The sequence below is a fragment of the Prionailurus viverrinus genome, chromosome E1 (assembly GCF_022837055.1).
Source record: "Prionailurus viverrinus isolate Anna chromosome E1, UM_Priviv_1.0, whole genome shotgun sequence".
NCBI lineage: Eukaryota > Metazoa > Chordata > Mammalia > Carnivora > Felidae > Prionailurus > Prionailurus viverrinus.
In genome coordinates, this window is record NC_062574.1 from 10,992,843 (window position 1) to 11,236,453 (window position 243,611).

Below are 243,611 nucleotides of genomic sequence, written 5' to 3' on the forward strand. Positions count from 1 at the left end.
CAGACAGTCCCAGCCCCAGAACGTCCCAGTACTGAACAATAAAGTCCTGTTGCCAAATTCTGTGCTTGCTTTATCTAGACTTAGTTGAAACAATCCCAAGCCCCTCATTTGACCATCTGTTCGGGTCCCCGTGGTCCCCTCGGGACATCCACGGAAGGTCACAATATCTAGCAAGTGCCTGCCAGGAGCTGAGGACAATGCTTAGCTTAGGTGATACCATATCGCAGTCAAGGAATGGAGGCCAGGAGGCTGAGCCATCTGTCATTATCTAGCCCCGTAAGGGACCGAGCTGGGATTCAGCTCCAGATCTGACCCCAGAGGCTCCCCATTGGTGGCAGTGAGGGCTGTGACTCCATCTAGGGTCCTAGATGCTTGCTCACTAATTAAGTCATCATGCACAGCCTGGTGGATGTCTCCGACATGGCCCGTGGCTTTGCAAAACATTTGAAGTTTAACCAGGACGCGCAGCTCTTCCAGAAGTGTTAATGAGTGAGCAGCAGCCCCCGGGAACACACTGACCCGCAAAACCCAGCTCTGCCTGTTACTCGGTAACTGGGGGTAGACTGTTTAAAGATTACATGCAAAACTAGACAGAGGAGAACAATTAAGTCACTGTTTATAGTAAATTCGGGCGGGCTTAGACTGCCCCCTCCCCAACTACCCTCACCTTCAGCCAACTAGCCTCTCGGATGGTGTTGACTTTCCAAGCCATTGCTGAGAAGCATATCATGAATCAAAAGATCACTTTATACGAGTCAGAAGGACCCAGCTGGGTACTGTCCAGATTTTGTAAGCCAGCCGCCTAAAGATAAAGTGGTTGAAAAATAGTATTTGGTCCCCTCTCCTCAGCCTGGGTCTCAGAAGGAAACAAACCACCGAGGGATAAAACCCCCTGCCCTCTGATGAAAGTTCTGGGGTTGGGGCGCCTGGGTGGCGCAGTCGGTTAAGCGTCCGACTTCAGCCAGGTCACGATCTCGCGGTCCGGGAGTTCGAGCCCCGCGTCCGGCTCTGGGCTGATGGCTCAGAGCCTGGAGCCTGTTTCCGATTCTGTGTCTCCCTCTCTCTCTGCCCCTCCCCCGTTCATGCTCTGTCTCTCTCTGTCCCAATAATAAAATAAAAAACGTTGAAAGTTCTGGGGAAAAGAGGTCATGAGGAGCACATGGGTGGGACGGGGAGAGGGTGGCAGTGAAGGAGGTGAGAAATTCCACACGTAAGCCCAATCACATTCCATATTCCCACCCCATCCTACCCAACACGACCACATGCAGATCAAACTCTTCTGGCCCAGCTCACCCAGGACAGAATACGGGGCCAGCCTAGCCAAGGAGCCGTCCGTATCACACCCTGTAAGCCGCATCTATCCCAAGAGGAAGCCCTGAGCTCATGTTTTCCACTACGACCAACTCCATATCTCTGGACACCAACTGGATGTCCTACAATTTGACTCAACTGTCACTACCTACCTGAGTTACTGCAGACCCCACGGGTTGAGCCCTCAGTCTGCCAGAACTGTGCCCCACCTCAGATGCCAGGCGCAAATCTTAGGCCTCCCATACTTCTGGCTGACCATCTATAAATGTTGGAAGGTCCCATGACCCCTTTCAAAGATGTCATAATTTGCTAGATGGCTCACAGAACTCAGGGAAACATTTACAATTGCCAGTTGATGATAAAGCTTATTATAAAGGATACAGATGAACAGCCAGATGAAGAGGTACATAGAAGTGAGGTCCAGGGGCACCTGGGTGGCTCAGTCGGTTAAGGGTCCGACTTCAGCTCAGGTCATGATCTCGCGGTCAGTGAGTTCGAGCCCTGTGTCGGGCTCTGTGCTGACAGCTCAGAGCCTGGAACCTGTTTCGGATTCTGTGTTTCCCTCTCTCTCTGACCCTCCCCCGTTCATGCTCTGTCTCAAAAATAAATAAACGTTACAAAAAAAAAAAAAAAAAGTGAGGTCCAGAACAGACCAAGTCCATGGGTGTGTTCACCAACCTGTAACTTCCTGAACCCTATTTGTTCTGTAGGGGGTTTTATGTAGGTTTCTTCACCTAGCACGATGGATTCCATCACTGGCCATGGATGATTAACTCAAGGCTAAAAGTTCCAACCCTCGCATCATGCCTTGGTCTCGTCATCAGTTCCCATCTTGAAGCTCTCCAATGGCCACTGAATTGTACACCTTAAAATGTTGAAAATGTTGTGGGGCACCTGGGTGTCTCCGTCAGTTAACTGTCCAACTCTTTTGGCTCAGGTCATGATCTCGCGGTTCAGGAGTTCGAGCCCCACATCAGGCTCCGTGCTGACAGCTCAGAGCCTGGAGCCTGCTTCCGATTCTGTGACTCCCTCTCTCTCTGACCCTCCCCTGCTCGTGCTCTGTTTCTGTCTCTCAAAACATGAATAAATATTTTTAAAAATTTTTTAATGTTGAAAATGTTGAATTTTATGTTATGGACATGGTACCTTGATAATAAAAAATAGACTTATGGGATTTAGAAGGCTTCAGAGGTCTTGGTATTATGTACAGATGTACTAAACCAAGGTAAAATCCTGTAACCATTAAGAAGTTTCTCTTCAGGGATGCCTGGATGGCTCAGTCAGTTAAGCTGCTGAGTCTTGACCTCGGCTCAGGTCATGATCTTGTGGTTCGTGAGTTTGAGCCATGCATTGGGTTCTATGCTGACAGTGTGGAGCCTCCTTGGAATTCTCTGTCTCCCTCTCTCTCTGCTCCTCCCCTGCTCGTGCTCTCCCCCCCCCCAAAAAAAAACCTTAAAAAAAAAAGTTTCTCTTCAAATATGGGTTGCCTGGGTGGCTCGGTTGGCTGAGTGGCCAACTTCAGCTCCGATCATGATCTCGCACTTCCTGAGTTCAAGCCCAGCCTCGGGCTCGCTGCTGTCATCACAGAGCCCACTTCAGATCCTCTGTCCTCCTCTCTCTCTGGCCCTCCCCTGCTTGCACTTTCTCTCTCTCAAAAATAAAGAAGTTTCACCTCAAATAGGAACACAATTATACTTGGGACCTTAATGCCTGACTCCCAACAATGGATAGATCATCCAGAGAATCAATACGGAAACAGCAGATTTGAGCAACGTTATAGACCAGATGGACCTACCATACACAGAACATTATACTCAACAACAATAGAATACAGATTCTTCTCGAGTGCACACGGAACATTTTCTAGGGTAGACCATATGCTAGGCCAGACATATGTTAGACAAAACAAATCTTAGCAATTTCAAGAAAACTGAATTCATACCAAGTATCTTCTCTGACCACAAGGGCATGAAACTAGAAATCAATAAGGAGAATGCTGAAAAATTCATGAATACGTAGAAATTAAACAACACTCTCCTGAACAACAGTGGATCAAAGAAGACATTAAAGGGGAAATAACAAACAAGTACCTTGAAACAAATGAACATGGAAACACATCATACCAAAACTTATGGGATGCAGTGAAAAGCCGTTCTAAGAAGGAACGTTATAGCCACAAACACTTGCATTAAGAAGTAAGAATGAGGGGCGCCTGGGTGACTCAGTCGGTTAAGCGTTCAACTCTTCGTTTCGGCTCAGGACAAGATCTCACAGTTTGTGCAATCAAGCCCCGCGTCAGGCCCCATGCTGACAGCATGGACCTTGCTTAGGATTCTCTCTCTCCCTCTCTCTGCCACTTCCCCACTCTCTCTCTCCCTGTCTCTTAAAATAAATAAACTTAAAAAAAAAATGATGAGCACCCAGTGATGTGTGAAAGTGTTGAGTCACTGTATTGTACACCAGAAACTATAAAACATGGTATGTTAACTACTGGAACTCAAATAAAAACTTAAAAAAAAAATAAGTAAGAAAGATCTCAAATAAGCAACCGAACACCATGCCTCAAGGAACTAGAAAAAGAAGAACAAACTGAGACCAGTTGGCAGGAGGAATGAAATAATAAAGGTTGGAGGAGAAATCAGTGAGATAGAAAATGGAAAACCAGTGGAAAAGATTAATTAAACTGAGAGTTGGATGTGAAAAGATAAACAAAATTGACGAATCTTTAACTAGACTAACCAAGGAAAATAATAGAGAAGACCCAAATCAACAGAATTATAAATGAAAATGAGACAGTACAACTGATACCACAGAAATACAATGGATCCTAAGAGGCTATTATGAAAAGTTACACACCGAAAAACTGGGTGACCTAGAAGAACATGAAAAAAAAAATTCATAGAAACATACAAACTACCAAGACTGAATCAGGAAGACAGAAAGTCTGAATAGACTGATTACTAGTAAGGAGATTGAATCAGTAATCAAAAAGCTCCAAATAAAGAAAAACCCAGGACCAGAAGGCTTTACGGCTGAATTTTATCAAACAGTTAAAGGATTAACACCGGTCCTTCTCAAACCCTTCCAAAAAAGGAGGAGGAAACATGCCCAAATTCATTTTATTAGGCCAACATTACCCTGATTCCAAAGCCAGAAAAAGACACTACCAGAAAAGAAAACTACAGACCGGTATTCTTGATGAATATAGACGCAAAAATTCTCAATAAAATACTAGCAAACAGAACTTAAGAGCACATTAAAAGAATCATTTACATGATCGAGTGGAATTTATACGTGGAGTGCAAAGAAAGTTCAACATAATGCAAATCAGCCAATGCAATATATCACATTAATAGAACGAAAGGAAAAATCCTATGATCATCTCAATAGATGCAGAGAAAGCATGTGACAAAATTCAATGTCCATTCATGGTAAAAACTCTTAACAAATTAGAGATAGAAGGAACTTCCTCAACATAATAAAGACCGTGTATTGATAAGTTCACAGCTAACATCATATTCAAGGATGAAAGTTTGAAAGCTTTTCCTCTAAGACAAGGGTGCCCACTCTTGCCAATCCTATTCAACATAGTACTAGAAGTCCTTGCCAGATCAGTCAGGCAAGAAAAAAAATAAAAGTCATCAGCATTGGAAAGGGAGAAGTAAAATTGTATTTGCAGATGACATGATTTTATATACAGAAAATCCTGAAGACCATCAAAAAACTGTTATATCTAATCAACAAATTCAGTAAAGGTGCAGGACACAAAATTAACATACAAAAATCAGTAGTACTTCTATATGTTAACAATGAATTATCTGAAAAAGAAATTTTAAAAACGATCCATGCACAATAGCATCAAAAACAATCAAATACTTAGGAATAAATTCAGCCAAGGAAGTGAAAGAGCCCTAGTGTGAAAATTAAGACACTGATAAAAGAAATTGAAGATACAAATAAATAGAAAGGTATCCCATATTTATGGATTGGAAGAATTAATATTATTATTTTTTAAATTTTAAATGTTTATTCTTTTTTTTAATGTTTATTTATTTTTCAGACAGAGAGAGACAGAGCATGAACGGGGGAGGGTCAGAGAGAGGGAGACACAGAATCTGAAGCAGGCTCCAGGCTCCGAGCTGTCAGCACAGAGCCTGACGCGGGGCTCGAACTCACGAACTGTGAGATCATGACCTGAGCTGAAGTCGGACGCTCAACCGACTGAGCCACCCAGGCACCCCAATTTTATTCTTGAGAGAGAGAGAGAGTGCACGTAAGCAGGGGCGGGGGGGGGGGCGCGGGGCCAGACAGAGAGGGAGACAGAGGATCTAAAGCGGGCTCATCGCATCGCTGACAGTAGAGAGCCCTATGTGGAGCTCAGGCCCATGAATCCTGAGATCATGACTTGAGCCAAAGTCAAGGGTCAGAGGCTTAAATGACTGAGCCACCTAGGTGCCCCAGAAGAATCAATATACCACCAAACCCATCTCTAGGTACCATGGCATCCCTATCAAAATTCCAATGGTATTTTTTCTTTTACAGAAGTAGAAATAACAATCCTAAAATGTATATAGAAGCACAAAAGACTCCAAATAGCCAAAGATCCTGAGAAAGAATAAAGTGGGAAGCATCACACTTCCCGATTTCAAACCTTACCATGAAGCTAGAGTAATCGAAACAGTATGGTATTGGCCTAAAAACAGACAAATACGTCAACGGAACAGAATTGAGAGCCCAGAAGTAAAACCAAGCAAATACGGTCAACAAGTGATATTTGACAAGTGAGCCAAGAATGTGCAAGGAAAGACAGTGTCTTCAATAAATGGTGCTGGAAAGTTGGAAATTCACATGTAAAAGAATGACACTAGACCCCTGTTTTTCCCCACTCACAAAAATTAACTCAAAATGGGGGCGCCTGGGTGGCTCAGTTGGTTAAGTGTCTGACTCTAGATTTCAGCTCAGGTCATGACCTCACGGTTCATGAGTGCGAGCCCTGCATCAGGCTCCGCGCTGGCAGTGTGGAGCCTGCTTGGGATTCGTTCTCTCTCCCTCTCTCTGCCCCTCCTTAGCTTGCTCTCTGTCTCTAAGCAAATAAATGAACTTTAAAAAATAATAAAAAACAAAACAAACAAAAACCCCCCAAAAGCCAAAAATTAACTCAAAATGGATTAGAGACTTAAATGTAAGACCTGAAACCATAAGACTCCTAGAAGAAAACATAGGGAAAAAAAGCCTCTTGACATGGGTCTTGGCAATGATTTTTCAATATGACGCCTAAAGCGTAAGCAACAAAATCAAAAATAAAAAAGCGGGACTACGTCAAACTAAAAAGCTTCTGCACAGTACGAGAAACAATCACAAAGTGAAAAGACAACCTATAGAATGGGAAAAACATTTGCAAACCTACATCTGATAAGAGGTTAATATCCAAAATACACAAAGAACTCATACAACTTAATAGCAAACAAAACAAAAAACTCCACAAATAATCCGATTAAGGGGCGCCTGGGTGGCACAGTCGATTAAGCGTCCGACTTCAGCCAGGTCACGATCTCGCGGTCCATGAGTTCGAGCCCCGCGTCAGGCTCTGGGCTGATGGCTCAGAGCCTGGAGACTGTTTCCGATTCTGTGTCTCCCTCTCCCTCTCTCTCTCTGCCCCTCCCCCGTTCATGCTCTGTCTCTCTCTGTCCCAAAAATAAATAAACGTTGAAAAAAAAAATTAAAAAATTAAAAAAAAAATCCGATTAAAAAATGGGCATGGGGTGTTGGGTGGGGGAGATGGGCTAAAGGGGTGATGGGTACCAAGGAGGACACTTGTTGGGATGAGTGCTGGGTGTTATACGTAAGTGATGAATCGCTAAATTCTATTCCTAAAATTATTATTACACTCTATGTAAACTAACTTGGATTTAAATTGTAAAAACAAACAAATGAATAAATAAAATTAAACATGGGCAAAAGACCCAAATAGATAAACAAATGGCCAAAATGTACGTGAAAAGACAGTCGGCATCATTAGTCGCTAGGTCCATGGGTGGAGTGCTTTGGAGTTCTTATCCTAGGGCCAGATTGGTCAATTCAAAACAAGAGAGTGGGGTTTTGGTAAGCCTCCCAGGGGTCTTATTTAAGGGGTGTATAAGGCATATGGGTGCTGGGAGGCAGGGGAGACTCTTGATAAGAAGGGCGATGCCTACCGTATAGAAACACAACTGAATTTTTGGTTGGTGGTCTTCCATTTTATAGCTAGGCTGAACTTGCTAGTGCTAATCAGGTTTTTTGTGTGTGTGGATTCTTGAGGATTTGTTCTGTATATGACATTAGGTCATCTGTGAATGGAGTTAGATTTACTCCTTTCAAGTTGTATGACTTCTATTTTATTTCTTGCCTAATTTCTCTTCCCAGAACTTTCAGTACAGTGTTGAACAGAGTGGTGAGAGAGGATATCTTGTCTTGTTCTTGACTTTAGGGTAAAACTTCAGTCTTTCACCACTAAGTATAATCTTAGCTGTGGGTTTTTCATATATACTCTTTTTCAGGTTGAGAATCTCCTTTACTAGTCCTAGTTTGTTGAATATTTTTATCATGAAAAATCCTGTTGGGTTTTTTCAAATGTTTTTTTTTTCTGCACTCATTGAGATGACCGTGTGTGGAATGTCCCCCTTTATTCTATTAATATGGTATATTACATTGATTGATTTTTGTACGTTGATCTACCCTTGTATTCCTGGAATAAATACCACTTGGCCATGTGGATAATCCTTTCGATAGCGTACTGGATTTGGTTTGCCAATATTCTGTTGAGGATTTTTTTCTATTAATATTCACAAGAGATATTGGTCTATAGCTCTCTTTTCGTGTGGTATCTTCATCTGGCTATGGCATCAGGGTAATCCTGGCCTCATAGGATGAGTTAAGAAGTGTTCCCTCCTTGTCAAATAGTTCGCTCAGGCTGCCCTGATAAAATATCGTAGAGTGGGTGGCTTAAACCACAGAAATTTATTTTCTCACAGTTCTGGAGGCTAGAAGTCCCAGATCAAAATGTCAGCTGTTCTGTTCCTGGCAAGAGTTACCTTCCTGACTTGGGGATGGCTACCTTCTCTCTGTATCCTCACACAGAAGGGAGAGAAAGAGAGAAGGAGAGAGAGGTTCTGTCTCTTTCTTATAAGGACACTAATCTGTTGGATCAGGGTCCCAACATTATGACCTCATTCAACCTTAATTACCCCCACAAGTCCGCATCTCCAAATGCAGTCATATTTGAAGATTGTGGCTTCACCATATGAATTTTGGGAGGATGCAAAAAGTCAGTCCATACCCTCCTCTTTAATTTTTTGGAAGAATTTGGGTAGAATTGGTGTTAATTCCCCTTTAAATGTTCTGTAGAATCCACTAGTGAAGACATTATTACTGGTCTTCTCTTTGTTGGAGTTTTTTGGATACTGATGCAATCTCCTAATTTGTTACGGCTCTATTCAAATTTTCTATTTCTTCTTCTTGAGTCAGTTTGGGTAGTTTGTGTGTTTCTGGGACCTGTCCGTTTCAGTTAGGTTATCCAATTTGTTGGTGTGCTTATTCTCTGAGTGTTGTCTTATTATTCTTTTTGCTTCCGTAAAGTCAGTAGTAATATTCCCACTTTAATTTCTGGTTTTGGTAATTTGAGTCTTTGCTATTTTTTTCTTAGTCAATCCAGCTAGAAGTTTGTCAATTTTGTTGACCTTTTCTTCTTCTTCTTTTTTTTTTTTTATGTTTCTTTATTTAGTTTTGAGAGAGAAAGAGAGAGAGAGAGAGAGTGCGAGTGGGGGAGGGACAGAGAGAGACAGAGACACAGAATCCAAAGCAGGCTCCAGGCGCTGGGCTGTCAGCACAGAGTTCAACATGGGGCTCAAGCTCACTGGCTGCGAGATCATGACCGGAGCCAAAGTTGGACACTCAATCGACTGAGCCACCCAGGCGCCCCTGGATCATGGTTTTTAAAATCCAGGCTGCCAAGCTATGTCTTTTGACTGGATAGTTTAATCCATTTGCATTAACAGAATTACTGATAAGAAGAACTTCTGCCAATGTACTATTTGTTTTCCACATCGTATCCTTTTTGAACCACAATTTCTCCACTTCTCCCTTCTTTTGTGTTACATAGGTATTTTCTAGTCCATAATTTTGATCCCCTTCTCCTTTCTTTTATTTATTTTTTTAACCTATTTTCTTAGTGGTTGCCCTGGGGATTACAATTAATATCCTAATGTGATGGTTAATGTTGAGTCAACCTGGCTACTTACCCAGTTTTTGGTCAAACCAATTTAAATGTTGTTGTGAAGGTTTTTTTGTGTTTTTTTTTTAACATTTATTTTTGTGTGAGAGAGAGAGTGAGCACAAGTGGGAGAGTGGCAGAGAGAGAGGGGCACAGAATCCAAAGCAGGCTCCAGGCTCTGAGCTGTCAGCACAGGGCCCGATGCGGGGCTCGAACCCACAAACTATGAGATCATGACCTGAGCCAAAGTCGGACGCTCAACCAACTGAGCCACCAGGCGCCCCTATGGTAATATATTTTTAAAACGCTTATTTATAAATAATATTTATTGGGGGCCAGAGGCCAAAAAATAAAATTTTATTTTTCGAGTTTATTTCTTTATTTTGAGAGAGAGACAGAACATGTGGCAGAGAGAGAGGGAGAGAGAGAGAGTCCCAAGCAGCCTCTGCAGTGCAGAGTCCAACTAGGGCTCAAAATCATGAACCCGGGACATCATGGCCTGAACCAAAGTAGGACACTTAACTGACTGAGCCACCCAGGAGCCGACTAAAAATGAAAACATTTTTAACGTATTATGTTAAACATTCTTATTTGTATTTCTGTCACCTAAAGTCTTACTGTTCACAAACACTAATGCCATTGTGCACAGCATGGTAACCACTTTGATAACGAAGGTGTTATTTTGGTTTTGCACATGTGAGTTGATGTGTTGAAAAACTTCACTCACATTACAACCTTAGGGGGGAAAAAAATCTCGGCGCCAACCCCACCTCGGCCCAGTTGCTACCATTGCAATACAGCTAAACCACACGCAACATGCCCTCAATTTCATTTTGTTTTCGGGGAACCATGCAGAAGAGCCTAGAGCTTTTTCTGTTTAGCACCTTGTATCAAAGTAATGAAAATGAGTATGGTGATTACATGCGCACATGTACAAAATCATTAACTCTACAAAGATACATCTTTCCAAAGTTACAGGAAAAAAAAAAAAACAACTTAAAGCATGCATTTCATTCTTTAAAGGGCTGCTGAATGGTTCCCCGAGAAAAGGGTGGCTGTTTCCAAAATCAGCAACTGCTGATGAGGATTTATTGGCACAGATGCGACCAGCATGTTTATCGGTAAGTCTTCCCCATAATCTCAGCCAGTGCCCGGGGGATGGAAACTGACCGTGTGGTGGGGATGGAAATTGACCCGTGTGGGGCCGCAGGCCCCTCGCCGTCTTGGAACTCCGACCACAAGGACATCTGAATGTTTACGGACACGAATCTGGGTTCTGTGAGCATCCTTAGCGTGCTGCTTTATGCCATTCACCTTTTTACATCCAGGAACCAGGAAGGGGAAAGGCTCCTCTTCTCCTCCGTCCTCACACATGTTGCTGAGGATGGCTTCAGAGCCTCGTGACGGAGCTTTCCGTGGTCCGGGCTCATCGCTGTCCCGCTCTTCATAATCCACCTCCTCCTGCCGGCCCTCTACCCGTTGGGAGTGCTGCTGCAGAATGAAGAGGAGGGGGTGATGGGTGGGGTCACGGGGGCAGTGAGGCTTCCCATGAGGTGGCATGGTGGGGTGGACATATTCCTTCAAGACACTGAGCTGGACAAGGTCGGCGAGAGCTTCGGTCGAATCTTCTTTGCAGACTCCGGCTCTCGGCGGGTGGCGTCCGTCGTGAATCTATTCGTGTAACCGAGAACAACATAGGTTGGCTGCTGTAATTCTTGTTGTTCTAAAACACTTGGATCTGGACTGCATTGGGCGAAACTGGCCAACTGGCAGTGTCCCCCGCAAGCAATTTTTACTGATTTATTTTAAAAATTTAAGTATAATTAACATACTTTGTTTCATTAGTTTCAGGTGTACGGTATAATCATGCAGCCATTCTCTGCATTACTCGGGGCTCATCATAAGTGTATTCTTAATCCCCTTACCTATTCCACCCATTCTGGTAATCACCAGTTTCTTCTCTGTATTTAAGAGTCTGGTTGGTTGGTTGTTTCTTTTGTTTGTTTTGCTTCTTCAATCCCACATACGAGTGAAATCCTATGGCATTTGTCTTTCTCTGACTGACTGATTTCGCTTAACATAATACTCTCTAGATGCATCCCTCTTGTTGCAAATGGCAAGATTTCATTCTTTTTTACGGCTGAGTAACATTCCATTATGGGTGTGTGTGTGTGTGTGTGTGTGTGTGTGTGTGTGTATACCATATATATATATATATATATATATATATATACCTACCCATATGTATATATATCTTCTTTATCCATTCATCTATGGATGGATACTTGTGTTGCTTCCATATCTTGGCTGTTGTAAATAACGCTGCAATAAACATAGAGGCGCATGTATCTTTTTGAATTAGTGTTTTCATTTTCTTTGTGTAAATACCCAGTAGTGGAATTACTGGATCATACGGTAATTCTATTTTGAATTTTTTGAGTAATTTATTTATTTATTTATTTATTAATGTTTATTTATTTTTGAGAGAGAGAGAGAGACAGGGTGTGAGCAGGAGAGGGGCAGAGAGAGAGGGTGACACAGAATCCGAAGCAGGCTCCAGGCTCTGAGCGGTCAGCACAGAGCCCGATGCGGGGCTCGAACCCACGAACTGCAAGATCATGACCTGAGCCGCAGCCGGATGCTTAACAGACTGAGCCACCCAGGCGCCCTTGTAAGAATCTTTAAAATCAGATAGAACAATAGAATAGTGAAAAATTAAAAATACATTAATATTGACTTTTTAGTATATGTGCTGCTGAAATGAGCACAATATTGACTTCTTTATTTACTTATGTAGTTATCTTTAGTCTTCATGTGGACCTGAGTTATTTTATAGTGTCATTTCAGCCTGAAGGACTCCCTTTAGCAGATCTTGTAAGCCCGATCTACTAGCAATAAACCCCATCCGTTTTAGTTTATCTAGCAATATTTTAATTTCTCCTTCATTTTTTAAGAATTGTTTTGCTCCAGGGAGAGGGGCGGCGCCTGGGTGGCTCAGTCGGTTAAGCATCTGACTTCTGCTCAGGTCATGATCTTGAGGTTCATGAGTTCAAGCCCTACATCAAGCTCTGTGCTGACAGCTCAGAGCCTGGAGCCTGCTTCGGATTCTGTGTCTCCCTCTCTCTCTGCCCCTCCCCAGCTCACATTTTGTCCCTCTGTCTCTCTCACTCTCTAAAATAAACATTAAAAAAATTTTTTTAAAGAATTGTTTTGCTGGGTAACAGGTTTAATGGTAGATGGCTGGGGGTTTCTTTCCGTGTTTTGAATATATCATCCAACTACCTTTTGACCCTCATGGTTTCTGATGAGAAATCAACTGTTAATCTCAGTGAGCCCTCCGTGAAAAATTGCTTCTCTCTTGCTGCTTTAGGGGTCTCCCTTTGTCTTTGGGCAGATTGATTATCATGCGTCTCACTGTGGATCTCTTTGTGTTTATTCTATTTGGGGTTTGTTGAACTTCTTGAATGTGTAGATTCATGTCTTTCATCAAACTGGGTGACTTTTCAGCCAGTATTTACTGAAATATACATTCTGCCCCTTCCTTCTCTTTTTTTTCTGGGACTCTCATTATGTGTATGTTCATAAACTTGATGGTATTCTACTGGTCTCCTAAGGTGTGTTCATATTTCTTCTTTTTGTTTCCATTTTTTATTATGGTACAATATACATAAAATTTAATACCTTAACAATTTTTAAGTGCACAGAACAGTGGCATTAACATATTCATAGTGTTGTGCAACCATCACCATCATCCATCTCCCTGTCTCTCTTCATTTTGTGACACTGAAACTCTGTACTCATTAAACAGTAACTCCCCATGTTCCCCTCTCACCGGCGTCCAACAACCACCATTCTATATTCAGTCTATGATTTTGATCAATCTCACATCATTTATGTGGAATCATATATGTTGTAGCATATGTCAGAATTTCCATCCCTTTTTAAAATTTTTTTTAACGTTTATTTATTTTTGAGACAGAGAGAGAGAGAGAGAGCATGAATGGGGAGGGTCAGAGAGAAAGGGAGACACAGAATCTGAAACAGGCGCCAGGCTCTGAGCTGTCAGCACAGAGCCTGACACGGGGCTCGAACTCACAGACTGTGAGATCATAACCTGAGCCGAAGTCAGACGTTCAACCGACTGAGCCACCCAGGTGCCCCCAGAATTTCCATCCTTAAAAAGGCTGAATAATACTCCATTGTATGTACATGTCACATTTTTTTTTTTATCCATCAATGGACACTTGGAATGCTACCACATTTTAGCTATTGTGAGTTATGCTGCTATAAGCATAGTTATACAAATGTCCGTTTGAGATGTTTTCAATTCTTTTGGGGTGTGTGCCCAGACGTGGAATTGCTGCATTATATGGTAATTCTAGTTTTTTTCCTGAGGGACTGCCATATTGTTTTCCACAGCAGCTGTACCATTTTATGTTCCCACCAACAGTGCCAAAGTGTCTCAATTTCTCCACATTCTCCCCAATAGTTTATTTTCTGATATTTGAGGACTTTTTATGGGAGCCATCATAATGAACGATTGGTGACGTTGAACACATTTTCATGGGCTTATTGGCCATTTGTATGTCTTCTTTGGACAAATGCCTATTCACCTCCTTTGCTCATGTTTTAAAAAGTAATCTCTACACCCAGTGCGGGGCTTGAACTCACAACTCCCAGATCAAGAGTCGCATGCTCTACCAACTAAGCCAGCCGGGCATCCCTCCTTTGCCCATTTGTTTTAAAGTTTTTTTTAATGTTTGTTTAATTCTGAGAGACAGAGAGAGAGAGAGAGAGAGAGAGAGAGAGAGAGAGAGAATGAGTGAGGGAGGGGTAGAAAGAGAGGGAGACACAGAATCCAAAGCAGGCTCCAGGCATGAGCTGTCAGCACAGAGCCCGGTACGGGGCTTGAACTCACAAGCTGTGAGATCATGACCTGAGCCAAGTTGGACACGCAACCGACTGAGCCACCCAGGTGCCCCTGTACATTTTTAACTAGGTTGTTCGATTTTTTTATTATTGAGTTTTAGTAGTTCTCTCTATATTTTGGACCTATAAATTTGTTAATATATATTTGGACATAATACAATATAATGAATATATCCTGCAAGAAATCATTGCCCAATATGTGAAGCTTCTGCACTGTTTTCTTAAAATTTTATAGTCTCAGTTCAGGTTTTTAAATCAATGTTGAGTTCACTGTTGTATATGCTGTGAGGTAAGGGTCCATGTTCATTCCTCTGCATGTGGACATCCAGTTTTCCCAGCACCATTTGTTAAAGAGACTATCTTTCCCCCATTGAATGGTCCTGGCACCCTTACCAAAAGTCATTTGACCATATATGCAGGGGTGTGATTCCGGGCTCTACTCTATTCCATTGGTCTATGTTTGCCTTTATGCCAGTACGACACTGACTACCATAGCTTTGTAGTAAGCTTTGATATCAGGAAATGAGAGTCATCTAGCTTAGTTCTTCTTTTTCAAGATTGTTTTGGCTATTTGGGGTCCCTTGATATTCTATATGAATTTTAGGATGGGTTGTCCTACTTCTGCAAAAAACATCATTGAGGTTTGGGTAGAGATTGCACTGAATCTGTAGTTTGCATTGAGCAATATTGACCTTTTAACAATAGTTAATCCATGAATCAGGGATATGTTCCCATTTATGTCTTTTCTAATTTCTTTCAGCAATGGTTTGTAGTTTTTATTACACAAATCTATCATCTCCTTGGTTAAGCTAATTCCTAAGTATTTTATTCTTTTTGATGCTATGGTTACTGGAATCATTTTCTCCATATTTCCCTTTCAAGTTGTTGATTGTCGGTGCTTAGAAACGCAACTGATTAGCGGCGCCTGGGTGGTTCAGTTGCTTAAGCATCCGACTTCAGGTCAAGTCATGATCTCACGGTTTGTGGGTTCGAGCCCTGCGTCAGGCTCCGTGCTGACAGCTCAGAGCCTGGAGCCTGCTTCGGATTCTGTGTCTCCCTCTCTCTCTACCCCTCCCCTGCTCACACTCTGTGTCTCTCTGTCTCTCAATAATAAATAAACATTTAAAAAACTTTTTAAAAATACAACTGATTATCGCATGTCCACTTTGTATCCCATTTTCCTATTTGTTCTAACAGATTGTGTGTGTGTGTGCGTGTGTGTGTGTGTGTGTGTGTGTGTGTGAGAGAGAGAGAGAGAGAGAGAGAGAGAGAGAGAGAGAGTCTGTGTGTAATCTTCAGGGTTTTCTAAATAGAAGATCATATAAGCTGCAAACATAATTTTATTTCTTCCTTTCCAGTTTGGAGGTCTTTTATTTTATATTTTATTTTATTTTATTGTTTTATTTTTTATTTTATTTTATTTTTTATTATTTTATTTTATTATTCTATTTTATTATTCATTTTATTTTACTATTTTATTTTATTTTATTTTATTTTGTTTCTTTGCTCTGGTTAGAACTTCCAGCACTTCATCGAATAGAAGCAGTGAAAGCAGGCATCCTTGCCTTGCCGTTAATCTTAGAAGAAAAGCTCTCTGTCTTTCACCATTGAGTATGATGATCACTGTGGAGCTTTCATCCGTGGCTTTTATTATGTTGCGGTAGTTTCTAGTATTCCTAATTTTCTGAGTGGTTTTTTTTTTTTTAAGTTTAATTTTTGAGACAGAGAGCGTGAGCCGGGGAGGGGCAGAGAGAGAGGGAGACACAGAATCTGAAGCAGGCTCCAGTCTCCCAGCTGTCAGCACAGAGCTTGAGCTAGGGCTTGAACTCTCAAGCTTCAAGATCATGACCTGAGCCGAAGTCAGATGCTGAACTGACTGAGCCACCCAGGGGCTCCATTCTGAGTGTTTTTATCATAAAAAGTTACCGCTTTTTCCAAACACATTTTCTGTAACAGGATGATCATGTGGTTATTTTTCTTCATTCTATACCAGTTTTCATATGTCGAACCATCTTGCATTTCAGGTATAAATCTCACTTGGTTATAGTGTATAATCCTTTAAGAAAAAAATTTTTAATGTTTATTTATTTTTGAGAGAGAGACAGAGAGACAGAGCAGAGCATAAGCGGGGGAGGGGCAGAGAGAGAGGGAGAGAATATGAAGCAGGCTCCAGGCTCTGAGCTATCAGCAGAGAGCCTGACATGGGGCTCAAACTCACAAACTGTGAGATCATGACCTGAGCTGAAGTTGGATGCCCAACCGACTGAGCCATCCAGGTGACCCAATAGTGTATAATCCTTTTGTTATGCTGCTGAAACCCAGTTTTGTAGTATTTTGTTGATGTTTTTGTATCAATGGTCATAAGGGATACTGATCTGTAGTTTCTTATAGTGTCTTTAGCTTTGTTATCAGGGTAAATCCGCCTCATAGAATGAGCTAGAAATCGTTCTTTCCTCTTACTTTTTTGGGGGAAAGTTTGAAAAGGACTGGTGTTACTTATTTTATTTTTTAAGTAATCTCTATACCCAACGTGAGTCTTGAATTTACAACCCCAAGATCAAGAGTCACACACTCCACTGACTGAGACAGCCAGGCATGCCGGACTGGTGCTACTTCTTTAAATGTTGGGTAGAATTCACCAGTGAAACCATGGGATCCTGGGTTTTTCTCTGTTGGGAATTTTTAAATAACTGACTCAATCTTCTATTAGTTATATGTCTATTCTGATTTTCTAGTGCTCCCTTTAATTTTGTCCACTTTTGCTTCATTTATTCTGATAGTCTGTTACTAGGCATCTAAATACTTATCATTATTATGTCTTCTTGCTGTGTTGAACCTTTTACTAATATATAATGTCCTTCATTGTCTTTTGCAGGAATTTTTGTCTTAGTCTACTCTGTCCGATATTACTTTAGCTATACTGTTTCTCTTTTGGTTACTGTTTGCATGGAATATCTTTTTCTGTCCTCTCACTTTCAATCTATTTTTGTCTTTGGATCTAAAGTGAGTCTTCTGTAGACAGCATATACGTGGATTGTATCTGTATTGTATTGTATCGTATTGTATTATTTTTATCTATTCTGCCTATCTCTTTTACTTGGATAGTTTAACCCATTTACATTTAAAGTAATTAATGATAAGGAAGGACTTGTTATTTTGCTATTGATCTTCCATATGCCTTATAGCTTTTCTGTTCATGTCCTACATTACTGTCTTTTGTGCTTACTTCATTTTTTGTAGTAAAACATTTAAATTCATTTCCAATTTCCTTTGATATACATTCTATGGCTATTTTCTTCATAGTTACCATGGGATTATATTTAATATCCTAAGGTGTTTTTTTTAGTTTATATTTTTAAAATTTACATCCAAGTTAGTTAGCATATAGTGCAACAATGATTTCGGGAGTAGATTCCTTAGTGCCCTTTACCCATTTAGCCCATCCCCCCTCCCACAACCCCTCCCATAACCCTCAGTTTGTTCTCCGTATTTATGAGTCTCTTCTGTTTTGTCCCCCTCCATGTTTTTATATTATTTTTGTTTCCCTTCCCTTATGTTCATCTGTTCTGTGTCTTAAAGTCCTCATATGAGTGAAGTCATATGATTTTTGTCTTTCTCTAATTTCACTTAGCATAATACCCTACAGTTCCATCCACATAGTTGCAGATGGCAAGATTGCATTCTTTTTGATTGCCAACTAATACTCCATTGTGTGTGTGTATATGTGTGTGTGTGTGTGTGTGTGTGTGTGTGTGTGTGTGTGTATACATATATACCACATCTTCTTTATCCACTCATCCATCGATGGACATGTGGGCTCTTTCCATACTTTGCCGATTGTTGATAGTGCTGCTATAAACATGGGGGTGCATGTGTCCCTTCGAAACAGCACACCTGTATCCCGTGGATAAATGCCTAGTAGTGCAACTGCTGGGTCATAGGGTAGTTCTATTTTTAGTTTTTTGAGGAACCTCCATACTGTTTTCCAGAGTGGCTGCACCAGCTTGCATTCCCATAATATCCTAATTGATATCCACACTGATTTGAATTTATACCAGCTTAACTTTAAGAGCATACAAAAGTTCTGTTTCTTTGACAGTTTTGTTTATACCTCTTTTCAGTGGTCAACATAAAATTAAATCTTTATATGTTTTGTTCCACAAAACATAACCTTTTAGGGATGCCTGGCTGGCTCTTGATTTTGGCTCAGGTCATGATCTCATGGGTTCGTGAGCCCCGCATCAGGCTCTGTACTGATAGCCTGGAGCCTGCTTGGGATTCTGTCTCTCCCTCTCTGCCCCTCCCTGCTCACACTCTAAACAAACAAAGCTTTAAAACATAATCTTTTAAATGCATTAGTCTCTTAAATTATATAGAAAACAAAAAGTGAAGTTACACACCAATGTTATAATAATATTAGCTTTTAGACTAATAATTTCTAAAATATATTTGTCTCTTAAACCATACAGGAAACAAAAGGCAGAGTTAGAAGCCATGGTTACCATAATAGCAACTTTTATAATTATTTGTGTATTTGCCTTTACTGAGATCTTTATTTTTTTTTATTTTTTTTAATCTTTATTTATTTTTGAGAGAGAGAGACAGAGAGACAGAGTGTGAGCAGGGGAGGGGCAGAGAGAGAAGGAGACACAGAATCTGAAGCAGGCTCCAGGCTCCGAGCTGTCAACACAGAGCCCAACGCAGGGCTCGAATCCATGGTTTGGGGGATCATGACCTGAGCCGAAGTCGGACGCTCAACTGACTTCATTTCACCTTAAGGACTCCTCTGAGCATTTCTTGCAGAGCAGATGGAACTCCAAAGTTCCAAGGAGAAATCTGCGAATAATCTTATCTGAGAATCCCTTGTATGTGACTCATCACTTCTCTCTTGCTGCCTTCAAGATTCTTTGACTTTTTAAAGTTTGGCCATAATGTGTCTTGGTGTGAGTCTCCCTGACATCTTACTTGGAGATCATGGAGCTTGGATGTTTATATTCATGTCTTTCATAAAATGTTGAAGTTTTCAGCCATTATTTATTCAAATATTCTCTCTACCCCTTTCCCTCTTCTTCTGGAAGAGGTCTCCCACAATGTGTATGTTGAGCCACTTAATGGAGTAACACAGGTGTTTCCTTGTCTTCAATCTCTCTTCTTTCTGTTCCTCAGACTTAGTTCCATTGTCTTATCTTCAAGTTCACGGATTCTTTCTTCCGCCTGCTCAAATCTGCCTTTGAATCCCTCTAGTGAATTTTTCATTTTAGCTATTGTACTTTTCAGAATTTCTTTTGGTTTCTTTTTAGGGTTTCTGTTGATTGGTATCTCCATTTTGTTCATAATTTTCATGTTCTCCACACCTGTTTTTTTTAGTTCTTTGAGCATCTTTAAGACAGTTGTTTTAAAGTCTGTCTAGTAGACCTACCATCAAGTCTTTTTCAGAAACCATTTCTGTTGATTTTTCCCCTTTGAATGAACCATATTCTTTGATTTTTTTTTTTTCAATTAAAAGCTGGACTTTTGAATATAATAACGTGATAGCCCTGGAAACTAGCTTCTTTCCATTTCCCAATATTACTAAATTACCATCACCACCACCACCACATTTTTTGTTGTTGTCATAGCCTGTCTCTGTGCCAAGGATCAACCTGAGGGACAAGCTTAGGGTCTCTTCGGTTCTATCCTGAGCCTGCACTTCCTCTGGGCACGTGCAGTGACTTTCTAATCTTCGTGTATATGCAATTGCTTTTGAACCCTCTAGAGTGTTTACTATTTGGCTCCCAAAAAGGGGAAAAGGAGAAAATTGGGAATGGGGGTGGGGAATAAGTGTACTGGCTTTTAAATGTCCTGGAATTCTCATCAGCTGGAGGGGGAGGGCTTGCAACCAATGAAGGAAGTGCAATCACAATGGCTGCTCGCCTCTTGCACCTCTGTGACCAGAGGCAGCAGTCAGCTATCAGAGCACAGATCCCCACTATTGGAAGGACAGAGTCCTTTTTCCCTACCCTAACACTCACAAACTTGTGCAGGTGGCTCCAGGAATACAGATGCAGCTGCCTGCCGGGGGGTGGGGGTGGGGGGGACAAGGTAACTGCAACCGTACTAAGAGCTGAATTGGACCAAAAGTAACGACAATTTCCTGTCCAAGACTCCCCCCTGGAAGCTGCAAATCAATAGACTCCAGAGTTCCAAAACCATCAGACAGGTTTTGCCACAGAAAATGTCTGTGTGCAGAGACAGATTCCTGGTGCTTCTCCGTCTTCCCCCAATCCTGTTTCTTTTTTATTATTTCTTACTGATATGCTCTCTTTGGTGAGACATCATTCTCATGATTTCCTTTAGCTCTTTGAGTGTATTTAAAATCATTGATTTAAAGTCTTTAGTAAAGGGGCAGCTGGGTGGCTCAGTCAGTTAAGCACCTGATTTCAGCTCAGGTCATGATCTCACAATTCATGAGTTCGAGCCCCGTGTTGGGCTCTGCACTGACAGAATCCCCGCTTGGGAGTCTCGTTTTCTCCTCTCTGCCCCTTCCCCACTCGTACTTTCTCTCTCTCAAAATAAATAAACAAAAAAATAAAGTCTTTAGTAAACATGTGTATACTTCTTCAAGGATGGTCTCTTCTAAGTTTTTTTTCCTGTGTATGGGCCCAACCTCGTGTGTTTCCATGCCTCAGAACTTTTTTGGTTGACAACTGGGCATTTTTATAACAGGGGAAGTCTGGAATCAGGGTCTCCTCCTTCCCCAGGGTTTATTGCTGCTTGTAGTTGCCTGTTTGGTGGCGTTTCTCAACTAATGTTTGTAAAGTCTGTATCGTCATGTATGGTAACTGAAATCTCTGTTCAGTAAGCTGAATGGTGAGTCATCATAGACTTCCTTAAATGCCTGGAAACAAGAGAAGGGGAAGGGGAAGGGGAAGGGGAAAGGGGAAAGGGGAAAGGGGAAGGTGGGAGGGGAGGAGGAAGGAAAATCACCCACTCTGCAGATGGGATGCTGTCTTGGGACACACCTTCAACACTCAGAGACTATAATTCTACTTTAGCCCACACTTCATGCTTGCACAGAGCCCGGAGGTCAGCCGGAAGTGAGAGTCTAAGGCTTTCTTGGGTCTTTTCCGGGCACGTGCTCAGCCCTGTGCAATCCCGTGCCCTTCATACCAGGAACATACGGGAGCTTTGCAAAGTCCTTTTCCCCCCAACCCCTGACGTATCTCATTCTCTAGCCTTTCCTCCAAGCTTTTCATTGTCTCATTGTTTGCCCCGACAGGGGTGGCTAGTACATTTGCCTTTATACTTTTTCAACAACTGTCCCTCTGCTCTGAAGAGTTCTGAGTTGGGTAAAATCAAGGCAAGTCCTTTGAGCCATCCTTCGAGGAGCCAGGAAACAGGCCCAAACAAATAACCACGGTTCTGTGAGAACAGTATTCTACTCCCACTGGTACCAGGAACACGTACCAGGAATGCAGGCCACTGTCTTCAAGGCTGCCAGGAAGCAGGTAACAAATGGGACCGGGGTTAAGTTAAAGTGCCACAAAGCAATTTTGTCAAGATTCAGCCGTTTGGTGGTGGTGGTGGAGTGGTTTGGTTTGACTAACAATTTTCTGGGTTGCCATAAACTTTTGGTTATTTTCTAGAGTCCCAATAATGTTGATTCTGACAGTTTCTGCCAATTTCTTCTTTTTTACAGAGGAAGGGACTTTCGGAGTTCCCCATTCCACCATCCTGTAGACATCTGCCAGCTTATTCTTTTTGAGCTAAAAGGAAAACTTGGTTACTTTCAAGGGTTTCGTAAAGCAAAGACAATCATGCTCGCCAACTGTAAAGGAGAGAGCGTAAGGCCGCACTGTTCTAAGCCAAGTTAATGTGCCACGTTAACAATGCAGACTTCCGCTTTGATTAGACCCGAGCATCAGTGTGTGTTACGTTACGCGATTAGCAAAATAGGTCTTCCTTTCATGCACCTGTAGGAGCACAACCATCACGGGGTGTTTGGCTGAGACATGGCGTCGGGAGGGGTCTGGACACTGCCGGCTGTGATGAGCACAGAGTGATGAGCAGGAGACCATCCGATACCCAGGGCAGCTGACAGAAGCAGAGGCCTCGATGATTTTGCACACGCAGGCCCCCAGACCTGCTCCAGAGCAAGCCCCCAAGAGTCAGGCTTCTCTCTTGGGAGCTGCAAGAAACCCTGATACGGCAAACGGTAAGTGACTCATCTTTAATTTTGTGCCAAGGCAACTGCTATTTTATTCCGGGTTCTAACACAGGCAGAAAGCACAGGTTTAGGTTTTCTTTGGAAGGAAAAATAATTCTGGGGTGCCTGGCTGACTCAGTCAGTAGAGCATGCTTGATCTTGGGGTCGTGAGTTCGAGCCCCACAAAGCAGGGTGGAGTTGATTTGGAAAAAAAGAAAAGCAAAAGTAATTCTTTTCTTTGTGAGAAAATCTTAATCTCTTCCTCCATGAATTTGACGGCACTGCCATTACAGGAGCTTAGCCGGAGAACGTGCTGGCCTAACTCGTGGGGCCCCAGTGTTCCGGAGTCTGACAAAACTCCAATGTAGAAGTTCTGAGTTCTGCACTCCGAACTGGAGGGCAGACGGTCCTCAGAGGCCTCATGTTAACAAGGGTCGTGTCATTTGCCCTCTGTGACCACCCTCCAGCATGTCCTCGTCCAGAGCATGCACAGGTGAGTTTTGTTCAGAGAATGGCTGTGCTGTCGAACAGGGAGCAGAACAAAGCCATGCCGAGATGCAGGTGGCAACTCACACCAACTCGCTGACCTGCCCCCCGTGGCTCACAGCCTGGGACTCGAGTTCCTCTCCTGCCACAGCCATTACACGTCAGAAATGTGCAGGTCCTGGACAAACAGAACAGGAAATATTACATCCCCGAGAGGCCACTGTCTCACCCCGACAAGATGCAGAAGACAAAACGGAGCGGGCGGACGAACATTTCAACATCCACGGCACGTATATTCAGCTTTCTTTTTATTTTAATTATAAAACAATGGCCAATACACAAAGTTTAAAAAAAAAACACACACACACACACAACGTAAGTTTTTATTCCCTCTTTTTTTGCAGAAAATAAATAACGGTCACGTAATAATCACTCACATATGCTTGTCTATAAAAGCATTTCTAAAAATGTCACTTACTGGATTTAATGGTATTATCTTTTTGGCTTTTCAACTGCAAGTAACACACAGATCATTTTATTTCATTAACTTGTTTAAGCACTTGGGCTCTAGCAACTTTGGAAAAAGGCTGTCTGTGAGCTTAAAAAAATCGTATTCCAAGCTATTTTTGAAATAGTTCAACTACAAACAACCAGATCGTTAATTTATTTAGGAGGAGAATATAGTTTTTCTCTTATAAAAATCGCCCCAAAAACTCACGAACACCTAACCCGACATAAAAAGTTGGTCTATCTTCATAGGAATTAACAAAGAGAAAGGAAGAAAGCATAATCGGTCCCCGTGAAGTGCATCAAACCAGGTGTGAGCCCTCACAGTACGCTCCGCCTCCAGTTTGGCCCTTGGGAGTTTCAAGAAAGGAAAGCTGTTCAGTCATCTAAACCTATGTTTCTGAAAAGGTAGGACATGGACTCCCCATTGTGAATCCGACGGATGGCTTCCGAAAGGATCATGCTGATATCCACCGTTTTAATTTTGGGGCACTGGAGCTTCTGGATTTCATGTGGAATCGTATTGGTAACCACCACCTGCAAATCGAGAGGAGAAAAACCAAGAGCATCATAGAAGCAGGTAGCTTCCCGGCTGGATGTGAAAATGTGATAAATTCTCACATCTCTGTAGTTTGACTTGACAGGACAGTGGGTCTACCGTACCTTTGATGGTGTTTTCAGTCAACGTGAACACTACTTGTGGTTCTTAGGTCAAGATCTGATGACCTTATGTCCACTAAGATGGCAACAGGCAAAAAGAGAATAAGAACTACTGGCAAGGTGGGAATGCAAACTGGTGCAGCCGCTCTGGAAAACAGTATGGTGGTTCCTCAAAAAACTAAAAGCAGAACTACCCTATGACCCAGCAATTGCACTACTAGGCATTTATCCACGGGATACAGGTGTGCTGTTTCGAAGGGACACATGCACCCCCGTGTTTCTAGCAGCACTATCGACAATAGGCAAAGTATGGAAAGAGCCCACATGTCCATCGGTGGATGAATGGATAAAGAAGATGTGGTCTATATATACAATGGAGTATTACTCGGCAATCAAAAAGAATGCAATCTTGCCATTTGCAACTACGTGGATGGAACTGGAGGGTATTATGCTAAGTAAAATTAGAGAAAGACAAAAATCATATGACTTCACTCATATGAGGACTTTAAGACACAGAACAGATGAACATAAGGGAAGGGAAACAAAAATAATATAAAAACAGGGAGGGGGACAAAACAGAAGAGACTCATAAATATGGAGAACAAACTGAGGGTTATGGGAGGGTTGTGGGAGGGGGGATGGGCTAAATGGGTAAGGGGCACTAAGGAATCTACTCCCGAAATCATTGTTGCACTATATGCTAACTAATTTGGATGTAAATTTTAAAAAATAAAAAACAAAGAACTACTGGTAAGGATGTGGGGAAACTGGAACCCTCACGTACCGCTGGTGGGAATGTAAAATGGTTTGGCTACTTTGGAAAGAGTCTGGAAGTTCCTCAAAAGGTTAAACACAGAGTTGCCATACGACCCAAGAGAAATGAAAACCAATCTTCGTTCAGAAACTTGTACACAAGGAGCCCCTGGGTGGCTCGGTTGGTTAAGCGTCCAACCTCGGCTCAGGTCATGGTCCTGCAGTTTACAGGTTCAAGCCGCATCGGGCTCTCTGCTGACAGCACAGAGCCCACTTTGGATCCTCTGTCCCCTTCTCTCTGTGCCCCTCCCCAACTTGTGCTCTCTCTCAAAAATAAATAAACATTTTAAAAAAGAACAAAAAAACTTGTACACAAATGTTTGCAACAGTATTTTTTTAAGTAGGCTCCATGCCCAACGTGGGGCTGGAACTCACAACCCGTAAGATCAAGAGTCCTATGCTCTACTGACTGAGCCAGCCGGGCACCCCTATAGCAGTATTATTTACAACAGTCAAAAAGTGGAAGCAACCCAAATTTCCTTAAAGTTATGAATGAAAAAACAAAATGTGGTATATCCATTCAATGAAATATTCAACAACAAATAAAAAGGAAGTACTGATACTCTACTACGGCAAGGATGAACTTTCACAACAGTATCTTCATTGAAAGAAGCCAGACGCAAAAGGTCACACATCACACAATTCATGTATGTGAAATGTCCCAATTAAGTAAACCTATAGAGTCAGAAAGCAGATTACTAGATGCCTATGGCTGAGTGGAAACGAGGGGGGGGTGCTGCTAATGAGAACAGGGTTTTTTTTTGGGGGGGGGGGAGCGAATGAGAATGATGGCTATAAAATTCTGTGGATATACTAAAACCACTGAATTTTATACTCTAAATGGGTGAACTGTACGGTATGTGAGTTATATCTCAATAAAGTTGTTTCTTAAAGTTAAGATTTGATAAAGATCAAAAAAAGATAAACAGGCACTTTCCAACAGCTACAAATGGAAAAATATTAAAATACTCAGCTTTCTTAAAAAAACAAACAACAACAACAACAAAAAAAAACAGGGGATTTGGGGCACCTGGGGCTCAGTGCTGACGGTGTGGAGCCTGCTTGAGATTCTCTCTTTCCCTCTCTCTCTCAAAATAAATAAACTTTAAATTTAAAAAAAAAGGGGGGGGATGGGAATAATTTTTCGATCATATTTATAATATACATTCCTTGCTTCCAAAACAAGCTTCATGACAACTTATAATAAAGACGCATATACACAATGAGACTGTTGAAACAGATACAACCACCAGGAATTATTCAGAACCAGCACCAGGAACAGGAAAACCTAGCCTCATGCAATTATTGTGACTCATCATTTTGTATTTCATATTCCTAGCAACTGAGGCAAAAATGGAAACATGAAGAGGAATGTAAGCATCACAGCTTGTACAAGACAGAACAGGTCCCGCCCCACAAAAAAAATCTACCAACTGGTATCAAACACAGAACTTTCTACACCATTCACGTGAAATCACAGCTTCCACTACTTTTATGCCTCCTCTGAAGTCCAGTGGGCTCTGGGAGGCGTGGCTCTCCAGCAGCTCCCCCACAGGCCTCTGGCTTGCTCTGCCCGCAAATAGCACCCGTGAGAACCACGCGGACAGACCAGTGAGAGCCGCTGTGCGCCTGAAGTCTTCCTAGCCTACTTAACATGTGAATTCCATATTGATTCTCTAACCCTGAATGCCTGTAGCATCATTCTTGGTCCCTTAGTATGTCTGTCCAGCTGAGTAGGAGGCTGGATCTGACCTGAGCCACGTGAGCCTGGCCTGTCTATGTGAAGGCACCTTGGACCCATAAACACAGGGCCAAGCTCAAGGAAATCTGCTGCTGAAGAGTCAAAAAGCGGAACTCGGAAAAGTAAATCCAATGTAAGATTTAACCAATCTTACAATTCTGGCCAATGTACGATTCAATACCCAGGAACATACACGGCAAAACACTTCCATTTCTTAGGACACAATGAAAATGTGACGTATGCCGTCAAAGCACACAAGCCAGTGGACCCAGGGGGGTGGACGGAGCGAGGTGAGTAAACCCGAATGGCCTGGCTTCAGCCTCAAGGGAGCCGCGTGCAACTGGGAAATGTGCCCCGTTTGCCTGTCTCCCCCAGTCTCCCCCCACAGGCGTCTGCACCAGCGACAGAGCAGGGCTCTGCAGTCAGGCAAGTTAAGGTCTGATCACAAACGCTTAGCCTACTGGCTGTGTGACCTTAAAAAGTCACTCACCCTTTCTGATGCTCTCTGAAAGTGGTGTCAACGGGGACCCTGCGGGGCTGTGATGGAGCTCGAGAGAGGGAGGTGGGCACAGCACTGTGCACCACACGCACCATTTGTGAGAATTAGGAAGACTCTGAACTATTACCAGGGGCAAAAGGCAGAGAGAGGCTTACAGCCCACGAAATGCAAACATAACCCACATTTTCAGTCCATTCGTAACCACAAAAGAACTCCTCCTTCACCCGCTGTCTATAACCCGGACCGAGGGGCCACAGGAGTGCCAGGGCAGCAGTGCCCACAACGGCGGCTGTTACCTCGTCAATGGCGGACTCTTCGATCAGCCGCGGAGCATCCGAGGATAACAAGCCGTGAGTCGCCATCACAAAGATCTTGTATGCGCCTCTTTCCTTCAGGGTCTCTGCTGCTGCGAGGAAGCTGTCAACATCATCGATGATGTCATCCTGTCCAATCACAGAGCGAGTGGAAGGCACATGAACACGTGCGCAAAGCCAGGAAAAAGAAAGGGTCCAATTCTACTCTAGCAAATCTGCTGCTGTGTGTAACGCCCCGACAGCAAGGTCACACTGCGAGTCTAAGTGGTTGTGACGCCACCACATTCCCTGCTGGCTTTTTGCAGCAAGGCTCCTCTGCCAGGTGCCTGTCATCTACAGGTGGCATCTTGGCCACACCCAAGGCTCCCTGGGGCCTCCCTCTCTGTGTCATCCCTTACTGTGCCTAGGACTGTGCCCTCACCCTGTAGGGGCTCCAGAAATGTTCACTGAAGGGTTTTTGGTTTTTGAAATGCATAATAAAGCTGTCAGGAAAGGCTTCTGACTCTAGGTAGACCTCTCCTCTTTTCCTGTTAGTTTTCTTCAGTTTCCAAATTTTCTCTGCTGGGCATATGGCAAATATGCTTTTTACATACGTTTTTATAATGGCAAAAACACTAATAGTTATTATTTTAACAAAATATGCAATCCAATGGTTTCCCTTCTATCGACCACATATTCCCAGTATGACAGGATAGAAAATATTGGCCTCCGCCCCGGGTTCCTGGCACAGAGCTCCTAAAACTCTTGTAAATTCCTATGTGATAAGGATACTAGGAACATGTCTTATTCTAGTATTTGTCTTTGACTCCATCCCTGACACAGGGCTCTTAAAACCCTTGTAAATTCGTACGTGGTAAGAATACCAGGAGCATCTTTTATTCTAAAGAGGGAAGTCTCGGTGGGCTCCCAAATGGGGGCTGGTCACCAGAAAGACCACGCCATGAGAAGCTTGGAATTGCCAGCTCCCCCACCCATCCTGCAGAGAGAGAAGAGGGGCTGGAAACAGAGCTAATGATCCATCATGCCTCTGTGATGAACCCTCCATAAAAATCCCCACAGTACAAGGTGTGGAGAGCTTCTAGACTAGTGAAAACATCCACGTACTGGGACGGTGACGTGCCCCCAACTTCACGGGGATGGGAGATTTTGTGCTCTGGACCCTCCCAGACCTCGCCCTATGCAGATCTCTTCATCTGTATCCTTTACAACATCCTTTAATAAACTGGTAAATGTGTTTCCCGGAGTTCCGTGAGCTGCTCTAGCAAATGAATCCAACCTGGGAACGGGGTCATGGGAACCTCCAATTTGTAGTCATATTGTACAGAAGCTGTGGGTAACCTGGGGCAACTGAAGGAGGGTGGGAGCAGTCTTGGGGGACTGACCCTCAACCCCTGGAGCTCAGACCCTAGCTCTGAGTAGACAGTGTCAGAACCGAGTTAAATTGAAGGGCACCCAGCTGGTGTTGTAGACAAAAACCTCCACACATTTGTGTGAGCAATAAAGGAGACACACGGGAGAGAGACACAGGAGGTGGAAAACGGAGTCTTTCCTCATCACACCCAGGCTACCAAAGTTATTTGAACCCCATTATGGTATTAAGCATTGTCTAGAGTTGAATAAATATTCACGTATGTATGTATATGTGTGTGTGTATGTATACATATATAATGTCCTTGCCATATATACTTTTCAAATGTACACTGATATTACTATGATCAAAGAAAAAAATACTACTTTATATTTTTTTAATGTTTATTTTTGAGAGAAAGAGACAGCATGAGTTGGGGAGAGGCAAAGAGAGAGGGAGACACAGAATCCAAAGCAGGCTTCAGGCTCTGAACTGTCTGCATGGAGCCAATGCGGGGCTCGAACCCATGAACCGTGAGATCGTGACCTGAGCTGAAGTCTGATGCTCAACCGACTGAGCCACCTAGGCACCCCAATACATACTACTTTAATTGTTTTTAATGTTTATTTTTGAGAGACAGAGAGAGGGGGGGGGGAGGGGCAGAGAGAGAGAGAGAAAGACACAGAATCTGAAGAGACTTCAGGCTCTGAGCTGTCAGCACAGAGCCCGACGCGGGGTTCGAACTCGCCAACCGTGGGATCATGACGTGAGCTGAAGTAGGACGCTTAACCAACTGAGCCACCCAGGCGCCCCCAATACATATTACTTTATTTTTATTTTTTTTAATTTTTAAAATTTTTTTTTTATTTTTTTCAACGTTTATTTATTTTTGGGACAGAGAGAGACAGGGCATGAACGGGGGAGGGGCAGAGAGAGAGGGAGACACAGAATCGGAAACAGGCTCCAGGCTCCGAGCCATCAGCCCAGAGCCTGACGCGGGGCTCGAACTCCCGGATCGCGAGATCGTGACCTGGCTGAAGTCGGACACTTAACTGACTGCGCCACCCAGGCGCCCCAATACATATTACTTTAAAAGTGCTACTGGTAAGGGCGCCTGGATGGCTCAGTCGGTTAAGTGTCCAACTTGGTTTTGGCTTAGGTCATGGTCTCTTGGCTTCATGAGTTCAAGCCCCGCATCGGGCTCTGCCCTGACAGTGTGGAGCCTGCTTGGGATTCTCTCTCTCTCCCTCTCTTTCTCTGTCCCTCCCCGACTTGCGCTGTCTCTGTGTCTCTCAAAATAAATTTTTTTTTTCTTAAAAGTGCTGCTGGTAAAATTGTACAGCCTCTCTGAAATAGAGCTTGACAGGTTCTTATAAAATTGTATTTGCAATTACCATGCAACCCACCAATTGCACTTTTGGTCATTTATCCCACAAAAAGGAAAACTCTGTTCACACAAAAATCCATACACAAAAGCACAGAGCAATTTAATATCTAATAGCAGAGAACTAGAAACAATCCAAATGTCCTTTAATCAGTGAGTGGTTCAACTGGGGTACCAACCTACATGGAATACTGCTCAGCACTAAAAGCAAATATTAATATACATAACAACTTGATGGATCTCCAGGGAAACGTGCTAAGTGAAAAAAAAAATCAATCTTAAAGGGCTACCTACTATATTATTCCACTTATATGACTTTCTTGAAATAACCGTTATAAAGACAGAGGACACGGGCGCCTGAGTGGCTCAGTCGGTGAAGCATTCGACTTCAGCTCAGGTCATGATCTCGTGGTTCATGAGTTCAAGCCCTGAATCTGGCTCTGTGCTGACAACTCAGAACCTGGAGCCTGCTTCGCATTCTGTGTCTCCCTCTCTCTCTGCCCCTCCCCCATTCACGCTCTGTCTCTCCCTCTCTCTCCAAAATAAACACTAAAAAAAAAATTTTAAGTAAAAAAGAGGGCAGACTAGACACGGCCACAAGTTAGTGATCAGGTGGGCAGGAAGGGGGTGTGGCCATAAAGGAGTGGCACAATGGAGCTTCGTGGTGATGGAACAGTTCCATATCTGGATTGCAGTGGTGGTTACACAAAGCTCCACGTCCACATGCACGTATGCAACACCGGCAATATCAGAAGCAGCTCTATGAGTGGTGGTGATCTGAATTTCCAGATTGTGGTACAGTTAAGCAAGGAGGAGGAAGCTGGATAAAGAGGACACAAGATGTGTCTGTATAATCTGGGGGGAGCTACTTCCTGTGAATCAATAATTACTTAAAAAAAAAAAAGTTGTGGGGTACCTGGGTGGCTCAGTCGGTTCAGCGTCCAACTTCAGTTCAGGTCACAATCTCGAGATTGGCGGGTTCGAGCCCTGTGTCAGGCTGTGCTGACAGCTCAGAGCCTGAAGCCTGCTTCAGATTCTGTGTCTCCCTCTCTCTCTCTACCCCTCCCCCACTCATGAGCGCACGTTCTCTCTCTCTGTCTCTGTCTCTCTCTCTCTCAAAAATAAACATTAATAAAAGTGTTTTTTTCTTAAATGTAGCTGCAGCAGAAAGGGGGCAAAGGCTTTACTGAATTCACAGCATCTTGTTGCTATAGATTTTGCTGATTAAGGAATAAATTAACGGGCACAGCTATTATTACCCTATAGGGTGACATCGGAGATTTTCTGATTCAGAAAAAGTACAAACAAAACTATAAGCACCAGGGAGCCCTGGTTAACTGGCGTGGCCACTTTGGGAATAATTTGGCACCGGCCAGTGAAGTTGGGAATGTGTGTGCCTTAGACCTCCAGCCCCACTCCCAGGCACCGAGGAAGTCTAACGTGTCTGCACCAGAAAAGAGACGTAACACTGTTCAAAACAGTATTATTTGGAAACAGAAAAACTTTACGTTCAGGGGAGCCTGGGTGGCTCGGTCAGTTAAGCGTCTGACTTCGGCTCAGGTCATGGTCTCATGGTTTGTGAGTTCGAGTGCACAGCCTGCTTCGGATCTTCTGTTTCCCTCTCTCTGCCCCTTCCCTGCTCTTGCTCACTCGCTCTCTCTCAAAAATAAACAATCAAGGGCCGCTGGGTAGCTAAGTCAGTTAAGCATCCAATTTCAGCTCAGGTCATCATCTCACAGTTCGTGAGTTTGAGCCCCGCATTGGGCTCTGTGCTGACAGCTCAGAGCCTCGAGCCTGCTTCAGATTCTGCGTCTCCCTCCCTCTCTCTGCCCCCTCCCCAGCTTACGCACATGCGCGCTCTCTCTCTCTCTCAAAAATAAATAAACATTAAAAAAATAATACATAAGGGCGCCTGGGTGGCTCAGTTGGTTAAGCGTCCGACTTCAGCTCAGGTCATCTCTCACAGCTTGCGAGTTCGAGCCCCGCGTCGGGCTCTGCGCTGACAGCTCAGAGCCTGGAGCCTGCTTCAGATTCTGCGTCTCCCTCTTTCTCTGCCCCTCCCCTGTGCTCTCTCTCTCAAAAATAAATAAAAAATCTTTAAATAATAATAACAAACAAATAAACATTAAAAAAAAAAGAAAGAAAAACTGTATGTTCAATGCCTGGAGAACAGATCAGTAAGGTGAGTGTTGGCTGTACCATGGAACGGGCACACAGCAATGAAGAAATGTTAACGTGCAACCACATGTTAACTACACAGAGGAATCTCAAAACAGCGTTGAACAAAAAGTCACAGAGTACACAAAGACTTCATTATATAAACATGAAAAACCTGCAAACGACAACAACCTAGCGTTTCGGACACACGCACTCATGGCAGACTGCGACGGCAAGTAAGGGTACGAATGACGACTTTCAGGCTGCTGACAACCTCTGGGGGGAACAGAGGAGGGGGAGACCAGGGCAAAGCCCAGCGGTGGCTTCAGGGGGACAGGACAATGTTCTGATTCCAAGCTGAGTAATGGGGGACGCACGTGTTCATTTTATTCCTCTTGTAACTATACAGGCATTAAAGACACTCCTTTCGTGCGCTAGTTTTATGAAGTGCAAGAGGATGTGTGTTTTAAACAGTCGTAATCAATTTCAGACGCTTTCAGCACAAAACAATTTCCCATGTTATGAACATCAGCTGCACAATATTTTAGTTGACTAAGGAGTTGTAATTTCTTAGTAAACTAGTAACAATTTTCAATTTTTGGAGCAAAGTAAACATTTAGCCCGGGTGCCAACTTAAATGAGACTTACCTGGCCATACCGCTATCCCCACATAATCAGCAAATAATTCAGCAGAGTAACAATGGCAAAACACAACAATGAATAATAAAAGAGGTCTACATACCACAATGATGGCGATCCTTCCTCCCACATCGCCAACAACTGTGATCGGGGGCTTTTCTTTAGGAATTAGCACTGGTCAGAAGAAAACACACACACAGAAGTTTCTATATTAAAACGTACGATACAGCCTCTAAGAAGTTAATGTCTCATGATAAAAAAGACTCAAGAAACTAGCAACAGATGGAAACTTCCCGAACCTGATAAAGGGCAACTGTGAAAAATTCACAGCTGACATCATGCTTAATGAAAGACTGAAAACTCTCCCCTAACATCCGGAACAAGACAAGGATGCCCATCCTCTCCACTGCTATTCGACACTGTACAGGAGGTGCTAGCCAGGGCAATTAGGCAAGAAAAAAAAATAATAAAAGGCATCCAGATTGGAAAGTAAGAAGTAACACTATTTCTATCAGCAAGTGACTTGATCCTATATTAAGAAATACCAAAGAATCCACAAGGAACTACAAAATCTAATACACCAATGCAGCAAATGTTGTAAGGTAACACACAAAAATCAGTTGTTTCTACATGCCAGCAATGAACAATCTAAAGAAGAAATTAAGAAAACAACTCCATTCATAAAAGCATCTAAAAGAATAAAATACCTAGGAATAAATTTAACCAAACAGGTGAAACACTTGTACACTAAAAACTATTAAAACACTGCTCAGGAGAGTCTGGGTGGCTCAGTTGGTTAAGCATCTGACACTGGCTCAGAGCCTGACAGCTGAAAGCCTGGAGCCTGCTTCAGATTCTGTGTCTCCCTTTCTCTCTGCCCCTCCCCCAGCTCACACTCTGTCTCTCTCAAAAATTAAAAAAAAAAAAAAAAAAGAAAAATTAAAACACTGCTCAAAGAAATTAAACATACATAAATGGAAAAACAGCCCATGTTCATGGATGTAAGTATTAATACTGTTAAGATGGCAATGCTCCCAGTGACCTAGAGATTCAATACAATCCTTATCAGAATCCCAACTGCTTTTCTGACAGAAATGAACTGACCATAAATTCCTGAAATATGGAAATACAAGGGACCCCAAATATCCAGAACAACCTCAAAAAAGAAAGAATCAAGGTGGAGGACTCACACTTCCCTATTTCAGAACTTATTACAAAGCTGTATTAATCATATGTGGTACTAGCATAAGGATGGGGATATAGATCAAGGAAAAGAACTGAGTCTGGGGCGCCTGGGTGGCGCAGTCGGTTAAGCGTCCGACTTCAGCCAGGTCACGATCTCGCGGTCCGTGAGTTCGAGCCCCGCGTCGGGCTCTGGGCTGATGGCTCAGAGCCTGGAGCCTGTTTCCAATTCTGTGTCTCCCTCTCTCTCTGCCCCTCCCCCGTTCATGCTCTGTCTCTCTCTGTCCCAAAAAATAAATAAACGTTGAAAAAAAATTAAAAAAAAAAAAAAAAAAAGAACTGAGTCAAGAAATAAACTGAAACATTTATAGCCAATCCATTTTCCCCCCAGCTTTACTGAGATGTCTCTGACAAAGAACTAGTTGTTAAGTTCAAGGTGTACGACATAACGATTTGATACACATCCATATGGCAAAATGATTACCACAGTAAGATTAATTAACACATCCATCATTTCACATGATTACAATTGTGTGTGTGTGTGTGTGTGTGTGTGTGTGTGTGTGTGTGTGGTGAGAAACATTAAGAACTACTCTTTCAGTAACTTTTAAGTTTTCATGTATATAATCAGTATTATTAATTTACAGTTATCATGTTGTACATTAGATCCCCAGAATTTGGTGAACTTATAACTGCAAGTGTGTACCCTTTGACCAACATCTCCCCATTTCCTCCACCACCCCAGGCCCTGGCAACTAACATCCTATTGTCTGTTTCTATGAGTTGAGCTTTTTCTTTAGATGCCACATATAAGTGGGGCACCTGGGTGGCTCGGTCAATTAAGCATCCGACTCTTTCAGCTTAGGTCACGATCTCACAGTCACGCTAGTCTAGTGTCTAGAGTATATAAAGAACTCTTACAACTCGACAATAAAAAGGCAAACAAACCAATTTTAAAAATAAGCAAAACATCTGAATAGACACTTCTCCAAAGAAGATATGCAAGTGGACAAGCACATGCAACATCATTAGCCATTAGAGAAATGCAGGTCAAAACTACAACAAAGCACCACTTCAACCTGCTAGGGAGACTATTATAAAAAAAATCAGGAGAGGCGCCTGGGTGGCTCCAGTCGGTTAAGCATCTGACTCTTGATTTCGGCTCAGGTCATGATCTCACAGTTCCTGAGAGGGAGCCCCACATCGGTGGGGCTGACAGCGCGGAGCCTGCTGGGGATTCTCTCTCTTCCTCTGCCCCTCTTCTGCTCGCTCTCTCTCAAAAAAAATAAATAAACATCTTTAAAAATCAGGAAATAAGTGTTGGGAAGGATACGGAGAAATCAGAACCTTTATATATGGCTGGGAGGAAGGTAAAACGGCACAGCTGTTGTGGAAAACAGTTCGAGGGCTCCTGAGAAAGTTAAACATAAAGTTACAACGAGACCCAGCAATTCTAACCCTGGAGAAATGAAATTCTAGGTCTGTGGGAAGCGGGCACACGAATGAACGTCACAGCCTTAGAGCCAAAGGCAGATGCAACTCCAGTGCCCACCAGTGGGTGAATGACAAGCAAGCTGTGCCATATCCACACACAACGGAAAAGCATCAGCCACGGAAAGGAATCAAGCCCCAGTACGTGCAACGACTTGGATGAACGTCAAAGACGTTACGCTCGGTGAAAGAAACTAGACGCAGGTCACAGACTGTATGATTCCGTTTCTATGAAATGTCCAGAACGGGCAAATTCATAGCAACAGAAAGGGGGCATGGGGGTGATAATTTAATGGGTAGGGGTGTTTTTCCGGGGGGATGAGGTGTTCGAAACCAGGGAGAAATGGTGGTTGCACCACGCTGCAGACGTACGAAACGCCAGTGAACTGTGTACCTTCGAAAATGGCTGATTCTAGGTTATGTGACTTTCACTCAATTTTTGCAGAAAGGTCAGCGTCACTGAAGGAAAAAGTAGGAGTGCTCCAGCTCAGGGCTGCTCCACCTCGGCACCACTGACGTTTTGGGTTAGATAATTCTTTGTTGTGGGGCTGTCCTGTGTGTCACAGGACCTTTACAGTGTCCTTGGCTTCTTCTCACTAGATGCCAGGAGCAGCCCCCTCACTTGTGACCTCCAAAAATGTCTGCAGACACCTCCAAATGTCCTCAATGGGACAAAATCCAATGGCACCCCCTGGTTGGGAATCACTGCTGTGGATTAAAAGGGTGGCTAAGGGCGTATGACAATTCAACGCAATGTGTGATCCTAGGTGGCAGGGTGGGCGGGGGGCAGCGGGGTATGACAGAAATGCAAAACCCAACAGAGCAAGACAAATCCCAAAACTGAAGTGATTTTTTTTTTTTTTTTAAACATTTTCCACACTTCTCCCAGGCACCTGACGCCAGTACCAGGGAAAGAGCACAGTGGTGTAGCCTTTAGGGAATCAACCCAACAAAGAGCCATACGAACAGTCTCAGCTTGGGCCTCCTTAATCTCACTTCTAGAAACTTACAATGAAATAAACCCAAGTGCAGAAGTTTTTACCCACATAGGCGCACTGCAACATTCTACTGGCAAGGAGCAGGCGAGAACAAGTACCAGCCAGACCCTGCTCACGCTTAGGTTTAAGCCACATCTTTAAGATGGGATATTCAACAGCCATTATGCAAGTTTTTAATCACGTGGGCGAAGGTACGTTATGGAGGGAGGCGCGCGTTCTGTGCCCAGGATGCCCCGCATCTCCTTAACACAAGTAAGGAAAACCTGAGAAGAGACCCATGAAAAGAGAAATGGGTCTCTGGATGTAGCATTGATGATTATTTTCTTCCTTTACAACGGAATGTTTGGAATATTTATATAACGTGTACACACTCTGGAAAAGAACTGTTTTCTGTTTTAGTTGGCGTTTTTCACATTTAAGAAACCAGAATGTACAAACTAACATTTTATTATTTTTTTAAATTTTTTTTGTAGGCTCCACACCCAGTACGGAGCCTAAAGTGGGGCTTGAACTCACGACCTTGAGATCAAAACCTGAGCTGAGATCAAGAGTTGGATGCTTAACCAACTGAGCCACCCAGGGGCCCCACAAACTAATTTTTTTTTTTTTAACGTTTATTTATTTTTGAGACAGAAAGAGACAGCATGAACGGGGGAGGGGCAGAGAGAGAGAGGGAGACACAGAATCGGAAACAGGCTCCAGGCTCTGAGCCATCAGCCCAGAGCCCGACGCGGGGCTCGAACTCACGGACTGCGAGATCGTGACCTGAGCTGAAGTCGGACGCTTAACCGACTGAGCCACCCAGGCGCCCCATAAACTAATTTTTTAAATCTAACACTAAATATCAAAATCTTGTGATACAATCAAAATCTCAAAATAGATGCGTCAGATGCCACAGGATCAATGCTTTCTTTTGCTGTCATGTATCTATTTGCTATTCACTTTAACAAGTATTACACAGAGAAGGTCAGGCCATCAAGTGTGCGAAAGTAAAGTGCAACACGTAGGAGCTGCGAAATTCAACTTCTCAATTATAATCCCCCCCAAATCTTCCAGCGTTCACCACCTGGGTTAAAACATAAGCACAGAAATGTTATAATTAAAATCGTGAATGAAATGAGCTGAAACAGAGAGAGCAAATAAACAGATGGAGGAAACGTCAGAGAGTCCCATTCCCTGGTTTTCATTTTTTTTTTTAATTAAAAAAGAAATTTTTTTAATGTTTATTTATTTTTGAGAGAGAGAGAGAGAGAGAGAGAGAGAGAGAGAGAGAGAGACAGAGACAGAGCATGTGCGGGAACGGGGCAGAGAGAGAGGGAGACACAGAATCCAAAGCAGGTTCCAGGCTCTGAGCCGTCAGCACAGACCCCAACATGGGACTCGAACACAAGGACCACGAGATCATGACCTGAGACAGAGTCGGACGCTTAACCGACTAAGCCACCCAGGCGCCCCCATTCCCTGGTTTGCAGACGGGAAACCAGCAGCTCCATTTCTGCAGTCCAGAAACCACTAGCTAAGGCCACATTTAAAGCTAAGACCCAGAAGTTAAAAGGGGCTGATTCGTCTAAAGACTGCGGGATGTGTTCCGGAATGGAGCCCACGTGACTGCCAAACTGAACAGGAACGTGCTTTCCCCCACGCTCAGGGGAAGGGCTTATCCCTTGAGCCGAAGGCACTGGGGCTCCTGACATCCACTACTGCCTAAAAGCAGAGCCCCCCCAAAAGAATGCCCATTCAAAAGAATGCCCGTGTCAGAAATCCACTCCAAGAACAACCAGGAAGGACTGACCTACCATGGAGACTAGAGGTCAGCACCACACCTCAACAGACACTGTCACAAAGCTATCCTACTGCCATCCGTGCTGAGGAGCCGCTCATCTCTCCTAAAAGTCACCTGTTTTCTAGCTTCCGCTTCCCCTGTTAAAATGGTATAGAGGCCCCCAATCCTAAACCCTGTCTTTTCTCGCACTAATCTATCTTTTGCGAGTTTTTTTTTTTTTTTAATGTTTACTTATTTATTTGAGAGAGACAGTGTGTGTGAGCAAGTGTGGGGGAGGGCAGAGAGAGAGGGAGACAGAGGATCCTAAGAAGGCTCCACACTGTCAGCACAGAGCTGGACACGGGGCTCGAACTCACAAACCGTGAGATCATGACCTGAGCCGAAACCGAGAGCCAGACACTTAACCAAATGAGCCACCCAGGTGCCTTCTTTTGTGAGTTTTATTGCAGGCCCCAAAGCCTGAACCTAAAGAGGGCAGAGGATAAGTTTTTCCTCCCCATCAGACTCAAACAAAGGCAGTATTTTTTTAATCAAGAAGATGTTAATAAAGCACGAAGGATGTTTCTTAGAAACAAAAGCAAATTCACACATAACCATACCACCCTGTCACGAGTATTTTCATCTTCCATATTCCCTCCCGGGCCTCACACAAACACAGGTATACCCTCTCATGTTCTGCCCATTCCCATATGTTCCAGATTTTTCTCTTGTGTCCAGACAGTCTTAATTATGTCAACAGGCTGCATAATTAGCTGTGCTGATACAGCATAATTCAAGCCCTACCCTCTGCTAAGCCGTTTAGACTTTTCCAATATTCTGCATTCAAAATAACACTATAGTGAATAACTTGCACATACAAAGTTTTTTTGCTTATGTTAAACCCTTCTCTAGGATATATTACTGAATGAATGAAATTCCCTGAAGTGCCAGAACGGAGTCTTTTCCTAGTTCTTGCTGTGATCACACCGACTGCTTCTAGAAGGCTCTACAGTCCACAGGGCTCTCTGAAATGCACTTGTGACAACCAGGCCAGGCCAGGAAAAGTATAAGTCATTTTTGCCAACTTAAAGAAAAAACAGAGAAGAGGCAGTTCACAGCTGAAAAACGACAAATTCAGTCAGCCTTAAAACCAAAGCGGGAAGTGACAAAGAGGGGCCAGCGCACTTACTGGGGATCTCCAGGCTGGGGTGGATGGCAGCCACACTCCTGACCATGGGCGGGGAATGCCGTCCATCCACCAAGTCGGACTCGGCGTCCTGCGCTTCCCCGTGAATCACCGCAATTCCCAGTCGCAGGCGCTCCGCAAAAGACTGTGCCCTGAGGGAGAGCAGTAGACACAGTTCAGAAATCACGCAGCCCCCCTTCTCCAGCGTTCGCGGGAGAAACAGAAGACAACATAAATCAGATGCGGTTTCCGAAAGAATTCGTGAAAAGAGAATGAAGGTGACCTGCAAGTGTTAGGATGCAGGACAAAGTGTGGAGTCCCCACGTGACGAGCGTGTCCCTCTGGCCGGGGCAGCGATGGGCAGCAGCGGCCAGCCTGCTCTGTGCTCGGCCCACTGGGGAGCCTACAGCAGTGACTCCGCGAAGCCTCAGCCTCCCGGCTTTTAATTGCTAATCCACCCGGCCACGCACTTCATAGTGAGAACCAACCACAGGAGACAAGGTGCGTTACAACCTCAGAAAAGCAGTAAGCGTCGATCTTTAAACTTTTTTTTTTTTTTAACGTTTATTTATTTTTGAGACAGAGAGAGACAGAGCATGAACGGGGGAGGGTCAGAGAGAGAGGGAGACACAGAATCTGAAGCAGGCTCCAGGTTCCGAGCCATCAGCATAGAGCCCGACGCGGGGCTCGAACTCACGGACCGCGAGATCGCGACCTGAGCCGAAGTCGGCCGCTTAACCGACTGAGCCACCCAGGCGCCCCATTGTCGATTTTTAAATTGTACTGAGATAGAACGAAGACACCATAAAATATACACGTTTACACTGTACAATCTCATAGGCTCTGATGTGCGTACACATCCGTGCAACCATCAGCACAACGAAGACCAGGAAAATCTCTCTCACTGCCAGACACATCCTGGTGCCCCTTTGTAATTTCTCCTTCCGGCACCAGGCAAACCAATAGTTTGTTCTCTGTCAGCATAGTTTTGCCTTTTCTAGAATTCTGTAAGTAGAATCAGAGTATCTTTTTTTTTTTTTTTTTTGTCTTTCTTCGTTCACTAAGGATAACATGTTGGAGATCCATCCATTTTACATGGGACACCAAAGTCACCCCTTTACACTGCCACAATCTGTTGTTTGGGTCTATCACAGTTTGTCCATTCACTTGAACTTCTGCATTGTTTCCAGTTCTGAACCATTACAAAACTGCTTTGAATATTCATGTACAAATCTCTGCAGGGACTTATGTTTTCTTTTCTCCAGGGTAAATAGCTAGGCGTAGAATGGCTGGATCATAGGACAGGCATGTATTTAGCCCTCTAAAGACACAACCGTGAGGCGCCTGGGTGGCTCAGTCGGTTAAGCGTCCAACTTCAGCTCAGATCATGATCTCACGGTTCATGGGTTCAAGCCCCGTGTCGGCTCTGTGCTGACAGCTCAGAGCCTGGAGCCTGCTTCGGATTCTGTCTCCCTCTCTCTCTCTCTGCCCCTCCCCACGTTGTGCTGTCTCTGTCTCTGTCTCTCTCTCTCTCCCCCTTAAAAAATAAAAAACATTAAAAAATTAAAAACACAACAACAACGAACTCTTTTCCGAAGTGGTTATACCATTTTACATTCCCACGAACTGCGCACGAGGGTTCCAGGGCCTCCAAGTTCTGCCACTCAGTGGGGTCAGTCACTTCAACTACTACCCATGCTAACGGCGTGTACAGGTGCCTCACCGTGGCCTCAGTTTGGACTGGCCTCATAACAAATGGTGCTGAACATTTTCACGTGCTTACCTGCCAATTGAATATATACTTTGGGGTAAAGGGTCTGTTTATCTTTTGCCAATTTTTTAGTTGGGTTGTTAGTTCCCTAAGTTTTGGGAATTCTTTACACGTTCTAAATACAAATTCTTTATCAGATACAGGCTTTCCCAATATTTCCTCCCACTCTGTCTGTGTCTTCTGTCATTCTCTTCATAAAGTCTTTGGAAGAGTAGTTTTAATTTTGATGACACGATGTGACAACTTCCTTCTTATAAAACGGACTTCTAGTGTCGTATTTAAAAAATGTTTGTCCAACCAAAGTCACAAAGATTTTTCTCCCATGTTTTCCTCTGGGAGCTTTATCGTTTTAGGTTCTACATTTAGTTGATGTTTGTATATGATGTAAAACATGGCTCAGAATTGATGATTTTGCACATGAATTTCCAGTCATTCCCACACCATTTGCTCAAAGGACTATCCTTTCTCCATTCAGAACTGCCTCTGCCCCTCTGCTGGAAATCAGTATTCGAGATACGCGTAGGTCTATTTCTGGACTCTGCTCTGTTCCACTGAGCTATTTTTCTATCTTTTCCCAATCACACACAATCACGATTGCTTTAGCTTTATGGTCAGTCCTGGACTTCAGTGTTACATCTCCAACTTTGGTATTCTTTCTCAAAGTCCAAGCAGCACTTACATATCTACCGAGCGGAGGGGCAAGTCCACCTGAATCATATTTGGCCAACACCCAAATCCCATAATCACTGGTGTGGAAAACACCCTGAGAAGTGGTTAGCGGTGCCATTACTTTCCAGTGAACATACACAGTTCAATCACCATGGATCGCCTTCCTCAGCCCCTTGGGTGTGTTTCTTCATCTCAGAGAGAGAGAGAGAGAGAGAGAGACAGAGAGAGAGAGAGAGAGACAGAGAGAGACAGAGAGAGAGAGAGAGGGAGAGAGGGAGGGAGGGAGGGAGGGAGGTTGGGAGGGAGGGAGGGAGGGAGGGAAGACGCTGGCCTCCTAGCTAGAGAAGATCAAGTGAGGTAACACAGACGTCTTAGTTCCAGCCGCTGTAACTGGATACCACAGACCGGGGGTGCTTAAACAACAGAAATGTGTTTCTCACGGTTCTGGAGGCCACAGGTCCAAGATGAGGGCCTGCTTCCCGGTTTGCACTCGGCCTCTGTCTCTCACTGTGCCCTCGCGTGGCAGAGAGCAGACGGCCCCTGCAGCACTGGTCTCTTCTCCTAAGGGCACTGAGCCCATACATGACGGCTCCTCCTTCGTGACCTAATTACCTCCCAAAGGCCTCCCCTCCTAAAACCATCACAGTGGGGGTGAGGATTTCAAGACGAATGTTGGGGGGACACAAACATTCAGTCTACAATAGCAGCTAAAACATCTGCCGCTAAACCTAAGTTCCCTGAGGGCACCTTCTCAGGCCTCATCCGACCCTGCACAATAGCTTCTCAATAAACATCTGATGTGTAAATGACAAACTCAGTGTGGTACAGCCCACCCTTGAACAATATGGGTTTGAACTGCGTGGGTCCACTCACAGCCAATTTGTTTTTATATAAATACAGTGCAATACTGTAAATGTATTCTCTTCCTCATGATTTTCTTAGTAACATTTTCTTTTCTCTAGCTTACTTTATTGTAAGAATACAGTATACTACACGTAACATACAAAATTTGTATTAATTGACTGGTTACGCTATCAGTGAGGTTCTAGTCAACGGCGGTCTGTCAGTAGTTGAGTCCTGGGGGAGTCCAAGTTATGCATGGATTCTGAAGCACAGGGGGGTCGGCACCGCTAAAACCTGTGTTGCTCAAGAGTCAACTGTACCAACAAATGCCAAATAAACGAACCAAAGGCTATTACAATGATAAAATCCCACCAACACATGAAGTCAGATGTAAACTGAGTATTATAAAAGTTACCAAAAGCCTATCCATATGGGCGAGTCAAATGAAAATTCATCATATTCTTTTGGTATTTAGTGGGAAAAAACCGATCGACACACACTGCTGCTACTCCGGTCTCCACCGAGATGGAAGGCCCCCACCACGGAGCAGAACTGAAAACCCGGATGTTACACATGAAACAAACCTAAGAAGACTCTGAAGAGGACAGGAGACACAGACTGGCCGGGGACCTCGGGACTGCGGGGATAACAAGGTGCTGAGTCCTCTCGTCTTTCTGTCTCGTTATCCCATATCCCAGACTCGCAGCTGGAGAGGCGGGCGGCCCAAAATGCCAAGAGGCACATACCAAAGAAGCGCAGACAAAAGCCTGCTTTCTCCAGCCACAGGACCAAGAGAGAGACCGCCTCCCACGTCAGAAAACTTTAACCCTACCCCCGGCCACCCCAGGAAAAACCAGCTATGCCACTCGCCCACACGAGTTTAGGTCAAGCAGGGGGCCTGCACTGCCTCCCTTGCCAGGCGATAACGATGAGCCCCAAACCCGCCAACGGGGTAGTTGAAGAGACGGCCAAGCAGGGGGCTGGCACTTTTCATCCCCACCGGGCGGTCATCACCCCCCGCGCCCCGCCGGGTGTCAGTGCAGAGGGACACCTGGACTTCCACCCCGACTCGGCAGTAAAGAGGTGCCCTTCCCCCTCCCCTGTGAGGTGGCGTCAGATGGGGCCCCGTCAGTCAGTGGTAACAGGGCCACTCCCCACCTGGGTCAGCAGAGGATTCCCAGGGAGCGGTGCTCGCACTCTGACCCACTCGTGAGTGTTTTCATCCGACTCTTCCTACAGAGCCACGGCAACCACAACAGTGTGGTGCTGACATACAGTCAACAGAACAGATCTGAGAGTCCAGAAATACACACAAACATCTATGGCCGAGTGATTTTTGACAAGAATGCCAAAGCCATTCAAGGGGGAAAGAACAGTCTTTTTGACAAATGGTGCTAGACAACCAGACAATCACGTGGAAAAGAAAGAAGCTGGACCCCTACCTACGGCTCCCTCCAGACACAAAAATTAATTCAAAATCGATCGACAAGCCAAACCTAAGAGCTAAAACTACACTACTGGGAGAAATCATAGGGGTAAAACTTAATGCCCTGGGTTTAGCGATGGCTGCTTAGATATGATGTCAGAAGCAAAAGCAGTAACAGTAATGCTAAACCGGACTCCATAAAATTAAAAACTTCTGTGCGTCAAAGGACCATATCAAGACGGAAAAAGACAACCTGCAAAATGGGGTAAAATATTTACAAACCACGTACCTGATAAGGATCTAGTCTCCAGAATGTATAAAGGACTCCTACAATTCAACCACAAAAAGAAAAACCACCCAGTTAAAAAATGTGCAAAAAAGGGCACCTGGCTGGCTGTCGGGTGAACATCTGACTCTTGATTCTGACTCAGGTAGCGATCCCAGGGTCGTGGGATGGAGCCCCACGTCAGGCTCCGCAGTGAGCATGAAGCCTGCTTAGGATTCATTCTCTCTCTCTCTTCCTCCCTCCCTCCCTCCCTCTGCCCCTCCCCTAGCTCATACTCATTCTCTCTTAAAAAAAAAAAAAAAGTACAAATGACTTGAGTAGACATTTCTCCAAAGAAGCACATGAAAAGACGCTCAACATCATTCATCACCAGGGAAGTACAAATCAAAACAACAACGAGACACCACTTCACACCCACTAGGATGGCTGGAACAGTAACGAAACAGCAAATAAGCGTTGGTCGGGACGTGGAGAGATTGGAATCCTCGTACGTTCCTGGTGAGAATGTGACATGGTGTGGCGGCCCCTCAAAAATGTAAACACAGGGGGCACCTGGGGGGCTCAGCGGGTTGCACATCCAACTTCGGCTCAGGTCATGATCTCACAGTTCGTGAGTCCAAGCCCCGGGTTGGGCTCTGCCCTGGCGGTGTCTCCCTCTCTCCACCCCACCCCTGCTCACACTCTCTCTCTCAAAAATAAAGAAACATTTAAAAAAATGTAAACCTAGAATTACCATACGCCCAGCGCTTTCAATCCTAGGTATCCATCCAGGAGAAAGGAAACCACGCGTCCACACGGCAACGGGTACACAAATGTTTGCAGCAGTGCTACTCACAACAGCCACTAGGTGGCAACAACCCAAACATCCCTCAATACGTGGATGGCTAAACAGGCTGGAAGAGTAGTCAGCCATAAAACGGAATGAGATCTTGACACAGGCCACAACGTGAAGGAACCCCGAAAACATTGTGTCAAGTGAAAGAAACCAGATGCAAAAGGCCACACAGTGTACGATTCCATTTATATAAAATGTCCAGAAGAGGCAATATCCAGAGACAGAAAGCAGATCAGCGGTTGCCAGGGGCTGGGGAGAGAAGGGAATGGAGAGTGATTTCTTAACGGGTCTGGGGTGTCCTTCAGGAGTGATGAGAAAGTTCTGAAACAAGAGAGTGGTGGTCGTTGCACAACACTGTGAGGGCGCTAACTGCCAATGAACTGTAGACTTTAAAACGATCAGTTCCATGTTCTACGATTTTCACCTTCACAACAACTGAAACCATGTGTATCAGAGAAAAACAAATTACTAAATTAAATCTGATCCAGCACCATGCTTGGAAAAATGGGATCTTATGTTCCAAAACGAGTCACGGTTGACTCCAACTTAATCAAATGGACAAGACTCTGCTGATAAAGACTCTTAACGGAAGCGCTATGTGGACACAGCACTGGCTGCACTGGACACAACTCCATGTTTTTAGCAATAATGCCAACCTCGTTAATAGACCCAATGTCATTCCTCGTTTACCACGGAAAACTACTTATCGTAATACCTTCGAAACCAGCGGCTTATCGTCCGCGAGCTCTCCTCATCCTTCAGTAGCAACGGTCTGCGGGCCCAGGCCAGAGGTAGGTGCCTGTGGCCTCCTTACACACCACAGGGCTTAACAGGGATCCAGTGACCAAAGGCAGGATAATTGCGGGACACAATTTTAAAAGAGCTTTTTTAGGAAAAAGGCTTTCTTCCAACATATGCTTTTATTCTCTCCCTTTCCCGCTTTGTTGGAAACGCTGGCGTAGGAAATCCTCTCAACCCCAAGCCTCTTTAAGTCCTGTATTACCGATTCATCAGTTACTCCAGGTTACACAGAACCCTCAGCACTGCCCTATTTGTAGGCCTCAGTAAAATGTCACCTTTTAACATGTACCAGTAAGTGGCCTCTTGGCTGGATATAATTCTGTTAATAAATTACTGAGTTCTTCTAATAAAAGGCAGTGAACAGTCACAAAGTATATTCACTGGTATTTTAAAGGGCAGATCTGAAGACCGACGAGCGGCTGCTGATCAAGAACTAGGTCAGGCATCCCTACACCTGGAAGTTTCTGACTACTGGTCACATATTGGGATTGAAAAAAAAGACGAAAATACATCATCATTTTTCAAATGGAGTCAGGGGGCGCCTGGGTGGCACAGTCGGTTAAGCGTCCGACTTCAGCCGGGTCACGATCTCGCGGTCCGTGGGTTCGAGCCCCGCGTCGGGCTCTGGGCTGATGGCTCAGAGCCTGGAGCCTGTTTCCGATTCTGTGTCTCCCTCTCTCTCTGCCCCTCCCCCGTTCATGCTCTGTCTCTCTCTGTCCCAAAAATAAATAAACGTTGAAAAAAAAAAAAATGTTTAAATGGAGTCAGCAGACAATCTTCTAAACTAAAAACCCACAGGGGTGCCTGGGGGACTCAGTCAGTTAGGCATCCAACTCTTGACTTCAGCTCAGGACATGATCTCACAGTTTGTGAGTTCGAGCCCTACATCAGGCTCTGCACGGACAGTGCAAAGCCTGCTTGGAACTCTCTCTCCCTCTCTCTCTTGTCCCTCCCTGCTTGTGCGCGTGCACTCACTCTCTCTCTCAAAATAAATAAGCTTAAAAAAAAAAAATTAAAAGCCCACAGAATTAAGGGAACCGCTGAGACAGAATCCAGAATGTCCAGGGTCCAACTGGGGATGTGATTCTCCACATGGACCCAAGGAGTAGTCATGAGCTCCCACCTACCTTTTGGCCGAGGCTGGAGATTTGGCCACGATCACTGCATTCCTGTAGTCCAGGATCTGTGACAGATTAAGAGGTCAGGGGTTACTCCAGAGGCTGTTCACGCCAGCACCTGACAGTCAATAAAAAGGAATATTCCTAGACTCAAAACTGTCATCTGGTCACATGAAAAGTCTTCCAAAAAGAGGAAAAGTTCAAAGTAAATTTCCCCTTTGGAAAATGAAGAAACTCCTACTACCTAGGAAAAAATAGGACAGAGGTATGAGCCTCACAGACTTAAGACAAAAAGTAATGCTAATCGGTGATTAGCTGATATCCAAGGGCCAGTGAATACTGATAATGGGGTATAAAGACGTTTTTATAAAGTCAACAGGAATTCCTCTCATGAATCCCCGTTACGTGCAATTTCACAGTGCAAGGATGATATGCATCCAACCTGAATCCACGGCAACTGTCACATTCCAAATTAGTACACTCCATACGAATGACTCCCATATCTGAGTCACGGCATTTTGAAGAAACCAATCTGTTAAAGGATAGTCAGGATGGTGGGGTTTTTTAGAGATATGAAGAACCCTTAAGAAAATAACTAAAATATCAGTCTACTCTGCAGCCTTTTACTGTTGGAACATTTGAAGTGATTGTAATTGAAGATATACCCATTATCGACTTCTGAGAGTTTATAAGACAAAACGCTTTTTAAGCTGTGCAGTGATTTATTTCTGACTTCATCCTGGCCATAGTTTCAAATTACGTCCTTGACATTCAGACACTTCGTTAAATGGTATTATTTCATTCAATACACCCTCTTCACTTTTTTTCTCACAACTACGGTATATCAATGAATTTCTATATAAGCATTAATAACATCTAACACCTTGTACAACGCCTAGTACACGGGAAGCACTAAGTAATACTTAGTAAATAAACAGAACACTGATTTATTTGAAGAACGCTCTAATGCAAAAATACCCAGCATAACCACACGGATCGGGTATCTTTATAGGGCAGCCTAATTCGTCCAACACTACCAAGGAGTAAGGGAGCAAAAAATACACATGGGCGGGGCGCCTGGGTGGCTCAGTCGGTTAAGCGTCCGACTTCAGCCAGGTCACGATCTCGCGGTCCGTGAGTTCGAGCCCCGCGTCGGGCTCTGGGCTGATGGCTCGGAGCCTGGAGCCTGCTTTCAATTCTGTCTCCCTCTCTCTCTGCCCCTCCCCCGTTCATGCTCTGTGTCTCTCTGTCTCAAAAATAAATAAAAAAACATTAAAAAAAAAAAAAAAAAAAAATACACATGGGCATTTTCCTTATTTTCACTGGAAGTCTTCCTAAACTGTTTTATGGACTTCCTTGTCTCTCACCAAATATCATCAAACAGCGCAAACCCAGCCAAGAGGAGAAGTGACAATGAAGGAAAACAGCTAATAAAGCAAATAAAAGAAGACTTTAAAAGAAAGGACTCTTTAATAAAAACAGGTCTATTTCGGGGATACGTGGCTGGCTCAGTTGGTAGAGCATGAGACTCTTGATCTCAGGGTTGTGAGTTCAAGCCCATGTTGGGAGTAAAGTTTGCTTAAAAAAAAAAAAAAAAAAAAAAGAAAGAAACGAAAACAGGTCTATTTTCTCCCCAGGAGCTACAACAGGAAACCGTACACTTTAAGAACTGGCTGTTAAGAAAAAGAACCAGGGGCGCCTGGGTGGCTCAGTCAGTTAAGTGTCTGACTTCAGCTTAGGTCATGATCTCGCAGTTCATGAGCTCAAGCCCGGCGTCGGGCTCTGGGCTGATGGCTCACAGCCTGGAGCCTGCTTCAGATTCTGTGTCTCCCACTCTCTCTCTCTCTGCCCCTCCCCCGCCTGTGCTCTGTCTCTCTCTGTCTCTCAAAAATGAATAAACATTTTTAAAAAATTAAAAAGAAAGAAAAAGAACCAAAAAGAAACCTAGGCAGTGGAAATAAGAAACTCACTAACGGGCTTTTACGGTGGCAGAATGGACACAGATAAGCAAGCCTGGGTCTTCCAGCCAAGGGATTTTCCCACAACGCTACATATAACAACGCAAAACTTGAAAAAGACCAAATAACAAAAAGTGAAACAACAGAAACTAGATCCAAAATTTTCAACATCTAACAGTTCCCAAAGGAAAGAATGAGAAAACAGAAGAGATGAGATACTCAAATAAGAGGGGGGAAAATGCCCAGAGAATGAAAGAGACCCAGGGAGTATCTAGTGACATGAAAGGAAAAAAGATCTACCCCAGACACATCATGCGGAAGTTTCAAAACCACAGCAGAAAAATGGAGACACTGTGGGGGCAATTCCTGCCTGCCCCCAAAAACACACGAGATGTACCCTCACACTAAAACTCAAGAAAGGGAAAAATTCAAATCATACAGCATTGTTTTGGTCATTAAACTTGCAAAACTAAGTGCACGGGGAAATAGACACTATCATATGTACTGTTAGTGAAAGTATCAATTAATACAGTCCCTTCGGAGAACTGCAAGTTTCATGAGATCATATTAAAATATTAAATTTTCATGATATTCAAATATTAAATTTTCAGAAAATTGAGATTTTTGCAATATCTACTAAAGCATTAAAAATGTAGATTACTTTTCTATCAAGCAATTCTACTTCCCAACATTTTTCAAAAAAATATGTAAGTAATCAGAAAGGTAAGTACAAGAATTTCCAATGCAGCATTATTTAATGATAAATTTTTAAGTAAAATATTTCATCTAAAAGAGTGAAAAATTGGGGCACCTGGGTGGCTCAGTTGGTTTAGTGTCCGACTTCAGCTCAGGTCATGATCTCGTGGTTTGTGGGCTCAAGCCCTGTGTCAGGCTCTGTGCTGACAGGACGGAGCCTGCTTTGGATTCTCTATCTCCATCTCTCTGACCCTCCCCCACTTATGCACGCACTCTCTCTCTCTCTCTCTCTCAAAAATAAACATTAAAAACAAGAAGATAAAACACTCACAGCCCTTTAAAAAAAAAAGGGTGAAAAATTAAAACAACCTAATATCCAATCAAGAGGAGGATGGTTGAAAAAACTGTGGCTCATTTAAACTTGTGCTTTCAACATTTAAACACGTAGCCATTTGATCTTACTCAAAGAAAATGATTCAGTTCTCAGTCACACTAGCCACGTGCAACGACCAGTGGTGACCAAACTAGACAGCGGCTAGAACATTTTCACAATCACAGAAAGTTCTACTGGCCATCACTGATCTAAACTCAGAACTACGATGTAGCAATTATGAATCTTAGCATGGCAAGACCTCCAGACACCAGCGTAGCAATGAAAAGAACAAGTTGCAGAACAAGGCAAACAATATGTTAACTGTTTTTTGTTCTTTGTTTTTTTCCAAAAAAGCACCCACAAATCAACATCTGTAACTATGTATATAGACAAGGAGGCGAATACAAACAGAGAAGTCTGGGAGGACACAGGGCACAAAGCAAGCTGGCAACAAGGGCTACCCCTGCAGAGGGGCCAAGGACCAGGCTGGTGGCCCAGGGAAGCTAGGGGCTGACCAGTATTGTCAGAATTACTATATACACACACATGCGTGTCCCTGTCACTGCCACGGTCAACATAAAGTTTCATTTTTCACTTTAGAAGAAAATGACTCTATCAGGCGGAAGGGAAAACATACCCCATATCCAGTTTCCAGCTTCCAAACTCTGCAGTAATTTTCTCCTGAACCACTAAGGGAAAACAACATCAGGGCCACTGTGGAACCACAAAGAATCAAACTGCCCTACACCCCCATACTCCCTTGCTATACACCCCTACCCTGTCCCTGATTTCTCATCCCCTGCCATATCTCATTTCTGTAAAGAGAGTGGCTGGAATCAAAGACACTAAGAAGAACACTGGGGTCGGGTGGGAGGTCAGGGAGAGGAGGGATGCAACTCAAGAATCAGAAACAGGATAACTCCAGGGGCACCTGGATGGCTCAGTCGGTTAAGCGTCCAACTTGGGCTCAGGTCATGATCTCATGATTTGTGCGTTCAAGCCCCGCATCAGGCTCTGTGCTGACAGCTGAGCCTGGAGCCTGCTTTGGATTCTGTGTCTCCCTCTCTCCCTGCCCCTTCCCCACTCTCACTCTGTCTCTTTCTTTCTCTCTCTCTCTCTCTCTCTCAAAAATAAACATTAAAAAGTTAAAAAAAAAAAAAAAAAAGAAGATAACTCTAGAAGTTCCTATTTAAAAATTGATGAGATAGGATGGGATCTCTACATACACTAGAGAAATATACTTGTGGCCCTCCTCTTCATCATTTCCTTAAGAATCCCGGTGCAGACCAATGATCTCTAGAACTGTCACCGTAATATCTTGTCATTTTTTAAAAATACGCATTGTATTTAATCAACACCCAAGCCAATTTCGGTCATATTTTAGTATCTCTCTGATTTAGATGTCCTAAACTCAGTAGTGTCTTACAGCTGCTGTCGGCCCCACAGCAGCTGTGATGTGCTTTTCCAGCCCTTCACACATGTGAAGAAGGCCATGGCATTCATTTCAAACAAGCCACAGGCACTGCTGGTTCTATACGGGCCGGGTTTGACTGCCATTTAGAACGTCTCCAGCAAGAGTTCCCTATGATTCGGCATTAAAACGAACAGCGACAGTGCGTGCAGAAAGACATAGCACGTAGACAGCAGGGTGTAGATTTCACATTCGTGGCTCAAGCAGTCATCGCTGGAGGAATGACTGCAAGTGAGTATCTTCCCATAAGGCGATAATGGAATGCTCTGTGGGACCTAACGAAGGAAGACTGTGCACTGCCAGTGAAGCTGGAAAGGACTGAATCGCAAAGGACACCTAACATGCACACCACAACGAGACTGAAGGAAGGAGAACCTGCCAAACTCCCAGGAGAGAGGCCCAAAGCTTCAAGGCAATGAGCATCCAATTATCGGGACTTTCCTTCCAACTCTGGCAGAAAGGGCTTCAATTCCAGTGACGACTCAAGAGAGAAACATGTGAGCTGTCAGATCGGAAAATGTCAGCATCAGCCTTGCAGAACAGGATCACTGAGGGACACAAAGGCACTGTGTCACACAGCTAATCCAGTGTTTCCTTCCTTCCTGATGACCTAAATAATGTAAACCTTAGCCGATGGCATCTTCGATTCGGTAAGATATGGTCAACTAAAACAAGTACACTGTAAAAGGCAAAAAGAACAGAAGTCCTTTTAAACAGTGAGCTCCCGTAGAGTACTTCATTTTTTTTAAAGTTTATTTATTTTGAGAGAGAGAGAGAGCGAGCATGCATGTGCAATGTGTGAGCAGGGGAGAGGCAGAGAGAGAGAGGGAGAGACAAAATCCCAAGCAAGCTCTGAGCTATCAGCGCAGAACCCAACTTGGGGCTAGACCTCTCAAACCGTGAGATCATGACCTGAGCCAACATCAAGAGTCAGACCCTTGGGACGCCGCCTGGGTGGCTCAGTCAGTTAAACATCCGACTTGAGCTCAGGTCATGATCTCACAGTTCGTGAGTTCAAGCCCCGCACCGGGCTCTGTGCTGACAGCTCAGAGCCTGGAGCCTGCTTCCGAGTCTGTGTCTTCTTCTCTCTCTCTGCCCCTCCCCCGCTCGTGTTCTGTCTCTCAAAAACAAATGATCGTAAAAAAAAAAATTTTTTTTTTTTTAAAAAGTCACTTAACCGACTGAGCCACCCAGGTGCCCCTAAAGTGGTTAATTTTATGTTATGTGAATTTTAACCTCAATGAAAAAAAAAATCTGAACATGTCTGGTTATGTAGACTCCCTTAAGAAAACTGCAGGTTACAAACTGAGATATATGTGAAACAAATACTAACCAATGGCTACAATCAAGAATTAAAAAAGGATGCCTGTAGCACAGAAAGAAACACACAAAACCACCGAGGAAACACACAAACAAAAGGCATTGCACCTTTTCACAGAAAAGAAATCTACGAAGAGACGCTCGCTTTCTTACATCATCAGAGATCTATCCATCGACGTGACACCAACACACCAGGCCACAGCCATTCAACAGGCAAAAGTTTTAAATTCTGGTAACGTTAAGTATTGAAACAAAGATGGGTCCGCAGACTACCTGACTCACTGCTGGTCAGAACGGAAAGGTATAACTGCTTTGGGAAAAATTAAACACAGGCCATGCCATCTAGAGATGAATATAGAATCACGATACACTTGCTTGCACACCACAGGAGACACCTACAAGAGTGCTCACAGGACACAATCACAAGAGCAAAAACCTGTGAGTAAACCGTGACAAGGCTGCACAGTGACTATTTCTCAACAGTCAAAATGGATGCACCGTGACACATAACATGGGTGAGTCTTACTAACGTAACAGCAAGTGAAAACTGCCCCCAAATCACACAATTTGACTCTTTATAAACTTAAAAAAGTGTACTGTTTTTGTCTTTGAATAATACCTGTATGTGTATGTATATATGCGATAAGACCATCTACAAAGGAAGTCAAGAAAACGATGAAGCGAGACTCAGGATAGTGGCTCCCTTGGGCAGGAGGAGGCAGGGGGATGTGACAGAAAAGGACCACATGGGTGGATGTCAGTTATGAGGGATCTAGTTTTCTTCCTACGTGGGAGGATCACGGCCGGTGACCACTACAGACAGATGGACAGAGAGACAGGCAGAGCGATGGAAACACAAATGAGGGCCAGGGGCACGCGTGGACCAATGATGACAGTTCTTTGACCATGATCACAACTAGTTCAATTCTAGGTACCTGAGGTCCAAAAGAAAACACAATTTAAAGAGCTTAACAAAAGAAACAAACTGCAGATTAAAAATTTGAAAACACAGGGGCACCTGGGTTGGCTCAGTCAGTGAAGCGTCCAACTCTCAATTTTGGCTCTGGTCACGATCTCATGGTTCATGGGATCGAGCCCCGTGTCAGGCTCTGTGCCGACAGTGTCGAGCCTGCTTTGGATTCTCTCTCCATCTCTCTCTGCCCCTTTCCCACTCACGCTCTCTCTCAAAAATAAATAAACTTTAACAACAAAAAAAAAGAATTTTAAAATACACTGAATTACATTTATAAAGTAAATCGTGCTTTAAGCAGAATACACCAAGTTTTAATCCTTGACAGGTGGCCCAAGGAAATGGAAATGGATCTTTTCAACCTTAAACAGAATGTTAAAATACAGAAGTATGAGCTAGCCCACCTCTTCTTGAATATACTGCAGTAAAAAGGGAGATGCTCTTAAATTATCAACAGGAATGTTGAAGAAGCCTTGAATTTCCTTCTGGTGCAAATCCATAGTAATAAGATGAGTTAGACCTTTGGAAACAAAGACACAAACATATGAAGAGCTAAATAACCGGCTGTACTGCATGAAATAAGCATATATAAATACTATATATAATAGCATTTAAAAAACTGCTCTCTAATCAAAAAGACTCAGAGTCTCTCTCTCTCAGATTTTTTAATTCAATGACACTGTGAGAGAACAGAAAACATATAGTGGTCTCTGACCCCTGTCCCTAACACAGAGCTCCTAAAACCCTGGTACATTCCTAAGAGATAAGAGCACTAGGAGCACCTTCTGTTCTAATGAGGTGACTTTTGGGTTTTTTTCAAATTTTTTTTAATGTTTATTTATTTTTGAGAGAGAGAGAGAGAGAGAGAGAGAGAGAGAGAGAGAGAGAGAGAGTATGAGTGGGTGAGGGGCAGAGAGGGAGGGAGACACAGAATCCAAAGCAGGCTCCATCCAGGCTCCGAGCTGTCGGCACAGGGCCCGATGCGGGGCTCGAACCCACAAACCATTGAGATCACGACCTGAGCCGAAGTCTCCCTACTGAGCTACTGAGGCGCCCCCTAATGAGGTGACTCTTGGTGGGCTCTTGGAGCTTGGAATTTTCAGCCTTCACCCCATCCCCACCTCCATTCTCCAGAGGCAGGGGGAGGGGCCGGAAATGGAGCAGGCATGAGGAAGCAGAGGTTTCGGGCAGCTGCCAGGTAGGCGAACAGGTGGAGGTGCTGGCAGAGGTCATGGGCTCCGCAGCCCTCCCCACATGTGGGGCCTCGCATCCCCTCCAGCAAGACGATCGCCCGTATTCTTTATCTTATGCTTTTCCAATCAAGTGGCAAACAGTAAGTGGGCAGTTTTCCCGAGTTCTGTAAGTTGCCCCCGCAAATAATCAAATCTGAGGATGGGTCCTGGGAGCTTCTGATTCACAGCAGATTGGTCAGAAGCACAGGTGTCTACCTCCAGGTGGACAGTGTCAGAATTTAGTTAAATTGTAGGATACCCAGAGGCGCCCGGGTGGCTCAGTCAGTTAAGCATCTGACTTCGGCTCAGGTCATGATCTCATGGTTTGTGAGTTCCAACCCCACACTGGGCTCTCTGCTGTCAGCACGGAGTCTGCTTCAGATCCTCTGTCCCCCCCTCTTTCTGCCTCTCCCCCGCTCATACTCTCTCTCTCTCTCTTTCTCAGAAGTAATAAACATTAAAACCAAAAAACAAAAACCGTAGGATACCCAGCTGATGTCATGGAGAATTGCTAAGTGTAGGGAAAAACCTCTACACATCTGGTGACACATCTTCTGCGTGAGTAGTACAAGAGATACACAGGAGGGGCACTGGCTTTTTCCCCACTCAGAAGGGAAAGACTGGGTGGTTTTCTTACACAGAGATACATGATTTTCACATCAATTTATGGTCTTAAAACAGCAAAGGTAAGAGTAACGAAGAAAGGTCTCTTATAATTGTATTAGAGCAAGTTACATCTCCTTGAAGTTTCCTTAATAGGTACAGCAAAGCCATATTAAGACAAATACTGTCTTAAGATCTTAAGACAAACTGCACAGGCCTGTAACTAGAAGAAATGAAGAACCTTCACCTCCACTGGCTCTTCAAAATGATCATCATACTTGAAATGATCATCAGAAAAGTATAAGGAGGGGCACGTGGGTGGCTCAGTCGGTTAAGCGTCCGACTTCAGCTCAGGTCATGATATAACGGTTTGTGAGTTCAAGCCCCGCGTCACGCTCTGTGCTGACAGCTCAGAGCCTGGATGGAGCCTGCTTCGGATTCTGTGTCTCCCTCTCTCTGCCCCTCCCCTGCTTGCGCTCTGTCTCTCTCAAAAATTAACAAACATTTAAAAAATTAAAAAAAAAAAAAAAAAAAAAGAAAGAAAAGAAAAGTAGAAGGAAAATCTAACTGGAAAAGTTTTAAAAGCCAAACTTGACCCAAAAACCAGGAGAGTCAACCTGGTGGCCCATCCAGGATCAAGGCCAGAAGAGAAGACCAGCATCTTTTCGGAAGGCTCAGTGAGCCAGCCTGCTCCCTTCAGCCAGCTTTGAAAACTCTGAAAACCGACCTTTCAGTAGGTTGTACCATTGAAGTTGCTGGGGTTCAAGTTTCACCAAGTTATGGTTTGTTTTGTTTGTTTCTTTGCCTTCTCTGGAATGCTACAGTAGAAAAATTTATTCCATAGTAAGTGACTATGTTCAAACGCAGTGAGTGGGAATATTTTAATCCTTCCCTCTCTGTGCCAATGCTCCAGGATATGTGGCTTCTACAATCATACACACGCATGCACGTGCCCACACAGGCATGTGCACAACTCTGAAGGTTGTTCAGAAACAAGGGGGAGACAATTAGGAGGTTACCTGAAAAGGCGCAACACGAATTACCACATACGGTTTACAAAATATGCCAATCTGTGCTGCGAAGAGGCTAAAGGAAGCTGTTGCTGTTAAAATGCTCGGTTCCAAATGCCTTTTCCCCTTCAAAAATGATTTAAATGTGAATGTAATTTGTTGCTTCAATGTCGTTTTTTAAACAAAGAAATTAGGAAAAAATAAGTCCTTCTCCTTAATTCTGTGTTTCAGGGAGTTGGGAACAGGAGAGAATTCTCTGCACTGCTTTCTCGTTACACATAAGCTGTCTTTAAAAACGGTCGTCCTGGGGCGCTGGGTGGCTCAATCAGTTAAGCATCTGACTTCAGCTCAGCTCATGATCTCATGGTCCATGGGCTCAGGCCCCGCATGGGGCTCTGTACTGACAGCTAGAGCTTGGAGCCTACTTCAGGTTCTGCGTCTCCCTCTCCCTCTGCCCCTCCCCCACTTGTACTTGGTCTCTCCCAAAAATAAACAAAATACATTAAAAAACAAAAAAACAATAAAGAAAAAGGTCTTTCACTCTGTTTAGCATTCGCATTTAGTTAAAACAAGGGTTTACAATTTCTAAGGTAAAAATAAACTTCCCGGGCCCCGCTAAGTATCAAATATCCGCCATTCTTACCCGCTTTGCACATCATCGAAGCCAGCAGTTTAGAAACAATGGAGCCTCTTTTTCTCATCTTGCACTGTTTGCTGTAAGGAAAGTAGGGAATCACGCCGATGATGCTTTTGGCACAGGAGGTCTTACACGCGTACACCATAATCAGGAGCTCCATGATGGTGGTGTTGACATCCCTGTGTTCCGAGAGAGAGAGAGAGACCCAGCAAGGAACGTGAGATGCCTGTTCCAACAAGATGTCAGCAGCGTGCTACTCCTGTCTCTACCAAGCCTCAAGGCTCGAGACGCAGAAGAGGAACTAACATGTCCCACATTCCCTCCCAGCCCATGACACTACTTCCTTTCTTCCTAAAAATAGCAGTCAGAAGAGCGAGCTTCCAGGGGCTCCCACCGACACACGTATCTGCACCTACAAGTCTGCCGCCCTCCACCCTTAGTCAGAGACACACTTTCCACACCAAAGTTACTCTGAAATGAGCCCTCCAGATGGCCCACTAACCACCCCTACTCCACAGGACTCCAGTGATCCTCCCTCTCTTGCCTCCGTCATCAGTTTGGTATGCCCCCCCGACCAGACTGTACCCATCGGACTATAAACATTCTGTTGTCACATTAAAAACAACTAGTGGGGCGCCTGGGTGGCTCAGCTGGGTAAGCATCCGACTTCGGCTCAGGTAATGATCTCGCGATTCGTGGGTTTGAGCCCCGCGTCGGGCTCTGTGCCGACAGCTCAGAGCCTGGAGCCTGTTTCGGATTCTGTATCTCCCTCTCTCTCTGCCCCTCCCCCACTCGCGCTCTGTCTCCCTGTATCTCAAAAATAAATAAACATTCAAAAAAAATTTTTTTTAAAAACAACTAGTGGCCATTTTTCCCACTGCCCCCGAACTTCTTTGCTCCCCTGTGTATATGTCTCAAGGGAGCTGTCTACACTGCTATCATCAGCTCATCTCCATTCACTCTCTCCCAACACGTTCCAATCCAGGTCATCAACGACCTCCACGCAGCCAGATCCAAGGTCAATTCTCCTCCTCCTCTCAACTCAACTCCCCGGGCTGCTCACCCTGCTTGACCCACCCGGCTTCTAGGACTTCCTCCTGTGCTGCCCCACTTGGCTTCCTGTGCCGCTTCTCCTCTCCCCACCTTCCTGCCTCATGCCCATTCATTTGCCCTCTCCTGCGACCTCGCCTCATCCGCTGGGCTCCTCATCGAGTTGCATGGCTTTCTAGATGCCGGACACTCAAGATCACACCCCCCGCCCCGAATGTGAAAGAGTAGGAGGAGAGGACCCGACAGGGAGTACAGAGTTACACCAAGGGTCCCGAATCACGCGTGCGGGAGCACTTGTCTCCTGCGAGCTGCTGACAGGCTGGCCAGCGCTAACCTCTGATAATGAACCTGAGTGACCGCAGAAGTTGAGCTACTGGACAGCATCGCCTCCATTTAAAATTTTTCTAATACTTTAGTGCCCCCCATTAGCCTGTACTAAAATGAAACAGAAGATGTACTGACGACATCAGATCTCAACGTTAACTATCTGGCAAAGACCACAATGGCCAGGCTTCCGGCAACCTGGCAAGACTAAGAACCGCAGAGCTCGCACAAGCCTACGGCGCAGCTCGGAACGATGCAGGATGAGACGCGCAGGTGATTTTCACTACAGGAAGAAGAAACTAAAAAAAGGCGGGGGGCAAAATGATAGGAGTGCTGAGATAAACCAAAACACAGGAAAGGAATGCAAGGACCTGGAAACGGGAAGGATTACACGAGTCCCCCTCTGAAGCCCTGACTTCTAAGTCCGATTTGGCTTTCCATGCCCACTTCTCCCGTGTGACGCAAGCACCTCCGTGCACTTCTCCAAAATGGAGTCACATGTGTCTCTGAGGACGTAACAGCACCCCACACACGCAGGAGCCAGAAGCGACGGAAGTCGTCCTGTGCTCTGCACTTTCCCCACCCCGATGCTGGAAGGTAAAGGGCAAGGGGTGCCCACAGGGGAGTTCTCCACCAGCACCCTGGCCCTTCGGCATGCCAGGCAGAGAGGCCACAAGAACTCAGTGCCCCCAGCCCCGCCCAGGTCCGCCGAGGACGCCAAGTGGCAGAGGGATAGAAACAAGCGGCCCCCGCCCTTCTCCACGGCACACATGCTCCCAGGAAGGCATGGGATGCGACGACGGGTCCCCTTCAACTGTTCTTCCCAGAGGAGCCAGGGGGCTACGAGACTTCATCCCGATGAACCAAGGACCAGGATAGATGTTCAACATTCGGTGGAAGTATGTGTGCTGCGAGGCTAAATTCTCCCGAGACCAGGCTTCCTTTGGTATTTTTTACACATATAAACACAAATCTAACATGCAGCAAAATTTAGCATCTCTAAGCTCAAAAACGGTACACCCTATATAAACTGATTTTCAGACATTATTAAAAGCCACTTTGAGGTGAAGAACTTTCATACACAGAGGCACTCGGGGACGTCCGTAGACAGTGCGGCATTTGATCAAAAAACGATGCAGAGAACCTCACCGCACAGACTCCTCCACACCCACCTTACACATCTGTGGCCTCGACAACTTTCCAAACACACACATACGTATGTCAAACGTCACACACCAGACAGGACTACATCCTTCAATACGTTATTTTACCTTCTCAGCTCATTTAATCTACGTGATAATAAGTGGTGATCATTTTTCAATGACCTGCAGTCAAAGCTTTAAGAAGCCCAAGTAAGTAAACCCCTCTCCCCCTGCCTTTTTTGGGGGGACCAGAAGAGCTTCCCTGCAAGTTGTATAAGATTCCCACTACTGAGAGGCAACGTCATAGGTCCTATTCTCGTTAAGAGCCTCTGCTCCAGTACCTGGTTACTTCCACCCTTCGAGAACCCTGAAAGAACACCTGGAAGTCAGCAGTTATGTCAGAAAAATTAGCAGAATAAGACATACCGATTTTAAGATGGTCATAATTCTTCCTGTCTAGTCAGCTCTTATGAGTCCAAGCACTCTTGCCCAGAAAGAAACCCAGAGAGACCCCCGTGTCTGTTGGCTAAGGACTCACTTTGAGACAGTCTGGATGATGAAAACATCCTTTCCCCTCACGGATTCTTGAATCTGTACTCTTGTTTCTGGCAGGAAAAGGAAAAAAAGAGGCGGTGGTGACGATGGCATATAATTTAAATTTTCGAAAATGCACAAAAAAATCTGCCTCATCCCCAGTGTCACAAAATGTGGAGAATGGAACTGTTAAAAACATTCACAAGGCTTTTGGTGCTGTAAATGATAATGAACACACTGGCATCAATCACCCTTTTTATTTTATTTTATTTTATTTTTTTTCTTTTTTCTTTTTTTTTTTAATTTTTTTAATATATGAAATCTATTGGCAAATTGGTTTCCATACAACACCCAGTGCTCACCCCAAAAGGTGCCCTCCTCAATACCCATCGCCCACCCTCCCCTCAATCACCCTTTTTAAACATGTCAACATTACAGTTCGTGCTACTGAGGGAATCCCATTTCCCACTTGGACCACGTAATCTACCCTTCTTACTTCCACACAGGCAGGGAGCACTGAGCCACGCTGAGCAGGGTATCTCTATGAGAAACTACATACTCATTCATAAAAGCAGCAACAATTAACTTACTTGGCAGTAAGTGTTATAAAAACATTGTAAGAATAAAGACAAAGAAGGTTTAACATCCCTACTCTCAAAAAATCTTGTGAATGGCCACAAGGAAACAATTAGACAAATGAAGAATGGGGCATTCTTCAAAGTATCACACGAAGAAAAGAAATGTCCTAGATGAGAAGAAACTAAAGAGATACAGAAAACACATCCCTTGAGGGGCGCCTGGGTGACTCAGTCGGTTGAGCATCCGACTTTGAGCTCAGGCCATGATCTCACGTGAGTTCTCTCATGAGTTCTCGCCCCACATCCGGCTGGCTGCTGTCAGCATGGAGCCCACTGTGGGTCCTTTGTCCCCTTCTCTCTGCCCCTCCCTGCTCATGTGCTCTCTCTCTCTCTCTCTCAAAAATAACATTAAAAAAAAAAAAAAAACAGAAAAACAACAGTGAAAAAGAAAACACATTGCTTGAGCCAAGAATCCCGGTTTGGAAAAAAAAAAAAAAAAAACCTAATAGCTGTAAAAGGCTCTCTAGGACAACAAGGGAAATCTGAATATTGGCGAGATATCACATAATTAGAGAATGGTCATTTATTTCTTTAAACTAGACAACGTATTCATGCAGAACAAAGTCCTTTTCCTCGGGAGGGGCACAGCCAAGCATTCAGAGCTTAAGTGACCTGATGCCTGCAACTTACTTTCAAAAGGTTGCACGCATTCATATTCATGTCACAAAATGTAAGCTGTTGAGTCCACGGCAGACATACACGTGGGATATTCACAGCTCTAGTCTCTTAACCTTTTTACAGGTCCAAACATTTTTGTTAAAAATGTTGGGAAAAAACAGAATGTGTGTTTACAAAGGAATATACAGTACCAAGGAAAGAAAATGAACTTTAGGGTCGGGGAGAGCTGGGTTTGAATCCTGACTCTGTCGCTTCGGGGACTTGGGGACTCTGTAGCTAACATCACCCCTGAACACAGTGCTTCAGTCCCTAGTAACAGCGAGGAATCCACAAACATCAGTTCCAGCCTTCCTTCCCGATAGACACCAAGTATTCTCCCCACCCTCAGGCAGGAACCCAGAGGGCAGACGAACTTTCCTCCTGGGACGAGACTCCCACCACCAGCTCTCCCTAACCCTCCCTTCCAGGCTACACAAAGGGCATCACGCAATCTGCTTTAGCAGCAGACCCTTCTCCAAACTCTCCCTGCGTATTTTCTTCAATTACGCATTTTTCCTACTGAAGCCACATGGGGGATCTTGAGAGACAGGAAAAAGGTGGCAGTGATGGTAGAAATAAATAGGGGGGAAACAAATTTGTGCCTTTTCATCAAAGCGTCTTGTAAGTTCTCCCAATATTTAGGTAACTGCCAAAATCCTACAGTGGAAAAGGACAGGGAACCAGTGTTTCCCGAGCACCTACTACGCACCAAGAAGTGCGAAGGCACACAAATTATCCCATTAAATCCTCAAAGCAGCACAAATCATTCGCAGTTTAGAAAAATTAAATAACTCGCCAAGGATAAGTCGTCTGACCCTCGGGTCCTGGTAAGCTGTCCATCATTCCTGCTAGGATAATTTCAAATATCCACCATTTCTACAGAAATTACAACGAGTAAGTAACACGTGAACAAGTGCACAATGTGGGGTGTTTATGTAATGACGGAAATCAATTAACAAGAACATTTCCTCACGGCAACTTATGGGGAATAAAGAATGGCAACCAGTTAACACTGTGGCCACACAGGGCTTTCTCATCCCACCAAGGGGACACAAATTCACACAACTGCCGAGCTAGATTTCCATTCAGTGGGCCAGCTGCGTGCATGTCTGCGGTCTTTACTGAATGAGGTCTGAGAACTGGAGTTCAAGCCCCCAGATGGTCTACGTCCAGTTGGTATTCGCCACCTTGCCCGTTGGGACTTCTCGCAGGCGGAAATAACTGGCCGCTGGGTCCAACTATTTTAAGAGCAGAGGATGAAGGACAGAGCCAGAACGTCACATTCCACAAAAAGATCGACATCACACGCATGTCTGAGATAGCTCACCTCTGTTAGGTTCCTGGTAAACCTGCACTTTGCCCATCTCCACCCCCAGCCGCCTAGGGAAGAGAAAAGGGGGAAAAAGCTGAAAAGGTAATAGAAATAAAATCGACTCAACATCTTTACTATTTAAGGATGATTTATAAATTGATTAAAAATGAGACAAAGCGAAATGAAACAGAGGCACTCTTGCCGTAAAATTTAAAGTGGATACGATAACGTCTGTCGCTCCGTTACCTAACCCCCACCCCACGCCTCCCCAAGAAGGCCTCCGGAGAGAATAATTTTAACATGATTTGAAAAACTCTGCCCAGAAGGAACTGCTTATGCTTAGCCTGATCGAGCCTGACCCTGGGCTACACCAAGCCCTCCTGCCTTCGAACCTTCTGTCCCCTCTGCCTGGAGGGTTTCTCAAGTCACATACCATCCCCTGGGCTTAAAAGGCACCTGAGCTAAAATAGAACAACCTGCACAAACCTTTCCCTTCGTCCCGTTTTCTTCACACTATCACCACCTGAAATTCTCGTTTGGTTTGTTGACCTTCTTCTCGTCTGGCTCCCCTACTACATAGAAGAAGAAAGGATCCTGACTGTTGGGTTCACTGTTAATCCCCAACATCTAGATCAAGGTCTAATACATAGCAGGGGGCTCAAACTTTATTTAATAAATAGCTGAAACTAGACTGAACTACAATCTACGTAAACCATGTTCATACAGAACACACTTCATTGCTCTTCATACGCAAGTAATTCTCCACGTATGCGGCACCTAACACAACCCCTGGCACTTATGAAGACTCGATAAATGTCTGCCGAACGAACGTGTCGGGAGTTACGACAGTTCACAAAAAAAGTTAGCCCCTAATATACAGACGATACACAGACCAACTACAAAACATCTGTTCTCAAGTTTAACAATCAGTGCTATTCCGATAGTCAAATTTAAAACATGACACGATGAGGGCGCCTGTGACTGGAAGAAATGAAGAACCTTCACCTCCATTGGCTCCTCGAAATGATCATCATACTTGAAGTGATCATCAGAAACGTATAAGGAGGGGCGCCTGGGGGGCTCAGTCAGCTAAGCATCTGACTTCAGCTCAGGTCATGATCTCACGGGTTGTGAGTTCGAGGCCGCGTCAGGCTCTGTGCTGACAGCTCAGACCCTGGAGCCTGCTTCAGACTCTGTGTCTGCCTCTGCCTCTCTCTCTCTCAAAAATAAACATAAAAAAATGTTTCTTACAACATGACATACTGAATATGGATTTTAATGGCACGAAGTACTCACTCAGCAATTTTCTTTGAAAGCTCCATACACGAGGAGTTAGAATTTGCTGAAAACAACACCAGACCTCCTTTCGTTATGTTCATCTTGGTTTCTAATTCAGGTGGCGCCACACAAAACATCAAAACCTTCTTGGTTTTCCAATTCTCAGAGCCTAGGAGGATTAAAAGTATATTAAGAACCACCACAGAATATGAAATTCACCTGAATGAACTTTTTTTTTTTTACTAGCAAATGACTTAAGCTGAAGGAAATTAGTTTTCGCCATGATGGAGTCTTTTATATTAAATATATGTATGGACAAATAAAAAGTTCATTTGGGTTTCAGGGTTCCGGATTTATGGAAAAATGTTACTGCATGATTTAATTAGTTTTCATGACCACTGGGAACAAACGATAAACTTACAAGAAAGGCGGAGCTGAAGAGCTCAGTGTTTTACTGTTTGCTGCTTAAAGTCAATTATGGACAACCTCCTTTTATTCTCTGACAACAAAATTCCTCCTGGATTAACACACAGAAAAATGGCAGAGCCATTAGCAAGGACATGGACTGATCGATCCTTCAATGACGAATAATAGCCCATCTGTGCCCAGCTCTTCCTATAATAACTATTTACCCCCAAACCTCCCCCTTGGCTGCCAGCTGCCTCTCTGATGCCCTGAGTCGTGTCTAAGCTGGACCTTGGCATCTAAGTTTTTCTGAACTGGAACACAAGGCTGAGACCAAATAATAACCCCAAAGGGAAGGAAAGCAACCACCCAACTGACAGGCAGCAGGGCACAAACAGAAAAACCCCTGGCCCGAGAGTCATCAGAGCCGAGGTGGTAATCCCACGGGCCGTTCATGTGCTCCTTCACTCTCTGGGCTGCGTCCTTATCACCCAAGGAAGGTGCAGGACTAGATGCCGTAGCAATAACCTAGCAGGCCACGGGGCGGGGGGACCTTCCCGGCGAGCCCACTGCATTTCCTCGATTGATGGCTCCAGGAAGATTACAAAGGGACCGAAGCCAAGCGGATCTTTCTTGTTACTCTTAAATTTTAATTCCACTGGTACACACACACATTCTCCTCGTGAGGAACTGAAACTTGATGTTTAGGCTAACATCACGAGCACCAATCCCAGGCTCCTTCCCACCCACGTCCCCAGGAACGGACAGTTCTTATCAGTTTGATACGGCCACCACCTGACCTGTACCCATTCACATGCGACCCCCGCCCCATAAAAAAATATGTACAAAAATACCTTTCTAATGTAAAAAAATCATTGTGCAAATTTATCTATAATCTTTTTTGTTAAACGATGCATTCTGACAACCCGGGGGTTGTATATTTACAAAATATACTTTTGAAGTGCTTCGAGTACTCCATGGTGCGGAGATGTCACATGTAGCGGGTCACCATCCTAAACAGGGCTCCTAGCGCACGTGTGCGCGTCTCTGCTGTAATTGCAAGAACCACTGGGTCCTTGGGGCAGGGCAATTTATAGGTACGGACGCACCAGCAGGCTAGGAGAGCACATTTCCCGAGAGTGCCTCTTACGGGGCATCCCGTGATGGGAAAAATGGAGCACTACAATGAAAACTGATTTGGGGCGCCTGGGTGGCGCAGTCGGTTAAGCGTCCGACTTCAGCCAGGTCACGATCTCGCGGTCCGGGAGTTCGAGCCCCGCTTCGGGCTCTGAGCTGATGGCTCGGAGGCTGGAGCCTGTTTCCGATTCTGTGTCTCCCTCTCTCTCTGCCCCTCCCCCGTTCATGCTCTGTCTCTCTCTGTCCCAAAAATAAATAAACGTTGAAAAAAAAATTTTTTTTTTTTTTTAAAAGAAAACTGACCTACAGCCTATGAATTCCAAACACAAACACATGCACAAATGACCAAAGCCCTAAGGAGACCAACGAGGATACCTACGATGGAAAGTGGCTCGGGAGCAGGGATCAGCCAACTATAGCCCACGGGCCAAACCAGATCCCTCCAAATGCTCGTTCTGTACATAAAATCGTATTGGAACACAGCCATGCTCACTGCCTACAAACTGTCTATGGATACAATGATAAGAGTTGAGTACAGGCCATACAGCTGAAAACACTGATCATCTGGGCCTCCACAGAAAGTCTGCTGACACCTGCTTTAGGGCAGTGTGGGCCAGAGTGGCTGGTACAGATGAAAAAAAGAATGTATTTAGTCATCAATACTCAAAGTTGGAAGAGATCTTAAGTATCTTCCAACACCATCTCTCAACCAATGCTATGTCTGTCTTTAGGAACAGATGGCACAGGTCTGGAGACGGAAACAATAAAAACTCATTCTCCTGTAGTTATAAATACAGGCTTTGGAGTCATTCACGATTGCATCTGGGCCCAACTCACTGCGAGGTTCTGTATGAATGAGTCTCTCTTAGCCTTAGGGTAAAGTGACCCTTTTTTTACAGGGTTGCTGTAAAATTAATTTCTGTACAGCACTTAACACAGTGTGCCACACAGAGGATCTGCTTGGTAAATGGAAGCTAGCTACATTGGTATCCACTTTCAAGGTTTTGGTTTTCTACTGAACAAGTGCGGTTACATGCATATGTTGGCCACCTTGTTACGTTGCCCAAACCTCAAATAAGAAGCTTCTTAAGGTACCACAGTGTTCTTGAGAGGACACGGAACACTCAGAACGAAAGCATCTGAGGGTAGAAAGAGCTCTGAGAGATAACCAGGCCCATCTACAGGACTCCCGCCAAGAAGCCACTCCAGGTGCCTGAACAGCTGGAGCCCAAGGCCCATATCCTCGGGGCCCATCATTCCAAATTCTTCCTTAGAACACGCTAAACTTCCTCTCCCTGCCCTCAACACCTCCTGGTCTTTGCCCTTCCCTTGATAATTTACAGGAAACACCAAATTCCTTTTCCACTGGGCAGTGCTCAACCTATCTCAAGATGGCTCTCTTGCCTCTGTGCCTTCTCTTCCCCAGGATACTTCCTGCAGCCTTTCGTTATTGGTCACAGTTTGAACGCCCTTCACCACTGACTGTGGTCTCTTAAGTCCTAAGTCTTCTGACATCAGGTTTCTAGAACCAAAACCCACCACCATCAAAATGGCACAGGTAGGGGCATCCATTTGGAAATTGGTTCTCGACAGTCATATTCTGCGCCTACTCACGGCACAAGATGTTCAAACTTAAGGGCTGTTGCTAGCTTGGGTTCTCCTTTTCCCTACTGGAAATTCAAGTTGTACTCTTTACCAAGCTTCAAAAAAGTGAGTTTTAGAGATTATCCTCAGAAACATAATCACCAGGATGGGGCCTGGCAGAAGGCTCATTACCACAAAGCTTTAGCGTGAAATGGAAAGTGAAGACAGCACTCTCATTCTCCCTGCTCCGCAACCCTGTAAACTACAGCTGCTTTTACATTTATCCTAAATTTGCCCCAGAATGTGTGAGAATTATTTATAACACAGATGAAAACACGTCCTTTTCCGAGGCTCTCAGTACCTTTCGAAAAGCAAACCCTACTCCTCTCTGAATGAGACTGGACAATCTATGAAGTCGCCTGAATGAATCCACACTGAAAGACCACTCGCTTTGGATGTTGCCAGCAGTCCTTCCAAAACCACTTTTCCGCGTTTCAGATGAGGAGGGCTTGCCTTAAAAGTGTGATGCGTTCCCTCCAAAGCATCCGCTGCAAACACCTCCTATCTAAAGACACCGGAGTAAGCGTGAAATCCCGGGCTTGCCTTCCGTGGTCACTAGCGACCCGTTCTTGGGTAGGTGGCTTGGCCCTTCCCTTCCTGACAACAGAGATGGATGTTTGGGAAGATCAGCTTCCCCCACCAGTACCGAAGGTCCAGGACAGCAGAGATTTTTTTTTTCCCCCACCATTATATTCTCTGCTGTATATCCAGTGCCTACTACCTGGCACATGGGGGCGCAACGGTGTTTGCCAAAGTAACAAACAGTTGTTGAAGAAAGCCTGACCTCACTGAGTCGCAACAATTAACAAATGGTACTCAAAGCAGTCTGCAAACTAAAAAGCATCATAAGATGCAAACAATTATTATTTTTATTTTTGAGCTGACGTCCCTCGCTCAAAAACAACTGCTTTTTATATCAGTACTGAAGAGAATTAGGGCAAAACCTAAGCCGAATTAATCTTCCGTGTCTCTGTGATCCCAGGCTCTTTGCCCGTCTCTCCAGCAGCACGTTTTCTTACAGCTAACGCTGTTTTCTAAGTGCTCTGAATTCTTACGGCAACTCAAGAAAGCAGGTACTCGAAGTGGACCCATTTTACACATGGGGAAATGAGGCCGGAGATTAAGAAACGTGCTCAAGGCTGCTCGGCTTCTAAGCAGCTGACGACAGCTGAGTTTCAGTCTGACTTGTAGCAGACAGTTGCATGCAACAGCACAGAAAATGATGATACTCCCATGCTGAATTCAGCATCACAGCAGAATCAGACAAACACCCAGATTTTTTTAAATGTCTAGACAGGCCTTGTTTGAAATACAATTTATACCAGGTGTTGAAGAAAGAACACAACACATCACTTTTAGTATTTCCCCTTTTGGTCATTTGTACCAGGGCAAGAAAAGAGCAAGCCATATATGTTCAATGATGGTCACTGCAGGATTTCTTTTAAGAGCAACACTGGACAGACAGAAAGCATCCATAATGGGGTAATTAAGTAAAATTCGGAAATACATAGTCAACATAATGAAAACGGTAAATATCCAGGACTCCGTACAGTGCTTATGTTAAGTGAATAAGCGCAGAATTTCATCTCTGCTAATCAAAACTGGGTTATCATGGTATAGACCGGGTCAGGGTAGGAACACGGGCAGGAAGAAGGGTAGGATTTAGCGGAGTTCAATGATGTGGCTGAATTATTTTTATTTGCTCATTTAAATCTTCTAAGCGTAAGAAATCACACTTCTTCATGCTCCAAATCCCCAGTCTGCATTTCCTTATTCTTTATAAAAGCTAAACACCCAAACTGCGCCAATATTAAAATAAAGGGGGAAAACCCCTATCGTCAATGCAATATGCTGGGGAAAAAACATTTTAAACTCAAATAGTATCTAAAAATCACATCGAGGTCCTCCCTCAACCTCTGCTGGGTGAGCTCTGGGTGGAAAAAAAAAAAAAAAAAAACAACCGGCCAGAGAAGAACAGAAATGGTCCGCGACTAGCAAGGCCAGTCAACTTAGAATCAGGGGCTGTGTCAGACCAGGGGCCGGAGATGGCTGGGTTGGAGGCTCGTTTTCTGAGCCGCCGGTCCCGTAATTAGGGCTCGACTCCCCAAGGCGCCCGGAGCTGGGTCACCCGGGGCCGCGCGCCGGGCCCGAGCCCCGCGGGCCCCGCGAAGGAGAGGAGGGAGGGAGGGAGGGAGGGAAGGAGGAGGGGGCGGCTGCGGGCGCGAGCCCGGGGTCGCCCCGCCGTATCCCCGCGCCCAGCCGCCGCCCCGGGACCGCGCGACCCGTCCGCCAGCCGGCGCCGCGGGGCTCCCCGCCCCTTGCACCTGCGCCCCGCACTGCCGGAGCCCGCCGGTCCGCGCCGCCACTCGTCGCTGGCTCCCGCCCGCCTACCTGGCCCCGACCCCAGCCCCGGCCCCGCCGCAGCCTCGGCTGCCGAAGGAAGAAAGCGCCGGCTCTCCAGGCGGCTTCTCTAGGAGCAAAATGGCGACTCCATGCGCAAGAACGGCGTCCACGGCGACTGCGAGGCCTGTGGGCGGGGCAGAGGGCGGGGCCGGGAGCCGGGATTGCGGAGGCACCTGGCCCGCGGGCCGTGGGCGGGGCCCACCCGAGGGGAGGAGCGGGGAGGGAGGGCGGGGGAGGTGCAGGCTAGAGAGGTGGGGCCATGCTGGCAAGAGGGGCGGGGAGGTGGACGGGGCTGAGCCTCTTTGGACCCCTGGGATGCGGCGGCTGTGAAAGCAAAGGTGTGGAATTACAAATGTCTGGGTTCAAGTCTTTAGTGGCTTGTAACCTTGGGCAAAGTCGCTTCACCTCTCTGAGCCTCAATTTCCTCATCCGAAAAATGAAAATGACAGTAGCATCTATCTCATAGGGTTATGAGGATTAAGTGAGATAACACCTTTAGAGCTTTGTAGCTCAGTTCCTGCCATGCAGTAAACAATCAGTTGGTATCATTATTTCCTTTGTTGACCTGTCTTCTTTGATATTTTTTATTTTTTTTTAATTTTCATTTTTTTGAAGTTTATTTATTTTTGAGAGAGACAGAGACAGCATGCGAGTGGGTTCAGGCAGAGAGAGAGGGAGGCACAGAATCTGAAGCAGGCTGCAGGCTCCCAGCTGTCAGCACAGAGCCCGACGTGGGGCTCGAACTCATGAGCTGTGAGATCATGACCTGAGCTGAAGTCGGACGCTCAACCGACTGAGCCACCCAGGCGCCCCTCTTTTATATCTTTTAAATGTTTGTTTTTATTTTGGAGAGAGAGAGACAGACAGAGGATCCGAAGCAGGCTCCTCGCTGACAGCAGAGAACCCGATGCAGGGCTCGTGAGATCATGACCTGAGCCAAAGTCAGTCACTTAACTGACTGAGCCACCCAGGCACCCCAACCTTTCTTCTTTTATTTTGTAAAGGAATTGGTGCTTTTGGTATCCATTGCCTGAATTCTTTATAATCTAAATATAACCATATTTATATGGTTTATTTTAATTTTAAATATAATAATAGCAAATGCAGGGGCATCCGGGTAGTTCAGTCATGAAGTTCTGACTCTTGATCTCAGCTCAGGTCTTGATCTCAGCGTCCTGATTTCAAGCCCTGCATTGGGCTCTGCGCTGGGTATGAAGCCTACCTAAACAAACAAACAAACAAACAAACAAAGCAAATACATATGTAGCACTTACCCTGTATCAAAACAAGCCTTCTTAAGTCCTTACCATATATTAACCATAATGTATTTAGTCCTCACAAGGGCGTGAAGTAGACATTATTGTCTTCTCCATTTTAATACCTATGGGAACTGAAACACCCACACTGAATGACTTGACAAATGACTAAGTGGACGAGAATTGCCATCCAGGAGGCCTGGCACCAAACTCTGCATTATGCTGATCCCTGTACCACATTGCATCTCTAATTCTGCTTTGGATTTTTCACAAGCGTGAGGCATGAAATCAGTCATTAAAGGTTGGGCAGCTAGCCAGAAGCAGCCAGGCTCTTAGTTTACAATTGGGGAATACAAGCATCTCGATTTATGAGTTATAAATTGTGTGATCCTTCATGAAATGGCGTTAAGACATTTCCTTTGCCTGACAACTTTACAGGGACATACTTCCTGCAAAGGGCGCGACCCGTGAGCCCACTGAAACATTCGCGGGACAAAACTGAGTCCTCTTCCAGCAGCCCATCGTTGGGTTTTCGTCACTTCTCTTGCGCTGCAATCTAACCCTTGCCCAACCTCACCTGCCTGCTTCGACCAGCCGCATGGGATCCACCTTTCACGTCACATGTCGCGGTACGAATGGATCGGACCAATCGGGACAGCTCATCCCTCTCAGCTCACTGATTCGCTCCAAGGATAGGCCGCTGAGCCAATGGGAGCCCAAGAGACACAAGCCGGAGCCGCGTGGGTAACTGTGGCGGGTGGCTCGCTTCTTGCTCTGCTTGTCAGGATACCTAGAGGGGAACCACCGGGAAAAAAATGCTGATGGAGGAACAGAGCGGGAGGGAGATAGACGGGCCCAGTCGAGTTTAGGCTGAGCCTGAAGTCTGTAGTTCCCTGGATTTTCATTTATGGGAACCAGTAAGTTTCTCCCCTCCACCCTCTTAAGCCAGCGTGAATTGGGTTTCTATCATTCTCAGGGGCCTGCGTGATCTCCCCCTGCTTCTGTATTGTTTTTTCTAACCAGCCTGGTCCACCCTCTCCGCACTATAGGGTCCTTGCACGTGCTGTTTCTGCCTCCCAGAAGGCACTTCCTCCTGCAGTCCTCTCCCCCTGCTTCTCAACACGACTGTCATTTTCAAGCCTTCTCCAAACCGTCCCCTCCCCAACCAAAAAACCTATTTCGTGTACTTTTCCTTCACTAAGCCTATCACGATTGCCAATTATTGCTAAGCATGCATTTACTTGGATGATTATTTCATAAATATCCCTATCCTAGGCCCCATAGCCTGTAAGCCCCATGCGGGCAGGCCGTTTGTGTCTTCTGCTGACCAGTATTTCCCAGTACCCAGAACAGTGTCGAACACAGGTATGGTACTCAAGAAATGTCTCTAAAATGGGTGACCTGAGACTTAGCCCCCTGGTAGAAAGGAGTTGGGCAATAGTACAGAATTACATAGTATTTGCACAACACAAAGAGAAGGTTCTGGAAATTTTACAGATCCGCTTTCCTGAGCCAAGTATGGACTGCTCCCGCATAGCATTGCTTCCAGGCTTCCAGTGAAATGGCTAGTTTCTCTTCAGTTCCCCTCACTGCAGGCACCTAGCTTCCAGTTTCCCTTGTCCATCTGCCTTCCATTCTCCAAAGACTCTTTTGAAAGCCCTGGGAGCTGATGTCTCATCTCCCATTCTCATTATCCTTGGGGTTTAGGCCATGGGAGTCAGCTGTGGTGGACATCCGGCCCAGATGACCTACCAGTGACTGCAGCCCCAGTCACCACCTGACGGCAATTGTACTCGAGACCCTCGAGCGAGAATCACCCAGCTGAGCCCAATCAATCCACAGAACATTGAACGATAACAATCAACTTTTGTATTAAGTCATTGAGTTTGGAGATGTCTTCTTACACAGCTATGGGTAATGAGAGAGAAAGGAGCAGAGCCAGAACTTGAAGACCGTTGTTGGGGATGCCTGGGTGGCTCAATCGGTTAAGCGGCCGACTTCGGCTCAGGTCATGGTCTCGCGGTCCGTGAGTTCGAGCCCCGCGCCGGGCTCTGTGCTGACTGCTCAGAGCCTGGAGCCTGTTTCAGATTCTGTGTCTCCCTCTCTCTGACCCTCCCCCCCATTCATGCTCTGTCTCTCTCTGTCTCAAAAATAAATAAATGTTAAAAAAAATTTTATGAAGACCATAGTTGGGCTCCTGGTGGCTCAGTTGGTTAAGTCCCAGACTTTGGCTCAGGTCATGATCTCACAGTTTGTGGGTTCAAGCCCCACATCGGGCTCTGTGCTGACAGCTCAGAGCCTGCTTCAGATTTTGTGTCTCCCTCTCATGCGCATGCTCTCACTCTCTCTCAAAAATAAGCATTAAAAAAAAAATTTAAAGGCCATGGTCACTTCCACCCTAATGCAGTTTTGGGCTAGTGTATTGCTAAGCCTTGATAATCCCTTGCACAGTTGGAGGTTTACTGAGTCTGTTGTATTACAGAAGTGATCAGCTTGCCTGCATCACATTGTTGACCACATTCAAGGGCTGAACTGTTGCACGTAAAATATGAATCAAGACACCCACACCTAAAACATTCCCCCTCAAACTTTTTTTTTTTTTTTAATGAAACTCTTTTTTAAAGGGAGAGGAAACTTGCTATCATTTTGGAGAAGTTTTTCAGCAAAGTGGTATAGCAGAAAATACAGGCGTCTCCAAATACATGTTGAAATGAGAACTCAGGGACTTGACCATCAGTCACTAAAACCAGGGTCTGCCTCCTGCCCCCTCATTGCAGAAATGACCTCCAACGGAGAGGTGAGGGCACCTCTCTGAGCCTCAGTTTGCTCACCTGAAAAATGGATACTAACTACGATTAGTGGCCGTATGGGGATTCCGGGTAGGGAATGACTTCTCCGAGGGATCCAGGACTAAGAGGCCACCAGAGGAAGCTCTCTGGCAGCTGTCTCTCCACTCTTGCATCGCTGGCCATCGGTGGCTTTGTTTCTTCTCCAAGTGGAGGAGGATGGCAGCTGGCCTGGCTGTGGAAGGCAGCAGGGACCAGGGGCCTGCTCGCTAGTCAAGGGAACTTTGTAAGTTTCCATCATTGAACCCTTTCCCTCATCCTCTGGATTTTCTCCTTTTTCTGGTCCCCCTCCCCCCCAAAATGAAAAAAAACTTCATTATCTTTCATGATTATTAATATTTACATGTAAAAAAAAATCCAAACACACAAAGAGAAAAAAGTAAAAAGATATTTGCCATTATCTCACCATGGACAGATGATCACACCGACATTTTTTTAATCTCCCTTTTTCACTTAACAATTTATTGCAGACATAGTTCACGTTAATGAACTTAAGTCAAGGTCATCATCATGTGTACCGTGGACTAAACAGCACAGACTTGGCAGCGAAAGACAAATATCCTACGACTTCACTCATCTGAGGACTTTAAGACGCAAAACAGATGAACATAAGGGAAGGGAAGAAAAAGAATTTAAAAACAGGGAGGGGGACAAAACAGAAGAGACTCTTAAATATAGAGAACAAACTGAGGGTTACGGGAGGGGTTGTGGGAGGGGGGATGGGCCCAATGGGGAGGGGTGCTAAGGAATCTACTCCTGAAATCATTGTTGCACTAGATTCTAAGTAACTTGGATGTAAGTTAAAAAATAATAATAAATTTAAAAAAAACAAAACAGCATAGACTTGGGACCCAGTCAGCCTACGTCTAAAGTCCTTCTCCTCTGCGATCTTCACCCTTCCATACCTGCTTCCTCAGCTGTGAGAGGGGAATGATCGCAGCGGCTGCCTCATAGGGTTGTCGTGGTGACCAAGTGAGTTATTACCTGGCACGCTGTTGCCAACCACTTTCTGTTCGCTGCACTTCCTCTGCACTACGGTGGTACGGATGGACTGTGCCGGTCTTAACCCGTCTCTAAATCTGAGCACTTTTCATTAAGATACACAAGCTGTCTTGGCACCTCTGCCCGAGTGTTTTCTCACAGTCAATTACTCGAGGTAAACTTGTTGGTCCAAGGGTATGCAGTTTTTCAAATTTTGTCCCCAAGAAACTTTGTGCAAATTCACATTCTCGCCAAAAACAGGAGGAGTGTCCATTTCTCCTCATCCCCGCTCACACCGAGCACTATCATTTTTGGGTTTTGTTTTTTACTTGGTCCAGTGGATTGTCAATGTTTCCTGGGCTTTTAAAATTACTCATCCGCATCAAGCTGCCTGTAGCTCCCCTGGCCACCTTGCTAGCTGACCTTCAGCTCCGTTCGTTCACTCCACAAATATTGATTGAGTACCTACCATGTGCCAGGCCCAGTTAGAGAGCTGGGCTGCAGCAGAGAATGACAAATCACCTACCTCATGAGATGGCCAAGGAGTAGGCGAGCCACTGCATGCTAAGTGTTTAGCAACTGCCTGCTTTAGCACCCGGGAAGCTATACTATATAGGTGAGACCTTTATAAATAAACACAGAATATGTATTGTTTATACATTGTAAATGTATAAATGATATTGCATCACTGTATATATAACATTCATTATCATTATACATAAAACGATAATATCAAGTACTATCATTATCATGTTTAGCCACAGGACCTAAGAAGTCACTTCTCTCTCTCCCTCAGTCCGCTCATCTATAAATGTCTGCCCGGGGCGCCTGGGTGGCGCAGTCGGTTAGGCGTCCGACTTCAGCCAGGTCACGATCTCGCGGTCCTTGAGTTCGAGCCCCGCGTCAGGCTCTGGGCTGATGGCTCGGAGCCTGGAGCCTGTTTCCGATTCTGTGTCTCCCTCTCTCTCTGCCCCTCCCCCGTTCATGCTCTGTCTCTCTCTGTCCCCAAAATAAATAAAAACCGTTGAAAAAAAATATATAAATGTCTGCCCAAGAGAATTTTAAAGGGTTGTTTTGGGGGTTTGGTTTATTTATTTTGAGCGAGAGAGGGGCACAGGGTGCGCAGGGGAGAGGCAGAGAGAGAGAGAGGGAAAGAGAGAATCCCAAACAGGCTCCACACTCTCAGCACAGAATCCGACTCACGAACCGTGAGATCAAGACCTGAGCTGGAATCAGGAGTTGGATGCTTAACTGACTGAGCCACCCAAGTGCCCCCAAAACAGTTGTTTAAACACATACTTGCATACAAATGTGAAAAGCAGGGGTTCTTAAACTGGAATGCCTATCTTAATCAACTGGAGAGATTGTGAAAACACAGAATGCCGGGCCCAGCCCCAGAGTTGCTGATTCAATGAGGTCTGGTGGAACCTGAGCCTCTGCATTTCTAACAAGTGTCCATGGGCTCTCGATGCCTCTGTCCAGCAGTCATGCTCTGACGGCCACTCTCTGGGAGCTCTAAGGATGAAGGAGAGAGTGGATATTGATGAGCTAGTAGCCGTTCCCATCACAGATGGGAAGGGGCCCTGAACCGTGTCCCACAAAGGAGCGCTCACAGCATTAAGACCTTCCAAGGCTTTGCCTTTACACACTTCCTCCACATCCTCTATATAAATGTATGAAAATGCATCCACATATCATGGAAAATTAAACTCTTTGCTATAAAATAAAAAATTTGGAAGGGTGTTTTATGATGGTGCTTCTGAAATCATTTGGCCATAGGTGAGTCCCTCAACCTCTGACTGACTGATTTCTAAGCAATCAGCGTTCATCTTACTTTATGGGAAATCCTTACAAAGTGAGAAAATCTAAGCCCCGTGTTTTCCACTGTCCTGAAAATTGTATGGACATTAGATTTAATGATGAAGAGGTTGAGTCTAATGTTACACTTTGTGGACCTTTAATTAAACATTTATTGGGGCACCTGGATGGCTCAGTCAGTTGAGCGTTGACTTCGGCTCAGGTCCTGATCTCATGGTTCATGGCTTCGAGCCCCGTGTCGGGTTCTGTGCTAACAGCTTGCTCAGAGCCTGGGGCCTGCTTCGGATTCTGTGTCTCCTTCTCTCTCTGCCCCTCCCCTGCTAGCTCTCTGTCTCTCTCTGTCTCTCAAAAATAATTAAACATTTTAAAAAATTTAATAAAAACACATTTATTAATATTGGTTTTGCAGGGCTTTAAAAAATGTTTTGGATGCAATAAAAAAAAATTAGGTCTTAGGGCGCCTGGGTGGCTCAATCGGTTGAGCATCAGACTTCAGCTCAGGGCAGGATCCCGCAGTTCGGGGGTTCAAGTCCCACAAGGGACTCGCTGCTGTCAGCACAGAGTCTGCTTGGATCCTCTGTCCCCCCTCTCTCTGGCCCTCCCCTGCTCTCTCACTCTCTCTCTTAAAAATAAATAAACATAAAAAGATCTAGATCTCAAATATAAATGAAGGCCCTTGAAATAGTCCTAATCCCTAGGCTTGGTGCCAAAGAAGTTTGCCAAACAAAGTGGAAGCTCTCCTGAAGATCCTGGACATGGACCCTGGAGAGGCTCCCCCACCTGGAAATCACTGCAGGGCTGTCACAGGGGAGGGAGCAGCTGGGCCCTGTTCCTCACCCAGGCTCCAAACGGAGTCAGGGCAGGAACGGCCAGGAAACAGGTTTCGTCTCAGCCTCAGGAAGCTGGTCAGAGCTGCCAGCACAGGGCCTGTCCTGACCGGGGAGGAGCCACTGGGAATGGCAACAGAGACACCTCTGTAGGTTAGGATGGGCTGGGTTCTGCTGCAGCAACAAATGAGCCCCAAATCATCATTGGTCATATCAACAAAGAGTTCTTTCTGACGCCATGTGTCCACCGTGGGTCATCTAGAAGCTCCAATCCATGTGGCCCATGCTCCCGCCAGCCTGAAGCCACAACCCCCACGCGGGCCACTGTCCCCCTCCCAGTGGAGAGAAAAAAGAGATCTGTCGCTAATCGTGCATCAACCGTTACCGCTTCTGCTGGGAAATAACATGTGTCACTTCTCCTCACGTTGGACAAAGGTACTCTCCTTGACCAAGTTCTCCTCAGGCTCTTCTGAGTTCTCTTTCGACTAGGGCATGAATTTTGGATTTCTGTGCTCCTCTTTGCATTGTCCAATTTGGGCAAGGATCCTGCTGAGTCGGTCTAGCCAGAATCCGCCCTCCTCCCATCACCTCCTTATCTTATGAGGTGGATTACCTCATCTTTCTTTGGGGGGGGGCATGGAAAGAACAGATGAGTTCATGGGTGCTTATCAGAAAATTCCTGGGGCACCTGGGTGGCTCAGCTGGTTAAGCGTCCAACTCTTTATTTCAGCTCAGGGCATGATCTCATGGTTCGTGAGTTCAAGCCCCACATCAGGCTCTGTGCTGACAGTGCGGAGCCTGCTTGGGATTCTCTCGCTCTCCCTCTCTCTTTGCCCCTCCTCCACTTGCGCTCTCTCAAAATAAATAAACATTTAAAAATCTTAAGTTTTCTGGCATGTGGTATTATCTTTCGGTTATGTAAGATAATCTCCTTTAAAGAGGTGCATGCTTAAGTATTTACAGGTGAAAAGTTACAAGACCACAGGAGTGGGTTTCAGGTGAGGACTGACCATCAAACTCACTGCGCCCAACAGCTCACCCAGCCCCTTAGAAAAGATATGGAACAGGAAAAGTGGACTTCACAAACAGCTTTCTTTTGTCCTTAATTTTTGCAATGAACAATGTTCTAGCTGTAGGCAACATCAACAAAGGGAAGCCACTGGCTCTGGGGTCCCTTGCTAGGCAAGTTGCCCTGTAAAGGTTAAGAGGCTCCTTCCTATTCTTCCGTAAAGCTACAGTCAATTACACGTTATGCCAGGAATAACAAAACAATACACACACACACACACACACACACACACACACACACACACAACTACCTTCAACCCGCCCCCTCCCTCCCCAAAGGGAAACTTTCCCACATAAGCAAATTGTCCTAGATTCCACTTCAGTCAAGTTTTGTGCCAGAGACCAGATGAGTCCAGGCCCCCATTTTTCTCTCCCCGCCACTCGCTTTTCATCCTTAGTGTTGCTTCCACTCATAGACAGCTCGTCAGACGGTGGTTAACAGCTTCTGGAGCTGTCTCCTTCCAGAAAGACATTCAGCAGCCTCTGCCCTCGCATTCGCCGCAAAAGTCCCAGGCTCACTCTGATTGGACAGGCTCGGTCACAGTCCCACCCCTGAGCCAATCAGTTAAGCCAGGGAATATTAGCCCTGATTGGCCTACCCTGAGTCACATGCCCCACACCTGGATCTAGGGTGGAGGCAGCAGGGGCAAAGAGCCCTAGGAATGGAGGCGGGGGAGGGGACGACTGGGTGTGGCTGGATTCTGGAAGGTGGGGTTAGAGGCAGCTGTCGGAGACGAGAGCCGAGAGGGAGTTGACTTGGTGACCAGGTCCCAACCCACTTCAGAGGACATTTGGATCTTAGTTGGTTCTGAGTACTTCTTCAACCTGTAGGTCCCCACAGTGATTTTTTTGGACACGGTGTGCGCTTGGCTGGTTGGCCGGATTTTTTTTTTTCTTCTCCCCCAAGTATTAATTAACCTGTTTTCCTCGCGCTCAGCCCAGCCCATGTCTGGAACGAGCACTGGCTGGGTGTCGTAGTTCACAAAGTGACCACGAGGTGGAGATAGAGAGGCGAGAAACCTGTCGCTAGTCTTCGGTTTTTGTTTACTTCCTAGTGAAGTATAAAATACATATAGAAAAGTGCATCTTACAGATTCAGTTCAATGAATTCTCACAAACAGAGAAAATGAATGTAACCAGCATTCAATCATCTCAAGAGGCAGAATATGATCAACACCTCGGGAGCCTCCCTCTTGCCTTCTGCCAACCCACTCCTCCCTCCGCGTGCAAAGATCACCACTGTCCTGACTCACAGAGCTCTCTGTTCATCAATCTTTGTTTTGTCATCTACACCCATACAGTCATACCGTATGTGCTCCTTTGGGTCTGCCCTTTTCATTCAACATTCGTTGGTGAGCTTTATCCATGTTGTCATGTGTAGTTGTATTTTTTTTTTAATGTTTGTTTATTTTTGAGAGACAGAGTGTCAGTGGGGGAGGGCAGAAAGAGAGAGACACAGAATCGGAAGCAGGCTCCAGGCTCTGAGCTGTCAGCACAGAACCCGATCTGCGCTTGAACTCAAGAACTTGTGAGATCGTGGCCTGAGCCAAAGTCAGACACTTAACGGACTGAGCCACCCAGGCGCCCCAGTTTTATTTTATTTTTTCGTCAAGTAAATGCTACCCCCAAAGAGGGACTCCAAATCACAACCCCGAGATCAAGAGTCACATGCTCCACCGAGTGAGCCACCCAGACACCCCTGTAGTTGTATTTTTGAATGAACACAGTTCATTATGGTTCTGTAGTTCCCACATCGCTTGTCCTTTCTGTTGTTGATGGGCGTTCGGGTAATTTCCGGTTTGGGGCCATTACGCGTAGCGCTGTTACGAACCTCACTTCACGGAGATTATATGTATTTTGTTGGGTGTATACCTGTGAATGAGATTGTTGGACCGTTGGTTATATAAATATTTGTTTAGCATTGGCAGCTACTGCCAAGCTGCCTCCAACACAGTTGAGCTGATTTACATGCTCATCGGTGGTGCAACAGTGTTCCAGTTTCACAGGTATTTTCTGTCTTTTCCACTGTGGCCATTCAAATCCGTTAGGCTTTTTTTTTTTTTTACTTTATTTGTTTAATTTAAGAGAAAGAGAGACCGCGGGGGAGGGGCAGGCACAGAGGGAGAGAGAGAGAATCCCAAGCAGGCCCTGCACTGTCAGCGCTGAACCCGGACACGGGGCTCGATCCCTCGAACCACGAGATCAAGACCTAAGCCAAAATCAAGTCGGACATTTAACCGACTGAGCCAACCGAGGCGCCCCTGAACAGCTTTATTAGGTATAGCTGATATACTGTAACGTTCACAAGTCAATGATCTTTGGTAAATTTGTGGAGTTGTGTAATCGCCACCGTGAACCAAGTAGCGAAAATTTCCTTCACTCCAAAAAGATCTCTCATGTCCTTTTTAGCTTGAGTTTTAACCTCCTTGTTTTCAACAGCCTTAGGCATGTCCTTGGTTCCAGGCACTTGGCTAAGCATGTCAGTGATTTTAAAAATCAGTAAGACCTGGTCCTTGCAGCCTAGGGAGAGACAGACATGGAATCCAATTACCGTGATTCAGGGCAAGCACAGAGCACCATGGCATGTGTAGTGACCCAGAAAAGGTTGAGGGATCCCGATTGCACCTGGTGGGGATGACAGGGAAGGAGAATCAGCTTGGCCACCACCTGGGGGAAAATGTCCCTCCAAAGAAGAGCTCAGCTTTCCGGGCCTTGCTTGGCGAACTTTCCCAACCAGGGGCTTGATTAGGGGACTCTGCCCTTTATACCCACAGCTTTCTGGGTTTCAGCTCAAGTCCGCCTCCCCCACTAGACCGAGAGCTCTCAAGGACGAGGGTCTTGGCTCACTCTTTCACTGTTACAATGTCTAGCACATAGTAGGTGCTTGTATTAGCTTCGTGGGCTGCCATAACAAAATACCACAAACTGGGGGGCCTGAAACAACAGAAATTTATTCTTTTATGGTTCTGGAGGCTCAAAGTCAGAAGTCAAGGTGTGGGCAGGGTCCCTCTCCCTCTGAAGTCTCTAAGGCAGGATCCTTCTTGGCCTTTTTTTTTTTTTTAACAACAATAACAACAACCAGAAAATGATTTATGTGTAACACAGCCCAGTCTCCATCACTTGAGCAAGCATAGAGGTAGAAAAGAGTCACACTGAAGCATCATGTGGCTTAAGGCAGAACTTTATGCCTCCCCAAACAGCAAGCCCGTCTCCTCCCAGAGAGCCATCCCAGAGCCAACCGAACACACAAACAGGCAAGCCCAGAATGAACTTGGGCCCAGGCCTCCGCACGTCTCGCCCTCCCCACCGCCCTCTGAGCTTCCTTGGCTGCAGCCTTCCACCTTCCCAGCCCAACCAGGCCAGCCCCCAGCTTCTGTGATTGCTGGCAGTCCTCCGTTATCCTTGACTTGTAATACCTGTCTCCAACCTCCACCTTGTCCTCGACGTGGGAAACAAAGGCAAAAGAAAAAAAAATATGCGTACCATTTACAGCCCATTGACAAGTCCTTGAGACAGGCAGAGTGGCCTTCCTCTGGGAGCTCAGCTGCCTCAATGATGACACTTTGCTAAGGGCAAAAGGCAATCCTAGCTTAACATTACCCTGACCTCCAGGATCCTATAGGTCTACTTTAACACATAAAAATTCCTTTGGTGGGGGGTCCCTAGGTGGCCCGGTCGGTTGAGCCTCTGAATCTTGAATTTGGCTCAGGTCACGATCTCATGGTTTGTAGGATCCGGCCTCACGCCCGGCTCTGCGTTAACAGCGTGGAGCCTGGGATTCACGGTCTCCCCCTCACTCTGCCTCCCCTCTACTTGCGCACGTGCACTCTGTCTCCCGATCTCTCTCTCTAAATACATAAATAAATAAGCATTTAAAAAATTCCTGTGGGGGGCAGCTGGGTGGCTCAGTACTCGAGCGTCTGACTTTGGCTCAGGTCACGATCTCAGTGTGTTCATGGGTCTCGACCCTGCGTCGGGCTCCGTGCCATCAGCACAGAGGATCCTCTGCTGGGGATCCTCTGTCTCCCTTTCGCTCTGCACCTACCCCACTTATGCTTTCTCTCTCTCAAAATAAATAAATAAACTTTAAACAATTTCATTTGGAAAATTCCTTTATCTCTACCCCCCGAGATATATGCTGGCAATCATCCGCCAAGCGTATGGCCCACTGATATCCGTCTGAAGGGTCTCATGACTAAGGCTGTATTAGACAATAATGAACAACCTTTTCCTAACGACACCTAGGCCTCTCAAGGTCCCAGAAACCCTGCTTCCGAATTCCTTGGAGACTTAACGCTATCCCTAACCCTCTCCCAACTTAAAAGTGTATAATCAGTCTCTTCTCACAACCCCAGTGCAGCTCTTTCTGCCCACGGGTCCTGTCCCTGTTGCTTTAATAAAATCAGCTTTTTGTACTGAAGACGTTTCAAAAATTCTTTCTTTTCCATTTTCTCTGAACCCCAGCATTGCCACATCAGTCCTCACAAGGCATTTTCACGCTTGTGTCTTTGCATCCTTCTCCTCTTCTTCTGAGGACACCAGCAATATTGACTTTAGGGCTCCCACCATCCCAGTATGACTTCATCTTAACTTAGAACACCTGTATCCTGAGGTTCCAGTTGGACATGAATTTGTGTGCGTGTGTGTGTGTGTGTGTGTGTGTGTGTGTGTGTGTGTGAGGGAGCACTATTCAACCCAATACAGCACTCAACAGGACTCTCCTGGAAATCCTATTCTGCGTGCTCTGAGCTGATGCTCCCCCAGGAACTTGCTGCTGAGTCTGGTGTGACAGTCACTTTAGTGGGGTTGGGGAGGGGACTGTTCCAGGAAGCTGTCAGACCATATGTCCTGCTCACAATGGTTTTCTGGATGTTCAGTCTGTTTTCTCCTAGAATCATTCCCCCAGTCCTGCTTCCAGACCAGCTCCCCATGGACGGCCAGGCCCTGGACGCAGTAAGTTACTACATCCCGCCTTCTGTCTCTCTCTCTCTTTTTTTTTTAATTTCAAACATTAAAAAAAATATGCAAATAGTGCATGGTGATTTTTATAAACTAAAAAAAACAATTGTTTTCCTTTTAACTCAAACACTTCATTATGTATTAAATAATACATGATGATATTTTTTAAACGTTTAAAAGTTTTTCATTTCTGGGGCGCCTGGGTGGCGCAGTCGGTTGAGCGTCCGACTTCAGCCAGGTCACGATCTCACGGTCCGGGAGTTCGAGCCCCGCGTCAGGCTCTGGGCTGATGGCTCAGAGCCTGGAGCCTGTTTCTGATTCTGTGTCTCCCTCTCTCTCTGCCCCTCCCCCGTTCATGCTCTGTCTCTCTCTGTCCCAAAAATAAATAAACGTTGAAAAAAAAATTTTTTTAAGTTTTTCATTTCTTTCCCTTTTCATTTCAAACATTTAAAAAATACACAAATTATTCATGGTGATTTTTTTTAACTTTTTCAAAAATTTATAGATTGCAGACAAATAGCACAAAGAGTTAGCCAGCTGCTGACCTGGGTATCTGTCCTTCCCTTCTTTGTATTTAAAAAAAAATTTTTTTAATGTTGTTATTTATTTTTGAGAGAGAGAGAGAGAGAGACAGAGTGCCAGCAGGGGAGGGGCAGAGAGAGAGAGGGAGACACAGAATCTGAAGCAGGCTCCAGGCTCTGAGCTGTCAGCACAGACCCAACGTAGGGCTTGAGCTCGCAAACTATGAACTGTGAATTGCGAGATCATGACCTGAGCTGAACTCAGACGCCTCACTGACTGAGCCACCCAGGCGCCCCTGTCTTCCCCTTCTTAAATCTCCTGATTTTCAGCTGGTCAGCTGGTCACCTGGAAGAGAGACTATATTTCCCACTTTTCTGCTTCCCTGTGGCTAGGGTGGCCATGTGACTAACTTCTGGCCAATGGATGAGACATAAGTGTTACATGACAGTTTCTGGGAAGTTTTCTGAAAAGACAGCTCAAGGGTGCCCATCCTCGCTCCTCCCCCCGCCAAACACACACTTAGAAATGGGATGTGGAGGCGCCTGGGTGGCTCAGTCAGTTACACATTTGACTTTGGCTCAGGTCATGATCTTACAGCCTGTGGGTTTGAGCCCACATCGGGCTCTGTGCTCAGAGCTTGGGGCCTGTTTTGGATTCTGTGACTCCCTCTCTCTCTGCTCCTCCCCCCGCCCCCTCTCAAAAATAAAGAAACATTAAAAAAAAATAAAAAAATAGGATGTGGTGCTGGAGTGCCTTCTTGGAGCATGAGGACAGGGACATACCCTAGGGATGGGAAAACAGAAAGCTAAGTCAGCCTGAATCATCATTGTCTGTGGAGACACCATGGCAACCCTGGGCTGTCCACGCTCAGACTTATATGCATAAGAGAAACCAACTTCTTTCTTTCTTTTCTTTTTTTTTTTTTAAGATTTTATTTTTAAGCAATCTCTCCACCCAAGCTGGGGCTCGAACTCACAACCCCGAGATCAAGTCGCGTGCTCTACTGACGGAGCCAGCCAGGCACCCCACGGGTGTCATCTTCTATCTTGTTCAAGCGTTTGTGTTTATTTCCTGTGGCCCCTGTAACAAATGGGTGGCTTAAAGCAACACGCATTTATCACCTCACAGTTTTGGAGGCGGGAAGCTTGAGATCAGTAGGGCTGGGCCAGAATCAAGGAGTCGCCAGGGCCTCAGTCCCTCCAGAGGCTTTAAAGGAGAATTTGCTCCTCGCCTCTTCCGGGTTCCAGCCTTCCTCTGGTTGTGACTAGATCATTCCAATCTCTGCCTCCATCTACGCTGCCTTCTCTGTGTGCGCCTCAACTCCCCCTCTGCTTCCTGGCCTACGAGGAGGAAATCCTTATCTCAAGACCCTTAACTTAATTACGTTTGTGAAGACCCTTTCCCCGAATAAGGTAATACTTCCAAGGTTCCGGGGATTAAGACTTGATAGCTAGCGTTTGGGGGCCGTGGTCCGGCCAACTACGCCACTGTTATTCATGTCCCTAGTACTTAGCACTGAAACAAAATCCTAGGAAACAGAGAAGGAGGCCTGTTAAAGAGTGTTCTGGGCACCATTATTGGTTACAGCAAAAATGATGCAAATGACTGTAGGGATCAGCTGATAACAGGAGAACGGACAAAGAAACTGCGGCCTGATATCATGGGATCTTACGGAGCAGTGAAGTAATGAAAGGCAGCTGCTGCTACCTTTATCAACGTGGGGTAAATCAGTGGCAGAAGTGTAGACTGAGCTCTGTGCTGGAGGTTGAGGGTCAGGAGAAAACTGGACCGAGCCCTTCCCCATAGGAGTCTGCACTCCAGGGATGGACGGATCAAGAACTAATCACGGCAACGCAGTGATTACACAATAGCCGCGTGCCCTGGGACCTCTGGTTGTGCTGCAGAAGAGTCAGCCCCAACTGGGAACTCAGGGAAAGCTTCACTGAGAAGGCTATTGAAGGATACCTAGGTTCGTGCCAGGTGGGCATGAGGGAAGGGCATTCAAAGCGGAGGGAGGGCCAGGTGCAAAGGCTTGGTGTATGAGAAGAGTGAAGGGAGAGAAGCCGGTGCAGTCAGGGTGCTGTCAGACTCAGGAGACAGGAATCCTGACAATAAAGGGGACTTATGGGGTCAAGTGAAATGAGCTTCAGGAGGGGTTTGATCAAGCTCTGCCGTTTTGTCTGCTCTGCCCTTCTTCCTTACAATGGCTTCCTCCCTGACTGCCAGCAGTCACCAGGGCGACAACCTTCCTCATGCAATCCGGGGTGCAAAGGTGTTTCTGCAACCATGGGTAACAGTCCTGAGCTCAGCATCAAGTGGACTACCTCCAAATCATCCCGGTGAGCAACTAATCTTTGTGTGCTGTGCACTTCCCTTCCCGACCCATTCATTCTCCACCCTTCTCTCCGCATTGTTCTGAATCCTGGTAACTACATAGGTAAACAGAAGCCAATGTGATCACATTTTTAGTTTGAAGTTCCCCTTCTTTCCACATCTGATTTCTTTTATTATTTTTTAAATGTTTATTTATTTTTGAGAGAGGGAGAGAGACAGAGCACGAGTGGGGGAGGGGCAGAGAGAGCGAGGGAGACACAGAATCGGAAGCAGGCTCCAGGCTCCGAGCTATCAGCCCAGAGCCCAACATGGGGCTCAAACCCATGAACCATGAGATCCTGACCTGAGCCAAAGTCAGACGCTTAACCAACTCAGCCACCCTGATGCCCCTTTGTATCCGATTTAAAAGACAACTACACAGAGGCACCTGGCTGGTTCAGTCAGAAGAGTGTGGAACTCATGATCTCAAGGTTGTGAGTTTGAGCCCCACGTCGGGTATAGAGGTTAGTGAAAAAGAAAGAAATATAAAAAAAGACAACCACATAAAGCAATACTTACAAATCTATGTGGATGGGCACACAATGTATATTTACGTTGTGACAGTAACCGCGTAAAGAAGGGGAAGAATTGAGCTATATGGCAGCAAAGGTTTGGCAAACTATGTATTGAAATGGACATTAACCTTGAAAGCATTATGTTAAGTGAAAGAAAACAGGCGCGGAAGGCAACATCATCTGTGATTTTCTTTTTTTTTTTTTAATTTTTTTTAATGTTTATTTTATTATTTTTGAGACAGAGAGAGACAGAGCATGAACAGGGGAGGGGCAGAGAGAGAGGGAGACACAGAATCGGAAACAGGCTCCAGGTTCTGAGCCATCAGCCCAGAGCCCGACGCGGGGCTCGAACCCACGGACCGCGAGATTGTGACCTGAGCCGAAGTCGGACGCCCAACCGACTGAGCCACCCAGGCGCCCCCTTTTTTTTTTTTTTTTAATGTTTACTTTTGAGAAAGAGTGCCAGCAGGGGAGGGGCAGAGAGAGGGAGACAGAGGATCCGAAGCAGGCTCTGAGCTGATAGCAGCAATGCGGGGCTCGAACTCATGAACCGTGAGATCATGACCTGGACCTAAGTTGGGTGCTCAGCCGACTGAGCCACCCGGGTGCACCTGTGATTTTTTTTGAGTCAAAAATCAGAGTAGGTGAATCTCTAGAAACAGCAAGTGGATCAGTGGTTGCCAGAGGCAGAGGGGTGAGGAGAAAGGGGCAGAGAGGGAAGGGGTGTGACTATTAACTCCTTTTGGGAGTGAAGAAAGTGCGCTGAAATTGGATGGGGGTGAGGGTGGCGCAACCTTGTGAATTTACTAAAACCCACTGAACTGTACACGTTAAAATAGTGAGCTTTAGGGGCCCCTGGGCGGCTCAGTCGGTTAAGCATCCGACTTCGGCTCAAGTCATGATCTCGCCCTTCGGGAGTTCGAACCCCACATTGGGCTCTGTGCTGACAGCTCAGAGCCTCGAGCACAGATGCCGTGTCTCCCCCTCCATCTGCCCCTTCCCCACTCACGCTCTGCCTCTCTCTCTCTCTCTCTCTCAAAAATAAACATTTTAAAAATAAAAAGTAAGGGGCGCCTGGGTGGCGCAGTCGGTTAAGGGTCTGACTTCAGCCAGGTCACGCTCTCGCCGTCCGTGAGTTCAAGCCCCGCATCGGGCTCTGGGCTGATGGCCCAGAGCCTGGAGCCTGTTTCCGATTCTGTGTCTCCCTCTCTCTCTCTGCCCCTCCCCCGTTCATGCTCTGTCTCTCTCTGTCCCAAAAATAAAAATAAACATTGAAAAAAAAAAAAGTAAAATAAATAATTACAATAAAATAAAATAGCGAGTTTTATGGCAGGTGGGCTATATCTCAATTGAAAAAAAAAAAACAAACCACCCTCCTGTGTGCAGCAGTAGGAACGTACTCAGGGCGAGTGACAGAAAAAAACACAGACATCCGGCGTGGCTCACGCAAGGGTTGACCGTGAGTGCCGCTCAGAGCAGCAGCAAGGCGGCACAAAGTGAACTGTGTGAACAACGGTTGGAGGGTCAAGCTTTCTCGCAGATTCTGGCTCTAAGGGTCTAGCCCAAGGAATCAGAATTTCTATCGAGTTCCTCCGGCTGCTGGAGGTCCGGCCTCTTGCTGCAAGGTACTTCTGGTTATCTGTGGTTTCATGACAAAGCTTCATAAAACACAGAGGCATAAATCAATCTTTTAAACTGTCATGGTTCCGTGAGTTGACGGGGCTCAGCTGGGTGGTTTCCCCCTAGGATCTCGCCTATAGTTGCAGTCAGATGGTGGCTGGGGCTGGAATTTTCCAAAGGCTACTGGCTTTGGCTCACCTGTCCAGTATTTGGACCAGGATGGGCTCAACCCACCAGGGGCCGGTCAGGCCTTGACCTCTCTCCATGCGACCTTTCCTTGTGGCTAGCGTGGGCTTCCTTAGAGTAGCCTGACTTCTGATATTGGCGTGGGCTCAGGGTGGGTGGGACAGGAATGGGGAACAGCAAGATTCTTAAGGCCTGAGCCCAGAGACTGGCACATTATCATTTCTTGGTATTCTAGTGATCGAAGCAGCCACAGAGGCCACTCTAGTTCAAGGGAAGATAACATAACCCTAGTGGGACGGATTTTTAAAAGATCAGGGGCCATTTTTAATCCTCCAAAAATGTTCTGACAGATTCCCCAGGGAGGGCTCCCAGACACCCTAGTGTGCCTTCGTGAGAGTTTGAGTCCTTGTCACTGGTTTTGTTGTGGATCTAGTCGGTGAGATTTGGGTGGGCTCTCCTAGTTGAACTGTTTTTATGTAGGAATTTGCGGATTTTGAAATACTATACCATCACCCCCCCACCGTCATCCAAGACTCTTCCCTCTGGCTTTTAATTTGGATCTAATTTCTTCATTCCTGAGGTGATACAGGTCATGACCCAATGTGGGACCCGCAGGGCTCATAGAAACTGTAGGAATGTTCTGGCCAGTCAGCCTTTTTGCTGTATAACCTCAAGGGACTTGAACTTTCCAAGTTTCTTCCTTAGTGAACGCAAACACTCACTTTTGAGAAGATGCATTAAGCAACAGCAGGGGCGCCTGGGCGGCTCAGTCAGTTGAGCGTCTGACTTGATTTCCGCTCAGGTCATGATCTTGTGGTTCGCGAGTTTGAGCCTGGGTCGGGGTTTGTGCTGACGGTGCAGAGCCTGCTTGGGATTCCCTCTCTCTGCCCCTCCTCCACATGAATGTGCTCTCTCTCTCTCTCTCTCTCAACCTCTCTCTCTCTCTCTCTCTCTCTCTCTCAAAATAAATAAAGTTTTAAAAGAATAGGTATTTAAAAAAATAAGACAGTTGCTGACAGCTTCAAGAGAAAAACAAACATTGGAGGCGCGCGCGCGTGCGCGCGCGCGCGTGTGTGTGTGTGTGTGTGTGTGTGTGTGTGTGTTGCAAGTCAAGCCAATCTTTCTACAGTGGTTGGTAATATTTAACCGAGTTGTACAACTGTTATTTTCTTTGGCCTGGAATTTCCCCCTCTGGGAATAAATTCCAAGGAAATCTATTCCCAAAGGGAAAACATGTAATTTCTCTGCAGCTGTTTTTGTTTTTTTTTCTGCAGCTGTTTTTAATAGCACTATCCATGATAAGAAGTAACTAGGAAAAACAAACAAACAAACAAACCTGACTAATAAAAAAGAAAATCTTGAAAAAGGAGAGGAAGTGAGCAAGATAGCAACAGAAAATGCAAGTGTAGGAAGTCAAAGGGTCAGTCCCTCCACGGAAGCCCTCATTCACCAAAAACTGACAGAATCGATTTTTTTGGGGGGGTGGGGGGGGGGACTCTGGAATCCAATCAGGAGCTTACAGCAACCAGGAAGTTCTAGTGAAGGAAAAAAATTATTAAGTTTTAATAAGAGAGGATTGTGCCCATTGGTAGACGGATGGATAAAGAAGTGGTGGTATGCATATACAGTGGAATATTATTCAGTGACAAAAAAAAGAACAAAATCGTGCCATTTGCAACAACGTGGAGGCAGCTAGAGAATATTATGCTAAGTGGAATAAGTCAGTCAGAGACAAACACCATAGGACTTTTATTTCATTCATACGCAGAATTTAAGAAACAAAACAAATGAACAAAGGGGAAAAAAGAGAGAGACAAACCAAGAAACAGATCTTTAAAAAAATTTTTTTTAATGTTTATTCAATTTTGAGAAACAGAGACAAGTGAGGGAGGGGCAGGGAGGGATGTGGGGGGGGGGGGGGGGACACAGATTCCAAAGCAGGCTCCAGGCTCTGAGCTGTCAGCACAGAGCCCGATGCAGGGCTCGAACTCATGAACTGTGAGATCGTGACCTGAGCCGAAGTCGGATGCTCAACTGACTGAGCCCCCCAGGCGCCCCCAGGCAGTGATTTTCAAAAGCATTTAAAGACTTAGGCTAACCTTAGCCATCTGGGCAAGGGACAGTAGTCAAGGATAGCAGGTGGACCCCAGGTCCTGGGAAGGAGGCTGAGAAGGAAGATACCGGGAGGAATAAGGGCTTTGAAGGACTGAAGCATATACCGGGCTATTTGGTCTACAAAGAGAATGCCCAGGGCCAGATGCACACATAGAAAAGATCTCAGAGGATTCTAGGCTTGCAAGTTTAGCTGATCCTTGGTCTCTGCACAAGCAGGAGTTGAAGGCTAAGACAGGGTTGGCCTGGTTAAGCATTGTAGGAGCACCTGAGGTCAGATCCAATCTGTGAAGACTAGCAGGAAGGTTGTTGTTGTTGTTGTTTTTAACATTTCATTTTATTTTTTGAGAGAAAGAATGAGAGCAGAGGAGAGGTGGAGACAGAGGGAGACAGAATCCAAAGCAGGCTCCAGGCTCTGAGCTGTCAGCACAGAGCCTGATGCGGGACTTGAACCCATGAACCTGAGAACATGACCTGAGCTGAAGTCAGACACTCAACCGACTGAGCCACCCAGGGGCCCTGAGAAAGGTTTTTCTTCTTCTTTTTCTTGGCTCCAGGAAGTTACGGAAATCTTTGTCTACTGAGATAACAGAACACATTGTTCAGTGATGATACATGGCAAGGAATACAGTTTTGGCAAAATATTTTGAAAAAATCTCTGTCTCTCTCTCTCTCTAGCGCGCGCGCACACACACACACACACACACACACACACACAGAAAATATCAGCCCTCGGCAATCAAGAACAACAAACCCTGGAGAAAGGGGAAAATCTGATATTCAGAGTTACCATATTATAATATTCAAAATATCCAGTTTTCAACAAAAAATGACAAGGAATGCAAAGAAACAAAAATTTGTGTCCCATTCACAGGGAAAAAAATTAAGAGAAAACTGTCCTTGACAAAGCCCAGATATTGAACTTATTAGACAAATACTTTAAACCAGTTTTCTTAAGTATGCTCAAAAAGCTAAAGAAATCGAGGAGAACAATATTTGAACCAATAGAGAATATTAAGAAAAAGGTAGAAATGATAAAAAGGAACCATATCAAATACTGGAACTAAAGAGTACAATAGTTGGAAAAAAAATATTCACTAGGGGGTTCAAAGGCAGAGTTGAGCAGGTAAAAGAAAGAATCCACAAACCTAAAGGTAGAACAATTCAAATTAGGGGTGCCTGGGTGGCTCAGTCGGTTGAGCATCTGACTTCGACTCAGGTCATGATCTCGCAGTTTGTGAGTTCGAGTCCCGCATCGGGCTCAGACAAGAATTGCACTGACAGATTGACAAGATGTGTAACTCTTTTGGGACTTCAGAGTCTACGGAAGGCTTGTAACTTCCGAGGAAAGGCTTGGACAGAAAAGAGTGATGGGGTGCCCGGGTGGCTCAGTTGGTTGAGCGTCTGACTTCAGCTCAGGTCATGATTTCGTAGTTCGTGAGTTCAAGCCCCACATGGGCTCGCTGCTGTTAGAACGGAGCCTGCTTTAGCTCTTGTGTCGCTCCCTCTTTCTGACCCTCCCCTGACCATGTGCTCTCTCTCAAAAATAAATACAGTATTTTAAAAAATTAAAAAATATATATACAAAAAGAAAAGAGTGATTAATCTCAGTCAAGTTTAGGTCTTAGCAGATTAGTAGTACTCACTCCCTACCCATCAGCACCATGGCAGGCAGGATGCTGTAAGTCTGCTTTAATATATGAAAATCCTCTTTGGGGGATGCATGGATGGCTCAGTCAGTTAAGCATCTGACTCTTGATTTAGGCTCAGGTCATGATCTCACAGCTGTGGGATTGAGCCCTGCATTGGGCTCTGTGCAGAACACGGAGCCTGCTTGGGATTCTCTCCCTCTCCCTTTACTCCTCACACTCTCTTTCTCTCTCCCAAAAAATAAATAAATAAACTTAAAAAAAAGAATATTGATGCAAAAATTCCCAATAAAATACAAATACTAAAAAAGCAAATTCGGCAGCGTATCAAAAGGATGATACACCGTGACCATCGGGATTTATTTCTGACACGCAACATGATCGCCATACAGAAATTTATCCGTGTGATACACCACATCAACAAAATGAAGGAAAACCCCACATGGTCATCTCAGTCGATGCAGAAAAAACATTTGACCAAACTAAGTACCTTTTCATCACAAAAAAGAAAACACACTAGGAAAACTAGGAAGAGAAGGAAACTCCCTCACCATAATAATAGGCATATTACGAAAAGAGAATCTTGAAATAGGAAGACAGGAGTGATGGGTCCTATACAAGGGGTACCAATAAATTAACTGCTGATTTCTCCTAAGAAACATGGATGCCAAAAGGTGGCGGGAGAATATACTTAAAGTACTGGAAGGGGAAAAAAAAACCCTTTCAACTAAGAAAACAATATCTGGCAAAATCACTCCTTAAAAATGAAGGAGAGGGGCGCCTGGGTGGCGCAGTCGGTTAGGCGACCGACTTCAGCCAGGTCACGCTCTCGCGGTCCGTGAGTTCGAGCCCCGCGTGGGGCTCTGGGCCGATGGCTTGGAGCCTGGAGCCTGTTTCCGATTCGCCTGTTTCCGATTCTGTGTCTCCCTCTCTCTCTGCCCCTCCCCCGTTCATGCTCTGTCTCTCTCTGTCCCAAAAATAAATAAACGTTGAAAAAAAAAAAAAGAAGGAGAAATTAAGACATTTCTGCATAAACAAAATACAGTACTTTCATAAATTAATAGGTAAGTATAAAAACCAGTATTATGTTTTTGGTTTGCAACTCTTCTTTGGGTATCTCATGTTATTCAATTTTTTTTAACATTTCTTTAGTTTTGAGACAGACAGAGCATGAACGGGGGAAGGGCAGAGAGAGAGAGGGAGACAGAGAATCTGAAACAGGCTCCAGGCTCTGAGCTGTCAGCACAGAACCCGACACGGGGCTGAAACTCACAGACCACGACATCATGACCTGAGCCGAAATTGGACGCTTAACCTACTGAGCCACCCAGGAGTCCCAGGTATCTCGTATTATTTATTTATTTATTTATTTTATTTTTTAAATTTTTTTTTCAACGTTTATTTATTTTTGGGACAGAGAGAGACAGAGCATGAACGGGGGAGGGGCAGAGAGAGAGGGAGACACAGAATCCGAAACAGGCTCCAGGCTCTGAGCCATCGGCCCAGAGCCCGATGCGGGGCTTGAACTCCTGGACCGCGAGATCGTGACCTGGCTGAAGTCAGACGCTTAACCGACTGCGCCACCCAGGCGCCCCGGTATCTCATATTATTTAAAGGGTAAATGCCTCTAGGGGTCTGGGGGCTCAGTCATTTGAGTGACTGACTTGATTTTGGCTCAGGTCATGATGGGGGTGGTGGGGGGAGGCGAGATCTAGCCCTGTGTCAGTCTCCACATTGGGCGTAGAGCCTACTTAAGATTCTCTCTCTCTCCCTCTCTCTCTGCCCCTCCTCCCTCAAAAAAAAATCTTAAAAGGTAAAAATAATGATGAATCTATGTTAATGAGCATCTTGTAAAGATGCGACTTGTGGCAGTAACAACCTGAAAACGGTGAGACAGAGCTGTCTAGATCAGATGCAAAGCTTTTATATGCCACTGTTGCTAAGCTGATAACAATTCAAACTAGACTGTTATAAATTTAGGGTGTTACTGTAATGCCCAGGTAACCACGAAGCAAATAACTGCAAAGAAAATGAGGAGGGAATCAAAATGGTACATTAGGAAGAAAAATCAAATGCAAAAAAAAAAAAAAAAAGGCAGGATTTGAGGATTTGAGACTTAAATAAGACATAAGACAAACAGAAAATAGCATAGTGGCAAAAGTAAGTCCTTCTTGGGGTGCCTGGCTGGCTCAGTCAGTGGGGCATGTGACTCTTGATGTCGGGGTTGTGAATTTGAGCCCCATGCTGGGTGTGGACATTACTTAAAAGAAAATCATTTTAAAAAGATTTAAAGTAGATACTTCTTTAACAGTAATGTAAATGGATTAAATCTTTAAATGTGAATGGATTAACACAGCAATCAAAAAACAGGCTGGCAGAATAAATTTTTTATTCTTTATCTCATCTCATCTTATCTCATCTTATCTCTTCTCATCTTATCTTATCTTTGATGGAGAGATAGTGAGCCGGGGAGAGGGGCAGAGGGAGAAAGAATCTTGAGCAGGCTTCATGCTCAGCCTCAATCCCACGACCTGAGCTGAAATCAAGACTTGAATGCTCAGCCAACTGAGCCACCCAGAATAAATTTTTTAAAACAATTCAACTCAATACCACTTATAGGAGACTTACTTTAGGCTCAAAGACTCTAATAGTTTGAAAGTGGAAGGATAGAAAAAGAGATTCCATGTAAGTAGTAACTAAGAGAGAGCTGAAGTAGCTATAAAAATACCAAGTAAATAAAGCCTATGAAAAAATTACCAGAAGAGACAAAAGGGAGTTATATAATAATAAAATGATTAATTCACTAGGAAGATATAACAACTACAAATATATATGCACCATCATCAGATCTTCAAAATATATGAACCAAACAATGAGAGAATCAAAGGGAGACACACACAGAGCTCTCCAGGGGTGCCTGGATGGCTCAGTCGGTTAAGCGTCCGACTTCAGTTCAGGTCATGATCTCACAGATCATGGGTTCGAGCCCCCCATCGGGCTCTGTGCTGACAGCTCGGAGCCTAGAGCCTGTTCGAATTCTGTGTCTTCCTCTCTCTCTCTCTGCCCCTCCCCTGTTTGTGCTCTGTCTCTCTCTCAAAAATAAATAAAACATTAAAAAATTAAAAAAAAAAAAAGACAGCTCTCCAAAAATAGTTAGGTACTTGAACACACCCAACTTCCCATGATGGATAGAAAACCAAGACATAAGATCAATAAGGAAGTGGAGGACTTGAACAATGTTATAAACCGACTGGACCTAACAGACATACGCAGGTCACTCCCTCAACAAAAGCAGCAAATGTGTTCCTCTCAAGTTCAAAAAAATGACATTTTCCAGGACAGACCATATGATAAGCCTCAATATGGTCCTCAGTAGATTTAAACAGACTGCAATCATACCAGGTATCTTTTCCAACCACAATACCAGAGCTAGAAATCAATCAGAGAAGAAAAACTGGAAAAGGCACAAATATGTAGAAATTCAGAAACACACTCTTAAACATTCAATGGACCAAAGAAGAAAGCACAATGACTAGAAAATAGGGGCGTCTATTTGAGAGGCACCTGGGTGGCTCAGGCACTTGAGTGCTGGATTCTTGATTTCAGCTCAGGTCATGATCCTAGGGTCATGGGATTGAGCCCTGCCTCGGGCTCCGCACTGAGTATGGAGCCTACTTAGGATTCTCTCTCTCGCTCTCCCCACGACCCTCTCCCCGACTCTCTGTCTCTGTCTCTGTCTCTCTCTCTAAAAAAGAAAAAAAAAGAAAATTAAAGAAAATACTTTGAGAGGAAAGATGAAAACACAACATAGCAAAACTTACGGCATGCAGTAAAGGCAGTAATCAGAGGGCTATTTGCATCCGTAAAAGTCTTTATTAAAAAAGGGAAAAAGGTGGGTCTCCTGGGTGGCTCAGTTGGTTAAGCTTCCAACTTCAGCTCAGATCAAGATCTCACTGTTCTTGAGTTTGAGCCCTGCATCAGGCTCTGTGCTGACAGCTCAGACCCCAGAGCCTGCTTTGGATTCTGTGTCTCCTTCTCTCTTTGCCGCTCCCCAACTCGTGCTCTCTCTCTCTCTCTCTCTCTCTCTCTCTCTCTCTCAAAAATAAATAAATAATTCAAAGACTGGAAGCCTAAGTCTCACAGAAAGAAGAAAATACACATTAGGAACATAAATAAAAATTAAAAAATGGAAAAGCAAGTGGACCAGTGAAACCAAAAGTTGGTTCTTTGAAAAGAGCACCGAAGTTAACAAACCTTTAGCAAGATTGACCAAAAGAAAAGATGCAAATAAGTAAAATCAGAAATAAAAGTGAGGACACTACAAACATCCGTCCATCAATACAGTCGGTAGGAGAATACCACAAATATTATTGCAGCCAATAAACTAGACAGCCTTGATGAATTGGGAAAAATTCCCAGAGACATATTAACAAAATTGACTGTAAAAATTGAAAATCTCAATAGACCGATAACTACTAAAGAGATTGAATCAGTAATCAAAAACCTCCCAACAAGGAAAAGTCTGGGACCAAATGGCTTCACGGGTGAATTGTGCCAAACAGTTAAAGAATTAGCATTAAACATTTCTCAAACTCTTCCAAAATATAGAGGCGGAGGAAACGTTACCTAACTGATTCTATGAGGCCAGCATTTCCCCATCAAATCCAGTCGGATATACCCACAAACAAAAAACAAAAAAAACAAAAGAAAACAAAACCCCCCACAAAAACCAAAGCCAAAACCAAGACCAATCCCAAAAACAAAAAACCCTGAAAAAACTACAAACCAAAATCCTGTGGCTGTAGATGCAAAACTTCTTGACAGAAAACTGGCAAACTGAATCCAACATCATGTGAAAATGACTATACACTATGAACATGGGGGATTTAGCCCAAGAATACAATGGTGGTTCATCATAAGAATATTCAGCGATGTGGGACACCGGGGGGGTTCAGTCGGTTAAGCGTCCGACTTCAGCTCAGGTCATCATCTCACGGCTCGTGGATTCGAGCCCCACATCAGACTCTGTGCTGACAGCTCAAAGCCTGGAGCCCACTTGAGATTCTGTGTCTCCCTCTCTCTTTGCCCCTCTCCCGGTCCCGCTCTCTCTCTCTTTCTCTCTCTCTCTTAAAAATAAATAAACTTGGGGGAAAAAAGGACTGAGGGGTGCCTGGCTCGCTCAGTCAATAGAGTATGCGACTCTTGACCTCTGAGTTGTGAGTTTGAGCCCCGCAATGGGTGTAGATTACTAAAAAAAAAAAAAAAAAAAAAAAAAAAAAGGTGGAATAGTGATTACCAGAGTTGGGCAGAGAGCAGAATGGAGAGTGTATTTTTTTTCTTTTTTTTTTTTTTCTTGAGAGAGACAGTGCATGTGCATGTGCACACATAAGTGAGTAGGTGAGCAGAGGAGGGGACAGAAGGAGAGGGAGAGAGAAACCCTTACACAGGTTCCACTCCCAGTGAGGAGCCTGACACAGGGCTCTATCTCAGGGCCATGAGATCATGACCTGATGAGCCACCCAGGCGACCCAGAGAGTGTGTTTTATTTATTTATTTATTTATTTATTTATTTATTTATTTACAATTTTTTTCAATGTTTTATTTATTTTTGAGGGAGCTCAAGCAGGGGAGGTGTAGAGAGAGGGGGACAGAGGATCTGAAGCAGGCTCTTCGCTAACAGCATCAGGGAGCCCGATGTGGGGCTTGAACTCACGAACCAAGAGGTAATGACCTGAGCCAAGGTCGCCGCTCGACCAACTGAGCCACCCAGGCGCCCCAAAGAGAGTGTATTTTATAGCTTGAAAAATGTATATTTGGTCCTTGTCTCCAGTTTCTGACGCAGGGTTCCTACCTCCCTTGGAATTTCATGGTGGCAGGAGCATCTTCTGTCCTATCGAGGCCACACTTGGTGGGCCCCCTGACAGCATTGGAAGGGAGGCCGGTTCCCTGAAAAACCGAGCCATGATTAGAGGAAGGCTTTCGGCCTCAACCCCCAATCTCCACAGAGGTGAGAAGGGCTGGAGACCGAAGGACTCACCAAGGCCGGTGATTTCATCAGCCACGCCTACGTCACGAAACCTCCATAGAAACCCGTAAACAACCCTCTTCGGAGAGTTGCTGAGGTGGTGACCACATAGATGTGCTGGAAGGGTGACATGGCCAGGGTGGGCACGGGAACTCCATGACGCCTCCCGCTCCTTGACCTTCGCATCTCTTCTACTTGGCTGTTCCCGAATTATATCCTTCATCGTAAACAGGTACCCGTAAGTAAAGAGGCTTCCTAAGTCCTGTGAATCATTCCATCAAATTACTGGACTTGAGGTAAGGGCTGTGGGAACTCCTGGTTTACAGCCGGTTGGTCAGAAGGACAAGTGACATCCTGGAACTTGTGACTGGTGTCTCCAGTTGGGGGCAGTCTTCTAGGACAGAGCCCTCAACCTGTGGGGTCTGCACAAACTCCAGGCCGTGTCAGAATCGCAATAAATTGTAGGGCACCCAGTTGGTGGCTAGAGGGCTGGAGAATTGTTTGGTGTGGAGAAAACCCACACATTTGGTATCAGAAGTGGAGGGAATGAAAACATTTCAGAGGGAGTTAAGAGCTGCACAGTTTCAGTCTGGGACGTCGCAGAAGGCCTGGAAATCTGTAGTGGGGACAGGTGCCCAACAATATGAATGTATTTGATGGCACTAAATATACACTTAAAAAGGGTTAAAATGTTAATTTTGTGTTCTGCACATTTTACCACAAGAAAAAACGTATTTAGAAAATCTGAGTGTGACCGCGTATGAATGAAAAGGAAGAAAATAGCGGCTGTGCAGTGAGGCAATCAGACGTCATCTGCACTGAGTCATCAAAATCAATGTCACTGATGAGAGACAGAAGGGCATCATTCCCCTCCTGATGTAATGCCCCAAGAAGCACTCAACATCACTTACACTGGGCATTCTGGCAGAGAATGCTTAACCGGAACCTAATAATGAAGAAACAGACAGACACAAAACAAGGACAATTCTATTGAAAAAAAGAAAGAAGCGGGGCACCTGGGTGGCTCGGTCGGTTGAGCGTCCGGCTTCGGCTCAGGTCATGATCTCACTGCTCATCGGTTCCAGCCCCGTGTTGGGCTCTGTGCTGACAGCTGGGGGCCTGGAGCCTGCTTTGGATTCTGTGTCTTCCTCTTCTCTCTGCCCCTCCCCTGCCTACCCTCTGTCTCTGTCTCTCTCTCTCTCAAAAATAAATAAACATTAAAAAATTAAAAAAAAAAAAAGAAAATCATAAGGAAGAGAAAATATATTTATAGTTCTGTACTGTATTAATTGAAAAAATATTTTTAAATTATGTTTAATTAATTAAAAAGCATGAGCCCATGCTGCTCAAACCCATATATTGTCAAGGGTCAAATATATATATATATATATATATATATATATATATATATATAAATATAAAATCATATATTATAGTTCTATATTATTATAATTGTATTGTATATAATTATGTGGTTAAATTATAAAACTATATTTGGCTATAATACATAATATACAATTATATATATTATATACTAGATTATATTAAATTAGTACATGCATGTTATAGCTATATTATATATATTAAAGCTATAATATATAATTATATACATTATAATTATTTTATGTTATAATATGTTATTATTAAAGCTATAATATATAATTATATTATAATAATTATTAGATGTTATACTACATCAATATATATAATATTATATATTATAGTTGTATTATTATGTATTAAAGCTAATGGGGCAAAATGTTAGCAATTTGAAATTATGGGTAAAGGAAAGGACACACAAATGTCCTATTATTCTGACTCTTGGAAATTTTCTGTAAATTAGAAATTATTTACAAGTAAAATATGTTTATTTTTATTATGTACGTATTCATTTATTTACTTTTAAGTAAACTCTACCCCCAACATGGGGCTCAAACTCACCACCCCAAGATCAACAGTCACATGCTCTGCCAACTGAGCCAGCCAGGTGCCCCTACAGATAAAATATTTGTAAATTATCTGTACACTGATACAGTTTTCATCACGGATTCATTCTGTCACTCCAACAGTAACTGCTGAGTGTGTAGGCCCTGTGTCAGGCACTAAGAATTCCATTGAACAGTCCCAGCTCCTGCCTCGAGGAATGCCATATCTTAGCGGATATTAACAACGCATTACATACCTAAGTATCTCAGTAGAATTATGGTACCCAGGCGGCTCCTAGTCTGTTTGATCTTTTTCTTGCTACATTTTTCCCATCCCAGGATGCAGCTGTAATATTTATTAGCTATTGACCTTGCCTAAGTTACTATCTCTCCATTTCGGTTTTCTCATCTGTAAATACTGAATAAAAAATAGGTCTACCTCATAGGGTTGTTATAAGTTTAAATGAGTTGGTGCATGTACAGTCTTTAAATAGCTTCAGACACAGAGTCAACAGTATAAATGTGTTCTTTAAAAACAAAGGAAAAACTTTAAAAAAATTTTTTTTTAATGTTTTTTCGTTTTGGAGAGAGAGAGCACAAGCAGGGCAGGGGCAGAGAGAGGGAGATGCAGAATCCGAAGCAGGCTCCAGGCTCTGAGCTGTCAGCCCAGAGCCTGATGCGGGGCTCAAACCATCAGACCATGAGATCATGACCTGAGCCAAGGTCGGACGCTCAACTGACCGAGGGGCCCCTGGATAATTTCTCTTAATAGCAATGATCTCCTAATTGCTCAGTTGTCACTTGCCCCTTCTCCCATCTGTCCTCCACAGCAGAGTGATTTATTTTCAAAATGCCAGGCAGCCGAGTTCCATCTCTGCTGGAAGTCCGATCATTGCCTTCTTGCTCTGACATGGAAGTCATTCATCGCCTCCTGGCCCCCACTGTGTAGCCGGAAGTTGCCTGGAGACAGACGCTGTCCACAGCTCGCAGGATGAGCTCCGATTGGTCCACTTATAGACGACACATGAGATAAGCTGACTCAATCAAAATGAATCCAAGAGTTCTGAGAGATTGTTGGGGGACCAGAAGTTCTCTCTCTTGCTTTTCATTGTGTGGTGTATGGATGGGATTTCTGGATGAAGAAACTTTTGGAGATGATATTTATCTTCATTATTTTAATTGTGCTGATTGATTTATGGATGACATATATCAAAAGTTATCAAATTGTACACTGTGAATATGCACAGTTTATTATATGTCATTTATACCCCAGATAAGGTTTTTTTTTTTTTTTTAATGGTAGACGATCTCAACGGGCACTTCCCCAAAACAGATACATAGAAGGCAAGTAAACATATGAAAAGATGTTCAACGTCGTGAGTCAGTAGGAAGATGGAAACAAGAATGACAGTAACATTTCTTTACTCTTGTAGAATGGCTTAAAAAAAAACACTGACAAAACCAAATCCAGTAGATTACCCCCCTTATCCATGATTTTACTTTCCGTGGTTTCAGTTACCCAGGGACTGGGTCAACCTCTGTCCAGAAGCAGATAGATGACCCTCCTTCCTCTGTATCCTATCCTCCTCCTGACATATGGTAGCTAACACTGCATCACAATGCCCTGTGTCATCCACCTTACATCATCTCATCACATAGACATGCTATCATAAGCAGGGTGAATACAATACAGTGACATATTTTGAGAGAGAGAGAGACCACATTCACATAGTTTTATTATAGTGCATTATTATTCTAGTTTATCAGTAGTAATTGTTTAAAAAAATTTTTTTAGTGTTTTATTTATTTTTGAGACAGAGAGAGACAGAGCATGAGCAGGGGAGGGGCAGAGAGAGAGGGAGACACAGAATCCGAAGCGGGCTCCAGGCTCTGAGCTGTCAGCACAGAGCCCGATGCGGGGCTCGGACTCACAAACCGCGAGATCGTGACCTGAGCCGAAGTTGGCCGCTTAACTGACTGAGCCACCCAGGCTCCCCGAGTAGTAATTGTTGTTAATCTCTTACCGTGCCTAGTTTATAAATTAAACTTTATCATAAGTATGTATGTTTAGGAAGAAACATAGGGGGTGGTACTGTCTGTGGCTTTAGGCATCCACGGGGTCTTGGAACAGATTCCCTGGGGACAAGGAGGAGACTTAGAGATGAGAATGTGGAATAATTATAACTCTCAGATGTTTTTGATGGGAGTGCAAATTTATACAGCCACTTTGGAAACCATGTTGGCAGTTAACTCTAAAGTTACACATACACTTACCATAATAGGCGGCCATCCTGTTCCCAGACATTTATATAAGTGAAATGAAAATATGGTCACCCAAAAACCTGCACATGGATGTTTATAGCAGTTTTGTTTGTAACAGTAAAAGATTGGGTGCTAGGGGCACCTGGGTGGCTCAGTCGGTTAAGCGGCCGACTTCGGCTCAGGTCATGATCTCGCGGTCCGTGAGTTCGAGCCCCGCATCGGGCTCTGTGCTGACAGCTCGGAGCCTGGAGCCTGTTTCAGATTCTGTGTCTCCCTCTCTCTCTGACCCTCCCCCGTTCATGCTCTGTCTCCCTCTGTCTCAAAAATAAATAAACGTTAAAAAAAAATTTAAAAAAAAAAAAAAGGTTGGGTGCTAATTCTGACCAATGCGTTTTCTGCACTTGTGATGATCATATTTTTTTCACCTTTATTCTATCAATATGGTGAATCGCATTGATTGATATTCAGATATTGCAATATACTTTGCATTTCTGGGATAAACGCCACTTGATGAAATATGTGAGCATTTTTATATTTTTCTGGATTTAGTCTGTTAAGATTTCATTAAAGATTTTTGCATCTCTGTCCATGAGGGGTATTGGTCTGTAGTTTTCTTTTCTTCTAATGATTTTTGTCAGGTTTTTGTAATAAATAATGCTGGGCTCATAAAATGTGTTGAAAGGTGTTTACCACTTGTCTATTTTTCTGAAAGACTTTGTATAGAATTGGCATTATTTCTCTCTTAAATTTTTCATAGGTAGGAAAACTATTTGGGCCTGGAGTTTTATTTGTAGGAACTTCTTAAAAATATGAATTCAGATTCTTTACTTGATATAAGCTTATTCATAATTTCTATTTCTTCCAAGTCAGTTTTGATAATGTGTGCCTTTCAAGGAATTTGTCCATTTTAATTCTCTTATTATGCTTTCAATGCTTTTATGATATGTAGGGATGTCTCTACTTTTTTCATCCTGATAGTAGTAATTTATATCTTCTCTCTTATTTTCTTGATTATTCCAGCTAGAGTCTCATCAAGTTTATTGATTTTTCTACAGCTTTTGATTTCATTGATTTCCCTTCTCACTATATTCATGTATTTCTTTAAACTGTTGAGCACAATTATGAAAGCTGTTTTAATATTCTTATCTGCTAGATTCAACACCTCTGTCATTTCTGCATCTGTTTCTATTCATTTATGGGTTTTCCTCGTTATGGGTCACATTTTTCTGCTTCTTGGCTTGTCCGCTAACTTTTGATTGGATACAGGATGCTGTAGATGTTATTTGTTGAGTAGCTAGACTTTGTTGTCTTCTTTTAAAGGTATGGACTTTGTTCCAGGGACGCCTGGGTAGCTCAGTTGGTTGAGCGTCCAACTTCAGCTCAGGTCATGATCTCATGGTTTGTGAGTTCGAGCTCCACATCAGGCTCTGTGTTGACAGCTCAGAGCCTGGAGCCTGCTTCGGTTTCTGTGTTTCCCTCTCTCTCTCTCTCTCTCTCTCTCTCTCTGCCCTGCCCTGTTTGTGCTCTGTCTCTCTCAAAAATAAACATTTAAAAAAATTAAAAAACAATTTAAAGGTGTTGGACTTTGTTCTGGAAGACAGTTAAGTTACTTCTGGATCTGTTTGATCTCCTTCAGACTTCTCCTGAAAGTTTTTTTTAGGGGTGCCTGGGTGGTTCAGTCGGTTAAGCATCTGACTCTTGCTTGCACCTCAGGTCATGATCTAATGGTTTGTGGGATCAAGTCCCACATTGGGCCCTGCACTGACAGCATGGAGCCTGCTTGGGATTCCATCTCTCCTCTCTCCACCCCTACCCCCCCCCTCACGTTCTCTCTCTCAAAATAAATAAGTAAACTTTTTAAAAGTTTTTTTTTTAATTTCAAAATAATTGCAATTCACAGGAAATTTCAAAGGTAGTACAAAGAGGGCCTATGTACCCTTCACCAGGTTTCTCCCATGGCTTCATCTTCCATAACTACAGTACAATACCAAATCAGGACATTTACATTGATAAAATATGTGTGTATAGTTCAATGCCATTTTATCACGTGTATAGATTCATGTAATTACCATCACAATCAAAACAAAACCATTCCATAAAGTTCTGTCTCATTGTACCCATGCCCCAACCCCACTCTGGCAATGAGCAATTTGTTCTCCATTTCTCTACGTATGTCATTTCAAGAATGTCATATAAATGGAATCATACAGTATGTAACCTTTGAGACTATCTTTTTTCGTGTAGCATCGTGCCCTGGAGATCCATCCAACAGCTCAGAACCATATACCTCGCTGGCTAGTATTCCATGGTATGGATGTTTGTTTAACCATTTAAGCAAGCCGTAACTATATTTTTATTTACATTTTTTAAAATGTTACGTTTTGTTACAGTTCTTTTTCTTTTTTTTTTTTTTTAATTTTTTTTTTTTAACGTTTATTTATTTTTGAGATAGAGAGAGACAGAGCATGAACGGGAGAGGGGCAGAGAGAGAGGGAGACACAGAATCGGAAACAGGCTCCAGGCTCTGAGCCATCAGCCCAGAGCCCGACGCGGGGCTCGAACTCACGGACCGCGAGATCGTGACCTGGCTGAAGTCGGACGCTTAACCGACTGCGCCACCCAGGCGCCCCTACAGTTCTTTTTCTTACAAGTCTACTGTTTAATCTCTCAGGATTAAAAAAAAAAAAGAAGAAAAACCTATTATTAGGATTCTAAAGAATTACACAACAAAGGAATATCAAGAGGAGGGCACAATTGCCCTATTCTCTGGGAATACATCAGCTATTTCAGCTTAACCCCTGAACAAAACGAAATACATTGTTTATTTTTTCTAAGTGACATAATGTGCCATCGCTATCTTCATCTGACCTTATAACTTCCAAACAAAAAGCTTCATCTTAAGCTTGGTAAAAAACTTTTAACAGGATGATAGCCTGCCTCAATATGTAGTGTGTATCTTAGAGGACACATTTTTAAATGATTATAACACAGGAATAAAGCTATTAACAATGAAGTCGTCAATTCAGAATCTGGAATATTCAGTCCAAGGACTTTGCCTCAAAATCTTCATCCCTTGTTTGCCTCTATCTGTATTCTCTTTTTGGCAACTGAATCAGTGCCTTGAGACCAAAAGGATATTTCTTTTCATCACAGTAGATTACATGTTATCTAGTGTTCGCTCCTGTTGTCTTGCTTGAGTTTTCTTTCCTTTTTTCAAAATTTTATTTAACATTTATTCATTTTTGAGAGACAGAGTGCGTGGGGGAGGGGCAGAGAGAGAGGAAGACGCAGAATCTGAAGCAGGTTCCAGGCTCTGAGCTGTCAGCACAGAGCCCGGTGAGGGGCTCGAATTTAGGGACTGTGAGATCATGACCTGAGCCGAAGCCCGAAGCTCAACCGACTGAGACACCCGGGGGGAGGGGGGGAGGAGGGGGGGGGGACCCAATTGCTTGTAATTTCTATTTGCTGCTTCTTTCTCATGTTGGCCTTTCAAAACACTCCTTCTATGAGGAGTCTGAAATTTTCTTCTACCTTTTCTCTTCTTTTCACCTCCTTGATCATCTCCTTGTTCAGAATCAGAGGCTCCGCGTGACCCCTGTGTTAGCTGAAATTCCGCCTTTTGATTCAACTTTTGTGTTTCCCTCTGGGCTGTCCAGCTCTTTTCTTGGTTATCTTTTTCCTTCTGACCCTCTTCGTCCTTTTTAAGCTGCTTTTTAGGTTATCGTATCGCTCTCTGAAGGACAAGGTTATCTTACCATTTTGGATCGGCCTCTTGGTTTTAGAATCTTGACTTGTGTAAATAGGGGATTGGAAAAAACGCAAAGCTCACTTGACAGCTGGTTTAACCATTCACCTGATGAAGGTCATTTGAGTTGTTTCCGGTTTGGGTGTATAACAAATAAAGCTGCTATGAACGCACACATAGAGGTTATGGGGACTAAAGTTTTCATTTCTCTGGGTAAGTGCCCAGGAGTATGATTGCTAGGTGATATGGAATGTGTATGTTTACTTTGTTAAGACACTGACAAACTATTTTCCAGAGGGTACCATTCTACATCTCTACCAGTAACGTATGAGATCCAGTTCCTTGGCTTCTTCTCCAGCATTTGGCATTAGCCTTATTTTTATTTCTTTATTTGTTTTGAAGTAGGCTCCATGCTGGGAACGGAGCCCAACACAGGGCTTGAACTCACCACCCTGAGATCAAGACCTGAGCTGAAATCAAGAGTCAGACGCTTAACCAACTGAAACACCCAGGTGCCCCAGCACTGGTTTTTTTTATTTTTGGCCATTCACATTGCTATGGAACGAACTGTGTCATTCCTCCTTCCCCCACCCCAAATTCATAGCTTGGATGCCTAACCCACAATTTGACTGTATTTGGAGATAGGGTCCTTAGGAGGTAATTAAGGGTAAGTGAGGGCACAAAGGTGGGGCTTCGATCCAATAGGATTAGTGTCCTTATGAGAAGAGATACCAGAGATCTCGCTGTCTCTCCCTCTGTGCACACACACAAGGAAAAGCCATGGGAGGACACAGTAAGAAGGGAACCATATACAAAGCCAGGAAGAAGGCCCTTACCAGAAACCAAAAGGGGGATTCTGGTTAAATTGACCAGGCCAGGGTGATCGGACATCATCAAGGACGGTGGATAAGGAATGCAACCAGATATGGGGGGTGGGGGGAGGTTCTGTTTAAATTGCCCTAGCTGAATTCTTCCTAAAATTGGACAAATAACAGAAGTCCAAAAAGAGTAGCTGAAAAGAAGGTCAGGGAGTGTGACTGGAGTTTGGTCAGCGAGAACATATTTCTCAGTTCTTTTCCCTATACCGTGCAGCCCCTTGGTTTTTTTTTTTTTGTTGAGCCCTTATAATGTGTCATGTACAGCTTTAAGTGTTTTAGATATGCTTGTTAATCCTCTTGTCAGGCAGATATGATTAGCTCCACTTCAAAGTTGCCGAAGATGAAACTCCCGTGAACTGACTGGTCTAGGACTCCAAACATGGAGAGTTCCAACCCTGGCGCGTCTGGGTGGCTCAGTGGGTTAAGCGTGGGACTTTGGCTCAGGTCAGGACCTCCCCATTCTGAGTTTGAGACCCGCCTTGGGTTCTGTGCTGACAGTTCAGAGCCTGGAGCCTGCTTGGGATTCTGTGTCTCCCTCTCTCTCTGCCTCTTCCCCACTCACGCTCTGTCTCTCTCTCTCAAAATTAAACATAAAAAAAAAAAATTAAAACCCACATTTGTACTAGTTAAATGATTAGTTAAATGAACACTGCTAAACTGTAAATAGGACAATGTAAATGTCAAATATAAGCCACAAAATTCACCCCTAATCCTATGGCCTACCCTAATTAACAATTAACAGGGAAAGGCCCTCCGCTGTCGCCCAGGAATCCACCCCCGCCCCTAGCCTGCAGCCAGAGACAAGGGCAACAGCTGAGCCCCGCAGCCTTTCCCGGCCGGGCGGGGACGGGAAGCCCCGCCCACCGCTCCGTTGCAGCCAATAGCGCCTGGGCCTTTGGGGGCGGGGCCGCAACTCTGATTGGGCACTTCTGGGGGCGGGGCCGGGCAGGGAGCTGAGGGCACCGACTGGTGTGCGAGTCGCGGCGCGCCAAGTTCTGGGTTCCGGACTCTCACGCAGGTGTCACGTGGCGGGCACACTGTCGGGCACGGGTCGGCGGGTCTCCGAGTGGCAGCGGCGGCAGCAGCGTGGGGCCTCGGGGTCGCCCGGCCGGTGTGCGGGACACCGCTCCGGTAGGTGGGCGACTTTGGGTGCCAGGACCTTGGTGTGCCCAACGCTCTCGGGGCGCTTTGTTGTGTGCGCCTTTCCGCCCCGCTTCCCCCGGCGGCTCTGAGAAGCCGGAAAAGGTGAGGAGCGCTTTACTAGTGCCTGGCATGAGGGGTGGGACGGCGGCGAGCCCGGATGCCCGGTCTCTGGTCACTGGTGGGCTCGGCCTTTGACACAGATGCGACGGCTTATTGCTGTTAGAGGAGTCGCTCCCTGCTGAGCAGTTTTCTCGTAGAGCATTTTAAATTTAAGCGCAGCCCTTCACCTCGCTACAGTATGCTCTCAACAGCGCTGCAAGTGGAGTGCTATCACGTGGCCCATTTTACAGATGAGGAAGGTGAGGCTCGAAGAGAAGAGCCGACCTAGGCGCGACCTTGCAGATAGCAAAATGGCAGAGCCTGGAATCAAACGGAAGCTCTCAAAGGCTGTGCGTTCAACCATTGCATATATGGCCTGCTCTGCTTTTGGAGTGTGAGCAGATCCCCGCGGGGGAGAGGCTGCGCCTGTTGTCTGCCGTCTGTCACCCCCTGTTCTAGGAGACAAACGTTGCACTGTAGGATTCTTGGCCTGGTGCCCTGTGCTTCATGGTCCTGGAAGTTAAGTGACCCTTGGTCCGCTGAGACCAGCACAAACATGTGTCTTTAGGCAGTTGCTAGACTGGAAACACCAGTTCAGGTTCTTATGGAATCACATTTTAAATTTCTTACTTGAGGGAACACACACTGGAGGTGGGCAGCTTGTGCTTTCATTTAGTGTGCAGTGTTCTGGGAACACGCTTTGGAACTAAAGGTAAACCCGAGTTCAGATTCTGGCTCTTATCTCTGTAGGACTTTAGACCACTTAGCTCTCTTAGCCTCGGTTTCCTTCTCTATAAAGTAGGAAACACAGAAATCTGTGTGTGGGACATCCAGATGGCATTCAACAGGGTAGTTCCCTCAGGAGACTTCTGGCCGGTTCCACTTGCAAAGGTCCAGGGAAGATTTGTAGGCGTGGGGAGGCTGAGGACCTTGGCAAGTAAATTCGCTTACCAGGTCTGTTTCCGTGGGGTTGAGGTGAGGCTCGTGCTACGCGTGCAGAGTGCTATTTCCCCAACAGAAATATCCAGCACTTGATGATAGTAACGGCTGCAGTGGGCTGTGTTCTCCAGGGGTGCTCAGCCCAGGTTCCTGAGTGGTGACAAAGATGGCCCTAAGGACCCCAGGTTTCTTTAATAACCATAGTAGCTGGTAGGTTTCAGTACTTACTCTGTGCCTGGCCTGTTCTCCGTGCTCTACGTAGGTCTTGTAGCTCATTTAACTCTCCCTCCCAGTTCAGAACTGTCTTCACTCCCGTGTTTTATATGAGGGGACTGAGAAACACAGGTGTCAGTAACTGGGGTTGCGCATTAGGAAGAGGAGAGCAGGATTTGAACCCGGCAGGCTGCCTTCAGCACAGTTTCCTCGGGTGTGGGTGGGGAGTGGGAGAACTGGAGGGGTCTGGCTTGTGAGATGTCTGCCACCTGCTCTTACATACCCTTGATCTCCCCCAGATGGGTTTCTGTAGTTGTTACTTTCAGATTTCACAGATGGATTGAGGAAATGGCTTAAGACCAGATTTCTAGGACCCAGTTTGAAACTTGTACTGTCAAGGTGAAGAATCTGTTCTCCCGTCCCTGCTCTCACCCTTGGTCCTCAAGTCTCATCTGTTGGGCCCCTCCTTTGTTCCCCCAGCTTCAGCCACAAGGGCCTGATTTCTGGCCCTTCACAAGTCAAATTTCTTACCATTTTAGGGCTTTTGCACTAAAGGCGATAAGGGGAGGAACGCTTTCAGAGGGTAAGGTGTTTGTTCTTATCCCAGATCTCATAAGCTTGGCTCCTTCGCACTTGAGATCTCAGCTCAGGCGCCTTCCACAGTCTGTTCTAAGTCCTCATAGCAGTCATCACCAGCTGAGATTATCTTGTGTTTTTCTTGTTTCCACATTTATTAGTCTGCTCCTCATAAGAGCAGGGCCCCTGTCTCATTGACCCGCGTATTCTTAGTTCCTAGCTCAGTGCCTGGGACACAGGAGTTGCTCTATAAATATTTGTTGCAGGAATGAATGAACTAATTGCAGGCTAATAACAGGAGTAGGGTAGATCTCTTCAATATCAAAAGCTTGTTTTGAACTAAACATAGAATTAACCGGATGATCCAGCAATTCCACTTTGGGTCTAGACTCGAAAGGATTGAAAGCGGGGACTTGGTATCTGTTCATGTTCATGGCACATAACAGCGTCACTTATGGTAGCCAAAAGGTGGAAGCAACCCAAGTGTCACTGATGGATGAATGGATAAACTATATACTGTGTGGCATCTATATACGGTGGAATATTATCCAGACTTAAAAGGGAAGGAAATTCCAACACGTGCCGCAACATGGGTGAACTTTGAAGACCTTGCACCGCGTGAAATAAGCCAGACAGAAAAGGGCAAGTGTGTGGTTTCGTTTACCGAGGTAATTGAAATAGTCAAATTCATAGAAATGGAATAATTGTGACCACCATCTTGGAGAGGTGTTCAGTGGGTACCCAGAATTGCAGTTTGGGGTGATGAAAAAGTTCTGGAGATGGATGGTGGACGCGGTTGCACAACAAAGTCCGTGTATTTAATGCCGCTGAATTGCACTTAAAAGTGGTTAAAATGGGGGCGTTTTGGTGGCTCAGTCGGTTGCGTGTGACTGTTGATTTTGGCGTAGTCATGATCTCACCCCGAGTTGGGCTCCATGCTAAAGGTGGAGCCTGCTTGGGATTCTCTCTCCCTCTCTCTGTCTGCCTCTCCCCTGCTTGCTTGCTTGCTCTCTCTTGCAAGCTCTCTCTCTCTAAAAAAAAAACATTAAATTTTTTTAGAGGGGTCCTTGGGTGGCTCAGTAGGTCAAGCATCTGAGTTCCACTCAGGTCATGATCTCGCAGCCCACAGGTTCAAGCCCCGTGTTGCACCCTGTGCTGACACCTCAGAGCCTGGAGCCTGCTTCAGATTCTGTGTCTCCCTCTCTCTCTGACCCTCCCAACTCGCAGTTTCTCTCTCTCAAAAATAAATAAACATTGGGGCGCCTGGGTGGCGCAGTCGGTTAAGCGTCCCGACTTCAGCCAGGTCACGGATCTCGCGGTCCGTGAGTTCGAGCCCTGCGTCAGGCTCTGGGCTGATGGCTCAGAGCCTGGAGCCTGTTTCCGATTCTGTGTCTCCCTCTCTCTCTGCCCCTCCCACGTTCATGCTCTGTCTCTCTCTGTCCCAAAAATAAATAAAAACGTTGAAAAAAATTAAAAAAAAAATAAACATTAAAAAATATATTTTTAGAGAGAAAGCATGGGGGCGGGGTGGGGAGAAGGTGGGGCAGAGAGAGAGGGAGACACAGAATCCTGCTCCGGGCTCTGAGCTGTCAGCACGGAGCCCAACAGGGGGCTTGAATTGACGAGCAGTGAGATCATGACCTGAGCCCAAGTCGGCAGCTTAACCGACTGAGTCACCCAGGCACCCCAATAAACATTTTAAAAAATGGTTAAAATGGCACAGAAAGACAAATACCATTTTGGTTTCATTTATTTGTGGATTTTAAGAAACAAAACAACTGAACAAAGAAAAAAGAGAAATTAATAGACTCTTCAATATAGAACAAACTGATGGTTGCCAGAGGGGAGGTGGCTGGGGGGGGGGGGGATGGGTGAAATAGAAAAAAAAATTTTTAAATAAAAATTATTTTAGGGGCGCCTGGGGGGCTCAGTCGGTTAAGCGGCCGACTTCGGCTCAGGTCATGATCTCGCGGTCCGTGAGTTTGAGCCCTGCGTCGGGCTCTGTGCTGACAGCTCAGAGCCTGGAGCCTGTTTCAGATTCTGTGCCTCCCTCTCTCTGACCCTCCCCCATTCATGCTCTGTCTCTCTCTGTCTCAAAAATAAATAAACGTTAAAAAAAAATTTTTAAATAAAAATTATTTGAATTAAAAAATGGTTAAAATGGTAAATCTTATGTATATTTTATCAGTTAAAAAAATGAGGAAAAAGTTCAAGGTATATTATTTTTCAGCCAACCTCCAAACCTCAAGAAAATATGCTCTTTTCTAAAATACGTGTCTTTTCTAAATATAATATTAGTTTAAAAAGGATGACCTTCCCTCTGCCTCTTAAAAGAGGAATCTTTTTCTTGTTTTATCAACTATCTGGTCCTCCCCGGTCAAGTTGACACATAAATTAGCTATTTACATTCAAGATCTTTGTCTTCCTTACTGTAATTCAGATTGCTCCAGGACATAGTAGGTCTAATTGACTTCAAAGATACCACAGATGAGATCTATAGTAGGTGTAATTGATTTAATTGAAACAAAACAAAGAATCTTGATCTCTGTGTTTGAATAAAGCATTCAAACTTCTTCATGGTTAAAAGAAAAAGGCTTAGTTTGGACTCAAGAGTATGGGTTTAAGAAGGGTGTGGATTAAGTACCCCATGTGGGGGGATGGCTTGATCCTGAGTGGTATAGGATACAGGTGGGTGGGCAGTGACAGCTGGAGGGCGGGGCCACACGTGCAGCCCCACCGCCCCCCACAGCTACAGAGGTAACTGACTTGGAATTAGCATCTTCCGGTAAGGAAAAGATTTGAAGTGAGGGCACGGGGCTGCAGGTGGTCTGCTGAAGGGAAGCCAGTGAGAGCAGAGATGCGGGTGGGGACTTTCTGTTCTTTGTCCTGAGCACAATGGACCTGAACTCCTTTCCCAGAATGATGGTAGATCTGACCTGCCTCGGAGGAGGGGGGCCCCAAATGGACTTTAGTTATTTGGCGGTTGAGCAATAGTTTCTCTGTGTTGCTTGCCTGCCACCTTCGAGTCCTTTTTAACCTTGAGTAGTCAATATGTAAAAGAAGCTTTTCTCTTCCAGATTCTAGAACCAGAGGGCCTATTTTGACTCTTGTGCTGTTTTTGGTGGGTTTACCACCTGCCAAGGGCGTGTGTGTTGACCCGATGCAGAGGGTCTTGGGTTGCTGGCCGTGCTTGAGTGCGGGGATCAGCACGGAGAAGCCCTCCCTGGACACGGTGCCCTAAACCATCCCTTCACGTGGCTTATTTCTAATCCCCTGGTGCTTGGGTTAAAATAATGACTGATTTGAAAGCCCAGTTAGGAATTTCCTGGTTAACAATTACTGGTAGTTTCTTCTTGCTGGCTCTACCGGAGGTTAGGGACGATCCCTGTGATTTGGGACTACTGTTTTATTTAGCGGGAATGTTTGTCTAGCAAATGAGAGCGTGTGTGAGCTTGCATAGGAAAACTACACTCTTCTGCTACATGCCCCCTTCCCTCTCCCCCTGCTACCACCCTCCTGACACCAGATGCATGGGTTTTCCACACATCAGCAATTTTGTGACACCGGCGGGGGGGGGGGGGGGGGGTGTCCTACAGTTCAATTCAATTCTGATGCTAATTGGAGTTAGTGCAGACCCCACAGGTTAAGGGCTCAGTCCCAGAAGACTGCCCCCCAATCACAGATGTAGAAGGTCTCCAGGTTACCCACAACTTCTGTGTGATTTGGCTACACATTGGAGGTTCCTGTGAACCACCCTCCTTGGATTCAGTCATTTGCTAAGCTCACAAAATTCGGAAACATTTGCTTACCTTTACCAGTTCATTCTATAATAAAAAACACCATAAAGGCAGGAAACAGATAAACAGCCAGATGAAGAGATACTTAGGGTAAGGTCTAGGAAGGTCCCAAGTGCAAGAACTTCTGTCCCCCTAGAGTTGGGGGTGCACCATCCTCCGGGTACGTGGATGTGTTCACCAGCGTGGAAGCTCCTTGGGCCCCATACTTTTGGAATTTTCACCGAGGCTTCCTCACCTCTGCCTGATCAATTACTAGCTCACTTTCTAGCAACTCTCCCCTCTCTGGAGAATGGGGAGTGGGATGGAAAATTCCAAGCTTCTGCTCATGGCTTGGTCTTTCTGGTGACCCGTCAGGAGCCCACCCAGAGTCACCTAAGTAGGACAAAGGCACTCATCCACCGCCCCGCCCCCCATCACAAGGGTTTTAGGAGCAGAGATTAATTATCTATTTCTTATTATTTCACAGTACTCTCAGGAAACGGCCTGTCTCCTCCTGACTGGCTTTCCCCATCTAGACGTCTTCTAGATTTATCTCCACCAATAGGTCCCTGACCCAGCGGTCAGCCTTGTCCTCCGTGCCATTTTCCTTGTTCTATCCAGCTGCACCCGTCTTGTCCGCTGCTGGGCTTCCCCACAAGGGGAGCCCCACGGAGGCAGGCCCAGTACCAAGTACCCTGGTTGCCACAGGGAAGGTCCTCGAGAAATACTTGGCAAATGAATGAACTGAAATCAAAACTTACCAAATGAATGGCAAAGTGCTGAAAAGCCGCCAACTATTGATTAAGGGAGCTTAGTTCCTGTGAATATTTACACTTTAATACTGGAGGATATCCTACTGCTCACAAATTCTCGTTCTTTGCAGAAACATAGGTTAAGAAACTTGCATTTTCCAGTCATTCATATATATATATTTTTTTAAGTTTATTTTTTTTAACTTTTTTTTAATGTTTATTTTTGAGAGAGACTGAGTGTGAGTGGGGGAGGGAGGGAGAGAGAGAGAGGGAGACACAGAATCCAAAGCAGGTCCCAGGCTCTGAGCTGTCAGCACCGAGCCGACGTGGGGCTTGAACCTAGGAACTGCGAGATCATGGCCTGAGTTGAGGTCAGACACTTAACCGACTGAGCCACCCAGGCGCCCCTATTTATTTATCTTTCAGAGAGAGAGAGTATACGTGAGGGAAGGGTAGAGAGAGAAGGAGAGAGAATCCCAAGCAGGCTCCGCACTGTCAGCACAGAACCCATTGCGGGACTCAAACTCACAAACCGTGAGATCGTGACCTTAGCTGAAAGCAAAAGTCAGATGCTTAACTGACTGAGCCACCCAGGTGCCCCCTGGTCATCTATATTTTAATGGGATGCCATTTTTCTGCTGATTTTTCAGACGTGCAAATATGACCTGTAGTTTTTACAGGAGGGTTTATATTTAAGCAAGCATGTGCCTCAACTCATAGCTGCTGTAGGAACTCTGTGGGGTACTTAGAATGTATGTTTGGGGGTTTTGAGTCCGTCCTTCATGGCCAACCTGCTGTGTAGCCCTGGGCTGAAATCCTTTTCTAAGCCTCATTTTCATTACTTGAAAAATGGGAAGAAAAACCCCAAAGTCAGCAATTCATTTGTTCAGGCATTTGGCAAATCTTCCTTCTTGTATGGCTGTGCTGAGTTCTGGGTGGAGAATAAAAAAAAAAAAAAAGGTTAACCCTTCTTGCCTTCAAGGCACCTACTTTAGGTGGGGAGATACCCTGTAACCAGGAAAAGTTTAGTTTTGAAGAGGGTCCTGGACTCTCTCTAGGCTGGATCAGGCCTCATCCCGGAGGGCGGGGAGTTCTCTCTGCTCACGGGCTAAGAAACTGATGTCCACAGTTCAGAAAGGAACCGCACAGTGGTTTTGCAATAGGATGTCGTCTTCATGTTTGCCAAGCAGTTCTGAGGGAAAGGCCATAGAGATGTCAGGACATCGGCAACTCGGGAGAACCCACAGGTTGCCGTGAGCTTTGACTGAGTTTAATGCCGGCAGCGTTTCCATTTTTAGGCAACCTTGAACCGGTGCAATGACAACTCAAGTCAACGGGGCTCACAAGGATGCTGACCTGTGGTCCTCGCATGAGAAGATGCTGGCACAGCCCCTCAAAGACTGCGACACCGAGGTGAGATGTCTTCACTGATGCTCTGAAAGCGGAGGTGGGCACCGGGCTGGCTCAGCAGGAAGAGCATGCGACTCTTGATCTCGGGGTCATGAGTTCGAGCCCCGTGTTGAGGGTAGAGATTACTTAAATAAATAAACCTTTAAACTTGTTTAAACAAATAAGCCGAGGCTCTTGTTTAATTCTCCAGCTCTACCCCTAAAGAAACCTTATTCGGGACAGCTTTGCCATTAGTAGAAGAATGCTAGATTTAGAGGCAGTGGCTGAGAAAGTGGCTAAGAGTCCTCCCCTGTGGGTAAATTTGGAGATTTCTGAGTTTCTGCAGAGTGCAGAGCACTGTGCTGGCTGCCCTGGAGGAAAGGGGCCTGGGAGGGGTCGTTGAGATTTGGCCCTTTCCTTCCAGGCCAGAGGAGTATATGTAGACACCGAGAAGCATCTTTTGTGTGTGTGTTTTTTTAACAGCTTTATACTCAAGAGATCATTCACTTCCCATACAAGTCACCCAGTGAAAGCACACACGTCAGTGATTTTTAGTACGTTCACAGCCAATTTTAGACCACTTTTATCCCCCCAAAGAGAAACCTCGACCCCATGAGCAGTCACCCTCGTGCCCCCTCCCCCCAAACTCCCCAACCCTCGGCCACCAGTGGTCTCCTTTCTGTCCATGTGGGTTTACCAAAGCAACTTTTATTTTAAGGAAGGAGAGCAAGGACTATAGTTCAGGGAGGGAGAAACTTGGTGAAACATAGGGATAAAAATAATGAGATAGTGTAAAATTAAAAATCGGTGGGGTACTTATTTATTGATTTTTAAGGTGGGAGACTTGTTTTTTTTACGTTTTATTTATGTATTTTGAGAGAGAGAGAGAGAGCACACGCGCGCAACTGGGGGAGGGACAGAGAGAAGGAGAGAGAGAGAATCTCAAGTGGGCTTCACACTCTTGGTGCAGAGCCCGAGGCGGGGCTTGAACTCATGAACCACGAGATCAAGACCTGAGCCAGAGTCAGCCACTTAACCAACTGAGCCCCCCAGGTGCCCCGGGATACTTATTTTAAAGATCATTTTCTGGGGCGCCTGGGTGGCTGAGTCGGTTAAGCCTCCGACTCCTGCTCAGGTCGTGATCTCGAGGTCCGTGAGTTCGAGCCCCGCGTCGGGCTCTGGGCTGACAGCTCAGAGCCTGGAGCCTGCTTCCGATTCTGGGTCTCCCTCTCTCTCTGCCCCTCCCCGGCTTGCACGCTGTCTCTTTCTCAAAAATAAATAAACATTTAAAAAGTTATTTAAAAAAAAAAAAAAGATCATTTTCTCTCAATTTTGTTTCCCTTCATCCATTGTCTTCTAGTAATTCCTTCCTGAACGCTACAATCTGAGGAAGATCTCTCTATTCTTTAAGTTCTATGGGAGTCTCCTCAGTCGAGTTGTTAGGGTTTATGGTCCACTTTCGGGGGTAAAATGCGAATCTTTAATAGTGCGTCTTCGCGTTAATAGGCTATTGCTTTGATCAGAGCAAAATGCTAACCTGAAATGTCCAGACTTTCACTGTCTCTTCTGATCTCCTCAGGTTTACGACATCATCAAGAAGGAGAGTAACCGGCAGAGGGTTGGGCTGGAGCTGATCGCCTCAGAGAATTTCGCCAGCCGAGCAGTTCTGGAGGCTCTGGGCTCTTGCTTAAATAACAAGTACTCTGAAGGGTACCCAGGGCAGAGGTATGTGAATGTCACCGAAGGCCTGCTTCTGACACAGTGCCGTGGGCTCCTGAGTCCGAACAGAGTCCAAACAATGTGGACATGTCAGAAAACAGCAAAGCACTCAACTGTGGGGATTTCTATTCCGCACTGGTCCTGTCGTAACTCGTTTGCGATTCCCAGCATGTTCTAGTGCTGATATTCTTAGGACAGCTAGCTATACTCAGGGTCCTTTACCAGTCCCTGTGGGGGCTTTCTAGAATAACAGGCCAGTCCATAAGGAGTCTGGAGCTGCTGGGCCACTGTCGAGCCTCTAGAAAAAAAGGTCAGTGCCCTGAGTGGTACTGTGGAAGGTTGCTGCTCTGTGAGTAATTAAATCTGTACCGGGAGTGACCTGGAAGTGACAACTCAACCTGTCGTCGCTGCATGGAATGTTGGATTTACCTGCGCTGTGATCTGAGAACCACAGGAAGTTATATTCATTTTTGGTTTTTTTAAAGTTTATTTATTTTGCGTGAGAGAGAGAGAGCTCACCACATGAGCAAGGGAGAGACGGAGAGAGAGAGAGAGAGGGAGACAGAGAGTTCCAAGCAGGCTCTGTGCTGTTAGCACAGAGCCCAACATGGGGCTCGAAACCACAAACCGTGAGATCATGACCTGAGCCGAAACCAAGAGTCAGGTGCTGAACTGACTGAGCCACCCAGGTGCCCCTCAATAACCCCTTTTTGACCACACTTGAGTTTATGCCATCGAGGTGACTCAGGGTGGGGCCGCTAGATGAGGAAAGACCAAACGGGAGATTAGACAGAACAACATGAAGAACACAGCTTAGATCCCAGGCCCAGATCAGGCTTCTGAATCCCCTGCCCCGAGAGCTGAATTTCCATGCGGAGCTGGGGACAGCATCTGGGAACAGCTCTGACATTAACCAGAGTACTTGCTGGGTTTCATCAACCCTGAGCACTCACTTTTTCACATTTTCACATCTCTGAAACTAGGATGAAACTGATTGATGGCAAGCCATCGTTTAATTGAAAATTCTCGGCGGTTAGTAAGATAGCAGTTGCCTCGTAACTGAGGGTGAAATGCAGTGCTGTGTTCTAGGCATTGGGCTGAGCACGGCCACGTGCGTGTTCGTGTTTCCTGCAGCCTGACTGCAAAGTCCGCACTCTCACCCCTCCTCCAGATCAGGAGATGGACTTGGGTAGGTGAAGGAGGCTGCACCAAGGCCCGTGGTAAAGGGCACAATGAGGTTTGCACGCTCCAGATCTGGGATGCGTGTGGCTCATCTGTCTGAGGCAAGGCAGGAGGGGCGCCCGAGCCTCACCATGACCTTGAACGCCATCCTCATGGCTGCTCCCCTGGAAGATGGTTAATTGCCAAGTCCCTTTGCAGCCCTGACATTCCTGAAGGTCCTTAATGCTTCCCCAAGCATGGCCTGCTGTCCCTCAAGCTTGGGGAGACCGCACCCTTCTTTGGTGACAAAGCAGAGAACGTGGGGCTGGAAGGGACCTTCCAGATTATTCAGCAAAGCCCCTTTCTGTTTCAAGACTTGTTCATCACAGCATCATTCACAATAGCCAAGAGGGGGGAGCATCCCAAGTGCCGGGGGATGGATGAATGGATAAGCAAAATGTGGCATATCCATATAATAAAATGTCCTCTTCAGCCTTAAAGAAGAAGAAAATCCTGTCATATGTGACAACAAAGATGAACCAGGAGAACATTGTGCTAAATGAAAGTCTTAAAAATACAGATACATGCGGGGCACCTGGGTGGCTCCGTCGGTTAAGCAGCCGACTTCGGCTCAGGTCATGAGCTCGCGGTCCGTGGGTTCGAGCCCCGCGTCGGGCTCTGTGCTGACAGCTCAGAGCCTGGAGCCTGTTTCAGATTCTGTGTCTCCCTCTTTCTCTGACCCTCCCGTGTTCGTGGTCTCTCTTTCTGTCTCAAAAATAAATGTTAAAAAAATATATATACAGATACATGGGCCACCTGCGTGGCTCAGTCAGTGGAGTATCCGACTCTTGATTTGAGCTCAGGTCGTGATCTCAGGGTCGTGGGATCCAGCCCTGCATCGGGCTCTGCACTGAGTGTGAAGCCTGCTTGAGATTCTCTCTCTCTCTGCCCCTGTCTCCTCCCCACCCCCACTTGCTTGCATGCTCTCCCTCTCTGTCTAAAAAATAAAAATATAGATACTACATGCTGCCACTGTGAGGTATCCAGAGTTGTCAAGATCACAGAGAAAAGGGAATGATGGTTACTAGCAGCTGCGGGGGAGGGGGGAGGGGCGTTGCTGCTCGTTGGGTGTAGAGTTTCGGTTTTGCAAGATGAGAAAGTTCTAGAGATCTGTTACACAGAACGGGAATATACCTAGCCGTGTGAAGTACTTAAACACCAGTAAACTGTGTGCTTAAAAATGGTTCAGATTTAAATTCTGTTATATGTCCTTTACTGTGATGAAATTAGTATACATATTAAAAATTTTTAAGGTTTCTGTGACTGTCAGGTAGAAGTGTTACAAATGGTCTACTGAGTTATTATGATTAATATACAGATAAAAAAATATGTGGTAAATTTTCATATGTAATTATGAAACAAGTATAATTTTATTAGAACTGCAAAAACAAAAAATATTCCACACCCCCCTCCCCCCCCCAGCCCTTAGAAACCCCCTTTCCACATTTCTGTCGCTAGGACGCTGACTCCTCTTGGAACCTTCTATAAGGGAAAGCATACAGTTGTAACTGGCTTATTTCACTTAGCATAAGGGTAATGTCCTCAAGATTCATCCACGTAGCCTGCGTCAGAATTTCCTTCTAGGGGCACCTGGATTGAGCATCCGACTTCGGTTCAGGTCACGGTCTCGCAGTTCGTGAGTTCGAGCCCCGCCTTGGGCTCTCTGCTATCGGTGCAGACTCCACTCTGGGTCCTCTGTCTCCCTCTCTCTGCCCCTCCCCCACTCTCAAAAATAAATAAACATCAAAAAAAACCAAGGAATTTCCTTCTAGATGAGGTGATGCTTGCTCAGTCACACAGCCAGCTTGGCACGGAGAGGCGATGAGTGGTATGGGGGCTCGGGGTATGTTCTCTTACTGCTTCTCTGCTTTTATTCTTCTGTCCCAGCCTGAAGCGTCTTTGGCCTCTGTACTGTGCACAGAGGTTGGGGGCCGGAGGGGGGGCCTAAGTCTGCTCTCTCCCGCAGGTATTATGGCGGGACCGAGTTCATCGATGAGCTGGAGATCCTCTGTCAGAAGCGGGCGCTACAGGTCTATGATCTGGACCCCCAATGCTGGGGGGTCAATGTCCAGCCCTACTCAGGTAATTGCCTGGGCAGACCCCTGCCTGCCAGTCTCCCAGGGCCGCCTTTCACCCAAAGGAGTCTTAACAAGAACTCTGCCCACAAACAAGTAAAAAAACAGGATAAGCCCTCCCGGGTCGGCGCATCTCTCTCTCTCCTTCAACCTTGGCGTCCACCTGACTCACCCTTCCTGAACACCTGTCCCTTATTCTCGGGGCGTTTGCTGCAGGGGACCCTCCGTGGCGCTGTGGGGGGTGCACACTGGTGGCCAGGCCTGTTCTGTCCACTCCTGGTTGATGGCCTGCCTGGTGGCCAAGCTCTGGGGTCCTGCTTGGGGCCTCGTGGGCAGAAGTCACCATACCGCGTCTGGTCTCGTGTTCCAGGCTCCCCGGCAAACTTCGCTGTGTACACCGCGCTGGTGGAACCCCACGGGCGCATCATGGGCCTGGACCTGCCCGACGGGGGCCACCTGACCCACGGGTTCATGACAGACAAGAAGAAAATCTCTGCTACGTCCATCTTTTTTGAATCTATGCCCTATAAGGTAAGAGGGGGGTCTCTCTCCATTAGCTCTGCTGTCCTTTGGCTCAGAAAGCCTCCAGTGTTTGGCTGCACCTGTAGGAACAGGTAGTCTGTTCGTCAGGCGCTAAAGGAAGTCCCCACCTTTTGCTGTCACCCCCCTCCCCGCCCCCACAGCCCCAGCGACTCCTCAGGCATTCAGGGGGCAGCTGAAGCACAGGGACACGGGTCAGGGAGGCGGCTGAAGAGAAGGCCCAGCTGCAGCCAGGGCCCCCGGGGACAGCCCTGCTCGGAACTCCCGGGGCAGCACCCCCCCCCGCGCCCCAGCCCAGGACGGTGGCTATCCTGGAACAGGGGGCCTGTGCACCCTGCCGCCCCTCACACACCTGTCAGCTAGCCACAGCCTGCACGAGCCACGTGCCCCGCATGGGACTGGTGTGTATTCGAGGGGGGCCCTTGTCATTATAAATGGTTTGGTCGAACGGTGCATGGCACGCTCGTGGGCTCACGGTCGGTGATGGGGAGGAAAGCAGTAACCAGCACGCGTGCCTGTGGGGTGATCTGTGCACGTGGTGACTCTTCCTCCTGTCCCGGAGCCAATTCCTCGTGGCGTCCCCTGCCCAGCGGGCCGCTCCAGGCGGGTTCACGTGTCCCACGGCGAGCGAAGGTCGTGGTGCCTCGTTATGCTCGGCTGAGTGTCAGACGCGTGGAAGTCAAGCCAGTGTTTCATCTTGGCGTTTCGCGGTCTCTGTTGCTTGCCCTTGACTGTTTGCCGTGTGTTAGCCTTTGGCTCAGTCCTAGTCGTCACACGGGTGCTTTTGGGGTGCAGGTGACGGTCTGCTTGTTTTCATGGAAAGCTGAGGTGTTTCGCACCAGGGGTGTCCTCATTGGCCAACAGTAGACAACCCCTTGAAGGTGGATTTTGAAACGTGACAGGAGGAAGACAGTGCTCCGCCTTTGCGCATGGAACTCAAAAGCCAGTTTCTACAGTTTCTCTGTACGGAAAGAGCGGTGGCGGAGCGGAACCCCGGGCTGGTGTTCTGGTCTCATATGCGGCCTTAGGCAGCCTGACTCTTTAGCGTAATGTCCTCCATTACCCAAGAGGCTCTTCTGGGTGTTAGCGGGCTCAGCACCCCCGTCTCCGCATCTTTGACACACACCGTGCAGGCTGTAGCCCCCTCTGTGGGTGGAGGGTAGAGGCTCCCCTGGTTGGTGGGCCTGCAGGGGTGTAGAGAGGAGGGGCCTAGGAGCCTGGCCAGCTGTGGGCACCGGCCCTGTGCAGGGTGGAGGACACAGAGCTGACTGGGCTCCAGCAGCAGCTGCCACGCCCCTCCCCTCCCCACCAGGCTGCCTCCCTGCCCAGCCTTTCCCAGCCCTGCCCTCGCCATGGGGCTCTCTCCCTCACCCTGGGGCTCTCTCTCACCCTCTGGCAGCCGCCTCACACGGGCCTAGGCATTTCATCTCTCCAGGGGGAAACAGCACCTTGAACCTTCTGTCACCTCCTCTCTCCTCTGTGACCATTCCCCTCTCCAAACGTCCTAAGCTTCCTTCCTGTCCCTTTGCACCTCTCTGGCCCCTCAGAAGTTTCTTACAAATGCCTGTGAATTCTCCCTGGAGCTGTTTTATTGTCGAATGTTTAGGGTTTTTTGGGTTTTTTTAAGTCTATTTATTTATTTTGAAAGGAAGAGGGTGCAGACGTGGGAAGGGCAGAGAGAAAGGGGGAGAGAGAGAGAGAGAGAATGAATGAATGAATGAATCCCAAGCAGGCTCCTCATTGTCAGCACAGAGTCCGATGTACGGCACGAAGCCACGAACTGTGAGATCATGACCCGAGCTGAAGAGTTGGAATGATTAGGGTTTTTAAAAAAAGAGGAAAACCTGGAGCACCTGGGTGGCTCAGTCGTTAAATGTCCAACTTTGGCTCAGGTCATGATCTCGCGGTTCATAAGTTTGAGCCCCTCTCTGTGTCTCCTCTCTCTCTCTCCCCCTCCCCCCCACTTACGCTCTGTGTCTCAAAAAATGAATAAACATTAAAAAAATTAAAAAGAGAAAAATGTTCTAGGGTGCCTGGGTGGCTCAGTCAGTTAAGCATCTGGTCCCACATCAAGCTGTGTTTTGATAGTTTGGGATTCTCTCTCTCTCTCTCTCTCTCTCTCTGCCCCTCCCTCCTGCTAGCATGTGTATTCAAGTGAGCGCTCTCTCTCTCTCTGTCTCAAAAATAAACACTTAAAAAAAAAGAGAAAAACCTTGTTAAAAAATCCTGCAAGTTCAAAGAGGAAAACGTGGAAGGGAGAATAGCAACACACTTTGGGGGGGTAATTCTCTTTTAAAATTTTTTTTAGAATTATGTCCTTTTTTTTTTTTTTTTTTTTTTTAAACTGTGGGTTGGCTGTTGATTTTCATCAAGGTAACAGTTTCTTTGCCAAGTTCAGGTGACAGATAGAACCGGTTCATTCCATTTGAAACAAAACCTTCAGCCCGCCTGTCCAGAGGATGTCTCAGCTGCACACAACTTGCTGTAATCCTGTTGGAATTGGAAGCGCTCTTTTCCTTTGGAAAGGGCGGCCGCCACCCCCGAGTCTCTCCCCCCACGGGGTAGGGGTGCAGAACCCAAGGCTTCTCTTACCACCTCCTCCCCAGAGAGCTCCCATGCCCCCTCCCCTAAAATCTTTCCTTTTGACTTGTACTTTCCCCTTGGCACAAATGATGTAACACAACTTTAAGACACCGAATTTACTAAGAACTGTGTCGCCAAGCAGGGCGCCCGGGTGGCTCAGTCGGTTGAGCAACCGACTTCGATTCGGGTCTCGATCTCGCCATCCCGTCCGTGAGTTCGAGCTCCACATCGGGCTCCCTGCTGTCGGCACAGAGCCTGTTTTGGATCCTCTGCCCCCCTCTCTCCGCCCCTCTCCGACTTGCTCTCAAAAATAAATATAAAAAAAAAGTTCTATGTTTCACATCCAGATGGGCCCATGGTTTATCTCAAATTGATTTCTGTGGGGGACCGTAGGGTGGGGGTCAGATAACACTCTTTTTTCCGGCTGACCTAGCGCCGCTTACCGGAAGACCATTCTTTCCCCGCAATGTTGCTGTTGTCATGGATCGGATTGACCCCTGTTTCTGGCCTCCTTCTGTTCTGTTACACTGTCCTTCCACAAGCTCGTGCTGCCCTAATCGGTGTAATTTGTTGTGTTTTAAAATTTCTTTCGGTAACGTTTTGCATGGAGGTCTGGTATACCTTTTGCTAGATATTTTATGGGTTTTGAAACTAATGTGATATTATTTAAAAATTTTTTTTTTTTTTTTACATTTACTTAATTTTGAGAGACAGAGCATGAACAGGGGAGGGGCAGAGAGAAGGAGACACAGAATCCAAAGCAGGCTCCAGGCTCCGAGCTGTCAGCACAGAGCCCGATGCGGGATTCGAACTCACAGACTGCGAGATTATGAGCTGAGCTGAAGTCGGACGCTTAACCGACTGAGCCACCCAGGCGCCCTTAATATAATATTATTCTTATTAAAATTTCCTTTCCGATGTTTTGCTGCTTATTTGGACGAATAGAACTGGTTTTTGGTTTTTGACCCCACATCCAGTGACCTTGCGAAATTCAATTACTAATTCTAATAGCTTTCCCCTAGAGGCTTGGATCTCCCAGATAGGCGGTCATCATGTCTGTGAGTAATGTCAGCTTTGTACGTCTCCTAATCCTTGTGTCCTTATTTCTTCCTCTTGCCTCTGTGTACCTGGGACTAGAAGAGGTGTTAGCAGCATCTCGTCTCATTCCCGAAGGTAACAGTGTCTTAGCACCTGCCCTGTGCGGTGCATGTTTGTGGCTCCTGTTTCACTCTGCAGTGGCGTTTTGGTTCCTTCTTTTTCATTCCTGGAAGAACCCCGAGGCGGGGGCTCACTTTTCCTCTCGGGACCCCTCAGGGCATCCTGCCTCCATAGGCGATACCTGGTTGTCCACGCCACGAGCACAGGCCACATACACCGGTACCCCACCTTGCCCTCAAGTCACGCTCTGGGACGTCTTTCCTGTGTCCATGGTGGAGTGGAGCGAACAGCTTTGGGCAGGTGGAGGAAGTCATCTTACCCTTGATAGTTGGCACGAGTCCCGGTGGGAGGACAGGCGCGGTGTGGTGGATGCAGCCCGAGCCTGCTGTCTCCGTGACATTCCACAGGTGAACCCAGACACTGGCTACATCAACTATGACCAACTGGAGGAAAATGCCCGCCTCTTCCACCCGAAGCTGATTATTGCAGGTGATGAGCTGGGGGGTAAAGGCACCGTATTCGTAGCAGCCCCCTTGCCTATTACAAAATGAAGATGCGATGTTCCCCAGCTCGCTGTCTCTGCCTTGAATAGCCGGGCTTCTTGGGTCTAAGTATATTCTCTTCTTTCGGGACAAATATCTGTTTTGCCACCTTTAGTACTAGGTGGCAAAAGATCTAAGGCTGTTGTCAGAGAAGCATCCAGAAATGTTAACTCCTGGAGCACTTGGCTAGCTCAGTTAGAGTACGTGGCTCATGATCTCAGGGTCGTGAGTTCGAGCCCCGTGTTGGGTTGTAGACATTACTTAAATAAATAAAAACGTTAGAAATGTGAATCCCTGACTAACTGATGGAGGAAATAATAATAGTTAGGGGCCACCCCAACCACCGTGAAGAGGCACGTGACCTGAAGAGGCAGGTCAGAGTGGTTGCCTTCGGCACATAAGGATGTTTTTTGTTTTTATTTTTTTGTTAATGTTTATTTATTTTTGAGACAGAGACAGAGTGTGAGCAGGGGAGGGGCAGACAGAGAGGGAGACACAGAATCTGAAACAGGCTCCAGGCTCGGAGCTGTCAGCACCGAGACAGACGCGGGGCTCGAACCCACGGACCGTGAGATCGTGACCTGGGCCGGAGTCAGATTCTTAACCGATGTGGCCACCCAGGCACCCCCACAAGGATGTTTTTTGAGGGTGTTTTTCATTTCCGTTCTTGGGGGTTTTGGAGGAAGAAATCTCTAAGCTTTTGAATATGCCCATCGCGAGGCCCATGTGCAGGCTTGCGCTCCAGGAGACTCTCAGCTGGCCGTGGGTATCTGACTCGACTTTGTCACCTTTGCCGTCTCAGGGACCAGCTGCTACTCCCGAAACCTGGATTACGCTCGACTGAGGAGGATCGCAGACGACAACGGGGCCTATCTCATGGCCGACATGGCGCACATCAGCGGGCTGGTGGCTGCCGGTGTGGTGCCTTCCCCCTTTGAGCACTGCCACGTGGTGTCCACCACCACCCACAAAACCCTGCGAGGCTGCCGCGCCGGCATGATCTTCTACAGGAGAGGTGTGCTCCGGGGCGTGGGGTACTGGCGGGCTGCTGGCGTTGGCCTTTCTCCTCTGGGGTGCACGCTCAGTTCAGGAAGCTAGGAAAACCCAGGGTCCCTTGAAGGGTCCCTTAAAGAGCTAGTTAGGGGGCGCCTGGGTGGCGCAGTCGGTTAAGCGTCCGACTTCAGCCAGGTCACAGTCTCGCGGTCCGTGAGTTCGAGCCCCGCGTCGGGCTCTGGGCTGATGGCTCAGGGCCTGGAGCCTGTTTCCGATTCTGTGTCTCCCTCTCTCTCTGCCCCTCCCCCGTTCATGCTCTGTCTCTCTCTGTCCCAAAAAAATAAATAAATGTTGAAAAAAAAAAAAATTAAAAAAAAAAAAAAAGAGCTAGTTAGGGGGCGCCTGGGTGGCTCAGTCGGTCAAGCGTCTGACTCTTGGTTCCAGCTTGGGTCACGATCCCACAGTTTGTGAGATCGAGCCCCACCCACGTTGGGCTCTGCGCTAACCGCATAGAGCCTGCTTGGGATTCTCTCTCTCCCCCTTTCTCTTCCTGTCCGTCCCCACCTCTCTCTCTCTCAAAATAAATCAACTTAAACAAACAAACAAACAAAACTACTTAAGGAGGGGGCGATCAGTCTGCAGAAAAGATCTGGAAAGAAGCCCTGAGCACGGCTCTTGCTTCGTTCCTTGGGCATCTGGGTCCTGGAAAAGGAGAAAAGGTATTGTGCCGTGGGTCGACTAGTCTTGCCCACAAGGGGCAGGCACCATAGCAAAAACAAGATGTGCGAGGCTGGCCAGGGGCTACCAGAAGGCCTCGTGGTGCAGCGTTATTCTGGTGACCTCGCTGTGGTCCAGGACGCCTATGCCAGAGAAGGACTCACAGTAATCAAAGCACGAGACACTGATGTATAAACCATAGTTACCACTTTAGTCCTTTTAGTGAGGAATTTCTGTTGACTGCCTCCAACCCACATGTAAGCACTCCTTTTATTTGGCGATCCCCGCGCTTGGGAAAACCAGATCTGTGATCAGATCATCTGGCCCATGATGAGACCGGATCCTCACGCACCTGCAGAGAAACCAGCCCCTGGGTGACTGGGTCTCTCTCCCCTGCGGCCTCCTTGCCTAGCCCCCTGGCCAGGACTGGACACACCCATATGCCCGCTAGCGTTCTCAGGTCCTGCTGTCTCAGGACCTTCTTCGGTTGTACCCACGGTTCAAGGCAGGTGGCCAATCCCACCTGCCTAGAAACTGTTCCTTTCTTCCCACTGAGCACTGATGTGATTTGCTGCACCTTGAGCAACTCCTGAATCTGCCACGGACGCCCTCTGTGATCCCGGGCTACTTGTGCGGCCTCTCTGTGCCTCGTTTCCTCACCTCCAGAGAGGGGATCCTAATAATAGCACCCGTCCCTTCAGACTACCTTTGGGAGGAGCACATGAATTAACCTTAATGTAAAGTGCCTCGCACGGTTCCTGGCTCACAAGCAGCTCTGTAGAGACAGTAGTTCCTACAACTGATGATTAACTTTGTTTCAGAAAGGAATTCTATTCCTCATTAGAGCCATTATCATATAATATATATCATTATATAAACGAGTCTTCTGTCCTTCAGCATAGTCGTCTCGGAAGACTGCTCTCTTGGACACTTGAGGAAATACGCCCAAGGCACATTCTTCATTACGATCTCAGTGTAGGGAAATTTCCTTTTTTCTTTTTTTAATTGTATTTTTTTTTTAATGTTTATTTTTGAGAGACTGAGAAACAGAGTACGAGCCGGGGAGGGGCAGAGAAAGAGGGAGACACAGACTCAGAAGCAGGCTCCAGGCTCTGAGCTGTCAGCACAGAGACGGACGCGGGGCTAGAACTCATGAGCTGTGAGATCGTGACTTGAGCTAAGTCAGACACTTAACCGACTGAGTCACCCAGATGCCAGAGGAATGATGGGCGTTCTATCCTTAACAGTTCTTTTTTTCTTTTTTTTTAAGTAAGTAAGCTCCACGCCCAACATGGGGCTTGAACTCAGGACCCTTAGATCAAGAGCAGTATGCTGTACTGGCTGAGCCAGCCTGGCGCCCCTTTGTGGAGGGAAATTTCTGTCCTTTGATTTCATGTACAGAGGGTGGTCTGCCCCCGCTCCGGAAGCAAGGGGCCCCTCTGCTCTGTACCATCCAGCACTCGAGGCCAGGCTTGTGCTTAGCGCACTCTGGGTTTGAGTCCGGGTAGGGAGAAGACAGAGGGGACAGCCCGTCTCACGTTCCCATTGTGTTGTTTTTCTTCATCCAGGAGTGCGCAGCGTGGATCCCAAGACCGGCAAAGAGACGCTGTACAACCTGGAGTCGCTCATCAACTCTGCCGTGTTCCCGGGCCTGCAGGGAGGTCCCCACAACCACGCCATTGCTGGTAAAATGCCACCAAACCCCACCCGGAGCCCTTGGATGGCACCTGGGGCTGCGCCCTCATCCATGGCAGCCCCACGCAAGCTAGGGGTCCTCCTAACTTTGCTCTTCCGTGGCCCCTAGTTCCCACCTCACCTGTCCACCAAAAGTGTGTACCAGGACTTGCACATCAGGGAGAAACTAGAACATCTCTGTCCAGGAGATGCTAATGAGCGAGAAAAGGGAAACTGGCGACGGGTGTCAGTCAGGGACAAGGGGAGCGAGCGATGACCACTCCACACGTACGGCCACCCGTAGGCAGAACCGTGTTGGGTGAGCTTCTGTACAGTGGGTGCGGCCCGCTTTAAGAAATAACGGGGAGGGGCCCCTGGGTGGCTTGGTCGGTTGGGCGTCCGATTTCGGCTCCGGTCATGATCTCGCGGTCCGTGAGTTCGAGCCCCGTGTCAGGCTCTGTGCTGACAGCTCAGAGCCTGGAGCCTGTTTCGGATTCTGTGTCTCCCTCTCTCTTTCTGACCCTCCCCTGTTCATGCTCTGTCTCTCTCTGCCTCAAAAATAAATAAACGTTAAAAAAAAATTAAAAAAAAAAAAAAACAAAGGGGAGGGGATTTAGCAACGAGAAGAAGGCACGGCAAAAGGAGTGGGCGATTAGCACCCAAACCCGGCAAGGGCACGTTGCCTGTCCGCTGACATCCTGACCCTTGCACTGCTGGCCTTGAGGCCGCATGGGAAACGCCTGGGTCCGATGGCACGGTCACCCAGCAGGCTGTCATCGAGCCATTCCGCTCCTGTACAGACAGCTTAGGAAATGTGTGATGATCAGAGTTTTAGGCCCCTGGGAGTAGGGAGGGGGTGGGTCTCCACTGGTGTCTTCCCTTCCCCCTTTACACCTCTCCACGTCCGTGGTCTCTTCAACTCTTGGGTGATGGGATGACCCACCCTGCAGGCGTTCCGGGCCCCTTCCTGTCGTTTTCACCAACACCGATTAGAGGCTTCTGCGCCAGCGCTCAGGCACACGTCTTTTGCCTTCTCCTTCACCTTCTGTGCCCCCTTGAACAGCCCTTGGGATTGACCAAGGTGCTGGAGGAGTCTGGACGTGCAGGCAAACAGGCCTGCACCTCTCACCGGGCCTCTGGATCTTTCGGATCTGCGTGATCTGGCATCAGAGCAAAAGCTTTTTGGGGCAGCTGAGTTTTCATGTTCGCAAAGGACTGTAAAACTCATCTTGCTTAAGAACTGCTTTCCTGTGGTGATCTTATTAGCACAAGACTCCCAGGCCTGGAGAAAGGCTACCTCAAAAGCACCTCCTCAAAGAGGAGAGGCCTGTGGGTTCAGCCAGGTAATTGTAGCATTAAAAAAACTACGTATCATCTGGTGGAGGGGGACTATGAACCCCCTCTTTGGTGATACTGAAAAGCAAGGAGGCCTGAGTGGAAGCGAGCGGTGTTCTTGGACTCCTGGTCGGTCTCTTGGTCCCCTCCTGCCTTCCTGACCCCTTCTCTCTTCCCGCCAGGGGTCGCCGTGGCCCTGAAACAAGCCATGACTCCGGAATTCCGGGTGTACCAGCGCCAGGTGGTGGCCAACTGCAGGGTTCTGGCTGAGACCTTGATGGAGCTGGGCTACAAAGTGGTAACAGGTACCAACAGAAAGTGCTGGACGGCCCCCCCCACTGACCCCGGGACGGGGGTGCCCCTGCTCCTTGGGGTGGCACTTTAAACCTCGCACCGAGGCCTGGGTGCTGCAGCCACGGCTGTGCATCATCTGTCACTGGCATGTGATGTGACGGGTCCTCAGGAGAGGTTTGTGAAAGGCCTACCTGAGGCTCCACCGAGAAGGGTTCGGTACCAGTGGTCACACGGCTGGTGGAAGGCACAGTCACAGCTTGGAACACAGCAGGCTCCCAGAGCAGTCTCCCCGGCGATGCCCCACGCCATCCCACGGGGGTGTCTCCACTCACCCCTGCGGGCCCGGGTACAACAGGTGTTCCCAGTAGGAGTTCATGGGAGTATTATATCCATGTCTGCTTGAATACAAAAGCTGGTGGTGCTGAGTAAACCCCCGTGAGATGGACCTTCCGGGTGAGGGCCCGCTCGGGGGGGTGCAGTCGCTTCTGTCACTGTGGGTTTCACTGCTAGGACGGCATTTTTCTGGCAGACTTCTGCTCACAAGGCCGCTGTGGATGCTGCCAGTGGGGTGGTCTAGGGAAGCGGGTCCTGGTAGGCCACTGACTCGGGTGCCTACTCCCTGCCCGCGGCCCTTTACGGGGATTTCAGGCCCCGGCCTGAAGAGTGGGCTCCCCACCAGACTGTTTGTGAGCAGCAGAGCTGGGACAAACGCTGTCTCCTCAGCAGGTCTCGGGAGCACCCGTTTTCCGTTTCACTTCACTTCCTCTTCCCTTTCTTCTTCATCCTCTGCCTCTTTCAGTTAGAAAGCCCTAGAAATCTCAGTGTGGGCTGCGACCTTCAGGGTCCCTTAGGTCACTCTGTCAGACTTGGATGTGCACACCAATACTGCAGGCACCCTGTTAACATGCAGGTTGTAAAGGGGCACCTGGGTGGCTCAGTCGGTTAAGCATCCGACTCCGGCTCAGGTCATGATCTCGCGGTTTGTGGGTTCGAGCCCCGTGTCGGGCTCTGTGCTGACTTCTGAGAGCCTGGATCCTGTTTCGGATTCTGTCTCTCTCTCTCTCTCTCTCTCTCTCTCTCTCTCTCTCTGCTCCTCCCCTGCTCCCTCTCTGTCCCTCAAAAATGAATAAACGTTAAAAAATTTTAAAAAGATACAGGTTGTGACTCGGCAGGTCTAGGTTGGTTGGGGGGGGTGTGTGTCCTGCATTTCCATCCAGCTGGCGTGGGACCCACACTTGGCACTACAAGGAGTTAGACCAATGTCCCTGCGGCTACAGACAGCAGACGGCAGCCCCTCAGCCCAGCGAGGCCCAAAGTCTCATGTCAATCTCGGGAGAGGTCTCCACTTTCCTGAGCTCCCAGGCCTGCCCTCACCCCCAGTTCACTCTCCTCTGAGGACACAGTGTAGATGGCCGAAGCAGATAGTGGCGACCGTAAGCCCAGGAGCCAGCGTTCGTGATAACCTGCTTTGTGCCTGGTATGGGCAAAGTGCTATACATGGCACCTTATTTAAACTTCGCGACAGCCTCGTGAATTATTGCTCTTATTTTGCAAATGGGCGTCTGAGGTCCCCAGATGCTGAGCTGCCTAAAGCCACAGCAAGCGTGGGGGCGTGGCTTAATCTCTGGACTGTGGGGTCCCGCACCTTTGAAGTCATTGCTGTTGTCCAAGTGAAGGGCCCGGGATTAATGAGATTTCAAAGTGGAAAGATCCAGGTGCTTGGAAGACCCCTGGTGGCCTTGGTCCAGTTCCAGAAAGATCTAGTGACCTCGATATCCTCATGTGTTGGGTCAGGGCACTGGGCAGCCTAAGCTGGGAAAGCTACCGTTGGTTCCCCTCGGACTCAAGGACCTGCTCCCAGTCACCAGGTACCCTTGGAAAACTATCACCTCTTAGGTCCTGGGGCATCTTTTGTTTAGCATGGGACTAAAGTCTCTCAGGACACGTGGTGGGGGTGCTCACCTTCCTCATCACATCTGCTTTAGCCTCCTTGATTCCTACCCTCATTTCTTAGGAAGAGAGATTCCTTCACTTGGGAGTCAGCTTTCCACATTCCTACATGTCCAACTTGGTTTCCAGGTGGTTCTGACAACCATTTGATCCTCGTGGATCTCCGTTCCAAAGGCACGGATGGTGGCAGGGCCGAGAAGGTACTAGAAGCCTGCTCTATAGCCTGCAACAAGAACACCTGTCCAGGTAAGAATCTTTGCTGGTCTTCTCTTCTGTACCACTCCTGTCTTAGATTTCTTTTGGCCAGAGTTGTAGCCGATGATAGTTTGGCTCTGGGGACAGACATCAAGGGATTTTCAAGGGGCACATACACCGTATGTCATGGGGCAAAATCCTGGCTCTCTTCTGGCCTGCTCCTTCTGACGCAGCTCTAACCCTGCCAGGCACAGAGAGGGAGGGACTGAGGTGGACTGCTCGGAGGGGCTACAGGCATTTGGAGAAGGCAAGCAGGGGCCTCTGGAACAGGCTGGGTTTCTCAGGGGGTTGTAAAAAGAATGTGGGTGATGCATCCCTGACTCACAAGGATGCTAGCCTCCCTTTTGGGAGGTCATGCCACTGAAGGCAACCTCCTTGCTGTTTCCTCACAGTGGCCACAACGTGCGGCCGTCTCCTGTGCCTTTGTGCCCGCCTCTGGCATTTAAATCAGCAGCGCTCTGCTTCCGAGATACAGTGGGCACCCACAGGCCAGTTTTTTGGTCAGCTGTCTTCTTAAATGCACAGGGGTCAGTGGGGAGTTGGGTGCAGCCAAAGGACAGAGCCCGTTTGTCTTGAAGGTGACAAAAGCGCACTGCGGCCCAGCGGACTGCGTCTGGGGACTCCGGCACTGACATCCCGCGGATTTTTGGAAAAAGAGTTCCAAAAAGTGGCCCAGTTCATTCACAGAGGTAAGGAGAAAGGGTTGGAGGTTTGCCACTTTAGACTGTGTGTGTGTGTGTGTGTGTGTAGTTTGTGATTGTGGCTGAGCAGGGCTGAGCGCTGGGGACGAGAGACGGCAAAGATCACTTTAGCAGCCTGAGAGGCTTGTAACTTGTCCTGCCCAAGGAAGGGGGCCACATGAGAATCCTTTCCGAGGGCGACGTGAACACCTAAGGCTGTCACGCCCCCGGGCCTCGGGAGTGTCTCCCGGGCCCAGTGGGGCTGCCGCACTGGCACTGTGAGCCCACAGGGGACCCGTTCTGTCTCTTGCGGGCGCAGGGATAGAACTGACTCTGCAGATTCAGGACGACGTTGGTGCCAGAGCCACCCTGAAGGAGTTCAAGGAGAAACTGGCCGGGGACGAGAAGCACCAAAGGGCCATCAGGGCTCTCAGGGAGGAAGTGGAGAGCTTCGCGGCTCTCTTCCCTCTGCCTGGCCTGCCTGCCTTTTAGAGGAGCTGCCAGCCCCCACCTGCCCGTGGGCACCTGCCCGGCACCCGACTGTCGGGACTGCACAGGGACCGCTTGCTCGAGGACCTGGTGCCCTCGTGGGAGACAGGATAGCTGCACCACACGGGACCAGGCTGGGTCAACTTCATGCCCTCTGAGGGGGTTTCTTTTGGACTTTCCTCACATTATCTCCAGAAATCAAAATTTGTTTAAGACCCATTGTTAATAATTCTGGGGCAGGTTATTAAGGAGTTTAAATTTGATCCTTTCTCTCAGTTCTGGAAAATTGCAATTATTTAGCCTGGGTCCAGGGCAGATGAGTGGAAAGACCCCAGTAGTTGCACTCGCCCTTCTCTGAGTTCCCGGGCTTCCTCCAGACTCTGCAATACAGAAACACCCAAGTTCGGAGCTTCTAAAAGCTGCCTCTTCTTAATGTCTTGTTACGCGGCGGGCTGCTGCAGCACCGATTGATGACCGTTACAAATGAGAAGGCGAATCCTGAAGCTAGGTCCGGACAACCAGTATGGTGGGAGTTTCTCCGTGGCACTCGGTGTCGTGGAAACGGTCTCATTCGCCCCCCACCCCCGGAGGGTACCAGGGCCCATCAGGTGTAAGCACCAGCTGAGGAGAGATGGCTTTCCTTCCCTGTGCCAGATAACCAACTCCCCCCTGTAATCAGGAGACCAAGCGTCACCTTCCCAGAGAAACTTTATTTTTCACAGAGCCAAAGTGCAAAACATAGATGACCATTTTTAATAAGCACAATCGAATGTGTAACCACAGAATGTCTACAAGAATCATAAGAGCTTTAAAAAATACAACCAATTTTTATATTTCAAAAATATCTGAACTCAAATAAATTAATTTCTTAAAAAGTACACTTCTCATACTATTTGTTTGGCATTTACTCCGGTTAAACTCTGGTGCGGCCAGACCCAAGAGCCGGCGTCACACGCGTGTTCGAAGTACTCGCGTGGTGACGACCACAGCTCACGTGGTGGTAGAGGACTCACGTTCACACGCGTGGACAGAGGGACATGCGGTAATAAAATAGCTTTCCCAAATAACAAACACGAATTCATCACAGACTATGCTTTTCACCGCAGTCTTCAAAGGTGGCGCTTATATTAACCCAACCTGTGTAGCCAGCCAGCGTGGGGCAGTCGGTGGGTCCTGCCCGGAAGGCGCCCCTGGGGTCGAGGGTCCAGCACGTTACTGGCATCTATACCAGCACGGGCGGGGACAGCGGCCCCAGACTCCACAGGGTGTGGGTGACACAGCAGTCCCCATATCTCTGCCTCAGTTTGGGAGCCATCATGCTGTCGGGACAGTCTTCCGTTCGGGGGCCTGGCTCCTCCCCCGGCCAGGGCATCTCCAAGACCCTCCTGTGTAGCCTCCACTTTGGAGCCAGATAAGGACTCCCAGGAGGCGTGGGCTCCACACCAGTGGCTTAATTCACTGCAAAGTGCTCGTTCCAACCCCCCCCCCCCCCATCCCTCCTCCTCCCCGCTATGGTCATACCAAACCTGAAAAGAGGAGGCTAGATTAGGTCAGTGCTCACAGCATTCTCCTTTGGGAGCCCAGGAAAACTTGGTGTCTCAGGCCCTATCAGCCGAGACCGGTTTTATTTCCGGCCAGAAGTAGCAATTTGATGCTTTCTCCTTTTTGCAGTCTGCTAATACTGTACCTCTTTTAAAGATTCCAGTTTTGTCACTTTCTGTCACAGTACCGGGGAAAAGCCAGAAAGCTAGTTGGTTTGCTTCTAAAGCACAAACCAAGGCACTTTCTTCCAAGCTTTCTAGGGAGATGGGAAGTAAAACCGGATTGCTGGCTGGGGAGATCAGCTCCTCGGAAGATCGTCCACACTCCCCGACGGGTTCCCTGCCGGCTGAGTGTTACCGCAGAGGAGAAGCTGACCTGCCTTGCAACAGCAGGTCCGGGGAGGTCGGGACATGCGTCTCGCACTGGCAGAAGTGGGCGGTCACCGTGCGTGCCGCTCCCAGCCTCCAGAAACATGTCGTTGAACTGTAGCAGCCCTGGCACTTGGGGTAGAAACTGTTGGACTTCCTAGGATTTGAGCTGGGATATGTCCTTTGAGGTTGAAACTTACAATACCTTGACTATAGCAACGGAGAAGCAAAAAGCTAGATGGGAAATGACAGGTGGGCTGTCGCGGTTCATTTCCAAATTCCAGCGCAATCTGTGTAACTTCAGCCCTTGAGAGTTAATCATGGAAAGGTCACAATTTCTAACACCCCAAGATTCCACCGAATGGAGCAAGGTCCCTAGGGAAATGGTGAGGTGTGAGGCAACAGCTCAGGCCGGAGCGTCCCAAGGGCCACATGTGGGCCTCTAGAAACCACGACTGCGTAACTGCTAACCTTATCAGGCTGCTCTCAACCTGGACTGCTTGAGAAAGGGTGGCTGGGGGCAGGGGAGCGGTAACGGATTGGAAGTGAAGTTGAAATAAACTCAGTTTTGGTGCCTGGGCCTTCAAAATGAGTCAGGACTGACAAAGTCAAGGGGCACGGATGGCCTCTGTTCTCTGCAAAGTGTTTTCAAGATGTTTTATCGGAGGCAAACCTGAAACGAATATTTTTAAAGAGACAGCCCTGTCGCATAGAGCTCCCAGCCTTAAGATTTGCAGACGCGGGACTTCTAGTGGGTTCCGCTTCTCCAAAGTGGAGGGGATCTGAGAAGGGCAGTCCCACAGTCTCAAGTGCCTGCCCACACTGGCTCAGTCCCTCGGCCACTTTAAAATCCCTTTGGAAAGAAACATTCTTGGCATCAAGCAATCCTCGGAAACTGCCACACTGAAAAGCTAGGTTTTTACCAAAATTTAAAACTGGAGTCTAACTACTTGTCAGGGAAGCCAGCTTTCTTTCACGGAGGAACGACTCAAGGGAGACACTCCTCACCCACTCTTTCTGAGGCTGGCCCCAGGACAGGGCACACCCGTTCTGTTCACACCCGACTGGTCTCTTGCCTCAGAATCCTGGGGCCTCTGGAACCATCCTCGAGGCAGAGCTTCCAAGCAAGCACCCTCCAAAGTGACTTCTACTTCAGACTACCGTGTTGCCTGGCCTTAGCTTCTAGAAGGCCAGATGTGACTGACCTTCTGCCTTGATCAGTTTCCCAGGTGACAGCAATGTTAACTGTAGAGTCCGTGATGCTGTGGAACAGGATGAAAAGCAATGGTGGTGCCAACGATCGCTTTCAACTTTGTCAAACGGACCCCACAGACCCTTCTTTCCCTTGGAGATAAAGTGTCGTAAGGTCATGTCCCTGGAGGCCTGAGTAGACAGCAGTGAGCCACCCAGTCAGAAAACAGAGCAGCATCTTGAACACGAGGGACACGGGAGGCGGCAACGAAGAGGGGAGCCCATGGAGAGAAACAGGCATCCTACGCAGCCTTCCCCACATGCAAACACACGCTTGACATTTAAAAGCTGCCAAAACATTCCTGGCGACTCTTCTGTGCGTGAACAAAGTAACGGGCACGGGTACAAAGAACACCCGTGAGATGTAGACAGACCGTCTACCTTAAAAGGTCCTCAGTCCCAGCCTCGGGAGCGAAATCACACACCCTCTGCCAGGAATGTGGACCCTGACCGGAAGCCGGCGGCCAGGAGCCAACGGGCCACATCCTTGTGTGGAGGACCCGGGCGAGGAAGGGGCCACGGGAGGGATGTGACGCAAACCCCCCCTTGGGTTCCTGCCTCCCCTACCTGACCTCGACGGTACGCCACAAAGCTGACAGACCAGTCTCAACAGCAAGACCCCAACTACCCGGAACACGGCACCGGCAGGCGCACACACGCGTGCTCAGGAGCAACCGCCCGTGGCTGGTTCGGGTCTGTTTTATCACAATTTTCTTGGAACGAATTAAAAAGCAGAAATACTAAGAGTTCTTCCTAGTTGGAGAAAGAAAAAAAAGCAGCCATACAAAAAAAAAAAAAAAAGTGTAAAAACTTCAAGGTTGCAAGAAACTCTATCAAGAAACCAACAGCAACTGAGTAAGGAGCCTCAGGGGGGTCATGGTGGGTGAGTCGGGGATTGTCTCCTTCCCTGAAGGGAGGACTCACACAGGACGGGAGTGAGCTGCCGAGAGGTGAATGGAGGCCCGTATGGGGGCGGGAGTGAGCCGCAGTGAGGAGCATGTACTTGGGGGACCCACATGGGGACGGGAGCGAGCTGTGGTGAGGTAAGCACACCTGGGGGACCCGCGCGGGACGGAGTGAACAGTGGTGAGGTGCGTGTATCTGGAGGGCCCGCGTGGGGGCAGGAGTGAGCAGCGGTGAGGTGTGGGTATTCCAGGCCCGCGGGGGACAGATCCACGAAGACAGCCAGCCACACAAGGAGGCTCTCCTCCTTCCTGGGGGAGACCCTGCCCGTGGGTTCTCACCAGCTGGGCTGCCCGCCCGGACCACGCAGCCGGGAGGAACCGCGCCGTCACCGTGCCCACAAGACCCACAAGAGGTAGTGAAGTGGTTGCAAAGGTTTGCTGTGGGTGGGGGACTGGGGTGTGACATCGGCCGAGTGCCAGCATGTCTGCAGACCTTCCCCAAGAGGACAGCGTGGACTCGCTCCCAGAAAGGCTGGTGGGCTGGGCCCCAGAGGCCCGCCGGCTCTTGTCACTTGCACGGGGGCGATGGCACCGTGGCCCCGGGCTCTCCAGCTGCGAGAGCAGTTCTCACTCACAAGCAGGGACTAGCGACTAACGCTAGTCCCTCCTGCTGACCCGGGGGAGCAAGGTACGAGCCCCCCCCCCCCACTCCCCCAGGCACTTCTGTGCCTAGTGGGGAAGCGAGGACCAGACAGGGTGCTGCTCGCTCTGCCTGCAGCCTTGGGGCGCAGGTCACGCGTCTGCCGCCACCCAACTGAGGCACGGCTGCCCCCCCTCCATGTCACTCATTCAGGGGCTTTCTCTGGGATGATGGGCTCTAGGGGGCCGAGTAAAAGACCCTAGCCGGGATCTGAATGGGGCAATGGATGTTCCGTTGTCCAGTTTCCCACCAAACCATTTCAGTTAACGGGGCGCTTCCCTTCATTTTGCTGCCCATGTGTCTGGGAGCTGAATGCGTAGCCTGCTCCTCCCGCGTGGGCTTCACCTTTCCACCCCTCACGCCCCCCACCCCCACCCCCCGCACCATCAAAAGGGCGCTGGCTCTCTTCTGGCCTGGCTACCAGTCCTCAGGGAGCCAAGCGGCCCCCTCCTCGCCAGGGGGGCCGAGAGACCTAGTACCGTCCTTACTGACGCCTTCGGAGAGCCAGGCGCCCGCCTCTGCCAGAGTCCCGACTCCCAAGCCGCCTGAAGCCACGGGGGAACCAGCGCCGCCACCTTGGTTTCCTTCCCACTCAGGTCACCAGCAGCCCAGACGGCTCAGAGGGCCGCCTGCTCGTGCCAACCCCTCCCCTCCCCGTACCCTGAGTCACAGGTCTTGGTCACAGTGGCTGGGACTGACCTCAGATTTTGTACAAAAAGCTGGGGACGTAGTCGAACCTGAGCGTGGGGTGGCCGGTCCCGGGAGGCTCCTGCACGTAGTGCAGCTTCAGCAGCTCAGCCAGGTACTGGACCACCTTCATGTCTTCGTTCACCAGACCCAGGTTCAGCTTCAGGAAGCTCGCCCGGCGGCTGGCCAGCAGTTCCTCGGTCTCCCTGTCGTGGGCAGGCAGGTGCAGGTGGTGGCAGAAGGTGTAGAGGAAGGCCTTGGAGCAGAGCTGGGTGAGCACGCTCTGGACGTGCAGGTAGTAGGTGCTGCCCCGCTTGATGTGAGTGCGGTGGTCGGCCAGCCGGGGCACCAGGGCGCCTCTGTAGAGGGGGCAGCGCAGGGTTTTGCTGTCCAGGTCCAGGATGCTCGTGTAGCGGCTGTAGCGGCTCAGGGTGTGGAGGGTGCCGGCGCCGGCTGGGGACGTCACTCTGGAACACACAGGCCAACGTCAGGAGGAAAGACTCGGGGCGGGGCGGGGGAGTCTTCCCGTTTCCAGGCCGGCTTCCGCCGGCCAATACTCACTAGCTCTTTCTGGAAGGCAAATCTGATCATGATGCTCTTCAAAGGGCTCCTCGCCACCCTCGTGACCGAGTTCAAGTGCCCTGGCATGGCCCACAGGCCCTGCTTCCTGTTGGCCTCTGAGGCCCCATCTGTTACATCCACGACTTCCTTGTGGCCACGCCAAGCTTTCAGAAGGGCCTCAAAATCACCGGCGTTCGTGCTCTGCCCAGAATGCCCTTCCCTTCCATTGTTACTTGGTTTATGGCAATTCAAGCCTTACCCAGCCATCCCTGATCCCCTCCTCTGCTTCCCTGCTTTCTTTGCTTTGTGACCCTGGCCACGTTCCTTAGCCCTTCAGAGCCCCCTCTGTAAAACAGAGATCACTGGTCCTGCCTCAAGCGGTCACCGCAGAGACAAAATGGGCTGTGCTTAGGAGAGTGCCTGGCCCTCAGTATTACCAGCCCAGCAATGATCAGCTTGGGGACTGCCATTTAGCTCTAGTCTCTCCCACTGGACAAGGCTTCTGCAGACCCAGGACCATCTGATTTGGTCTCCTGCCCCACTGCCCACTACTGTGCCCATACATCAGAGGCAGGCAGGGCTTGTTCAGTGAGGGAAGGGGTCAGACTGATCAGCCCTAGTAGCTCTGTACAATCCTCTAGATCAGGGGCGCCTGGGGGGGGCTCAGTCAATTAAGCATCCGACTCTTGGTTTTGGCTCATGATCTCACGGTTTGTGAGTTCGAGCCCTGCGTCGGGCTCTGTGCTGACAGCTCGGAGCCTGGAGCCTGCTTTGGATTCTGTGTCTCCTTCTCTCTCTGCCCCTCCCCAACTTGTGTTCTGTCTCTCTGTGTCTCTCAAAAAATAAACAAATGTAAAAAAAAAAAAAAAAATCCTCTAGTTGAATTTTCCCAGAGAGTCACCCTGCAGTCTGGCAAATGTCTGGCTGACCAGAAATTTCATAGGCAGACACAGTTCTGGAATTCAGGGCTTGTGCCAGACCTGAGATACTGTGGACAAAGGACTGACAATCACTCGGGACCAAGGTAACCTCCTATTTTTTCCTTCCTGGGTGCTGTCATCTTCTCGTGTAGTTAACAGCATCTACTACATACCAGGCAGTGACCTAGGGGCTGAACAGGCAACGAAGAATGAGCCTGGTCAGGCTGGGAAGAAAGCACAGGCACATGGTAGGTACACTGAGTAGAGATGTGGTCTGGGTCTCCACGGGGAGGCCCGGGGCCAGGAACATCCTGGAAGAACGGCCTCGGAGCTGGGCCTTACAAGAAAGGTGGGCTCCGAGAACCTCAGGGGGCATCCAGACCATACAAGAACAGGACCACAGAGACCGGAAAACAGAGCCACATGGGCCATGTGTCGTGAAAACCACGAGGAGAGCAGTGGGTTGGGGACCCCATCACATAGGCGATGAAGAAGCAGGGCTTGCAGGTGGCTCACTGGCTTCTCGGGGACACCGCCTTCTCAGTCCACTCCTGAGGCACCCTTACCTCCCTCGGAAGGCGGCCCAGGCCGCAGGCCAAATGCCTCCTCAACCTTGGCACATCCAGCCCCCCGAGGTTCTGCCGCAGCAGAAAAGCCAGGCCTCGCCCCGTCTTCCTGTTCCTCCATTCCAGCCACCTGTCCTGCTGGAACACCCTGCCTCGGCCCTGCCACTCCCAGGAGCTCTGACACCCCCACACCTACCCCTACCTACAGAGGCACCACTTTTTCAGAAGATGCCGCTCCTTCTAACTCTCCCTCTACCTGTTTCCCACAAAGCTCGTCAGGAGGCGAGCTAGCACGGAAAGAGGCAAGCCCCAGGCCTTTGGTCCTCTGCTCCTCCCACACCTGTCTTAGGTTCATTACCGCCCATCCCAACACCAGAGGCAGCCTCTGGACACATGTGGACACTGAAGCCCAGAGAGGGGCCTGGGCTCACGCAAGGTCCCCCAGCTAGAAAGTGGCTGAGTCAGGATGCAACCAGGGCCTCTACCCGCCCCTCCACGCCCCACAACTAGCACTCTCTCCCGTGAGAACTGAGCTCTGTTTTTCCAACAGTCCAGCGCTTGTTCCTGCTACCTGGAAGCAATACAATTATCCCTCATTTTGATTTCAAATGGGAAACCAACATGAGTTGGTACCCATGAGTATTTACCCATCTCTTTTTTTTTTTTTTTTTAATTTTTTTTTTTCAATGTTTATTTATTTTGGGACAGAGAGAGACAGAGCATGAACGGGGGAGGGGCAGAGAGAGAGGGAGACACAGAATCGGAAGCAGGCTCCAGGCTCTGAGCCATCAGCCCAGAGCCCGACGCGGGGCTCGAACTCACGGACCGCGAGATCGTGACCTGGCTGAAGTCGGACGCTTAACCGACTGCGCCACCCAGGCGCCCCTATTTACCCATCTCTTAAACCCACGTGTGATAGACCTGACAGATGAGCACTTCCAGGCAGAAAGCCCACTTCAGTGGAAAAAAAATCCAAGGGCAGTGAAACCGGCAGTTTTGGGGTAAGAGTCTTTAAAAACAGATTATCATCTGAGCTCATTTTGGCTGGAGTCAAAGCACCTGAGAGGGGACAGACCCTCCTGGGTCAGAGTTCTCGGATTCCAGCTTAACCCAGCACGGCGGGGGAGCAACCCCTGCCATTGCTGAGCAACCCATCCCTGGGCAGGAACTTCATGGCCACTCTTCTATTCCTCCTCTTGAATGCTGGCCCTCAGACGGGCCTCAATCTGTCTCGCGGTTTGAAGACTGCTTCTGCCTGCTGGGCTGACTCACCACCTCTCCGCAACTCTGAGCATGTCCAAGGACAGGCTCCACACGGGGGCTCTGCGACATTCCGGATGTGCGCCTTCCCCACAGCTGCACACGGTAAGCATCTTAAGCCCCACTCACAGATGTGTCCAACAAGCTTTGCGAATGAACGAGAAGAGAAGACTGGCCCAAATTCACACGGTGGACAGTGACAGCATCAGGACCTGAGCTCACAGCGCCCACTGTGTCCCTCCCTGACCACAAGGAACCACGACTCCTCGGGTTTTCATCTCAGAATGAGAATGAGAATTTCATTCTCAGAATTCATACTGGGTCGACTGCTCACCTCCCAGGATTTCTTTGGGTGAGCGGTGGCCAAACCAGTCCCCACTCCCGTGACGTGCCCCCTAAGGAACAAGGCCTCCGACCCCTGCCCACCGTATCTCGTACCAGAGCGGGACCCTCTGGCGGCAGACGCTGCCAATTCCCAGCGTGTGCGCACGCCCAGAAGGTCTGAGAAGCAGAGCAATGGGAGGCACTTCCCCCCTAGGGAATGTCTGCAAAGCTCCCGCCTGTCACTTCTGATGGGTCCCTCGCCTTCGCAGAGGGATGATGAAAGGCTCTAGAGCCTGGCCGGGGAGGGCCACGCTCAGCGGCCGTTGCCTTGGCCCGCCTGCCGTGAGTCGGTACGCGTCCCTGCGAGGTTATCCGAGAAAGGCTCGCAGTGATCAGGTACAGACCAGATGCGACGGGCCCTTCCACACCTGCTCTCACGATGCAGGTCTCGTCAGCTCCGTGTGCAGATACAAACAGGCTCAGAGGTCAGGCTGACAGAGTGGTGACAGAGCTGGGGCTGGCGTGGGGGCCCCATGAAGACAGCGCCTGTCCTATCACGGGGATGCACCATGGCTGACTCACCTTACAATTCTGGCAGTAGGCTGGGTGGCCAGCATTTAATAGCCGCCTATAAACTTTTGGCAAATGGTCATTCAGTGATCCAACCCTCTCATTTGCTCAGGAGGGAACAGAGCCTCGCGTGGAGGAGTGACCTGTGGCTAAATAGTGGTAGGGCCGGCCCGGGACTCAGACCAACTCGAACCCTTTGCACCTCGGGGAGCCCGTCCGCCAGCTACTCTCTTGCACCCACAGACTTCATTACTGGATCACAGCAGGTGTTCCAAGGCAGACCAGCCTAGGCCTCAGAATCCTCAACACAGCACTCCAGCCAGGTACCCAAGAGAGCAGAGCTGGTGTAAGAAATGAACTTCTTTTGCCGTTCTGGCACATTCTAAGGAGGGAATTTCAGGGAAAGCAGAAAGAGCGACACTGTCCTGAACCTGGTCCTGGATAAGCGGGCCGCCAATAGATTGATGTGCGTTTTAGATTCTCCATCTTTAGAGGTGAATGAGTGGAAAGGTCAAAGGTTGGGGTGAAGGGGTCAGCTGGAGAAGAGGTGTGTTTAAGGGACACCGACGCATTATTCCACCAAGACAAGTAGCAAAAACAATCCATGAAAAGTCCTTCCCTTCCTCCAACAGGTGGGTTAAACCCAAGCATAGGGCTGGCATCAGCCGAGGGACGGGATCCCGAGAGGAAGGACAAAGCCCACAAGGGCACCCAGTGCAGCCCTCTAACTCCTGATTCTGCATCCACAAGCAAGGACTCAACTCGGTGGTTTCCTGTGTGGCCCAAGGAGGGGACTGTTCCAGGTGTCTTGGCCATGTCATACCAAGTCCCCATGACACGCTGGCAAGCCCACCCTCCTGGTCACTCAAGCCAAACACCTCAAGCCTTCCCCAAGCACCTCTGTCCCTCATTTCCCACACTTCACTAAACTGCCCCGTTGGTTTTCTTAGAACACACGATGCACTTGCTGTTGGACCTCTCCTCCCTGTTCGGCAAGGCTCTGGCCACCCGTCTCTGCTCCTGAACTACGAAGTCTTCCAGGGCAGCGTCCTTGCTCAGGTACCCCCAGATGGTACCCCAGCACCCGCCAGCATGGCCAACGAGCCAAGTCAAGACGGGGAAACGACGCTTGCTTGAATCTCGGCACCACGACCCTGGGGAAAGCCTAACGCAGCAAGGGTTAGAGCGAGGGCCGGGTTACCTCTGCAAGAGGAGCCAACAGGGCAACTCGGGACACCGGCGACCTCGCTGATACCAAGGACCTCGGCGAAAGGCAAGACGGAAAATCAGAACAAACGGTTGCTGACTGCAGCGGGGCGCAAATTACTTTTGCTCTTTCCATGTGACATGGGAGGTGCAGGCTGCCTGCGTCAGCGCCTCTGTTTTACAGATGTGCAAAGTGGGCCGCTGGGAAGAGGATGAGGGCACACCCTGAGGGAAAGAGACCCTTAAACCAGACAACTTGTCAAGCGGTATTTGGAAAAAAACAAAAGAGTCTACTAAACCTCCAGTAACTTGGAGAAATGAAAGAGCACTCAAACAGAGAAAGTAGGAATTGGGCCTTTCCTTATTATTTAAAAAAAATTTTTTTTAATGTTTATTCATTTTTGAGAGACAGAGAGAGAAAGAGAGAGAGAGAGAGCGCGCGCGCACGAGCAGGGGAGGGGCAGAGAGAGAGGGAGACACAGACTCCGAAGAAGGCTCCAGGCTCTGAGCTGTCAGCGCAGAGCCCGAAGCAGGGCAGGAACTTTCGAACCACCATGAGATCATGACCTGAGGCAAAGTCAGACACTTAACCAACTGAGCCACCCAAGCGCCCCTTGCATTTCCTTATTAAGACAGACTTCTAAGTTGGGGGGGTGGGGAACAGCCTTCTAGGGTGAACAGGACAGTGGAGTAAAAGCCACCGGACCCCTCTGATGTCCCTGTCACCAGTGATGGCTGCCATCTTCTAGGAATACCACAGACCTTTCTCAGAAGCAGGTCTCTCAATCATTTATACCATAGTGTGAATTTGAGAATCACCAAGAGCCTGAGATCTGGAAGTCAGCCGTCCCCCAACGCTTGCTGTATACCAGATGAACTCCATGTCCTACTGAGTCAGAATCTCTTGGGGGATAGGGCCCAGAAATTCACGGTCTAAACAAATTCCCCTAAATAATTCTGACCCGACAGGTTGCAGACCTCAGTTGGCAACCACTTAGGAACCGCAACCCCTCACGGGAGGGACAAGGAAAGAGAAGACCAGAGAAACGGAAGGACGTGCCCAAAGTTACAGAGTGAGTGTTGGGGGTCCGGTCTGGAAGCCAGGTCTCCCGATTCTGGCCCCACCACGCGGACGTGTTAACCTCACCCAGAGGGATGGATGTTCAAAACCTCGTCTCTGACTGGACAGGGCCCTTCCCCACCCCCGGTAAACAGTTACCTCTGCAGGCCGATCAGCTTCCACTTCTGAAAATCTGTGATGTGCAAAGGAGAGGAGACCCAGTGCTTCACCGGTTTGGCGTGACGGCTGTGGTTGGGGACAAAGATGGACAGCGCCGTCACGAGCTTCCTCACTATGGCCTCATCCTCCCCCAGGACCACAAGGGTCCTCCCGCTGAGCAGGGAGTAGATGGCTGGATGGGCAAAGGGGTACTGACGGATGAATTTTAAGGCGTTCTGGCCAGCCCTCTTTTTATGCCTCTCAGAAGAGGGCCCGGTGGGATGAGCAGAGGAGGGAGTCCTGTCTGAGCTGGTGGAGGCTATACTGCTCATATTACTGGTAGTGTCCGAGTAGTTGTCCAGGCTGGTCTTACTGACATCCCGGCTAGCCAGCAGGCGGCTCGGGTCCAGCTCAAAAGCAGGGAAGCCTTCAGAACTGTTGTCTCGGGAAGGGCTGGCGTTTTCCCCCGCAAAGTCCACATGGAACCCCTGGTCTTTCTGCCTGTAGCGCTGCGGGGGGCTGCTCACTACTCCGTCCGGGTCAGAGTGTGTGTGGGCTGGGGTGGAGAGGGGCACCCGCAGACTGTCACTCTCCTTCCCAATGCAGCAGGAGGAGTCCGTTTGGGACAGGGTGTTTTCTAAGCTGCCCTCCTCTGCCTCACCCAGCTCTGGCGGGCTGATGCTCGCCTGGAAGTGGATGGCTCCCTCGCTGTCATCTGCGTACGATTCTTCTTCGTTAATGGCACTTGGGTAGCTGGCCTTAAAGTCATCAGGGATGAGGGCCTCAGAGGGGCAGGTGCTGAGGACTTCGATGCTGTCCTCGCTGATGGTCCTGTGGCTGACTGCTTTGCTCCGGACCACCTGGGGGCTCAATGGCACCGTGAGGCTGGCCTGGCTGTCAGACTTAGACAGCACAGAGGTGGACTTCTCCGTGCCCAGAACCTCGATGCTTTCGCCACTGCTGATGCTCCCTTTCATATCCATATCCAGGCAGTCCAAGTTTTCCTGGGGGTCAAAACTGCTCAGTTCTGTCACCTCCACTTCCTTGTACTCCTCATCTCCAAGTTCCTGCTCCATCTTGATCGGCACAGACTCCACACTGGACTTGTAAGAACCAACGCTGACGAACACTTGAGGAATCGGACACTCGTCCAGAGACCTGGAAGGCGGCCTGCCTGGACTGGGCTTAGGGGGCGCGCTCTCTTGCTTCTCTACCATCCGGTCGTCCACCTCCACAAAATCTTCAAAGAGGAAGTTTGTTATGTGCTGTTGTTTCAGAAGCGCTCTGTCAATCTGGCTGGTCAGGAGGTAGCACAGGTCTCCTCTGAACATGTGCTCTATGTGGCTGAGCTGAGCCAGGGTCTGGGTGAAATACTCCGTGTCACAGAGCTCTTCCAAGGTCTTCAACTTCTTGTCAAAACACTTGGTGGACTTTGCTTTGATGAGCTTGGGGGTGTAGGCAGGTCTGCAGGTGTAAAGGTCCGCGTCAGCCGGCTCATCAGGGTTAGAGGTAGTGGCTACCTGGTCGGCCTGATCCTGCGCGTGCTCTGTCTCCGCAGAACACAAGGCAGACCCCTTCGACTTCCGGTGAGGGTATGAGCGGATCTGCTTCAGCAGATCTTGATGTTCAATTATGGACTTCTCTACACTGGCCAGCTCGTTGGCTTTCTCAATTGCCTGAGATGAGTAAAAGCCCTTGTCGTTGGCCTTCTTCTGGATCTCCGTTTCGGTGTGCAGCACTGTCCTGGTGTAATCCAAGTCTTTCAGCTTTTTTTCAAGTTCTCCCGCAAATGCCTGCCTGTTGCCCGTCTTCAAGCACTCAGAAGCTTTGGAAAACTCGGCTGAGAGCTCCTGAAACTGCTGCATGATTTTGTGCTGGTCCGCTGAGATATAAGCCATGCAAAAGGGCCTCACAAAGCCCCGGGCCTCCAGGTCGTACAGGGTAAGGTGGTGCACGTACGCAAAGGCTCCCTCCTTGGAGTCTCCCAGCACCACCTTGGAGTCCTCCACAAAGTTCAGCTTGGGGTAGGCGGAACCCGGGGGATGGCCCACAAAGGAGGCCTGGTAATCCACAGACATGATCCGCAAGGAGAAGTAATTGAGATCAAAAGTACCAAAAACTTTGGTGTCATTGGGGATGGTCAGCAAGGGTTGGGGTCCCACCTGCTCGGAGAACTCGGAAATAAGGATGAAGTCCCGAGAGAACTTGGCCCCGGACAGTTTGGACCATGGGTTGGCTCCTTGGCTGGCGAAGGGGAAGAGTGGCACCGAGTACTCCTCGGGCAAGGCGGGCTCATTGTAAGGCTCCTCCTCGTACTCCTCCTCTTTGGTGAAGGCCACCACGTCAGGGGCGCTGATCATATTTCCAGATGTATGGAGAGAACATTGAGAAGAAGTGAGAAAGAATGCGGGGTAATCAATGCAGGGAAGCCATGCCTCTGGAAGAGGAAGCAAAGTCCTTGCGGTCTTCTTTGCGCCCTCAGGGGTACTAGGCTGTCTCTCGCACACTCAAGGCTCGAACTCCCACAATCCCGTCAGAGACACAGCTAACTCTTCCAGAGCCCCGAGGGGCCTCATCAACTCCGCACGTCCAGAAGACCGGGTAGGCGGGTTACCCTCCTCCTCCTCCTCCTCCTCTGGCGAGGGCGTCCGGCGCAGGACACCTGCAGCGAGGTCACTCGCACACCCGAACCCACCGCGACAGCAACAGCCCAGCCCTGAACCGGTGCCTAACGCGGGACTACGGGCCGCCGCAGGGGCCAGTCAAGCGCTGCCGCCCCCACGGCCCGAGGGCAGAAACCGTCGCGGCTCCTTGGACGCCACAACCAGGAGCAGGCTACCGCGGCGCCGCCATCTTGGCATCACATGACTCGCGGTGTCTTGCACCGCGTGACCCGGAAGCGTCCGCGTAGACTTCCGAGCGGGAGAGAAAAGGATTGTGAGCGAACGACAGGTTTGGGCGGAACTTTCCAGCGGCCTCTCCCAAGGACAATCGATTTACCAACCACTGTCGGGAAAGAAAGGAAGTGGGGCGGAGGAGCGGAAACGTACAAGGGGTCCCGAGCGCGGGGTCGTCTGGGAGTTGTAGTTCGCGGTCCCGTGGCGCTCGCACCGGGCGGATGTAGCCCGAGAAGGCGGGCGGAAGCCGTACTCCTAGGTGCGGGATTCCCTGTCGAGGCCGTGGGTCCCAAGCCCCGCGGGCTTAGGGGTGGTGGCCGGGACGCGGCAGGTGGCGCTGGCGGCTTTCGGGGGCCCCAGTTCCCTTAGGGTGGACGTCAGGTGGGCGTCACCTCTGGCTTTTCCAGCATGCTTGGGCACCCGGCGGGCGGCAGCGGGCGCGGGGCCTAGGGATGATCTTCCCTGTCGCCCGCTGCGCTCTCCGCTGGCTGCAACGGCCGGGAGCCAGGACCTTGTCCCGCGCTGCCATGGAGGTGGCCTTGCGAGGCGTGCGGAAAATTCTCTGTGTGGCCGAGAAAAACGACGCGGCCAAGGGGATCGCCGACCTGCTGTCCAACGGTCGCATGAGGCGGGTAAGGAGGCGTATTTCCGATCAGCTGTGCGGGTGAGGGAGCTGTCCCGATCACCCAGCGGGACAGCGCGGCGAGCGCTGGGAATACAGACGGAGGCCGCTTCTCCCACTTCTGGGTCATTGCACTGGCTTCCTGTCTTCTTTTCGGACTGGTAGGCATTTAAAAGTGAAGACGCTTCACCCATGTGCTTGAAAACCTTGGCTCCTCCTTGCGCACAGCCGCGGTTCCCAAACTAGTCTGATAATCGGTACTAGCTGGGACACTGGCTATTCTGTGGGTTTGGGGTGAGACCAGGGAAGGCCGTGTCTTAACAGTATTCCCTGTGATTTGAAATTTTAAGTTATTGGGAACCCCTGTTCACAGCACTTTAACTGGGCGGTCAAGCCCTGTCCCAGCATTCCCAGCTAACCTGGCCCTCCCCATCAACGGCGCATCCCCTGGGTTCTGCGGCCCCACTGGCTTTACAGTCTGTAAACGCGTATTAAGAGGGCAGTACTACCTAGGCTATGGGATTAGAGGGAACAGCTGCCCTATTCCTACTAGTACAAAGTCACTCCCGAGAGACAGGCAAGTAAGGGATGAAAATTTGTTCTGGACACACTGGAGGTGCAAAGGAAGGGAAAGGTAAAAGAATTTGTAAAACAGGTGGCATGGAGATGATAAGAACTGATCAGGAAAATCTGTCAAATAAAAGTGGATTGCGAAATGGTTTTCTGGAGGCAGAAAGCAGAAGTTCCCTGCTCTTTTCTTCTTTCGAGATCTCAAGGTCCTTAGACCTCCATTTCTAGCTCGTGGAGAGTGGGAGCAAGAGCTGAGGTTGTGTCTGTAGAGTTCAGACCTCTGGCCCCTCACAGGGAGAACTCTGATAGCTTTCTCCCTAACCTTTCACTATTCAGATTCTGGGCAGCCAAAGTGACTTTAAAAAAACACAAGTGTGACTCCAGTAATCTCCCACTTAAAACCCACATTGCTTCTCTCAATTGATGCAGAACAAACATTTGATAAAAATGTAATCCCCTTCGTGATCTTACAGAATAGCAATCCTAAAGGAGCCACAAAGAACCATTGGTGCTAATAAATATGTTCAGCCAAGTTATGGGATACAAGATCAACGTACACAAATCAGTAGCAATGAACAATCTGGAAAGAAAATTTAAAAAAAAAACAATTCCATTTACAATAGCATTCAAAAGCACACTGAAAACTGCGACCTTCTTTATCTGGGTAGTTTTTTTCATGGTTTTATTTATTTATTTATTTATTTATTTATTTATTTAAATTTTTTTTTTTCCAACGTTTATTTATTTTTTTTGGGACAGAGAGAGACAGAGCATGAACGGGGGAGGGGCAGAGAGAGAGGGAGACACAGAATCGGAAACAGGCTCCAGGCTCTGAGCCATCAGCCCAGAGCCGACGGGGGGCTCGAACTCACGCGAGATCACTCGAGATCTCGCGAGATCGTGAACTCACCGACCGCGAGATCGTGACCTGGCTGAAGTCGGACGCTTAACCGACTGCGCCACCCAGGCGCCCCTTCATGGTTTTATTTTTATATTTAGAAAGATGCATCTTAAAGAATTCTGTAGATTTAGTGGCAGCAGTATGGGAGTTGATACAGATTACTTAGAGAAGGGACTTGTATTTTTTTTTTTTTTTCTTAGAGTGGACAGCACTGCAAAAAAGATCACAAAAGCAGGGGCTCCTGAGTAACTCAGTTAATTGAGCATCTGACTCTTGATTTCTTTGGCTCAGGTCACGATCCCAGGGTCGTGGGATCGAGCCCCGCGTCAGGCTCCTGTGCTGAGCCTGGAGCTTGCTTGGGATTCTTTCTCTCTCCCTCTCTCTCTCTGCCCCTCTCCCCCGCTCACATGCTCTCTCTCCAAAATAAAAAGAGAAGGAGAGATCACAAAAGCTACATTCTTGATCTATCAACCGGGTGTTTTTTCTTTCCCCAGACTCCGAAACTGCTCTAAGTTTGGGGTATCCAATTTCCCTGAGCACCTCACCCACACATGGGATCACACATAATTGTGTGCCACCCCAAAATGGGAATTACAGGGGGGCAAGTTTGAAATGTCAGGAAAGACATTTCACATCCTCGAGGCTACCACTGGTAGAGGAGACTGCCTGCTGGAGCTCTGGTTGTGGGATCACACACATGTTATCAGACGAGTTATTTACCTGGAGAGGATCAGAACGGTGGTTTTAGACTGTTCCCAAGAGACACAAGGGACAATGGATGTGCCCCTCAGGAGTCACTTGGGACTGGACTGGGGAAACGTACCTGTAAAAGTACTTTTTTTTTTTTAACGTTTATTTATTTTTGAGACAGAAAGAGACAGAGCATGAACGGGGGAGGGTCAGAGAGAGGGAGACACAGAATCGGAAACAGGCTCCAGGCTCTGAGCTGTCAGTACAGAGCCCGACGTGGGGCTCGAACCCACGGACCGTGAGATCATGACCTGAGCCGAAGTCAGCCGCCCAAACAACTGAGCCACCCAGGCGCCCCCCTGTAAAAGTACTTTTAATGCTGCTGTGGAGGACGGTGGGATCTATTCAGAGAGGGTCTGATTCGTCCATGCTCGCAGCTAAAGAATTGCTTTATAGACTGGTTTCCAGTGCTGACTGGGGCTTGTAGTGTTACTGGATTTTAGAGCCAGAGGAGCACTTAGAGGTAACTTTATTCAAAAATTGGGGCGCCTGGGTGGCGCAGTCGGTTAAGCGTCCAACTTCAGCCAGGTCACGATCTCGCGGTCCGGGAGTTCGAGCCCCGCGTCGGGCTCTGGGCTGATGGCTCGGAGCCTGGAGCCTGTTTCCGATTTTCTGTGTCTCCCTCTCTCTCTGCCCCTCCCCCGTTCATGCTCTGTCTCTCTCTGTCCCAAAAATAAATAAAAACGTTGAAAAAAAAATTTAAAAAAATAATAATAATAAATTGATGTTCAGAAAGGCGAGTGATTTGCCTGTGCCCAGCAGTTTTACAGGCGCGGTTGTAAGGCCAAAAAGTAGTGGAAGGATATGGGGAAGAGGGAGAAAGTGGGCAAGAGAATTCCGTCCTAATCCTTTCTCTGCCTCTAATTTGTGACTTGACCTTGGACTCGTCCAGGCTCATCTATTCGTTATATTAGCTGACCTCAGGGTTACCTTCTGGCATAAAAACTCCATGGACTGTACCAAGCATGTGCTCGTAACTGTTTTGAGGATCCTCTTGATAACCGGCCTTAGTAATTTAGCCTAGTTTTTATCTTTAGGAAATACTGTTATTTTTCAGTTATGACCACTTATCAAGTTTCTGCTTGATCGTTAGGCCGAGGAGTCGTTTGTTTTCAATGTAATTTATTTATTCTTGTTTTGTGTTGTAGAGGGAAGGATTGTCTAAATTCAACAAGATCTATGAATTTGATTATCATCTGTACGGCCAGGTAGGTGCTATCATGTTTCTGTCCTGCAGCTGAAGTGTGCTGCTGTTAGATCCATGGGCCATTTGGTATATGTTCCTCGAGTTTTTAGTTATGGCTGTAAAAATAGAAGCTGTTAACTACAGGTTGCCGCTGAACTGCCTGTACCTTAAGAGTTATTTCAGGGGGCGCCCGGGTAGCTCAGTCGATTAAACGTCCAACTTCAGCTCAGGTCATGATCTTGTGGTTGGTGGGTTCGTGCCCCATGTCGGCCTCTGTGCTGACACCTCAGAGCCTGGGCCTGGAGCCTGCTTTGATTCTGTGTCTCCCTCTCTGCCCCTCTCCCACCCACACTGTGTGTGTGTGTGTGTGTGTGTGTGTGTGTGTGTGTGTGTGTGTGTGTGTCTCTCTCTCTCTCTCTCTCTCTCTCTCGAAAATAAACATTTAAAAAAAAAGTTATTTGATCAAGAAGAACGAGCCTGGCCATCATAGAAGAAGTCACTATCTTTCAAGAATAATTGTTAAGACCTAAAGATCTCTGGTTACAAATGAATATTTTGTAATTTATAAGGAAGTCTCTTTTTAATGAAATATGGCCCCTTCTCTTTGTAACAAGGAAGAAACTAAAACACAGTAGTTTGAGGAAACTTTAAATCCTATAAAAGGCATCATGGTGCTAGAATTAGAACGGTCGTTAGTTTGGTATTTGGCTTCAAAGAGATGCATTTATGTTCATTTCTCCCCAACTAGGTTTTGTTTTGTTTTGTTTTGTTTATAGACTTAATGTTTTTTAGAGCCATTTTAGGTTTTTGGAGCAAAACTGAGAGGGGGCGGTACAGAGATTTCCAATAGACCCCTGCCCCCACACATACATCCCCCCCCCACCATGATCAACATCAGATCACCAGAGTAATGCATTCTTTACCATCACAATTGTACCTACACTGACACATCATAATCACCCAAAGTCCCTAGTTTACATTAGGGTTCTCTCTCGGTGTTGTGCGTACCATGGGTTCGGACAAAAGTAGAACATACATCCGTCATTACAGTATCGTGCAGACTATTCCCACTGTCCTTAAAGTCCTCAGCACTCCATCTCTTCCTTCCTCCTCACCTCCCCCCAACCCTCGGCAACCCCTTTTTTCTCTTTAACAGAAGTTCCTCCCTTTTATTTGAATGATGTGGCAAAATATAATTGCCGAAAGACTAACTCGAATTTTGTTATCCTTCAGAATGTTACCATGATAATGACTTCAGTTTCTGGACATTTGCTGGCTCATGATTTCCAGATGCAGTTCCGCAAATGGTCAGTACAATGCCTGGGGGAAGAACTTTCTGATTATTACAGTAAGTTGTGAAATGCTGCCGGGATTTTGAGGCATGTGGATCTTAACTATATAACTTCTAATACCCAGATGACTGTCTTTGTCCATTCGGGCTGGTATAACAAAATGTCATCAACCCTGGGGGGGCTAATAAACCATAGAAATTGATTTTGCCTGGTTCTGGAGAAGCAGGAGATCAGGGTACACGTAGACTGCTGACCTCTCACCATGTCCTCAGCTGGCGGAAGGAGGGAGGGAGCTCTGTGCGGCTTCTTTTATCAGGGCGTTAATCCCATTCATGAGGTACCACTCCCGTGACCTAATCGCCTCGCAGAGTCCCCACCTTCTAACACCATCACATTGGTATTAAGATTCCAGCATGTGAATTTTGAGGGGACAAACACCATGGAGACCACGGCAGTGACCTAAGATTAACTGAACCATTGTGAATTTTTACCGTGTGTTGAGCACAAACAACCACTTTGAAGTGTTATTTTCCTTAGAATAGCCAGACCTATTTCATGTAGTCGCTGTGTTACACTTATCCCATCGCAGACGTGCGTGAAAGGGCTCCAGGATTTCTTCTTAGCAGCTGCTGCTGTCACAGAAAGCAGAAAGTGCTTTGTGCAGAGGGTCATAGCCTTGCTTTTAATTCTCTGGCATTTTCCCGTGGGACTTCTGTTGGGGATCCATCCGTGAGCTCACTGAGCAATTTTTTTCTTGTAAAAATGGAGGACTTTCCATCCTGTGCTGAGGTTGGATGTTTTGTGTTTTCATCCTCTTTTCTAGGCACAGCTGCAATCCCCTTGTCCTCTTTGAAGCAGAAATTGAAAAGTACTGCCCAGAGAATTTTGTAGACATCAAGGTAGGATCTTTTGGAAGACATACAGCACTGGAGTTGAACAACTCCAGAGTGCAAAATAATTGAACTGTGATTTCTGTATTTTGAATGCATCAGAATTTAGAGATCACGTTTCCCACCAAACTTAGTGCCATGATTTTAAAAATTATTCCTACTCAGGGCACCTGGGTGGCTCGGTTGGTTAAGCGTCTGACTCTTGATTTCAGCTCAGGTCGTGATCTCATGGTTGGTGAGATCAAGCCCCAAGTCAGGTTCTGCACGGACAGCCTGCCTAGGATTCTCTTTCTCCCTCTCTCCCTCTGTTTCTCCCCCTCCCTGCCCCCTCAAAATAAATAAATAAACATTTAAAAATTCTTCCCACTCATCGTATAAATGAGGCCACTTATTTTTTATTTGTTTATTTTCAAAGATTTTAGTTTTAAATAACGTCTCCACTGATGGAGAGGTCACAACCCTAAGATCAGGAGTCACAAGCTGTACTGACTAAAAATAAGCCTTTTTATTAGTAGTGGTTGTTTAAATAAATCCTAGGAATAACACTGTTAAATGATTAATTCTAAGTGATGAATCACTAAATTCTATTCCCGAAACCAATACGACGCTATGTGTTAACTAATTAGAACCTAAGTAAAAAAAACTTGACACATCGAACAAGTTAAAAAACATTAATCCTAGCTTCCATCCCGAATTAGCATGGAGAGACAACAAAGTGTAAATGGTCACATGACAGGCGAGTTATGAGTGCTCAGGGCACCTGTAGCAGTGGTCTGCTAGCTGGGAAACCTTCTTGGGGTGAAACTCAATTAGGGATCAGTTTCGTTTTTGACCAGGACGTGATCAGAACCACAAGAGTTACAAGTGTGTGTCAGAGCTGAGGTTTAGGTCTTGTCACACTAGAGCAGGTGCATTAAACCCACCATCTTCTAGAAGCTCACTTTCAGGTCCGTGATTCTAAGCTGGAGGGTTGTGGTAGCAGCCTCGGCATCCTTAGTAGGAGCAGTTTCCTCAGATCGCTCCCTCTCACCAAGGCGGCGCATCCCGATAACATCACTGATGTTCGGTTTGGTCACACGTCCTTAGCGTAGAGGTGTCACCTCATGGCGACTGCGCTCTCACCGCTCTTCCCTGGCTGGGAATTTCAGAAAACTCTGGAACGAGAGACCCGGCAGTGCCAGGCCCTGGTGATCTGGACCGACTGCGATAGAGAAGGGGAAAATATCGGGTTCGAGATTATCCACGTGTGCAGGGCTGGTAAGTGACGTGGCTTCCGGGTTTCCACACGCTGGGACCGCAGAAGTAGATGGCTCCCCTGTGTGAGTGGGTCAAGGCCGAGTTCCTCCTTACAGACTCTCCCCGCTGGATCCGTCAGGCCTCACCAGCAGTGTGTCCAGAGCAACTTACTGAACCCACGGGAGCCTCAGCTTTCTGGAAAGTCAGGCCAGTCTGACACGGTTCCTAGGGTGGCACGAGGACTAAAAGAGTTACCGAGTGGCACAGACCCCGCGGCCCAGGGCTTGTTTCGCGTCAGGTCCAAGTAGATTGCCAGCTGCTTGAGAGCAGGGACTTCTTATACCTTTTATAAGTATAGATTGAATGTTTGCAAGAGAATGCATATGCCGTACGGACAGTACAAAGAGTAATTCTAGAATGTTGTTCATCTGCTGTATTCTTTGCATGCTGCCTGAATATTAATAAATACTCGCTGAGATGAATTTAAATGCCTTCAACGGGGCTAATGATTGCAGGTAACTTAGCGGAAGTGATGCACAGGTCATTCTCAGGCTTCAGAGAGTGGACGGTTTCTATTTTCCCTGAGTGTTTTTGTTGTGTTGAAAGCTGTAACGACTGCTGGGAATTTAAGTACGTTAACTTTCAGGGACAGTGTGTATGTCCTGTGTTATTTCCGTGCCAGGACATGAAATTCCCTTGTAGGACCTTCTAATTGACAACATTTTATTTTCCCCAAACATCTAAGAATGAGTGAGATTAGAATCTTGAGAGGCTCATAAGGAGAATAGCTGAAATTCACTTAAATAGCTAAAATTCACACCACTGTTACTTCTGACAAAACTAAGCTTAGCGGTTACAGCAAAGTTTCCTTCTTAGGTGGCTAGCATACTGTTAATTTCACCTAATCAGAAAATTGGGTGCCTCACAACATCTCGAAATGGCTTATCTTTCATTCAAGGTGGTTTAAGAAAAGCGAGCCCTTTATGATGGGAAGGCAATGTGGTTTGACTTTGATCTTGGTGACTCTGTTCCACAGTGAAGCCCAGTCTGCCAGTGCTGAGAGCCCGTTTCTCTGAGATCACCCCCCGAGCCATCCAGACGGCCTGTGAGAACCTGACCGAGCCCGATCCGAGAGTGAGCGATGCTGTGGACGTGAGGCAGGAGCTGGACCTGAGGATCGGTGAGCCACTGGCAAACTCCCCTGGGGGTCTGCGTGGCACATTGGGGGTTGGGTTATGAACCAAGAATGAGGCTTGTGTGTAGATATGTGCAGCTGGCTTTGATCTTACGGTCCACTGCTTTCTCCTTCCTTCCTTCCGTCCTCACTTCCTAGGAGCTGCCTTCACTAGGTTCCAGACCCTGAGGCTGCAGAGGATTTTTCCCGAGGTGTTAGCGGAGCAGCTGATCAGTTACGGCAGCTGCCAGTTCCCAACCCTGGGGTTCGTGGTAGAGAGGTTCAAAGCCATTCAGGCTTTTGTGCCAGAAATCTTCCACAAAATTAAAGGTATGGCCGGAGGAGTTGTTTACGGTGTAGAACCTAAGGGCCTGGGAAGAACCAGGAGCAAAAATGCCACTGATTAAATGTGTGAGTTTTTTAGTCTTGCTGCCCTTCGTCCCACCCCATTACGATGCTCAGAATCCACTTAGTTTCCTGAATGACCCATAATCCCAAAGGCGTGTTTCCTATTCCTTTGGAATTTCAGTGCAATGTGCTTTCTTCTCTCTGTCCCATCATATGGCTTCTCTGAGTCATGGCCTTCCTGTTTGTCCCCGATACAGTAACTCATGACCACAAAGATGGTGTCGTAGAATTCAACTGGAAAAGGCATCGCCTCTTTAACCACACAGCTTGTCTTGTCCTCTATCAGCTGTGCATGGAGGTAAGAGATATTTGGAATTTTAATGATCGAGGAAAACTGTTCTGGAAGTTCCCAGGCCACTCCTTCTGTGTTAGCAGAAGTGACCCTGTTCCCTTTTCCCACTGAACTGTAGCTTTCAGCTTGCATCTCAGGACCTCACTTTTAGGGAACCTGTAGGACGAACTCCATGAAAATGGTACTAAACGATGTGAAACCACAGGAGCTGCAGACCTTTTAGATAAAGGCAGAAATTTTAAGAAATACATAGCTGAAATCTCTCCCTAAAGTAGAATGCTGTTAGCAGAGGTCACTCAGGATCCTCTAGACCTGTCTGGAACAGTAGACTCCTAGAGCTGGAAGGGGTTTGGACAGCATCTGGTCCAGCTCCCTCTTCCCCCGGTTAGATGAGATCTAGAAAGATGAAAGTCACAAACGAGCAAGTTAACTTCATCCAGGGGCAAATGCCAGGAAGGAAAAGTAGGGGGAAGGAACAGAGACCAGCCTGGGGGGCAGGGAGGGGACCGTTCTAGGCATGGTGGTCACGGAAGGCCTCTCAGGGCCACATCTGAGTGAAGGCCAGAGTGATTAGCAGGAGACAGCCAGCCACAAGGGGGCCGGGGGGTGGGGCGGGTAGAGAACACGTGTCAGTAGAGAAGTAGAGAGAGCGGCCCATCAGAGGACCACAGGCCAGTCGGTGGCCGAGTTGCGACCCTCATACTGATCGTCCACCTTGTGGTGCCGCTGCTTTTCAGCCAGTACCTGACTGCTGGCTCTAACCTGGAGGCTGCACACAGTGGTGCCTGAGAGAAACTCTGAGATCTCTACTTTGATGAGTCACATGTGCTCCCGGCTGTAGCGCCCTGGCAGGTTTACTAATTGATTTGGTGAAGGGGGACCAATGACCGGTGAGCACCGGCTGCAGTGCCAGACACGCTTTATGTTACACTATCCTGTTTAGTCCTGATAGCGCCCGTGAGGGTGGCGATCCTGTCCCCGCCTCACAGATGAGGTGGGAGAGAGTGAAGTAATTTGTGCGCACTCTAAAGAGCCGGTAAGGGGCACAGCACAGCTAGCTTCTAGCATACCTGACTCTCCAGTCCTTCCGGAGACCACCCTGCGTCCAGGAGTCACTCTGTCCACGCCTCTGCCCTTTGACCCTAGAGGTCACAGAACTACCTGGCACGTCTCTGACACTGCACATTTACCTGTTCGAGAGAAGGAAACACCCCTGTTCGCTGGGGTGCGGTGAAGATGGTCTCCACATTGGGTTTTCCAGCTTGTAGTGTACGATTTCTCCGATTTCTAACTTGGTATCATCCTGACGTTTTAAAATGTAACACCGTGCACGTGTAGGTAGGAAACAGTGCTTAGGAGATGCACAGGCTGTCGTGTTTCGCGGGCCCTGGAAGGCACCTTGGGGCTTGTAAAGTTGCCCCTCAAAGTCTTGGTTTGAGCGGGAAGGTGGTGAGGTCTCCACCACACCGCAGGCTTCGAGCCCACCTCGCTCGAGGTGCTGTCGTGGCTGGAGCGGGGGCCTCTGCTCGTGGTGAGTGTCCTCAATGGTGAGCAAAGGCTACCGCAGGACAGCTAGAGAAGGTGCGCAAAGAGGTTAACGTGGCCTCTGCTTTTTCTGGCTCCCTAGGATCCCAGGGCAACCGTGGTAGAGGTCAAGTCTAAGGCAAAGAGCAAGTGGAGGCCTCAAGCATTGGACACTGTGGTATGTTCCAGATGACTGCACCAGGCGCTCTGATTGCCTGGTGCTGGGACCAGGTTTCTACGGCAGACGGTGGCCGGTGGCACAAAGCATCACCCTTCACGAGGCCAAGCGGGAAAGCCCTTGGGGAGAACAGAAACCCCAAAACAGAGGCTGCTTAGTCTTTTCGTGCTTTTTTAAGTTAATAAATGCAACGTAGCTGCTTTGTGTGGGGTTTGGCAAACAAAAAGAGGAAGACACGTCCCCCGTCATCCTTACGTAATCTCTGATCCAATGTGAGCATCTTCTCTTCCTGTTTTTTCTCATACACGTAATTTTTACATTGTTGTGATTAGGATAGCTTGTCTTTTTCTGCCCGAGCATTTCTCGTTAACGTGTGCCTAATCTATGTAAACGTTTTTTAAAATCTGTATTAAGAGCCTACCTTAGGACAGGGTTTCTCAACTTTTTAGACCCACGAAGAGCCACCCTGCTCGACACGAGTTGGAGTTAACTACCTTAGGAGTGCCCCTTCCCAGTCACCACCAGTCAGGACAATTCAGGGTACAGTTGCCGTCAGGATTCACCCTGGAGGTTGAACATACAGAACAAACAGGCTAAGAAACACGTGGGGATTGGTGGGCAGTGTGGTCTTTACCTTGGGCGTGGCCCAGTGTGTGTGTGTGTGTGTGTGTGTGTGTGTGCGCGTGTGTGCACGCACGCGCATGGGAGTGATTTGTAGGAATGACAAGGGGAGAGTTACAGACCGATTGCATAGGACAGGCATAAGTGTATTGGTCCTCACTGGTTAAATAGGCTTTGACATAGAGCCGCTGACATTGGTGGAATGTGACCAAGGGGAAGGACAACCGATGATCTCCCAGGAGTTTTTGAAGAATGGTATTCATCATCCAGAAGTTAGTAGGGCTCCAGTGGTTTTCCCAAAGTGTGGTTCCCAGACTGCCTGTATTAGAATCTGTGTATTGGCTTGCTGGTTAAAGGAAAAAAAAAAAAAATGCAGATTTCTGGCCTCTGTCCCAGCCCTCTTCTGTCAGAATCCCTAGTGCTCAGGGCCCGGGAATCTTTTCTCTTCCTAAGTGATTCTTGCTTCTGCCCATCAGAGCCTGAGAACCACTGGGTTGGAATCTGCCTCTGCCTGGCAGGCCCAGAAAGCTTTCTTTGCTACAGTCTTTCTCCCTCTGCGTGACAGCCGCTGGAGTGACAGTGGCCAGACATTTGTGAAGATGAGTTGTGTGGCTGTGTTGTGCCCTCTGACTCCCACACTGCACTCTAACTTGCCTATTGACACATTTAACAGGAGCTTGAGAAGCTGGCTTCTCGAAAGTTGAGAATAAATGCTAAAGAAACCATGAGGATTGCCGAAAAGCTCTACACTCAAGGGTAAATATTTGGGAATAGAATTTGGTGCATCTTTGTCAGGGTGAAGTATTTTATTTTGCTTCATTTTCTTTTAAAGATTTTATTTTTAAGTAATCTGTACACCCAACATGGGGCTCAAACTCACAATCTGAGATCAAGAGTTACGTGCTCCACCCACTGAGCCAGGATGAAAATATTTTCGAGCTTATGGGTAAATACGGACTGTCTAGATATCACCTGAGCTCTGAAGTAGAAGAATTTTGACATTGACTTTTCTGATGAGGAAAAGAGCCCGTTGAGTGAATTCACATCTCAGTGTTGACCTCTCAACAGTCCCCCCCACCGCCAGGGCCTTGGCACGTGGCAGACCACACCTTTAGTAGTCGTCTGCCATCATAAATCATCGCACTTCAGGGGTTGTGAACATCCCAGCACCATCCGGTGACGGTGTGGTCCATGCTGTGGACCGCTGTGGCAGCCACTCGCCACAGGTGACTATCAGGCACTTGAGATTTGGGTCGTGCGAATTGGGACATGCTGGAAGTTGTTGACATGCGCTGGGTTTCGAAGACTTGTATGAAACAAAAGGATGTAAATGATCTCGTTAATGCCGTTTAAGTGGCTAGTAAAAAATGGTAAATTACATGTAGGGTCCACATGATGGTTTGTTAGGCAGCATTACGCTTTCTATACCTGAAACAAATTCGTAGAAGCACACTCTGTTGCTGCTCTCAAGGCCATGGAGGGTCACTGGCAGACCGTTCATAGATCGGGCCAGGGCTGTGTCCCGGCCACACAACGGCTGGCAGGCTGGGCCTACTGTGTTCCCCGCCTGTGCTTCCCCTGTCGTTTTTCTTGTGGCTTCTTGGGGCATCTCAGCAAGAGAGCCTGCTGTCTCTCACCCCATCAGGGGGTCCCATCTGAGAACTTTTGTCAACGTAGGTAAGCTAGGTTGCCTTCGGTTGCGTTGGCTAGCTCAGATGGGACATTGCAGGTGCCACCAGGTGCTTTCAATCGAATTCGGTTGTTTCTAGAGCGATTCTAGCAATTTCTTTTTCTATTCGTTTGCCTTTGTTTTAGGTACATCAGCTATCCTCGAACTGAGACAAACATCTTCCCCAAAGACTTAAACCTGACGGTGCTCGTAGAGCAGCAGACCCCGGATCCACGTTGGGGGGCCTTTGCCCAGAGCATTCTAGAACGGGGCGGCCCTACTCCACGCAATGGGAACAAGTCTGACCAAGCTCACCCTCCCATCCACCCCACCAAATACACTAGCAGCTTGCAGGTTGGTTTCCCTAACTACCGCCTCCTAGAACCCAGGGGGAAGTGAAGGGTTAGCGGCACTTGAATTTACTCTGTGGGCTCTTACTTGAGGAACTGAGTGATTTTGAAATATCTCTCCATTTTAGCAAAGAGATGTCAGTGTCCGAATTCTGCTGCTTCAGTGTTCTGCTTGGTGTCCGTGAATCCCCACCCCCGGAGCAGGCTCTGCTGTCCAGCCCACTTCCCGCTCTGTCAGACCCCCTGCAGCTTTGCCGAGCCCCCCACACGTGGACTAGGAGGTTCGCCTGCCCTGTGCCCTTGCACAGCCCCCACAGAGCCTCCCACAGAATGGCTTGGCCTTCTTGGCCCCTCGTTAACTGGAGGAATCCGGCCTCCATCCTCCCCAGACTCGATGGGTTTCCATCGCCATCCTGACACTTGGATACTGTGACACCGGCCTCTTGTCTTTGGTCCGGTGGCTGCAGGGCTCTCGGGCAGCCTTGCCCTGCCGTGTGTCTTGCCTATTGTCCTTCCTCAGCTGGAGAATGAGCTCCAGGAGGGCCTGGAGGGCCAAGCTGGTTAGGCTTGTTTGACAGATGCAGGCTCCTTGCAGAGCTGAGCCACATTTGGTCCTTGTTTCCTTTTTTTATTAACACACATTGTTCTCTGGCCCTAAATGTAATACAGGTCCATTTTAGTTTAGAAAATTCAAAAGAATATGAGGAAGAAAAAAATTTGCCATTTCCTCATATGCCGAATTTTTTTTTTTTTTTAAATAGATGTTTGCTCATTTTTAAGAGAGAGTGTCTGAGCGAGGGAGGGGCAGAGAGAGGGGGAACAGAGGATCTGAAGTGGGCTCTGTGCTGACAGCAGAGAGCCCAGTGGGGGGCTCGAACTCAAACTGTGAGATCGTGACCTGAGCTGAAGTCAGACGCTCAATCAACTAAGCCACCCAGGTGCCCCTGAAATATTTTAAAGTATGATATTTAATGATTGCATAGATGTACCATAATTTCTTTTGCCAAATCTATTTTTTTATTGTTTATTTATTTTTTTTTTTTGAGAGAGAGAGAGGGGGCACACGTGCACAACCGGGAGAGGGGCACAGAGAAAGAGAATCTGAAGCAGGTTTCAGGTTTCAAGCTGTTAGCGCACAGCCCGACATGGGGCTTGAACCCACAAACCGCAAGGTCATGACCTGAGCCAAAGTCGGATTGCCAGCCAACTGAGCCACCCTGCTCATCTGCAGGGTGCAAAATCACCCCTGCAGAAAGCACCCCTGCAAAATCTGTTTTTTAAGATTGCTTTCAACTTTCCAAGACCTAATAACCACTGACCTTTGTGTAAATATCTGTGTGGACCTTTCGTTTCCTTTGGATCCATTCTTAGAATTATTGGCTATGAGTATGAGCATGTTACAGGCTTTGACAGATTGAGCCTCGCTCAGTCCTTGATTACTTCACTGGTAGAAAGTCCCATGAACCTTGTGAACGGGATGGTGTAGGGCTGCTGGCTGTAACTTTACTGTGTCTTCTACACAAGGGATCCCTTATTAGTTTATTATGTTTTTACCTTGTCTCCTCCCTTGGTGGGGTTTATGTCAAAAGAAGCACCTCTCAGTCTGGAAGGTAGGATGCCTTCCTTGCTTATCCTCACCTGATTAGGGTTGTGTCTAAGTCCACAGCACACAGCGGGTATGCCCAGCGCTCCGTGCTGCTGCGGGGGCTACGGGAGCCATGTGCCCTGTTTCATGTGGAACTTTGGGCTGGAAGGTGGCCTCGGCCACGTCAGACTACTGGTGGTGCTGCGATCCTTGAGAGGCTATCTTCTGGAGGGAGTTTCAGACCCTTTCTCTTTCTTCCTAGGGAGATGAGCAGCGACTCTATGAGTTCATCGTTCGTCATTTCCTGGCTTGCTGCTCCCAGGATGCTCAGGGACAGGAGACCACTGTGGAGATCGACATCGCTCAGGAACGCTTCGTGGCCCACGGCCTCATGATTCTGGCCCGAAACTACCTGGATGTGTACCCATATGACCGCTGGAGTGACAAGGTACTAAAGCACAGGCCCGGTCAGGGGCCAGAGGCCACGTCTCACCCCGTGGGCCTCGGGGAAAGGGGAAGACAGCCGTGTTCCCGACCCCAGTGCCGTCTGATGGAGCGGGGCCACGTTCTTTGAAATGGAAGTTGTCTTTTGCCTAAGTGCCACGCGGAATGATATGACGCTTCTGCTGCTCTCTGTAGACCCTCCCTGTCTACGAGAGAGGCTCCTGCTTTCAGCCCAGTGCTGTGGAGATGGTGGACGGAGAGACCAGTCCCCCCCAGCTGCTCACCGAAGCCGACCTCATCGCCCTCATGGAAAAGCACGGCATTGGTCAGTAGCTTGCTGTCCTGGTAGCTGGCAGCTCCGGCACACTCCGTACGGGCCAGGCACCGTGTCTCTTCTGGTCTTTGCCACAGTTCTAACGTGGCCATTATATTCTTCACCCCCTTTGTAGCTGAAGTGAGGCTTAGAGAGGTTAAGAACCTTGGTCTGAGTAAGTCCGCACATGGTGCTCTTAACCACTGCTTTACAGCAGCCGAATGAGGACATCGATGTGTCCCAGGACTCGGGGGCGGTGCGCTGGGAGCACCCTGGCCAGGTCCTGTCCGTGGACTTAGGATATTTGGCCCACACAGGGATTTGCTTCTATTTTGAATAAGTTACCAACATTTAAGGCCTGAGAGATTCCACATAAAAAATCCGTGTCTTCATCTTGCGAGGCGTCGGGTCTGGCAGCCCGCCCCTTCGCGCCCAGAAATGGAATTGGAGTTGAATTGGAGTGGTGGCTGTCCCTTCCCCATCGCTCACACTTGGCTCCGCTCTCCGCTCGTTACCTGCCAGGCCCCCGCGGGGTCTGAGTTTGCTGCCACACGCGGCCGTGCCCTTGGTGTTCCTTAAAGCATTCCTCGTAACAGTATGGGAACTGGAAATTAGGTTAAAAGGAAACCGGGCCAGAATTGGCTTTCCCGGTAAGCCCCGTGGCCCAAGGTTTACAGGTGGGTCCCTCGGGACAGATCTGCCACCCCTCGTCAGTTTTCGTCACGGCTCTGTCATGGTCTCCGGCAAACCTAGTTCAGAGGGGCAGCGGCACGATGGAGAGGGAAGTGGATGGAGGGGAAGTGGGAGTTCCCTGGGCGTATTCCTGGGGCACAGCCGCCCGCCCTGGGGCACAGCCGCCTCACTACACAGTGGGTTTTGTAGTCCTGGGACTTAGGAAGGAGTGCCCTCCTGGAGTCCTCTGGCCATTGCTGTACTGTCCACAAAGTTGCGGGGTTCGCTAAAATTAAAGTTCGTTCACCCATCAGGATTCACTCATTAAAAATCTGAGGCTTCCACAGCTAGATGTTGGTCTAGGCCCCGGAGACACAGACAGGAATCAAGCCTGGTCATTCCATTCCCCCAAGGGCTCATCCAGCGGGAGAAAGAAATCAAAGCAACACTTAAGTCCAGCCCGATGGGCTCTGGCAGGGAGCGGGCAGGGGCCTTAAACCTCATAGGAAGGATTCCTGGCGAGTGAAGGCAAGCCAGGCACCGGCCGAGTCTGTAGGAGGACAGAGGCTCAGGGAAGCACATGGCACTGTGGCCGGGGGTGTGCGTGGAAGGTGAGGCTGGGAAGATGACTTGAGCCTCACTGCGGGGCCGGCGTGCCTGCCTAACGAGCTTGGGTGTTGGCCTGTGGCTAGCAGAGCGCAGTTTAAGATTTCTGAGGAAAGGAGCAAGGACTAATTTTTGTATTTTTATTTCTTTTGAGAGAGAGTGAAGGAGGGGCAGAGAGAGAGAGGGAGGGAGAGAATCTCAAGCAGGCTCCACACTGTCAGTAGGGAGCCTGATGCGGGGCTCGATCTCACAAACTGAGATCACAACCTGAGCCGAAACCAAGAGTCGGCCACCCAGGTGCTCAAGAGAGCTACGTTTTTTAATATGTTACCAGCTTTTAAAAAAAAAACCTAAAAATGTTACCAGCTTTATTGAGATATAATTCACATACCACACACTTGACTGATGTAAGACGTACAAATCAGCGTCCAGTATATTCACAAAAGTGTGCAACCCTCCCCACAATTAAACTTAGAACGTTTTCATTGTCTCAGAAAGAAACCCCGTGCCCATTAGCAGTCACACCCTATCCCCCCTTCTCTCCAGTCCCTCCAGTCCTGGGCAACCACTCATCTTTCTGACTAGAACGATACGGCGTGTGGCCTTTTGTGACCGGCTTCTTCCACTTAGCGTGTTCTCAGGGGTCATCCACACTGTGGCGGGAATCAGTACTTCTTTCCCTCTTGGCTGGTGCTGTCCCGTTGTGCAGGTACACCACGGTTTGTTTATCCATTCCTCAGTCGATAGACTTTTGGGTCCTTCCCATTTGTCCCGGTGCACATTTGTGTCCAGGTTTGCGTGTGGACAGTTTTCGGTTCTCTAGGGTAGATAACCTAGCAGTAGAATTTCTGGGTCCTATGGTAACTCTGTGTTTACCTTTTAAGGAAGTTCTGGACTGTTCGCCGTTTTACGCTCTGGGAGCAACGCTTGAGGCTTGAGGTTTCTCCGTGCCCTCGCCAACATTCGTGGTTATCGGTGCTTTTTGGTTATACCCATTCAAGTGGGCGTGAAGTGGTACCTCTGTGGTTTTGATTTGCATTTCTCTGATGCCAGAGCTACATTTGCAGAGAACCCTTTGGCCACAGCATAAAGAAGGTGTGGGTGGAGGAAGCAGCCAGAAAGGAGGAGACCGAGCACATTGCACTGATGCAGATGACATGACGTGGGCTCCAGCCGTGGCTCTGCCACATGGAGCAGAGGAGACGCAGGAGTTGTGAAGCTGACATTGACAGCTTAAGTGAGGAAGTGGATGCGAGGGAGAAGTGTGGTTTCTGCGTGGGCCGGATGCGAAGGGAGGTGTCTTACCGAGAATAAGAAGTCCAGGCAGAGGAAGGTGCCCACAGGACACCAGGGCGGGGGGACGGTCTGCATCACCCCGAGTAACCAGGACTGGCTTTCAGGTACTGATGCCACTCATGCGGAGCACATCGAGACCATCAAAGCCCGGATGTACGTCGGGCTCACCCCGGACAAGCGGTTTCTGCCCGGGCATCTAGGCATGGGGCTTGTGGAAGGTAAGGAGGAGGAGCTTGCGGGGGTTTTGGCGGAGCCGCGTAACTAAAGTCCCCGAAGGTGTCGCCCGGGGCCACGTAGAACACCGCTCTTGCCCCTGCAGGCTATGACTCCATGGGCTATGAGATGTCCAAGCCCAACCTCCGGGCTGAGCTGGAAGCTGATCTGAAGCTGATCTGTGAGGGGAAGAAGGACAAGTTGGTGGTTCTGAGGCAGCAAGTCCAGAAATACAAACAGGTTTTCACTGAAGCAGTGGCCAAAGCAAAGAAGTGAGTCCGGATCCTACTTGTGTGCGCACGCGGTCATTTAGCTCTGCTTCCTGGGCCGTAACCTCTCCCTGGGCAGCGGGAGCGGGTGGGGGTGATTCAGCAGAAACCGGGCGGCGCGGCTCCTCGCGCCTCGTGAAGTGTGCGCCACGGGTGGTTAGATGTCCTCCGGCCAGTTCATCACAGCCGGCGGTGTGCCTGGCAGGGCCGTCCCCATGCAGCTCCTTCCCCTTCGGGCTTTCCTCCCGAGGGTTCCCCTTCCCCTAGAGCTTCGCCAGCATACAAACGGTAATCGGAAAGATCTGGTCCGGTCATGCCAGGCTATTGGCGCCAGATAGAGATGCCATTCTCTTGATTTTAATTGTCCTGAGTTAACAGGCAGCACAGCTGTGGGGCAGGAAACCTAGTGCTGGTGTAGGACACGTTTGCTCTGTGGAGTATTTTTTGGAGGTGCCACGCAGCAAGCGGCACGTGTGCGTGTTGTTAGACGCAAACCTGTTTTCTACCCCATGCCAGTTTGGCAAAGAAGCGGATGAGCCGGGGCACCCGGCGGGCTCTGTCGGTAGACCATGTGACTCTTGATCTCAGGGTTGAGTTCGAGCCCCGTGTTAGGTGTAGAGATTACTTAAAAATAAAATCTTAAAAGAAAAAAAGAGAAATGGATGAGCTAGTTTATTTATTTTTAATGTTTATTTATTCTTGACAGAGAAAGAGAGACAGGGCATGCGTGGGGGAGGGGCAGAGAGAGAGGGAGACACAGAATCCGAAGCAGGCTCCGGGCTCCGAGCTGTCAGCACAGAGCCCGACGCGGGGCTCGAACTCAAGGACCGCGAGATGATGACCTGAGCTGAAGTCAGACGCTCAACCAACTCAGCCACCCAGGGGCCCCAGGATGAGCTCATTTAAATGTAAATCCAGACAGACAGACACTTCTGGAGTGCATGCTAGGACCCTGTGCAGTTTTGTTTGGTGCGGGGCTGGTGACAAGGCAAAAAGTACCTGCCTCGAGGCTGGATCACTCCCGGGAGCTGCCAGGAGCCAGAGAGGAGCCAGGGCCGCTTGGCCAACACAGCTCCGTCTGCCTCCGTTCTCCGCATCAGGCCTGCGGGGAGCAGCCCGCCGGTTCCCCTGGTCACGCTCATGCTGTGCGCACGTAAGAATATCGTAAATGTTTTGCTCTTCCTTCAGATTGGACGAGGCCTTATCTCAGTACTTTGGGGAAGGGGCAGAGGTGGCCCAGCAAGAAGCCATCTACCCAGCCATGCCAGAGCCCATCAAGAAGTGCCCGCAGTGCAACAAGGACATGGTCCTCAAGACCAAGAAGAGTGGCGGGTCAGTGCCAGACTTGTCCCCGCCGGTGCTCACCCAGCACTTGCTGGGTTGGCCATCCAGCCCCCTGCAGGGCCCTGTCGTTTCACTTCTGTGTCTGTCTTTATTTGTTTGTGTATTTATTTATTTATTTATTTATTTATTTATTTATTTATTTTTAATGTTTATTTTTGAGAGAGAGAGAGAGAGAGAGAGAGAGAGACCGAGTACTAGTGAGGGAGGGGCAGAGAGAGATGGAGATACAGAATCCAAAGCAGGCTCCAGGCTCTGAGCTGTCAGCACAGAGCCCGACACGGGGCTCGAACCCACAGGCCGCAAGATCATGACCCAAGCCGGAAGTCGGCCGCTTAACTGACTGAGGCACCCAGGCGCCCCTCTGTGTCATTATTTAAAGGCAGGCCTGCTGCTGCCGGCCCCTGCACTAGGTATTGGAGGTAGAAGGCTAGCTGACAGGGACCCGGCCTTGGAGTCGTGACATGACCTGGGATCCAGAGGAGGTGGGGGATGACGGCAGATTTGCGTCCCTTGTGGATCAGACGCCGCCCACTCACCGTGTGGAGGATGGTGGAGGAGCATGAGCTGAGGACCCCGTTGGGTCTGAGTTCAAATCTCACTTCTGCCACACACAAGTTTTGTGCCCCAGAGCAGGTTACTTAACTACTAAGCGCCAATTTTCCATAAACCTGGGGCGGTGGGGTCTACTCTGGGAAGGTGAGGGTTTGGCGTCATGGGTCAGAAGTCTAGTAGCGCAGGGCCTGACGTGTTAGAGATACTCAGTGGCGCTGCTTTTCTTCTTCCGGCTTTGGCGCTGATTTGGACCTGGACGTGCCACATCCCTTCTCGCTCTTAGTGCAGCAGTGGGTAGGCAGTTTGTTGCGAGGCTCCCCAAGGCGGCCCCTGGCCGCTGGCAGGTGTTCACAGCAGGAGTGGGGAATGGAGATGGTGGCCGTCATTTATCACGTGCCATCCCCATGGGGGGCACAATGCACGGTCCTCGACGTACATTCTGGACTCCATAACCACACAGCAGGGTGGTGTTTTTACCTCAGTTTCGTACGGAGTGGAGGCTGAGGCTTCGTGGGCTGAAGCGACTCGTCTACAGCAGGCAGCCCTGGGGAGCGGGAAAGGCAGAATTTGATCCCAGGTCTTCGCGGCCCTTCATTCCTTTGCCCCCTTTGGGCTGCAGCCATGTGCCGCCTCTGTGCTGCCACGGGAGCAGGTGGCATCCCCGACTACTGACCCGTCACTGGCCTGGGCAAAGAGAAGGCCAGGCTGGCTCTCAGAAACCAGAGGTTAATGGGCCCAACTTGGCAGTGGGCAGCAGGTGCACATATACGAGCCAGTGCTGGTACAGGCTTCGCCCAGTGCGGACTGCCACATGCGAGGGCTTAGTAAGTGCTGTGCTGTGAACTCTGAAGTTCTCCGAGTGCTTGAGTCACCGGGGGGTAGGCGGGGGGGGGGGGGGGGGGTCTGGGGATTGTCTTGTGGAATTTACCACTCCAGGGCTTATCTGATAGTTGCCGTTTCTCAGTGGATTAACTGTTTGAATAATTGGGGTTTGGGGTTTGGTTAGTTTTCCCCTGGTCTGGTCGTACCCAGGCATGCTCAAAGGACATCGTAAACTGTGTTCACGTTGGCTAGTCCAGCCCTAAAGTTTCGTGGCTGGAAGCTGTAGGGAATTGTTGGCCAAGGGGCACCTGGCTGGCTCAGTCGGAAGAGCACACAACTCTTGATGTCCGGGTCGCGAGTTTGAACCTGACATTGGGTGTAGAGATTACTTAAATAGATAAAAACCTCAGAATGATGTGGTGCAGGTGTCCTGAGTAAAAGCTCTTTCATCAGACAGATAGGGTTCTATTCCCAGCTCTCTTACTCACTGCATGTGCATCCTTGGGCAGGTTTCCAGACTGTTCCCCACCTCAGTTTGCCCCACTGCAAACTGAGAGTGTCAACGGTTTCCATCAGAATTGTCGTGTGGAGAAGTTGGGGAAAGTCTGAGAGCACACAGCCTGGAACCTGAGCAGCACCTGAGCAGAACCCTCAGGTCGTGGCCTTGCTATGGCCCGGGTTGGTCAGTGGGTTGTTTTTTGGTTTTGTTTTATTTATTTGTTTTGAGAGAGAGAGAGCGCGGGCATGTGTGCAAGAGCATGGGGGGGGGGGGGGGGGGGGCGGAGAGAATCCCAAGCAGGCTCTGTACTGACAGTGCAGAGCTCAACTCAGGGCTCAACGCCCCCCCCCCCCCCCGAACTGTGAGATCAAGACCTGAGCTGAAACCAGGTCGGAAGCTTAACTGATGGAGCTCCCCAGGCACCTTGGTTTGGTGCTTCTAAAGAAAGCAGAGTCAGCAATACGTATTTCTTTTTTTCAGGAAGGTGGGAGATAAACGCAGGCTAGTTTTTCTCATTCAGTACCAGCGACTGTGTATCCATTTACGTGTCCTTCGGAAAAATCAAGATCTCCCTTAATCAACTGAGGAAAAGTCTCCCTGCCAGATGGGTGACAGTCTAGGAATGTTTATTTCCTGCATGCAGTCTGGTGGCTCCTGCCTGACCCCGCTCCCTCTGCCCTCCAGGTTCTACCTCAGCTGCACCGGTTTCCCAGAATGCCGATCGGCCATGTGGTTCCCTGACTCTGTGCTGGAGGCCAGCAGGGATGGGACTGTGTGTCCGGTTTGTCAGCCGCACCCTGTTTACAGGTGAGCTGGCCCCTGAGTCGGCTGCAGGAAGAGCACAGGTGGGAGGGAATCTCCCGGGACTTTCATTCCTAGACTGCTGCGTGGCCGGGGGCGAATCGGTGCTCTCAGCAGCAGCTGGGTTGGCAGTCCTAAATCGGTCTGTGTCCCTTCCCTTTCCAGCTAGATTGCTGCCAAGTAGGGCATGGGGAAGAGAATATTCGTGTGTCGGCCGTGGCTTCCAGGCTCCTCCCAAAGGCCCAGAGCCCTCGTGTAGAACCGGTCCTCAGACCTTTTGGCCATAGGACCCCTTACACTGGTAAAAATCATTGAGGAGCCCAAAGAGCTTTCTTTGTGGGTTAAGCTCATCAATAAGCTTATCAATTTAGATTAACTTATCTAATTAATCAACTTACCTAATTAACTTAGGTTAAGCTTATCGATAAGCTTATCAATTTAGATTAACCATCTAAATTAAAGTGGAGGCATTTAAAGACATATGTATTAATTTTATAATGCATACACTGCATACTGACATAAATGGCATGTTTTTACTTACTTCCAAAGCAGACCAAACAAAACAAAACAAAACAATGCATTGTTTCCCATTTCTCTAAGTCTAATGTCTGGCTTTAGATAGGAGACTGTTGGACTCGGGCCTCTGCTCCCAGGCAGTGTGCTGGGCCCGTGGCATGGGCTGTGGCCTTTGGCAGAGCCGCATGCCTACAGCAGGGAAGGATGACCACTGTAACTTCCTAGCCTTGTAACAAAATACCTTGAAAGGGCCCGGGAGCCTCCAGGAGCCTGAGAGCCGCTGGTGTTACAGGAAGTGAACCTTTCAGAGACTTCTGTATTTTGGTGATTAATTGGGATCTTAGATTTCCCCTGCCTCCCCCTCTGCCCTCGTGACAGCTGGACGGGCTAGCGGTTGGCAGGTGGCTGGCGTGGGCTCCTGGGGCACCGAGGGGAGGCCCAGGGTGGGCGCAGCCCTTTTCGGACCAGAAGACTTACAGCTGGTGGTTCATGCTTTCACTCACTTTCTGGCCTCACTAGGTTGAAGTTCAAGTTTAAACGCGGCAGCCTTCCCCCGACCATGCCTCTGGAGTTTGTGGGCTGCGTCGGAGGATGTGATGAGACCCTGATGGAGCTCCTGGACCTAAGACTCTCACGGGGTGCCCCCAGAGCCAGCCAGCCAGCCAGCCAGCCCTCTAACCACCTGCAGGCTAGCCAGTCCCTGAACAGAATCGACAGCGCCCCCCGGGCCCTGCCACCACCCGCTGCCACTGCTGAAAGTGACTCTGTGACCTGCAACTGTGGCCAGGAGGCCGTGCTGCTCACCGTCCGGAAAGAAGGTCCCAACCAGGGCCGGCAATTTTATAAGTGCAACGGTGGCGGCTGCAACTTCTTCCTGTGGGCCGACAGCAGCCCCCCGGATGCAGGGGGGCCCCCCCCCTCGGCACCAAGACCCTCAGGTGGCTCGGCAGGACGCCCGCCTGGCCCAGGGCATCGCCGGGGTGGGTTTGGCAGACCTGGCGACGACAGCGGAGGGGGCACGTCGTGCCTGTGCAGCCAGCCCACCGTCACCCGGACGGTGCAGAAGGACGGGCCCAACAAGGGGCGCCAGTTCCACACATGCGCCAAGCCAAGAGAGCAGCAGTGCGGCTTCTTCCAGTGGGCGGACGAGAACGTGGCCCCAGGTGAGACGGGACGTGTGTAGCCGGGCCGGGGGCTCTGCTGCGGTTCGCCTGGCGTCCACCTCCTAGAGCAAGGGCGGCCCCTGAAGGGAGGGCGGGGCAGCGGTGGGGCCGGCAGGTGCGTGCGTGGTCTTCATGCCAAATTCAAGGCCCACAGAGCTGCCCACTGCGCACCCGGCACTACGCTAGACACGCTATCTGTGCATCGTCCACACCCACCCACCCCCACCCCCCACCCCTCCCCACCCCCGTCAGCTCAGCACGTGCTCACGGTTGTACAAACGGGGCAGCTGAGTCCCAGCGAACCCCCTCCACTGGGGGTCGCACCGCAGCACAGCCCGAGGTCGGCCGGACCGCTCGGCTCTGCGCTCCTCTAGCCTCAGTAGGCTTGCAAGGTCCTTGTCTTCAGCTGCGGAGCCTGGCCCTGGGGATGTCTAGGAACCTGCCCAGAGTTACATGGTTTGGGCCCGGTAACTGGGTCTGGTGAGAACCACCACCCAGACGTTGGAGCAAGGCAGATCACGCGCCCGGAGGCACTTGGAAGCGGTCCCTGCCCACCCCAGTGCGCGGCAGAAGCTTAGTTGGTACCTGAGAATAGCCGAAAGGCCTGTTGTCGGACAGAGCTGGTCCCAAAGCCTAGCTATAGAACCTTGAACGAAGGGCCCGGCCTCACCGCCTCAGTTTCCTTGGTGAGCTGGGCACTTGCCTACCTTCCTTAGGGTTCCTGTCTCAGAAGAGTTGAGTTAAGTCTCAGACGGTGATTCTAACACACATTGCCAGCTCTGCTTGTACAGGAAGAACCCAGAAGGCTGGGGAAGGCGCAGGGCTGGCTACCAGTGCCCGAGGGGGCTGGAGGCAGCCACTGCCACGACAGACTCGGTTTGCAGTGTGTGAGAGGTGGTCCAGGAAGTGGTGTCTGACGTCCAGGCCAGCTGATAAGTTGTCCGGGTGACACAGGGCGGTCCAAACTAAGAGGCCCATTTGAGGGCTGGAGGAATCCAGAACTCCCGTTTCCTGGCACGGACGGTGGGGAGCAGGTTGTTGGTCACAGGCCTGCTGGGTTTTGCTGCTTCTCCATGTGGCCTCAGGCCAGTTGGCAGGATGTTGCTTCTGTAAAGAAGGCCTGTGTGAAGTGACAGTAGTGCCCTCCTTATCAGGATAGTGATGGTGGGCCAAGGCCTTCAAGGACACAGGGTCATTTAGGGAGTGGTGTCGGGGCAACGGAAGGGGGGGACACACCGTGTGCGGCGAGGAGGGAAGGGAGCCTGGCCTGTGGGCGGACGTGACCATACAAAGGCCAGAGGGACGCCCTCCGCCCAGTGCTGGGACCTGTATTTCTGGCCACTTGTGTGTGTCTGTTCCAAAGTCAGCCTTCCCCTGACTCTTCCCACAGGGAGTCTCGGAGTCCAGACCTGGCCAAGAGGCAGGGGCTTCCAGGGGCCAGAGGCCAGAAGCAAAAGAGCCCGGGCCACTTCCTCAGACACGGGCTCCACGGCCAAGAAGCCCCGGAAATGCAGCGTTTGCCACCAGCCTGGACACACCCGTCCCTTCTGTCCTCAGAACACATGAGGCAGGGGAGGGGAGAGAAAGCCATGTCCTCACACCTGCCCCTTCCGTCTCAGGAATAAGCTGTTTTCACCAGGACCAGGCTGCCCTTCGCTGCCCTGGAGGCTTTGCGGAAAGTGGCGGCTTTTGGAGTCTCGCCGCCTGTCATGCTCGGGAGTCCGGATCCGGACCGCTGTCTCGAGAAGTCCCGTCTCTGGTGGACGGTGGCTCCCCACCTGGGCTTCTTGCTGCTGGCGCCGCAAAGTATTTACCAGCCGGGTTGGTGCGTCCCGCGCTGTGGCTCCAGGCAGCCTGGAAGGGGCTTCGCCCACAGACGTTCTGAGAAGGGGATGGGAGCGGCTCTTGTTCTAGAATTGTGTCCGTGGGAGCGGCTCCCACAGCTTGTGTGCCTTAATAAAGAATTCCGTCCCTCTCTTCTGGTGGGTGTGGTGCAGTGTCCCGTGAACGGTGGCGAGAACGACAGCCACAGACGCCAGCCAGTGCTCGGGGGGACCTCTCACCTGTCTCTGGCCCCCTGTGCCTCTCTTCCCGGCCCCTGCCCGTCCTCCCTGTCCACACGGCAGGCAGCGAGCCCAAGCGCTCCCAGCCCCACAAACGGCTTGCCCCGCAGAGCAGAGACACGATACGAGATTCCGGATGCTTCCACGCTTCGCAGAGGTGGCCGTGTCCCTGGTCTGTCTTTACAAAACCCTCTGAATGATACATAACCGTGTGGTTTCTTTCACTGGTTAGAAGAGAAGCAGAAACGGGGTGTGAGTTGCCCGGAATTGCAATGCTAGTAGGTGACGAAGTGAACTGCCCTTGGGTTTTGGACTCCTGGCCCTGTACCGTTCGGATTGACTGACAGCTCCGTTCCCTGCCTGGATGGCAGCGGGCAGCGTTTTTGTAAGAGCAGCGGGTGGCCCAGAGTTGCTCGTGGAGCGTCCGGGCGGCGGGGTGGGTCACGGCCCTGCTGTTGTGCTTTGTTCCCCTCCCCCCAGCCCTCGGCAACACCAGTCTACTTTCTGTCTTGATGGTTTTCCCTGTCCTGAACATTTCTTATAAACGGAATCACAGAGCATGCGACTTTCTGTGGCTTCTTCTGACTTAGCGCGTCGTCTTCCAGGTGCATCCACAAGCACGTGTCAGTACTCGTGACCGAGTGATATTCCATCATGTGGATGAACCACACTATGTCCCTCTGGGGAGAAGTTGACGGACATTTGATCCGTTGCCACATCTTGGCTCTCGTCAATAGCGTTGCTATACGCTCAGGTACAAGATTTGAACATCATGGGGAGCCTGGGTGGCTCCGTTGGTTAAGCATCCAACGCTGGATGTCAGGTCAGGTCCTGATCTCGGGGTCGCGAGTTTGAGCCCCACTTTACGCTCCGCTCCGCGCATGAAGCCCACCTAAAAAAAAAAAAAAAAAAAAAAAAAAAAAAAAAGACGCGACCCCTGTTCTCAGTTCTTTGGTGTGCACACCTGGGACTGGACCTGCCGGCTCTCTGGGTAATTCTGTGCAACCGCCAAGCGGTTTTCCACAGCAGCTGCCCCATTTTTATGTTCCCGCCAACAGCGCACAAGGGAGTTCTCCGCATCCTCGCCAGCACGTATTTCCCTCCTTTGGATAATTATTTTATTACCCATCCTAATGGGTGTGAAGTGTTCCTGTGGTTTTGACGCGCGTTTTCCGAACGGCCGTTGACGTAGCGCATCTTTTCATGCGCTGTGTCTTGTTGTTGTTGCGTAAGAGTTCTTTATAGGTTCTAGATTTTACGTGCGTATCTGCGGATTTTAATCTTCCCACAGGTAACTCCCGTGTGTGCCACTACCGGGTTGGACTGTCCCCGGGTCAGACCTGGCTGGGGTGCTGACTCTCCACCAGCCTGCGGTGCCTCCTCGGACTTGTGCCCTAACTGCTGAGCCGGAGAGGCCTCGTCCGTAACAGGGTGATGGTACGCACCTGGGGGCTCTTTGGCGGGAGGTCAGAGCCAGGCCTGACTGGCTGCAGTGAGAACGTCACCGACAGAACCCGCGGGGGAGTTTTCCAGGTCCCTTGATGGCCTGCTCAGGCTGGCAGCGTTCAGGCAACAAGAAATTGATCTGTCCCCCTCTAATGGTGACTGGAAAGGTTTGGACCCCCGTATGGACCCCCACGCACAGCTTGTGCGGTGCAGGGCCGAGGCGAAGACCACCCCAGCTCGCTGAGTCCTGGTTGCAGCTGAGCACAAGGCCAGGCGGATCACGTGCCGTGTCAATCGGCTTCCCAGCCTCCCTGCAAGGCAGCGCCTGCTGCCCGGCTGATGGTGGAGATCGCGGCCCGGATGGGGACCTGCTTACCCCTAGAAGCTGTCAAGCAGGAGTTGAAGTCGGCTGCCATGCCTGCACCTCGGAGCTCTGGGAGAGTCCACACTGTTCTCCACGCTGCGGGGCGAGCCGCCTGCCGCCCCTCGGAGGAGAGGAAGCCTGGCTGATGCCGCGCACACCTCCCCGTCAGCTGGTCTGCCTGCCCCGGGCTCACAGAATCCATCTCTGAAGCTTCCTGGTCTTAGAGCAGCTGGAAACTACAGATGAGTCCCCTTCCCCGCCCCCCGCCGCTCCACGCGTGCCGGGCACACTGGGCACCAGCTCCTGGGACAGCAGTAGGAGACGCTGCAGCCCTTTGGGGTGAATCACAAGCCCACGCTCCTCCCAGGAACACGTCAGCTGCTCAGACCCCGGGATCGCGCGTGATGTTCGAGTTCCCGGGACTAGAATACAAAGTGGCGCAGGTTCAGCGAGCACGCCAGGTGGTACCACTCTCCCCCCCCCCCCCCCGCCCCGGCCGTCCCTTCCGGGGTCAGATGTGTGCGCCCCATCCCTGCCTCAGACTGCCGTGTTCATGGTGGGGGAGCGGGGCTCCGGGTTGCGAGGTCACAACTCAAGGAGCTGGAGAGTCTGGCCTTCCCACCGGCCTGAAGGCGCGGCCCGATGGACTGTGCTGTCTCAGGAAATTGGCAGGAGTGCAGAAAGGACGCAAAACAGCGTCCCGGGAGCCCGTCTTTGGGGTACAATCTGGGCTTCGTCCGCTACAGCCTTAGCGTCCTCAACAAAGCGAGTGCAATCAAATGGTCGTGTTGCTGGGGTTTGCTTGTTTTTTGTTTTTTTTTAAATAAATTTTTCTGATTACAAAAGAAAAACTGACTTCTGAAAAATGTAAATGCATAAGACATATGCGATGTGCCAGGTTGAAGGCCTCCGTTTTAGGGTGAACAGGCCGGAGGTGGAGCAGTGGCCTTGGCCTACAGGCTGCTGGGTGGGCAGCTCCAGCCCCCACCCCTGGGCCCCAGCGCCCTTTTGGGCCCCGCCAGCCACATAAATCTGAAGGGGAAGGGCCCTTTGCCACCAAAGCTCGAGAAGTGCCTTCCTCGCGTGCCTCGTAAGCTAGCTCAGAGGCAATTCTCGAGGTAGATTCTGGCTCGTGAAGGAACCAGGTGGCCCCTCAGCTGACACTGAAGTGACAGCTTCTCGGCACAGTCCAGGTAAGCGTGGAGAGCCACAGACAGCCGGCACGGCTGGTGGGAGCATGCATCTCCCAAGTGGTGAAGTCTGCTGGAAGGAGGTTGGGAGCCGCCGCGATGGGGCAGAGGCGCGGGCGTGGGCGTGGGCCCCGGGCTTCCGCCTCCCCGACGCAGACACTTGCCCTTCCTGCCCGGCCGGCCGGTGTCAGCTCGGTGCTCTGGGCCAGTTTTCCGGCCTGCTGACCCACGTCCTTCCAGAATGCAGTTTGGCTAGATCCTTCAGGGTCTGAACACTGAATGCTTTGCACTCCCAGGAATGTCCTGTGCCACAGCTTGTGTGCACAGAGACTTTCTTCAGGGTTTGTTGTTGTTGTTGTTGTTTAATGTTTTTTATTTATTTTTGAGAGACAGAGAGAGCGAGAGAGCAAGCAGGGGAGGGACAGAGGGAAACACAGAATCTGAAGCAGGCTCCAGGCTCTGAGCTGTCAGCGCAGAGCCTGACACGGGGCTCGAACCCACGAACCGTGAGATCATGACCCGAGCTGAAGGACGCTTAACTGACTGAGCCACTCAGGCACCCCAGGGTTTATTGTTTTTTAAGTACAATTATCCCCCCGCTTATGGGTGGGGGATACATCCCAAGACCCCCCCGCAGTGGATGCCTAAAACTGCGGATAGTACCAAACCCTATATACTCTGAGTTTTACTATGCCTTTTCCCAGAATACATGAGAAAGTTGGAGAAAGTCCAATTTATAAATTAGGCACAGTAGGAAATTCACAATAACTTATAATATAACAACTATAACAATATATTGCAATAAAAGAGGTGTGAATGTGGCCTCTCTCTCCCTCTCAAAACACCGTATGGCACTTGTACCCACCCTTCCTGTGAGGATAGGAGATGATAAAATGCGTGATGAAGGGAGGTGAATGGCGTGGACCTTGTGACGTAGCGCCAGGCTGCTATTGACACGACGATACATCAGGAGGGTCATCTGCTTCTGGTCCGCAGTCGACCCGGCAGAACTGAAACCGTGGAAAGCGAAACCATGGGTAAGGGGGATCTACCGTCATCGCGAAGATTGGAACAACTGGACAGGTCGGCTCTAGGGAATGAAAGGTAGCCCCACTTCGTAGACTGTTCTGCAGCTAAGCGTTTCCTGAAGAGAAGTGCAGACAAGTGGATTTACAAAAAGGATACGTTTTATGTACAGTAAGATTTATTCTGGACTCAGGGTGGAAGGGGTGTCGGTGACATGTTTTAAATTAGTAAGTTTCTATTTGCTGTTTGGGGGGGGGCTATTTTTTGTTTTTTATCTGCATCGGCGATTCTCTCTGAACAGGTAGCATCTCTGCTGTGCCACAGTCATCAGAGCTCCTGGCTTTGGGTCACATGGTAAAACTAAGTCAAGGACACAGATTGCCTGCTTTTGCCACCGTGGCCAGAGTCTAAATATTAAGACATTTAGACCCTGGGCTGAGCCCACAAGTGGCTCAGACAGACTTGGAGTGGCCCTTGCGTTAAAGGGGTGTGTGAAACTGATCAGCAACCGCTCTGGGCTGGCCCAGCACACGAGGTCCTGAAAAGGCTCTTGGCAAAATGATGATTTGTTTCCAGTTCTCTGGCCAGCAGCTGAAAGTCCCAGACACTAACCTTGGGTAAGTGATGTAACCACGAGCACCTCCTTTCTCTCTTTTTTTAATTCATCCTGGGTTTTTCTTGCTGAAATCATAGCGGGAGAATTTCTCAGAGCTACCTGAAGCATGGGGCTTCCACGGAGGGCACCATGTGGTGGGGTTTGATCATCTACGAAGAGGGGCTCTGGACTCAGCTGGCTTACAGACTGCTGCCCCCGGCTGTGCCCAGCCAGCCCTCCATGGGGGTCCTGAGGAGCACGGCTTGGTCAGACACAGGCCTGGCACCGGGAGCCCCTTGCTGTGTCGGTGGGGAGGCAGCAGGGGCCAACAGTCTGGTTCCTATGTCAGCCAGGCCCCACACGAACACCACTCGAGCAGTTACTCCGGACACCTGCCTGAGAAGTTGGTATTACATAATTTACTTTCCCAACAAGAATACCAAGGCCCAGCCTCTGTCTGCCTCCAGGCTGTTCCCTTGCCAACACCCGGCTGCCATTACAGCGGCTCAAAGCTCCCTGTGCACCGGTTCCCAAGCCAAGTGACCCGAATGGACCTTGGCTAAGCCAGTCTCCCGCCCTCTGACCCTCACCACCGTCTCTCCGTGGAGCCATCCTGCTGTCTGAAGGCCCGTGGCAGGGCCCTCATGACCTTCAGAGGCAGCCCACGGTCCCACATCCAGAGGTCCAGGCATCTCGTCTATTCCATGTGCAGGCTCTCAGACGAGAGGGGACATTGATCCTGCTCCTTGTCCTGTACTCCCGGTTCAAAGGGGTGGGTTTGCTTCAGGAAACACACCAAGATGGGAAAGAAAAGCAGGACAGGAACAGTGGCAGTGGTGGCCACACCCTGAGCACTCATGGCCCAAAGCACACCGGGGGGGGGGGGTGGGGGTGGGGGGTGGTGGGAACCTCACATTTCTCTGAACACTGATGAGCTGGCTGGGGGGCAGCCCTGGCTTGCCACAGAAGACATGGGGGCTTGAGGAGTTTAGGCTTTGGGGGGGAAAAAGAGTCCCTAACTAGTTGGTTCCCATTACTAAAGTGAAACGTCACACCAGGAATCCTGTAGTATCCCTCCGCGTAACCTACTTTTCCAGTTCAATCCTAACACCTCCAGGCTGATCCCGAGACCTGTGGCCAAGCTTCCAGGACTCCAAAGACCGGTGTATAAGGGCCCAGCACAAATCACACAGATGTTTGAATTTTTCCTTTTATTCTCATTCACATTCTTTGAGGCATAGCTTTGCTTCAGCAAGAAGGATACCAAAGACGGGAGGGATGCCTGGGAGGTGGGGCGGCCCTCCCTCCCCACCTCTGCCAGGCTTCAGTGAGGACACAGGTGTCAGCGGGGAGCAGTTCAGGTTGGCACTGTGGAGGTCAGGCCCGCTCAGCCGGCTTCCCTGGGAAGGCGCGGCCTCCGCTCTCCGGCCGGACACAGCAGCAGCTAGTCGGACAGCCCTGCCTCTAGGCAAGGTGGGCAGCACAGGGAACCTTGGCTCCCCCAGCAGCGGAAGGGGGCTCTCCCAGGGGCCTCTCTGCCCAAAGAGAAAAATGGCCCGGTTGGAGGGAGAGGGGCCTTCCCCTGAGGTACGAGGTGGGCAGCACGCCAGACTGAGCTCCTGTTCCAGGCTAGAGGGGAGAGCTCGACAAGCCAACTAGACACGCAGGTGACATCGGGAGACGCGGCCTTTAAATCAGCCCCAAAGCTGCAATCCGGGGGTACCAGGTGACTCCGGCCCCTGGGGGACAAAACAAACACGTCGTATTTACCATCCAGCACCAGAAGCCTCGAGATGCCTGCAGCTGGCACCCGAGGAAAGCGCTAACTCACCCTCTCGACAGAAAAACGGAGCTGCCTTTATCCCCTGTCTAGGACAGCAGAAGCCGTGTTCTGTCAGTGCGTTCACTGCTGGTGACGACGGACCGAGCCCAAGGTCCTAGGGTCGGCCCGAGGGGCGGGAGAGGCCGGCTGCCCCAGAGGCCCGGGCTTGGGGCTCCCCGGACTGCTGCCCGGGACATGCTAACCCCGCGGACTTAGAGCACCCTCCTCTATTCTGGCTAAAGCAAGAGAAAAAGTGCTCTCCAAATTCCTGGAGGGGAGGCGCACACAGCTCACCAGCATCAGCACGAGTGCCGGCCGCCCTGTCCCCACCCATCTAGAGCAGACACTCGGGGGCCTGCAGGCCGCTGTAGAGCGCGAAGCCGATGTCGTCAATCTCCTCCTCACGCAGGCCGCTCAAGAGGTTCACGCCGGGGTTGAAGCGGCAGGGCAGGCTGGCCTGCTCCAGGCTGTCGATGAGCGACTCCAGGGCCTGCAGGAAGCGCTCCCCCAGGGCCGCCTCGGCCCAGTCCACCTCCTCCTCCCCCAGGCGCAGAACCACCTGGGTCAGATGGCAGCGGTCCAGCCGCCCCAGGGCGGGGTGGCCGCGGCAGACCCCGCACAGCAGCCGCAGCAGCCGTCGGCGGGTCCCGGCATCACGCTCGTCCAGGGCCCGCAGCCTGGCGGCCTCTGCAGGGTACAGGTCCTGCAGCCAGAGGTTCCCGGCCAGCCCCTCCAGGGGCCAGGCCAGAAGGAGGCGGTCTTCGGCGTCGGCACCGGTGACCGCCAGGAGCACGGCGACGGTGAGCTCGAGGCGCTCGTGCTGCACGTCGAGCAGCAGCTCCTCCGAGGCCACGCTGGGCCGGATCAGGCACCCGAGGAGGCCGCCGATGGCCGGCCAGTTGACGGAGGAGGCCAGGGCCTTGCGGAGCAGCTCCAGCAGGACCCGGGAGGAGAGGTAGCCGCCCACCAGGAAGCGGTCCCAGGGGCTGCTCCCACGGGGACGGAACTCAAGCTGAGTCCTGCGCACGGCCCAGCAGCGAGGGTCCCTGGCCACGGTGTCCACGCCGGGCACCAGGCCCCACAGGCCCACCTCCAGCACCAGGGGAACCAGGAGGCGCACGCGGTTGGCGGCCCCCCCCTGGAGCCCGTCATAGAGCGGCCCGCCGGGCACAAGGGCCCCGAAGGGCAGTTCTGGGAATTTGTTCCGCAAGTAGGCCTGCAGCTCAAGGGCGATGTCACCGGCCAGCTGCTTGGCCAGAGCCACGTGGGCCTCTGGGATAGTCACGTGGTCCCGCTCGAACGCCAGCAGCTTCTCCTGAAACGTCAGGCACAGCGGTGCTGGGGAGCTCGGCTGAGGCAACGGCTGAGGCTCGGTGTCTGAGGGCCCCTCTGCAGAATGAAGGGGTCAGGGACTGTGTCAGAAGACCCCGCGAAGAGCCAAGAGAACTCTACCCAATTACTAGCCGTGTGACATCCTGGGTCTCGTCTTCTTCGACTGTGAAACAGTCACCTGAGAGGGCACTTAAGCTCAAGTCCTCATGCACAGGGAGCACGTGGTGACAAATTCTCACTGCCCCAGATCCCCCGCACCCTAAAACAGCTTCATGTAGAAAGGGAAAACAGGTTACTGGCCTCAGTTTCCCCACCTGGGGCCCCTCGCCGTCGTAACGCTGCTGCCATGCTCTGGTACCACCCTCCCAGTCGCGTCTTGGTGGCCGAAGCCTTGAGGCCACCCAGGAGGTTAGCAGGGCAGAGAAATACGCCACCATTAATCATGCAGGGAGACGGCACCCTGGAGGAGCAGGGACTTGCACGGGTCACACAGGGCAGTCAAGGCGGAGTCTGGGTTGCATCTCCCAAATGTGACCACCAGAGGGGGACCTACCCAGGTTTGGGGGGAAGGGGTGCCGCTCACCGGGGGCAGATGGCAAGGGGGCGGGGAGCGATGCTGGCTGGCTGAGGGCAGCAGGTGGGGTCCGGGGCTGCAGGCGTGGCGTGGTCTTGAGTAGGGTCAGTTCCTTCCAGCTCTCCTCCAGGCATGTGGTGTCCCCTTTGGCATCATCCTCGTCTCGAGGGCTGGTGGCCCTGTCGATGAGCTGCAGGCCGAGTGACAAGGATCAGAGCATCTGAAGCCTGGGCAGCCGTGCCAAAGCCGGCGGCAAAGCCGAGGTAGCCGGGGTAGAGAAGCAGGTCCCAGCTGTGGGCTGTCCCCACCACCCTCTGGGGCCCCGCTGCAGGGAGGACAGCGGTCCCCAGCTATAAGTGGCTCAGCCTGGCCTTACCCGCTTCACAGCCAAGGTAGCAATTCCCAGCACAGCGGCCCCACCAACGCCCAGCACCAGGCGGGCATTGGCCAGGAGGAAGTCCACAGTGCTGCCCAGGACCTCGTCACGCTGCCTCCCCCGTTTCTGGGAGAACTCTGCCATGGTCTGTCTGCCTGTAAAAGAGCAGGGTGCAGGGATAGCTAGATGGGGGCGGCCAGGCTGGCAGTGGGACAGACCCCATCCTGCTGGGGTCGCTGACAGTAGAGCCCACGAGAGGCGATCCTGGGAACTTCTCAGGAGAAAGGGTTTCTTGGGAGGAGATGGGGAGCTGCCCAAACCCTCCTCCCCCAAACCTACAAACAGCTCACCCATCCTCTGGACAGGGAAGGTCACATAGGCCTGAAACTTGTAGCAGGTCAGAGAAGGAGGCCCGTCTTCTCCATCCCACCCTCAAGGACCCCCTGCATCACCTCAGACTGTGAGGTGGGTCTTATCATCACGACTGCCATCTTAGAGAGAAACAGGCTGCCAGACCACACAGGAAACGGTGTGGACTCGGACCCACGACTGCAAAGCTTCCTGACTCTTGCCCACCCCCAGCATCCAATCGGTCTCCAGGGGCCTATGGCCAGGTCCTAGAGGCTGCTTCATCCTGGTTCTTAACAAGGGCTGGGCAGAGCAGGAGAAAACTGAGGCCTAAAGACACAGCTGGGGTCCCAGGCAGGCTGCTCTGGAGGGCCCCTCAGGCCTTTGAGGGAACCTCAGTGAAGCTCAGGGGGCCTCAGTTACCCCCCCCCCCCCCCCCCAGATCTCAACAGGGTAATAGAGGTATCAACTCAAAGGATGGGAGGAATGAGATCGCCCAGGACGCCCAGGGAGGGCAGGAGACACTCGTCAACAGGTAGGTGCCAGTCAAGGTTGAAGACCCAGTTGTGGGGCAAGCAAGCAAGGTTTCTCTAAAGACCCCAAACAGAACTGGCTTAGTGCATCTCTGGGCCCCTCAGGTTTAGAATAATAACGGGGGGTGGGGGGAGGCGGTGGCCGCTGTCCTCAGAGGCTGGGAGCCCAAGCAACAGAGAGAGAGGAGGGTCCAAAGCCCCAGCTTTGTTCACCTGTAAAATGGCACAGGCAGTGGTGAGGAAGGATTCACAAGCGAGGAGCCCAGACCTGTAGCGTTGGTTAGAGCCGGGCACTTGGGAAGCAGAGGCAGAGATCCTTCCCAGACCCAGGCCACCAAGCTCCAGCCTCAGGTTCTTCCAGGGGAAATCCTGCCCTCAGGTCCTGAGAGCTGAGGGGGTGTGTGACCAAAGCACAAGCTCACATACCAGGCAGTACCTGACCAGGCAGAACCGTCTTCTGTGCAGATGCCTGAGCAGATGACCAATGGGCCCAGAGCCATCTTGGGCACCAAGGACTTCTGCCCTCCCTGCTCAGCTGTGGGTGCCCACGGCTCAGTTGCCAGGTGACCAGATGCCTAAAGCAGCTAAAGCCTGAATCACTGCGAGACTCAGCCCCAACACCTCCCCCAATTTGGCCAGACTAAAAATAGGACAAGAGGGCTCTGGGGCCTGGGTTGGTCAAAGGCTAGGGTGATGACCCACCAAGGCCCTGAAGCCATTTTTAGTCTCCTTATCGGTGATCAATATTGTCACCCGTTTCCAGAGGAACCAAGAATCAACTCACAAACTGTAAAGCGCTTTAAATACCTCCTATCTAAAGTGGACTCGGAGCAATCCTTGGCGGGGTCGCACAGGCCCCAGACAGAAGCCTTCCAACACCCCGAAGGGGGAGGGGGCGCGGGTGGTTAAAAATAACCGGACTCTGGGCTTCCGGGCCCCACAGCGCTCTGAGATGCCTCCCGTCTTGCCCTTCCTCCGCCACACCTGCTACCCAGGGCAGGGGCTGAGCGGGCCGCGCAGCAGACCCTAGTGGGCCTGCCAGGGCCCCTTTCACTGGGATGGCACCCAGGCCCTGAGAAATGCTGAGCGGTACGCTAGACGTGATGGGGCGGAGTCGACATTCGAACCCCAGCCTGGGGCCCAAAGCCCTTCCCTCTTTCCCGGTCCTTGACCAGGGGCCCCGGCGGAGACCACGCCCCCGACCTGCGTCCGACGCACGCTCCACGCCCGGGACTGGGTGACCGGGGCCGCCCCGTCACACTCCGGCTGTAAGTGCGTCGCGGCTTCAGCACAGCGACCGGAGGACACAGCGAGTCTGCTCGGGCCCCTGAGCCCGGACCCGCCTGGGAATGGAACTTGGAGGACCCGGGGACCGAACACCGAGGCCCCGGGGACTGCCGCTGACCTCCAACGCTTGCAGACAAGCAAGCCCTACCTCCAATCGGAGCGCCCGAGGCCCCGCCCACGTTCGAAAATACTGAGCAGCTTAGCCAATGATACGTAGGTCACGCCCCCTCTCCGGCAATCGCCCTCCCTCTTGGGCGGGACTCTTGGACGCCCTCCGGATTTAAAGGCGCAGGGCCGAGTTTCCCACCCCCACCCCGCCCCGCCCCCACTCGAGACCCGGCGGTGTGGTGGTGGTCATTAGAGTTCAGAATGTTCATTAGAGTTCATTAGAGGCAGTCCCAAAGGCCCGTTGTGAAGGCGTGTGTGCTTGCATGTGAGGCAGCGGTGTGGAGAAAGATATCTGAGCTTACGTTCTTTTCCGGGCCTGCAAACAGGTGTTACCTGGTCCCAAGGCCCGCTTGCCTGACCCTTTAAGTCACCTCTGAGGGCGCCTCGGTGGCTTCGTTATTTTATCTGTTGGTCTGCTGGGCACACAGCGTGACTCAGGAGGCTACCCATGCCACCTGTTCCGTGTGACCTTGTGCGGGCCACTTTTCCATTCTGGCCTCAGTTTGCTCTCCTGTAAAATGGGTATTCAAGGCCGCCTCCTCTCCTGCAAAGGATGATTATGCATATAACCTGTGGCTCTCTCGGCATTTATTTATTGGGGATCCACTATGTGCCGGCTGGTGGGGGAGCAAGGAAATAGATAAGGGTGGGTGTTGACTCTAAGTGGGAATAATAATAATGTGCCACTTACTGACTGCCTGCTGTATGCTCCAAGCTACAGTTTATTTGTTCCTGGAGACAACCTTAGGAAGCATTTCACAGGTGAGAAAACTGAGGCCAGGAGCAGGCCTGGGGTTTACCTTGAGTCCTAGGTCCCAAGGACCCAGGCGTCATGCTACCATTGGTCGCCATGCAGGGCCCAGTGCGGGGATAGAAGCTCCCAGGTCTCTGCGTCCCTGGGGCCTCGGTCTATAATCTCTCCAGAGGTCATGGCCAACACCAGCCGATGCAGCAGCCCAGGGGACAGTGCCTGGACCTGCAGGGCCTGTGACACCCCTCCCCCCACCATAGGTCGCTGGAATTTAGCCTGGGGGTTATGAAGCCTTCGGGAGCACAGGGGGAGCCCGGACTTTTCGAGGCCTCTCGGGTCAGCGAACAGACGGGGAAACTGAGGCCCAGAGAGGTCTAACGCAGAGTGGGCGGGCCCGGCGCTTCCCCGCGGCGCGCCGCGTGCGCGGGCAGGCGAGGGGCGCGGCCCGGGCTCCGCCTGCCCGCGGGCCCGGGCGGGGGCGGGTTAAAAGGGCGGAGCCAGCGTTGGCCCAGCCCGCGGCTCGCCCCGCTGCCCCCCGCGCCCGGTACGGCCCCGCAGCAAGAGCGGCGCCATGGAGGCCACCGGGGTGCTGCCGTTCGTGCGCGGCGTGGACCTCAGCGGCAACGACTTCAAGGTGAGCTGGCCGGGCGTGGGGCCGGGCCTCCCTCCAGGCCGTCTCTTCCGCCCGGGCCCGCGCCGGTCTCTGCTTCCTGTCCCGCCCGCCTCCGGGCCCCGCGCCGCCCAGGACTGAGGACGGCCCGGGGTGGGGCTCCCCCCGGGGCTCGGGACCTTGCCGGGAACGGACCCCCGACGCCTCAGCTCAGGGCCCGCACGGGAAGAGCGAGGCCGGCCTGGGCCTGACGGACGCTTGGGGGCGGAGTCACGCCGGGGAGTGGTCTGGGGGCCCCCACCCCGCGTCCCAGACCGGGCGTCTGGGCCCCGCCAGGGCCGGAGAGTGGTCTGGGGGGCCGCGAGCCTCCGCTCCCGCCTCCCCGGCCCTCCTTCCCCGCCCCTCTGAGGTCATACGCCCAAGCCAGGCCCTGACTCATGGCCGGCTACCGGCTGTCGGCTGGCTGTCGGGGGCGGGTCTGGAGCACACTCATCACTGCCCTGTCCCTGCCACCGCCACCCCATCCTGTGTGGTCTTGGGCAAGTCACTTCCCCTCTCAGAGTCTGGGTTTTGTCATCCGGTGAAGGGACTGTAATGTAGAGGCATGGATTAGTTGGTGTGGAGACTGTCAGGCTGATGTGCAAGGCCTTGGGGTGGCTGCTGTCTGAGCAGCTGCTGGACCGGTAGACTAGGGCCTCAAGGAACTGGAGCCCAGCCTTCCAGCCAGTTGGTGGGTGAGGGGGTTCTAGAGGGTCAAGAATGAGGTGGGCAGTGCTGGTAACCAGAGGAGTGGAAGGAAGAGCTGGCCCAGCACAGGAGGGGTCAGTGAGCAAGCAGCTGAGGCTGGGGTCAGTGTCGTGTCAGCCTGGGTCTTCAGCATTGGGGGGGCCTAGGGTTTGACTAAGGTTGGGTTAGACCAGGGCTGAGGAGGCTGGCAGGTCCTTCCTGCATTTACCCACATGTGCACACACTTTTGACCCAGGGCCCAGGCGGCCACACCACTTTCCTCCGTCCCCATCCCTACCATCCTCACCTGAGGTCTCCATTGTCCTCTCCAGACTGGGAGAGTCTGAGTCACCAACTGAGAATGTGGCTCTAGGGGAATGGGGACACCAGCCAAGGGCGCTGAAGGCACGTGATGCCTCAGACTGCCTGCCATAAGGGCTAGGGGTACTGAGGCAGGCATTCGAATGTGGGGAACGAAGACATGAACAAGGCCTTGCACAGGGGGTTGGACCTTGGCAATGGCTTGTATGCCGATGGCAGGTTGGGGCACAGTCAGGGCCTTGTTGGAGCCTTAGGAGTCCCCCCATCTCTGGAGGCCTAGGTAGGGCCTGGAATGGCAGGCACAGGCATTTGAGCCAAGTTAACCACACAACTGAGCACTGGGTTGTCCCCTGGAACAAGCCAGTTCCGTCCTGGCCCTTTGAGGGCTCAGAATCCAACAAGAGATCTTAGACCAATAGCCATCCTGATAATTAGTCGGTCCTAACACTTTTATCATGAGGAGCTCTTATTAGCCCTGTTACATTGATGGGGAAGTTGAGGCACAGAGTGGCAAAGTGACTTGTCCAGGGTCACACAGCTGGTGAGAGGTGGCTCTGTTGCTCTCCCAAGGCTCCCATGCAAACGGGGGGACACAGAGGGTGGTGGAGCAGGGGCACCCGTCATCCCAATCAGTCTCACCATGACACATACCCCCAGGGCGGCTACTTCCCTGAGAATGTCAAGGCCATGACCAGTCTGCGATGGCTGAAGCTGAACCGCACGGGCCTCTGCTACCTCCCAGAGGAGTTGGCAGCCCTGCAGAAGCTGGTAAGGGGCTCTGGGCAGTCAGGGAGGGTCCCTGTGGATTGGGCTGGGCCAGGTGGGCAAGCCTGCACAGAAGGCAGTTGACATAGAGGAAGATGCTGACAGCCATGAGATGGAGTGAGCACCCTGTCCTGGGAGGTATGCAAGAAAAGGCCACCGTGGGAGGGAGGGAGGGTGGGAGGCTGCAAGAGGTGGGCTGAGCGTGTGTGGCTGAGGGCCCCCTGGATGGTACAAGGTTCTGGTGGCAGTAGGGGACTCTGTAGACACCTTACCCACACTGCTGAGCCTGAGCCTCTGCTCCCCCGTCCTGGCCCAGGAGCACTTGTCTGTGAGTCACAACAACCTGACCACGCTTCACGGGGACCTGTCCAGCCTGCCGTCACTGAGGGTGAGTGCTGCCAGAGGCCATTGAGTTTGGGGGCTGGGGCCAGAGTCCAGCCAGTGGCGTGAGGGCAGGGCCAGACCCCAGGCTGGACCAGCACCTCTGCCCATCCTGTGTCAGACTCGGGGACCTGTTCCTAAAGGGGAAAGGACGTCGTAATCCGCTGCATTAAGTAATGCGTGGGGGGGAAATATGTAAAACACCCAAACTCCCACCCATTTTAGACAAATACAGTGAGAACAGTTGACAGCAGCCAAGCACTGTTCCAATTCTTCCCTATGGGTTTTTTTTCATATCGTCCTGACCTTCGCCAAGTTCACAGATGCAGACACTTGGCCACAGAGCCAGGTCACTTGCCCGAGGCTGAGGTCACTTGGCCAGGCAGGGGGAGAGCTGGGGTAGAGTGCGGTTTGGTCAGAGCGGTCCTCTCGCCCCTCTGCTCTCCGTGGAGCCTCTGATGTCCCAGAACATCAGGTCCCCAGCCAGACCCTTCGGGCCTCGGTGAGGGTTTTTTCTGTCCAAGGCCAGAGCCCTGAGCTGTTAAGAGCCCAGCCTCTGGACTTGGGCTGCCTGAGTTCTAATCTGGGCCCTGCCACTTCCTGGCTGCATGACTTTGGACGAGGCCCCTTCCATGTCTGGGGAGGGTTCCGTGGGTGACGCTGGGAAGGGGCAGTGTGGTGCTGCACAGACACGGAGGCTGAAGGAGAATTGGTCGCAGCCGGGTTGTGGTGTCGCGGCACAGTTCTCTGGCCTGTTCTCTCTCCCCCTCAGACTTTCTGCATGTCTGTAGATGAGGTTTCAGCCCCAAGAGGAGGAAAACAGACTTGCTGTCAGTCCACACTCTGATTTCTCTTTGGTCCAGCCCCCTTCCTCTGCCCTAGACCCTCTGCCTCAGAGCTACGCATTTATCTCGCCCTCTGGACTTGGGAAGAAGAGGGATTGTTCAGTCAAAAGGGTTCCTTGAGCATGCTGTACTGGGCTCAGGGCACATTCGAGCTGGGCTTTGAGGCGTGCATAGGAGCTCATCAAGGGGGGCTAGGAAGAGCTCTCCAGGTAGAGGGACTATGAGCAAAAGTCAGGGTGGGACGGCACTTGAGCCTGGCCTCTGGTGGGTTTCCTGGGGAGGTGTCCTTCCCTGATCTCTCTGCTGCTTCCTGGGGGTGGAAGCCGGGAGTCATGGACTCTCATGGTGTATCCCCAGGCCATCGTGGCTCGAGCCAACAGCCTGAAGAATTCCGGAGTCCCCGATGACATCTTCAAGCTGGATGATCTCTCGGTTCTGGTCAGTGGCTACCCACCCACCTGGCGCCTGTGTTGGCCCACCAGTCAGTTCTCCTCTATTAGAGTGGTCTCCTCAGCTGCTGTTATACCGTTCTATAGATGGAGAAACTGAGGCTTTAGAGTGCCTTGCCTGAGCTCATTCATGGAGTCAGATCCCTAACCTGGGCACCCTTCCTCTCGGGGTTCTGACTGTCTGCCTTTGGCCCCGAAAGCTCCTCAGCCACTCCTTCCTCAGTCCCCCATCTGACCCCCAAGGCTGGCCCTAACACCCCTGACCTGGCCTCGCCCGTTCTACACAGGACTTGAGCTACAACCAGCTGACGGAATGCCCACGGGAGCTGGAGAACGCCAAGAACATGCTGGTGCTGAACCTCAGCCATAACAGGTGCCTGTCGGCTGGGGTGGGGGGCAGAGTCTGGGGGGGACTGCAACACGGGGTTGCATCCATCCAGGAGGGGCACATCTGGCCCTGACGGCCCCTCCCTGCCCCACCCCCACCCACCCACAGCATCGACACCATCCCCAACCAGCTCTTCATCAACCTCACCGACCTGCTGTACCTGGACCTCAGTGAGAACCGTCTAGAAAGCTTGCCCCCACAGATGCGCCGCCTGGTGCACTTGCAGACGCTGGTGCTCAACGGGAACCCGCTGCTGCACGCACAGCTCCGGTGGGCGCCTCCTCAGACCACGCCCCACCCCCGAACCCACCCTGGGGAATCTGGCCTTGTCCCTCAACTCCCCAGTAGCCCTGGCCCTTCCTGCTTCGGGCCCCCACCACATCCCTGCCCCTCCTGTGTGGGCTGGGCCCCTCAGGCCCCGTCTTTCCTAAGTATCAGGTCCTACCTCAGTCCTGAGTCCTGTCTACCCCACCCTACAGCCGCCCTTGACCTTGTCTTCTGAGACCCTCTCAGCCCCGTGCGCTTGGGCCTGCCCCCGGCCTGACCACCCACGTCTCCCTGCAGGCAGCTCCCAGCTCTGACGGCCCTGCAGACCCTGCACCTGAGGAACACCCAGCGCACCCAGAGCAACCTCCCCACCAGCCTGGAGGGCCTGAGCAACCTCGCAGGTTGGCAGTCCCTGGGTGATCTCGGTCTCTGGTCCCCTCGGGTCCCTTGCTTCCTTGCTCCCTTATGGAGGAAGGGATAGATCCTGCTTGTCTGCCCACCTGCCAGAGGGCAAAGGACGCGGTTATGTTAATGAGTAGTTCTTTCCTTCCCGTGACAGCTAGTGGTAACACCAAATTATGAGCACTGGCTTTTTTTTTTTTTCTTTTAATTTACATCCAAGTTAGCTAGCTTATAGTGCAACAGTGATTTCAGGAGTAGATTCCTTAGTGCCTTTTACCCATTTAGCCCATCCCCCTCCCACAACCTCCCCAGTAACCCTCTGTTTGTTCTCTGTATATAAGAGTCTCTTATGTTTTGTTCCCCTCCCTGTTTTTATATTATTTTTCCTTCCCTTTCCTTATGTTCATCTGTTTTGTTTCTTAAAAGTCCTCATATGAGTGAAGTCCTATGATATTTGTCTTTCTCCGACTAATTTCGCTTAGCAAAATACCCTCTAGTTCCATCCACGTAGTTGCAAATGGCAGGATTTCATTCTTTTTGATTGCCGAGTAATGCTCCATTCTATATATATATATACCATGTCTTCTTTATCCATTCATCCATCAGTGGACATTTGGGCTCTTTCCATACTTTGGCTATTGTCGATAGTGCTGCTGTAAACATCGGGGTGCATGTGTCCCTTTGAATCAGCATTTTTGTACCCTTTGGATAAATACCTAGTAGTGCATTTGCTGGGTCACAGGTAGTTCTATTTTTAGTTTTTTGACGAACCTCCATACTGTTTTCCAGAGTGGCCCCACCAGTTCTCATTCCCACCAGCAATGCAGAAGAGATCCTCTCTCTCCGCATCCTCGCCAACATCTGTTGTTGCCTGAGTTGTTAATGTTTGCCATTCTGACAGGTGTGAGGTGGTATCTCAGTGTGGTTTTGATTTGTATTTCCCTGATGATGAGCGATGTTGAGCATTTTTTCATGTGTCAGTTGGCCATCTGGATGTCTTTGGAGAAGTGTCTATTCATGTCTTTTGCCCATTTCTTTGCTGGGCTATTTGTTTTTTGGGTGTTGAGTTTGAGAAGTTCTTTATAGATTTTGGATACTAACCCTTTATCTGATAAGCCATTTGCAAATATCTTCTCCCGTCCCATCAGTTGCCTTTTAGTTTTGCTGATTGTTTCCTTCTCTGTGCAGAAGCTTTTTATCTTGATGTGGTCCCAATAGTTCAGTTTTGCTTTTGTTTCCCTTGCCTCCGGAGATGTGTTGAGTAAGAAGTTGCTGTGGCCAAGGTCAAAGAGGTTGTTGCCTGTTTTCTCCTCGAGCATTTCGATGGCTTCCTGTCTTACGTTTAGGTCTCTCATCCATTTTGGGTTTATTTTTGTGTGTGGTGTTAAGAAAGTGGTCCAGGTTCATTCTCCTGCGTGTTGCTGTCCAGTTTTCCCGACGCCACTTGCTGAAGAGACTGTCTTTATTCCATTGGATATTCTTTCCTGCTTTGTCAACTATCCATTGGATATTAGTCGGCCATACATTTGTGGGTCCATTTTTGGGTTCTCTGTTCTGTTCCGTTGATCTGAGTGTCTGTTTTTGTGCCAGTAACAAGCACTGGCTTTATGGCTAGACTCAGCAGTATGAGGAAGTCTTTCCAAATGGAGAAACTGAGGCTCAGAGAGATTAAGTCACTGGCTTCAGGCCGCAGAGCCTGGAGGCAGTGGAGGTGGGGCTCACATTAGGGCTGGCTGCCCCTGGAGCGGGCTGCGGGGGCCCCAGCTGATGCACCCCACTCCACACCCCAGACGTGGACCTTTCCTGCAACGACCTGACGCGGGTGCCCGAGTGCCTGTACACCCTCCCCAGCCTGCGCCGCCTCAACCTCAGCAGCAACCAGATCTCGGAGCTGTCCCTGTGCATTGACCAGTGGGTGCACGTGGAGACCTTGAACCTGTCCCGCAACCAGCTGACCTCACTGCCCGTACGTCCGGGCCTAGGGTGGGGAGAGGGAAGGCTGCCGAGCCGCCCTGGCTCCTGCCCCTGACTCCCGCCCCCTGCCCGTGTCTCCCCTCTAGTCAGCCATCTGCAAACTGACCAAGCTGAAGAAGCTGTACCTGAACTCCAACAAGCTGGATTTCGATGGGCTGCCCTCGGGCATCGGCAAGCTGGCCAACCTAGAGGAGTTCATGGCTGCCAACAACAACCTGGAGCTGATCCCTGAAAGCCTCTGCAGGTGCCGGGGCGAGTGGGGGCGGGGAGACTTATGGCACAGAAAACCCCAGATTCGTAGTCAGAACCGCCCCCCTGCAATCTCTGCCCATCATGCAACATGGATGGGTTAACTTGGCTTTGTGGGTCAAGACCCACGTCCTGTGCCAGCGTGAGTTTGGGACACAGCGCCATGTCTGTCTCCTTCTGGAGGTCACTGTGTCCACTGGCATGGCCTCCTCAACACTCTGAGAAGTCCTTCAGGCAGAGAACAGAGGACCCCTCAGCAGCTTCCAAGCTAATTTGAGGACAGAGTATGGTGTTTTTTGTTTTTTTTTTTAAAGTATATTTGTTTATTTTTCAAGAGAGAGGAAGAGAGCACAAGTAGGGGAGAGCGCAGAGAGGGAGACAGAATCCCAAACAGGTCCCTGCTGTCAGTGTGGAGCCTGATGTGGGGCTCCGTCTCACAAACCGTGAGGTCATGACCTGAGCTAAAATCAAGAGCCAGACGCTTCACCGACTGAGCCACCCACGCGTCCCCGAGAATGATCTTTAGTGTCCTGTTGGTCACGTGCAGGAGCCTTTAACTCTGCAGAGGGCCTCTTTGAAAACTGCCGTTGCGTAGAAGCCACTAGAAGATCTTCCCAGTCACGTAGCTTGAGGAGACTCCAGTCCCGCTTGCGTTAGCCTTTCCTGCCTCTCTCGGCCTGTTTAAACCCAGTGGTTTCGTAACTAGCTGGGCTACTCAGTTCCTCTGGTCTTACCCGGCTCCCCGTCTCTGGGTCCTGGAAGTTTCCCTGCCTCCCCCGCAACCTCATCTGTCACCTCCCTGAGGCTCCGGCTCTGTCCTCACAGGTGCACAAAGCTGAGGAAACTCGTCCTGAACAAGAACCGCCTGGTGACCCTCCCAGAGGCCATCCACTTCTTGACGGAGATCGAGGTCTGGGCAGGCCGGGGCCAGTGCCAAGAGGGGCCTGATGGGGAGGGCGGAGGTGCAGACAGACACCCCCTCAGGAAAGAGCGCACAAAGCAGTGTCACTGGGGTGGGGACACCCAGCAGAGGCCCCCTGGAGCGGCGGCAGGGCCACGGTTGGGAGAAGGTGAACCGCATCCCCGTGTCCGTCCCGTGCTTGATGGCAGCGTTTTAGCCCCGTGACCAGCCTGCAAGGTCCCGTTTCACAGATGGGAAAGCCAAAGCCCACGAGGGGCGGCCGCAGAGCTGGGATGAGAAAGAACCCCAGCCCCCGCCCTGGACCTCTCAGCACTAGCGGCTGCCGAGAGCGACAGGGGTGGGTGTGACGGGGCGGTGGATCTCAGGCCCACCACCTCTGCTCACCCCGCGAGGCAGGTCCTGGACGTGCGGGAGAACCCCAGCCTGGTCATGCCTCCCAAGCCCGCCGACCGTGCTGCTGAGTGGTACAACATCGACTTCTCGCTGCAGAACCAGCTGCGGCTGGCAGGTGCCTCCCCTGCCACGGTGGCTGCGGCAGCAGCTGGTAAGCAGAGGAGGTCGGGCTGGTCTGGGAGCCGGGGGCGTGCTTCTGCCGGCCTCAGCTTATCCATCTGTACATTGGGTGGGACACACATAGCTTCTGGATCCTGGGAGATGGGGTTGGCCCCTGGTTGGCTCGTGCCCGAGGGCCCAGCTATTTACTCCTCCCCTAAGCAGTAAGTGGGCCCAAGGACCCCCTGGCTCGCAAGATGCGGCTGCGGAGGCGCAAGGACTCAGCCCAGGATGACCAGGCTAAGCAGGTGCTGAAGGGCATGTCGGATGTGGCCCAGGAGAAGAACAAAAAGCAGGAGGTAAGCCAGGTCAGGGGCTGGGAGGGGACAGGTGTCCCTGGGCTCTTCTTAAGACAGACTGTGTGACCCAAGCCAAGAGGGAGAGTGGGTCCTGGGTAGAGAGGACAACCCATGCAAAGGCCCTGAGGTGGGTAGCAAATAGAGATCTGCCTGAGTGACTGTGACGAGGCAAGCCATGCCTTGTGACCGTGACCCCAGGAAAGTACTGATGCGCGAGCCCCTGGGGGCAAGGCACGGCGCTGGGACCAGAGCCTGGAGAAGCCACGCCTTGACTACTCTGAGTTCTTCACGGAGGACGTGGGCCAGCTGCCTGGCCTGACCATCTGGCAGATCGAGAACTTCGTGCCTGTGCTGGTGGAGGAAGCCTTCCATGGCAAGTTCTATGAGGCTGACTGCTACATTGTACTCAAGGTGAGAGTTGGGCGTGTTGTTGGGGGCTAGGACCCCCCAGTAACCTTATCTTAGATGGCTCAGGGCCCCCAGCTCCACAGTTTTGTTCCTTGAGGCAAGGTGGGAGGGGGAGGGCTTTGCAGAGGAGGTGGGGTGGGGATGTCCTAGGCAGAGGTGTGACAGCCTAGCCCACTGTGGGACTGGGGAGTCTGTGGCCGTTAGAGTGGCCTTTGGGGGGTGAGCTGGGAAGCCAGGACGCCTTGGCCAGGGCTGACATGGCCTATGCTGCCCACCACCCCCCACCAGACCTTTCTGGATGACAGTGGCTCACTGAACTGGGAGATCTACTACTGGATAGGCGGGGAGTCCACGCTGGACAAGAAGGCCTGCTCTGCCATCCATGCCGTGAACCTGCGTAACTATCTTGGTGCCGAGTGTCGCACTGTGCGGGAGGAGATGGGCGATGAGAGCGAGGAGTTCCTGCAGGTGCCAGCCAGCCAGAGGGCGGGGCCTTGGGTGGGGTGGGACCGGGACGTGGGCGCGGCCAAAGGCTGAGGGCGGGCCAAGACCTCTGGCTCACACTGCAGACCCAGAGGTGTTAGGGGTGGAGACCTAAGGCAGTCAGGGAACTGGGTGAGGCCAGTGGTGGGGAGCCTGGGCCGGTGGCCAAGAGAGAGCTGGGGAGCTGGGACCAATAGCGCCAAGGAGGCGGGGCCACGCGCAGGACCCTGAGTCAGAGAGCAGGGTTAGCAAGCTGTGCTGTCCTTTCCGCCAGCTGGCTACGTGGAGATGCCCAGACACACGACGCTTTACTCTGCTGTCTTCCATGAACCTGCTTGGTCCTGTGCCCTGACACGCGCGTATCTAGACATGCTGTGTGCGGCTAAACCTTAACAAGAGTGAACGCACCACGAACACATAGTTTTGTAGCTGGTAACATTGAAATAACGAGTTTACGGTTATAGACACAGATCTTGTTCTTCTTTGTTGTTGTTTTGTTGAACTTCATCATGGATCTGTGGCACTTGATGCAGGGTCAGGCAACTCTGCCCCCCTCACAGGAGGTATTTGAAGGCGGGCCGGGGGGGGGGGGGTAGCTCAGTGACAAGAGACCACACCCTCACACACACAGGTGTTTGACAACGACATCTCCTACATTGAGGGAGGAACAGCCAGTGGCTTCTACACTGTGGAGGACACACACTACGTCACCAGGTGAGGGGGTGTGTGGGTAGGTGGCACTAACCTGGACTCAGCTGGGAAGGGTTGGGGGAGAGGGTGTTAGGGCTAAATCGGCCCCTTCGTGTCCCTACCTCCCACCCCCTGGTCACTCTCGCTCTGCTGCCAGGATGTACCGTGTGTATGGGAAAAAGAACATCAAGTTGGAACCTGTACCTCTCAAGGGGGCCTCCCTGGACCCAAGGTAGGCCCCCATGACCTGAGGTGGGAGTGCTTGAGCCCAGACCTCCTCCCCACTAGTGGGGGGCAGATTTGGGTTTTAGAAGAAGAAGCCTTCCAGCAATCCTTTTGACCCCTGTCTTACCGAGTTTCGTGGTACCCACAAGGGGGATAAACCCCATAAGGAGGGATTGGGGCCGGGTCTAGGGCATGAGGGCAGTTGCTGCCCACGTCTAGCACCGCCCCTTCTGCCCCTCCCATCCAGGTTTGTTTTCCTGCTGGATCGAGGGCTGGACATTTATGTGTGGCGGGGGGCCCAGGCCACACTGAGTAGCACCACCAAGGCCAGGTACGAGGACTATGCCCTGCTGGGACATGGTGGGGTGTCTTCTGCAAAGACCGACTGCCACCTCTACGAAGGGGCACAGGACTCACCAAGGGCTTTGCACGCCACTCCCCCTCCAGGCTCTTTGCAGAGAAAATTAACAAGAACGAGCGAAAAGGGAAGGCAGAGATCACACTGCTGGTACAAGGTCAGGAGTCCCCAGAGTTCTGGGAGGCGCTGGGCGGGGAGCCCTCTGAGATCAAGAAGCATGTGCCTGATGACTTCTGGCCACCTCAGCCCAAGCTGTATAAGGTGAGCTGTGGTGCTGGGTGCAGGGCTGGCCTGACTTCCTGAGCCTCGCACCACTGTGGTGGCTGTGGACTTGGGTGGGGAGAGGGTGCCACCTTCTGGACAGGAAATAGCCAGAGCAAAGGTCTAGAGGCTCTGAGTGAGGCCGTGAGAGACAGTGTTAGGGTGTGTGTTTCCAGGAAGGTGGGGCTAGAGAGAGAGGCTGCAAAGTGCCTGGCTTCCAGGGCTGAGAACCTGGCCTTAATTGTGCAGGTGACGGGAAGCCCGTGGGGGTTTTGCAAGCAAGAAAAGGACGAGTTAGAAGATTAGAAAAGACAGTAAGGACCTGGAGAGGGTTGGCAGGGAAAGCACCATTTAAAAGCCCTTCCACTGATAGAATGCCTTTAAAACACTGGTGGAGGGAGGAAACTAAGGTCCAAAGAGGAGCAGGCGATGGTCCTGAGCACCCACAACAGGGCAGAGGCCAGACTCCAAAGCAGGGGGCTGCTGGTGGGTTGGGCTCCTTCCCCCAGACCCTTCCCTGCCACGCCCACCTCTTCATCCTGCCAGGTGGGCTTGGGCCTGGGCTATCTGGAGCTGCCACAGATCAACTACAAGCTCTCTGTGGAACATAAGACACGTCCCAAGGTGGAACTGATGCCGAGGATGCGGCTGGTAAGACACACAGAGGGAGGAGGGCGAGGGAGCCAAGACCCCTCCGTGGTGGTGGGGCATCAGCATTGACCTCCAGCCTTTGCCCCGCAGCTGCAGAGCCTGCTGGACACGCGCTGCGTGTACATCCTGGACTGTTGGTCCGACGTGTTCATCTGGCTGGGCCGCAAGTCCCCGCGCCTGGTGCGCGCCGCTGCCCTCAAGCTGGGCCAGGAGCTGTGCGGGATGTTGCACAGGCCGCGGCACGCCACCGTCAGCCGCAGCCTGGAGGGCACGGAGGCGCAGGTGCGTGTGTGCCTCTCTCGGCGGCCTCTTACCAGCTATCCTGCCGGGCCCCGCCCCTCCGGCCACCAGGCCCCGCCTTCATTTCTAGACCACACCCCGCTTTTCCGGACCCCGTCCCCCAAGCCACCCGACCTCTGCCTTAACCGCAACAGACCCCCACTCCAGCTGGTGTTGTCATCCCTTTGGCAGGTGTTCAAGGCCAAGTTCAAGAACTGGGACGACGTGTTGACAGTGGACTACACGCGCAACGCAGAGGCCGTGCTGCAGGGCCCGGGACTCACCGGGAAAGTGAAGCGCGACGCAGAGAAGAAAGAGCAGATGAAGGCTGACCTCACCGCGCTGTTCCTGCCCAGGCAGCCGCCCATGGCACTGGCGGAGGTGGGGGCGGGGCCCGGGGGCGGGGCGGGGGCGGGAGGACTTGGCCCAGGGCCTGCCCTGCCCGGTGGTGACTGGCGGCTGTGGCCTGCAGGCCGAGCAGCTGATGGAGGAGTGGAACGAGGACCTGGACGGCATGGAGGGTTTTGTGCTCGAGGGCAAGAAGTTCGCGAGGCTGCCGGAGGAGGAGTTTGGCCACTTCTACACGCAGGACTGCTACGTCTTCCTCTGCAGGTGTCAACGCGGCGCGCCTCCGTCGCCCGGCCCCTCCCCTGGGGCTAGGGGCCTCCAGCCCCCGCTCACCGCTCTCTGACCCCCCCACCCCCCAGGTACTGGGTCCCCGTGGAGTACGAGGAGGAGGAGGAGAAGAAGGAAGAGAAGGAGGAGGAGAAAGCAGGGGCGGAGGGCAAAGAAGGCGAGGAAGCAGCAGCTGAGGCAGAGGAGAAGCAGCCGGAGGAGGACTTCCAGTGCATCGTGTACTTCTGGCAGGGCCGGGAAGCCTCCAACATGGGCTGGCTCACCTTCACCTTCAGCCTGCAGAAGAAGTTCGAGAGCCTTTTCCCCGGCAAGCTAGAGGTAGGTCTGTCACGCCCACCCCAGCTCCAGCCACCGCCCCCCCCCCCCACCTCCTGAGAGGGACTCAGACCCAGGGGAGGCTTGGCTTGAGGGGCAGGGCGGGGGTCCAAGGAGCTGTCCTTAACATCTCCACACCCCCAGGTGGTCCGCATGACACAGCAGCAGGAGAACCCCAAGTTCCTGTCCCATTTCAAGAGAAAGTTCATCATCCACCGCGGCAAGAGGAAGGCGGCTCAGGGTGCCCTGCAGCCCAGCCTCTACCAGATTCGCACCAATGGCAGCGCCCTCTGCACCCGGTGCCTGGCCTGGGCAGGGGGAGGGGGGCGCAGGGGGTGGGACTGGGAGCATATGGTGGGCAGACGGGGGTCAGTGGCCAGCAGCACCTCCCTGCTGACCTCTCCCACTCCCCAGGTGCATCCAGATCAACACAGACTCCAGCCTCCTCAACTCCGAGTTCTGCTTTATCCTCAAGGTGGGCTGTGGGTGCAGCCAGCACTGTGGCTCAGGGTGGTGGGTTGTAGGCGGGACCTGACTTGAACCCCCTGCACGCTCCCCAGGTTCCCTTTGAGAGTGAGGACAACCAGGGCATCGTATACGCGTGGGTGGGCCGGGCTGCGGACCCGGACGAGGCCAAGCTTGCGGAAGATATCCTGAACACCATGTTTGATGCCTCCTATAGCAAGCAGGTGACCAGGGCGGGTGGCAGGTGGGCAGGCAGTCGTGTGAGGGCCGACAGGGGACCTGGGCCAGACAGACGCTTTCCCCACAGGTCATCAACGAAGGTGAGGAGCCCGAGAACTTTTTTTGGGTGGGCATCGGGGCACAGAAGCCTTATGACGGTGACGCCGAATACATGAAGCACACTCGGCTCTTCCGGTGAGGCCAGAGCCCATACCTCTCCCCGCGCTCCCTCCTCAGTCCCGGCAGGCTCCTGCGACCCTCAGCCTCTCCCTGACCCTTGACTTCCAGGTGCTCCAATGAGAAGGGCTACTTCGCCGTGACCGAGAAGTGCTCTGATTTCTGCCAAGATGACCTGGCGGATGATGATATCATGCTGCTAGACAATGGCCAAGAAGTGAGCCCCCTGCCCCCCCGCCCATTCAAGGGGCCTACCTGCTGGTAGATGGGAACCCGGGGCGGGAATGGGGGTACTCTCAGGTCCCGTGAGACCACCTGTCCTGCTGTCCCCACAGGTCTACATGTGGGTGGGGACCCAGACGAGCCAGGTGGAGATCAAGCTGAGTCTGAAGGCCTGCCAGGTGAGTCGGTGGTGGGGAGGGCCGGGGCTGGGCCCGGCGGTCCCGGTGCACCGCCCAAGACTCACGCCTTCTCCTGTCGGTCAGGTGTACATCCAGCACATGCGATCCAAGGAGCACGAGAAGACCCGCCGCCTGCGCCTGGTCCGTAAGGGCAACGAGCAGCACGCCTTCACTCGCTGCTTCCACGCCTGGAGCACCTTCCGCGAGGCCCTGGCCTAGGGCAGCCATCACCCGCCTGCAGTGCCCCCGCTGTGACCCCACGCCAGGGCGGGGAAGGGCCTCTGTCCATCCACTGCCTGCCAGCAGAGGCGGCCCCTGCTCCAGCCACCACCCCCAGCGCCACAGTCCCCAGCGCCACAGTCCCAGCAGCACCGACGGGGAGACCCTGACCGGTGCCCTCGGGCGTCTGGACACCTGGAGTCCCTCCCTCCTGAGCTCCTGTGTGACGCCTCCTCCCCACCAGGGATAAAGCAGATGTGGCTGCCTTTCAAGAGATATTAAATGCTTTTATTTTCAATATTAAAAATCAGTATTTTTAATATCAAAACAGCGCTAATTTTAACAAAATGACAGGAAAAAAACCCCAAGGTACAATCTACAGGGATATCCATCCTGACCGACCTCCCCGCCCCCCACCCTCGTACACACACACACGCTCGCACACGCACACGCACACACCCTGACTGGGCCCCCAGTCCTGGGTGCCCGGCAGAACTCCCAGTCGTATATATGCGCACATCACAGACTTGGGGAGGGGGGGTGGGTGCTGGCCCAGGAGCAAGTACCAAAATAGTTTTAGAAATGCCTGTCCAGCCCGGCACAGGCGTTAGAAAAATATTCTTTGCAAAGGCAGTGGGGAAGGACGGTGTGCTGAGTGGGAGGTGGCATGGGGCTTGCCAGGCCCAGCAGTCCTCGCCCTGTAGTGCCTGGCTTCCAGATGGCTGCCTACTGGAGTGGCCAAGGTGAATCTACCCCAGAGGCTCTGGGCTGAGTCCCAGGCCCACACCCCCCCATACCGCACTGGGGCAGAGGTGGGCAGGTCCCTCTGGAGGCTGTAGGTTAGCAGGTGTGGGTCTATGCGGAGGGGCCAGGGGTCCTGGATCCCAGCTCCCAGAAGGGCAGTGGGTAGCCAAGCAGTTCTGGCCTTCCTGGTAAAGGAAGAGAAGAGGGGTCAGAGAAAGCCAGGGAGCCGAAAAGTGCAAACGGCCTGGCTGCAGAAGTGCCACCGTGCCCCCTCTAGGGCAGGCAAAAGGGCCACCCCACCCATTTAGGAGCAAGGGTCTTGCAGGGACAGCCAGAGGTGGGCTTGCTGAGTCTGACCACTGACCACGCTGGGCCCACTGAGGCCCAGGGTGTGGCCAGGGAGGAGGCAGCAGTAACCCCGGCAGCAGATGAAGAGGGAGCTTGGGGGTGGGGGGTCTCTGCCGGGCGTAGGGCCAGGCTGCGTGGGTAGGGGCACCGGGCAGCGAATAGGTTGGGCAGACCTCTGGGCCCCAGATCTGGGCTCCAGATCCAGGCCCCACTCACCAGGCTCACCTGGCAGGACCCCACCACAAGAGCCTGAGTGATCATCTCTGCAAAATGGGCTGGCCACACCGGCCCCTGAGCCCCGAACTGCCACCACCTCTAAGTGGTTTGCTCTGGCCTGGTTCCAAGCACTACCCATGCCATCCAGGAGCTGACAAGCCGGCCTAGCCTTTCTAGTACCGAACCGTGAAAATCAGGGCTGTCAAACAGTAAGGACCAGGCAGACCCAGGGCCCCTAAACCCGCAGCACCTCATTTGATCAGGATGGCACAGGCTCGAGCCTCGTCTTCGGCCAGGTTCCTCAGATTCTTCTCAGATTCCTCTGAAGAGCTGTGGGGAGGGGAGCGGAGATCAGAGGGTCCTGGGACCTGGGGCCTCTGTGCCCAGCTCCGACAGAAAGCAGGCAGAGGGTAGCAGAGGGAGGCTGGGGAGGACCCAGGGCAGCCCCTCTGCGGACCCGCCCACCCGCCTCACCCCAGGAAATCCTTCACGTCCTCCACCGTGACGTCCCCTGTCGTGTCCAGTGTGGTGTCAGCACTGGTGGCCGAGTCAATGGACATGGGCGAGAGCGTGGCCTCGGGTGGCTCTGGGGTGTCTGCAGGAAGGAAATGATCGGGACCCTACCTGGCCATCTGGGCACCCTCTGCACTCTACCTTCCATCCCCTGGGGACCTGACTCGGACCCAAACCCAGCCCACAGGGAGACTTGGGACTGCAGGCAGACCGCCACCCCCCTCCCCCACTCCTGCCTGGCCTGGCCCCCCCACCCAGGCTTCCAGCCTCTGTCAGGTTGCTGCCACCTACGGAGGCTTGCCCCCCGTCCTGCGTCAGCTGCGTGGATATCCTGCCACTTTCACCTCACATCCAGCGTCCTTACCAGCTCCCTTGCTGCGGCCAGGACCAGGGCTTCCGTCGCGGCTCCCTGGGGCCAGGACCACGCCTGCGGTCCCATTAGCCTGGCTCAGCTTGGGCGACTCTCGGAGCCTGTGGCTGTAGAGATGAGGCCACGATGGGTGCCACAAGCAGGCGCCTCAAGTCTCAAGTGCCAGACCCTACCCTCCCTCTCCTGGGGCCCAGGACCAGAGCGGGGTGACACGAGGGAGGGCCACCCTCGTTCCACGCAGGACCCGAGCATGAGGATGAGACCAGCCTTAGTGAAGGCCCCCTGGGCTGCCCCTCCCACACACCTGGTGCGGGCGGTATCTCGGGGCCAGCTGATGTCCAGAGAGCAGAGCGGCTCTGTGATGTTCCGAGCACTCAGAGAGAAGCGTTCAAACTCCGATGGAGAAATCAGGTAAAAACCTGGGTGGGCGGGTGAAGAGTGGGGTGCAGTTAGGGGGTGTGACTGCAACCACAATCCCTCAGTGGCCTCCCCCTGGCCTGTGCCGGCCAGTCCCGAGCCCGCCCTGGGGCCCCTCTGCTGACGCTCCCCAGCAACTCTTCCAGCCCCGCTCAGGCCGCTTCTGCCCCAAGAAGCCTTCCCCTCACCCTGGCCGTGGCGCGTGAAGACACAGGAGGCGATGCCGCTGATGTCCTCCTTCCGGATACAGGAGTAGTGTACCTGGGGCCGCAGGCCAGGCACCGAGAAGACGTGCACGTCGCCCAAGTTGGTGAGGCAGGCCAGGCAGGTTTCAGCGTAGTCCTCACAGGCCACGCTGGCAAACGTGGCAAGGGCCACCTTGCGCACCCGACAGCCCTCGTGGGCCGTGAGCTTGAACTTGGTCTTGGCGCTCACCTTGGGTAGTGTGAACACCTGGCGGCAGGCGGGCGGCCGGTGAAAGGGGCTGGCCCTGTCCATACCCACAGGGCCCACCCTCCCAGATGCGGGCACCAGCCCCCGCCCCGAACCCGGCCTGCCAGTTGGGCCTGCAGCCCCGGCCGCCCGGCGGCCTCCCGCCTGGGCACCCTCTCCTCAGACTTCACCTAGGAAACCTCCCAGGGTACCCCCATCTGTGGCCAAACCAGTCACACTGGGTTGTAAGGGTAAGGTGGCTGGTATCCACTCAGGTCACGAGTTCCTGCCAGACAGAGCCCTGAGGAGTCTTCAGAGGGTCCTGGCAGGGACTCGGTGAGGCAGGAGGGTCCTGGGGGGATGTGGCTGGCTGAGGGAGCATCTGGGTTCTCCAGGGGCCATCTCTGCTAGTCCAGGGGCATGTGTCTCAGGCAGACAGGGGGTCTCAGCAGATGGGGAGCACAGTGAGGACAGAGTTCCTGGAAGGTCTAACGGTGTCAGGTGGGAGCCAGGAGGGTCGCCACGGTGGTTTACCTTGAACTGCTCCTCAGACGCGATGAGCACAGCGTGGCCGCCCTGCATGTCAGGCGCCTGTGCCAGATCCCGAGAGGCCTCATAGGGCTCGGGCAGCGGGCGGCCGCGCCCATCCAACACGGCAATCGCCACCACGGGTGCACGGTGCATCAGCTGCACCTCCTTGCCCAGCACGGCCTCCACCGCCCGCTCGGGTCGCTTCTCACCACCTGCCGCGGCCGCCGGCACCTCCAGCGCGTAGGCAAACACGGACCCCGAGTTGGTGCCTGCCCACATGGTGGGTCCATGATGGGCCGCTGCGGGACGACGGGAGCTGGTGAGGCGGGGTGTCGGCCGCATGATATAGGTTCCTCCCCTCCTCTCCGGATACCCCGGAATCAGTTCTCTCGTGTCCCACACCTCCCCAGGGACCTCAGAGGGCCTCAGGCCCGAGGCACCTTCTCTATATTACTGACGAAATTTGGGGCCTCAGATACAGCCCTCCTGCAGAAGTGGGAATGGCCTCGAGGACGTCAACAGGCACCCAAACTAGACCCTGATCTCTCTAACCCCATCCCACTGTACCCTCAGCCCCCATTTCAGGAACAGAGTCCCCCACCCCATGCAGCCCTGACACCCCCTCACCATATGCCATCACTAGTCTTACTGACAGACTTGGAACCAGCCCGCACCCTGCAGATGCGTTCCAGCTGGCCACAGCCCACCCCCCACCGTGTGCTTTCGGCCCAACAGCCAGACGTGGAGTCCTCGGGGCCGGGCTGGAAAGAAATGAGGCCTGCAGGACGCTGTCTAGCCAGCTTTCCCTGTGTGGGCTGAACCTCTGGGGAAGGTCCTTGGTGGAGAATCACAGCTGAATGTCCAGGAGCCAGCAGGAGCCAGCAGGAGCCAGCAGGAGCCAGCAGGAGCCAGCAGCCACTGCTGTGTGCCCTTGATGAATCGGTGGCCTCAGCAACAACCACCAGGGGGAGCCAAACCCCAGGGAAAATAAGCAACTCAAAATGTTGCCCAGACCTAGGACACCCAGCCAGCTGGGAACCTGAACGCCATAAGCCTTCTCATGGTGACAGTGGAACAAGGTAAAGAGCCTGCGGCTACCATGTCCAGACTCTGAGAAAATCCACTGGATAAAAGATCCTCAACAAATACATGACATCAGAAGGCGGGAGGGGGGGGGGGGTCCCTGCTCGGATTCAGAGCCTGAAAGTCACATCAGTGAAACACCAAGTGCAGAATGACTAGATGCTGACCCAACATCAACTATAAAAAGGCATTTTGGAGATGAAAGGAGAAAGCCACCACAGCCCGAGTGTGACAAGAGACTGGATCAGCACCAGTTCCGCGGGGTGCGATGCAGGCACCATGGCTGTCGGTTATGTCTGTTAGACACACACTCAAGTCCTGATGTACAGATATTCATTGAAAATGCTCCAGCAAGATAAAAGCCACTGGGGGGGGGGGGGGGGGGGGCTGAGTGGCTTCGTCAGTTAAGCGGCTGCCTTCAGCTCAGGTCATGATCTTATGCTTCATGGGTTCAAGCCCCACAGTGGGCTTTCTGCTTGGGCTTTCTGCTGTCTGTGCAGAGCAAACTTCAGATCCTCTGTCCCTCTTTTTCTCTGCCCCTCCCCCACTTGTTCTCTCTCTCTCTCTCTCTCTCTCTCTCTCTCAAAAATAAATAAAAATTTATTAAAAGCCACCGTGTGGGGCGGGGACGGTGCAGCAGCAGATGGCTGGCTGTCTTTGTGGGGCGACTGCACTCCTGTTGTTGTGTATGGTTAAAATTCTCCATGATACAAGGTAAAAATCCATCAGTGAATCAGTCAATAAACCAGACCACATTGGTCTGCAGAGGACCGTCCCGGGGCTCCCACCACTCAGGGCCCTCGCCACTGCAGAGTGAGGTGGCCAGCACCCAGCGTCTCCCCAGCCTCCCCATCCTCTGCAGCCACCACGCCCGGGTCATCTCCCCAACACATACCCACCTCAGCCGCTGGCACTGGCTGACCCCCACACTCTCCTCCCCCAGATCTTGGGCTCCCTTCTACCTCTTCAGGTCTCAGAGGCCCGGCTCACTCACCAACCCCTCACAGTTGGAAGTTCCAGGGGGGACCACTTGGGGTGGCCAGGGCACTGTCGCCAGCTCAGTCCAGCGCATAGTGCCTTCCAACCTCCCAGACGGCGCGGTCCCACCCTTCCCTGTTTCCTAGATGGCCGGCTCAGGCCCATCCCCCCAGCCCATCCCCCTGGCCTCACCATCTCGAAGGAACGTGTCAGCGAAGTAGAGGCAGCGAACAACACCCGAGAGGGAGTCGTCGGCAGAACGGGGCTCAATGCGGCGCTGCACGGGGGTCATCTCCACGTCATGGGGGCAGGCCTGCTCGGCCAGCTGCGCATTGGCCTCCTGCAACTGGAGGGGCACAGCCTCCAGAACTCCACCTCCCCAACCCCCTCTGCTCCCATATAGCCTGGTGCCGACATCCCAGCACCTTCCCCGGCTCATCCTGATCAGCAGGGCGGGGGGGGGGGGGGGAAGGGGGTGGATGGGAGGGGGGCCCAGGGGCCGGGGCTACTGAAGGGAACAGACACTTGGCTCTCGGAGCTGAGGCTCCACTGCTGTGCCTGGCCCCAGCAGGCAGAGAGGTGGCATCCGGGCAGCGCAGCCCCGCCTCACCTTGCTGTTGGCATTAGCGGCCCGCTTCTTGCCCGAGACTCGGCTTTTGCGGATGCGCCGGAAAGACTGGCGCAGAGACTTCTTGAGCGACTTCACCCGGGACAGCGGCCCTTCCATGGCCAGGGAGTCGTTGGGGTGCAGGGTGCACCTGGGGGCAGGCAGGTGCCAGCTGTGCCACGGAGCAGACTCCTGGAGCAGCCGCCGCGCTCCTGCCGGCCCCGTGGCTCAGGAAGCCGGAGCCCCTCTGCCCCTCGAACCCAGCAGCCGGGGGCGCTTAAGACTCTGCCAGCGGCACTTTTCATAAGGACAGAGCTGCCAGCGGGGAAGGCGGCTTTAAGGTCGCCCTACCTGCACCATGTCAGATCTCAGACGGGGAAACTGAGGCCCAGACAGGTGTGGGGAGACACCAAAGGTCTCACAGGAGGCTGGGGCCAGGTGCAAGTACAGCCCCCGCTCACCGGGCTCCGGGCCCCCCACACACACACCTGGCCAGCACAGGGCTCTTGCGCTGGTAGTCGAAGAGGCCAAAGCCATGACTGGTACCGAAGGCCACGAGGCTCCACTCGGCATGGAGCGTGACAGCGGTGACAGCAGCTGGTGGCAGGCACTGAACCAGCACTCGGGGCTGGAAGCCAGCGGGCCACGGCAGTGGCCCTGTGCGCGGACTCAGCCGCTCGTGGCCCTTCCACGTGAAGCCCTCTCGGTCCTGGAGGAGGTCCACACTGGCCACGCTGACCGCCTGTTCTGATGGCACATCACTTAGCTCCAGCACCAGCACCTGAAAACACAGCCATGGCAGGGTGGGGGAGGGGTCAGTGTGGAGGACAGGACTACCTGGGCCCCACCTGAGCCTGCAAAGCCACCGTTAGGCCAGTCCCAGTACTGTCTCTCGTTTATCCGCTTAACAAGCACTCACTGAAAGCCTAGTGTATACCAGGGCCTTCACTGAGCACTGGGGAACACAATGGTGACCAAGACCAGCTGGTCCTTGCCTTCCAGGAGCACAATATCCCACCCCTGCAAGTCTCTCTCCCTTTAGCAATGAGCATACATTGAGCACCTTCTGCATACTGCACGAGTGAGAGGGGAACAGCAGTCACCAAGACCCACTGGCCTTTGGAGCAAAGCACCCCCCACTAGCCTGTCTCTCATTTAACGGTAATTACCCACTGAGCCCCATATACCGTGTTGAGTGCTGGGGCACGGCAGCGACCCAGACCTGCTGGTCCCCATTCTCAGTGCTCACCTAACACCCGTGCTCCCGCCCCTGGTGTGGTTCCCTGCGGCCAGAGCTTGGACTCCAGGCCCCCTAGAGGTTCCACCTCCCTGGCTGGCCTCACCCCAGCCAGCCCCACCTGCAGCCCCATTCCCATCTCCGGGCTTTTGCCCACGTGCGTCCCCCACGACTCCACTAGACCCTCTAGGTCAGGCCCACCTCCTCCAGAAAGCCCTCCGAGACCCCAAGCCTGGGGTACCTCCGCCTTACCTGGCCTGCAGTGCCAGCCACCACCATCTGGGCTGTGTACTTGCAGAGTGCCACCTTCTGCACGCCGAGCCGAGGATCGTCGCTGTAGGGGTCAAAGCAGCCCACCTGCGGGGCGGGATGGAGCGATGACATGGGGCAGAGCTGGGACCCGGCTCCCCAGGGCCCGGGGCAGGGCCTACCTTGCGAAAGGGCGGCCAGTCGTCCTCAGCGGCCTGGGCCAGGCTGTCAGCGTGCTCGCAGTCTGTCTGGAAGAGGCCAGCTGTGCTGAGCTTGTAGAGCGGCCGCAAGGCCACACCAGATGCATCCCAGAAGCGCACGGTGCCGTCCTCGTGGCTGTAGGGAAGGCAACATTAGGCCCACCCCGGGTCCCCATGCACCACCCCCATCCTGCTCATCCAGTGACCACACGCTGACCACCTACTACATATGCCAAGCACTGACCAGACTCCCACTGCACACAGCAAACAGGAGGCATCTACTGTATAGAGCAAACACATCTTGAGTGCCTACAGTATGCCAGACCACATGCACCGGGGCCCCTCAAACAGGGTGAGAAGGTATGGAAATAATCACCAGTGTGACGAGCAGGAGATGACAGAGGAGATAATGCAGGGAACAGAGGACTACGGGCGCATCCAGAAAAAGCAATCGGGAGTTAGCCACAGAGCAGAAGGATCATGAGGCATGAGGCAGCCATGTAGGCAGAGCAGCAGGAAGCCTGGGGAGGCTGGGAGGAAGCAGGGAGGGGAAGCGGGGGGCAGGAACAGACAAATCTGGGGTGCAGCCTCAGGACACAGCTGCAGAGCCCACGTCAGGGACCTTTGGGCGGTGGTGGGAGCCCAGAGCCAGGGCGAGAAAAGGTGTGTGAGTCTCTGGGGCTGGTTGGGATACCTCCAAAAGCTCTGAAAGCCATGATTAGGAGCTCTCAGGCAGGATAGGGGACACTGGAGTCAGAGGCCTGAGGGTCCCAGCACAGGCAGGGGCAGGGCAGGAAGTTGGGGCCTGAGTCACTGGGCACGTCAGCGCCCGCCAGGCCCAGACTGGGCTCTCTAGCACCTGCCCTGGGCAGATGAGCGTGGGCCAGCCCAGATTTTCCGGTCCCAGGGCAGGCCGGGTGGGTGGAGCTCAATTCTAGACCAAAAGGCAGGGCAGGGCGGGGCCTTTAACCAGGGCCTAGGGAGGCTTCATCCCAATCCACCCTGCAGGAGAGGGGAATGGCCTGGTCCCACCAGGGCTGGGGCCTGAGTCACCAGGCAGGTCAGTACCCACCATCCCAGGATGGGCTCTCCTGCACCTGCATGGGCCGCACCACGCTCCATTTGCCCAAATACACACGTGTACACACACACATACGCACACGCACACGTCACACCTGTGCTTGGCCATGGAACACATGAGTCTGCCTACCCAGTCAGCAGTAGCCCCCGCTGTGATGGCTCCTGGGCCAGGTTCCGGCCCCCGGTGATGGGCCAGCTCTGGGAGAGGGAGGCAGAGATGTGGAAGCGGAAGGTCAGGACAAACACCTTCTCTCCTCACCTTCAGCATGGCACCCGGGGCCCAAGCTGCCTGAATTCCCCGTGTACACCTGCTACATCCCCACCTCCGGGCCTATGCCTGCAACACCCTCCCTCCCCATGTCCCCACCCCTGCAGGAGGCCCTGGGCACACACCGAGGCGCTGGAGGCAGGCTGGGGGCTCTGCTGCTCGCCGGCGCTCACAATGCGGGCCCACAGCTTGGCGGGGACGTTGGCGACATGTGCCGAGCAGGTGATAGCAGATGAGTGCAGCGGGGCCAGGTAGGGGGCAGGCACAGCAGGCCAGCCAGGCGTTTGCAGGTCGAGCACCACCAGCTCCTCTTCGAGCAACACAGCCAGGGCCTGGGGCTCGTCGAACTCTGCGGGGCGAGGGCTGGGTGAGCAGAGCCACGGGGGGGGGGGGGGGGGGCACAGGGCATGGGGTGGGGAGGGCAGGGCACACACCATCCTCGGGCCGTGTGCTGTGCACCGTGAAGAAGTCGATGATGCGGGAGGTGAAGTCCAGCGTCACCAGAGTCTCAGCCCGGAGCACACTCACACAGTGGCGGTCACCGTAGCTGGCGCGGGGCATGCCTCCACTAAAGATGATGAAGTGGTCCCTGCACGGCAGGCGGGGAGCCACGTGAGCCACCCAGACCCCAAGTGCACACTGCCCAACCCAGGACAGGACATCCCTGTGCCCCAGAGCCCACCCTCCTCCCCCCTGCAGACACAGCCCCCAACCCACATCTGAGAACCAGCTCCCCACCTACCCAGATGCACAGTTTCGCCACAGAATCTTGTTAATGGCTTTGCAGGGGAAGGGGCCTGGAGGGGTGGGACAGTGTCGGGCTCATTCGCTCACAGGGACCAGAAGGGGCCCAGGTCACATTTCTCCAAGCTTCTCCCGTTCCTGCTCTGCCTCCATCATCCTGGCCTCACAGCTGCTTCCTGACCCCGAGGGGAAGGCCCACTGCCCAACCGTGCCCCCCAGCAACCTCACCTTCGAGGACGTGGCTCAGCATGGCATCTCACACAAGGCCTCCTGGGTACCCCCACCAAGGCCGGGCAGCCCCAAGTGCCTGAGCTCGGGGTCCCCGGTCAACCCCACGCTCAGGTGGCAGGGCTGCCCTCAGCCTCCCCGGCACTCACCGTAGGGCGTGGTGGCTACCGTGGGCTGTGTCACGGGGGAGCCGCCGGCACCCGCAGACCAGACAGCGTAGCTGCCGTCACTGTGCGAGCTGACCAGCGTGTTGCCGCTGCGCTCCCAGCACAGGCTCTCCAGCTGCTGCAGGGGGGCCGGGGGGGGGGGCAGCGTGAGCAGGGCCCTAAGCAGAGGGCCCCGGCTGCAGGAACCGGCCTCCCTCACACACCTGGTTCCCCAGGAAGACACGGTCCGCGCACTGCGCCGCCCTGTTCCAGATGACCAGCAGGCCCCGGCTGTAGCCGATGAGGATCTTGGTGGGGTCCCGCAGGTGTCCTTGGAGTGACTCCACGGGGCCCAGCGCCTTCCCACACCGGTAGTCATCTGGCACGCTGCAGAGGGGCGCAGGTGAGCCGGCAGGAGCACCACCCGGGCATGGAGAGGCTGCTGGGAGGTCCGCCTGCCTCTTACCTTCGAAGAACGTCGTCCGGGGCAAGAGTCTGCCCCTCGAGCAGCGTCAAGGTGGGCACGTCCAGGAAGAAGACGCTGCCGCCCTCGGTGCCCAGGGCCGCCAGGTCACCGGCTGCCAACAGCAAGACCACCGTGACACGGGCGAGGCTGAGCGGGCCACTGCAAGGGATGAAGGGAGTGGGTGAGGGCGCAAGCCCGTCCGCCCGCTGAGGAGTGGTGTGGAGGGGGCTGGGCTGCTACTGGCAGCTCATTATGGACCCTCTGCGCTCATAGAGGCCGGATCATCGAGTGGGCTGGCTGGCGCACTGGGAAGGCGAAGGTGGTGGCTGCGGGCATCACAATTAGCTCACTCAATTATTCATCAGGATGTTGGGAAGGAGAGGGATAAAAATAGGCTCCTCAGGTCTTGGAGACGGGCTCCCGACCCCTCCCCCTCACTAGGAAGGAAGGTAGGAACCAGGCCAGTGCCTGGGCCAGGACCAAGGGCTCTAGGACACACACAACCCTCCTGAGCCTCACCCAGGAACCCTGTCGCCAGCCTCAAGATGTCTCCCTGACTCTGCAGGAGGGCCCCAGATTGGACCTGGCCTGCAGAGGATGGGAGACCCCAGAAGTCCACCCCCATGTGAGGGTGTCACCCAGCCCCCAGAAGGAGTAGGACAACTCTGTTTCAGCAGAGCCAGACCGAGAGGCCCCTTACCCTCTCACTGGGGGTCTAGGCCCACTCCACTGACCCCTGGAGCATCCTGCTGGCACCTCATACAGCCTGGGACAATGCTCCTTGCCCCCCAGCTGCCCTTTCACCCATGTACATTATCACCCATCGCCCCCTCCAAACTGTTAAAGGCCCCAGCGGTCCCCAGAGCATGGATACTACCTGCTCACCTCAGACTTGGCCAGAGCCCCCTATTTCACACCTGCAAAATCCACAGGGCACATCTCTCCGGGCCCCGGGCCCAGCCCCAGGTACCCTGCCACCCCGTATCCTAGCTTGAGGGAGGCTTCCAACCCCCACAGCACCTTTGCAAGGCTGGCTTCCACAACCTCCCCCGGGCTCCCCCTCCCACCCCCTGCGCCCAGCAGCTGGTTCCCAGCCAAGTCCTCCGGTACCTGGCACAGTCAAAGCCCGGCCGACTGGGTGGCTGGAAGCTGAGTGCTTCCTCCAGGTGGGCACAGCCATTGTGGTGGACGATCTCCCAGAGATGCAGGCTGCTGTCGTCCAACAGGGTCAGGAGGCGGCCCTGGTGGATGAGCAGAGACCAAGACCGGGCTGGCCTGGGATGGGGAGGGCATGGGGGCCACGGGAGCCAGTGAGGGTGGAGGCTCACCTGGCCAGGCAGGAAGTGCATCTGGGTAACGGTGGCCGTGTCTCGGTGTAGGCCGGTAAACTCCACGCCAGGTGCACCGTAGCTGAGAGCACAGGTCAAGGGCAGAAGCAGATACGGGAGATCCTCCTTTCTGAGAACGATTCCAACGGGCCCCAACCAGGCCTGCCTATCCAGAAGCCCTCCAAGGTCCAGATGGGACCCCTCCCTGAAGAAGCACTGTCCTATCCCCCCAAGATATCCCCAGGCTCAGCGTGCAGGCTCCACTCTGCTCCTGCAAGTCAGTTACTTCCTCATCCGTAAAAGGGGCTAGTGAGTCCCACTCCCACCTTGTAGGGCTGATGCAGGGCAAGTGAGAATAAAGACATACCCAACACAATTGGCCCAGGCCCGGCAAGCAGCCAGGGTTCTGCCCTGTGTTAGCCGTGTGCGTATGTCTGTGTACATAAGAGCTGGGCCCCCCAGGTTCGGATCATACAGGCAGAGACGCCAGGCCAAGCCTGGGCACGGAAGTCTGGAGCAGAGGAGAGTCCAGGCTGCCTCTTCCCACAGCTCCAGGCCAACCTCCGGCTATGGGCAAAGAAACCAACCTCCCTCTGGGGCACGCAGCCAGCAGCCCCCACTGTGACCAGGGAGAGGCCTCAGCCTGCCCATTTCACAGACAATCCGCAGAGGCTTAGACTGGGTGACCCACTTCAAGTGTCTGGTGTCAGTGCCAGAGTCACAGCAACACCAGTCGGGCAGGGCCGAGGGGGCCCCAGGAGGGAGGGTTAGGGAGGGGTCAGCGTTGCCCAGCAACAACGCAGGAGCCGGTTGCTTTGGAGCTAGAGTTGGGATTCCCTGCAGGAGCCAGGAGAACACAGAAGAGGGGACAAAAGAGAGGGCAGGAGCGCTGGGCGGGAACCAGGGTTGCCAAGGAGACGGGCCACCCTTGAGGGGGAGGGGTGGCTTCTGTGGCCAGCCTCAGTTTCCCGACCCAGGGCTGGGAGCTAGGGTAGACTGGGGGAAGGACTGAGGGGAGAGAGGATGGCCCCAGCTTCCTCCGGGGATGTCTCCTCGCCAGTACATCAGGTTCTTTGTGAGCGGGAGGAGCCTGTGCGTGAGACCACGGAGCGGAGCGACAGCTCAAGTGGCCAACAGAGTCGCGTGGAGCAGGGCACTGAGAAGAAGAAAGGGCTTCGGGACCACAATATACCTGTGAGGCAGGCCAGCACCACAAGGAGTGGAAGCTGGCCAGGAAGTGCATGCCCCCTCCAGGGCAGGTGGGGACTTGGGGGCACGGAGTCCAGGCACTGCCCCCTCCCCACCCCCTTCCCTGCCCCACCAGTGCCTCAGGGGCCCACGGGAGAGGAGGGGCATCCTGGCCCAGCCACACTCCCTGGAGAAGGCAAACTCACAGACCACAGGCCCAGACGCCCACCCCTGTGTGGCCACCCAGCCCTGGGGTGGGAAGACCCCCATCCCCACCCTGCCTCCTTCCAGGCACTGACTCATCTTCTGCCAACCAGTGTCCCCAACGAGGGTACTGAGAGCCAGAGGGTCCCAAGAGGAAGGGTGAGGGTGGGCACCCCTCACCGAGCCGCCTCCAGCCAGACCCCACACCTCTGTCTCCCCACCCAAGGGGCTTCCCCGAGGGCAGTGGGGGTGGGGTTCTCCATGGCAGGCAAGGAGCATTCAGCTGCCTGCTTGCCCCCACCCCACCCCCACCCTGCGCTTGCAGGAAAATGCCCGCTTTGTGCGGCTCACACGGCCCATTGTGCAGCCGCCAGCATCCAGGTGGGGGCCGCGCCGCGCTCACCATGCTGAGCCTGGCACTGCCCCCAGCCCCTCAGCCGAACACACGTGTCTTCACATTGGCATACGTGTGTGCCCAGTCACCAGGGCAAGGCCCACTGTGTAACCCTGGCCCACTCAACACCTTTGCTGGGTACCGTGCGTGGTTAGCCTCCTGGCCTGGTGTCCCCAGTCAATTAATTGCTGGAACGACGCTAGGGTCGCCTAGGTAACTGGCTGGCTGAAATGCAGCGATGGACAGCTGTGACCACTGCAAGCAGACCCCATCCCCACCCCCCCCAACCATCTCCGCAAGGAAGAGTCTCAGGGCAGAAGCCACACCACCAACCTCCGCCAGGATCGAGGCGCCTACTGCGGCCTCTCAGGCCAGCCCCCCTGCCCCCCCCACCCGGCCCAAGGAGCCCACATACAGGGAGCTGCAATCAGGAGCTTCCGAAGGGCCCTGAAGGCCTCAGTTCCCAAAGGATACATCTTGACGGCCCCAGACCTGGTGCCGATGGCCATGATGCGAAGCTCCGGGTCAAAGGCCAGGGCGCTGGGCTGGTTGGGGAAGCCATGCTCCACAGTCTGCGGGGGAGGGGAGGGCAGTGGCATTGGCACAGGCACAGGCACGGCCGCCCCTGGCCCACCTGAGTCCCACCCCAAGGCAGCCTCCAGACTATGGCAGCTGCAGAGCAGGACTGGAGCTGGTCTGTCTGAGCTCTGTGCCTCAGTGTCCTCAACTCTGAAACAGGTGTTCGCGTGTCCCGTCCACACCGCAGAGGCCCTCCCCCTGCCAAGCCCCTGTCTTTCTCAATACCCGTGTCCGGCCCGCTGTGTGCAGGGCTCTGGCAACAGAGAGAAACAGGACCAACGGGGTGCAGGCACAAAAGTCAACCCTACCTGTGCCCCAGAGCACGGTTCTGCATCCCACTTTTAGCGGTGAGCCGCCATGCTGTCCGTAGTCTCATATGATGTCCCTGGCACTCCCCACAGGCCCCACATGGAGATCGGAGGGCAACACCCAAGATCAGCTAGGTGGAGGCTCTTGACCCTCCCCCTCCCCCAGGGCCACTCCTCTTGGCAGGGCCAGTCCCCCGCCCCCGCACAGACCCCCGCCCACCAGGTTCTCGATCCTTCCTTCCACCCACTCGTGCTTTCCTCGGTTTTCCCACATCCACCAAGGAGCTCCTACTCATCCCCAGAGGCCCGGCTGGAGGGGCCCCCACCCACTGTCCTCAACACCAATGTGGGACACCGCATGTGGGTCCAGGTATCTCCTGACCACTGCCTCAGCAAGACACACATTTCAGAAGAAACCCTGGTCCCCAGGCCTGTAGCCCCGGCCTCCACCAATCCAGACAGGGACTGAGCCCTTTATGCAGCCTGCATGGGCTCAGGCTAGTCACAGTACTCCCCAAGCCTCAGTTTCCCATCTGGGCACGAGGGGCAGTGCGCCCAACCTGAGGACAGAACAGTCCGTTTAGCTGGGGGGTAGAGGGGAGTGCTTCCCTTCCCTTCCCGCCCCCACGCTAGCATCACCACACATTTGCTAGATCTGACCATCTGACCGTGTCTAGCCAGTCCCCACCCTCTGCTCAGGACCCTCTCCAAGCTCCCACCTCACCACCTGGCCCCTCCCTGTCCTCTTCTTCCCACTCTCCCCCAGCTCACTTGACTCCAGGCCCAATGGCTTTCTGCTCTCCTCCAATTTACTAGGCAGACTCCTGCCTCAGGACCTTTGCATCTACTGTCCCTCTGCCTGGAACGTGCTTCACCCAGCACTGCCCAAAGAGGGGTCCTTCCCACCATTCAGGTCTCAGATCGGGAGTCAACTCCTCAGAGCCCTCCCTAAGCCACCCTGCTCTAGCAGCCTCCCTGTCCCCACACTCCACACCCTCAGCCTACTTTATCTACAGCACTGGCTGTTATCCAAGCTACTGCACGGTTTACTCTTCTGCTTCGGCTTTTCACTGTCTCCCCCACAAGTACATGAGCATCCTGCGTGAAGAGGCACTTGTCCCTTCTGGTCACTGTGGTGTCCCCCATACCTAGAAGGGGGCCCTGCACATAGTAGGAGCTCAGTATCTGTTAAACTGACGTAGAGTGGACATCCCACAGGCACCTTGTGGGCAGGGCGGGGATTTGGAGGTGAGACTGAGTCCAAAGTCCAGGCTTGCTTCTGACTCCCCTGCCATCGCTTGGGAATGTGGGACCTATTTATTCTCTAGTGATCACCTACCACCTCCTCTTGTGACCAAGCCCCTTGCCCCAAGCCACACCCCTCCCGCCAATGCTGCCCACTCAGAATGGGGCCTCACTCTCCTTAGCAGGGAGCCCTCGGCTTCTACCAACCCAGGGCCAGCCAAGCGGAGCCAAGCCTCTCCACCACCTCTCCTCTTCACACCCCGACTCAATGGCTAAGGAAGTGACACCTTAACACATGCCTGTCGCCACCATCATTCTCTCGCCTCCCAGGGCTTCGCCCTCATAGCCACCCAGCATAGGAAGGGGGCCATCCGGGAGACCCTGGGCACCAGCCTCCCCTCTGGGCCCCTCAGGCCCCTGGCAAGTGCTCAGCTGCCAAGTCTGAAGGTCCTGGCAGCTTCCCCATCACCAGGAAACCTTGCCTGCCCTGAGAGACATTCCCACCTCAGCCACTGCAGGTCCAGTCACCCCAGAGCGTTCTCCTGGACGAGAGTGTCCTTGAGTCTGGCCCAGGACCACAGCAGTCCCTCCAAAAATCCCTGCCCCTCAAGGCTAAAGTCAAATCCTGTCGACAAGGGGACACAAGGACAAAGTGCCCCAACTCGCTCTGTGACTTTGACAAGTCAGACGTCACCCTTCTCTGAACCTCGATTTTCTCACCTGTGTGACGGGGATAACAACTCTAATCCCCAAGAGCAGTGAAGGGCTGTGCATCAGAGGTTTGGAGTAAAACTGAGGCCAGAAGCAACACCCCAGGAGAAGTTAACAAGGCAAAGGTTGGGGTCTGGATCTACCACACATCAGAGCAAGGGTGGGAGGAGGTGGGGGCTGCAGGCAGCCCCTTTCCCATGGCCCCTCTTGCCCTACCTGGGAAAAGAAAGGAAGGAGCAACCTTCCACCCCCTCACCTCCACCTTGGCTCAAAGGCAGGTCAGCTGGCCCATGTGATACAGGGAGCCAGAGCCCACAACCAGGTGGCTCCATTTCACAGCAAAGGAAACTGAGGCCCCACACACTGAAGGGTAGTTGAGTACAAAGCCAGGCATCTTCCTTGGAGCCCCCAGCAGCACAGGGCAGGTCAGAGCCCCACAAGGCAGAGCCTAGGGCCTTGGGGGAAGGAAGGAGAGGAACATGGAAGGGATTTCCCAGCCCCACCCCCCAACATCTGCCTCTCCTCCTCACCCCTCCCCACTGGCCTGGGTGCAAAAGAAAAACAAACTGGGGCCCTGGGCTGCCCTCAGGGCTGAGCAGGGGCTCCGAGAGCCCCCAAAGGAAGAGAAATAAAGAAACAGAGAGTGAGAGTCGGAGTGAGAGTTCTAGAGACCGCACAGGGACATATGCAGGCAGAGACACACGCAAGAAAAGACCAGCAAAGACTCACAGATGCAGAGACAGAGAGATGAAGGGAGACAGAGAAGAGGTACCCAGAGATACACAGGGACAGAGGTAGAGACACCCCCCACTCCCCGGACACACAGGCATAGGCTGAGGATAGGGAGGTGATCACAGGCAGAGACAGGGACAGAGACCCAGAGACAGGCAAAGAGTCGTACAGAGACAGAGACACACAGACCCAGGTAGACAGAGACCTGCAGAGCCAGGGCCAGTGAGGCCCACAGAGACCCGGACAAGCTGACTCGGAAAGTCAGCGAGAGACCCAGACCCACCCAGAGTCCGAGAGTGGAGCAGGGAAAGAGGCGAGAAGCGGGGCCCGAAGAGGGGCGCGCGTCCCGGCCCCCGCGCCCCGCCCCAGCTGGCGCCCCCTCCCCCCGAGCCCGACGTGGCTCCGGCCCCCGGGCCCCCGGCTTGGGCCCCCGGCCCGCCCCCTCCTGCCCAGCCCGAACCGCCGCCACCGCCGCCGCACCTTGTTGAAGGCGAAGAGCTCCTGCTTGAGCTTCTCGCGCTGCGGGTCGGCGCCCTGCCGCCGGAACCGAAACTTCATCATCTTGCGTCCGGCTGCCGGCGCCGCGCCCGCCGCCGCCGCCGCCGCCCGCAGGATGCGCCGCGCGGCCCCGCCGGTCCTGAGGCGCGGGCGGGGCGCCAGGCGGCCCGGGCGCGGGCGCGCGGGGCGGGGCCTGCACGGAGGCGGGCGCAGAGCGCAACCGATGTGCTGCCCGACCAATAGGTGTGCCCATACGCCGCCCGCCCCGCCCCTGCGGGCCAGACAATGGGGGAAGACTGGGCCCCCGGGTTCGGCAGGGCTCGCGAAGGTACTCTCGCCGAGCATGCGCTGCGGTGTGGGGCCTGCCGGGACTTGTAGTCCTTGAGCCAGGCCTCCTGCGTGGGCGGCTGGGGACGAGCTTTGGAGGGGGCCGGCTAGTGTTCCCGAACTTGGAGGAGGCGTTTTCCTTCCTCCAGCGAGGAGCGACGTGCTTACTCGGGTAATGAGGCAGACCCGTCCCGAAAGCCAGGAGAGTTCTGACTGGGGCAATTCCCTGACCCCCTCAGCCTCAGTTTCCCCATCTACACTATGGTCTAGTGATTGCCAAGTTATATTTACAGTTTCACGGGACACCGCTTTGTACCCCAGTGGGCCAGAACACCTCCCCCGCCATGCTTTTACCCTGGCTGGGTGGTCAGTCAGGAATGCCCTCTTCAGCGCCTAGCCCCTGGGGAACTCCTACACATCCTTCAGCGTCCAAACTCCAAGGTTACGTGTGGCAGCACCGGATCCTTAGGAGGGCCATCAGGTAAAGACAGGGGCAGGTAAGTAAGAGGCCCTTCCTCAGGAAGTGACATTTGGGACGATCCTGAGATTGGATTTGGGCTGTTCCGAGATGGGGGAAGGGCCTCCCCTGCACAGGGAACAGTGTATAAACAAAGCTGCACCCCGCCTCCACTCTCAGAGGGACAATCGGCCTGTCCCCACCCACCTCCCAGGCTGCCTTTTCTCATCTGGACGATGGCCTCAAGGCTGAACCTTTCCTTCCAAGGCTGAGGATCATAGGCTGCCCGGGGCTCAGGGCTGGGCAGAACGGAGGAGTTCCCAGAAGCCCCGGCGGGGCAGGTGGACCCGGCCCCAACCCCAGCAGCCTGACTTTTGACCCTGAGGTAGCTGCCAAGCAACAGGGGCCTGGCCATCTCCCCCAGCACGCTCTGCTCCGCTCCCCTCCCGCCCACGCCCTTGGGGCTGCATCTGGAAGAGGAGCTGGTGGGGGAGCAGCGAGGTGATCAGAACAACAAATCTTAGGAGCACCTACTCTGGTAGGCACTATTCCCAAGCCTTTCCTAGTTTCAAATGACTTCATACTCTCAACTTACGGGTGAGGGCGGAGGAAGCTGTATTCCCCACTTTACAGTTGAGGAAGCTAAGATAGATGGGCAAAGGCCAGGGGAGAGCTTTGACCCGAGCTGTGGGGAGAGCTTTGACCTGAGCTGTGGGCAGAGCTGGCTGGACAGAAGGGTCAGATCCCTCCCACCACTGCCCATCCCACCCCCAACACAGGCAGCTCAGGCAACTCAGAGGCCTGGGTTCTGGTCCCTGCCACCCTGCCACTGGCTGAGTGACAAGCCCTGAGCCCCAGTTGCCTCCTCTGCAAAAGAGAGCCTCACAAAGGGAAGCGTTGTCAATTTACAACCCCGGCATCATCACTTACAAGCTGTGTGGCCTGGAGCCAGTTACTTAAGCTCTCTGTGCCTGTTTCCTCACCTGTGAAAATGTGGAGACTATTAGTACCTACCTCAAAGGGTTGTTGTGAAGATGAATTGAATTAGGACTTGTAAAGCCCTTAGAAAGCTCCAGGCAGACAGGAAGAGCCATGTTGAGTGTTAGCAGTTCAGAGAGTTCTTGCTAATTGCTATCTGAGCTCTTCCCCTCTATCACCCTGGGCAAGTCCCTGCCCTCCTCAGTCTCCATCTTTCTGTCTTTGAAAGGGGACTTAGTCATCAAGCAGTAAGCAGCCCTGCCTCCCCACCACACCCCCAGCTCACAATTGCAGGGGGTGGGGGACCGGGCTGAGTGGAAACCTTGACCACCTTGTACCATGATGGGAGACGCACGGGGGCTGTGGGAGCCCAGAAGTGGCATCTGACCCAAGGAGGTGTCCTGGAGGGAGGGGGAAATTCAAGCTTGCCTGTAATGCGTGAGGAGTTTCACAGGAAGAGAGACCTGGGGGTGGACAGAGAAGGGTCCCATGGCAAGGAGGCGTTCGTGGTGTCAGAACTCACCCCCATGCTTGTTAACAATGCAGATTCTAGGTCCCCCAAATGTGAATGCCCCTGGAGTGAGCCCCCAGAATGTGGATTTTAAAACAGCCCCTTCTCGGGTGACTCAAGCCCAGCTTGGCCTCATCTGATCAGTTTGAAGGGGGTTAAATGGGTACACGGAAGTACAAACGGGTAAACCGAGACTTGGGCAGACTTGCCCAGCCCATGAATGGCACCGGAGAAGGTACCATCCCAGGCCGGGAGGGTCTAGGGCACTAATGACTCTTTGTCTCTCCCCTCCCCCAAGAGCCTGGTTGGGAACAGGCCTGTGATTACTACAATAGCCCAAGGCAATAGGGCCAGGCCACTAGGCTCATCACTTGATGCAGGAAACAGGCTCAGGGGAGCCCAGGCAAGGGCTTGAGCACAGGATCTTCAATGATCTCAGGCACCCCCATACCTTCCTGGGAGCACTGAAGGGAAAGCAGTTTCCTCCTTTGGATCTCCCAGCTTCGGGTCAACCTCAGGCCAGGGGTGGATTGCTCCCTTCTAGGCATTTCCTGGGTGGGGTGGCCTCTCCCTTCTCCCGCCTCCTCCTAGGGCACTCCAGGGCCCTGGCCCAGCTCTAAAATGAGACTCCGGTCTGGCTTCAAACCCCAAGACATCTTGCTAACTGGATGACCCCAGGTAAGACACTTGTCCACCTTGGGCCTCAGTTTCCTCCTCTGTAAAATAGACTGTGGACTAAATGAGATGATTCAAAGTAGGAGTCAAGCATGGGGCAGGTTCTATACCTAGTGAGCCACCTGTTTTTAGGACTCTCCCTAGGACCCGCTGGCTGCCTCCCTGTTCTTCAAATGTGCTGGATGTGCTTCTGCCTCAGGACCTTTGCAGTTACTGATTCCTTGCCTGGAACACTTTGCCCCCAGGTTTTCACTTAGCCAAACCCCTCACAAACAAGCCAGAAGTAAGTTACTTTTAACTTAAATGATATTTGCTCAAAGAAGCCTATTTCCCTTACTCCTGATGCCCTTCTCTGCCTGATTCTTCTGATGACCTCTTCCCACTCACTACCTATTTGACTTCTTTATGTGGATATTGTCTCCCCAGCTTGAGAATGAGCTCCCTAATACGGTCTTGGTAGTTTTTAATGCCATTGTTCATTGCTGTGTCCCCAGTACCCATAACAGTGCCTGGCACACAGTAGGTATTTAACACATTAAAACATACATATTTAAAAAGATATGAAGCCATTAAGACAAAATGTTAATATGTGTGGTAGGTGCTCTTGTGGCTTCTCTGTTAGCTTAAGTATTTTTCAGTGTGTTTGAAATATTTTATTAAAAATATAAAACACAATGGGGCACCTGGGTGGCTCAGTCGGTTGAGTGCCTGACTTTGGCTCAGGTCATGATCTCGCAGTCCTGAGTTCAAGCCCCTCATCAGGTTCTGTGCTGATAGCTCAACTTAGAGCCTCCTTCTCTCTTTGCCTCTCCCCTGCTTGTGCGCGCGCGCTCTCTCTCTCTCTCTCTCTCTCTCTCAAAAATAAACATTAAAAAAATGTTTTTTAATATAAAACACAAATAATCATCATCCACATTGTTTAGGAGTCAAGTTCATAGGAAATGGTGGTGGACGGCATGTGGAGAAGTGGGTGGGTAACAGGGGGATCCCCGAGCCAGGCTGGCGTGCATCAAGGACTTCCTCAGAGGCAGACGCCCCAATAAATGCCATATCTGTGTTTTATCTGCTTGTATCTTTGCAGCCACGCTGGAGGGAGGTACAAAGGAAGATCCCACTTTACAGACAGTAAATGGAAGCTAAGGGTAGAGAAGTGACTTGCCCAAGGCCACCTAAGAAGGGAAGGAGGGAAGGGTGACATGGGAAAGCCCCAAAGGGAGGCAGAGTAGGGGCAGCGAGGGGGTGGGAGGAAAACCTGACTGAGGGAGGCAGGCCCTGCCTTCCAGGAGCTGGCCCAGATCCCGGCCGAGGCCACGACCCTCCTCTGCTGCCCAAACCACACACGCAGCTTCTTCCTGGCTGCTTCCCCCGGGGACCAGGCAGCCCTAGGATTCCTGGAGTGGAGTGTGGGCTGGGGGTGGGCAGGGCCTGGGGTGGAAGGAAATGAGGGAGAAAAGCGGGTGGGGAGTCGACTGGGAGGTCACTGGGGAGTCTGGGCCCAGGGGTAGGAGAGGAGTGAGCACCTCATCCTTCATGGTGAATGAGGCTGGCTCCCAGGGTGTTCTTAGGGTTTAGATAGGCGAGAGGCCGGTGGATGTGGGGGCCCTCAGTCCCCAGAAGGTGGACAGTGTGCTGGGCCTCAGTGAAAGAAAGGCCAGATAGGAAGAATGGTGGAGCAGACCCAGCCTATCCTCATTTTACAAGGGAAGACGCGGGCTCAAAGAGAAGCGACTGGTCTCTAGACCAGTGGTCCAGCCAGTGGTCCTTCTCCGGATACAGGACTCAGCCCTGATGCTCCTGACACTCCCCCTGAGCCTAGATCCTGAGTTGTGCTTTTTTTTTTTTTCCAGCTCCTACTGGGCCATAGGACCTGGTGATTCAGGTGCACCCGCCCCCTGCAGGGACTGTCAGGTTTGATGCTCCAGGTTGACACTGTCATAGGCCTATCTGTGCTTCATTCCTGTCTGTGGCCCCAAATTCTAATCCTGCCTCTGCTACTTCATTTTTCTAGGCCTCGGTTTACTCATCTGCAGAATGGGGGAGAATATTAATTGCTACCACTTATTAACACTGAGCATTTAGTCTGTGCCAGGCCCTGTAGTCGTTCATTTAGTCCTGTGTCCATTGTACAAAGGAAGAAACCAAGATCAGAGAGGTTAAGTAATCTTCCCAAAGTCACATAGCTAGTACGTAGCAGAGTTGGATTTGGGCCCAGGCCCCAAGTAAGATTTTAAAGGTTGTGGTGAGAATAAATTGGGACAGCTTGTAAAGGGCTGCACTCACAATGAGAGTCCAGGAAGAGGGAGGAGTTGGGTCCTAGTGTCCCAGCCTGGAGTGGAAGTGCTGGGACCACACAGCACACTCTGGACTGTGCTGAAGGAAGCCAGGGGTCTGGGGAGCCCAGAGGCAGCCCTGAGGAGACTGGATAGGGGGCCAGAGAAGGTAGCCCCCGGTGGAAGTTGCCCAAAGCAGAGGGCATTGGCACGTGCAAAGGTTCATGGGAACATAACCTGGTGGGTTGGGTCTCTCCTCCTCCACACACCAATTAACCCTGCCAAACAGGGCAGAAGCACTGAGGAACCTAAATTCTTGCCTCTGGGGCCTTAGCTCCCCATCCAAGCCAAGGGACAGCTGTCCCCTGCTCCACTCTGAAGCACTGTCACCTAGATTCTGCTGCCACATTGTGGGCACAGGGAGAACTGCACCGGTGAGCACCCAGACACGTAGCTGGAGGACCCCTCACACCACCCAGTGGCTTCAACCCTGCCAGTAGGCCACAGCTCTTCAGTTTGGAGCCCCTTAATCTCTTGCTAATGCCAATGCCAAGCTCTTAATGATTTCGACTTGTCCTCAACAACAGCAGCCTGAGGGATCCTCAGTCTGATCATGTCCTCTGCTCAAAACCCTCCCTTGGGAAGCCACCCACAAGAGCCAATTTTAAGTAAAATAAAATTTTTGGAATTTTTGTGATTCAGTTGTTAAGGTCATTATTGAGAATTATATAAAATCATGTTAAAAACAAAGGTAATATCCAGAACTAAGCACTTCCTCTTTTACAACATTCTGCTCATCTCTCTACACTTTCTTTTCCTTGCATCTGTTGTCTCTGTCTGGGGGAGATACTGTGCAATAAATAGTGTGCTTCTTCTGTCCACCTCTTCACAACTCCATGTTCAATGACTTTATGTTGACAGCTTTCAATCAGCCACTACAGGAGTGTTTACACCATGGAAACTGGCAAACACCACAGATCAGGCTGGATTTGAGGACTTTCTAGACCAGTGCCATCCAATAGGGAGAGAATGCAAACCACATATGTAATTTCACATCTATGAGTAGCCAGATTTAAAACAGTAACAGGAAACAGGTGAAATTAAAGTGTATTTTATTTAACCCAGTATGTCCAAAATATTGTCATTTCAACATGTAATTAATATAAAGTAACTCAGGATTTATTTTACATTCTTTATTTTCATACTAACTTCAAATTCTGGTGTGTATTTGACACTTAAAGTACATCTCAGTTCAAACCAGCCACATTTCAAGTGTTCAACAAATTGTCCAGTGGCTGCTGTATTGGAGAGCACAGGTCTGGATTTAAGAAATCAATGGAGAAAATATTGATGATGGGGATTAAACTTTAATAGTGCTGAGGCTGAGAAATTTCAATCCAATTAATGTAATTTGTTCAAGGATGAGGAACCAGTAGGCCACATTATCAAATTTAATGACAAACTTACTGGGAAGAGAGTGGTATAGTAGGCTGAACAGTGACCCCCAAAGATTTCGGGTCCTAATCCTTGGAACTTCCAAATTTTTGTACTTCACAGATGTGACCAAAGATTGTTATGTGGACAGGTTATTTTTGATTATCCAGGTGGGCCCCAAATCCAGTCATTAGTGTCCTAATGAGGGATAGGCAGAGGGGGATTTGGTACACACGGAAGGGGCAGCCACGTGAGCACAGAGGCAGAGGCAGGAGTCCCGTGGCCACAATCCGGCAATGTCGACAGCCACCAGAAACTAACTGTTAGACGCAAGGACTAGAGTCTCCACCAGAAGGAGCATGGTTTGAATCGTGATCTCAGCCCAGTGACAGGGATTTTGGCTTTCAGACATTCAAACTGTGAGAAAATAAATTTCTGATGTTTTAGCCACCAAGTCTGTGGTAATTCGTTACAGGAGCCCTGGGAAACTAGTATCAGCAGATGGGCTACAACTCCATTCGCCATATATCATGGTTGAATTACAACCACAAGTAGGCTACAAATACAAGAATTCAAAAAGATCAACAAAAGCATTCTGTGAAGAACACTTGGCTATGCAGAACTTATAGTGTACTGTATATCTTATTATTTGTATTTTCTATGCTATACCTCTTTTAGGTCAGCACAATTTAGAATAGCCCTGTGTGAGAGAGAGAGAGAGAGAGACCAGATCTGTCTTGTATCCTCAGCACCCAACACAGAACCTTGCACATAGTAGGACACTCAAATGTTCTGAATGAATGAAGGAGACTTTGGGCCTCAATTTCCCCCCAGTTCAGTAGGGTTAGGGGAATGGAATGGGCTCCTCAGGAAGGCAGGGCTGGTGCCAGATGCTGTTAGAGCACCTACCATGGGCAAGACTGGGCTGGAGGCAGTCAGATTCAGGGAGTCAGGTACGGGGGACCCCCAAGGGCTTGGGGACTACTCAGAAAAATAGCTTAGTCCAGAGACAGGGTGTCTTGGAACTGCTGTGCAGAGACTGAAGCCAATGATACAGCAGGACCTGTTAGGGCTAGAGCCCCTTCCTGCAGCCTCTCCTGTCCCTCATTCCTGCACAGCAAAGGGCCTTTTTCCTTCAGGGACTAGAAAGAGCCCGAGTGTGGTTTTGTCACAGTTACAGTAGAGTCCCAGCTCCCCAGCCCTCCACATAAGCCCCCCATTTTTTGCCTGAGTCAGGGGCCTGGGCAGAAAGTGGAAGATGCCCTGCTTCGCCACGTAGTCTGGAGGACTTTGAGCAAGTCCTTCTCCCTCTCAGCTCCACTGCCTCCTCTCTGGGGCAACCGTGGCCCCGCCCACCCTGCCCAGTGGCTACCCCTGCAGGTCCAACTAGTCACAGACCATACGGAGGCTCTATCTCACTGCCCTTCATATCCTCTCACCAATTTGTAGGACTAAGCCCTAGCTGGTCACTTGCTCCCTCTAGATTCTCTCTTCTCTCTTAAATGGATAGTTAAGGGACTTGCCGGGTTTCTATTGCAAGAATTTGGCCAGACTGGTTTGGGCACTGGAAGTGCATGAGGGAGACTCCAGACTAAAGCTGACCAGAATCTGGCAGCCAGGACCAAGATCTGGAGGGACTAAAAACCCTCTGGGCCGAACCCCAGTCCACCTAAACACGTCAGCCTCATGCCTGTATCTGTATCCCACAATTCTGTAGTACATCTTGAAAGCAGGGACCAGAAGCGTTTTGCTTACTGTTGCGGCCACAGGGAGAGCTTGGCCAAAATACAGAAGAACCCAAGAACTGTTTAATGAGCAAAACCACTTGCCTACCTTTTACAAAGGCCAGGCTCTCCCCATGCTCACGTTGTCCCTCCTTCACTGGCACACAGCCTGTCTGATCACACCCAGGAGGAAGGGCTTCAGAACTCAGCAAGGTGTGATCCTGGTTCCCGTAGGCCCACGGCGTCCTGGGCACCTGGACACACGGTCCATCCTCCTTGGAGTAGGAGAGAGGGCAGCAGGCAGAGGGCAAAACCACCTGCAGCCCTCAGCCCTACTGTCTCCTGTGGGGCCCTCCCTGGTAGGCAATGAACGCTGGCCTCCCCAGCCCAGGTTCAGAGTTAAGGAGAAAATAAAGGGATTAAGGAAGCACCAAGTCCTCTCTTATGACAGTATCAGACAACTGTTTCAAAATATATTAGATTTGGTTTTTATTGTAGAGCACACATATCAGGGCAAAGTGCTGCACACACAACTACAAATCATTTTTGGGAAAAAAGCTGTAAAAAAAATAAAACTGCAACTGCTTTAGTTATGCAGTCCCGACTTGAATCCACGCTGGCAAAGGAGTTCCGGCCCCTGAGAAGGGCTTCTCGATGGTGGCTGCCCCAGATTTCTGCAGCCTCAGGCCTGGGCCTCTGTAAGACAGGGCACAGGGCCCCTGGGGTGGTGGCAACCTGGGTACTGGGAGGGCCTCTGCTCTCAGCAGGCCTGGGGCTTGGCCCTGGCTGGCAAGGAGACATTCCTAATGAATCTACATCATCAGAACCTTGCAGCCTTTGAGGATCTGAGTAGGTAGAAACTGCCAAAGACTTTATTTTTTCCTTTTATTTCTTAAAAGCCCCTTCCCAGCTCCCACGCCCCTGAGGCAGAGGAGGCACCAACCCAGTCTGCAGTCCTGAGCTCTGGCCTTGGATGCATGCTACAGGCAGACGGGGGAGGGTGGGGGTGGGGTGGGCGCCTTCCTATGGGGATGACACGGAGAGAAGGCCCAAGCTGGCCAATGTAGGAGAATGGAAAGGGTTAGGAAAAAGCCAGGAGACCAAAGGAAAAAAATAAAAACTCAAAAACAAAAGAAAACAAAAACCCTACCACACACCACAACAATTTTCCATACCCCAAATGCTAGACTTGGAAGGACACCAGTCCCTCTAGCTAGAAACAATTCCTAAAACTGCCCCGACATGGGAAGTCTAACTGTTCCGTACAATCACACGCATATGCTTGAAAGGAGCAACCCACCAAAGAGGCGTGCCCTCAGCAAGAAAGGTCAGGACCGCTGTAGCCAGCCCCTCGGCGGCCCAGGGACCTGTGGGCAGAGCAGGCCAATGGGCGTGGAGGAAGCCCGGGGTCTCAGCCAATAACTTTGGGGTGGCACATGACTGCTGAAACCTCCACCCAGTCATTCTGAACAACTCTGCCGCAGGAGGAAGAGGGGGTTTGCGTGAGCTTCCAGGGCCTGGAGAGCGGGTGAGAGGTGGGAGGACAGCAGGCCTCCCGCAGAACCAGCAAGGAGCACGAGACCTCAACCCAGCACGCAGACATCAGTGGGAGGAGAAGGGGCAGAAGACTGAATTTCATTTACAACACTGAGAAGATTTACATTTAAAGCAAAACAAGAATTTTCTTAACCAAAACATTTTGTTGTTTTTAAATAAACCCAGCCTGACACAGCCCCACTTGAGGACAGCTGCCCCTCACACCTCAACTGGCCACTCCGGCGTGAGCTTCTGTCCTCTACAGATGCCAACAGCCTTTCCATTTTGGAGGAAAACCAAGAACATGAGAATCAGGTCCCAACCAATTCTGTTCTTCAGCCTTAACAGGCAGCAAACCCAAGGAAAAAAATGTAAGGATCAAAAAACAAAAAATGAAAAATAAAAACAAAAACCAAAAAACTGAAACGAAACAAAAGGAGAGGGCAGCTACGTGAGGATCAACCAGAGTTCCCAGGAGGGCGCGGCAGGCTTCAGTGCCTCCGCATCTTCACCTTTCGGGCGGGGCTGCCTGCTGCCTCCGAGCAGTCCTCCCCAGACTCATAGGACTTGCGCCAGTAGTTCTCAGAGCTGAAGCTACTCCTCCGACGGTGTGTGGGCAGCAGCACCGAGCGCCGGTTCTCTTCCTTGTCCATTTCCAGGATCCGAGGCCTGCGAGGAAAGGGGTGGATGCAAGCGTTACCTCACACCCACCTCTGTGTCTGGGTGGAGCCCTCACCATCTGTGGGACGGCTCACCCAGCTGAGTGGTTCTGTGTGAGGGGCAGTACTGGCAGAAGTACTGGCAGAAGTACTGGCACTGTCTCTGTGCCCAAGAAGTGCAGTGGCCATACCTAGTCTTTGAAACACCTTTCAATCACCCCGTGGGGCCTGACTCTGTCCAGTACCCTACGACACCACCGTGGCTGAGACGCCAGACGCCAGAGAGGTGGCGGCCTTCCCTACCACAGCCTCTTAGACCCTGCACAGTCCTGCCATCACCTCCACTTCTCAGTCCCCGTTTGCATCACCACGTAGCTCCTGCCCACCCCTACTCTGCTCACTGACTCCACTAGGCCCTGAAACCAACAAGCTCCTTCTGCCTCACCGTTTCAGCCCAGTACTTCTGGTCTAGACCGGCCTTTGCACACGGCTTTCTCCTTCTTCTCATCTCAAACACTTCCCCAGAAACCTTCCTGAATCGTTCTGAAATGGGTCCCTGTCCCTGGTCTACTATCTTTCAAGTCCCAAGCTTTCCTTCCAACATTTAAACACAACCACAAAAGCATTTGGGCAGACTGAATAAGGGAAGTCATGGGAAGGCCACGAAGCATTCCCACTTCTCAGAATCTCGGCCCAATCCCTTCTCTCTGTGGGGTACACGTAGTTGGTCACAGGTTAGGTGGGAATACCACCAATGCCACTGACCTAGAGGAGGCAGACGTAAATCTCAGAAAGGTGAACAATGCCAGACTCCTAAGCAGCTGACCCAGGCTTCCCCACCCATCTCACTCTGCAGCCAGGCCAGGGGGCTGCTTTGCTGGCCTTTGTGGAAGGTTTTAGGCTGAGTACCTGTGGGCAGCATCGGGGTCTGCCTTGCGATGGGACCGCTTAGGCTTCAGAGCAAGGTCTCTGTTATTTCCTGATAGACGATCTGAAGCATAGCTGGGTGGTAACACGGAGCTGCTCAGGGACTTTGTTTCCAACCGGGGTGCGTCTAATCTTGTCCTGCAAAGGAAACACGCATGTGGTTATCAGTGGGCCTCTGGGGAGGGTATGGGCCCCATCAAACCAATTCTCTCTCTGGCCAGAGAGGGGGGGTGGCCAGCAGTCTCTACTCTGTGCCTCTGTCTCCTCGTGGTTCAACTAGGTCTGGCTGACTTGCAAAGACCCTCCATCTTAAGTTCGGGCTTAGGAATAGGACAGGAACACTTTTATGTGGAAACCTCTAATGATAGGGATCCGCTGCCCCAGGGGAAAGATCCAGGGCTCTCTCTCAGATGGACAAGGCAGCCCCACTCACCCTACTCAGGCCCAGAGGGTTCTCTAGGGGCATCTACTCCACCTGCCAGAGTACTGAGGACCCTAAAATACTCTAGCAGATGTCTTCATCCTTCCCGGAAATACCAAGACAGGAAGGAAAGTTCCCCTGGTCTGAGCCTATGGAAGGAAAAAGAGACTCTCCTACACTCTCACACAGGAACACTAAGACTGTGGCAGAGCCAAGAGAGCCCAGGCCCAACTTAACATTCACACACTTGGCTCTGGTCCTACCACAGCCACCTGGCAGCTTTTGCTGGTTACAGGATGCTGACCAATCCAAGGCCAGGGGGCTTTTGAAGGCAAAGTCCCCACCTAGCACAGAGTGTGAGTTTCAAGAAACACACTGTCCAATACAAGGAGAACATGCACGTATGGATGGGGAAGACAGTGATGGGGGAGAGAGATGAGGAAGAGAGATATGGGGAAGAAGGAGATGGAGAAGGTGGGCAGGGAGGTAGTCCAGGGCAGTGATCTGAGTCCTTTACGAAGCCACGCTAGGAGGAAGCTAGCCTGGGAAACTTCAAAGAAGCCCTGAGGCTTCTTGGGTGATACAGAGAAGGCTGGCAAGTCAGGCTGGTGGCAGCAAGGGACAGGAGGAAGCCTGGGGTAGGGAGTGATGGGGACACATGTGGTAGAAGGCCCTGAGGCACCATTCCCAGAGGCAGCTGTGCACAACGTAGTCACCTGGTTCTGAGGAACGTGCTGTGGTCAGGGCAGAGCATCCTCACAATAACACTGCAGGCAAGACAGCAGGAGGGAAATCCAAGAGCTGCCCTGGCCTAAGCCACATGGTGTTCTTGGTAACAATTGTACCCAAACCCCACAGGTCCCCCTACCTACTCCCACTGGCTGGCCTGCTGTAAATAGATGAGGAAAACTAGGTCGGAAAGGTGATGAGTCACAGGTCCTGGAAATCATGGGGAAAAGGTTTAAGCCCAGGTGAGACGCCAAGCCTGCCAAGCCTGACAAGCCCGAACCATAGGGCTTTGACCCTAGGCAGGGGCCTTTCTTTTGAGGCCAGCAGGGGGCGCCTTCTAGCTGGGAACCAATGTTCTAACACCCTTAGGCCCAAAGTGGTAGGCAGGCAGGACTACTTTCCCTGCCCCTTTGCTTTGGCCTCATGGACCGGGAAGCCAGAGTGGTCCATCTGTACTGACAGGCTCACCAGTCTCAGCCTCCACTCTGGGCACTCCAGGCTCAGGGAAGCAGGACCTACCTAGAAACAAAAGGAAGAAGATGCAGCACTAATGGTGCCTCTTAGAATTCAGGCTAGTAGTCACCCCTTTCTGGGCCTACTTCTCCATCTAAGCAAAAGAGGGAGAAATGCGGCTGGCCCTAGGAACTCTTTCAGTTCTTAAGGCTCTAGAAACCAAGTGGCCTCCTTCAAGGCTAAGATATTTGAGAGGAGTACCAGGAAGAGGTGGTGCTAGGTAACACCCAGACATGAGGGTGGGAATTAAAATCACCAGAGTCCCCAAGGACCTCTTCTTTACCAGGTCAGGCCTCCCCCCACCTTCCCCCCCCACCCCCCCACCTCAACCCTCCCCGCTGAGAGGTCCAGGTGGCAGAGATCAGACCAAATGAGACACTGGCCATTAAACTTGGCTTAGAGTATTCTAAGCATGTGAAGCTTTATGGAGTAAAGTCCCCCTCTGGCCCTGTGGAGCTACTTCCAACACTAAGACCCCTCAGGTACCAGGAGCACATGCTCAGGACAGGAAAACCCTGCAGGATGAAAAAGCCCCAACAAAGCTCTGGGGGCAAGGTTTAGCACCCTGCAGTTGTTTCCTCAGGTAAGTGAGGGATGGCAAGGAAACCAAGAGCAGGGCCACCAAAGAGAGCCTGGCCTGCACACCTCTGAGGTTGGAAAACACGAGCACATCCTGCCACGCAGGCACAGCTGGCACATACTGGTCCCTGGAGGGGCCTCCACCCTTCCTGAGCTGCCTTCTTGGGCGGCCTGTCTGCGCAGCCAGGGACAGTGGTGGTGGCCTCTCACCATGGCTGCAGGACCACTGGAGAGGCTAGGGAGACAGGTGGGACCAGATGAGACTAGAAAGGCCAAGGACATGGACCGGCTCTGCTTCTAACTGCCTGAAGGAGGGGAAGAGAGTTGTTCCTTGTACATGATAGTTCCGCTGCCGTCAGGAGGCACCCTCGAAGAAGAGTTAGTAAGAGGTGACCCTACCAAAAACCTTGCCTCCTGGACCCACCTGGGGACATAAAAGTGTCTGGGGCCCTAAAGTGCTCCTGACACATCCCCTGAGGCTGTTACAAGTACATTTCAGAACAGCTGGAGAAGTTCTTGCCCTCCCTCCACTCCCAAAGAGCTACCATCCTGCAGGAAGCCAGGATAGAATAAGATCCCAAATGCAGAGCCCACTGGTAGCTTCATTTCTGAGCACATCCCTCTTAAAAGGCAGCTAACTTCCAAGAAGCACCCTAGGTCCCTCAGGATTCAGCAAACAGATCCATAAACTTGAAGTCAGGAAGCCCAATTCTAGCAGTAAGGGCTAGGCCTGGGCCTCCTCAGGTGGCAAGAGGAATGGAGACTTGCCTTGTAGATCTGAGTCAATATCCAGGGGTTACAGTTACAGCAAGGCACCCCAGGTAAGTGAGGTCACCCACGTGTCGGGACAGCCCTCAGGACAAAACAGGGATTGGGTCCAGGTACAGATAAAGCCAAAACAAAGGGAGGATGACAGCATTAATGTTAACACATTAACACGTGACCTAAAGGGAAGGAGGGAGTTGACTGTCCCAGGAGCTCCCCTCCTATTCCTTTATCAATCACTGAATGAATACTCCAGAGAAGCCACTGAGGAGGATTATTTCCACTGTGGGGATGGGGAAGCAATGCTAAATCAGAGACCAAATCACTGGCCTAAGTCACACAGCTACCATCCCATTATGGCCTCTGAAGCCCAGGTGGGCTCTCTGTACTACGGCAGAGAGCAGAGAGCTGGCCAGGCTGACCACCATTTCTGGGAGAACAGCAACCAGTCTGCACCTCAGGCCTGGATCCCAACCATCCCACAACTTCTGGCTCCACCCTCACGCCAAGCACCCCTGTGCTTTGTACAAAGTGGGACTTTCCCATGGGAGTGAAGAGGCAGGCAGCAGGCCTGAGTGCCCCCTTGTCTACTAAGTGATCGGGGGCCTCTAGGTCTAAGCTCTAGCACCTCTGAGAATCAGATTCCCACACAACCCCAACCTGTACCATTGTCTCTCTGGCAACAGTACCCACCCCCCATCTTCCACCAACCTCCCTCCAACATCACACTTCACTCCCCACAAAGCAGCTCTGAGACAGGTGTAGAAGCCTGCTATGGTCAGGAGGGCCTAAAAGGCACATGAGGCATATATCCTGAAGAAAGGGGTTCCATACCCAGGCCTGCAAGATAACCAGGTCCCAAAGACCTCTCCAAATCATTCAGTCTAATGACCAACATGTCACACCACATACTTGCAACCCAGAGCTCCGGGAGCCAGGGCCCCCCAGATGACAGACAGACAAAGGGGCCAGCATCATGGGTGATTAGGAATCCCCTTGTTCAAGCCTAGTAAGCCTTGATATCATCCTCTAGGACACCAGATAGCCAGACAACAAGCTTGCTTTCCCAGCCTGGGCCAGTGAATGACGTATTTCCAGGTTTCCCTCTCCTCACACCTTACTTCGGATAAACAGTCTTCTTCATCCCCTACCCTTGCTTCATCAAAATCAGAGGGGAAGTATGGTGAGAAAGGGGCTAGAAGAAGCAGACACAGCATTCTTGAATTTAACCATCCCTAGCACCACTGCTGCCCCAATTTACAGGTGAGAACACAGAACTCAGATAACCAACCTGTATTCAGTGAGGAAGGGGTAGAGCCAGGCCAGGAGCCTAAGCCAGTTTCATGCCCGGGTGGTCTTAGCGCCCCCTCTCCCCCTCCCCACTGTTCCTTGTGCAGGATATACATACACACATAGACACACACACACTCACTGGACCAGGAAACAAAAGTGGGTTAACCCTTGGACCAGGGGCCATGAATCATGGAGATAGAAGCCACAGCTTGGGTCTTGGTGGGGGCGATGTCCCAGGCCTAGTCAGGGAAACCTAGAGCTAGCCACCCCTCCCCATGCCCAGAGGGACAAAACCCAGAAAGAACCCTCCATTCTCACCCTCCACTCACACACACAGAATCTCACATTTGGACCACTCTGTTTTCCCGGACAGTCTCCCCCTGACCCCTGGACCCCTTGGCCTGAATGACCAAATAAACCGTTTAGCTCACTCAACCTCCTACAAACAGTCTCTCTCATGCAAACCCCACACTCCACTGCTTACTGGCACACACCAGCCTTGGTTAACATTTGGCAAATAAACCTCTAGATGTTCTTCCCAGCTTCAACCCACTCTAAGCCAAGCTCACTTGACCAAAAGCAAAGAAGTGGGTTATTTACAGTCTTGAGCCACTTTATCTGATTGACTGGAGAACCATGCAGGAATACAAGTCTTGTAGGCAGATTTGGGACAGCTGTGGGTACCTTCTGCAGACCAAGGGACTGGATGCCCTGGCCACCAAATGGAAAGCCCTGAAGGCCCACAAGCCATCTCCTGATGATCAAGAGTTGATCTAAGAACTCCTTCCCACACTACCCCTCAACTACAGAGAGCCTCTATACTTCCTGCCTTCTAGCCATTTTTGCCTGCCCAGCAATTTCTAGCTTAGGAGCCAGATCTACCAATCCTGTCCCAACCCACCCCCGCATCCCACTAAGCTGGATTTAATTTTTTAATTAAAAAAAAAATTTTTTTTTTTTTTTTTTCCGCTGGGTCCCAGCAGACCTCCTTTGTGCTTTTAAGACAATGCTTACTTTGCTTGTGGTGTAATGGCATGCAAAATGCCAGCCTATTATATATCAGCAGACCCAAGTACAAGGCCTTACTCAGCCATTTATGGTTGTGACCCCAACAGACTATAACACTAAGCTGCAGCCCATGGATTCCACTCATGTGGAAGCTCTCAGGTGGTCACTCCCAGCCTCCCAGTCCTCCCCGTGAGAAACGATAGTACCACTCACATAAAGACTTGGCACCAATCCCATTCAAAGGTGCTGCATTTTGTTGAACCAAAAAGCACCTGGTGGCCAACCACCCATTTCCCACCATGAGGCCTTTAAAAGGACTGTCCCAGCTCTGACTCACCTGAGCTGGTGACAGAGCCCCCCACCAGGCTCTCCCACAACAGCCTGTGCAATTGTTACCCAAACTGAAGAGAAGGCAGGACTGGCTCCATCCCCCGTGCTTCCGAGAAGCAGGGCCAGGATGCTCCCCTTTTCATCTTGTCACCTACTTGTCCTTTTCCAAGACAAGCCTATACAGCTACTCTGGAGCTGCTCCTCGTTCACCTGAATTGTCCTCCTCTGGTACTTCCTCTGGGCCAGGCCTCAATGCTGGGCCCAGATGACAGGGATCTCCCACCCCCACAGAATACAGATTTTGGAAAATCACAACAGCAAGCATATGGGCTATAACGGTCTACAGCGGCGGGGAGGTGCACTGAGAGAGCTGCAGGTATGTGTATGAGGCTTCTTGCATGTCAAAACAGTTAATACCTGAGCCTCGAAAGATGGCTAGGTTAACCAACTTTTAGCATATGCACATGGGTCATTTGCAGGGTAGGAGGAGGACGATAGATGAACATGTTAGATGGGATCAAACTGCTGCAAGAGCCCAGGATGCAAGTCCATGGGCCATACTAAGAACTGCAAGTACGTTAATATAAGTGAAAACTCCAAGAAATTAGGCTGGGTGGATAGGCAAAGCCCAACAAGGATTTTACCCTGGGCCTCTCATCTGGTCACCTGAGTTGGCTCCCTAAAGTTCGGCACTACTCTAGCTCAGCTGCCCTGGGGGAGCTGGGGGCTACCCTCCCACTCCTCTCCAGCCCCCTCATACCAAAGCTCTGTGCTTCTGCTCTCTAGCCCAGTCTATGGCGGACTCCTGGGCCCATTCAAGTCAAAAGGTCAAAGAGTACCAGTCACCCACAACAGTCATTCTCCAAGGTCAGACCACTGCCAGGGGCCCCACTGGCCAAAGAGCTTCCAGGAGGACCTGTTAACTCCGTAGGCTCCCTAGCTACCCTGAGACGCATCTGACTCAGCCAACCTGGGATGGCAGCCTGGTAAGTCAAGCATGGAAGCCATCATTCAAAAGGAAAGAAACAGCTGGAAGAATGACCTCCAGCTATGGCTACTTCCATGTGCACCTCTGGTTAAGATTTCCTGGGGATAAGCTACTATGAGGCTTGGAGGAGCACCTGGCAAGTTGCTGCTCTGGTTTTACATCACTCTGGGAGTTCCTCTCCAAGTGCCTGGCCTAGGTGGATCACTTGTCCCAGCCTAAGAAGAAATGAATGCATAGAAGAGGCCAGAAGGGAGCTACACTCTGGGCTCCATCACTTCTGTGTTCTGGGTTTTGGCCTATGCTGGGAACCACAGGAAAAGAAAGCAAAAAGGCAGATAAAAACCCCTTTTCTAATGAATTCCCGGAATATTCTTAGGCTAGAGGGGAGATGCTGCCAGCTCCCAAACAGACCCATGTCTGGAGCTGTCACATGTGCCTGGTGCTCTGCAGGCACCATAGGCTTGTCAGTTTTGACTTGACAAAATGGCAGAGCCATGCCAAAGAGACTTCATCACCACATTATTCTGGAGTTCTGAACCCAAAGGGCCAAGATGCTCAAGTTATAGACTGAAGTTAAAAAGATGGCTCAGTCTGTTAAGCATTCAACTTCAGTTCAGGGGAGATCCACAGTTCAGAGGTTCGAGTCCCGCATTGGGCTCTGCGTAAAAAGCTCGGGGCCTGGGGCCTGCTTTGGATTCTGTCTCCCTCTCTCTCTGCCCCTCCCCCACTTGCATGCTCTGTCTCTCAAAAATAAAAATAAAACAAAACAAAAAGATGGCAAGCCAGAAAGTAAAGACATAGTTCAAAACAAAATAAAACAAAACAAAACAAAATGTGGGGCACCTGGGGGGCACAGTTGGTTAAGCATCCAACTCTATCTCAGCTCAGGTCATGAGTTCATGAGTTCTACCTGTACATCAGGCTCTGTACTGATGGAGTGGAGTCTACTTGGGATTCTGTCTCTCCTTCTCTCTGCCCCTCCCGTGCTTGTGCGTGTGCTCTCTCAAAATAAATAAACTCAAAAAAAAAAAAAAAAAAGGAACACAACTCCTAAAGCCCCAAGCTGGAGTAATTTGAGCATAAAACAAATACCCGTAAATCCATATGGGTATAAGTAAACGAATAAAGAAAAAAAAATATACAAATAAGAGAGAAGAAACAAAATCTTCCTGCAGAAGAATTCCAAATAACTTGTGTAGCGATTCCCCCCCCAAGGGAGGTGGAGCTAACTCCTCACTCCTTATTCATGGGCTGCAGGTGGTGACTTCCCTCCTGAGACAGGGGAAATACTGACTTTAGAGTGCAGAGAACCGGCGAACACAGCCTCAGCCAGATGTGCGAGGTCAACATCAACAGCGATTAAGTCCTATGCCCTCGATAGAACATGAAGAGAACGGGGCTTTACCTCTGTAGATTCCCTCCCCCAAAACCCTAACCCCAATCTAACCATGAGAAAATGGTTAAATTCTAATTGAGAGATCTTCTACAAAATACCTGGACAGTCTGTTATCACGAATAAGTTTAAGAAACAGTCATAGCCAAGAAGAGCCTAAGGTGACATGACAACTAAACGTAATGTGGCACCCTGGAACAGAAAAGTTATACTACGAAAAAAACTAAGGAAATCTGAATAAAGTAGGATTTTATTAAAGTATCAATACTGCTTTTTTGACTGCAATGAACATATCGTACTAATGTAAGATGGTAACGACAGAAACAGTAGTATGAGGAGACTCGCAAAGAGACTCTACTACCTTTACAATTTTCTGTAAATCTAAAGCTATTCTAAAAAATTGTACTTAGGGGCGCCTGGGTGGCACAGTCGGTTAAGCGTCTGACTTCAGCCAGGTCACGATCTCGCGGTCCGTGAGTTCGAGCCCCGCGTCGGGCTCTGGGCTGATGGCTCAGAGCCTGGAGCCTGTTTCCGATTCTGTGTCTCCCTCTCTCTCTGCCCCTCCCCCGTTCATGCTCTGTCTCTCTCTGTCCCAAAAATAAATAAACATTGAAAAAAAAAAAATTTAAAAAAAAAAAAAAAAAAAAAAATTGTACTTAAAAAAAAAAGACAGTAAGCTATAAGACATCGTGTTCCAGCCGGGGGGGGGGGGGGGGGGGGGGGGGCGGGGCGGGGTCCAAGCATTGGTTCTGCTTTCCTCACTGATGTCTGTACAACCCTGGACAATCATCTAGCCTCTCAGGACCCCGCTTTAAAGACAGACTTGTCTTGACCCAGCATCTGCTTAGCTCAGTCCATTCACATACCTCACGAGCAGAGAAAAAGAAGCACTGAAGAGGCCAGGTCAGTACATCCCTGACTCCCCGGCCAGAGAGGAGGGACAGTCACAAGCCATGTGAAGGCTGAACACTACAGCCTAATGCCCCACCTTTGTTTTCTCTTCTCACTCCCTGCTCCTCCTAGAAGTGAAAACCCAGGCATTTTTAAATCAGGCTGCTAAGGCGCAGTCTAAAAATAACCAGCAAGAGCACATGTGACAAATCAGAACCAAGGAGATGGGGAAAAAAGAGGCGGAGGGAAGGTCTGGAAGAGGGGTCCCCAAATAAGACTATGCCTATAAACACTGGGAGCATGTGCTTTTGCTCAATCCCCGACTCCCAAGTTAAGCAGCCACAGAGCTTAATTTTCCAATGAAAAAAACCAAAACAGCTTTTTCCTCACGGAATTAAAAAAGTATGAAACCTTATAGCCTTTTCCTCTCCCAGGCTTCATGCTGCCATGCTACTGATAAAGAGGAGCCAAGTTCTAAGGGAAACCAGACCTACATCTCCAGACAGGCCTGCAGGTGCCAGACAACGGGACACTTACTTCCTGAGGATGATGACCGCTCTGCGCTCCTTGATGTCCTGAGGCCGTATGCAGTGAGTGATTTCATCAGCAGCATATCCACTGAAAATAAACACAGAGCATATGAGCTTGGAAAGTGAACAGACAACCAAAGTTCCTACAGGGTAAAGAGACAGAAATATGGTCCAGGTCTTAATAGACACCTCTACCCTATTCTTTTGAGAGGTTCAAGGATCTACATGGAAAGGGAAATAACCTCATAGGCTCTAGCATGATCCACTCAAGAACAAAACCTGGGATGAGGCAAAGGCAGGCTTTGAGGCAGACACCAAAGCAGGAATCTCCCCACACAAGCCAGGAGCCCTTCTTTTAAAGGACCCCCAAGATGGTACACCTTTAGTCACTTCGGAGGCAGCGAGAGTGACTCAGGCCAGACCTTGGTGAAAAGACAAAGTGCATCTCCTCCGCTTCTTCCCTCCCTTCCCCCTACCTTTAGGCATGAAGAGGAAGCCAAGGAAGACACTGACAGCCCTGAGTCACCAAAGAGAACTAAGGCTGCAATGTTCAAAAAGAGAATTTGTGTACTTGAAAACAAGCTTTCAAAAACCTCCATTTGGGGGGATCCAAAATCTTGAAGACAGCTGTGTTTGGGATATTTTAAGAATTCCCATCACACTCAAATATCTATTTATTTTCACCAAGTTACACAATTTTTAAAACTGCTTAGACCAATGAATGTGGGTAGATGACTGTCCTCTTCACAGCTAACATCTTTCCGATTTGAAACCCTGGAAGCAAACTCAGCATCCTGAGCCTCCTCACATGCCCTCACCCAGAGGCACTCCCACCCCAAGTTCGTCTGCCGAGCTGAGGCAGCTCTACACAGCCAGACACATGCTCAGGCACAGGCCTAGTGGGAGGTGAACACCTTCTTAGCCTGCTCTTGCTCAGCATCCCCCTGGGCCCCCCAGACCACAAATTTTCCTCTCCATGGTTGTAACCAGCTCTCTTAAGGGCAGCTATAAAGACACCTGT

The 243,611-nt window shown here is 50.4% G+C and overlaps 8 protein-coding genes across 24 annotated transcripts in view; 3 read left to right on the forward strand and 5 right to left on the reverse strand.

Annotated features, from left to right (window-relative positions):
- Positions 1-23,807: 23,807 nt before the first annotated feature.
- On the reverse strand, positions 23,808-70,506 carry PRPSAP2 (phosphoribosyl pyrophosphate synthetase associated protein 2). Of its 4 annotated transcripts, none has more exons than XM_047833248.1 (12): positions 70,372-70,506; positions 65,216-65,311; positions 64,813-64,963; positions 63,532-63,584; positions 60,914-60,980; positions 57,866-58,038; positions 54,782-54,897; positions 47,599-47,654; positions 39,844-39,992; positions 33,325-33,395; positions 27,676-27,822; positions 23,808-24,203 (listed from the first exon to the last, which is right to left on the reverse strand). In XM_047833248.1, exons 3-12 carry the CDS (start codon positions 64,929-64,931, stop codon positions 24,045-24,047), a joined length of 1,110 nt encoding a protein of 369 aa, XP_047689204.1. In that variant the 5' UTR covers positions 64,932-64,963; positions 65,216-65,311; positions 70,372-70,506; the 3' UTR covers positions 23,808-24,044. The 4 variants fall into 4 exon arrangements, with proteins under 4 accessions (XP_047689204.1, XP_047689205.1, XP_047689206.1 ...); XM_047833249.1 differs by having other exon boundaries at positions 70,305-70,494; XM_047833250.1 differs by lacking the exon at positions 65,216-65,311.
- Positions 70,507-99,297: 28,791 nt separating this feature from the next.
- Positions 99,298-138,778, forward strand: SHMT1 (serine hydroxymethyltransferase 1). 5 transcript variants are annotated; one of them, XM_047833581.1, is made up of 12 exons: positions 99,298-99,372; positions 116,747-116,861; positions 118,417-118,562; positions 121,744-121,859; positions 122,223-122,383; positions 126,541-126,622; positions 127,478-127,690; positions 129,954-130,070; positions 131,577-131,699; positions 133,768-133,884; positions 134,472-134,582; positions 134,893-135,940. In XM_047833581.1, the coding sequence occupies exons 2-12, from the start codon at positions 116,766-116,768 to the stop codon at positions 135,063-135,065; spliced, it is 1,455 nt and encodes a 484-aa protein (XP_047689537.1). In that variant the 5' UTR covers positions 99,298-99,372; positions 116,747-116,765; the 3' UTR covers positions 135,066-135,940. The 5 variants fall into 5 exon arrangements, with proteins under 5 accessions (XP_047689537.1, XP_047689538.1, XP_047689534.1 ...); XM_047833582.1 differs by lacking the exons at positions 99,298-99,372; positions 134,893-135,940 and adding exons at positions 108,909-109,195; positions 136,857-138,778; XM_047833578.1 differs by lacking the exon at positions 99,298-99,372 and adding an exon at positions 108,910-109,081.
- A 148-nt stretch (positions 138,779-138,926) lies between these two features.
- On the reverse strand, positions 138,927-150,022 carry SMCR8 (SMCR8-C9orf72 complex subunit). The gene is made up of 2 exons (XM_047833576.1): positions 147,142-150,022; positions 138,927-140,982 (listed from the first exon to the last, which is right to left on the reverse strand). The coding sequence occupies exons 1-2, from the start codon at positions 149,499-149,501 to the stop codon at positions 140,529-140,531; spliced, it is 2,814 nt and encodes a 937-aa protein (XP_047689532.1). The 5' UTR covers positions 149,502-150,022; the 3' UTR covers positions 138,927-140,528.
- Positions 150,023-150,051: 29 nt separating this feature from the next.
- Positions 150,052-177,424, forward strand: TOP3A (DNA topoisomerase III alpha). The gene is made up of 19 exons (XM_047833575.1): positions 150,052-150,670; positions 154,030-154,089; positions 155,301-155,374; positions 156,183-156,258; positions 157,398-157,506; positions 158,522-158,665; positions 158,819-158,989; positions 159,265-159,365; positions 160,987-161,061; positions 162,356-162,438; positions 163,498-163,705; positions 165,549-165,734; positions 165,926-166,055; positions 168,722-168,835; positions 168,937-169,102; positions 170,288-170,431; positions 173,001-173,123; positions 174,153-174,796; positions 176,187-177,424. The coding sequence occupies exons 1-19, from the start codon at positions 150,491-150,493 to the stop codon at positions 176,360-176,362; spliced, it is 2,964 nt and encodes a 987-aa protein (XP_047689531.1). The 5' UTR covers positions 150,052-150,490; the 3' UTR covers positions 176,363-177,424.
- Positions 177,425-182,676: 5,252 nt separating this feature from the next.
- On the reverse strand, positions 182,677-187,876 carry MIEF2 (mitochondrial elongation factor 2). Of its 8 annotated transcripts, none has more exons than XR_007146820.1 (4): positions 185,585-187,876; positions 185,218-185,398; positions 183,312-184,691; positions 182,677-183,219 (listed from the first exon to the last, which is right to left on the reverse strand). XR_007146820.1 is itself a non-coding variant. In XM_047832623.1 (4 exons), the coding sequence occupies exons 2-4, from the start codon at positions 185,726-185,728 to the stop codon at positions 183,637-183,639; spliced, it is 1,380 nt and encodes a 459-aa protein (XP_047688579.1). In that variant the 5' UTR covers positions 185,729-185,739; positions 187,669-187,876; the 3' UTR covers positions 182,677-183,636. The 8 variants fall into 8 exon arrangements, 7 of the variants coding, with proteins under 7 accessions (XP_047688579.1, XP_047688576.1, XP_047688580.1 ...); XM_047832623.1 differs by having other exon boundaries at positions 182,677-184,691; positions 185,585-185,739; positions 187,669-187,876; XM_047832620.1 differs by having other exon boundaries at positions 182,677-184,691; positions 185,585-186,854; positions 187,669-187,876.
- Positions 187,877-189,149: 1,273 nt separating this feature from the next.
- Positions 189,150-203,936, forward strand: FLII (FLII actin remodeling protein). Of its 2 annotated transcripts, none has more exons than XM_047832614.1 (30): positions 189,150-189,305; positions 190,986-191,096; positions 191,410-191,481; positions 192,677-192,757; positions 193,056-193,141; positions 193,265-193,426; positions 193,721-193,824; positions 195,616-195,791; positions 195,886-196,043; positions 196,874-196,958; positions 197,367-197,514; positions 197,685-197,821; positions 198,020-198,232; positions 198,518-198,697; positions 199,344-199,426; positions 199,560-199,634; positions 199,875-199,958; positions 200,075-200,246; positions 200,793-200,897; positions 200,988-201,179; positions 201,369-201,557; positions 201,649-201,788; positions 201,884-202,130; positions 202,272-202,426; positions 202,542-202,602; positions 202,688-202,816; positions 202,900-203,006; positions 203,100-203,205; positions 203,324-203,389; positions 203,474-203,936. In XM_047832614.1, the coding sequence occupies exons 1-30, from the start codon at positions 189,243-189,245 to the stop codon at positions 203,606-203,608; spliced, it is 3,822 nt and encodes a 1,273-aa protein (XP_047688570.1). In that variant the 5' UTR covers positions 189,150-189,242; the 3' UTR covers positions 203,609-203,936. The 2 variants fall into 2 exon arrangements, with proteins under 2 accessions (XP_047688570.1, XP_047688571.1); XM_047832615.1 differs by having other exon boundaries at positions 197,688-197,821.
- On the reverse strand, positions 203,875-221,794 carry LLGL1 (LLGL scribble cell polarity complex component 1). 2 transcript variants are annotated; one of them, XM_047832616.1, is made up of 23 exons: positions 221,635-221,794; positions 218,054-218,151; positions 215,794-215,875; positions 215,576-215,706; positions 214,466-214,624; positions 214,224-214,386; positions 214,003-214,138; positions 213,624-213,678; positions 213,316-213,470; positions 213,007-213,230; positions 212,744-212,811; positions 211,516-211,669; positions 211,337-211,441; positions 210,336-210,628; positions 209,851-209,998; positions 209,433-209,586; positions 207,183-207,478; positions 206,405-206,669; positions 206,104-206,218; positions 205,794-205,906; positions 205,391-205,511; positions 205,167-205,246; positions 203,875-204,537 (listed from the first exon to the last, which is right to left on the reverse strand). In XM_047832616.1, exons 1-22 carry the CDS (start codon positions 221,713-221,715, stop codon positions 205,168-205,170), a joined length of 3,195 nt encoding a protein of 1,064 aa, XP_047688572.1. In that variant the 5' UTR covers positions 221,716-221,794; the 3' UTR covers positions 203,875-204,537; position 205,167. The 2 variants fall into 2 exon arrangements, with proteins under 2 accessions (XP_047688572.1, XP_047688573.1); XM_047832617.1 differs by lacking the exon at positions 221,635-221,794 and adding an exon at positions 218,467-218,596.
- Positions 221,795-230,492: 8,698 nt separating this feature from the next.
- ALKBH5 (alkB homolog 5, RNA demethylase) overlaps positions 230,493-243,611 on the reverse strand; it is a 22,215-nt gene continuing 9,096 nt past the window's right edge. Inside the window, exons 2-4 of the mRNA XM_047833100.1 lie at positions 242,598-242,678; positions 233,133-233,288; positions 230,493-232,233 (exon numbers count right to left, since the gene is read on the reverse strand). Of these exons, the coding sequence (XP_047689056.1) occupies positions 232,056-232,233; positions 233,133-233,288; positions 242,598-242,678 (415 nt within the window). The 3' untranslated portion in view covers positions 230,493-232,055. The remainder of the gene's footprint in view (positions 232,234-233,132; positions 233,289-242,597; positions 242,679-243,611) is intronic.

Excerpts from the sequence above, each read along its gene's own strand:
- LLGL1 (XM_047832616.1), bottom strand. The coding sequence starts at position 221,715 with ATGATGAAGTTTCGGTTCCGGCGGCAGGGCGCCGACCCGCAGCGCGAG. Across the intron at positions 211,442-211,515 it reads ACTGGCCGCCCTTTCGCAAG|GTGGGCTGCTTTGACCCCTA; the intron begins GTAGGCCCTGCC and ends CCCGCCCCGCAG. Across the intron at positions 205,512-205,793 it reads TGGCCGCAGCAAGGGAGCTG|ACACCCCAGAGCCACCCGAG; the intron begins GTAAGGACGCTG and ends TCCTTCCTGCAG.
- SHMT1 (XM_047833581.1), top strand. The coding sequence starts at position 116,766 with ATGACAACTCAAGTCAACGGGGCTCACAAGGATGCTGACCTGTGGTCC. Across the intron at positions 121,860-122,222 it reads CAATGTCCAGCCCTACTCAG|GCTCCCCGGCAAACTTCGCT; the intron begins GTAATTGCCTGG and ends CTCGTGTTCCAG. Across the intron at positions 126,623-127,477 it reads CCCGAAGCTGATTATTGCAG|GGACCAGCTGCTACTCCCGA; the intron begins GTGATGAGCTGG and ends TTGCCGTCTCAG.
- FLII (XM_047832614.1), top strand. The coding sequence starts at position 189,243 with ATGGAGGCCACCGGGGTGCTGCCGTTCGTGCGCGGCGTGGACCTCAGC. Across the intron at positions 191,097-191,409 it reads TGGCAGCCCTGCAGAAGCTG|GAGCACTTGTCTGTGAGTCA; the intron begins GTAAGGGGCTCT and ends GTCCTGGCCCAG. Across the intron at positions 193,427-193,720 it reads CTGCTGCACGCACAGCTCCG|GCAGCTCCCAGCTCTGACGG; the intron begins GTGGGCGCCTCC and ends GTCTCCCTGCAG.
- SMCR8 (XM_047833576.1), bottom strand. The coding sequence starts at position 149,501 with ATGATCAGCGCCCCTGACGTGGTGGCCTTCACCAAAGAGGAGGAGTAC. Across the intron at positions 140,983-147,141 it reads AAGCTGATCGGCCTGCAGAG|AGTGACGTCCCCAGCCGGCG; the intron begins GTAACTGTTTAC and ends TGTGTGTTCCAG.
- PRPSAP2 (XM_047833250.1), bottom strand. The coding sequence starts at position 64,931 with ATGTTTTGTGTGGCGCCACCTGAATTAGAAACCAAGATGAACATAACG. Across the intron at positions 63,585-64,812 it reads CTTTCAAAGAAAATTGCTGA|GCGGCTGGGGGTGGAGATGG; the intron begins GTGAGTACTTCG and ends TCTCTTCCCTAG. Across the intron at positions 39,993-47,598 it reads TCTCCAGCCTCGGCCAAAAG|GGCACAGTCTTTTGCGGAGC; the intron begins GTAGGTGGGAGC and ends GCTCTCCCTCAG.
- MIEF2 (XM_047832620.1), bottom strand. The coding sequence starts at position 185,938 with ATGGGTGAGCTGTTTGTAGGTTTGGGGGAGGAGGGTTTGGGCAGCTCC. Across the intron at positions 185,399-185,584 it reads CTACCTTGGCTGTGAAGCGG|CTCATCGACAGGGCCACCAG; the intron begins GTAAGGCCAGGC and ends CTCGGCCTGCAG. Across the intron at positions 184,692-185,217 it reads CCCCTTGCCATCTGCCCCCG|AGGGGCCCTCAGACACCGAG; the intron begins GTGAGCGGCACC and ends TTCATTCTGCAG.
- TOP3A (XM_047833575.1), top strand. The coding sequence starts at position 150,491 with ATGATCTTCCCTGTCGCCCGCTGCGCTCTCCGCTGGCTGCAACGGCCG. Across the intron at positions 159,366-160,986 it reads TCTATCAGCTGTGCATGGAG|GATCCCAGGGCAACCGTGGT; the intron begins GTAAGAGATATT and ends CTGGCTCCCTAG. Across the intron at positions 173,124-174,152 it reads CAGCCGCACCCTGTTTACAG|GTTGAAGTTCAAGTTTAAAC; the intron begins GTGAGCTGGCCC and ends TGGCCTCACTAG.